Source organism: Bombina bombina, chromosome 2 (genome assembly GCF_027579735.1).
Source record: "Bombina bombina isolate aBomBom1 chromosome 2, aBomBom1.pri, whole genome shotgun sequence".
NCBI lineage: Eukaryota > Metazoa > Chordata > Amphibia > Anura > Bombinatoridae > Bombina > Bombina bombina.
The window spans coordinates 794,969,963-795,258,320 of NC_069500.1; the positions used below are offsets into that span (position 1 = coordinate 794,969,963).

Genomic DNA, 288,358 nt, shown 5'->3' on the forward strand with positions numbered 1-288,358 from the left:
AATACTAATGAGAATAATATATATGAATCCAGGGGATAAATCACATGTTTCACAATTTATATTAAATATGAAGTAAAGTAAATAAATAACTAGATGATATTTAAAACGTTTGACAAGCTGTTTCAGAATAAACAGAGGGTTTGAAATGCATACATATTAAATAAGCTGTCCTATGAATATTATCATAGACATGAGTCCATGCAGTAAAGTATTATTAAGACATGTGAAATGATTAAATAAAATATATAATATAGGAATGAATGGAAAATGTGGCAATATAATATCTTAATATGAAATTAAAAATAATTAAACTTCCTTAAATATTAATTATTAACATGGTATTATGAATTAAAATAATTTTAGTCCCCTAATAGAATATGACTCTTAAGTACATATCTTAAGACATTATCAGTAGAAAGTATATTATATATATATATATATATATATATATATATATATATATATAGTATAAGATTTAATATTGTGCCCAGATCTAATATTTAAATGTATATAGAATACATCTAGTCTTAAAATATACCTACTCGGGGGGCGGAGTCTAGGCAGATAAGACGATCAGACCGCATAATCGGTCACAAGAAGCCCTGAATACTTACAACCTCAGATCGCTGCCTGGGACAGCACCGCAATCAGAGAGGAGCCAAGCGGATTGACACTGGGTGATTCCCCTGGTGAGTAACGCCAAATAAACCCGGAAAGTAAAAGCTCCCAGTTGCGCTGCGCGGCAGCGGGCATGACGGTTGTGTAATAAAGCCTGGAGGTCTGACTTTTCTCTGCACCCCAAACCGCTTTGAGAGCTGCGCATAGGGGCTTACAGTAAAGGGATCAGGCTAAAGTGCTTGCTGCACATCGCATCCCAATTTTCACTCCCATACTGTAGTGCCGATACAGCTCACCACCTTAAAGGCACAGTACACGCCTGATCAGAGGCACTACAAATAAGGATTCCCTGACATTATTCAGCAATTTCTCCCTATATTAAAAGCATATCAATAAAGACATAGATATTGGAAACTAGAATCACACCTCACTACTGCATACTGTATTACCCGGTCAGGACTCCGGCAGCAAGTTGAGAGTTCCAACCTCCTCATACTCTACCACTACTTTGTTAATTATATATGTGTGATGCCTTGTAAAAGGCAAAACAAAGGGGATAAGATTATACCTTCAAATACACTTAATCAATATTTAAAACCCCGTGAAATTCAGACTCCCACATATACAGGAGATAAAATTGAAGAGCTATCAGATATGTCAGCCCCAGCTCAATGCAAAGACAGTGACCACAGCTCTTACTTGACCAAGAATGATATCTTACACCTGTCATCAAAGGATGATATTAAAGTGGTGCTTCACGAAATGCGAACCCTGTTTGGGGACTTAAGGAAAGATATAGGGGCTATCGACAAAAGAGTTTCCTCTCTGGAAACAAGACAAAAGACCATTCAGACAGAAGTTCGCACAAGTTCCTTAATCATTCAAGAACAAGATAGTAAGATAAATGCTTTATCTGAAAAGATGGAGGACTTGGAAAACCAATGTCGTCGAAATAACCTCAGAATAAGAGGTGTCTCTGAAACAATCTTTCCCCCAGCAATAGAGGGATACCTCCAGGCTCTTTTTAGAGTGATAAAGGACAACCCCTCAGCAGATGATATCCAAATCGAAAGAGCCCATAGAGCCATCAGACCAAAACCCCCTCCTAAAGCACCGCCCAGAGACATAATCGTAAAGTTCCTTAAATATAAAGATAAGGAGGAACTTTTACGTTTCGCAAGAGACAAACACCCCATTACGCATGCAGGGGAAGAGATTCAGCTCTTTACGGACTTATCCCCCATCACCTTACAAAAGAGAAGGGAGTTATCTCATATCACTTCCACCCTGAAAAGCAACAAAGTTAAGTACAGATGGGGCTTTCCGGTCTCCTTGATCGCCACATATAACAACAAAACAGCTGTCTATAGACCAGGAATGGATGCTACCCCCTTCTTCATGGAGCTTGGCGTACCCTGGAACTCAGATAACAACTTATCTAGACAGAGACCAACAGACGAAGATTCCAGCATGGAGACTCCAGGCGTCAGCACCAACCTAACCTGACTCTGTCGCCAAAGATCTACTTCAATTAGATGAACCATCCAAGGCGAAATCCCAAGATCTCTTCCTTGGAGAAGTTTGGATCTCCTCAAATTGTATCCTTTTCCTGTTCATGCAAGTCTTCACTCTAACTGATTAACTATACCTTATGCTAGCTAAATCTTTTTTGTCATCATAGACATATAGCAAAACTTGACTTCTACCACACAGAATCCTTGTGCTTGGAGGTCAATGAGACAATTTTTATAGCAGGGTAACCCCCTATTTAGCTCAGATGGGACACCTACAAGTTTTAAGTTCATTGTTTACTGTTTTTACCCTGTTGATGTTGTTACTGTTTAATATGTTGTTTACTATGCTCTTACTAGTGTTCAAGTGCTTCTCAGATGTTCTGTTTGTCTGTGATGGCATTCATCCATCTCGTCTTAGCAAGACAAACTCACCCATACTATCTCCAAGATCACGTTATGAACACTGCACTTGATATCTTATAAAGCCATTTATTGAAGCAAAAGGTTCTGTGATGCATATAATATGTTTTTGCTAACTCTCTTCGGAAATATAGATTATACATGATGGTATTGTTTTAGATTGATAAGAAAACACCATGGTCTTTATATAATTTTACAAGGATACCCTAACGATAACTATTTTCAAATACTGCCTGAGACCTTTAGTAAAACTTCTATGCCATACCATTGCTATAGCCTGACAGGCAGTTATTTATCTCACTAAACAGGGCCTTATCTTAATTTTAGCCCCGGGAAGGTCTGTCCACCAACTGACCATCCCTTATAATAACAGAAGACCCATAACAAAGATTTCACCGCTTATTAGAGTTAAATCGGATTTACATTTAATGTTCCCTTTACACATAGAACCTCCTTAACCTCCCTTTCCCCTCTCCCCTTCCTCTCTCCCCCATAAACCCCATCACCCATTTATCATCTTCCTATACCCCTCTCCCCCTTTCCTCTTCCCTTCTGCTCTCAGAAGTAACATTGATCAGTTCATTGAAAATATTAATTTTGCCGGTGATAAGAGATACTTCCCCTACTTGAACTTTTTTTCACAACTTTTCTACCTCAAGACAGATTTGTTTTGAGGACTAACTCACACAATCTTCTCCCCCTCCCTTTCACTCTAAACCTTTCCTATCTTTATCTTCCTTAACCCTTCCTAGCCTTTACTGACTCTTATCCCCCCTCCTCCTTTTCTTTATTTTTTTTTTTTTATTTTACTCATACTTTTCTATCCCCCTTTTTTTTCTTCTTCCCCCCATCCTTGACCTTTCCCCCATCTCATACTCAGAATGCAGACAAGACTCAGTAAATTTCAGGAACACTCCTTCCAGTTAACATCAATCAATGCCAAGGAGCTTAACTCCCCAGGCAAACGTTCTATAGCTATCAGGGAATTAAATAAGCTTAATACACATATCCTCATGATTCAAGAAACTCACTTCAGAAAAGGCAGGGAACCCCGTTGGACCCCTCAACCTTACTCATTCACATGTTTTGCCTTGGGTACATGCAAGAAAGGGGGAGTGGGTATACTAATACACAAAACCTTGCCTCTCCAAATCACAAACACAATCAAAGACCCAGAGGGCCGTTACATACTCTTAGTTGGCTTACTCTTTGGTCAACACATCACACTCCTTAACATCTATGCGCCAAACCAAACTCAGGGTGCCTTTTTAAAAAAAATTGCTAACCTACTTCTTGACCATGCCATGGGCGTGGTATTCCTCGCCGGAGACTTTAATATCTCACTTGATCCACTGTTGGACGCCTCTAGAGGCGTTTCCAGTATCCCCAAAGCTACCCTTAAAACGGTAAAAAACTCTTTGACTGCAGTGTCTCTCCACGATGTCTGGAGAACTCTAAACCCCAAAGCAAAGGATTATACATTCTACTCTTCTCCCCATGACTGTTACACGCGAATAGATTATATATTTTCAGACTCCAATGGCCTTTCTCTCATTGATCAATGTAGCATAGGAAATATCACCTGGTCAGATCACGCCCCTGTCACCTGCTCTATCACTTGGCCTGATCTACCCATAGTGTCTAGAACATGGAAATTAGATGATAATCTCCTTGAAAATCCCCTAATATTAGAAGAACTTGGAAAAAGCCTAACCGAATACTTCACACTTAACAATAATACCACCTCCTCTCCCATAATAGAATTGGAAGCTCATAAGACCGTAATAAGGGGAATACTAATTAAACATAAAGCAAAAATAAATAGACAATCTAGAGAACTGTATACAAATTTACTTACTAAGATAAACACACTGGAATCCAAACATAAAACAGACTTAAACAACCAGGACATCAGACAGAACCTTACCCAAGCCAGAACGGAACTTAAACAGTATTTAACTAAAACTTACCAACGCAACGCCCTACACATTAAACAATACTACTATGAGGGGGGAAACAAACCCGGAAAAAATTTGGCGAGGAGCCTTCGTAGAAAGCAACTCTCAACTTACACACACTCCCTACAAACAAAAGATGGTCAGACTGTGCACGATAGTAAACTTATAGCTTCCACTTTCAGGGATTATTATAAAACACTATATAATATTGATAGCTCTGAAACCCCTTCCAATCCCAATGAAATGCTGCCCCAATGCAAAGACAACATCCAAGACTATTTTAAGGACCTCAACCATCCCTCCTTAAACATTGAAGCTAAAAAATATCTAGAATCCCCCATAACTACAGAGGAAATTCTCCAGGCAATAAAAGATGTTCCCTCTGGTAAGAGCCCAGGCCCGGATGGATTTTTTCTCTAGATACTACAAAAAATTCAAAGACATTCTCTCCCCTCCCTTGCTTAAAATCTTTAATGACCTTAGAGATAATCCCTCCCTTTCCAGATCACTCCTTGAGGCTCATATCTCTGTCATCCCCAAACCTGGAAAATCAACTACTAAACCGGAGAATTATCGGCCTATCTCACTAATTAATAATGACATGAAACTGCTGGCTATGATTCTCGCCAACAGATTGAATAGATTCCTATCCGATCTTATTGATAAAGACCAGGTGGGGTTTGTGCCCGGGCGTGAAGCCCGCGACAACACCATTAAAATCTTACAACTCATTAACCATGCCAATATCACAGACACCCCCATGGTGTTATTAGCAACAGATGCGGAAAAGGCCTTCGACAGGGTCAGATGGTCTTTTCTGCAAGACGCAATGATTGAGATGGGCATCCCAGAACCTTTCCTAAATATGACTATGGCCCTTTACTCTTTCCCAAACGCCAGAAATAAAATTTATGGCACCCTATCTGACTTCTTTACTATTAGTAACGGCACCAGACAAGGTTGTTCCTTGTCGCCACTCCTTTTCGCCATCTCTATGGAGGTCTTAGCGCAAAAAATACGAGCTAACAAGGGAATTAGGGGAATAACGGTAGGAGATAAGGAACATAAACAAGCCCTATTTGCAGATGATGCCCTTTTTTCTCTTACAGAAGCTGAAAATTCTGTCCCGGAACTACTTGCCGAATTAGACCGAAATGGCAAAGTTTCTAATTTTAAATTGAATATCACTAAATCCGAGTTACTGAACATAAACACTCCCCCTGAGGCTATACAAAGCATAAGAAACTCGTATGCTATTCCCATTGCACAGAAAAAAACTGAAGTACTTGGGGATATTTCTAACTCCCTCGCTGCAAGATCTATTTAAATACAACTATAATATATTAAAAAACAAACATATCTCATGGCTTGGCAGAGTAGGAGTTTTAAAGATGAACGTTCTTCCAAGGATTTTATATCTACTACAAACTGTTCCTATCTTGCTCCCACTAGGTTATATCAAACAAATTCAGAACACCTTCGAACAGTATATTTGGGGAGGTTCTAAACCGAGATTACCCAAAAAAACCTTGTACCTCCCTAGGGATCGAGGGGGTCTGGGAGTCCCTAACCTGTTGGCATACAAACAAGCTATAACGCTACAACATGTTGCAGAATGGTCTCACAATACTAGTAATAAAGCCTGGGTTCAGATGGACAGGCAATTTTTTAAATTGAACAATGTCACATCTCTGGTCTGGACCACTCCTCAAAAGAGACCTAAAATTCTGCAGCAGTATCAGATCACAGCAGACATTTTGTCAGACTGGGACAAGATATTGGCTACTACTACCCACATATCCTCAATCCCCTCACCGCTATCCCCACTCATAGAACACATAGACCTACCTTACAGACACTTGAGCTCACATGTCACACAACCATATAACCTCAAACTGGGTTCTATTCAATTTGCTACGGAAAACTGCCTTTTTAAAACACAGGCTGCTCTTGCAGAGGTGCATGGGGGGATTTTCTCCTCATGGATTCACTATCACCAACTGAGACATTTTATTTCCCACCATAACCAAAAGAAAGATCTAGGCAGAGCCACCACAGCTTATGAAAAAATATGTATTCAAACAACACCACCCTTGCATCTAATCTCCAAACTCTACAAAATATTAAACAACCCGGACAATTCAGTTCTCCCCTCATACACATATTCCTGGAGTCGAGAACTCGGACAGGAAATTGAAGCTGAGGCCTGGTTCAGAGCCTTCCTTCTATCTAAAAAGGCCTCAATATCAGCAACGGTACAAGAGATTCATCTAAAACTCTCTTGTCGATGGTACCTAACTCCCTCTCGCCTTCACAAGATATTCCCCATACTTAGTAATACATGCTGGAGAGGTTGCGGAGAGGAAGGCACTCTTCTCCACATATGGTGGGTATGCCCCAGACTAGATAAATATTGGAGAGATATATTCCTAACTATTTCCGACATAATGAATATCCGAATCCACCCCAGCCCAAACGCTATTCTGTTTCTTTCTCTGCCCAAACTGACAGGAGTGGGGAAACTCCCACTACTACTAATCATGATTACAGCAGCCAAAAAACTTATCCCCAAATATTGGAAATCTCCCACAGTCCCCATAATAGCTGAGTGGAGACTTGCGGTCTCCGATCTTCTGATTCTAGAGAGATATCATTATCTTAAATCACATAAACTGGACACTTACGAAATGATGATGGCGATTTGGAACAAAACTATCTGATCCTGATGACACCATATTTAGAATGCCTGAATATGTCAGCATCTGCGCCCCTCCCGTACATCACTTCCCCCCCCCCTTCCCTTCCCCCTCTCCCTCCCCCCTCATCCCAACCCTCTCCCCTTTTTTTTTTTTTTTTCTCTTCTTCCCTCTCCTTTCTTCTTTAACCACTTCTTCTCTAGTCTTCCTCTTTCTCATACTTTCCACATTCTCCTCCTCTCTTTTACTCTTTGATAGATTTGGAATACTCTACATAAAAATGAATAGAAGAATCCTTTAAAATTAAAAAATAAAAATCTATACTCCTCAGGGAACGTGAAAAACTACCAGTTTTGTGGATATACCTTAATATAACCCCTGAGATCGCACCCAGCTATGATTAGGGATGACAATATCTTCTATTTCTATTAACAGAGTTGTAATTTGTTGCATTGCTTATAGAACATGTTGCTGACTTGTGGTTTTTGTGATGTAACGAATGTAATGTTTCTATTTGTTGTCATCCTTAACTGATATTTAATAAAAAATTATAAACAAAAAAAAAAAAAATATATACCTACTCAGTTAAATTAAATATTCACATGTATATTAACCAGAGGCTTTATTAAAGCTAGGAAATAATAAGTATATTGAATATACATTTATGAAAATATATATTGTTATGTACTTTAAAGTATCTTATTGATAAAACCACGTTACAAATTCATGTTGCCCCCGGTGTTCAATATGAGAATTGCAGTCAAAAAGATACTTGATTGAGAGGAATTAAGTAAACAGAGTGGCATTCCCCGGGGCCAATAAGAGCTGAGTTCAGACTGAAAGGGCGTACCCAGAGAAGTTCTATTGAATGATTCAAAAATGAAGGACAAATCAATCACTGATGTAGGCTTTTGCACTATGCAAAAGAGGGACAGACTCACTTTGTTAAACAGAGACACACAGCGTTTGGGACTACTTTTGGAAAGTCTCTGAACCCTGGTGAGAAAACTCTCTTTGGGCAAGAGAGATAACTCTGTGACCTGTTACCCTTGCAAAATAGTAGAATTTTCTTCATGTATGACCAATAGAAATATCTGGAATATTGAACTCTCTTATTGGTAGCTGGTAACGGATAAGCGTTTTGATGTTTTATATTGTTAAGATTTTAAAGCAAAGATATTCTTTATTGCTGTAATTTAATTGAAGCTGGTATTTAAAGAGATACTTTATAGTTGCAATCTAGTATTTAAGGTATAGTCAACACCAGAATTGTTGTTGTTTAAAAAGAAAGATAATCCCTTTATTACCCATTCCCCAGTTTTGCATAACCAGCATGGTTATAATAATACAAGTTTTACCTCTGTAATTACCTTGTACCTTGTATCTAAGCTTCTGCTGACTGCCCCCTTATTTCAGTTATTTTGACAGACTTGCATTTTAGCCAATCAGTGCTCACTCCTAGGTCACTTCACGTGCATAAGCTCAATGTTATCTATATGAAACACATGAACTAATGCCCTCTAGTGGTCAAAATGCATTCAGATTAATGGCAGTCTTCAAGGTCTAAGAAATTAGCATATGAACCTCCTAAGAGAACAAAGAAAAATTGGTGATAAAAGTAAACTGGGAAGTTGTTTAAAATGACATGCCCTATTTAAATCATTAAAGTTTTTTTTGGACTTGACTGTCCCTTTAAATAGACCCGTGCATTTCATATATTAAATATACTAGCGCTAATTCAATTATTTAATATATATTTTTGAAATTGCACTAGTTGTTGTGGCTAACTTGGAATTATTTAATACTATATTACTTGATGTATGTTAAATTGATAATATAATATATAAATCCTGGGTTGTTTAATTTAAGTACATTAGATTATCTTGGTCTAAAACAGCGAATTATATTTCCCTGGAAATCACATTAGATTGTGGGAGTTAAAGGGCCACTAAACCCAAAATCTTTCTTTCATGATTCAGATAGAACATACAAATTTAAACAACATTACAATTTACTTCTATTATTTATTTTGCTTCATTTTTTAGATATCCTTAGTTGAAGAAAAAGCAATGCACATGATGAGCCAATCACACGAGGCTTCTATGTGCAGCAACCAATCAGCAGCTAGTGAGCATATCTAGATATGCTTTTCAGCAAAGAATATCAAGATAATAAAACAAATTAGATAATATAAGTAAATTAGAAAGATGTTTAAAATTGCATTCTCTTTCTAAATCATGAAAGAAAAAATGTGGGTTTCATGGCCCTTTAAGCTAAAATTTTCATTGTGAGGTTTGGACACAAAGTCCAAACGTTGTTAAATAAGCTATATATATTGAATTGGTTAAACTCTCTGGCTATTTATAAATTGTTCTAGTAAAATTAATGTGTGATATTTAATAAGCGATTCAGTTTGAGTTAAGGTTAATTTATATAAATATTGTGTCTATAATACAGAGGTACCAGACAAGTAATTGAATATTGATTAATCTAAATATTTTTATAGCTTGCTTTATATAGAATATTGTAACAACTAGACATTTATATTTGGTCATAATCAATACCCGTTTTTCTGCACAAATATAATCAATGTGTATATAAAGATTAACTAGTCAGAATTTAGGAATATTTTAAATTGATATTCTGATAAACAAAATTATAAATGAATAGATTAAATATAATAATACAATTGGTGGCAACATTAAGATAAATAAACCAACATTTTTATTTGGAGGTTACTGCTGAGATAGAGATAAATAATATTGTAACCTAGAATATAGAAAACAAATCATGCCTTGCTTTTTGTCCCATCAAACCAAACACTTTTGGAAAATAGTTTGCAAAAATACCCAAAATAGGAAAAAGCTGCCATATAAAAAAGCAAAAAAAAAAATAAAATTATATAATAATTTATGCATAAATAAAAAAAGAACATTTTTGTGTAATCTTCTATGGCACAAATGGTGTATGGTAGTAGTATGGGATACATTGTTTCTTCAATATTTCAAACATATGTTTTTGTTTCACATATTGGGGCATATTTATCAAGCTCCGAATGGAGCTTGATGCCCCGTGTTTCTGGCGAGCCTGAGCAGGCGGACAGACATCGCCGGAAATCAACCCGATCGAGTACGATCGAGTTGATTGACACTTCCCTGCTGGCGGCCGATTGGCCGCGAGTCTGCAGGAGGCGGCGTTGCACCAGCAGCTCTTGTGAGCTGCTGGTGCAATGCTGAATACGGCGAGCGCGTATTGCTCGCCGTATTCAGCGAGGTCTGGCGGACCTGATCCGCACTGTCGGATCAGGTCCACCAGACCTTGATAAATAGGGGCCTTTGCATCAGTTTATCTTCCCAAAACACAAAAATCTATACCTAATTGAGCCTCCTGATATGCTATATGCATTTTGTTGTTATTGCTGCGTTTTATTTGTATAGTGCCACCAATGTGTGTAGTACTGTGTGCATAGGTAATAAAATTAGTTCATAGGACAAAAAGAAATATAGATACATAAAGCAAACTAAACAAAACAAATAAACAATGAGGATGGTCCTGTCTGTTCTGAAAAGCTTTCAATCCACAGGATTTATGAGATGCCACATTGATATTATTTTAAAAAGAGGCCTCTACTTTTCAATAGAGGGCTCTATTATAAAATATAAATGTGATGTCAGTCAGTGTCCCATTTAGCATCCAAAATACCCTAAAAGTCACCTAGTAAACAGATGGTTGCAATTTCTGGAGCAAGCATGTGCTATTTGACGTCAAACTCACGCGCTTCAATTATGACAAGTAGAGCATCATAGTATTAATAAATATGAAGCATCGATGGAGTGGATTTCATTATTTATCAAGTAATTTACCCAGAATTGTGGATGATCCTCATCACATGTCCATCATGTGACGTGTTGTCATACAGTTTTTACTCTGTACGCCATATTACTTACAACATTTATTTCTTGTCCATGAATAAGAACAGTTCTTAAATGTAATATTTAGTTGGTTATCTTGTTTCAGCTGTAAGTGCGATTATTGTGAAGTGGAAACATCTAGGAGAAACAGCAGCTCAGCCACAAAGTTTTAGGTCACACAAACTCACAGAGTGGGCCTGACGAGAGCTGAAACATGTAGAGTGTATAAATCACCAATACAGAATTCCAAACTCCCTCTGGAAACAACATCAGCACAAGAACTGTGCATCGGGAGCTTCATGAAATGCGTTTCCATGGCCGAGCAGATGTACACAAAAAAGCGTCACATCAAACACAATGCCAAGCAACAGTTGGAGTTGGTGTAAAGCACTCTGCTGCTGGACTCTGGAGCAGTGGAAACTTGCTCTCTGGAGTGATAAACCACAATTCACTATCTGGCAGTCTGACGTAAGAATCTAAGGATCTAGGTGTAAATATACAGTGCCTAACATAATTCATTTTTTTAAATCAGTTTAGCCTGATTCTCATGGGAGATACAAAACATATTGTCTAAAAAAATAATTCCTTACTGTTTACTAACCAATTACATTAAATTCACGTGATTCAGAGAGGGGGTGCAATTAAAAAAATGTTTTTCAGTTTTGTCCTATTATATTTGCAGCTTTTTCTTGGTATTCCTTGTTGAAATAGTGCTCCCTTCCATGAGAGCATTATCTATAGAGGCATAAGTGTGTATAGACATCTTGAGCACTAAATGGCAGCAGTATTTGCAACATTTTTTGTAACAATGTTATACATATAGTACCATTTAAACATATAATAGAAGCAAAAGTTTTTTTTAATTCTATACCCTATTTGAATTAAGACATTTTAATTCTTACTTGCATGTTCCAAGACAGTGAAGAAGAATGTATGTATTTTCTACTTCCAATGTGTTGCTCAAATTAAAATAAAATTAATGTATATGTCGCTGCGACATTGCAGCAGATGTATTATGATTTGAATAAAAATGATTTGATATAGTTTTCTATAAATCTTTTCAATTACGGCTTTGCATAAAAATACAATGAAATAATAATACCTTATCTTGGTAATAAAAGTTTACTTTAAATGTCCACAATAATGACTGTGAACTATTATGCATGCCATATGCATGTAGGAATAATATTATACTTACAGAAAATGATCTTAACATTGGATGAGCTTTTTATTAACAAATAATGATGAGTCTGAGTGCTCACAGATTTTTTTACTTTTATGTTCTCATTGTTTTCTGATCCGTGTAGTGCACAAACCTAGTAGAAATAAATGTATTTGTTCTTCTCACGTGAAAACCAGAATGTGTATTAAAATAGTACAGTGCACCAAAAGGATATGTTTTAGGGTTGCTTACTTGCTTCAAATGTATAACAAAAGTATATACAATCTTGTTTTAGTTCTCAGTTCCAGCAGGGTATCTCAGGGTGAAAGACTCAAAAAAAATATTGCTAATATAATTCTTTATTGGCCCTATTGGGTCTCTTTCATCCTGAGAATTGAGGTGAACTTAAAGGGACACTAAACCCAAACATTTTCATTCATGATTCAGGTAGAGAATACAATTTTAAACAACATTTCAATTTACTTCTATTATCTAATTTGTTAATTTTTTTAGATATCCTTTGCTGAAGAAATAGCAATGCATATAGGTGAGCCAATCGCATGAGGCATCTATGTGCAGCCACCAATCAGCAGCTACTGAGCCTATATAGATATGTTTTACAGCAAAGAACATCAAGAGAATAAAACAAATTGGATAATAGAAGTAAATAAGAAAGTTGTTTAAAATGGCATGCTCTTTCTAAATCATGAAAGAAAAAATGTTGGTGCCATGGCCCTTTAAATGAACATTAGATACTGTTTTTATTATACATTTGAAGCAAATCATATCTTGCATATGAGTTTTGTTTGTTTTTATTGCATTTATGACACTGTTTTAACACTTTAATTCACGTCTATATAGCTGTATGGATTGAATGACTAGCAGTTTCTCACATTTATTTCCTAGTGGATGTAGGGCAAGTACCAGCACCCCCCACCCCACTTCCTTTCCTTATTGCAAAATGTCTGTATCAGGATATTGTAGCTAATAAACCAGTGCTATATAGTTATAGGTCTTACATAATGACATTTTTAAATAAAAAAGAGCATTAATGTATTGGGGGTTCTGTGCAAAAAAATAGCAAAATATACACTATTCAAAGATTCGCACTGAATATATTTATCAAGATAGGTATTGTGTACGGTGTGTTCTCTTAATCCTCTCTTGTTTTTTTAACTATATATAACATTCTTTCGTGTCCCGACCGAGATCAGCAGAGTAAAGTCAGTTCATGCCGCCATCTTGCTAGAGGATAATTATTTTTTTAGCTGTGATGACAGCGGCTACCGGAACATGTGTCACTGCACTTCCGGTCTGTGCGGACCGCTATAGAGAACTAACGGAGATGGTTGTACTGAGGCACTGAGACAGCTTGTGGTGGATCAGCGGCTGGGAAAATGTCTGCCAGCGCCGTATATGTTCTGGACCTGAAGGGCAAGGTGAGAGAGGTTGGCGGCGTGTTCCAGAGGAAAGTGGCTGGGTCTGGATGCTGTTATCAGGCCCCTGGGTGTAAACATTGACTGTCTAGTAGCCGCTGCACATTACTTTCTTTACAAGCAGTAGCTCTTTTGCTAAATATCCAATTGTTTTTTTAAATATAGAGTATGGAAATACCATAAAGTAATCACCTGGCTGCAATGTATTACTATATCATTTGTAGTCATGTCGGGCACACTAGTAATGTAGAAAACGCCCACTTTAAAGGCAGTCTTGTGTTACAGCATATTCTGCCCTTGCCACCAGATTAGAAACTAGTTAACGTTATAATAATATGCAGATCTAAATCAATAAGACGATCACTAACTCAAACTAGTACTAGTTTGGTTCTAAAGACATATGAACAACTGCCAGCAACCCTCAGCAAATTAAAAATAAAAAAGGAACTACTGTAATATGCTGCAATTTACTGTTGTTTTTTTTCCCAAACTGCAAGATGCATTTGTTTCTTATCTTGATCTACCTTTCATGTTTTAGCTCCTTTGGTTTCTCACTATTATACATTCATTTGTAAGGGATACAGGTGTCTGTGTGTTTTATTTCAGGTAAAGAGCATTGCCCTAAAATCAAGGGAATGTGCTAACTGTGTTCAAAGTATTTTACTTTCTGTAGCTGCTGAAGTACACTTTGTTGCAACTTGTTAATAAAGGGAAATAACTAGTACTTTTTTAACTCCTGTATATGCAGCCCCCCCTTTGCAGGTGCTAGTTGGTTAAGATCATACTGCATACTGGGCACCACCATCTTTCAGCTCACATACTCTTGTACCCTGTGATAGAAGCAGTGAACAGATCAATGATGTTGGCTGCTTTTTACAGCTGTATTATGCACTTTAGGTTAGCACACACAATACAGAGCGGGGTGTTTATGTTTTGTTTGCAGTTTTTATACATAGTTTAAGTGTTGCATGACATAAATAAAAATGCAACATGGATAAAACAGAGCAATGCAGCCACTGTGTACATTTAAAGCACCTGTCCTATTTACATTTTGTAAAATGTCTGTATACCCTGAAGCAATCCCCAGTGTGGACAGAAGGCTACATGTTGCTGTAGGGCAGGTGAATATTTTTTTCAGTGTGTGTCTGCTATCTCCGCTGCTGTAGGCAGACAGTGACGTTATACTGAGAAAGCTTCACTCCATCATTGGCAAGATCTTGTGCAAGCTATGCACAAACATGGATAACATCTTGTAGATGACTATTTCAAGCTCTCTGGTTCATTAGCACTTTTGCTGCCTGCGTACAGCTGCGACCTGCTAAAGAAACCTGTACGTTACAGTGCTACCTTGCTAAACTGATAAATCCTCTGGTTTATCAACCTTGTACAAAAGAGAGGCCGACTTCCATGCCAATGCACAATAATTATTCTCTTGGCACTGCCTCCTTTTGCAGCTACTGTACTGCTAGCTTTTTGCTTTAAAATCTCTCTAACTTGTCTGCAGTTACTTTTTCAACTTTCTCTTTGAAACAGTCTTATTAAAGGGACAGTATACTGTAAAATTGTTTTTCCCTTAAAGGTACAGTAAAGTCAAAATTAAACTTTAATGATTCCGATAGAGCATGCGATTTTTAAAAACTTTCCAATTTACTTCTGTTATCACATTTGCTTTGTTCTCATGGTATCTTTTTTTGAAGAGTAAAACTAGGTAGGCCCAGTGTTGCAAAACACTGCTGCCATAGAGTACTAAAGACATATGCCCACTCCTGAGCTCTTATGGGCCTACCTAGTTTTACTCTTCAATAAAAGATACCACGAGAACAAAGCAAATGTTATAACAGAAGTAAATTTGAAAGTTGTCTAAAGTTGCATGGTCTATCTGAATCATTAAAGTTTAATTTAGACTTTACTGTCCCTTTTAATGTATTTTCAATGACTTGTTTTACCAGCTGCAGAATATAAAATGTATGAGAATGCATTTTGGGGTTTATTTGCTTATATGAAATTGCTGGACACAACTGCAACGGAAGGTTAATGCTCACTATGTTTCATGTTATGTGAAGTTGTCTGCCTTTTTACAGCTGTATCACGCACTTCCGGTTAACACACACAATACGTAGCTTGAGATTTACATTATTGCAGTTTAAATACACATTTTAAAAGATACATTACACACATTTAAAAAAGGGCACACTCAAAAAAAAAAAAAACCCCAGCAATGCAGCTGCTCCAAAAATGTAAATCTGTCGCTTTTGTATCATGCACACTATTCTAAAGTTCACAATTTAGCTGTCAAGAAGCCAGCAACATCTCTAATCTGTAAAAGTGCACAGCTTCTGTCAGAGTGCAAGAATACCTAAGCTCCAATACGGCGGCACCCAGTATGAAAATTTGGAGCTTGACCAACCAGCAATAGTAAGGGGTTAAAATAAGAGAACAACTTTGATGAGAGGGAAAGCAAAAGCATGGTTATTAGTAACCATTCTGTTGTAGTTATGCCCAGCAATTTAGATTGTGATGTCATTAGTGGGCAGAGCTTGGCACCCATTTCAAATTGATTTTTTTTTTACTGTTACTGCTGCATGATATAGAAAGGGTGCAGAAGGATATTTGCAGCTTAATCTAAAGTAAGACTTTAAGATGACTAATGTATAGACTGTTCCTTTAATGTTGCTTTGAGAGCACAGTATGTAAATATTTAAGGTATGATAAGAGACCTTCACCATATGTTTTGCTAGCACACAATTGAAATATACTAGCAGATGTAGTTAACTGTCAGTTTCCTAGAAGGATTTTTTTTTTAAAATTTGACTAGTGGCATTTTTGCAATATAGATCACTTTCAAAAATGATTCTAGCGAGAGTTACCACAGGTTATTATATGAGATGACTTTTACTAGACGGACTTTTGATATGTGTACATCTCAGAATTCTTCTAATCAGATTTTAAGTTTTATGCCCCTTTTAAAAAAAAAAAAAAAAAAGTGCTGCTTTTCTAACATGTTTTTCCAGCCCTAGGTCAGCAAGTTGTGAAACAGATTTACAGACAGATTAATCAATATGACAAGAAATGTTTTGGATTTTTGTAAATGATTAAATGTTGTTGAGTTTATTATCAAAGCTCATTTAGCAAAATTAGTGCTAGGTAATACTGAACTGCTATAATAAAAAATATATACATATATACATACACACGAGAACACAAATTAGATTTGTTTTAGCAATAGTATGATGACCATATATAATTATTTCTCAGTCTCTATTAGAATTCAACCAAAAAATACAGGATATTTGTAAGCAGTATTAAAAAATCATAAACAAATCAGAAAAAACAGCTTCTATAGCCTAAAGTGGCAAGCATTTAATGTGACCTCCCCTTACACTTGAGCAATAGCAGGAACCTGACTCTCGTAAACCTAAATGGAATTGAACTCTGTCATTGCTAACACTTGTATTTGTCCTACTATTTCATGTCAAAATGACTGCTGTGAAAAAGGTCTATTACACCAGGTTTGTGCAAGACCTGCTTGAGCATTACAAACACATGGTATGAGTTTAATTCATTGGAAGCTTGCTAATTAGACTCATTTTCAATCACATCATTCCATTCAAAATGTCAAAGATCACATAATTTGACAGACATAAAATTATACTTTTGCATCAGCAAGGCCACTCTCAAAGGGAAATCAGCACACAAACTGGATGCTAAAGATGTGGTATTCAAGCTGTTATAAAGACATTTGAAGAATCAGGATAGGTCAAGGACCAAAGGACTGGAAGGCCAACAAAACTTTCAAAACCTGATGAGACGTTTCTCAAACTCTTATTTGAGAGACTGTAAGAAGTCCAGCATTTGCCTGAGCACCTTCCAAAGAAGTTACAAATCAAGATTGCATGGTACTCTGAAGTCACGGGGGGGCAGACATGCTGGCTAGCAGTCTCTGGATGAGCCGAGACCGAAGCCACCTTTTAGTGTCAGCTGAAGTAGAAGCCTTATCCGCTGCACAGTCTATTGGAAGTGAGTTAGTATTGTTGATTAAAAGGCGTTCAACAAGATGCTGTTTTGGAAAAGAAGGTAGGAGACATACAGTGTGTGTTTGGTATTGCTGGCAGGCAGTATTTTAAATTCTCCACAGTATACCACAATATTAAGGGATCACTGTGATTATAGACCGCCTGTCTTTAGTTTTAAACACAGCAAGAAGCTGTAATAACAACATTTCTAGCATCATCATTATGGATTTGTCATCACCTTCAGTTCCTGTTATTTTTTTCCCATTTAACCACAGGAAAGTGACATTTTATGGCCTTCCTATCATCCTTTGTTTTTTATTTTAGGAGTATAATTTTCCCATTATCAGTTTCCAAGGGAGGTAACGCAAAAAACTGACTTTTGCCCGAAGAAGCCATTTTGTTCTGAATTTATTTATTGTTTTTATATTTTTTTATTTATTTATATTTTGTGTACATATTAACTGTATTTCCTTAATACAAGAAGAGTCCAAAGAATCATTCCTTACTGTTGGGAAATACTGAACCTGGCCACCAGGAGGAGGCAAAGACACCTCAGTGAAAGGCTTAAATACCCCTTCCCACTGCCACTATCCCCCAGTCATTCTTTGCTTTTTGTAACAGGAGGATGCCAGAGAAGTGTCAGAAGATTTCGTAGTTGTTCTTCAGGAGGGATATATGCCTTTCGTTATGGAACTGGAGTTTTAAGTAGTCTTGTCAGCCTCTCAGTGAGAGCATTGACGAAAGTTAGAGTCTTTCTGCGAACCCATCCATACTGCATGCTAACAGCTTCTTAAGCAACAGTGTTGACGAGTTTCACTGTCTGCTTTCTTCACTCAAGTCCATGTCAGGAGCGATGCTACAAGACTATCACACTTGAGAGGCTGTGTTTCTGTTCCACAGCACGGATTCTGGTAAGATCGTTTAAATTTTTACTTATTTTGAAATTGCTGAAGACAGGGTCACAGTGTGACTCCTTTTATCTTTATAGAATCATGGGTTAATATCTCCTGAGAGAGGTTATTGAACAGTGGGGATTAATCAAATATGTTACTTTGGTTTTATGCTGCTTTATGTGTGAGATTTATTTTTGGGCTAATAGACTGTTATGCGGTAACGGAACATACGGGTGAGTTTCACTTTGAACGCTGCGCAGCTTGTAGCTTGGCACGCTTTTTCTCATAGCAGGGGCAGTCCTGCATTGCGCACCACGTGACCGGGTGTGGTAACACTTTCGTTTTCTCTTTCCTGACCGAGTTAGCTGTCAGAGAGGTCACTTCTTCTCTGGTTGCCTGGGTCTAGGAGGTGATGAGTCCCCCCTCATTGGGGGTATAAAGGTGCAGTTTTTGTGAGTAAAAAAAAAGTTCATTTATTTGTATCCTGCTCTTGTTAGCGCATGCTATGGAGGATCCTGATATGCTTGAGGGTACTCCCTCTATTACTAATAGTTATACCTGTCTAGATTGTGAGGTGGCCTTGGTGTGCCCGCCCTTTCAACTATGTTCCATATGCATCAACAAGGTTATTATGTCAGAAGGTTAACCCCTTTAGTACTACTAAGCCGTCCACCTCTAAGGACTCGCTGTCCCGTGAGGTGCATACCCATCAGTCATCTCCATTGTCACATGCAGCTTCCCGTAGCACACCTGATCCTCCATCTGGACTGAGCCTTTTACCATCAGACTTTACCGCACAGTTATAAACGGTGTCTGAGGCCCTTAGTGCTTTTCCTCACCCTGCTAAGCGCAAGCGAAAGGTTAAACATAGCTCTCCAGTCCAGAGGACATCCAGTGATTTACTTGATTTGGCTGCCTTTCAAATATCCCAGGATGGGTCACACTGAGTCTTCAGAGGGTACATTTTCTGGATTGGAGTCTGCTACCTCTAAGCCTCCGGCTGCGGAGGAGCCAGCCTTTAGATTTAAAATTGAACACTTAGGTTTTCTTCTAAAGGAGGTTCTGTCGACATTAGAGGTTCCAGAGGCCAAGTTGCCTGATGAACCTTTGATCCCTAATTTTAGACAGTGTACGAGGACAGGGTAGCGCTGCTAACTCTTCCTGTACCTGTAAAGATGGCAAACATTATTAAGAACGAATGGGATAGAATTGGATCTTCCTTTTCCCCCTTGGTCTGCCTTTAAAAAAATTAGTCCTGGGCTATCAGTTGGAGTTGTGGGGTTGCGTCCCTAAAGTGGATGGTGCTTTGTCCACGTTAGCTTAGTGTACTACTATTCCTCTGGAGGATAGTTAGTCTTTCAGAGAGCCGATGGATAAGAAGATGACATTTTTTCTCTGGAAAATATTTCAGCATACGGAATATTTATTTCAACTGGCAGCGGATGTTGCCTCAGTTGCTGGAGCTGTGGCCTACTGGTGCGACTCCTTAGCGGATTTGATCGAGGTGGAGGGTCCCCTTGATGTCATCCAAGAAAGAATTAAGGCTTTGAAAATTTACTAATTCTTTTATCTGTGATGCAAACATGCAGATTATTCGCCTGAATGCTAAAATCTCTGGTTTATTAGTGCAGACACGTCGGGCGCTCTGGCTGAAGTCCTGGTATGTGGACATGACTAAGTCTAGAATACTTTCTCTTTCTTTTAAGGGAAACATTTTATTTGGTCTAGGCCTGGACTCCATTATTTCCACGGTTACAGGGGGCAAGGGTGCCTTCCTACCGCAGGATAACAATAACAAATCTAAGGGACAAGGATCTAATTTTGTTCCTTTCGTTCTTTAAAATCCCAACGTCAGCAGTCCTCCTAAGCCTGAGCAAACCAAGAGCACTTGGAAGCCGGCTCAATCTTGGTATAAAGCCAAGCAGAACAAGAAGCTAGCCGAAAACAAGTCGGCATGAAGGGGCGGCCCCCGATCCAGAGCTAGATCTTGTAGGGGGCAGACTGTCGCTGTTTTCAGACGCTTGGTCCCGGGATGTGTAGGGTCTGTGGGTCCTGGAGGTCATAGCTCAGCTATACAAGATAGGTTTCAAATCTCATCCACCCAAGGGCAGATTTCTCCTCGCAAGCCTGTCTTTAAAACCAGACAAGAGGGAAGCTTTTCTGGGGTGCGTGCAGGATCTGTCATCCTTAGGGGATATTGTCTCGGTTCCTATCCCGGAAAGAGGTTTGGGATACTAGTTAAACCTGTTTGTTGTCCCAAAGAAGGAGGGAACTTTCCGCCCAATTCTGGACCTAAAGTGCTTAAACAAGTTTCTAAATGTCCCCTCGTTCAAGATGGAGACAATAAGGTCCATTCTTCCTCTAGTTCAGGAAGGACAGTTCATGACCACTATAGATCTGATGGATGCCTACCTTCACGTTCCAATCCACAGGGACCACTTCCAGTTCCTAAGGTTTGCGTTCCTGGATCAACATTTCCAGTTCATTGCACTTCCGTTTGGTCTAGCCATGGCCCCAATAATCTGTACAAAGGTTCTAGGGGCTCTCCTGGCCATCGCCAGAACCCAAGGTATAGCAGTAGCTCCCTACTTGGACGACATTCTGGTTCATGCACCATCCTTTCGTCTAGCGGAGGACCATTCGGTATCTCTTCTCTCACTTCTTTAATCACATGTATGGAAGACAAACTTAGAGAAGGGTTCTCCCATTCCAAGCACCAGGGTAGAATTCCTTGGTACTATAATAGATTCAATATCCATGAGGATATTTCTAACCGACCAGAGATGGTGCAAGCTAACTTTGGCATGTCTTGCCCTCCTTAAGGCCATCTGTGACTCAGTGTATGGAGGTAATTGGTCTCATGGTGTCCAGCATGGACATAATTCCCTTTGCCAGGTTTTGTCTCAGACCGTTACAGCTGTACATGCTGAGACAGTGGAACGCCGATCATTCAGATCCGTCTCAACAGTTTTCTCTGGACAGCCGGTCGAGAGAACCGCTCTCTTGGTGGCTCTGTCCAGATCATCTGTCCCGAGGGACATCCTTTCTAAGACCATCCTGGGAGATTGTGACTACGGACGTGAGTCTCGCAGAATGGGGAGCCGTTTGGGGTGCCAACAAGGCACAGGGCCGGTGGTCTCAGGAGGAACTCTCCCTCCCAATCAGCATTCTGGAACTTCGAGCAATCTACAATGCTCTGAAGGCTTGGCCTCTTCTGGGTTTGTCCCAACTTATCAGATTCCAATCAGCCAATATAACCTCGGTGGCTTACATCAACCATCAGGGGGGAACGAGAAGCTCCCTAGCAATGAGGGAAGTATTTCGGATTCTGGAGTGGGCAGAGGCCCACAGCTGTTTATTGTCAGCGATCCACATTCCGGGTGTGGACAACTGGGAAGCGGACTTTGTCAGCAGAGAATCTTTTCATCCGAGGGAATGGTCTCTCCATCCTGAGGTGTTTGCGGAGATATGCAATATGTGGGGGACGCCGGAGATAGATCTCATGGCGTCTCGTCTCAATACCAAGCTACCCAGATATGGGTCGAGGTCCAGGGATCCTCAGTGGGAGCTAATAGATGCATTAATAGTGCCTTGGAGGTTCATTTGAATCTACCTGTTCCCTCCATTACCACTCCTTCCTCGGGTAGTGGCCCGCATCAAGCAGGAGCAGGCGTCAGTGATACTAATTGCTCCATCGTGGCCGTGAAGGACGTGGTTCGTGGATCTACTGAGGATGTCATCTTCTCCTCCATGGAAGTTACCTTGTCCCAGGGATCTGCTGGAAAAAGTTCCTTTTTTGTTCATCAAAATCTAGATTCTCTGAGGCTGACTGCGTGGAGATTGAACGCTTAGTCCTTGCCAAGAGAGGGTTTTCTGAGAGAGTTATAGATACTCTCATTCAAGCTCGTAAGCCGGTTACTCGTCGCATCTATCATAAGGTGCGGAGAACCTACTTATTCTGTTGTGAAGATTGTGGATTTCCCTGGCATAAAGTTAAGGTTGCCAGGATTCTATTGTTTCTCCAGGATGGACTGGAGAAGGGTCTTTCGCCAATTCCCTGAGGGGGCAAGTTTTGGCCTTGTCTGTTTTATTGCACAAGAGGCTCTCTGAGCTTCCAGATGTTCAGCCTTTTTGTTAAGGCTCTGATTCGGATCAGACCTGTGTTCAGATCTTCGACTCCCCCTTGGAGTGTGAATCTGGTTCTTAGTTTTTTGCAACGGTCTACCTTTGAGCCTATTCATGAAATTGACATTAAATTGTTGTCCTGGAAGGTTCTTTTTCCTACTGGCTATTGCTTCGGCGCGCAGAGTATCTGAGATGACTGCCTTGCAATATGAGCCTCCTTATCTGGTGTTCCATTTGGATAAGGCTGTCCTGCGTACTAAGTTAGCGTTTCTCCCTAAAGTTGTGTCAGACCGCAACATCAATCAAGAGATTGTGGTACCTTCTTTGTGTCCTAATCCTCCTCCTTCGAAGGAACATTTTATTCATAATTTGGACGTAGTTCGTACCGCGAAGTTTTATCTTCATGCTACTAAGGATTTTAGCAAAACATGAAGAGAGAACAAATCCAGCGAGCCGTCTTCAAAAAGGAAAAAGTATTTTTATTTTCAGGTGCACACAAAAACAATATAGTACGGGGTAAAAAATGAGCTAGACGCTATGACACAAAGCTCCTGCCGGTCTTGCGCATTTCGGCTGTAAAAAAAAAAGCCTTATTCATAGACCATAATGCAACATCCGGTATTAACCCTTTTATATAACAACCAAGACTGCATAAGGGTTAGCAGCTGAGTGTAGTAGCGTAATCAATGCCACTGAGTGAACTGACAGGTAATCCCTAGGCTATTATTATTATTATTATAATTGGAACTTATAAATTTACTTTAATAGGAGAAGAAAGTACTGACTACATCACTAAGCACAAATTGTTTCAAGAAAGGGATAAATTATATGCAAAACCCTTTTGATTCTCAATGGACTGTGCTGTATTCATAAATTGATAATGTAGCTACCTATTACTTAAAAAAGAGTTGGATAGATATGCTGTGCTTAGTACTATAAGTACGGGATTTAGGTAATAACAGGTACAAGAAAAGGCATCATACTGCGTTCGTATGAGTTATGAATTGTATATATCTTTGGACTGGCATTGGTCAAAAAGAGGAAAAAGGAATAGACCTTAGCATATTTCGAGCAGTTCTTAAATCTCATTATATTCTTGGTCCCTATAGGGAAATAATTTGTGTCCTACTTGATCCATGTTACCAGTCACAGGAATATATCCTAAGGAGTATACAATACATTGATTAACTCTATATAAAGTTCACATTGCGCTATTTAAAGTTTCCAGTGATTGATAATATTGCCTGATGCATTAAAACCTAAGTAAAGATCCAAAAGGCCTCCCTATGGAAGAGCTTTAGAGTTTTATCTCCTCCCCAGGGGGCATTCATAATATGTTCAATCACCTGCCATTTGAAAGTTTTGACTGTTTTATTATGTACTTTGAGAAAGTGGTGCACCAAATCAGAGACATCAATATCTTTATCTATATTATTGAGATGGTCTCTGATTCGTGACCTCACCTCCCGAGTGGTACAACCTACATATTGTTTATTACAATCAGTGCATTCTACCAAGTAGACTACATAGGAAGTTCTACAGTTAGTGCAACTTGATGAAAGGAAAATTCTCTGGGTAACCTTTGATTGAAACCTATTGGTGACATTGGTGTGGCTGCAAGCTATGCAGCCAGAGAAATGGCATCTAAAGTGACCCTTAATCGTGAGCCAACTACTACCACCAGTGGTGACTTTTTTTCAACATGCTAGGTGCCAAAATGTTACCCAGAGTACGTCCCCTTCTGGAAACATAGTTGCAACCTTCTGAGACCAACCTTTTTAGGCCATCTTCACCTGTCAACACAGGAAGGTGTTTTTCTACAATAGTACAGATTTCTTTGAATTGAGGACTAAAAGTGGTAGTGAAAGTGGGTTTCAAGCTGTCAAAGTTTCTCTTAGGATATACCTTATCTTGTTGGAGCATAGTAGTTCTATTCATTATGTTCACCTCAAAATAAGTTCTCTTAATTGTTTTGGGATGGTAGCCTCTCTCCTGGAGTTATCTCTTAAGTGTATTTGCTTCAGTCTGAAAGTCAATGTCTGAAGAGCAATTTCTCTTTAGTCTTACTGACCTTTAGCCACCCCAAAAGCTGTATGTCTGGGGTGGCTTGATTTAGCATGTAGGATCGTGTTAGACATTATTGGCTTTCTATAAAGGGTTGTTTTTCCACTTTGTGGTCATTTGAATTCCCTATTAAATAAAGTTCAAGATACGGAACCCTGATTTTATCATAACTGAATGTAAATTGGAGGTTTAAGTCATTAGAATTAAGGTAAGTTATAAACTCTTTAGATTCTGCTTCTGTTCCAGTCCACACAAAAAGCAGGTCATCAATATATCTTTTATATGACTGAATCCTGCTCCTGTGTGGATTCCTGTCTCCAAAGACGTGTGGGACCTTTCCCACCAGCCCATGAAGCGATTTGTATAGGCGGGGGTGAACTTAGCACCCATTGCGTTCCCACGTCTTTGGAGAAAGAAATGATCCCCGAATTTGAAATAGTTAAGATTTAAAAGAAATTCCAAAACTCTCAACAAAAAGAGCTTAAGTTTCCCATCATAATTACTGTACATATAAAGTAAAGTCTTTATTGATTCCAAGCCATATTTGTGCGGAATACACAAATACAGCCCAACCACGTCAACTAAGGATTTTAGACAAACTTCTTCCTTGTTTGTGGCATATTCTGGGAATTGTAGGGTTCAGGAGGTCTCTTTGACTTCCTTTTCTTTTTGGTTGCAGAGTCTTATCCGCTTAGCTTATGAGACAGCGGGACATAGACCTCCTCAGAGAATTACAGCTCATTCTACTAGATCAGTGGCTTCCTCTTGGGCCTTTAAGAACGAGCCTCTATGGATCAGATTTGTAAGGCGGCTATCTGGTCCTCACACACTTTTTTTCAAAATTTTACAAGTTTGATGTTGTTTTTGTTTCAGCTGAAGCAGCCTTCGGGAGAATAGTTTTGCAGGCTGTGGTGCCCTCAGATTAGGGTCCGCCTCTCTTTTTGTCCCTCCCGTTCTCATTCAGTGTCCGCTAGAGCTTGAGTATAAGTCTCCCAACAGTAAGGAATGATGCAGTGGACTCTCCTTGTATTAAGAAGAAAACATAAATTATGCTTACCAGATAATTTAATTTCCTTCTGTACAAGGATAGTCCACGGCCCCCTAAATTTATAATTATCTGGTAAGCATAATTTTGTTTTTCTGTTTGTATCTAATAAAGATACTGAAAAATAGAAATGGATGGTCATTAAAGGGATACTAAACCCCCAAAAAATATTTCATTATTCGGATAGAGCATGCAATTTTAAGCAACTTTCTAATTTACTCCTATTATCAATTTTTCTTCGTTCTCTTGGAATCTTTTTATTTGAAAAAGCAGGAATTAAAGCTTTGGAGCTGGCCCATTTTAGGTTCAGAACCTGGGCTGCGCTTGCTGATTGGATGGCTAAATGTAGTCACCAATCAGCAAGCCCTTACCAGGGTACTGAACCAAAAATAGGCAGACTCCAAAGCTTTCATTCCTGCTTTTTCAAATAAAGATACCAAAAGAACGAAGAAAAATTAATAGGAGTAAATTAGAAAGTTGCTTAAAATTGCATGCTCTAAAATATTTGGGTTTACTATCCCTTTTAAAACTTTGATAAAAAAAATCTAATGGTGGCCTAAGAATTTTGCACAGTGCTGTATATATGTATGTACTGTATATATAATTTAAGTAACGAGAATTGCAGTATTTTCCTAACATTATATAGTAAAAGACAAGCTTCAGATAATCTCCTCTCTTCCTCAGGTCTGAAGCAATACTGATCAATATGGTGAAATTGGTCATTGATGTCTTGGAAAGAAGGGGGGCTATGGAGACAGGAGGTATAATATGAGATCAGGGAGAGAAGTAGCAGGGTGTTGTATTGTACAATATACAGGCATGTACTTATGTGTACAAGCCAATAACAGATGTTGGGGGACTTACTATATTATGATTTGGTAATGTGACAAAAAGCTGGAATCTGCATTCAGTCCTGTGTTTGTATTGAAAATTTTCACCATTTTAATTTCAAATATTTTCCTCCCTGGGTGCTTTTAAACTTTCCTTTCAGTATTTTTATTGTGAGGTTTCCAATGGAGTGACCAGTCTGTATGAAATTATGTCCAACTGGGGTACAGTATTTATTTTCTTTGGGATTTTTATTATGGTGTCTATGCAGATAGGTGCAGTTTTTGTCAGTTTCCCCTTTGTAGCATGCCAAGTCATATGCTGTGCACTTTTTATATATATATATATATATATATATATATATATATATATATATATATATATATATATATATATATATATATATATATATATATATATATATATTCAATAAAAACTTTTGCATAGAAAATTAGCACATCTAGGCAAGTTCCCCGCTTGCGTTTGTGATTTATAGAGTATGCAGCAAAACAAAAATTGACTTTGATCTCTAATTTGCTTCATTCTCTTGATATCCTTTGTTGTGAAAAGCATATATAAATAGGCTCAGTAGCTGCTGATTGGTGGCTGCTCATATATGCCTTGTGTGATTGGCTCCCCATGTGCATTGCTATTTCTTCAATAAAGGCTATCTAAATAATGAAGCAAATGTTGTTTAAAATTGTATTCTATCTCACTCACTCACTTACTCTCTCAGGTAAGAAATTTTGTGTTACGGTCCCTTTAACTTTTTACTTTCTTGCTTTTCTGATTTCTGTATTGATTGTTTTGCCACTTTGATTACCACAGTATTAGTGAGACGACCTTCACAAAGTGTATCCATGCATTTTGGAGGAATCTTTTTAAGCTAAAGATGATGCTATTTTTATTCTTGATGATTGTTTAGACTAAATATTTCTAGTAGCTATGTGGCATATTTTAGTTGTTATGTAAACTTTACTAAGAAAAAAACCATACCATGTTTCAAGTGTTTACACAATAAATATCATCAACATTTTTGTTGAGTAAAAATATTATAAAAATCATTAGAATATTTGCAGTCTCTTAACATTGTTATTGGCAATATAAAGTGCATGGCATTTAAATTCTCTGTGTTCGCCATGGAATTTTTTTTATCCCCTGTCGGACATTGTGAGGTAGCTGGTTTGGGGCATATTTTATACTTTTACTAGTAAAAAATCATTCACACAAACCCCTTAGGCACAGAATACAAGAGCTGCCATTTCAAGTACACAAAAAATAAAAAGTTGATTTCAGCCTTTTATCTGAATTAAAATGGACCTTTTATTTATAATTTACTATAGTACATGGGTCCAAAAGCAAACAAGTGTATTTTATTTATTATTTTTTTAATGCTTTTGGACCCATGCAGTATCATAAATAAAGATCCATTTAATTCAGATAAAAGGCTGGAATCAACTGTTTATTTTTGCAAATGTATACTTTGCAATGTTATTTATAAATGTTACTTAAAGGGACAGTCAACACCAGACTTTTTGTTGTTTAAAAAGATAGATAATCCCTTTATTACCCATTCCCCAGTTTTGCAAAACCAACACTGTTATATTAATACACTTTTTACTTCTGTGACTAACTTGTATCTAAGCATCTTCTGACCTCCACTAATCACATGACTTTTAGTTATCTATTGACTTGCATTTTAGCCAATTAGTGCAGTGTCTGCCACTAGCCACAAGCGTGATCACAATGCTATCTATATGGCCTACATGAGCTTGCTCTCCCCTGCTGTGAAAAGTAAATAAAATAGAGGCGGCCTTCAAGGGCTTAGAAATTATCATATGTGCCTTCCTAGGTTTGCTTTCAACTAGAATACCAAGAGAACAAAGCAAAATTGTTGATAAAAGTAAATTGGAAAGTTGTTTAAAATTACATGCCATATTTGAAAAATGAAAGTTTTTTTTTTTTTTTGGACTTGACTGTCCCTTAAAAGGAACAGTCTTCTCCAGAGTGTTTATTGTTTAAAAAGATAGATAATGTCTTTTATTACCCATGCCCCACTTTTGCATAACAAACACTGTTATATTAATATACTTTTTACCTCTGTGATTACCTTGTATCTAAGCCTCGGCAAACTGCCCCCTTATTACAGTTCTTTTGAAAGGCTTGCATTTTGGCCAATCAGTGCTGGCTCATAAATAACACGGGAGTGAGCACAATGTTATGGCAATCATGAACTAGGGCTGTCTAGCTGTGAAAAACTTGTAAAGTGCACTGAGATAAGAGGTGGCTTTCAAGTGCTTAGAAATGAGCATATAAACCTACATAGGTTTAGCTTTCAAGAAAGAATACCAAGAAAACAAAGCAAATTTGATGATAAAAGTAAATTGGAAAGTTGTTTAAATTACATGCCCTATCTGATTCAAAGTTTTTAATTTTGCCTAGACTGTCCCTTTAAATTCTATTTAATGTAATTTGTGCTTTGGATAGCTTAACATAAATTGAGTTGAGGGATTGTTTTCTTTGCACATGGTCAAAAGGAGGGGAGTGGCTTTGGAATACAGAGCAATCAGAGGAGCGGTATATAACTAAAATACAATCCGTATCCATTTGGTATAGACAAATAAATGACACTGTTTTATGGAATAAAATTTTTTCCTACATCACCAGTATCCTTATTTGATTGCCTGGCAGGATAACACATATTAAAGGTATTCACATTCAAGTTTTAATATACATGGACGAACATTGGGAATATATACTTTATAATATTACCACATTTTGTACTATTCACTAACTCAATACCTGTTGTTTTTACTCATCTTTATTCATTTTATATTAGATTTATTATTTTATTTGAATATATTTGGCACATTTGTATATAAATTGAGTTCATCATTTGTGCAACAAACATTAGAAATTAACTTATTTTGGGCTAGATTACAAGTGGAACGCTAATTTAAAAATGTGCGCCCCTTTTACGGGAGCACGTTAAATATCCAGCCATTACAAATGGGCTGGTTAATTCTCGCCCTAGCACTTTGCACTCAAATTCATTAACAAGAGATCAGATCTCTGTTTTTTTTTTTTTTTTAAACTTTATTTATAATCCAGACTCGTCACATTATGGAAATAACAATATACAATGTAGAAAAATTTAACACGTGTGATACAAAGAGGGAATTTGACAACCCCCCTCCCCCCAAAAGAGAGGGAGAGAGCCTACCCATGAAGTTAATCTCCACACTGAGACATGAATCTGGTTCTTTTTCATTTTCTATAAAACATCAAACATCTAACACAAACCAAAAAAACAATAAGTACAAGGCCTAAACAATTCTATCAAATTCTTCCACTCTGAGGGGGGGGGACCCCCTGGCACCTTTGTCAAAGGGAGAAATAGTCTACTGCAGAGCAGGATGTGTGTGGTCAGATTGGCAGGGGGGGGGGGTGCAGAGAAGGAGAGGGGCACCACCTCTCCCGCAAGTTTTCCTCTAGTATAAACGTTGAGTTACGAAAGGGATAGAGTATTTTGTGTCTTGCTTGTGGAGAGATATACAGTAGATATGGTTCCCATTTGTGGACATAAGATTTGATTCTCTTGTCAAGGTCTCTCTGTACGTCAGCCTGTTCCAACAGAGCCTGAGAGTGCACCGCCCCTATCAGTTTTTGGAAGGGTGGGGCCCTATCTTTTGCCCAGTATTGCATGATTAGTTTCCGAGAAAGTAAAATCATAGAGTGTAGAAATCTCTGATGCGGAGGAGTAACCCCCAAATCAGTCAGGAAAATTATATTGGAGGGAGTTAAAGTTATTTCTTCCTGCAGTACTCTCTGAAGCCAAAACCTGATTTTACCCCAAAGTCTCTTTAGTTTGGGACAGTCCCATATCATATGAATGAGGTCAGGTGATGCAAGGGAACATTTATTACATTTGTCTATTGCCTGAGGGACCCACCTAAGTCTTAATTTGGGGAGGATATATGCATGGTGAATTAGTTTAGTGTGTGCTTCTCTTGAATAAGCTGAGAGAGTGGCTGCCCTAACTCTCTGAAAGCTAGCTGCAATCTCCTGTGTGGTAATCGTTATGTCTCTGGTCTCCTGCCATTTGTTATGTATTGTTTGTAGGACAGACTGCTCCAAATGATTTGTAATTTCGTTATATATGCGAGTTATGGAGTGCGACCCCTGTTTTGTTATGCGGATTAATCTATCTATGCTAGAATTTGTGTTTGTGAGCTGGCTATCTGAAATGAGAGCCCTAACAAAGTGCCTACACTGAAAATACGCAAACATGGTGTCAGAAGGGACAGCATAGGTTTCTCTTAGCTCTTGAAAGGGGAGAACCTGAAGCGTGCTAGGATTGATGACATGCGTGATAGAGGTTAGGCCAGAGGCCTTCCATCTCTGAAAGGCTCGAGTGGTGAAACCGGGTATAAACCGAGGATTTCCCTGTATAGGTAGGTATTTGGTCACTTTATGGTCTATGTTCCAGAAACGACATAGCTTATGCCACGCCCTCAGCGGGTCTCTAAACAGTATGTTCTGAGAAATGTGGCGGGGGAAAGCAGGCAAGGTAGAGTGCGGGAGATAAGCCAGGTTCAACGGTGCTACACAGGCCGACTCCACAGCGTGGCTAAAATATTCAGATCCAGCCAACCAACCAAGAACTAGCTTAGTTAGCGTTGCCCAATTGTACCACTGAATGTTTGGGAAACGAAGGCCCCCCGCCTCCAGTGGCATAGAAAGTTTGGTTATATTGATCCTGTGCTTCCCTTGATTCCACACAAAAGAGGCAAAAGTAGAAGAGATAACCTGTATGTCCCTGTTGTGAAGCAACAAAGGGAGCATTTGTAAAGGGTACAAGATTTTTGGCAGAATTACCATTTTCAGTAAATGAATTCTACCCTGGAGGGAGAGGGGGAGACCCCTCCACCCCCGGATGAGTTCCTGTGCAAGATCAGATCTCTGGTTAATGAAAAAAATGTCCCCAATTTACCCAAAATACAGTGCAAAATTCCTTTATTAAAATTAAAAAATTGTAGCATCCTTATTTTTTTTAAAAATATAACTGCAGTGAGGGAATGTGGGGGTGTTGGGGGGGAAAAACGGTACATTACGGTTTATGGGGACTGTGTTAAAACTGGGCACAAAGCTTCCATGCAGTGCGAACGTGAGCTTGTGTGCGTATTGCACTCAACTTGTAATACCAGCGCACATTTGCGTGCACTGGTATTACCGAGTGGAGCGCAAATTATCGTGCTCATGAAAACTCAATTTCCATCTAAAGTGGAGGAGAGTTCACGGCTTCATTCATTACTTGTGGGAATTAAGAACCTGGCCACCAGGAGGAGGCAAAGATACCCCAGCCAAAGGCTTAAAAACCTCCCTCACTCCCCTCATCCCCCAGTCATTCTTTGCTTTTCGTCACAGGAGGTTGACAGAGAAGTGTTGGAAGATTCAGAGTAGTCTCTTATGGAGGGTAGTAGTCTTCGGAATGGGACTGGAGTTTCAAGTAGTCCTGTCAGCCAGTTTTGCTGCCTGCTTCCTGCACTCAAGTCCATGTCAGGAGCGATGCTACTACACTGTCACACTTGAGAGGTCGTGTTCCTGTTCTACGGCATAGATTCTGGTAAGATTGTTTCATTTTTTATATACATAACGCAAGAAGACAGTGCCACAGTGTGACGCCTTTTATCTTTATAGAATCAAGGATTCATATCCCTGGAACGGGGATTATTGAACAGGGGGGGGTTTGTACATAATTTTATTTGTTGTGTCATTGCTGCGATATGTGTGAGATGAGGCTCTGGCAATGGGTGGACTACAGGTTTCATTTCTGGGAGTTACTTTACGCGGCCGATTTGGCACATTTTTTTTTCTTCCTAGTGCAGGGGCGGTCCTGCGAGGTACTCCGTGTGACCGGGTGGGGCCTATTCAACTTCCTCTTCTTGACAGACGGTTGCAGGAGATGAAGCGTTTTTTTTCCTTTGTGCCGGGTCTAAGGAGGTGATGAGTGCCCCAGCCATTGGAAGTATAAGGGTGCCATTTATATATTATATCTAGTCCGTAATAATGGCGTAAGCTATGTAGGACTCTGACGCGTTGGAGGGTTTTCCTCTTTAACAAAGTCTAATACCTGTGTTTATTGTGAGGAGATTCTGGTAGATCCGCCTGCTCAACTCTGTTCCACATGCCTTGACAAGATTACTACATCTAGAAAGAATAAGATGTTTAGTACTACTGAGCCGCCCACCTCTGAGGGTTCTCTGTCCCGTGAGGTGCGTTCCCTACATTCATCTCCGATTACACATGGAGCTCCCCAGATTTTGCGGATCAATTTTGCGGTGTCTGCGGTGATTAGTACATTACCACGGTCTGCTAAGCGAAGCATTGTGGCCCGGCCCAGGGGTCATCTACTCCAATGGATATGTTGGAAAGATTATCCGCTGACGAGGACAACTCCAACTCTTCAGAGGACATTCCTTCTGGGTTGTAGTCTGTCTTCATTTTTTAATCTTTTTTATTTCTTTATTAATGTACAAAAAAAAAAAAGAAAACATACACACAAAACAATATCGTCAAAACATATAAGACAAAATGTCTCCAAGTGATAAAACTTCCAGGTCAAAAATATAAGATTGATCCTTTTCATATCCTTTGTCCCCCTCTTTCCCCTTTCCCTCTTCTGTGCAGACTACCTGTCTGATTAGTTGTGTACAATCAACCCAAAAAAAAAAAAAAAGACTCTCTCCCTCTCCCCTCCCCCCGCCTCCATAAATAGATCTACCTAATTTCTCTCTCCTATCCTCTCCCCCTCAAGTCAGCTTTAAATTTGATAATTTGTTCTATATAGAGTACAACCTCCTCACTTTGACAGCAGACAAAATCCCTCCAGGTCTTAAGAAAGCAATTTCCTCTTGCCCCATTTAACTTAGACTCAAAAGCTGCCTTAAAGGGACAGTCTAGGCCAAAATAAACTTTCATGATTCAGATAGAGCATGTAATTTTAAACAATTTTCCAATTTACTTTTATCACCAATTTTGCTTTGTTCTCTTGGTATTCGTAGTTGAAAGCTTAACCTAGGAGGTTCATATGCTAATTTCTTAGACCTTGAAGCCCACCTCTTTCAGATTGCATTTTAACAGTTTTTCACCACGAGAGGGTGTTAGTTCACATATTTCATATAGATAACACTGTGCTCGTGCACATGAAGTAATCTGGGAGCTGGCACTGATTGGCTAGACTGCAAGTCTGTCAAAAGAACTGAAAAAGGGGCAGTTTGCAGAGGCTTAGATACAAGATAATAAAATAAAAGTATATTATTATAACTGTGTTGGTTATGCAAAACTGGGAAATGGGTAATAAAGGGATTATCTATCTTTTAAAACAATAAAAATTCTGGTGTAGACTGTCCCTTTAATCTCTGAATCCAACAAAAGGTTTTTAACTTCCGTAATAGAAGGTATTTTGGAGGTGATCCAATTTTTAAAAATAAGTGTCCTAACAATTATTATTACCGTGAGTATAAAATTAGTTGTTTTTTTCCCCCAAGAATCATGGCCTACCAAAAAAAGAATAGAATCCCCTTCCAATTGTACCTTCCCTTTAACTATCATGGAAAGGTAGTATTCCATTTTTGCCCATAGCTGTTTAATCTTGGGACAGTCCCACAGCAAATGGCCCAGATTGGGATCTTGAAAGGAACATTTAGGGCAGACATTGGTCACACTTTTGTTCCATTTAGCTACTCTGCGTGGAGTTAGATAATCCCTATGAACTACTCTGAATTGTGTTTCTCTATAATATGAGGCAGAGAAAAGTCTTTGAGTTGTTTTAAGACTGTTCGTTAATACCTTATCTAGTTCCTCTAAATCTATTATTTTTGTCCAGTGCACAACTAATTCCTGTATTGACTCCTTTTCTTCTATGGACAGAAGGAATCCATAAATAACCGACAGTAACCTATTCCCCGATAGTTTAGCATCAATAAGAGGATGGTCTACCCATAATTGAGGGAATATCTTAGTTAAGCTAAGAATATAACTTCTTACTTGTAGAAAATAAAAAATATGTTTTCTTTGTATTGCTGGAATTTTTTTTGAAGGTTATCGAATGTATATAGTTTATCAAGTTTGTAATCATAAAAATCTCTCACGATCAATGGTTTAGATGGTGTCCATGTCTCATATATATCTGACATATTACCCAGCGGGAAATGCCCATTTCCCTTTATCGGTAACCATTTAGAAATGTTTTGCGCTAGTCCCAGATGTTTAGATAGATTTCTCCAAATCCATAGTATATCTCTTTATAAAGGGTGCTCGGAAATACAGGTAGCCCTCAGTTTACGCCGGGGTTAGGTTCCAGAAGGAATGGTTGTAAATCGAAACCGTTGTAAATTGAAACCCAGTTTATAATGCAAGTCACTGGTAAGTGAGGGAGTTAGGTTCCAGGTCCCTCTCAAAATTGTCATAAGCAACACCTAATACATTATTTTTAAAGCTTTTAAATGAAGACTTTAAATGCTAAACAGCATTATAAACCTAATAAAATAATCACACAATACAGAATATATAATTAAACTAAGTTAAATGAGCAAAAACATTTGCTAAACAGCATTATAAACCTAATAAAATAATCACACAACACAGACTTAACTTGCATTTGTCTGCAGTTCTTTCTATGCATTTCAATCTGGACTGATTTATAGACAGGAAGATCTTGTTCTTTTGAAATCTGCTCAATAGCTCAGGTCTGGTTAAACTGATTCATTTCAGCTTGCTTGGCTTTGCTGCAACACAAGCGGACAGCTCCACCTACTGGCTATTTTAATAAATGCACTGCTTCTCAATGCTTTTCAATAGCAGTCACATGACTGGGAAAAAAGGTTGTTATTCTGAAACGGTGTAAATTGAACCGTTGTAAACCGAGGGCTACCTGTAATCCCACCCAGCTCTCTATTAGAAGCAAATAGAACAAAGTTCAGAGAGAATGGGGAGCAAACCTGTTCTTCTAAAGACTCATCTGAGTATATAAACGACTGATTTAGCCAATCCACCGGGAAGTGCAGAATAGAGGCGTGATTATACCTTTCTAAGTTTGATAAAGCTAACCCTCCTTTACAATAAGGTTAGTATAGCTTAGCAAGCTTAATTCTTGCTTTCCTCCCACTCCAAAGATAATACCTCAATGCTTGATTGAAGCGCCAGAGATCAATCTTCTTGATCAAAAACGGAAGCATCCTCAACGTGTAGAGGATTTTTGGAACAATAAAAATCTTAAACAAGGCCACTTTGCCTGTTAAAGAAACTGGGAGTGAAGCCCAAGTTTTCATCTTATATCCAGTGTCTCTCAAAACCGTACCAATTCACCATGTTAGCAGAGATTGTCAATTCCAGATAACTCAAGAGTTTTAGTTTTTATAAATTGATAGGGCTGAGACTCATCCAGGTTATGTTTTAACCATAGAATTTTAGACTTTGCAAGGTTGATCTTGTAGCCCGAGACTATACTGAACTGATCCAAAAGATTCACAATCTCATCAATCTGATTTTTTGGATTAGCATTAAATAACAAAATATCGTCCGCAAATAAAGCAGTTTTAAATACCTCTTTTCCTATGCTGATCAGTCAGCAATTTTCTTAATCTAATAGCTAGGGGCTCAATTATCAAATCAAACAGTAAGGGAGACATAGGACACCCTTGTCGGGTTCCTCTTGTCAGGGTAAAGGCATCTGAAATACCATTATTGATCAGTATGGAGGCTTTAATGTCTGAATAGATATTTACAACAAAGTCCCTAAATTGCCCGGTGATCCCAAATTTCCCTAAAACCTGTAGCAAGAAGGGCCACTCCACTCTGTGGAAGGCCTTCTCTGCATCCAAGGATAGCAGGAAGGCCTCAGGCAGAGCAGCCCCCCCATAATGACAGATTACATGAAGAATTTTCCTTATGTTAAACTCTGAAGCCCTACCCATAATAAATCCCGCCTGGTCCTGGTGAATTACCCCAGGAAGTATTGGCTTCAATCTATCAGCCAAGATCTTCATTAAAATTTTATAATCAAGACCAAGCAGGGCAAATTGGTCTATATGAGGTAATATCTGAAGTGTCCTTATTATTCTTGGGAATTAGAGTAATATTCGCTCTTTTAAAATTCTGATGTTTTAAGGCTTGATCTAAAATAGGCATTATAAAGATCCGTCAAAACCGGACCAATTTCAACCCGTAACATCTGATAAAACTCAAGAGGCAAATTATCCGGTCCTGGGGTTTTCCCCCTGGTCTAATTGTTTTTTGAATCTCATTTTCAGTTATTGGTTGATTCAAGGCTTCACAATCTAGCTCTGAGATCTTAGGAATATCAGTGCTCTCCAAGAATTCTGTGATTTTCTCTGGGTCTGGACACTGTGATGTAAATAGATCAGTATAGAAACTCTGAAATAACTGTGCAATTTCCTCTTGCTCTGTATAGATTGTATTTTTTATTTTCAAGGCTGCGACTGGTTTCCTCCTAGTTTGTCTCTTAAATGTTGAGGCCATCAATTTGCCAGCCTTGTTGCCAAATTTTGAAAATCTAGCAGCATTTTTATAAAGAAGTTCCTGTGCCTCTCCCATAAGGAAGGTATCTCTCTTTCTTTCCTAATAAGGAAATAATTGTTTGTGTTAGCCCTGTTAGGATTTTTTAAATACAATGTATAAGCCTCCCTTACCTTATCAGACAAATCCTTATCCTTCCTTACCTTCTCCTTTTTTAATCTTGCAACATAAGTATTGATTTCTGATTTTAGATATACTTTAGCAGTCTCCCAAAATAGTTGGATATTCTCTCTACAATGGCTATTAAATACCTTAAATTCTTCCCATGTAGTAGTGAGAACTTTTAACCGAATCTCTTAAATATGTAGGAAAAAAGAAAGAGTTAAAGGTAAAATTCGTCTTTGTTTTAAATAAGGTCACCGGGGCATGGTCCGACAAAACAAAATCATGTATGTTACACTTCTCAACTCTAGAAACCAAGAATTCAGAAATAAGAAACAAATCCAGTCTCGAAAAGGTATTATGTGTTTTTGAACAACACGTATACTCCATATTACTAGGATTTAAGAGTCTCCATACATCCACCAAATTCAATGACTCATAAAGTGAGTTAAAGATCTTTTCTCCAACATAGGTGTGTCCGGTCCACGGCGTCATCCTTACTTGTGGGATATTCTCTTCCCCAACAGGAAATGGCAAAGAGCCCAGCAAAGCTGGTCACATGATCCCTCCTAGGCTCCGCCTACCCCAGTCATTCTCTTTGCCGTTGCACAGGCAACATCTCCACGGAGATGGTTGAGTTTTTTGGTGTTTAAATGTAGTTTTTATTCTTCAATCAAGAGTTTGTTATTTTAAAATAGTGCTGGTATGTACTATTTACTCTGAAACAGAAAAGAGATGAAGATTTCTGTTTGTAAGAGGATGATGATTTTAGCAACCGTTACTAAAATCGATGGCTGTTTCCACACAGGACTGTTGAGATGAATTAACTTCAGTTGGGGGAAACAGTGGGCAGACTTTGCTGCTTGAGGTATGACACATTTCTAACAAGACTTGGTAATGCTGGAAGCTGTCATTTTCCCTATGGGAACCGGTAAGCCATTTTCTTAGTTTAGTATAAGAATAAAGGGCTTCACAAGGGCTTTAAAGACTGGTAGACATTTTTCTGGGCTAAAACGATTACTTTATAAGTATATTTAGTGGATTATAACTATAAATAGTTCTTTTAATCTTGGATGTATTAAAAAAAACGGCAGGCACTGTATTGGACACCTTTTTCACTGGGGGCCTTTTCTAGTCATAGGCAGAGCCTCATTTTCGCGCCACTAATGCGCAGTTGTTTTTGGAAAGCAAGGCATGCAGATGCATGTGTGAGGAGCTAAGAACCACTGAAAAAGCTTATTGAAGGCGTCATTTGGTATCGTATTCCCCTCTGGGCTTGGTTGGGTCTCAGCAAAGCAGATACCAGGGACTGTATAGGGGTTAAATGTAAAAACGGCTCCGGGTTCCGTTATTTTAAGGGTTAAAGCTTTCAAATTTGGTGTGCAATACTTTTAAGGCTTTAAGACACTGTGGTGAAATTTTGGTGAATTTTGAACAATTCCTTCATACTTTTTCACATATTCAGTAATAAAGTGTGTTCAGTTTAAAATTTAAAGTGACAGTAACGGTTTTATTTTAAAACGTTTTTTGTGCTTTGTTATCAAGTTTATGCCTGCTAACATGTCTGAACCATCAGACGATGTTCTGTATGTTTGAAAGCCAAGGTTCCTCCCCATTTAAATATATGTGATGAATGTGACATAGTGTCCAAACAAAGTAGGGACAATGATGCCACTGATAATGATGTTGCCCAAGATGATTCCTCAAGCGAGGGGAGTAAGCATGGTACTGCATCATCCCCTTCTGTGTCTACACCAGTCTTGCCCACACAAGAGGCCCCTAGTACATCTAGTGCGCCAATCCTTCTTACTATGCAACAATTAACGGCTGTAATGGATAATTCTATTAAAAACATTTTGTCCAAAATGCCCACTTATCAGAGAAAGCGCGATTGCTCTGTTTTAGATACTGAAGAGCATGAGGACGCTGATGATAATGGTTCTGACATACCCTCACACCAATCTGAAGGGGCCAGGAGGGAGGTTTTGTCTGAGGGAGAAATTTCAGATTCAGGAAAAATTTCTCAACAAGCTGAACCTGATGTTATTACTTTTAAATTTAAATTAGAACATCTCCGCGCTCTGCTTAAGGAGGTGTTATCTACTCTGGATGATTGTGACAATTTGGTCATTCCAGAGAAATTATGTAAGATGGACAAGTTCCTAGAGGTCCCGGTGCCCCCCGATGCTTTTCCTATACCCAAGCGGGTGGCGGACATTGTAAATAAGGAATGGGAAAGGCCCGGCATACCTTTTGTTCCTCCCCCTATATTTAAGAAATTATTTCCTATGGTCGACCCCAGAAAGGACTTATGGCAGACAGTCCCCAAGGTCGAGGGGGCGGTTTCTACTCTAAACAAACGCACTACTATCCCTATAGAAGATAGTTGTGCTTTCAAAGATCCTATGGATAAAAAATTAGAGGGTTTGCTTAAAAAGATGTTTGTTCAGCAAGGTTACCTTCTACAACCAATTTCATGCATTGTTCCTGTCACTACAGCAGCGTGTTTCTGGTTCGAAGAACTAGAAAAGTCGCTCAATAAAGAATCTTCGTATGAGGAGGTTATGGACAGAGTTCAAGCACTTAAATTGGCTAACTCTTTTATCTTAGACGCCACTTTGCAATTAGCTAGATTAGCGGCGAAAAATTCAGGTTTTGCTATTGTGGCGCGCAGAGCGCTTTGGCTAAAGTCTTGGTCAGCGGATGTGTCCTCCAAGAACAAATTGCTTAACATCCCTTTCAAGGGTAAAACGCTGTTTGGCCCTGACTTGAAGGAGATTATTTCAGACATCACTGGGGGAAAGGGCCACGCCCTTCCTCAGGATAGGTCTTTTAAGGCTAAAAATAAGCCAAATTTTCGTCCCTTTCGCAGAAACGGACCAGCCTCAAATTCTACACCCTCTAAGCAAGAGGGTAATAGTTCTCAAACCAAACCAGCCTGGAGACCGATGCAAGGCTGGAACAAGGGTAAGCAGGCCAAGAAACCTGCCACTGCTACTAAAACAGCATGAAGTGTTGGCCCCCGATCCGGGACCGGATCTGGTGGGGGGCAGACTCTCTCTCTTTGCTCAGGCTTGGGCAAGAGATGTTCAGGATCCTTGGGCGCTAGAAATAGTTTCTCAAGGTTATCTCCTGGAATTCAAGGAACTACCCCCAAGGGGGAGGTTCCACAGGTCTCAATTGTCTTCAAACCAAATAAAAAGACAGGCATTCTTACATTGTGTAGAAGACCTGTTAAGAATGGGAGTGATTCATCCTGTTCCATTAGGAGAACAAGGGATGGGGTTTTACTCCAATCTGTTCATAGTTCCCAAAAAAGAAGGAACATTCAGACCAATTTTAGATCTCAAGATTCTAAACAAATTTCTCAGGGTTCCATCGTTCAAAATGGAAACCATTCGAACAATTCTTCCTACCATCCAGGAAGGTCAATTCATGACCACGGTGGATTTAAAGGATGCGTATCTACATATTCCTATCCACAAGGAACATCATCGGTTCCTAAGGTTCGCCTTTCTGGACAAGCATTACCAGTTTGTGGCACTTCCATTCGGACTAGCCACTGCTCCAAGGATTTTCACAAAGGTACTAGGGTCCCTTCTAGCGTTGCTAAGACCAAGGGGCATTGCAGTAGTACCTTACTTGGACGACATACTGATTCAAGCGTCGTCTCTGTCAAAAGCAAAGGCTCATACGGACATTGTCCTAGCCTTTCTCAGATCTCACGGGTGGAAAGTGAACATAGAAAAAAGTTCTCTGTCCCCGTCAACAAGAGTTCCCTTCTTGGGAACAATAATAGACTCCTTAGAAATGAAGATTTTTCTGACAGAGGCCAGAAAATCAAAACTTCTAAGCTCTTGTCAAGTACTTCATTCTGTTCTTCTTCCTTCCATAGCGCAGTGCATGGAAGTAATAGGTTTGATGGTTGCGGCAATGGACATAGTTCCTTTTACACGAATTCATCTAAGACCATTACAACTGTGCATGCTCAGACAGTGGAATGGGGATTATACAGACTTGTCTCCGACGATCCAAGTAGATCAAAGAACCAGAGATTCACTCCGTTGGTGGCTGAACCTGGACAACCTGTCACAGGGAATGAGCTTCCGCAGACCAGAGTGGGTCATTGTCACGACCGACGCCAGTCTGGTGGGCTGGGGCGCGGTCTGGGAACCCCTGAAAGCTCAGGGTCTATGGTCTCGGGAAGAATCTCTTCTCCCGATAAACATTCTGGAACTGCGAGCGATATTCAGTGCTCTCAAAGCTTGGCCTCAACTAGCAAAGGCCAAATTCATAAGGTTTCAATCAGACAACATGACGACTGTTGCATATATCAACCATCAGGGGGGAACAAGGAGTTCCCTGGCGATGGAGGAAGTGACCAAAATAATTCAATGGGCGGAGAATCACTCCTGCCACTTGTCTGCAATCCACATCCCAGGAGTGGAAAATTGGGAAGCAGATTTTCTGAGTCGTCAGACTTTCCATCCGGGGGAGTGGGAACTCCATCCGGAAATCTTTGCCCAAATATCTCAATTATGGGGCATTCCAGACATGGACCTGATGGCGTCTCGTCAGAACTTCAAGGTTCCTTGCTACGGGTCCAGATCCAGGGATCCCAAGGCGACTCTAGTAGATGCACTGATAGCGCCTTGGACCTTCAACCTAGCTTATGTATTCCCACCGTTTCCTCTCATTCCCAGGCTGGTAGCCAGGATCAATCAGGAGAGGGCTTCGGTGATCTTGATAGCTCCTGCGTGGCCACGCAGAACTTGGTATGCAGACCTGGTGAATATGTCATCGGCTCCACCATGGAAGCTACCTTTGAGACAGGACCTTCTTGTTCAAGGTCCATTCGAACATCCGAATCTGGCTTCACTCCAACTGACTGCTTGGAGATTGAACGCTTGATTTTATCAAAGCGTGGGTTTTCAGATTCTGTCATTGATACTCTTGTCCAGGCTAGAAAGCCTGTAACTAGGAAAATTTACCAAAAAATATGGAAAAAATATATCTGTTGGTGTGAATCTAAAGGATTCCCATGGAACAAGATAAAAATTCCTAAGATTCTATCCTTTCTACAAGAGGGTTTGGAGAAAGGATTATCTGCAAGTTCTTTGAAGGGACAGATTTCTGCTTTATCTGTTTTACTTCACAAAAAGCTGGCGGCTGTGCCAGATGTTCAAGCTTCTGTTCAGGCTCTGGTTAGAATCAAGCCTGTTTACAAACCTTTGACTCCTCCTTGGAGTCTCAATTTAGTTCTTTCAGTTCTTCAAGGGGTTCCGTTTGAACCCTTACATTCCGTAGATATTAAGTTACTATCTTGGAAAGTTTTGTTTTTGGTTGCAATTTCTTCTGCTAGAAGAGTTTCAGAGTTATCTGCTCTGCAGTGTTCTCCTCCTTATCTGGTGTTCCATGCAGATAAGGTGGTTTTGCGTACTAAACCTGGTTTTCTTCCGAAAGTTGTTTCTAACAAAAACATTAACCAGGAGATAGTTGTGCCTTCTTTGTGTCCGAATCCAGTTTCAAAGAAGGAACGTTTGTTACACAATTTGGATGTAGTTCGTGCTCTAAAATTCTATTTAGAGGCTACAAAGGATTTCAGACAAACATCTTCTTTGTTTGTTGTTTATTCTGGTAAAAGGAGAGGTCAAAAAGCAACTTCTACCTCTCTCTCTTTTTGGCTTAAAAGCATCATCCGATTGGCTTATGAGTCTGCCGGACGGCAGCCTCCTGAAAGAATCACAGCTCACTCCACTAGGGCTGTGGCTTCCACATGGGCCTTCAAGAACGAGGCTTCTGTTGATCAGATATGTAAGGCAGCGACTTGGTCTTCACTGCACACTTTTACCAAATTTTACAAATTTGATACTTTTGCTTCTTCTGAGGCTATTTTTGGGAGAAAGGTTTTGCAAGCCGTGGTGCCTTCCATCTAGGTGACCTGATTTGCTCCCTCCCATCATCCGTGTCCTAAAGCTTTGGTATTGGTTCCCACAAGTAAGGATGACGCCGTGGACCGGACACACCTATGTTGGAGAAAACAGAATTTATGCTTACCTGATAAATTACTTTCTCCAACGGTGTGTCCGGTCCACGGCCCGCCCTGGTTTTTTAAATCAGGTCTGATGAATTATTTTCTCTAACTACAGTCACGACGGTATCATATGATTTCTCCTATGCATATTCCTCCTTTACGTCGGTCGAATGACTGGGGTAGGCGGAGCCTAGGAGGGATCATGTGACCAGCTTTGCTGGGCTCTTTGCCATTTCCTGTTGGGGAAGAGAATATCCCACAAGTAAGGATGACGCCGTGGACCGGACACACCGTTGGAGAAAGTAATTTATCAGGTAAGCATAAATTCTGTTTTTTTCAAACTTAAGCTGAGATGTTCTATATTTACCTTTAATACTATCCGAACCCATTTTCCTTCTGTCCAGATAAGAATCGGGAGTTACATTAAAGTCTCCTAATAGTAAAAACTATGCTTAAATTTTCTAAGGCTAAGATATTATTAACGAGTTCCAAAACCTTTCATCGGAGTTGTATTCCTCATTTTGAATAATGAGCCTAATAATTCGGTATCTTCCTTCCTTATTTTTCAATACCCTGAGGATTTTGTAGTCAAATCTTGTAGGAAACAAGATAATAACCCCTCTAGATGATTTAACATAAGATGAAAAAAAGGCCTCTCCCAACCACTTTGCCCTGATCTTACTATGCTCTATGTCTGACAAATGAGTTTCTTGTAAACAGACTATATCGAAATCTCTTCTACTTAAATAATTCAGAACTGCTTTTCTTTTAACTGGAGAATGAATCCCCCCAACGTTAGTACTTTTACCATTAACTAACTAGAGAAGAGCAAAAAACAAAAGGAGGGGAGAGGGAAAGTAAGAATCCGAGAAAGAAAGAAGAAAAAGAGAGAAAAAAAAGAAGAAATAAAAAACCCAACCCAATACCCGAAATTATTGTACAATTACCCCCCATTACCTTCTACCCTTAAACACTTTATTGACTAAAACAAGCATGATCAGGCTCTTCTCATTTATACAGTTATTATGTTATATGCATGTTTTATATATATATATATATATATATATATATATATATATATATATATATATATATATATATATATATATTAGTGTATAAATCCAATGTGCTTTACATCTATTCCAAACCTTCCACATTATCGCATATTATAAAACCCATCCTGCATAGTTATGCATTTAGTGCTTGTGTTACTTTATACTTCTACATATTCCTTTATCCAATAAACAGAAATTACCCAATCTCTTCTGTTATAGGAATTCAAGGCAGTGTTGTACACACTTAAAAGCCCCCCATAATGTTTAAACAGTGTTATCCAACGCAATATCATTAATATTATCATATGCATAGTATCTATATCCTTAATATTTGTGCATATTTTACATATAAACCCATAATTTGAAACCAAACCATACTTTAGTGCCTATATTTCTTTATGTTTATACGTACTCTTTTAAAAGAAAAAAAAAACAAAAACCTAACCACACTTATTAATTATAAAATTTCTAAAGCAGTGCAATTTGCACTTAAGGCCCCACTGATATTTAGCCAGTATTGCCCATAATGATGTCATAAACATACTATCCATCTCCCTATTACTTGTGCATAATTTATAAAGTGCATTACATCTTCGTGACCTAATTAGCTCCATAGCTTCCACTAACTCAACATTTTTTTAAGAGAAAACATTATCACATATTTTAAGAAACCTTCCAAAAAAAATTATACATTGATACCTATGTATTCTTTTTATAATTAGACATGTACTGTAAACTACATATATCGGAATATCTTAATTTATCTATTGAGTATCTTCTAATGGGCAAGGCCAGCATCTTTTATGTAACCAGTTCAAAAAGGGGGAAAAGAAAGAAAGAAAAAAAAAAAAAGGGGGGGCAAGCTTATAGTACATCAGACTGTTAAAAAAAAAACTTAAATATGTTCATCCTTTCTGCTTCTAAAGGTAGCGCTAACTGGAATTACTCTTCTATTCCTTCTTTGAAGGGGAATTAAACCCATAATTAGACAAAAAAAGATTAGGTAGACAAAGGATAAAGGGCTCTCATTAAACACATTAATTTTTTTTTTCATTTTCTAGAAAAACTTGAGCAGCTTCAGGTGAATCAAAAAAAAAAATCCGACCCAGATTTGATCTTTAACTTAGCTGGGTACAAAAGAGAAAAAAAATCTATTTTCGGACACCAGGCGAGTGCACACAGCTGAGAACTGCTTCCTCTTCAGCGATGTCTCCATGGAAAAGTCATGGAAAAGTAGGATCATTGCTCCTTGATACTGTAGCCGCCTCTGTTTCCTATAGGACCTTAAGATCTAATTTTTCCCTTGAAAGTTAAAAAATTTCGCTATCATTGGCCTTGGTTTCCTAGCCTTCAGCGTGTAATCTTCTTGTTCTCTTCCCAGTCTGTGTACTCTTTCAATTATAAATATCTTACTTTCAGGATTTAGGCCTAGTAATTCAGGGAGTAGCTGCTCCACAAACTTCTTTAGGTCTTGAAATTTCAAGGCTTCCGGAACTCCAATCAACCGCAGATTGTTCCGCCTTGACCTGTTCTCCATGTCATCAACTTTACTGGTCAAAATTGCATTTTGTTTTTGGAGTGCTTCTATTTTTAACTGTATAGTATTTTGATTATCCTCACAATTTGAAACTCTCTGCTCTGCTTCCCTTATTCTCTCTGCTTGAGATTTTATTTCTTCCAAAATTGTTTCCACTCTCTTATAAAATTCCTCTATTTTTGGACTGATTAAATCTGCTACCAAAGTTGCGATTTCGCCAGCATTTGAAATGTCAGAGTTTCTCTCTTCAAGTGTAGATTTATTTGGGGAGATAGCAGAAACATCAGCTTTATTGCTTTTTTTTCTCCAGTTGTTTCAATTTAGGTGACATTTTAGCTTAAGTGAGTTATTTATCCATGTATAGCAATTTCAACTCTGCCTAGTCACCTGAGCCTTATTTCACTGTTATAATACAGCTTACAGGGTCAATATAGATAATTCTCTGTTATTTATCCACACATAAATTGTTCTCATATACACCCGACTGGGTTCTATTAATATCGGCTATTTGACGAGTGTTGCCAATACTCTACAAAAGAAAAAGACACCAATGGGTGGTCTACTAAAATAAAGACCAAGTTCCTGCAGTGGTTCTAGGGGTTTAATAGGATAACACAAGCTTATGTAGCTAATATTCTTTATCCTCCTTTTTCAGGGGTCCATCATTGCCACAATTCTGGCATATCTCAGTCTTGAGCAGATATTAAACAAGGAAGCTAATAAGCAAATATACAGAGCAATTCAACCGGTATATAAGACAGTTAAAGGGACATTATACACTCCTTTTTTTCTTTGCATAAATGTTTTGTAGATAATCTATTTATAAAGCACATAGTTTTTTTTTTTTTTTTAAAAAGTATAGTTTTGCTTATTTTTAAGTAACATTGCTCTGATTTTCAGACTCCTAACCAAGCCCCAAAGTTTTATGTGATTACCGTCAGCAACCTTCTCCAGTTTGCTCCTGTTTGTGTAAAGGGTCTTTTCATATGCAAGAGAAGGGGGAGGGGGGAGTGTCTTATTTTCCACTTGCAGTGGGCTTTCCTGCCACCCTTTCAACAGAGCTAAACTTAGAACTTCTAAGTAAGTTTTTAAACCATTTTATACTGGATTTCATATCAGTATCTGTGCATCTTATTTTTTATAGTAGTGTCTATTACATGCAGTTATATGAAAATGAGTGTATACTGTCCCTTTAATAAACAAGTAGAATATCCATATAACAGTTGCAGTACTTCAATCAGCAGTTTCCTACCTTCTCCCGATGTTTCACACTTTTTTTTTTCTTTTTATGGGGGATGAAGACCTCAACAGAGGCAAATCTGCGACTACAGGGCGTCCACCTCCAACCTCCAAACTACCCTACGGTCACAGCAATGGTCGGTAGCTCTCTTTACCAGAAGGTAGCTCCTAGACCCTCCTTGTGTTGCTGCTCTTACAGCCTGCACGGTATCCCATGCCTTAGCGCTCACCCCTCCTGTTTCCTCCGGTCGGGAGATGCCGATCTAGCTGGCTCCTTACTACGCAAGAACTCTCCTTCGGCTCTGGAAACTCAGCAGGGCTCCTTGAATCTCAGTTGTAGCAGACGCGGTCACCTCTGTTCCGCTGTTGCTATCTCCCCTCATCCTGAGTTTGCGCTTCACACGCTGCGTGTTGACGTGGCAGCTTACACGCCCCCATGCTTGTCGGAGTCTGTATCATCTTAACCTCTGGCTACGGTGGAACCAAACTTAAGGTTTAGGATGGAAAATTTACGCTTTCTACTGAAGTGCTTGCTACGCTGGAGGTTCCAGAACCGAAGCTACCGGAGGAACCTTCAATTCCTAAACTTGATAAGGTATATAAGGACAGGGTGGTGCCTTAGACCTTCCCGGTTCCTGTTAAGATGGCTAACATTATTAAGAATGAAGGGGAGGAATTGGGTTCATCCTTTTCCCCTTCCTCTTCTTTTAAGAAACTGTTCCCCGTTCCGGACTCTTAGCTCGAACTATGGGGGACTGTCCCTAAGGTGGATGGTGCTATCTCCACGCTCGCAAAGTGTACGACTATTCCTCTCAAGGATAGTTTGTCGTTTAAGGAGCCCATGTATAAAAAGTTAGAAAACATGTTGAGAAAGATGTTTCAGCTCACAGGGTTTGTTTTTCAGCCGGCAGCAGCGGTAGCCGGAGCTGGGACATATTGGTGCGAATTCCTTTCTGAGATGGTTGAGAGGGAGATACAGGATATAATTAAGGCCTTAAGGGTAGCTAATTCTTTTATTTGTGACGCCAATATGCAGATTATTCGGCTGAATGCAAAAATATCAGGTTTTTCCATCCTAGCCCATAGGGCTCTGTGGCTGAAGTCATGGTCTGCGGACATGACCTCTAAATCTAGGCTTCTATCCCTTTCTTTTCAGAGAAATATCCTATTTGATCATATCCACGGTCATGGGAGGCAAGGGTGCCTTCTTGCCACAGGATAAAAAAGCTAAATGTAAGGGATCTACTTTTCGTCCCTTTCGTTCGGACAAGGCCCATCGCCAGCAGCCCGCGGTGAAAGCGGAGCAGTCCAAGGGAACTTGGAAGCCAGCTCAGTCTTAAGTCCAAGCAGAACAAGAAGTCCATGAAGGGGCGGCCCCAGACCGGTCAACGGACCGAGTAGGGGGCAGATTATCTCCTCAGAAGTCTGGTTGCAGGATGTTCAGGATCCTTGGGTTCTGGAGGTCATCGCCCAGGGTTACAGGATAGGGTTCAGATCTCATCCGCCCAGGGGCAGATTCCTCCTGTCAAACCTGTCTTCAAGTCCAGAGAAGAGGGACCCCTTTCTAGAATGTATGAGGGATCTCTCTTCTTTCTGAGTAATTGTACCAGTACTTTCAGCAGAGAGAGGTCTAGGGTACTATTCAAACCTTTTTGTGGTCCCAAAGAAGGAGGCCACGTTCCGCCCGATTCTGGACCTAAAATGTTTAAACAAATTTTCTGTCCGTTCCATCATTCAAAATGGAAAGATCAGATCTATTCTGCCCCTAGTTCGAGGGATAGTTCCTGACAATAAACTTGAAGGATGCCTACCTTCATGTGCCAATCCACAGGGATCACTTCAGGTTTCTGAGATTTGTGTTTTTGGACCAACACTTCCAGTTTGTGGCCCTTCCCTTTGGTCTGTCGAAGGCCCAGAGTCTTCACAAAGGTTCTGGGGGCGCTGCTTGCAGTAGCAAGATCCAGAGTTACACTTGAGGGCTCTTCTCCTCCAATCTCACGGATGGAAGATAAACTCGGGAAAGAGTTCCCTGGTTCCCAGCAACGGGGTGGAGGAATTCCTGGGCATGATAATAGACTCTATGAAGATATTTCTCACAGATCAGCGACACAGGAAGATTGCGTCCTCCTGTCTTGTCTTTCAGTCCTCCTCAAGACCCTATGTGGCTCGGTGTATGGAGGTGATTGGGCTCATACTTTTAACTTGTAGTTAATACAACTACATCTGGGGCAGCAGAAGTACCTATTTACTTAACCCAGCCACTGGTCCTTTTGTTTGGAGAAGGATATAATGAAGAAGAACCACAGTATACACATATATAGGTAGCGTAAACTTGTTGAAGCCGATCTCTCAGTGGGGCGTAATATAATCGAAGCCACAAATTATAGTGGACATATTGTTATATAACCCCATCTCCCAGCACTATTTATATTTTCCTTGGCAACTTATGCTCATTGCCACAATTATAGTGTTATTGTAGTGGGAGGGCAGGGGGGCAAGTGAGACGGTTTGCCCCAACTCAATCTGAACAATTCAATCTCTGGTTTACTTATTATCAACCTAGCGAAATTACTGGGGGACAAATGCATACTACTGTTTTATCTCCTTATATGATAGACTACCATCAACTGCTATTAATATTAAAATTGAGAAATAACTTGCAGTAAATACATTAGCATTTGGGACAGCGAAAATACCGATTTACTAAAATCCAGCCTCTGGTCCTTTTGATTGGGGGATGAAATAGTGAAGATGAACTATAGCACACACTTATATACAGTGAGGCTTATCTTTTCATCTCCCTATGCGAAGCACAGCCAGTAAATAATTAACAACAGTAAACTCGACTTTATTTTTGTCCTGCATATGATCCACAAGCTAAGACATCCTGTAATTATTATTATTATTATTATTATTATTATTATTATTATTATTATTATTAGCTCCACTGAGTTACTTTCACCCTAGAGAATTTACTCATATTGTAGATGCACCCTCTGTATCACTCTGTGCTTTTAATATACACCGTTATTTTATTTTGAATAAACAATAAAAGCTAAGTTTTACCCCTTCTACTGGAGGATTTCAAATGTTGTTTTTTTGGAACCCCCTTGTTCAGTATTCTGTGTGTTGTGGAGTGCTATCTATGTACATACCTTTCTATTGCTATGCATTAGAAACCCTCCTAGTTTCTGTCTCTGTTTATGTACAGCACCAAGATCCCCTGTCACCATTACCTACAAACCCGTTATGTATATAAGGGTATAATATAATTGAAAAGAGGGACACAACACTTGTAGTGCCATTGTTTCTTCTTGCTTCTGTCTAGAGTCCCACAACTGCTTGCTATCAGCAATCCACATTCCGGGTGTGGATAACTGGGAAGCAGATTTTCACAGCAGACAATCCTTCCATCCGGGGGAATGGTCCCTCCACCCTGAGGTGTTTGCAGAGATCTGTCACAGATGGGGACACCGGAGATAGATCTCATGGCATCCAGACTCAATTGCAAGTTACCCAAATATGGGTCGCTGCCCAGAGATCCCCAGGCAGAGCTGGTCGATGCCTTGGGGGTTCAACCTAGTTTACATGTTTACGCCATTGCCACTTCTACCTCGTTTAGTGGTCCGCATCAAACAGGAGCAAGCTTCGGCTATACTAATCCGGCGTGACCGCGGAGGACGTGGTTTGCGGATCTGGTGGGGATGTCATCTTCTCCCCCATGGAGGTTACCCTGTATCAGGGATCTGCTGGTACAGGGTCCCTTCCAACATCAAAATCTAGATTCTCTGAGGCTGACTGCGTGGAAATTGAATTCTTAGTCTTAGCCAAGAGAGGATTCTAACTGAGAGTGATTGATGCTCTCGTTCAGGCCAGAAAGCCGGTCACTTGTCGCATCTATCATAAGGTGTGGAGGACTTACTTGTCCTGGTGTGAAAAACGTGGATATCCTTGTCACAAGGTTAAGGTATCTAGGATTCTGTCCTTTTTCCAGGATGGGTTGGAGAAGGGGCTCGCTGCCAGTTCCTTAAAGGGACAGGTTTCTGCGTTATCTGTTTTGTTGCACAAAAGGGTTGCAAAGCTTTCTGATATTCAGTCTTTTGTTCAGGCTCTGTCTAGAATCAGGCCTGTCTTTAGACATTCTGTTCTGCCCTGGAGCTTGAAGTTGGTTCTTAAGGTGTTGCAGAGGGTTCCGTTTGAACCTATGCACTATATTGACATTTAGATTCTTTCTTGGAAGGTTCTCTTCCTGTTGACTATTGCATCGGCACGCAGAGTATCTGAGTTGGCGGCCTTGCAATGTGAGCCTCCTTATCTGTTTTTTCACGCTGATAAAGCTGTTCTTCGCACTGGTTTGGGATTTCTTCCCAAGGTTGTGTCTAATCGTAACATCAATCAGGAAATAGTTGTTCCTTCTTTGTGTCCTAACCCTTCTTCCCCTAAGGAGAGGTTACTTCATAATTTGGATGTGGTTCGAGCCTTGAAGTTTCATCTTCAGGCTACGAAGAATTTCAGACAGTCTACATCTCTTTTTGTAGTATATTCAGGGAAACGCAAGGGGCAGAGAGCCTCTTCAACTTCTTTGCCCTTTTGGTTGAGGAGCATGATTCACTTGGCCTACGAGACAGCGGGACATAAGCCTTCTCAGAGGATCATGGCTCATTCAACTAGAGCTGTGGCTTCTTCTTGGGCCTTAAAGAATGAGGCCTCTATAGAACAGATTTTTAAGGCGGCTACCTGGTTCTCCATACATACTTTTACAAAGTTTTACAAATTTGACATTTTTGGAAGAAAGGTTTTGCAGGCTATGGTGCCCTCAGGATAGGGTCCGCCTCCTTTTTACCCTCCCGTTTTTTTCATTCAGTGTCCTCTAGAGCTTGGGTATTTGTTTCCCACAACTAATGAATGAAGCCGTGGACTTTCCTCCCCTTTACATGGGAAAACATAAATTAAGCTTACGTGATAATTTAATTTCCATCGTCGGGAGGAGAGTCCACGGCTCCCACCCGTTTCTCGGGTAGGCGGACCTAAATTTAGTTTTGTTCTTCTGGCACCTTTTTATACCCTGATATTTCTCCTACTGTTCCTAGTTCCCTCGGCAGAATGACAGGGGGATGAGGGGAGTGGGAGAGGTATTTAAGCCTTTGGCTGAGGTGTCTTTGCCGCCTCCTGGTGGCCAGGTTCTTAATTCCCACAAGTAATGAATGAAGCCGTGGACTCTCCTCCCCACGATGGTAATTAAATGATCAGGTAAGCATAATTTATGTTTTCGCGCTCCACTTGTAATCTAGCCCTTTTTGAAGAAAAAAAAATACATGTTTTGATAAGAAAATTATAGGCTGCTCCTTTTAATAGGCTGTGTGTGGACGCTCAGTACATATACATTTTTTTTTTTTTTTTTTTTTTTTTACTGCAGCAACCTTTTTGACTTCTATAACAGTGTTTTAAAAACGCAACAATATAACATTATGATAGTGTGACAATGAGAGCATTACTGCAGTCTTAAATAATTGTCCACTAGAAGTTGATGCTTGTAATTTGTGTTTACTTTACTTTTTTATTTTATACTTTTATTTTACAAAAAAATATATATTTCTGTGTTTTTGTAATTCTAAATACACTATTAGTATAGTATATCTCAGGCACTGTATACAATCCCTACAATAAAATGGATTGAGAAATACTTTGGGCATTCACAACTCCTGTTAAATGTACTTCTTCAAAATATTTGTAGTATCCTTGTTTAAAAAAAAAAAAAAAAGGTCGGCGTAGCATTGTTCAACAAAGCGTGTACAAATACAAATCATCTGAGATTCAGCTGTACCAATTGAAATCTATATAGCCTTCCTTGGGCAAAAGCCTGTCACCAATGCGTTAGATACTGACATTTTCATGATTAAAAGAAAAGACATCAAACGTATTATTTGGGTGGCAGCCAACTGCAGGAACTGTATCCGGGTCTTCAAAAACTACTGCAAATAATGTACGTTTATTTTTCTTTTTGTTAAAGTGAAGGTAAAGTTTGGATGTTTTTTTCAACATAATTATATTGGTAATATCCTAAGTGTAATTGCTAAATTTTTTTTAACATTTCATTATGTCATATTTTATTAAAACCGATTTATATTTGCTTACTCTGCCGTTCTTGACTCCTCCCATCAGCTATTTACTGTTTTCTGACACTTACGTATAGAGTGGTCTCACCCACTCTATACGTATCTCAGAAGCGCATTCCCGTGTATCTAACCTAATGAGCATGCGCACACTTCCCCGACGATAACCTATGCGCATGCGTTACTCTAATCGAAGCTTATGTATTGAATGGCAACTAGAAAACCTCACTATTGCGCATGCGTAAAACGGGAGCGAGGTTTTCTTGCAAGGGAGAGGAAATAATGGGAACGCATGCGCATATCGTCAAATGACGGTCGCCTAACGGCCAGATTTTCAATTGGCTTTTGCCAGAACGTGACCGGCAAGAAGAAAAAAAAATGATCGGCTTGTTTTGAAAGCGTTGAAAATTCTAAGGAAAAACGGAGATAACAACAGAGTTAATATGTAAAAAAAAAAAAAGATTAATGAAAGTAGCATTCATTTTGGGAGTATTTTAACATGTAATAATGCAATAAAGCTAACTTTACCTTCGCTTTAAAGGGACAGTCTACTCAAAATGAAACTTTTATGATTCAGATAGGGCATGCAATTTTAAACAACTTTCCAATTCACTTTTATCAAATTTGCTATGTTCTCTTGGTGGTGTTAGTTAAAAGCTAAATTTAGGTAGGCTCATATGCTAATTTCTAAGCAATTGAAGGCCGCCGTTTATCTGAATGCATTTGACAGTTGTTAACAGCTAGAGGGTGTTAGTTTGTGTGCCATAGAGGTAACATTTAAAAGTCGGCACTGAATGGCTAAAATGTCAAAAGAACTGAAATAAGGGGGACATCTGCAGAGGCTTAGATACAAGGTAATCACGGAGGTAAAAAGTGTATTAAAGGGCCACTGTAAGAAAATATTTTCTATGCCTGTTACTAACTAACTACCCCAAATACGCTTTTTATCAATAGCATTTCATTAACATATCTCTACCGTATATCAGAAATCTTGTCTGCAAATTTAATTGTTTTCCAAACCCACTCCGTGGGTATCCTTTGCTCTGTACCAATCCGTTTACAATACCTAGGTTTCAAAATGGTGCTTTAAACACAAAGTTATTGGTTTAAGTATTTTGAACATGCAGTGCTGAAAATAGTGGGCAGGATAACGTGACATCATCGGTGAATAAAAGATATAACTTTTAGAACGTTATGAAACTTCGTTTTGGAGAAAATATAGGTCAGTAGGTTTTAATTAATGTTTATTAACTTTAATATGTTAGTTGTTTAGCTTAAAAATTATAACAGAAAGTAATCCTTTAAAGGGACACTGAACCCAATGTTTTTCTTTCATGATTCAAATAGAGCATGATATTTTAAGCAACTTTCTAATTTACTCCTATTATCAAATGTTCTTTATTCTCTTGGTATCTTTATTTGGAATGTAAGTTTAGATGCCGGCCCATTTTTGGTGAACAACCTAGGTTGTCCTTGCTGATTGGTGGATAAATTCATCCACCAATCAAAAACTGCTGTCCAGAGTACTGAACTAAGAAAAAAGCTTAGATGCCTTTTTCAAATAAAGATAGCAAGAGAACGAAGAAACATTGATAACAGGAGTAAATTAGGAAGTTGCTTAAAATTGCTTGCTCTATCTGAATCACAAAAGAAAAAAATTGGGTTCAGTGTCCCTTAAATGTAACTATGTTGGTTATGTAAAACTGGAGACTGGGTAATAAAGGGATTATCTATCTTTTTAAACAATAACAATTCTGGAAACAGTTGGAGAAGTTGCGATACTAGAGGTAGCTATAGACATAAGTGGTAGGACTGCAAATAATTAATACAGTTATGGCAACATGTTGAAGACCACTTCCAAAAGATATTAAACGATTTCAAATTGTCACCTAGCATAGCTTTATTAAGATTGCGTTTGCTCCAAATGGGGTTAAATGGGGCAAAATCACTAATGGGACTTAAATGGAAGACACAAGACACCCTAACAAAACAAATGTGGACGGAAAAAGTATCAGACCTAATGACACTAGAGAAATTTGGGTACCTTTTTTAAAGACAAAACCTACATTTCTTTCATGACATATAATTCATATTGGAGGATTCAATCCAGCCCATTCCTTTGAATACTGATGAAGGATGTGATGGACATGACACAGACAATGTTTAGGAGCGGGCGAGGTGGATCCCCCAGTCCTATGATCTATGTATCTCACCCCTCCCTACCTCCTCCCGTCTGATAAGCCCCTTTTAAAAGGTTTACCCCACATATTACCAATGTCGGTAGATTAGGATATATAGACTTTATCCTGATCTTTACAACAATGGATGTTACCCATAAGACTCCTTACAATTTCCCTTCAATATATGAAGAGACGTCAAAGGGGACAAAATTGAATAGCATAGACAAGAGGACTATGGAAACTATCTAGCATATATGTATTAAGGCTGGGCAATATGGGGGGGGGGAATTGCGATTGTGTGATTGCGATTTATTCACGTCGGCACCCCCTGTAACCTACATAAGCCCCATCAGCTCCCACTGTAATCCCACACCTCCTGTAACCCCCATAAGCCAGCCCCCTCTGTAACCTACATAAGCCCTATCAGCTCCCACTGTAACCACCCAATAAACACCCCCTTTAACATCATAAGCACCGCTTGTAACCACCATCAGCCCCCAACCCATATAAGTCCCAGCGCACCCCCTTCCTGTAACCCGCATCAGCCACAGCGCAACCCTGGTTTGTTGTCCCCCCTCCCTATAACCCGCATCAGCCACAGAGCTCCCTGGTAAGTCGGCTCAATGTCTAAAAGAGTGAGTACAACCAGTTAGTTGTTGTTAATTTTACTTTGTTTTCATTTTTATTTTTATTCAAGTTGAAATGTTCACTTACCATCGCATATTTATGAAACATACAAACATTGTGTGTAACCTAACAAACCAACTATAATTGTATTGAGACTTGTTGACACTGTATGTAAATTAATTTTATTGTCCAATAAAAGATGGAAATTTAAAAAAACAAAGAAAACAAACATGTTGCTTTATTTAAACATCAGTGAATTATTTTGAATGATATGATTTGCACTCAAAAATTGGACCTTACTTTTCTCTTTTTAATTTTTTGTGTGCTCTCTATACTGGGAAGGCTTTCATTTTCACTGGTTGGTTTCCATACTCCCAGGTTTTTTAGTTAGATCCATTTCTTCGCAACTGTCAACACCTTTGTGACTAAACCTATTATGTACTTTGAACATACAAAATAGCTGATCTAAATTTGCTTCCCTCATAAGCATCAAACTTATTTTATACTCATGCCCACAAAGGGCTAGATTACAAGTGGTGTGGTATTTCTCCAACATAGGTGTGTCCGGTCCACGGCGTCATCCTTACTTGTGGGGATATTCTCTTCCCCAACAGGAAATGGCAAAGAGCCCAGCAAAGCTGGTCACATGATCCCTCCTAGGCTCCGCCTACCCCAGTCATTCTCTTTGCCGTTGTACAGGCAACATCTCCACGGAGATGGCTTAGAGTTTTTTAGTGTTTAACTGTAGTTTTTATTATTCAATCAAGAGTTTGTTATTTTAAAATAGTGCTGGTATGTACTATTTACTCAGAAACAGAAAAGAGATGAAGATTTCTGTTTGTATGAGGAAAATGATTTTAGCAACCGTCACTAAAATCCATGGCTGTTCCACACAGGACTGTTGAGAGCAATTAACTTCAGTTGGGGGAACAGTGAGCAGTCTCTTGCTGCTTGAGGTATGACACATTCTAACAAGACGATGTAATGCTGGAAGCTGTCATTTTCCCTATGGGATCCGGTAAGCCATGTTTATTACGATTGTAAATAAGGGCTTCAAAAAGGGCTTATTAAGACTGTAGACTTTTTCTGGGCTAAATCGATTCATTATTAACACATATTTAGCCTTGAGGAATCATTTTATCTGGGTATTTTGATATAATAATATCGGCAGGCACTGTTTTAGACACCTTATTCTTTAGGGGCTTTCCCAAAGCATAGGCAGAGCCTCATTTTCGCGCCGGTGTTGCGCACTTGTTTTTGAGAGGCATGGCATGCAGTCGCATGTGAGAGGAGCTCTGATACTTAGAAAAGACTTTCTGAAGGCGTCATTTGGTATCGTATTCCCCTTGGGGCTTGGTTGGGTCTCAGCAAAGCAGATACCAGGGACTGTAAAGGGGTTAAAGTTCAAAACGGCTCCGGTTCCGTTATTTTAAGGGTTAAAGCTTCCAAATTTGGTGTGCAATACTTTTAAGGCTTTAAGACACTGTGGTGAAAATTTGGTGAATTTTGAACAATTCCTTCATGTTTTTTCGCAATTGCAGTAATAAAGTGTGTTCAGTTTAAAATTTAAAGTGACAGTAACGGTTTTATTTTAAAACGTTTTTTGTACTTTGTTATCAAGTTTATGCCTGTTTAACATGTCTGAACTACCAGATAGACTGTGTTCTGAATGTGGGGAAGCCAGAATTCCTATTCATTTAAATAAATGTGATTTATGTGACAATGACAATGATGCCCAAGATGATTCCTCAAGTGAGGGGAGTAAGCATGGTACTGCATCATTCCCTCCTTCGTCTACACGAGTCTTGCCCACTCAGGAGGCCCCTAGTACATCTAGCGCGCCAATACTCCTTACTATGCAACAATTAACGGCTGTAATGGATAATTCTGTCAAAAACATTTTAGCCAAAATGAACACTTATCAGCGTAAGCGCGACTGCTCTGTTTTAGATACTGAAGAGCATGACGACGCTGATAATAATATTTCTGAAGGGCCCCTAACCCAGTCTGATGGGGCCAGGGAGGTTTTGTCTGAGGGAGAAATTACTGATTCAGGGAACATTTCTCAACAAGCTGAACCTGATGTGATTGCATTTAAATTTAAGTTGGAACATCTCCGCATTCTGCTTAAGGAGGTATTATCCACTCTGGATGATTGTGACAAGTTGGTCATCCCAGAGAAACTATGTAAAATGGACAAGTTCCTAGAGGTGCCGGGGCTCCCAGAAGCTTTTCCTATACCCAAGCGGGTGGCGGACATTGTTAATAAAGAATGGGAAAGGCCCGGTATTCCTTTCGTCCCTCCCCCCATATTTAAAAAATTGTTTCCTATGGTCGACCCCAGAAAGGACTTATGGCAGACAGTCCCCAAGGTCGAGGGAGCGGTTTCCACTTTAAACAAACGCACCACTATACCCATAGAGGATAGTTGTGCTTTCAAAGATCCTATGGATAAAAAATTAGAAGGTTTGCTTAAAAAGATGTTTGTTCAGCAGGGTTACCTTCTACAACCAATTTCATGCATTGTCCCTGTCGCTACAGCCGCATGTTTCTGGTTCGATGAGCTGATAAAGGCGGTCGATAGTGATTCTCCTCCTTATGAGGAGATTATGGACAGAATCAATGCTCTCAAATTGGCTAATTCTTTCACCCTAGACGCCACTTTGCAATTGGCTAGGTTAGCGGCTAAGAATTCTGGGTTTGCTATTGTGGCGCGCAGAGCGCTTTGGTTGAAATCTTGGTCGGCTGATGCGTCTTCCAAGAACAAGCTACTTAACATTCCTTTCAAGGGGAAAACGCTGTTTGGCCCTGACTTGAAAGAGATTATCTCTGATATCACTGGGGGTAAGGGCCACGCCCTTCCTCAGGATCGGCCTTTCAAGGCAAAAAAATAAACCTAATTTTCGTCCCTTTCGTAGAAACGGACCAGCCCAAAGTGCTACGTCCTCTAAGCAAGAGGGTAATACTTCTCAAGCCAAGCCAGCTTGGAGACCAATGCAAGGCTGGAACAAGGGTAAGCAGGCCAAGAAACCTGCCACTGCTACCAAGACAGCATGAAATGTTGGCCCCCGATCCGGGACCGGATCTGGTGGGGGGCAGACTCTCTCTCTTCGCTCAGGCTTGGGCAAGAGATGTTCTGGATCCTTGGGCGCTAGAAATAGTCTCCCAAGGTTATCTTCTGGAATTCAAGGGACTTCCCCCAAGGGGGAGGTTCCACAGGTCTCAGTTGTCTTCAGACCACATAAAAAGACAGGCATTCTTACATTGTGTAGAAGACCTGTTAAAAATGGGAGTGATTCATCCTGTTCCATTAAGAGAACAAGGGATGGGGTTCTACTCCAATCTGTTCATAGTTCCCAAAAAAGAGGGAACGTTCAGACCAATCTTAGATCTCAAGATCTTAAACAAGTTTCTCAAGGTTCCATCGTTCAAGATGGAAACCATTCGAACTATTCTTCCTTCCATCCAGGAAGGTCAATTCATGACCACGGTGGATTTAAAGGATGCGTATCTACATATTCCTATCCACAAGGAACATCATCGGTTCCTGAGGTTCGCATTCCTGGACAAACATTACCAGTTCGTGGCGCTTCCTTTCGGATTAGCCACTGCTCCAAGGATTTTCACAAAGGTACTAGGGTCCCTTCTAGCTGTGCTAAGACCAAGGGGCATCGCTGTAGTACCTTACTTGGACGACATTCTGATTCAAGCGTCGTCCCTTCCTCAAGCAAAGGCTCACACGGACATTGTCCTGGCCTTTCTCAGATCTCACGGATGGAAAGTGAACGTGGAAAAGAGTTCTCTATCTCCGTCAACAAGGGTTCCCTTCTTGGGAACAATAATGGACTCCTTAGAAATGAGGATTTTTCTGACAGAGGCCAGAAAAACAAAACTTCTAGACTCTTGTCGGATACTTCATTCCGTTCCTCTTCCTTCCATAGCTCAGTGCATGGAAGTAATCGGGTTGATGGTAGCGGCAATGGACATAGTTCCTTTTGCGCGCATTCATCTAAGACCATTACAACTGTGCATGCTCAGTCAGTGGAATGGGGACTATACAGACTTGTCTCCGAAGATACAAGTAAATCAGAGGACCAGAGACTCACTCCGTTGGTGGCTGTCCCTGGACAACCTGTCACGAGGGATGACATTCCGCAGACCAGAGTGGGTCATTGTCACGCCCGACGCCAGTCTGATGGGCTGGGGCGCGGTCTGGGGATCCCTGAAAGCTCAGGGTCTTTGGTCTCGGGAAGAATCTCTGTTACCGATAAATATTCTGGAACTGAGAGCGATATTCAATGCTCTCAAGGCTTGGCCTCAGCTAGCGAGGGCCAAGTTCATACGGTTTCAATCAGACAACATGACAACTGTTGCGTACATCAACCATCAGGGGGGAACAAGGAGTTCCCTGGCGATGGAAGAAGTGACCAAAATCATTCTATGGGCGGAGTCTCACTCCTGCCACCTGTCTGCTATCCACATCCCAGGAGTGGAAAATTGGGAAGCGGATTTTCTGAGTCGTCAGACATTGCATCCGGGGGAGTGGGAACTCCATCCGGAAATCTTTGCCCAAGTCACTCAGCTGTGGGGCATTCCAGACATGGATCTGATGGCCTCTCGTCAGAACTTCAAAGTTCCTTGCTACGGGTCCAGATCCAGGGATCCCAAGGCGGCTCTAGTGGATGCACTAGTAGCACCTTGGACCTTCAAACTAGCTTATGTGTTCCCGCCGTTTCCTCTCATCCCCAGGCTGGTAGCCAGGATCAATCAGGAGAGGGCGTCGGTGATCTTGATAGCTCCTGCGTGGCCACGCAGGACTTGGTATGCAGATCTGGTGAATATGTCATCGGCTCCACCTTGGAAGCTACCTTTGAGACGAGACCTTCTTGTTCAGGGTCCGTTCGAACATCCGAATCTGGTTTCACTCCAGCTGACTGCTTGGAGATTGAACGCTTGATCTTATCGAAGCGAGGGTTCTCAGATTCTGTTATCGATACTCCTTGTTCAGGCCAGAAAGCCTGTAACTAGAAAGATTTACCACAAAATTTGGAAAAAATATATCTGTTGGTGTGAATCTAAAGGATTCCCTTGGGACAAGGTTAAGATTCCTAGGATTCTATCCTTCCTTCAAGAAGGATTGGAAAAAGGATTATCTGCAAGTTCCCTGAAGGGACAGATTTCTGCCTTGTCTGTGTTACTTCACAAAAAGCTGGCCGCTGTGCCAGATGTTCAAGCCTTTGTTCAGGCTCTGGTTAGAATTAAGCCTGTTTACAAACCTTTGACTCCTCCTTGGAGTCTCAATTTAGTTCTTTCAGTTCTTCAGGGGGTTCCGTTTGAACCCTTGCATTCCGTTGATATTAAGTTATTATCTTGGAAATTTTTGTTTTTAGTTGCAATTTCTTCTGCTAGAAGAGTTTCAGAATTATCTGCTCTGCAGTGTTCTCCTCCTTATCTGGTGTTCCATGCAGATAAGGTGGTTTTACGTACTAAACCTGGTTTTCTTCCAAAAGTTGTTTCTAACAAAAACATTAACCAGGAGATTATCGTACCTTCTCTGTGTCCGAAACCAGTTTCAAAGAAGGAACGTTTGTTGCACAATTTGGATGTTGTTCGCGCTCTAAAATTCTATTTAGATGCTACAAAGGATTTTAGACAAACATCTTCCTTGTTTGTTGTTTATTCCGGTAAAAGGAGAGGTCAAAAAGCAACTTCTACCTCTCTCTCTTTTTGGATTAAAAGCATCATCAGATTGGCTTACGAGACTGCCGGACGGCAGCCTCCCGAAAGAATCACAGCTCATTCCACTAGGGCTGTGGCTTCCACATGGGCCTTCAAGAACGAGGCTTCTGTTGATCAGATATGTAGGGCAGCGACTTGGTCTTCACTGCACACTTTTACCAAATTTTACAAGTTTGATACTTTTGCTTCTTCTGAGGCTATTTTTGGGAGAAAGGTTTTGCAAGCCGTGGTGCCTTCCATTTAGGTGACCTGATTTGCTCCCTCCCTTCATCCGTGTCCTAAAGCTTTGGTATTGGTTCCCACAAGTAAGGATGACGCCGTGGACCGGACACACCTATGTTGGAGAAAACAGAATTTATGTTTACCTGATAAATTACTTTCTCCAACGGTGTGTCCGGTCCACGGCCCGCCCTGGTTTTTTTAATCAGGTCTGATAATTTATTTTCTTTAACTACAGTCACCACGGTACCATATGGTTTCTCCTATGCAAATATTCCTCCTTAACGTCGGTCGAATGACTGGGGTAGGCGGAGCCTAGGAGGGATCATGTGACCAGCTTTGCTGGGCTCTTTGCCATTTCCTGTTGGGGAAGAGAATATCCCCACAAGTAAGGATGACGCCGTGGACCGGACACACCGTTGGAGAAAGTAATTTATCAGGTAAACATAAATTCTGTTTTTTATTTATTTTTTTGCGTGAGTGAAAACTCAGCTAGAATTTTCATTAACACCCAAGTTCGCGCAAATGCCATTGCCTTTCCCATAGAAGTCAATGGGGAAAAAAAATTGTTGAAGGAAAAAACAAACACATTGCGCATACAACATAGCATATTCGCTTTATCAAATGTCAAATATTTACAGTAAATACATAGTTAAAATCTTAAATGTGAATATTGCATAAATATGTTTATCAGATTTGTATCTGCTTAATGGCAAAGGGCTATAATGCGCACATGTAGGTGTGTGTGTGTGTATATATATATATATATATATATATATATATATATATATATATATATATATTTGTCTATATATTACTGTAAATACATATATACACATATAAATACATTAATTTTGAAGCGTAAAGGTTTCGCTACACTTGTAATATCAGCTAAATGAAAACGGCTTGGAAAAACAGGATTGCGCTAGCTCAAAACCGTTTGTATCTCACTTGTAATCTAGCCCAAAATGTTTTGCTCTGTAATTTAGAGCTGTTTGCACGGTAAAAAAGGTGTTCTTCAAATTCTAGATAAAAATAGATGAAGTTTGCAGTGCTAAGTCCAGCACTTATATGCATGTATATAACAGAACACCATTTAAACATGTAAGATATTTGTTTTGTGTGTGAAAGAGGTTAAGTTGAATCTGTTTGTTTGGATTTTAAAGTTAACAGGAAGTGCACACAATTTCAGAATAAAGAACATGCAGTTTTAAACAACTTTGCAATTAAGGTATGTTATCTAATTGGCTTTGTTATCTTGGTATCCTTTGTTGAAATGTATACCTGGGTAGGCTCAGGAGTAGTAGTGCACTACTGGGAGCTAGGTGATGATGGCTGCAAATATGCCTCATATAATTGGCTCACCCAATGTGTTCATCTAGCTTCCAGGACTGCATTGGTGTTCCTTCAACAAAGGAAACCAAAGAATGAAGCAAATTTGATAACAGAAGTTGACTTGAAAATTATTTAAAATGGTTTTGCACTGTCTGGATCATGAAAAGAAAAATAATTTGATGCTAGCCTAGAGCTGCTGTTTATTACTTGACTTACTGTTCTGCATATAACGAGTTTTCTAGGACTATACTTTTTTTTTTTTTTTTTTTTTTTTACCAATAATCCAAATAAACTGTTAAATATATGATTATGTTACATAGAACTAAATGAAGAATGATACAGTATATTGATATTTATAATTGTTTTAAGTAGGGATGCACCAAAATTTTGGTCGCAGAAACATTTTGGCTGAAAATTGCATTTTTTGCCTGTTTTTTTTTTTTTCTTGGTAACATTACTGTGTAGCATATTAATACATTTTCGGTATCAGTTTCGGTTTTCGGCCAAGTGCATCCCGGATTTTCGGATTCGGTTTCGGTCCAGAATTTCCATTTCGGTGCATCACTAGTTTCATGTGCCTTTACAATTTTCAATAAAAGGTTGTTTGTATGTTGGGATTACTATTCCTTTAAATTCTGGTCTCTTGGCATGCTGCCAAACATTGTTTACCTTAGGAGTCCTAGGTTTCCTTTTTATGTGAATTGCTTACACAGAATACATTACCACAAAATGTATCCCTTTCTGTTGCTAGTTCTTTTCAGGGAGGGGCAGTAGCTGTGCTTACTTGTTTAGCTGTGGCTGCAGATTGACTGAATATACATAGTCTGTGATTGAAGTTACCTTTTTTAAAAGGGCCTTTTTGAGATTGTCATATGAAATATTTAATTATGTGTAGTAAAAACCTTTGCAATATGCTTTCATTATATATTTTGTATCTCCTTTCTTTCTATGTTTCTATATTGTACTGGGTGCTACCATGTTGAAACTGAGATTTCCCTGGTCTACTCTCTTATGCCGAGAAAGTGTGCAAATTATGCCATTATTTACATACTTTATCTGCCCTAATTGTCCTCAACAGAAGAGATTGATAAGGGGGCACCTAGGTTATATAACTTCCATTACTTTATAGAAACTAAAAGTTAAAGGGACAGTCAACACCAGAATTTTTGTTATTTAAAATGATAGATAATCCCTTTTTTACCCATTCTCCAGTTTTGCATAACCAACACTGTTATATTAATACACTTTTTACTTCTGTGACTAACTGGTATCTAAGCATCTTCTGACCACCCCTAATCACATGACTTTTAGTTATCTATTGACTATCTATAGTGCAGTGTCTGCCACTAGCCACGGGCTTGCTTTCCCCTGCTGTGAAAAGCAAATAAAAAAGAGGAGGACTTCAAGGGCTTAGAAATTATCATATGAGCCTTCCTAGGTTTGCTTTCAACTAAGAATACCAAGAGAACAAAGCAAAATTGTTGATAAAAGTAAATTGGAAAGTTGTTTAAAATTGCATGCCCTATTTGAAAAATTAAAGTTTTGTTTTTTTTTGGTCTTGACTGTCCCTTTAACACATTTCTTTATTATTTTAAGGGTCAGTAAATTCACAGTTAAGAAAATCTTCGGCAATTTTCATTGGTAGCATTACATTGTAACCGCATTATTTATTTTTCAATAAATATTCATATTTAGATGTTTTATTTAATCGTACTTTTTTGTCTGCAACCGTTAATTGCCGGTCGTTCTCCAACCCCTCGATGACATAACTAAGATGGGCGGTATAGAGAAATTCTGTTCTTCCCACATGCAAAATATTTACACGCCCACATTTCCTCCCACTAAATCTCGCTCACGCTTATGTCTCTACAGAGCGGCTGTTGCGTCTTATCAAGAATCGACTGCGCATGCATGCTCTCTTATACCCGATGTTCTAAGCATCGATCGCTTCACTGGAACGTCGGAAGTTGCACATGCGCATACCTGTGTAAAGAAGAAACCAGGAAATAACGATGTCAACGTTGCGCGTTCACAAATCTTGTCCATAGTGTGACAGATACTTTTACAATAGGTGGATGGACCTTACTTACAAATAATAATAAAAATAAAAAAAAGCGGCGGAGTGGTAGGCGGACAGTTAACATACAAGGGGGCTAAGATTTGGGATCAAATTAATATGCTAAAAAATTAATTATTTAAAAAGTGATGAATGAAACTTATGTTTAATACATCATGCAAATGTAATTTTGAAGTTTAATTTTTGGAGTATACTGCCCCTTTAAACAATTTTAATATAATTTATATATATATAAAAAAAAAATCTTTAGAATATCATGCTAATCTTTGCTTTGAATACATAATTATTAAAGGGACAGTCTACTCCCAAATTTTATTTATTTTCATTCCCCCAGTTTTGCATAACCAACATGGTTATTTTAACATACTTCTTTTTGTGGTTACCGTGTATACAGGTCTTTGCAGACTGTCCCCTTATTTCAGTTATTTTGACAGACATGCATTTTAGCCAATCAGTGCTCACTCATAAATAACTCCACGGGAGTGAGCACAATGCCATCTTTATGTCACATACGAACTAATGCTGTCTAGCTATGGAAAACGTCAAAATGAGCTGAAATAAGAGGCAACCTTCAAGTACTTAAAAATTGGCATATGAGCCTACTTGGGTTTAGTTTTCAAGAAAGAATACCAAAAGAACAAATCGTATTTGATGATAAAAGTAAATTAGAAAGTTGCTTAAAATTGCATGCCCTATCTAAATTATGTACGTTTAATTTTGACTAGACTGTTCCTTTTAGATATATAATTCTTAAACATTTAGGGCCAGATTACGAGTGGAGTGCGAAATATCGCTTACGCGAGCACGATATTTGCACTCTACTCAGTAATACCAGCGCACACAATTGTTACTTTGCTTTCGCATTGCAGGGAAGCTTTGTGTTCACAAGAGCTTGCTTTCATAGGCTCCAATAGGAGCCTCGTTCTCATGCTGTCAGACACGGCTGAGAACCTAGCGCAGTGCAGATGGGTAAGTCGCGCAGCGATGTACAGCAAAGTTTAAATATATATGTATATACTTATGTGTTTCATATGTGTATATATGTTGCTGGTAAACTCAGAAATTGGGTAATCCTAGCATTACCTGGGCAAATGTAACATGATAAATCTCCTCAGAGTGCATTGAGTAACTGCATCAAACATGTATAAGATGTACTGTAATTCACACATCTTCACTATCTTTTTTTTTTTTTTTTTTTTTGCCTCCACCTGGAGGGTTCACTTGGGGTGGATGCCAAAGGATCGGCAGGGCTCCTTCCTTCAACTCCCTAGGAAGAGGCAAAAAAAGAATAGTGTAGATTGGGGAATTACATTACTTCAGGCTTTACCCAGATCCGCTAGGGTAATGTCAGCTTTACCCAGGTAATTCTAGTATTACCCGGATTTCGGACCTTACCCGTAACATATACACATATTAGCACATAAATGATATTTATATATTTGTGTGCATATGTATGTGTTTGTGTGTGTGTATGCATAGTCTGAAAATACATATGTGTACACACACATTTTAGACGTGTGTGTGTGTGTGTGTGTATATATATATATATATATATATATATATATATATATATATATATATATATATATATATATATATATATATGTATGTAAATTTTTTTTATTTTAGACGTGTATGTATGCATCTCTGTTTAAACCCTTTGCCTGCCTTTTTTTTTCTTTCCACCTTATATCTTTGAGCCTGTATAAAAAAAATTTGTGCAATACTTTTTTGTAAAATATTTTTTATCAGATGGTGTTATGAGTGTAACTATACTTTGTAATCTATTTTTGATGTGTTTTTGTGACACTTTTTTGTTTGTTTTGCAAAACGGTTAACCAGAGCTCTGAGGATGCGCTATCTTGACGCGTGTTAACTTCAGTTGCGCTCAAGCAATCGTGTTTACTTACAACTTGTAATATGAGCGATAAATCTTACGTGCGATAAACCCCTTTTAGCTTGTGCTTAACTATTAGTGCGCCACTCGTAATCTGGCCCCTAACGGGTCCCCATCTTTTTTTTTTTTTTTTTTTTTTTTACTTTACTAAAACCTGTTTTTGTGCCAGCCATGATTCTAGCTGTTAACCAGCAATAATATGTCACTAATTCTGTTTTACAGTAAATCTATTTTATTGTAACTGAATAACAAGCTCTAATAAATAATGTATTTAGTTTGCGGTTTCCTAGCAATTAATGTTCTTTGATGTAGTTACTGGGCAAAGACGTAACAAAACTTGCTGAGCTTGAAAATTAGAATTATTTCTGTAGATGTTTGTTCTAAAAGTTTTACGTAGTGACTAATCTAATATCCTCTTTATTACAGACATTTCTTCTCTAACAATGTTATGGATATGTCTACTTTACTTTAATTATTATTTAGTTGTCCAGATATAAATTACATAAATAGCTAGTGGCAATTAAATGTATACATAGAAAAGTGATAGTGGGTTTAAAGCAGGGGTCAGCAACCTGGGCACACCAGATGTTTTGGAACTACACTTCCAATGATACTCGCACTCTTTAGGCTAGCTGAGTATCATGGGAAATGTAGTTCCTAAATACCTGGGGTGTCTGTTTTAAAGGGTTGTGAAAGAAAATTCAAGTTTTCATTGTTCATATAAAGCATTTAATTTTAATATACTTTTCAGTTTGCTACCAGTAGTGCATTGCTGGTGCCGGCCTTATCCCTTACAAGGAGAGTAAACAAACATATTATTAAAAACATACATTGTTATTTGCAAGCAATGATGCTGTAATCAAATGTTCTAACATGCTGTAATATTTTCTTTTCAGATTTTTATGCCCCTGTAAAGTCATTTTTTAGTTATGGAGCAGGAATGAATCCCTGCATGTAACTTGTGTGTTTTTTTTTTTTTTTTTTTAATAAATGATTTAAAACTGTCATTCTGTTGAAAAAATGTGCATTTGTTTGCATTTCAGAGACGCACCCCTTTAAAAGTCTCTTGGGTATTATTTTCTTCATCTTATCTCCTGTGGTCAGTTAGGATAAAAAAGCTCATATCTGCACATATCAGTCAATCTGCAGCATGCACGAGGGCCAGGGTTCTGCCACCGAGTATGCTGCAGACTCTTGAGCAATGAAATAATTACAACTGTTAGAACAAAATACCTTGAAGACAGGCAAAACAAATAATAATATATATATATTTCTCTTGTTAAGTGTATCCAGTCCACGGATCATCCATTACTTGTGGGATATTCTCCTTCCCAACAGGAAGTTGCAAGAGGATCACCCACAGCAGAGCTGCTATATAGCTCCTCCCCTCACTGCCATATCCAGTCAATCTCTTGCAACTCTCAACTAAGATGGTGGTCGTAAGAGGACTGTGGTGTTTTATACTTAGTTTATTTCTTCAATCAAAAGTTTGTTATTTCTTCTGTTAAGTGTGATCAGTCCACGGGTCATCATTACTTGTGGGATATTAACTGCTCCCCTACAGGAAGTGCAAGAGGATTCACCCAGCAGAGTTGCTATATAGCTCCTCCCCTCTACGTCACCTCCAGTCATTCTCTTGCACCCAACGACTAGATAGGATGTGTGAGAGGACTATGGTGATATATTTAGTTTTTATATCTTCAATCAAAAGTTTGTTATTTTATAATAGCACCGGAGTGTGTTATTCCTTCTCTGGTAGAATTTGAAGAAGAATCTACCTGAGTTTTTCTATGATTTTAGCCGGAGTAGTTAAGATCATATTGCTGTTTCTCGGCCATCTGAGGAGTGAGGTAAACTTGAGATCAGGGGACAGCAGGCAGATTAATCTGCAAAGAGGTATGTAGCAGTTTATTATTTTCTGACGTGGAATTGATGAGAAAATCCTGCCATACCGTTATAATGTAAACTCAGCCTTGAATGCAGTAGATGTAGCTGATATCAGGCTGTCATGTATGTATATTTTACACTTCAGTTTTCTGGGAAATGGTACTTCTCTGGCTTTTAAACTGTATACATAGACTTAACCTATTTTGCAGGGACTTGCAATAGGTTTTAAATGACAATTAATTATTGAGGTAAAATGTTTTTTTGCTGGCATGTAAAAACGTTTTTTTCTCTGAGGTACTGGGTGAAAAAATGTTTTGGGCACTTTTTTTCCACTTGGCAATAGTTTTGATTTAAATTAGAGCAGTTCACTGATCTCTCTCACTGTTATGTGTGTGGGGGAGGGGCCATTTTGGTGCTTTCACTATGCATCAGAAAAACTCAGTCAGAGGTTCATTTTCTTCCTGCATGATCCGGTTCATCTCTACAGAGTTCAGGGATCTCAAGAGTCTTTTTTGAGGGAAGTAATCATACAGCAGAGCTGTGCTGATTGTATTGACTGTGATATAAAAAACGTTTATTTGTGTATTTTTTTTCTGCTGCCTGGGTTAGTTATCATTTGCTGAGGGGAACAATCCTTTGCTAAAACTGTATATTCTGACAAAGATTGATGCTATAACTTAATTATTTTATCTGTTATAATATTTTTCTGTGCTTCTTAAAGGCACAGTTCGTTTTCATATTATTTGTAAATTACTTTGAAAAGTATTTCCAAGTTGCTGTTTATTTGCTAGTGTGTTAAACATGTCTGATTCAGAGGAAGATATCTGTGCTATATGTGTTAATGCCAAAGTGGAGCCCAATAGAAATTTATGTACTAAATGTATTGATGCTACTTTAAAAAATAGTCAATCTGTACAAATTGAACATATTTCACCAAACAACGAGGGGAGAGTTATGCCGACTAACTCGCCTCACGTGTCAGTACCTGCATCTCCCGCTCAGGAGGTGCGTGATATTGTAGCGCCGAGTGCATCTGGGCGGCCATTACAAATCACATTACAAGATATGGCTACTGTTATGACTGAAGTTTTGGCTAAACTACCAGAACTAAGAGGTAAACGTGATCACTCTGGGATGAGAACAGAGTGCGCTGATAATGCAAGGGCCATGTCTGATACTGCGTCACAGTTTGCAGAACATGAAGACGGAGAGCTTCATTCTGTGGGTGACGGTTCTGATCCAAATAAACTGGACTCAGACATTTCAAATTTTAAATTTAAGCTTGAGAACCTCTGTGTGTTACTAGGGGAGGTATTAGCGGCTCTGAATGATTGTAACACAGTTGCAATCCCAGAAAAAATGTGTAGGTTGGATAAATATTTTGCGGTACCGACGAGTACTGACGTTTTTCCTATACCTAAGAGACTTACTGACATTGTTACTAAGGAGTGGGATAGACCCGGTGTGCCTTTCTCACCCCCTCCTATATTCAGAAAAATGTTTCCAATAGACGCCGCCACACGGGACTTATGGCAAATGGTCCCTAAGGTGGAGGGAGCAGTTTCTACTTTAGCTAAGCGTACCACTATCCCAGTGGAGGATAGCTGTGCTTTTTCAGATCCAATGGATACAAAATTAGAGGGTTACCTTAAGAAAATGTTTGTTCAACAAGGGTTTATATTGCAACCTCTTGCATGTATTGCGCCTGTCACGGCTGCAGCAGCATTTTGGTTTGAGTCTCTGGAAGAGACACTTCAATCATCCACACTAGATGACATCACACACAAACTTAAATTCCTTAAGTTAGCTAATTCATTTATTTCAGATGCCGTAGTACATTTAACTAAACTTGCGGCTAAAAATTCAGGATTCGCCATTCAGGCACGCAGAGCTCTGTGGCTAAAATCCTGGTCAGCTGATGTTACGTCTAAATCTAAATTGCTTAATATTCCTTTCAAAGGGCAGACCTTATTCGGGCCCGGCTTGAAAGAGATTATTGATGACATTACAGGAGGTAAAGGTCATGCCCTGCCTCAGGACAAGGCCAAAGCCAAGGCTAGACAGTCCAATTTTCGTTCCTTTCGTAATTTCAAAGCAGGAGCAGCATCAACTTCCTCTGCACCAAAACAGGAAGGAGCTGTTGCTCGCTACAGACAAGGCTGGAAACCTAACCAGTCCTGGAACAGGGGCAAACAGGCCAGAAAACCTGCTGCTGCCCCTAAGACAGCATGAATTGAGGGCCCCCGATCCGGGACCGGATCTAGTGGGGGGCAGACTTTCCCTCTTCGCCCAGGCTTGGGCAAGAGATGTTCAGGATCCCTGGGCGTTAGAGATCATATCTCAGGGATACCTTCTGGACTTCAAATCCTCTCCCCCAAGAGGGAGATTTCATCTGTCAAGGTTGTCAACAAACCTAACAAAGAAGGAAGCGTTTCTACGCTGCGTACAAGATCTTTTATTAATGGGAGTGATCCATCCAGTTCCGCGGTTGGAAAAAGGACAAGGGTTTTACTCAAATCTGTTTGTAGTTCCCAAAAAAGAGGGAACCTTCAGGCCAATCTTGGATTTAAAGATCCTAAACAAATTCCTAAGAGTTCCATCGTTCAAGATGGAAACTATTCGAACAATTTTGCCCATGATCCAAGAGGGTCAGTACTTGACCACAGTGGATTTAAAGGATGCTTAACTTCACATACCGATTCACAGAAGTCATTACCGGTATCTAAGGTTTGCCTTTTTAGACAGGCATTACCAGTTTGTAGCTCTTCCATTCGGACTGGCTACGGCTCCAAGAATCTTCACAAAGGTTCTGGGCACTCTTCTGGCGGTACTAAGACCGCGAGGAATTTCAGTAGCTCCGTACTTAGACGACATACTGATACAAGCTTTCAAACTGCCAAATCTCATACAGAGATAGTACTGGCATTTCTAAGGTCGCATGGATGGAAAGTGAACGAAGAGAAAAGTTCTCTCTTTTCACTCACAAGAGTTCCCTTCCTGGGGACTCTGATAGATTCTGTAGAAATGAAGATTTACCTGACAGAGGACAGGTTAACAAAACTTCAAAGTGCATGCCGTGTCCTTCATTCCATTCAAGAGACCAGAAATTCTCTTCTATGGTGGCTTTATCGGCCACATCTGTCCAGGGGAATGCCATTCAGCAGGCCAGACTGGTCAATTGTAACAACAGACGCCAGCCTACTAGGTTGGGGCGCTGTCTGGAATTCTCTGAAGGCTCAGGGACTATGGAATCAGGAGGAGAGTCTTCTTCCAATAAACATTCTGGAATTGAGAGCAGTCCTCAATGCTCTTCTGGCTTGGCCCCAGTTAGCAACTCGGGGGTTCATCAGGTTCCAGTCGGACAACATCACGACTGTAGCTTATATCAACCATCAGGGAGGGACAAGAAGCTCCCTAGCAATGATGGAAGTATCGAAGATAATTCGCTGGGCAGAGTCTCACTCTTGCCACCTGTCTGCAATCCACATCCCGGGAGTGGAGAACTGGGAGGCGGATTTCTTAAGTCGTCAGACTTTTCATCCGGGGGAGTGGGAACTTCATCCAGAGGTCTTTGCCCAAATACTTCGACGTTGGGGCAAACCAGAGATAGATCTCATGGCGTCTCGACAGAACGCCAAGCTTCCGCGCTACGGGTCCAGATCCAGGGATCCGGGAGCGGTCCTGATAGATGCCTTGACAGCACCATGGACCTTCAGGATGGCTCATGTGTTTCCACCTTTCCCGATGCTTCCTCGATTGATTGCCAGAATCAAACAGGAGAAAGCATCAGTGATTCTAATAGCGCCACGCAGGACTTGGTATACAGATCTGGTGGACATGTCATTCTGTCCACCTTGGTCGTTACCTCTGAAACAGGACCTTCTGATTCAGGGTCCTTTCAAACATCAAAATCTAACTTCTCTGAAGCTGACTGCTTGGAAATTGAACGCTTGATCTTATCAAGGCGTGGTTTTTCTGAGTCAGTTATTGATACCTTAATACAGGCTAGGAAGCCTGTTACCAGAAAGATTTACCATAAAATATGGCGTAAATACCTATATTGGTGCGAATCCAAAGGTTACTCTTGGAGTAAGGTTAGGATTCCTAGGATATTGTCTTTTCTACAAGAAGGTTTAGAAAAGGGGTTATCCGCTAGTTCCTTAAAGGGACAGATCTCAGCTCTGTCCATTCTGTTACACAAGCGTCTGTCAGAAGTTCCAGACGTTCAGGCTTTTTGTCAGGCTTTGGCCAGGATTAAACCTGTGTTTAAAGCTGTGGCTCCACCATGGAGTTTAAACCTTGTTCTTAACGTTTTACAGGGTGTTCCGTTTGAACCCCTTCATTCCATTGATATAAAGTTGTTATCTTGGAAAGTTCTATTTTTAATGGCTATTTCCTCGGCTCGAAGAGTCTCTGAGTTATCAGCCTTACATTGTGATTCTCCTTATTTGATTTTTCACTCAGATAAGGTAGTTCTGCGTACTAAGCCTGGGTTCTTACCTAAGGTAGTCACTAACAGGAATATCAATCAGGAGATTGTTGTTCCATCCTTGTGCCCAAATCCTTCTTCGAGGAAGGAACGTCTTTTGCACAATCTGGATGTAGTTCGTGCCCTTAAATTTTATTTACAGGCAACTAAAGATTTTCGACAAACGTCTTCCCTGTTTGTCGTTTACTCTGGTCAGAGGAGAGGTCAAAAAGCTTCTGCTACCTCTCTCTCTTTTTGGCTTCGTAGCATAATTCGTTTAGCTTATGAGACTGCTGGACAGCAGCCTCCTGAAAGAATTACAGCTCATTCCACTAGAGCTGTGGCTTCCACTTGGGCCTTTAAGAATGAGGCCTCTGTTGAACAGATTTGCAAGGCTGCAACTTGGTCTTCGCTTCATACTTTTTCCAAATTTTACAAATTTGACACTTTTGCTTCCTCGGAGGCTATTTTTGGGAGAAAGGTTCTTCAGGCAGTGGTTCCTTCTGTATAAAGAGCCTGCCTATCCCTCCCGTCATCCGTGTACTTTTGCTTTGGTATTGGTATCCCACAAGTAATGATGACCCGTGGACTGATCACACTTAACAGAAGAAAACATAATTTATGCTTACCTGATAAATTCCTTTCTTCTGTGGTGTGATCAGTCCACGGCCCGCCCTGTTTTTTAAGGCAGGTAAATATTTTTTAAATTATACTCCAGTCACCACTACACCCTTGGCTTCTCCTTTCTCGTTGGTCCTTGGTCGAATGACTGGAGGTGACGTAGAGGGGAGGAGCTATATAGCAACTCTGCTGGGTGAATCCTCTTGCACTTCCTGTAGGGGAGCAGTTAATATCCCACAAGTAATGATGACCCGTGGACTGATCACACTACAGAAGAAAGGAATTTATCAGGTAAGCATAAATTATGTTTTTTAAATGGTACCGGAGTGTACTGTTTATCTCAGGCAGTATTTAGAAGAAGAATCTGCCTGCGTTTTCTATAATCTTAGCAGAAGTAACTAAGATCCTTTGCTGTTCTCACATATTCTGAGGAGTGAGGTTACTTCAGAGGGGGAATGGCGTGCAGGTTTTCCTGCAATAAGGTATGTGCAGTTAATATTTTTCTAGGGATGGAATTTGCTAGAAAATGCTGCTGATACCGAAGTAATGTAAGTAAAGCCTTAAATGCAGTGATAGCGACTGGTATCAGGCTTATTAATAGAGATACATACTCTTATAAAACGTGTATTTTAAAACGTTTGCTGGCATGTTTAATCGTTTTTTACATATGTTTGGTGATAAAACTTATTGGGGCCTAGTTTTTTCCACATGGCTGGCTTGAATTTTGTCTAGAAACAGTTCCCTGAGGCTTCCCACTGTTGTAATATGAGTGGGAGGGGCCTATTTTGGCGTTTTTTTGCACAGCAAAAATTACAGACACAGACATCCAGCTTCTTCCTGCATGATCCAGGACTTCTCTGAAGGGCTCAAAAGGCTTCAAAAGTCGTATTGAGGGAGGTAAAAAGCCACAGTAGAGCTGTGGCAGTTGTTGTGACTGTTTAAAAAACGTTTTTGTCATTTGTTATTCCTTTTTTGGTATTAAAGGGTTAATCATCCATTTGCAAGTGGGTGCAATGCTCTGCTAACTTATTACATATACTGTAAAAATTTTGTTAGTGTAACTGCATTTTTTCACTGTTATTTCAAAATTTGGGAAAATTTGTGTTTCTTAAAGGCGCAGTAACGTTTTTTTATATTGCTTGTAAACTTGTTTTAAAGTGTTTTCCAAGCTTGCTAGTCTCATTGCTAGTCTGTTTAAACATGTCTGACACAGAGGAACCTACTTATTCATTATGTTTGAAAGCCATGGTGGAGCCCCATAGGAGAATGTGTACTAAATGTATTGATTTCACCTTAAACAGTAAAGATCAGTCTTTATCTATAAAAGAATTATCACCAGAGGGTTCTGTCGAGGGGGAAGTTATGCCGACTAACTCTCCCCACGTGTCAGACCCTTCGCCTCCCACTCAGGGGACGCATGCTAATATGGCGCCAATTACATCAGGGATGCCCATAGCGATTACCTTGCAGGACATGGCTGCAGTCATGAATAATACGCTGTCAGAGGTATTATCTAGATTGCCTGAATTAAGAGGCAAGCGCGATAGCTCTGGGGTTAGGAGAGATACAGAGCGCGCAAATGCTGTTAGAGCCATGTCTGATACTGCGTCACAGTATGCAGAACATGAGGACGGAGAGCTTCAGTCTGTGGGTGACATCTCTGACTCGGGGAAACCTGATTCAGAGATTTCTAATTTTAAATTTAAGCTTGAGAACCTCCGTGTATTGCTTGGGGAGGTATTAGCTGCTCTGAATAACTGTAACAGTTGCAATTCCAGAGAAATTGTGTAGGCTGGATAGATACTATGCGGTGCCGGTGTGTACTGACGTTTTTCCTATACCTAAAAGGCTTACAGAAATTATTAGCAAGGAGTGGGATAGACCCGGTGTGCCCTTTTCCCCACCTCCTATATTTAGAAAAATGTTTCCAAAAGACGCCACTACACAGGACTTATGGCAGACGGTCCCTAAGGTGGAGGGAGCAGTTTCTACTTTAGCAAAGTGTACCACTATCCCGGTTGAGGACAGTTGTGCTTTTTCAGATCCAATGGATAAAAAATTGGAGGGTTACCTTAACCCCTTAATGACAGAGGACGTACGCCATACGTCCTCAGAAAAAAGGCAGTTAACGCCTGAGGACGTGTGGCGTACGTCCTCGGTTTGGAAAGCAGCTGGAAGCGATCCTCATCGCTTCCAGCTGCTTTCCGGTTATTGCAGGATGCCTCAATATCGAGGCATCCTGCAATAACAATTTGTACCCCTCCGGTGCAGAGAGAGCCACTCTGTGGCCCTCTCTACACCGGACATCAATGGCCGCAATCGTTGGTGGGTGGGAGCTGCAGTGGGAGGCGGGTGGGCGGCCATCGATGGTTTCTGATACACAGAGGGGGGCGGGATCGGGGGCGGGAGAGTCAGGGGCGCGCACAGACACGCGCGTGCACGGGGGATCGGCGGGCGCGTGCGTGCGTGCGTGCGTGCACGGGAGGGAGCGGGTGGGAACCGCTTACACTACAGAAATAATCATGTAGTAAGTGGGAGGAAGAGGGGGAATAAATGCCCCCAAAAAGTAATCTAAGGGATCGGGGTGGGGGTAGGGGTTGGTCGTGGGGAAGCTACACTACAGAAAAATGAAAAAAAAAAAGAGAAAAAAATATTGTTAACTGGGTACTGGCAGACAGCTGCCAGTACCCAAGATGGCCCCCAATAAGGCAGGGGGGGGGGTTAGAGAGCTGTTTTTGGGGGGGATCAGGGAGGTTGGGGGCTAAGGGGGGATCCTACCCCACTTATTTTAGTACTGGCAGACTTTCTGCCAGTACTTAAGATGGCGGGGACAATTGTGGGGTGGGGGAGGGAAGGGAGCTCTTTGGGAGATATCAGGGGGTCTGATGTGTCAGGTGGGAGGCTGATCTCTACACTAAAGCTAAAATTAACCCCGCAAGCTCCCTACAAACTACCTAATTAACCCCTTGACTGCTAGCCATAATACATGTGTGATGCGCAGCAGCACTTTGCGGCCTTCTAATTACCAAAAAGCAACGCCAAAGTCATATGTCTGCTATTTCTGAACAAAGGGGATCCCAGAGAAGCATTTACAACTATTTGTGCCATAATTGCACATGCTGTTTGTAAATAATTTCAGTGAGAAACCTAAAATTGTGAAAAATTTAGCGTTTTTTTAAATTTGATTGCATTTGGCGGTGAAATGGTGGCATGAAATATACCAAAATGGGCCTAGATCAATACTTGGGGTTGTCTACTACACTACACTGAAGCTAAAATTAACCCTAGAAGCTCCCTACATGCTCCCTAATTAACCCCTTCACTGCTGGGCATAATACACGTGTGGTGCGCAGTCGCATTTAGCAGCCTTCTAATTAGTAAAAAGCAAAACCAAAGCCATATATGTCTGCTATTTATGAACAAAGGGGATCCCAGAGAAGCATTTACAACCATGTATGCTATAATTGCATAAGTTTTTTGTAAATAATTTCAGTGAGAAACCTAAAGTTTGTGAAAACAATTGTGAAAAAGTGAACATTTTTTTTTATTTGATCGCATTTGGCGGTGAAATGGTGGCATGAAATATACCAAAATGGTCCTAGATCAATACTTTGGGATGTCTTCTAAAAAAAATATATACATGTCAGGGGATATTCAGGGATTCCTGAAAGATATCAGTGTTCTAATGTAACTAGCGCTAATTTTGAAAAAAAGTGGTTTGGAAATAGCAAAGTGCTACTTGTATTTATGGCCCTATAACTTGCAAAAAAAGCAAAGAACATGTAAACATTGGGTATTTCTAAACTCAGGACAAAATTTAGAAACTATTTAGCATGGTTTTTGTTTGGTGGTTGTAGATGTATAACAGATTTTGGGGGTCAAAGTTAGAAAAAGTGTGTGTTTTTCTATTTTTTCCTCATATTTTATAAAAATTTTTTATAGTAAATTATAAGATATGAGGAAAATAATGGTATATTTTGAAAGTCCATTTAATGGCGAGAAAAACGGTATATAATATGTGTGGGTACATTAAATGAGCAAGGGGAAAATTACAGCTAAACACAAACACCGCAGAAATGTAAAAATAGCCTTGGTCCCAAACGGACAGAAAATGGAAAAGTGCTGTGGTCATTAAGGGGTTAAGAAAATGTTTATTCAACAAGGTTTTATTTTACAGCCCCTTGCATGAATTGCGCCTGTCACTGCTGCTGCGGCATTCTGGTTTGAGGCCCTGGAAGAGGACATCCAGACAGCTCCATTGAATGAAATTGACAAGCTTAGAACGCTTTAGCTAGCTAACTTATTTGTTTCTGATGCCATTGTTCATTTGACTAAACTAACGGCTAAGAATTCCGGATTCGCCATCCAGGCGCGTAGGGCGCTATGGTTTAAATCCTGGTCAGCTGACGTGACTTCAAAGTCTAAATTACTCAACATTCCTTTCAAGGGGCAGACCTTATTCGGGCCTGGCTTGAAGGACATTATTGCTGACATTACTGGAGGCAAGGGTCATACCCTTCCTCAGGACAGGGCCAAATCAAAGGCCAAACATTCTAATTTTCGTGCCTTTCGAAATTTCAAGGCAGGAGCAGCATCAACTTCCTCCGCTTCAAAACAAGAGGGAACTGTTGCTCATTCCAGACAGGCCTGGAAACCTAACCAGTCCTGGAACAAGGGCAAGCAGGCCATAAAGCCTGCTGCTGCCCCCAAGACAGCATGAAGGAATGGCCCCCTATCCGGAAATGGATCCAGTGGGTGGCAGACTTTCTCTCTTCGCCCAGGCGTGGGCAAGAGATGTTCAGGATCCCTGGGCGTTGGAGATCATATCTCAGGGATATCTTCTGGACTTCAAAGCTTCTCCTCCACAAGGGAGATTTCATCTTTCAAGGTTATCAGCAAACCAGATAAAGAAAGAGGCATTCCTAAGCTGTGTGCAAGACCTCCTAGTAATGGGAGTGATCCATCCAGTTCCGCGGAAGGAACAAGGACAGGGATTTTATTCAAATCTGTTTGTGGTTCCCAAGAAAGACGGAACCTTCAGACCAATCTTGGATCTAAAGATCTTAAACAAATTCCTCAGAGTTCCATCATTCAAAATGGAAACTATTCGGACCATCCTACCCATGATCCAAGAGGTTCAGTACATGACCACAGTGGACTTAAAGGATGCCTACCTTCACATACCGATTCACAAAGATCATCATCGGTTCCTAAGGTTTGCCTTTCTAGACAGGCATTACCAATTTGTAGCTCTTCCCTTCGGGTTGGCCACTGCCCCGAGAATTTTTACAAAGGTTCTGGGCTCACTTCTGGCGGTTCTAAGACCGCGAGGCATAGCGGTGGCTCCGTATCTAGACGACATCCTGATACAGGCGTCAAGCTTTCAAATTGCCAAGTCTCATACAGAGATAGTTCTGGCATTTCTGAGGTCGCATGGGTGGAAAGTGAACGTGGAAAAGAGTTCTCTATCACCACTCACAAGAGTCTCCTTCCTTGGGACTCTTATAGATTCTGTAGAGATGAAAATTTACCTGACGAAGTCCAGGTTATCAAAACTTCTAAATGCTTGCCGTGTCCTTCATTCCATTCCATGCCCGTCAGTGGCTCAGTGCATGGAAGTAATCGGCTTAATGGTAGCGGCAATGGACATAGTGCCATTTGCGCGCCTGCATCTCAGACCGCTGCAATTATGCATGCTAAGTCAGTGGAATGGGGATTACTCAGATTTGTCCCCTCTACTAAATCTGGATCAAGAGACCAGAGATTCTCTTCTCTGGTGGCTTTCTCAGGTCCATCTGTCCAAGGGTATGACCTTTCGCAGGCCAGATTGGACGATTGTAACAACAGATGCCAGCCTTCTAGGTTGGGGCGCAGTCTGGAACTCCCTGAAGGCTCAGGGATCGTGGACTCAGGAGGAGAAACTCCTCCCAATAAATATTCTGGAGTTAAGAGCAATATTCAATGCTCTTCTAGCTTGGCCTCAGTTAGCAACACTGAGGTTCATCAGATTTCAGTCGGACAACATCACGACTGTGGCTTACATCAACCATCAAGGGGGAACCAGGAGTTCCCGAGCGATGTTAGAAGTCTCAAAGATAATTCGCTGGGCAGAGTCTCACTCTTGCCACCTGTCGGCAATCCACATCCCAGGCGTAGAGAACTGGGAGGCGGATTTTCTAAGTCATCAGACTTTTCATCCGGGGGAGTGGGAACTCCATCCGGAGGTGTTTGCTCAACTGGTCCATCGTTGGGGCAAACCAGAACTGGATCTCATGGCGTCTCGCCAGAACGCCAAGCTTCCTTGTTACGGATCCAGGTCCAGGGACCCGGGAGCAACGCTGATAGATGCTCTAGCAGCTCCTTGGTTCTTCAACCTGGCCTATGTGTTTCCACCGTTTCCTCTGCTCCCTCGACTGATTGCCAAAATCAAACAGGAGATAGCATCGGTGATTCTGATAGCGCCTGCGTGGCCACGCAGGACCTGGTATGCAGACCTAGTGGACATGTCATCTCTTCCACCATGGACTCTGCCTCTGAGGCAGGACCTTCTAATACAAGGTCCTTTCAATCATCCAAATCTAATTTCTCTGAGACTGACTGCATGGAGATTGAACGCTTGATTCTATCAAGGCGTGGCTTCTCCGAGTCAGTCATTGATACCTTAATACAGGCTCGGAAGCCTGTCACAAGGAAAATCTACCATAAGATATGGCGTAAAGATCTTTATTGGTGTGAATCCAAGAGTTGCTCATGGAGTAAGGTTAGGATTTCTAGGATATTGTCCTTTCTCCAAGAGGGTTTGGACAAAGGCTTATCAGCTAGTTCTTTAAAAGGACAGATCTCTGCTCTGTCTATTCTTTTGCACAAGCGTCTGGCAGAAGTTCCAGACGTCCAGGCATTTTGTCAGGCTTTGGTTAGGATTAAGCCTGTGTTTAAAACTGTTGCTCCCCCGTGGAGCTTAAACTTGGTTCTTAAAGTTCTTCAGGGAGTTCCGTTTGAACCCCTTCATTCCATTGATATTAAACTTTTATCTTGGAAAGTTCTGTTTTTGATGGCTATTTCCTCGGCTCGAAGAGTCTCTGAGTTATCTGCCTTACATTGTGATTCTCCTTATCTGATTTTTCATTCAGACAAGGTAGTTCTGCGTACCAAACCGGGGTTTTTACCAAAGGTGGTTTCTAACAGGAATATCAATCAAGAGATTGTTGTTCCATCATTGTGTCCTAATCCTTCTTCAAAGAAGGAACGTCTTTTGCATAATCTGGACTTAGTCCGTGCCTTGAAGTTTTACTTACAGGCTACTAAAGATTTTCGTCAAACATCTGCCCTGTTTGTCGTTTACTCTGGACAGAGGAGAGGTCAAAAAGCTTCGACAACCTCTCTCTCCTTTTGGCTTCGGAGCATAATACGCTTAGCCTATGAGACTGCTGGACAGCAGCCCCCTGAAAGGATTACAGCTCATTCTACTAGAGCTGTGGCTTCCACCTGGGCCTTTAAAAATGAGGCCTCTGTTGAACAGATTTGCAAGGCTGCGACTTGGTCTTCGCTTCACACCTTTTCAAAATTTTACAAATTTGACACTTTTGCTTTTTCGGAGGCTGTTTTTGGGAGAAAGGTTCTACAGGCAGTGGTTCCTTCCGTTTAAGTTCCTGCCTTGTCCCTCCCATTATCCGTGTACTTTAGCTTTGGTATTGGTATCCCACAAGTAATGGATGATCCGTGGACTGGATGCACTTAACAAGAGAAAACATAATTTATGCTTACCTGATAAATTTATTTCTCTTGTAGTGTTTCCAGTCCATGGCCCGCCCTGTCCTTTTAAGGCAGGTTTAAATTTTAATTAAACTTCAGTCACCACTGCACCCTATGGTTTCTCCTTTCTCGGCTTGTTTCGGTCGAATGACTGGATATGACAGTGAGGGGAGGAGCTATATAGCAGCTCTGCTGTGGGTGATCCTCTTGCAACTTCCTGTTGGGAAGGAGAATATATCCCATAAGTAATGGATGATCCGTGGACTGGATACACTACAAGAGAAATAAATTTATCAGGTAAGCATAAATTATGTTTTTTTTTTTTACTTACATAATTATGCATTTGAATACATTTAGAATTAAACCTATTTTGTCCCTTGCATGATTCAGATAGAACATACATTTTTTAACAACTTTCCATGTTACCTCTAATAACAATTTTGCTTCATTCTCTTGGAATCATTTTCTAAAGGAGCAGCAATGCACTGCTGGGAGCTAGATGAACTCATTGGTAAGCCAATGACAAGAGGCATACATGTGCAGCCACCAATCAGCAGCTAGCTTCCAGCTCCTGGGTCTACCTAGGTATGCTTTTCAACAAAGGATGTGAAGATAACAAAGCAAATTAGATAATAGAAGTAAATTGGAAAGTTTTTAATAACTTTACTGTTCCTTGATCTCTGTAGTATAATGGATAGACTCTGAAGAGGTAACTAGATTGGCGCTTTTTGTAAATGCGATTTAAACATAATTTTATCTTGTTTGGAAGTTGGCCATCATGTCCCAATAATATCAGCAATATCACATAACCTGTAACTATAATAATTCTTTGTAAATCTCTCTGATCATTTGTTAACTAAATTTTATTGTCTTGCGTATTATTTATATAGGTCCTAATATGCCGCAACTATCGGGGGGATGTGGATATGTCGGAAGTAGAGCACTTCATGCCAATTTTAATGGAGAAGGAAGAAGAAGGTGCGCTCTCCCCTATATTGGCCCATGGAGGAGTCCGCTTCATGTGGATTAAGCACAACAACTTGTATCGTATCCTTGCAAATTTATATTATTTTATTATTAGGAAAATAAGAGCTGTAGCTCTTTTATTAGTGGAAGCCAGTTATTTAAACAAATGTTGTTGTAAAAAAGCGGGAGAGGGACAGAATTCCTTTTTAGGAAAATAGCAGAACGGAGTCATTTTCTTATAGCACTATTGCTTACAGGGAATTGAGTTTAATTAAAGGGACATGTTGCCCATATTTATCACTTGAAAGTGATGTAGCATATCTGTAAAAAGCAGACTAGAAAAATATCACAATTTATTCAGCTTACCATGGTTTAAAGGGACAGTAAAGTCATAATTAGACATTCGTGATTTAGACCGAGAATACAATTTTAAACAATTTTCCAATATGTCTATTTATTTGCTTCCTTCTCTTGTTATCCATTGCTGAAAGGTTTATCTAGGAAAGCTCAGGAGCAGTAAAGAACCTAACGCCTAGATTTAGAGTTCTGCGGTAGCCGTCAAAAGCAGGGTTAAGGGGTCCTAACGCTGCTTTTGGCCGCACGCTGGTATTTAGAGTCGTGTAGGTAAGGGTCTAACGCTCACTTTCAAGCCGCAACTTTTCCATACCGCAGATCCCATTACGCCAATTGCGTATCCTATCTTTTCATTGGGATCTTCCTAACGCCGGTATTTAGAGTCTTGGCTGAAGTGAGCAGTAGACCCTGTACGGACAAGACTCCAGCCGCAGAAAAAAGTCAGTAATTAAGAGCTTACTGGGCTAACGCCGGTTTATAAAGCTCTTAACTACTGTGCTCTAATGTACAGTAACACCCATAAACTACCTATGTACCCCTAAACCGAGGTCCCCCCAAATCGCCGCCACTATAATAAATATTTTTAACCCCTAATCTGCCGACCGCACACCGCCGCCACCTACATTATCCCTATGAACCCCTAATCTGCCCCCCCCACGTTGCCGCTACCTACCTACACTTATTAACCCCTAATCTGCCGACCGGACCTCGCCGCTACTCTAATAAATGCATTAACCCCTAAACCGCCAATCAGATTTTTCCTACCTTAATTCCGATTGGCTGATGGAATCCTATCAGCCAATCGGAATTCGAGGGACGCCATCTTGGATGACGTCATTTAAAGGAACCTTCATTCGGCGAGTAGGCGTCGGGGAAGAAGGATGGATCCGCGTCGGCTGGAAGAAGATGGCTCCGCTCCGGATGGATGAAGATAGAAGATGCCGCTTGGATGAAGTTGTCTGCCGGTCTGGATGTCTTCTTTTGCCCGGATAGGATGAAGACTTCTGCCGCTCCGGATGTCCTCTTTTGGTCCATCGGTGCCCTGCTGGGTGAACACGACTCAAGGTAGGGAGATCTTCAGGGGGGTAGCGTTAGGTTTATTTAAGGGGGGTTTGGGTTAGAGTAGGGGTATGTGGGTGGTGGGTTTTAATGTTGGGGGTGGTATTGTGTTTATTTTTACAGGCAAAAGAGCTGATTACTTTGGGGCATGCCCCGCAAAAAGCCCTTTTAAGGGCTGGTAATAGAGCTGTTAACTTTTGTAATTTACATTAGGGTAGGGAATTTTTTTTATTTTGGGAGCTTTATTTTATTAGGGGGCTTAGAGTAGGTGTAATTAGCTTAAAATTCTTGTAATCTTTTTTTTATTTTTTGTAATTTAGTGTTTTTTTTTTTTTTTTAGTTTATTTAATTGTAGGTAATTTATTTAATTAATTTATTGCTAGTGTAGTGTTAGGTTTAATTGTAACTTAGGTTAGGATTTATTTTTCAGGTAATTTTGTAATTTTAACTAGGTAGCTATTAAATAGTAAATAACTATTTAATAGCTATTGTACCTAGTTAAAATAAATACAAATACAAAGTTGCCTGTAAAATAAATATAAATCCTAAAATAGCTACAATATAATTATTCGTTATATTGTAGCTATATTAGGTTTATTTTACAGGTAAGTATTTATTTTTAAATAGGAATACTTTAGTTAATAATATTTAATTTATTTTGTTAGATTAAAATTATATTTAACTTAGGGGGTGTTAGGGTTAGACTTGGCTTTAGGGGTTAATACATTTATTATAGTAGCGGCGAGGTCCGGTCGGCAGATTAGGGGTTAATAAGTGTAGGTAGGTGGCGGCGACGGTTGGGGGGGCAGATTAGTGGTTAATAAGTGTAAGGTTAGGGGTGTTTAGACTCGGGGTTCATGTTAGGTTGTTAGGTGCAGACTTAGAAACTGTTTCCCCATAGGAAACAATGGGGCTGCGTTAGGAGCTGAACGCTGCTTTTTTGCATGTGTTAGGGTTTTTTCCAGGCCAAACTGCCCCATTGTTTCCTATGGGGGAATTGTGCATGAGCACGTTTTTCCAGCTAGCCGCTACCATAAGCAACGCAGGTATTGAGGATTGAAGTGGCGGTAAATTCGGCTCAACGCTCCCTTTTTGGAGCCTAACGCAGCCCTTCAGAGAACACTAAATACCAGCGTTGTTTAGAAGCAGCGCTAGAAAAAAGACGCGTAGCGAACGCACCCCTTCGGCCGCAAAACTCTAAATCTAGGTGTAAGTTTTAGCTGCTGATTGATGGCTGCATATATATACCATTTGTCATTGACTCACGCATGTGTTCAGTTAGAAACCAATAGTGTATTGCTGCTCCTTCAACAAATGATACCAAGAGAATGAAGCAAATGTGATAATAGATGTAAACTGGAAAGTTGTTTCAAATTTTATGTTCTACCTAAATCATTAAAGAAAATGTTTGTGTTTCATGTCCCTGTTTTTACTAAAGGAGCGCTGTTTCATATACATTTTAAGCAGCGTTCAGGCAACGTCCTTTTAACGTTTTGTGCCAAGTAGAGAGAGCTTTTTTTTTTTTATACTTAGAAATGTCTAGTTTAGGTGTTTTATTTAAATTGCTATTTCTTTACATACAACAGTTTGTTTTAGGTAATGATGTTTAATATTTGATTTCCATTAATCTTTAGGCCCCTTTTGTAATGCGATTAGTACGTTTGAACTCCAGGAAGCTTAGATCCACTAATGAGCAATGAAATGTCATGTGACTTGCAAACCTCATGATGAAGATTTTCACAATAGAAAAGCTGACTCACTGAAAATGCACTCACAGCAGTGTCTTGTTGCTTGCAAAGCTGGAGTTTGTGTTGAAAGCAACTTGAAATTCCAAGAAGTTTTCTTTTTTGTAACCTAATGCTAACTTCTACATTTTTTTATTATTTATGTTGCAGTATTAAACTGGAAGCAGGGCATATTTCTGGGTAATTTTAATGCATAAAATACATCCACTAGTTTGTTAGAGCATGTCGTTTTTGTATTAAAGGGACATTAATCACAAATTGTAAACTATGCGATTATGAACCTTCATGTCTGAGAATAATTTTGCAATTAAAATTGCAGCTTTATTTTGTCAAATGAGCATATTTTTGGTTTTTCTATTTATTGATTTTCCTCTCCCCAGAACAAAACAACCTTTGCTAACCTATCACAAACTAATATGTAAACATAAACCCTGTTTGCATATGTTCTGTTAAAGGGAAACTGAATCCAATTTTTTTTCTTTCATGATTTAGATAGAGCATGCAGTTTTAAGCAGCGTTCTAATTTACTTCTATAAATTTTTCTTTCATTTTATTGGTATCTTTATTTGAAAAGCAAGAATGTAAGTTTAGAAGGTGGCCCATTTTTGGTTCACAACCTAGGTGGTTGTTCTTGCTTATTGGTGGCTAAATTCATCCACCAATAAACAAGTGCTTTCCAGCTGTCTCGCTCCTTATTTTAGAGCCCTCTGTTTCAAATAAAGATAGCAAGAGAACGAAAAACAATTGATAATAAGAGTAAATTAGACATTTGCTTAAAATTGCATGCTCTATCTGAATTATGAAATAATTTTTTTTTGGGTTCAGTATCCCTTTAAGGAGAGAGAGTGGGAAAGCCTATTTCCCCTTAAAGGGACAGTATACACACATTTTCATTTAATTGCATGTAATAGACACTACTAAAAAGAATAATATGCACAGATACTGATCTAAAAATAGAGTATAAATCTGTTTAAACACTAACTTAAAAGCTCCCAGTTTAACTCTATTGAAAAGGTTAACTCGAACACCCACTGAAAGTGGTTCTATAGCAAAAGCAGACACCCCCCACTGCCCCTTCCTCTGCATATGAAAATACTCTTTACACAAACAGAAGCAAGCTGGAGTAGGTATACATCAGTATACTAATAAAACTTTGGGGCTTGCTTAGGAGTCTGAGAATCAGTGCAATGTTATTTAAAAATAAGCAAAACTATACATTAAAAAAACTGTATGGGCTATATAAATAAATCATCTACAAAACATTTATGCAAAGAAATATCTGTATAATATCCCGTTAAGGTGGTATTACACTGGTTCAGCTTAGTTACCTATTAATAATTTATTCAACAGGTATTTAAACAGGCAGGCACATATTCCTTTCTATTTCCCATCTAATAGCTTAATTAAAAATACAAATGTATATATTCACAATAATATTCACACCTAATCTACCCAGTGTGCCCACTGTTATTGTAAATTAAATAATGATTTTCCTATCATAATTGTTGATGCAAAACTGATAATCCAACTTTTAAAGACAAATGACTGCAGAGAAGTTGGGGGGGGGGGGGGCATTAAACATCTCATAATTACATTACATGCCTATTGCTATAGAATTGCATATCAGCTAAGTCTAAATACACATTTCTCCAACATAGGTGTGTCCGGTCCACGGCGTCATCCTTACTTGTGGGATATTCTCTTCCCCAACAGGAAATGGCAAAGAGCCCAGCAAAGCTGGTCACATGATCCCCCCTAGGCTCCGCCTTCCCCAGTCATTCTCTTTGCCGTTGTACAGGCAACATCTCCACGGAGATGGCTTAGAGTTTTTTGGTGTTTAAATGTAGTTTTATTGCTTCAATCAAGAGTTTGTTATTTTAAAATAGTGCTGGTATGTACTATTTACTCTGAAACAGAATAGAGATGAAGATTTCTGTTTGTAAGAGGGAGATGAAATCGATGGCTGTTTCCACACAGGACTGTTGAGATGAAGTAACTTCAGTTGGGGGGAACAGTGTGCAGACTTTTACTGCTTGAAGTATGACACATTTCTAACAAGACTTGGTAATGCTGGAAGCTGTCATTTTCCCTATGGGATCCGGTAAGCCATTTTAATAACAATTTATCAAGGGCTTCACAAGGGCTTTTAAGACTGGTAGACATTTTTCTGGGCTAAAACGTTTGTTTTATAAGCATGTTTAATGGTTTATTACTCTGAGGAGTTGTTTTTATCAGGTAATTTTGCTAATAAAAACGGCAGGCACTGTTTTGGACACCTTTTTCACTGGCGGCCTTCTCTAGTATTAGGCAGAGCCTCAGTTTCGCGCCACTAATGCGCAGTTGTTTTTGGGAGTCAAAGCATGCAGATGCATGTGTGAGGAGCTCTGATACACTGAAAAAGCGTGCTGAAGGCGTCATTTGGTATCGTATTCCCCTCTGGGCTTGGTTGGGTCTCAGCAAAGCAGATACCAGGGACTGTATAGGGGTTAAATGTAAAAACGGCTCCGGTTCCGTTATTTTAAGAGTTAAAACTTTCAAATTTGGTGTGCAATACTTTCAAGGCTTTATGACACTGTGGTGAAATTTTGGTGAATTTTGGACAATTCCTTCATACTTTTTCGCATATTCAGTAATAAAGTGTGTTCAGTTTAAAATTTAAAGTGACAGTAACGGTTTTATTTTAAAACGTTTTTTGTACTTTGTTATCAAGTTTATGCCTGTTTAACATGTCTGTACCATCAGATAGACTATGTTCTGTATGTCAGGAAGTCAAAGTTCCTTCTCATTTAAATATATGTGATAGTGAAAATGATGCCCAAGATGATTCCTCTAGTGAGGGGAGTAAGCATGGTACTGCATCATCCCCTTATGTGTCTACACCAGTCTTGCCCACACAAGAGGCCCCTAGTACATCTAGTGCGCCTATTCTTCTTACTATGCAACAATTAACGGCTGTAATGGATAATTCTATCAAAAACATTTTAGCCAAAATGCCCACTTATCAGCGAAAGCGCTACTGCTCTGTTTTAGACACTGTAGAGCATGAGGGCGCAGATGATAATGGTTCTGACATGCCCTTACACCAGTCTGAAGGGGCTAGGGAGGTTTTGTCTGAGGGAGAAATTTCAGATTCAGGAAAAATTTCTCAACAAGCTGAACCTGATGTTATTACGTTCAAATTTAAATTGGAACATCTCCGCGCTCTGCTTAAGGAGGTGTTATCTACTCTGGATGATTGTGACAATTTGGTTGTTCCAGAGAAATTATGTAAGATGGACAAGTTCCTAGAGGTCCCGGTGCCCCCCGAAGCTTTTCCTATACCCAAGCGGGTGGCGGATATTGTAAACAAAGAATGGGAAAGGCCCGGCATACCTTTTGTCCCTCCCCCTATATTTAAGAAATTGTTTCCTATAGTCGACCCTAGAAAGGACTTATGGCAGACAGTCCCTAAGGTCGAGGGGGCGGTCTCTACCTTAAACAAACGCACCACTATCCCTATAGAAGATAGTTGTGCTTTCAAAGATCCTATGGATAAAAAGTTAGGTTTGCTTAAAAAGATGTTTGTTCAGCAAGGTTATCTTCTACAGCCAATTTCATGCATTGTTCCTGTTGCTACAGCAGCGTCTTTCTGGTTTGATGAACTAGAAAAGTCGCTAGATAAAGTTACCTCTTATGAGGAGATTATGGACAGAATTCGTGCTCTTAAATTGGCTAATTCTTTTACTCTAGATGCTACCCTGCAATTAGCTAGATTAGCGGCGAAAAATTCAGGGTTTGCTATTGTGGCGCGCAGAGCGCTATGGCTAAAGTCTTGGTCAGCGGATGCGTCATCCAAGAACAAATTGCTTAATATTCCTTTCAAGGGGAAAACGCTGTTTGGCCCTGACTTGAAAGAGATTATTTCAGATATCACTGGGGGAAAGGGCCATGCCCTTCCTCAGGATAGGTCTTTCAAGGCTAAAAATAAGCCTAATTTTCGTCCTTTTCGTAGAAACGGACCAGCCTCAAGTTCTACACCCTCTAAGCAAGAGGGTAATACGTCTCAAGCCAAGCCAGCCTGGAGGCCAATGCAAGGCTGGAACAAAGGTAAGCAGGCCAAGAAACCTGCCACTGCTACCAAGACAGCATGAGATGTTGGCCCCCGATCCGGGACCGGATCTGGTGGGGGGCAGACTGTCTCTCTTTGCTCAGGCATGGGCAAGAGATGTTCTGGATCCTTGGGCTCTAGAAATAGTCTCCCAAGGTTATCTTCTGGAATTCAAGGAGCTACCCCCAAGGGGAAGATTCCACAGGTCTCAATTGTCTTCAGACCACATAAAAAAACGGGCATTCTTACATTGTGTAGAAGACCTGTTAAAAATGGGAGTGATTCATCCTGTTCCATTAAAGGAACAAGGGATGGGATTCTACTCCAATCTGTTCATAGTTCCCAAAAAAGAGGGAACATTCAGACCAATCTTGGATCTCAAGATCTTAAACAAATTTCTCAGGGTTCCATCGTTCAAGATGGAAACCATTCGAACAATTCTTCCTACCATCCAGGAAGGTCAATTCATGACCACGGTGGATTTAAAGGATGCGTATCTACATATTCCTATCCACAAGGAACATCATCAGTTCCTAAGGTTCGCCTTTCTGGACAAACATTACCAGTTCGTGGCACTTCCATTCGGATTAGCCACTGCCCCAAGAATTTTCACAAAGGTACTAGGGTCCCTTCTAGCGGTGCTAAGACCGAGGGGCATTGCAGTAGTACCTTACTTGGACGACATTCTGATTCAAGCGTCGTCCCTGCCACAAGCAAAGGCTCATATGGACATTGTCCTAGCCTTTCTCAGATCTCACGGGTGGAAAGTGAACGTAGAGAAAAGTTCTCTATCTCCGTCAACAAGGGTTCCCTTCTTGGGAACAATAATAGACTCCTTAGAAATGAAGATTTTTCTGACAGAAGCCAGAAAATCAAAACTTCTGAACTCTTGTCAAGTACTTCATTCTGTTCTTCTTCCTTCCATAGCGCAGTGCATGGAAGTAATAGGTTTGATGGTTGCGGCAATGGACATAGTTCCTTTTGCGCGAATTCATCTAAGACCATTACAACTGTGCATGCTCAGACAGTGGAATGGGGATTATACAGACTTGTCTCCAACGATACAAGTAGATCAGAGGACCAGAGATTCACTCCGTTGGTGGCTGACCCTGGACAACCTGTCACAGGGGATGAGCTTCCGCAGACCAGAGTGGGTCATTGTCACGACCGACGCCAGTCTGGTGGGCTGGGGCGCGGTCTGGGAACCCCTGAAAGCTCAGGGGCTTTGGTCTCGGGAAGAATCTCTTCTACCAATAAACATTCTGGAACTGAGAGCGATATTCAATGCTCTCAAGGCTTGGCCTCAGCTAGCAAAGGCCAAATTCATAAGGTTTCAATCAGACAACATGACGACTGTTGCGTATATCAACCATCAGGGGGGAACAAGGAGTTCCCTGGCGATGGAAGAAGTGACCAAAATAATTCAATGGGCGGAGAATCACTCCTGCCACTTGTCTGCAATCCACATCCCAGGAGTAGAAAATTGGGAAGCGGATTTTCTGAGTCGTCAGACATTTCATCCGGGGGAGTGGGAACTCCATCCGGAAATCTTTGCCCAAATAACTCAATTATGGGGCATCCCAGACATGGATCTGATGGCGTCTCGCCAGAACTTCAAGGTTCCGTACTACGGGTCCAGATCCAGGGATCCCAAGGCGGCTCTAGTGGATGCACTAGTAGCACCTTGGACCTTCAACCTAGCTTATGTGTTCCCACCGTTTCCTCTCATTCCCAGGCTGGTAGCCAGGATCAAACAGGAGAGGGTATCGGTGATCTTGATAGCTCCTGCGTGGCCACGCAGGACTTGGTATGCAGAACTGGTGAATATGTCATCAGCTCCACCATGGAAGCTACCTCTGAGACAGGACCTTCTTGTTCAAGGTCCGTTCGAACATCCGAATCTGGCCTCACTCCAACTGACTGCTTGGAGATTGAACGCTTGATTTTATCAAAGCGAGGGTTTTCAGATTCTGTCATTGATACTCTTGTTCAGGCCAGGAAGCCTGTAACTAGGAAAATCTACCATAAAGTATGGAAAAGATATATCTGTTGGTGTGAATCTAAAGGATTCCCATGGAACAAGATAAAAATTCCTAGGATTCTATCCTTTCTTCAAGAAGGTTTGGAGAAAGGATTATCTGCAAGTTCTTTGAAGGGACAGATTTCTGCTTTATCTGTTTTACTTCACAAAAAGCTGGCGGCTGTGCCAGATGTTCAAGCTTTTGTTCAGGCTCTGGTTAGAATCAGGCCTGTTTACAAAAATTTGACTCCTCCCTGGAGTCTCAATCTAGTTCTTTCAGTTCTTCAGGGGATTCCGTTTGAACCCCTACATTCCGTTGATATAAAGTTATTATCTTGGAAAGTTTTGTTTTTGGTTGCAATCTCTTCTGCAAGAAGAGTTTCAGAGTTATCTGCTCTGCAGTGTTCTCCTCCATATCTGGTGTTCCACGCAGATAAGGTGGTTTTGCGTACTAAACCTGGTTTTCTTCCGAAAGTTGTTTCTAATAAAAATATTAACCAGGAGATTGTCGTGCCTTCTTTGTGTCCTAATCCAGTTTCAAAGAAGGAACGTTTGTTGCACAACTTGGATGTAGTTCGTGCTCTCAAATTTTACTTAGCAGCTACTAAGGATTTCAGACAAACATCTTCTTTGTTTGTTGTTTATTCTGGTAAAAGGAGAGGTCAAAAAGCAACTTCTACCTCTCTCTCTTTCTGGCTTAAAAGCATTATCCGATTGGCTTATGAGACTGCCGGACGGCAGCCTCCTGAAAGAATCACTGCTCACTCCACTAGGGCTGTGGCTTCCACATGGGCCTTCAAGAACGAGGCTTCTGTTGATCAGATATGTAAGGCAGCGACTTGGTCTTCACTGCACACTTTTACCAAATTCTACAAATTTGATACTTTTGCTTCATCTGAGGCTATTTTTGGGAGAAAGGTTTTGCAAGCCGTGGTGCCTTCCATCTAGGCGACCTGATTTGTTCCCTCCCATCATCCGTGTCCTAAAGCTTTGGTATTGGTTCCCACAAGTAAGGATGACGCCGTGGACCGGACACACCTATGTAGGAGAAAACAGAATTTATGCTTACCTGATAAATTACTTTCTCCAACGGTGTGTCCGGTCCACGGCCCGCCCTGGTTTTTGATCAGGTCTGATGATTTATTTTCTCTAACTACAGTCACCACGGTATCATATGATTTCTCCTATGCATATTCCTCCTTTACGTCGGTCGAATGACTGGGGAAGGCGGAGCCTAGGGGGGATCATGTGACCAGCTTTGCTGGGCTCTTTGCCATTTCCTGTTGGGGAAGAGAATATCCCACAAGTAAGGATGACGCCGTGGACCGGACACACCGTTGGAGAAAGTAATTTATCAGGTAAGCATAAATTCTGTTTTTTAAACAAATTAGCACCTTGTTAGTTGCAATGGGTTTTGTTGAATGGCCAAACTCCACCACAACTGCATGAAAATGGAGCAAAATAATGAAGTTTTTACTATCTATAACTAAACATTTCATATAGAAATCTCAAGTTGTTTACTGTCCATTTAGCCAACTGAAAAAGGGTTGAACACCTGAGTAAAGAACTGCTCAGGAGCCACAAGCATTTCCGCTCCTGAGCATGATATGGCAGTTCAGCCAATCAGGATTGGGCAGTCACAATGCACCTCAAATGACCAGCTGTTTTCTGCTTGGAATCTGCAATGTTTGTGGCATCCAATCAGGACTTTACTTATGTGTTTAACTCTCTTGTTTGGGTAAAACACAGTTATCTATGGTCTATAATGCAAACAATGTTATTTAACTGCTACTTTAAAATGACCCCACTCCAGGTAACACTCACAAGTTTTATTTACATTCTATGTTATACAGTCTAAGGTTGTGGGCATTTTGCTTTCCTTAATGATTTAGTTGTGGCAACATCCAAGAAGAATGCCTGTGTATCTTTGGTGTTCTCCTTTCTCTACAAAGTGGTTCAGGTACGTATATAAGTAAGGTTAACTGAGTTTATTTTTTTTTATTACCTTTTTACTTAAACCACATTTTAATATTAATTGGAAAGCGTATTGTATTCATCTGTTTAGGTGCATAACTTCAAGGGTCTCATAGGACTCAACTGGACCCTACAATCAGTAGTTGCATCACTTCACCTGCATCATGTTTGGCCATTCCGTGTGCTGTTGGAATGGGGGACCCAGCTAGGTCTAGATACACCCCTGCATTTGTTAAATAACCAAATGCATATTCTATTAAACATATTATTAAAATATTGATTTTAAAAGTTCAACAGATAAATACTAATACACCCAGACCCCTCTAAGATCTCATTTTTTTTTTTAATTTTTTTTTCATAGGTAAATCAAAAAAACAAGACTGTTTGTTTTATTATTTTGTAATAGAGTTTTTTTTTTTTTTTATATTCTCCAGTAGTTTGGGCAAGTTTCTCCTCTTAAATTCCTAGTAGCAAAGGGGTTAAGTTCTGGGTCGTGATCTATAGCTATACTGTACATTTTGGGTCTAGTGTAGCATTTGAAAGCACTGTTGGTGAATGAATACAATAAACCAAACCTATATAAGCTGTGATTCACTGATATACTTATGTATGATTAGGAAAGGAATTAAACCAGTCTAAATTTGTTGTGTTTAGAATTTATATTGGTTAACTAAAATGTGTTTTTGTTTTAGGTATTTTCTGAATACTTCAAAGAATTAGAAGAAGAAAGTATCCGTGATAATTTTGTCATTATTTATGAGTTGTTAGATGAATTAATGGATTTTGGCTATCCTCAAACTACAGATAGCAAAATCTTACAAGAGTAAGTACAAAGTATAGTCACATTTACTTTTCACACTGCTGGCTAGCTCATGCCTTTTTCTTTCACATACCTTAAAGGGACTGTCTGCTCCAGATTTTTTGTTATTATTTAAAAAGTTAGATAATCCCTTTATTACCCATTCCCCAGTTTTGCATAACCAACACGCTTATATTAATATACCTTTTACCTCTGTGATTACCTTGTATCTAAGCCTCTGCAGATTGCTACCTTATTTCAGTTCTTTTGACAGTCTTGCATTTTAGCCAGTCAGTGCTGACCTATAAATAATTCCAACGGATTGAGCACAATGTTATCTATATGGAACACATGAACTAGCGCAGTCTAGTTGTGAAAAGCTGTCAAAATGTAGTGACCTTCAAGGCCTTAGAAATTAGCATATGAGTCTACCTAGGTTTAGCTTTCAACAAAGAATACCAAGAGAATAAAGCATATTTGATGATACAATTCAATTGGAAAGTTGTTTAAAATTGCATGCCCTATCTGAATCATGAAAGTTTAATTTTGACTAAAGAACCATTAAATACAGGAGAATTCAGCAAATGCATCACAGAAAGACAAGTCAATAGTAATTAGTCTGAATTTCAAGTAAGTAACAGATTTCTTTTTCTGAAAAATCTCTTTCTATTTTCCCCTCCCCCTGTATCATGTGACAGCCATCAGCCAATCACAAGTGCATATATGTATAAAAACTTGCACATGCTCAGTAGGTGCCTCAGATAGTGGACCTATAAAAAGATTATGTACATTTTGACGATGGAAGTAAATTTAAAACATTCTTGTTCTTAAAATGGCATGCTGTATCTGAATCATAGAAGCTTAACTCTGAGCTAAAAGGACAGTCTACTTTTTTATTGTTTGTTTAATAAGATATCTTACACCCTTACTTCCCAACCCCCATCTTTGTATAACCAACATTTGTTATATTAATTTCACTTTATAACCTCTAAGGTTGCCTGTTTCTAAGCCCCTGCAGGCCACCCTTATCTGTGTTTTTTGTTTAAGCTTTTTACAAATCTTGCACTACAGCCAGACAGTGCTAGTTTATGTGTGCAATATAGATAACATTGTGCACACTTCCGTGAAGAATAATAATGGGTTCATAAGAACCAGCACTGATTGGCTAAAATGCTAGATATTAAAAAGCTATAAGAAAAAAAAGCACTGAGATAAAGGGCAGTCTGCAGGGGCTTGGATACAGATGATCAGAGATAAAACTATATTAGTATAACAGTGTTGGTTTTGTAGAACTGGGGAATGGGTAATAAAGGTATTATCTATCTTTTTAAAAACAATAACAATTTTCAAGTAGCCTGTCCCTTTAAGTGTACTTTTGACTTTAGTGGCATATAACGGCAATAAGGAAATGCTCTTATGTGTTAGCAATTGGGAAATAAGAAGATGCTATTTGTGTTTAAATGGATGTAATACTCATATGCTAAATCACTTGAAACTGATGCAGTATAACTGTAAAAAGCTGACAGGAAAATATCACCTGAGCATCTCTATGTAAAAAAGGAAGATATTTCTTCTGTTATGTGTGATCAGTCCACGGGTCATCATTACTTCTGGGATATTATCTGCTCCCCTACAGGAAGTGCAAGAGGATTCACCCAGCAGAGTTGCTATATAGCTCCTCCCCTCTACGTCACCTCCAGTCATTCTCTTGCACCCAAAGACTAGATAGGAGGTGTGAGAGGACTATGGTGATTATACTTAGTTTTTTATAACTTCAATCAAAAGTTTGTTATTTTACAATAGCACCGGAGCGTGTTATTACCTCTCTGGCAGAGTTTGAAGAAGAATCTACCAGAGTTTTTATTATGATTTTAGCCGGAGTAGTTAAGATCATATTGCTGTTTCTCGGCCATCTGAGGGAGGTAAAAGCTTCAGATCAGGGGACAGCGGGCAGTTGAATCTGCATTGAGGTATGTAGCAGTTTTTATTTTCTGAATGGAATTGATGAGAAAAACCTGCCATACCGTTATAATGACATGTATGTATACTCTACACTTCAGTATTCTGGGGATGGTATTTCACCGGAATTACTCTGTAAAAGTACATTAAACCTTTTAATTGGTATTTTTCATGTTAAACGTTTTTGCTGGAATGTAGAATCGTTTGCATTTCTGAGGTACTGAGTGAATAAATATTTGGGCATTATTTTTCCACTTGGCGGTTGCTTGTTTTAATTATGACAGTTTCGTTTCTCTCTCACTGCTGTGTATGAGGGGGAGGGGCCGTTTTTGGCGCTCTTTGCTACGCATCAAAAATTTCCAGTCAGTTACTCTTGTATTTTCTGCATGATCCGGTTCATCTCTAACAGAACTCAGGGGTCTTCAAACTTCTTTGAAGGGAGGTAGATTCTCTCAGCAGAGCTGTGAGACTTATATAGTGACTGTGATTTAAAACGTTGCTCTGTAATTTTTAGGTTGCAAATTTAATTAGTGTTACTTTGCTAATGGGAACAAACCTTTGCTAAAAGTTGTGTTGTTTTTAAAGATGATGCTTTAACTGTTTTTCAGTTCATTATTTCAACTGTCATTTAATCGTTTAGTGCTTCTTTGAGGCACAATACGTTTTTGTTAAATAAGATTGTAACCAAGTTGCATGTTTATTGCTAGTGTGTTAAACATGTCTGATTCAGAGGAAGATACCTGTGTCATTTGTTCCAATGCCAAGGTGGAGCCCAATAGAAATTTATGTACTAACTGTATTGATGCTACTTTAAATAAAAGCCAATCTGTACAAATTGAACAAATTTCACCTAACAGCGAGGGGAGAGTTATGCCGACTAACTCGCCTCACGTGTCAGTACCTGCATCTCCCGCCCGGGAGGTGCGTGATATTATGGCGCCTAGTACATCTGGGCAGCCATTACAGATAACATTACAAGATATGGCTACTGTTATGACTGAAGTTTTGGCTAAATTACCAGAACTAAGAGGCAAGCGTGATCACTCTGGGGTGAGAACAGAGTGCGCTGATAATTCTAGGGCCATGTCTGATACTGCGTCACAGCTTGCAGAGCATGAGGACGGAGAGCTTCATTCTGTGGGTGACGGTTCTGATCCAAGCAGATTGGATTCAGATATTTCAAATTTTAAATTTAAATTGGAAAACCTCCGTGTATTACTAGGGGAGGTCTTAGCGGCTCTTAATGATTGTAACACTGTTGCAATACCAGAGAAATTGTGTAGGTTGGATAAATACTTTGCGGTACCGGCGAGTACTGACGTTTTTCCTATACCTAAGAGACTTACTGAAATTGTTACTAAGGAGTGGGATAGACCCGGTGTGCCGTTCTCACCCCCTCCAATATTTAGAAAGATGTTTCCAATAGACGCCACCACACGGGACTTATGGCAAACGGTCCCTAGGGTGGAGGGAGCAGTTTCTACTTTAGCTAAGCGCACCACTATCCCGGTGGAGGATAGCTGTGCTTTTTCAGATCCTATGGATAAGAAATTAGAGGGTTACCTTAAGAAAATGTTTGTTCAACAAGGTTTTATATTACAACCCCTTGCATGCATTGCGCCGATTACGGCTGCGGCAGCATTTTGGATTGAGTCTCTGGAAGAGAACCTTAGTTCAGCTACGCTGGACGACATTACGGACAGGCTTAGAGTCCTTAAACTAGCTAATTCATTCATTTCGGAGGCCGTAGTACATTTAACCAAACTTACGGCTAAGAACTCAGGATTCGCCATTCAGGCACGTAGGGCGCTGTGGCTAAAATCCTGGTCAGCTGATGTAACTTCTAAGTCCAAATTACTTAATATACCTTTCAAGGGGCAAACTTTATTTGGGCCCGGTTTGAAAGAAATTATCGCTGACATTACAGGAGGTAAGGGTCACGCCCTGCCTCAAGACAAAGCCAAAGCTAAGGCTAGACAGTCTAATTTTCGTCCCTTTCGGAATTTCAAAGCAGGAGCAGCACCAACTTCCACTGCACCAAAACAGGAAGGAACTGTTGCTCGTTACAGACAAGGCTGGAAACCTAACCAGTCCTGGAACAAGGGCAAGCAGGCCAGGAAACCTGCTGCTGCCCCAAAGACAGCATGAACCGAGGGCCCCCGATCCGGGACCGGATCTAGTGGGGGGCAGACTCTCTTTCTTCGCCCAGGCTTGGGCAAGAGATGTTCAGGATCCCTGGGCGCTAGAGATCATATCTCAGGGATACCTTCTAGACTTCAAATTCTCTCCCCCAAGAGGGAGATTTCATCTGTCAAGGTTGTCAACAAACCAGATAAAGAAAGAAGCGTTTCTACGCTGTGTACAAGATCTGTTATTAATGGGAGTGATCCATCCGGTTCCGCGGTCGGAACAAGGACAAGGGTTTTACTCAAACCTGTTTGTGGTTCCCAAAAAAGAGGGAACTTTCAGGCCAATCTTGGATTTAAAGATCCTAAACAAATTCCTAAGAGTTCCATCGTTCAAAATGGAAACTATTCGGACAATCTTACCCATGATCCAAAGGGGTCAGTACATGACCACAGTGGATTTAAAGGATGCTTACCTTCACATACCGATTCACAAAGATCATTACCGGTATCTAAGGTTTGCCTTCTTAGACAGGCATTACCAGTTTGTAGCTCTTCCATTCGGATTGGCTACGGCTCCAAGAATCTTCACAAAGGTTCTGGGTGCCCTTCTGGCGGTACTAAGACCGCGAGGAATTTCGGTAGCTCCGTACCTAGACGACATTCTGATACAAGCTTCAAGCTTTCAAACTGCCAAGTCTCATACAGAGTTAGTTCTGGCATTTCTAAGGTCGCATGGATGGAAAGTGAACGAAAAGAAGAGTTCTCTTTTTCCTCTCACAAGAGTTCCATTCTTAGGGACTCTTATAGATTCTGTGGAAATGAAGATTTATCTGACAGAAGACAGATTAACAAAGCTTCTAAATGCATGCCGTGTCCTTCATTCCATTCAACTCCCGTCAGTAGCTCAATGCATGGAGGTGATCGGCTTAATGGTAGCAGCAATGGACATAGTTCCCTTTGCACGTCTACATCTCAGACCGCTGCAATTGTGCATGCTAAGTCAGTGGAATGGGGATTACTCAGACTTGTCCCCTACTCTGAATCTGGATCAAGAGACCAGAAACTCTCTTCTATGGTGGCTTTCTCGGCCACATCTGTCCAGGGGGATGCCATTCAGCAGGCCGGACTGGACAATTGTAACAACAGACGCCAGCCTACTAGGTTGGGGCGCTGTCTGGAATTCTCTGAAGGCTCAGGGACAATGGAATCAGGAGGAAAGTCTCCTACCAATAAACATTCTGGAATTGAGAGCAGTTCTCAATGCCCTTCTGACTTGGCCCCAGTTAAAAACTCGGGGATTCATCAGGTTTCAGTCGGACAACATCACGACTGTAGCGTACATCAACCATCAAGGAGGGACAAGAAGCTCCCTAGCAATGATGGAAGTATCAAAGATAATTCGCTGGGCAGAGTCTCACTCTTGCCACCTGTCAGCAATCCACATCCCGGGAGTGGAGAACTGGGAGGCGGATTTCTTGAGTCGCCAGACTTTTCATCCGGGGGAGTGGGAACTTCATCCGGAGGTCTTTGCCCAAATACTTCGACGTTGGGGCAAACCAGAGATAGATCTCATGGCGTCTCGCCAGAACGCCAAACTTCCTCGCTACGGATCCAGATCCAGGGATCCGGGAGCGGTTCTGATAGATGCTTTGACAGCACCTTGGAACTTCGGGATGGCTTATGTGTTTCCACCCTTCCCGCTGCTTCCTCGATTGATTGCCAAAATCAAACAGGAGAGAGCATCAGTGATTCTAATAGCACCTGCATGGCCACGCAGGACTTGGTATGCAGATCTAGTGGACATGTCATCCTGTCCGCCTTGGTCTCTACCTCTAAGACAGGACCTTCTGATACAGGGTCCATTCAAACACCAAAATCTAACTTCTCTGAAGCTGACTGCTTGGAAATTGAACGCTTGATTTTATCAAAACGTGGTTTTTCTGAGTCGGTTATTGATACCCTGATACAGGCTAGGAAGCCTGTTACCAGAAAGATTTACCATAAGATATGGCGTAAATACCTATACTAGTGTGAATCCAAAGATTACTCCTGGAGTAAGGTTAGGATTCCTAGGATTTTGTCCTTTCTACAAGAAGGTTTAGAAAAGGGTTTATCGGCTAGTTCATTAAAGGGACAGATCTCAGCTCTGTCCATCTTGTTACACAGGCGTCTGTCAGAAAATCCAGACGTCCAGGCCTTTTGTCAGGCTTTAGCTAGGATCAAGCCTGTGTTTAAAACTGTTGCTCCGCCATGGAGTTTAAACTTAGTTCTTAACGTTTTACAGGGTGTTCCGTTTGAACCCCTTCATTCCATTGATATAAAATTGTTATCTTGGAAAGTTCTGTTTTTAATGGCTATTTCCTCGGCTCGAAGAGTCTCTGAGTTATCAGCCTTACATTGTGATTCTCCTTATCTGATCTTTCACTCAGACAAGGTAGTTCTGCGTACTAAACCTGGGTTCTTACCTAAGGTAGTCACTAACAGGAATATCAATCAAGAGATTGTTGTTCCATCCTTGTGTCCAAATCCTTCTTCAAAGAAGGAACGTCTTCTACACAATCTGGATGTAGTTCGTGCCCTCAAGTTCTACTTGCAGGCAACTAAGGATTTTCGACAAACGTCTTCCCTGTTTGTCGTGTACTCTGGTCAGAGGAGAGGTCATAAGGCTTCGGCTACCTCTCTCTCCTTCTGGCTTCGTAGCATAATTCGTTTAGCCTATGAGACTGCTGGACAGCAGCCTCCTGAAAGAATTACAGCTCATTCTACTAGAGCTGTGGCTTCCACTTGGGCCTTTAAGAATGAGGCCTCTGTTGAACAGATTTGCAAGGCTGCAACTTGGTCTTCGCTTCATACTTTTTCCAAATTTTACAAATTTGACACTTTTGCTTCTTCGGAGGCTATTTTTGGGAGAAAGGTTCTTCAGGCAGTGGTTCCTTCTGTATAATGAGCCTGCCTATCCCTCCCGTCATCCGTGTACTTTTGCTTTGGTATTGGTATCCCAGAAGTAATGATGACCCGTGGACTGATCACACATAACAGAAGAAAACATAATTTATGCTTACCTGATAAATTCCTTTCTTCTGTTGTGTGATCAGTCCACGGCCCGCCCTGTTTTTTAAGGCAGGTAAATATTTTTTAAATTATATTCCAGTCACCACTACACCCTTGGCTTCTCCTTTCTCGTTGGTCTTTGGTCGAATGACTGGAGGTGACGTAGAGGGGAGGAGCTATATAGCAACTCTGCTGGGTGAATCCTCTTGCACTTCCTGTAGGGGAGCAGATAATATCCCAGAAGTAATGATGACCCGTGGACTGATCACACAACAGAAGAAAGGAATTTATCAGGTAAGCATAAATTATGTTTTTACCTCACAATTTCCTCAGCTCAGCAGTATAAGTTCTGTGTAAAAAGTTATACTCAGTTACTGCCCAGCTGCAGGTAACAAAAAATAAAAAATGAAGAAATGAACAGCAGCCAATCAGCATCAGCAGTGCTGAGGTCATTAACTCTTTTACTGTGATCTCATGAGATTTCACTTAACTCTCATGATATTTCATTGTAAACTTCCTTACACTGAGTAGGGAAATAAGATGAGGGTGCACAAAAGCTCGCTTCTTCCGCTGTCCCGGGACAGACATACTGATTTGTTGCTTAGAAGCCCTTTACAATGGGATGTGGCTACTGAGAAACTTTTGAGGTAAAATATCTATCTTTTTTACATAGAGATGTTCAGGTGATATTTTCTAGTCAGCTTTTTACAGCTATACTGTATCACTTTCACGTTCTGGAGCTAACTTTAACAGACTATTTAACCTATTTGCAAGAATTAAAAAGCTTGTTATCAGCCAGTGCTATAACACATTTGAGCATTTTCTTACTGCTGCTTTGTTATTTTTGGCAACTTTTTTTTCTTTTTACATGTCCTTGAAAACCCATCTAAAGCCTTGGAAAATGCTTAAAGGGACACTAAATTATTTTCATGCCCTCCTCTCTAATCATGGGTGCTGCCATTTTGGAACCTTGGTATCAGAAAGAGAGTTGCTTCACATGTGCAAACACATCAGCACTGGAATGCACTGAATGCTAGATTTCAAAATGGCTGCACCCCTGACTAGAGGGAGGCAGGGAATAGCCCCAATACTATACTTACAATATTTTCACTAACTGCATTTTATATCTTGTTAACATATCAGTTTTGAAACGTATGTGATTACCTTTAATTGATTATGCTTCCAGTGTAATATAGCATGATCAAAAGTACAGACACTCGCGCAAAACACGGGTGTGAAAAATTTAAGTAGTGTTTCATAGGCTATGTGTGTTACAATTTCTCTTGTAAGGTGTATCCAGTCCACGGATCATCCATTACTTGTGGGATATTCTCCTTCCCAACAGGAAGTTGCAAGAGGATCACCCACAGCAGAGCTGCTATATAGCTCCTCCCCTAACTGCCATATCCAGTCATTCTCTTGCAAACTCTCAACATAGCTGGAGGTAGTAAGAGGAAAGTGGTGTAATATAGTTAGTTTTTTCTTCAATCAAAAGTTTATTGTTTTTAAATGGTACCGAAGTTGTACTATTTTATCTCAGGCAGCATTTAGAAGAAGAATCTGCCTGCGTTTTTCTATAATCTTAGCAGAAGTAACTAAGATCCACTGCTGTTCTCACATATGTCTGAGGAGTGAGGTAACTTCAGAGGGAGAATGGCGTGCAGGTTATCCTGCAATAAGGTATGTGCAGTTTAAGTTTTTCTAGGGATGGAATTTGCTAGAAAAAAGCTGCTGATACCGGATTAATGTAAGTTAAGCCTAAATACAGTGATTTAATAGCGACTAGTATCAGGCTTGCTATCAGAGGTATATACTCTGATTAATGTGCAATATAAAACGTTTACTGGCATGTTTAATCTTTTTTATATATGCTTTGGTGATAAAACTTATTGGGGCCTAGTTTTTTCCACATGGCTGGCTTGATTTTTGCCTAGAAACAGTTTCCTGAGGCTTTCCACTGTTGTAATATGAGTGGGAGGGGCCTATTTTAGCGCTTTTTTGCGCAGTTAAAATTACAGACAGAGACATTCAGCTTCCCTCAGCAGTCCCCTGCATGCTTTAGGACATCTCTGAAGGGCTCAAATGGCTTCAAAAGTCATATATTGAGAAACGTTCTACAGGCAGTGGTTCCTTCCATTTAAGCCTGCCTTGTCCCTCCCTTCATCCGTGTACTTTAGCTTTGGTATTGGTATCCCACAAGTAATTGATGATCCGTGGACTGGATACACCTTACAAGAGAAAACATAATTTATGCTTACCTGATAAATTTATTTCTCTTGTGGTGTATCCAGTCCACAGCCCGCCCTGTCTTTTTAAGGCAGGTCTAAATTTTAATTTAATCTACAGTCACCACTGCACCCTATGGTTTCTCCTTTCTCGGCTTGTTTCGGTCGAATGACTGGATATGGCAGTTAGGGGAGGAGCTATATAGCAGCTCTGCTGTGGGTGATCCTCTTGCAACTTCCTGTTGGGAAGGAGAATGTCCCACAAGTAATGGATGATCCGTGGACTGGATACACCACAAGAGAAATAAATTTATCAGGTAAGCATAAATTATGTTTTTATGTAGTCTCTTCCAGTAAATCTTTATCTATCTTTAGACTGAAATGCAATGGAAAGAATTGGTGGCAAACCTAGTGCCAACCACAGTTTTCAAAGGGTTCTTTAGCCTCTAAAATGACTACACTTAAAAAGAAATGTAAACTATGTTTATTAGTATGTGTCATCACTATGGTTCATTCATAGGTGCCTTTTAAATGCTTTCTGAAAGTGTATTTATATTAAATATTTTAATAGGTACATTACTCAAGAAGGTCACAAGTTAGAAACTGGTGCCCCCCGCCCACCCGCCACTGTCACAAATGCTGTATCTTGGAGATCAGAGGGGATTAAATATAGGAAGAATGAAGTTTTCCTGGATGTTATTGAATCTGTAAACCTACTGGTAAATAGCACATTATCTATGTTAACATGTCATAATGATATAAAAGGCATTTCAAGATCAAGTGTGTTACTGTCACTTATATTTGTATTTATAATTCACTGTGATCCAAAGAAAATAGCCACTTTTCGTGTATTTGGCATAATGAGTGTTACCCAGGTGCCGAACAAAAAAATGGGCTGGCTCCTAAGTTTACATTCCTGTGTTTTCACTTAAAGATGCCAAGACAACGAAAAAAATTGATAATAGGAGTAAATTAGAAAGTTGCTTAAAATTGCGTGCTCTATCTGAATCATGAAAGAAAACAATTTAATTTAGTATTCCTTTTAATGGATGTCTTTTGGGAATAACCTTGAGTTTGCAGCTCTTCCAGAATCTACTTTGCAGAAAATACATTTTGAAAGGTATTGATCATAAGGTTCCCTGGGAACCCTCCTGGAAATCCTATGTTTAAATCCAAGTATTCAGTTTAATTTGTGCTGCTCTAGCCATTAGGAAATGTAAATACGTAGCTTTGTATCATCTTGAGATTCATAATCATCCTCTATTAGGATTATACACCCTCTGAGTTTAAGAGGAAGACACTTAAGGGCTTTATGATAGTTTACCAAACATGTCAAGCAAATTCATTTTTTACTATCCTTAAAGGGACAGTCTACTTGAACATTTTTATTGTTTTAAAAATATAGATAATCCCCTTTATATTATCCATTCCCCAGTTTTGCATAACTAACACTGTTCGCATACATTTATACAAGCAATGTAAATTATGACCCTGTATCCATTGTTTTTGCCAGGTCAGTGCTAATGGAAATGTATTGCGCAGTGAGATAGTTGGCTCTATCAAAATGCGTGTTTTTCTCTCAGGAATGCCAGAACTTCGACTTGGGTTAAACGATAAAGTTCTGTTTGAAAATACTGGACGTAAGTGTGTTCTTTTTGTCAATATACTATGCAATTCAACATTTACATTTAGTATATTTCATCATTTTTGTTTTGTGTGTGATGTGTTTTTGTTTTTGTTTTTTGTTTTACACCTTTTAATGAGTACTTAAAGACATTGATTATATTTGGTTTACAACTCAAAAAAAAAAAAAAAAAAAAAAAAGAAAGAAAAAATGCTAATTCTCTCTTGCTCAAACCCTAATTGTGAAAGCTAAAAGTTCTCCACATGTTGGACATTTTTGTGTGGAAAGTATATTGCAAAGTTTTTTAATACAAACAATTCAACATTTTATATTACAATATCAGATGTTCTTTAAGGATTGACTAATTAGAGTAATAAACATTGTCTCAAAATCTTGTAGAACCATATTAGTATTGGTGATTATTTGTCATATATGTACTTCAGTAGGTGGAAACCTCTCCAAGAGGTCTGTAGGGGTGGGTACACATCCTTATTATAATCTTGCTTAGGGTAGTTCAGAAATCATGAGATTCTTAGCCTTCTGTTACATGATCCATTCCTTTACCAAGACCCAAAAGTGCTTGCTTGTTTACTGAATCCTTAATTGTTTGGCGTAAAAATTTTTATGACAGTCCTTGTGCTAGTATACGTCAGTTTTCATAATTCTGTCAAAAGGTGGTTTCTTCTCAGAATTTTAAATAATAGATTTTTGGTTCCTTCACATTTTGAGATGTTTAGGAACAAAAAAGCGTCAGTTTTGATAGGCTTGAAAAGAAATAGTTGGAGCTGCCTAATTGGATTTGCTCTGTAATCAAGAAAACCTTATTAGCTTCCTGGGCCTACCATCATGAAAATTCAGTGTTATGTTCATGAATGTGACTGGTCTTACTTGCTTACTCTTATTAAATTCTACTACCTCAATATGTTTGTCAGAACAAGTAGCATTTGATAAAAAGGTCTTGCAGAACGAAGGTGCTCAAGAGAATGTTTCTTCCTACTTCACCTTCATTGGTCCATATTTGATACCAGTATTGATATGGTTCTACTAAAGTGTCGGGGAACAAAAAGCTTTTATAGTTGCCAATAAATCTATTTCTCTATAATCAAATTATAACCATAGGAAGCCCAATCCCCACTAGACACAAACATTTCATTCATACCTTTTAGCTTTCAGGTTAAAGCCCCTTCTTCCATAAATTTTTTCTTCCCTAGCTATGTGACAAGCAGGCAAGTGCAGCATATATGTTGGAAGGGGTTCATCACACCCTCAGAGGAATTTCTACTGACTGATTTAGTATGTAAAGGCCATACATCCACCAGAACTGATGTGGTTGTACAAGTGGGAAGCAATTAATTTATTAGTATAAATTTATTTTATTATTTTGTCTAATGATCTCTGGATTTCTTTGCTATAGCATGGAGAGTCCACAGTCATTCCAATTACTAGTGGGATATTCAACTCCTGGCCAGCAGGAGGCGGCAAAGAGCACCCCAGCAAAGCTGTTAAGTGTAACTTCCATTACCCATAATCCCCAGTCATCCTCTTAGCCTCTGTCAATGGAGGATGTGCTACGTTGGTGTCTGAAGACATTTAATCCTTTTATGGGTACTTTTCTCTGCAAGCAAGGATTGGGGTCTAGCTGTGTCCATGTCAATCTCTTAAGTAAGAGTAGTCGTGGCTTTTAGCTGTTAAAAGGCATCAAGGTAGTCTTTGCTTTACTTTTTAACACTTTACTACCCCTTTGCAGAAAGCCAGAGTTGGTTACTCTTCTTTCTCCTGTTAAGTGTAGTCAGTCCACGGGTCATCCATTACTTATGGGATTATAACTCCTCCCTAACAGGAAGTGCAAGAGGATCACCCAAGCAGAGCTGCTATATAGCTCCTCCCCTCTACGTCATACCCAGTCATTCTCTTGCACCTAACTAATCGATAGGATGTGTGAGAGGACAGTGGTTATTAAAACTTAGTTTTTATTTCTTCAATCAAAAGTTTGTTATTTTAAACGGCACCGGAGTGTGTTGTTTTTTCTCAGGCAGCATTAGAAGAAGAATCTACCTGAGTTTGTGTATGATCTTAGCGGACGTAACTAAGATCCATTTGCTGTTCTCGGCCTTCTGAGGAGCGGGGTAACTTCAGAACAGGGGACAGCGGGCAGGGTTCACCTGCAAAGAGGTATGTTGCAGTATATTATTTTCTAAGGAATGGAATTGACTGAGAAAATACTGCTAATACCGTTAAAATGTAAGTACAGCCTTAAATGCAGTAGTAGCAACTGGTATCAGGCTGTTATGTATGTATGTTGGCACTAAAGTATTTCTGGGGAATGGCATTTCACTTAGAAAATACTGTATACATATATCTTATAGCCTTTCTGCAGTAAAAGCGACTAGCAACAGGCTTTTTTATAACTTTTCATGTATTTATATTTAAAACGTTTACTGGCATGTTAATCGTTTTAGCTTTGAGGTACTTGGTGAAAATTTTTATGGGCATTAATTTCCACTTGGCTGTCGTTTGTTTTAAATAAAATCAGTTTATTGAGCTTCCCCACTGTTGTATTATGAGTGGGAGGGGCCTATTTTGGCGCTTTTCTACGCAGTAGAAATTCAGTCACAAGTCTTCCTTATTCTCCCTGCATAATCCAGGACGTCTCTACAGAGCTCAGGGGTCTCCAAAATTAGTTTTGAGGGAGGTAATCACTCACAGCAGACCTGTGAGACTGTTTTTTGACTGTGATAAAAACGTTTATATTTTATTGTTATCCGTTTTTCCGGTATTAAGGGGTTAATCATCCATTTGCTAGTGGGTGCATTCCTTTGCTAAATCAATGCATTTACTGTAAAAAATTGGTTTCTATAACTAATCCGGTTCATTGTTATTTCAACTGTGACAGTTTTTTGTGTGCTTCTTAAAGGCACAGTAACGTTTTTTATATTACTTGAAAATTGTTTGAAAAGTATTTTCCAAGCTTGCTAGTCTAATTGCTAGTTTGTTTAAACATGTCTGACACAGAGGAATCTCTTTGTGCAATATGTTCTAAGACCAATGTGGAGCCCAATAGAAATTTGTGTACTAATTGCATTGATGATACTTTAAATAAAAGCCAATCTGTACATGTCAAGAAAATTTCACCAGACATCGAGGGGAAAGTTATGCCGACTAACTCTCCTCACGTGTCAGTACCTGCATCTCCCGCTCGGGAGGTGCGTGGTATTGTGACGCCAAGTACATCAGGGCGGCCATTACAAATCACTTTACAAGACATGGCTAATGTTATGACTGAAGTTTTATCTAAATTGCCAGAACTTAGAGGTAAACGCGACCACTCTGGGGTGAGAACAGAGTACGCTGATAATGTTAGAGCCATGTCTGATACTGTGTCACAAGTGGCAGAGCATGAAGACGGAGAGCTTCATTCTGTAGGTGACGGATCTGATCCAAATAGACTGGATTCAGACATTTCAAATTTTAAATTTAAGCTTGAGAACCTCTGTGTACTATTCGGGGAGGTATTAGCGGCTCTGAATGATTGTAACACGGTTGCAATCCCAGAGAAATTATGTAGGCTGGATAGATACTATGCGGTACCGGCGTGTACTGACGTCTTTCCTATACCTAAGAGGCTTACAGAGATTATTACCAAGGAGTGGGATAGGCCCGGTGTACCCTTTTCCCCCCCTCCTATATTTAGAAAAATGTTTCCAATAGACGCCACCACACGGGACTTATGGCAGACGGACCCTAAGGTGGAGGGAGCAGTTTCTACTCTGGCTAAGCGTACCACTATCCCGGTGGAGGATAGCTGTGCCTTTTCAGATCCAATGGATAAAAAGTTAGAGGGTTACCTTAAGAAAATGTTTACTCAACAAGGTTTTATATTACAACCACTCGCATGCATTGCGCCTGTCACGGCTGCTGCGGCATTCTGGTTTGAGTCTCTGGAAGAGACCCTTGAAACAGCTCCATTGGATGAGATTACAAACAAGCTTAAAGCCCTTAAGCTAGCTAATTCATTTATTTCTGATGCCGTAGTACATTTAACTAAGCTTACGGCTAAGAATTCCGTATTCGCCATTCAGGCGCGCAGAGCGCTGTGGCTAAAATCCTGGTCAGCCGATGTGACTTCTAAATCTAAATTGCTTAACATACCTTTCAAAGGGCAGACATTATTCGGGCCCGGTTTGAAAGAAATTATCGCTGACATTACTGGAGGTAAGGGCCATGCCCTGCCTCAAGACAGAGCCAAACCAAGGGCTAGACAGTCTAATTTTCGTGCCTTTCGTAACTTCAAGGCAGGAACAGCATCAACTTCCTCCGCTCCAAAACAGGAAGGATCTGTTGCTAGATTCAGACAGGGCTGGAAACCTAACCAGACCTGGAACAAGGGCAAGCAGGCCAGAAAACCTGCTGCTGCCCCTAAGACAGCATGAAGTGAGGGCCCCCAATCCGGAAACGGATCTAGTAGGGGGCAGACTTTCTCTCTTCGCTCAGGCTTGGGCAAGAGATGTCCAGGATCCCTGGGCGTTAGAGATCATATCTCAGGGATATCTTCTGGACTTCAAAGCTTCTCCTCCAAAAGGGAGATTTCATCTTTCAAGGTTGTCAACAAACCAGATAAAGAAAGAGGCGTTTCTACGCTGTGTACAAGATCTTTTACTAATGGGAGTGATCCACCTGGTTCCGCGGTCGGAGCACGGACAAGGGTTTTACTCAAATCTGTTTGTGGTTCCCAAGAAAGAAGGAACCTTCAGACCAATCTTGGATTTAAAGATCCTAAACAAATTCCTAAGAGTTCCATCGTTCAAAATGGAAACTATTCGGACAATCTTACCCATGATCCAAAAGGGTCAGTACATGACCACAGTGGATTTAAAGGATGCCTACCTGCACATACCGATTCACAAAGATCATTACCGGTACCTAAGATTTGCCTTCCTAGACAGGCATTACCAGTTTGTAGCTCTTCCCTTCGGGTTGGCTACTGCTCCAAGAATCTTTACAAAGGTTCTGGGTTCTCTTCTGGCGGTACTAAGACCGCAAGGAATATCGGTAGCTCCGTACCTAGACGACATTCTGATACAAGCGTCAAGTCTCCAAACTGCCAAGTCTCATACAGAGTTTGTACTGGCATTTCTAAGGTCACATGGGTGGAAAGTGAACGAAGGAAAGAGTTCTCTATTGCCACTCACAAGAGTTCCCTTCTTAGGGACTCTTATAGATTCTGTAGAAATGAAAATTTACCTGACAGAAGACAGGTTAACAAAACTTCTAAATGCTTGCCGTGTCCTTCATTCCATTCCACACCCGTCAGTGGCTCAATGCATGGAGGTAATAGGCTTAATGGTAGCGGCAATGGACATAGTACCCTTTGCACGCCTGCATCTCAGACCACTGCAATTGTGCATGCTAAGTCAGTGGAATGGGGATTACTCAGATTTGTCCCCTATGCTGAATTTGGATCAGGAGACAAGAAATTCTCTTCTATGGTGGCTTTCTCGGCCACATCTGTCCAAGGGGATGCCCTTCAGCAGGCCAGATTGGACGATTGTAACAACAGACGCCAGCCTGATAGGTTGGGGCGCTGTCTGGAACTCCCTGAAGACTCAGGGATCATGGTCTCAGGAGGAGAGTCTCCTTCCCATAAACATTCTGGAATTAAGAGCAGTTTTCAATGCTCTTCTGGCTTGGCCTCAGTTAGCAACTCTGAGGTTCATCAGGTTTCAGTCGGACAACATCACGACTGTGGCTTACATCAACCATCAGGGAGGGACAAGGAGTTCCCTAGCGATGATGGAAGTCTCAAAGATAATTCACTGGGCAGAGTCTCACTCTTGCCACCTATCAGTGATCCACATCCCAGGCGTGGAGAACTGGGAAGCGGATTTTCTAAGTCGTCAGACTTTTCATCCGGGGGAGTGGGAACTTCATCCGGAGGTTTTTGCCCAAATACTTTGGCGTTGGGGCAAACCAGATCTGGATCTCATGGCGTCTCGCCAGAACGCCAAACTTCCTTGTTACGGATCCAGGTCCAGAGACCCGGGAGCGGTTCTGATAGATGCTTTGACAGCACCTTGGGCCTTCAACATGGCTTATGTGTTTCCACCCTTCCCGTTGCTTCCTCGATTGATTGCCAGGATCAAACAGGAGAGAGCATCGGTGATTCTAATAGCGCCTGCGTGGCCACGCAGGACCTGGTATGCAGACCTAGTGGACATGTCGTCCTGTCCACCATGGTCTCTACCTCTGAGACAGGACCTTCTGGTGCAGGGTCCTTTCAAACATCCAAATCTAATTTCTCTGAAGCTGACTGCTTGGAGATTGAACGCTTGATTCTATCAAAGCGTGGATTCTCGGAGTCAGTGATTGATACTTTAATACAGGCTAGGAAGCCTGTTACCAGGAAAATTTACCATAAAATATGGCGCAAATACTTGCATTGGTGCGAATCCAAGAGTTACTCATGGAGTAAGGTTAGGATTCCTAGGATATTGTCTTTTCTACAAGAAGGTTTAGAAAAGGGTTTATCCGCTAGTTCGTTAAAGGGACAGATCTCAGCTTTGTCCATCCTTTTGCACAAACGTCTGTCAGAAGTTCCAGACGTTCAGGCTTTTTGTCAGGCTTTGGCCAGGATTAAGCCTGTGTTTAAAACTGTTGCTCCACCATGGAGCTTAAACTTAGTTCTTAACGTTTTACAGGGTGTTCCGTTTGAACCCCTTCATTCCATTGATATCAAGCTGTTATCTTGGAAAGTTCTGTTTTTAATGGCTATTTCCTCGGCTCGAAGAGTCTCTGAGTTATCGGCCTTACATTGTGATCCCCCTTATCTGATTTTCCATTCAGACAAGGTAGTTCTGCGTACTAAACCTGGGTTCTTACCTAAGGTAGTCACTAACAAGAATATCAATCAAGAGATTGTTGTTCCATCATTGTGTCCTAACCCTTCTTCAAAGAAGGAACGACTTCTGCACAATCTGGACGTTGTCCGTGCCCTGAAATTTTATTTACAGGCAACTAAAGATTTTCGACAAACTTCTTCCCTGTTTGTCGTGTATTCTGGACAGAGGAGAGGTCAAAAGGCTTCGGCCACCTCTCTCTCTTTTTGGCTTCGTAGCATAATACGTTTAGCCTATGAGACTGCTGGACAGCAGCCTCCTGAAAGAATTACAGCTCATTCTACTAGAGCTGTGGCTTCCACTTGGGCCTTTAAGAATGAGGCCTCTGTTGAACAGATTTGCAAGGCTGCAACTTGGTCTTCACTTCACACTTTTTCCAAATTTTACAAATTTGACACTTTTGCTTCTTCGGAGGCTGTTTTTGGGAGACAGGTTCTTCAGGCAGTGGTTCCTTCCGTGTAAAGAGCCTGCCTGTCCCTCCCGTCATCCGTGTACTTTTAGCTTTGGTATTGGTATCCCATAAGTAATGGATGACCCGTGGACTGACTACACTTAACAGGAGAAAACATAATTTATGCTTACCTGATAAATTCCTTTCTCCTGTAGTGTAGTCAGTCCACGGCCCGCCCTGTTTTTTATGGCAGGTCTAAATTTTAAATTATACTCCAGTCACCACTGCACCCTATAGTTTCTCCTTTCTCGTTTGGTTTTCGGTCGAATGACTGGGTATGACGTAGAGGGGAGGAGCTATATAGCAGCTCTGCTTGGGTGATCCTCTTGCACTTCCTGTTAGGGAGGAGTTATAATCCCATAAGTAATGGATGACCCGTGGACTGACTACACTACAGGAGAAAGGAATTTATCAGGTAAGCATAAATTATTTTTTCTTTTCTACCAGGATCCTGTCGGACGGATGAGGCTGACAGACTACCATGTACTGTGTCTGCTCCACAGTTGAAGACCCTGGACGGTAAGTCCTTTATTACTTATTCCCTTCCCTTGGCAGGTATGCCGTTACTGCCATCGGGGATAGGGGGGTCGTTTACAGTGACTGCTGTCACCTCCATTACCTTGATATAAAGAGGGGCCTAGGATTTTTAGCTATATCCCAGTCTGGGGATATCAGTCCACTGAGAGCAGCATGAAGGGCATCAAAGTGCAAATGGCGCTGGTGTAAGCCGGCATTTTTCTGTGTAACATGCTGTATTTCAACTAGGATACCTCTGTGAGTTTGTGTATATTGTAAGCGGTGATTTATTCATGGCTGCATTTACGATTCACCATTATAACTTCCGCATTCGCAGTGCTCGGTGTAGCCCTTTCACAGCAGCCAGTATGAGGTATTGGAGTCTGCAGAATGGTATTCAGGCCGCATTTTCGGTTGTTATCTAGGGGGCCGGTGTAAACATGGCGCTGGGGTAAAGAACCTCATTCACCTCTTTTTGCGGCTATCAGTATGAGGCGCTGGGGTACTGTGTAATTATTACTGTGTAATAATGTACTTGCAGCTTCCTATTTAGATCACTTTCCTTCTTAATATGAGTGTCCACAGCTTCATTCCTTTATTTCCTTACTTGTGGGAATACAGAACCTAGCCACCAGGAGGAGGCAAAGACACACCAGCCGCCAAAGGCTTAAATACTTCCCCCACATCCCTCATCCCCCAGTCATTCTTTGCCTTTCGTCACAGGAGGATGGCAGAGAAGTGTCTGAAGATTCGGAGTAGTCTCTTATGGAGGCTAGTACTCTTTGGCATGGGTCTGGAGTTTTAAGTAGTCTTGTCAGCCTCTCAGTGAGAGCATTGACAAGGTTAGGGTCTGGAGATGCAGGGAAAGTCTTTCTGTGAAACCATCCAGACTCGTATTAACTCCTCCTAAGCAATCAATGTTGACAAGTTTCACTGCCTGATTCTATCACTCAAGTCCATGTCAGGTGCGATGCTACAAGACTGTCAAACTTGAGAGACTGTGTGTCTGTTCCACTGAGTTTATTCTGGTAAGATTGTTTCATTTTATACTCATATGATAACGTAAGAAGACAGGGTCGCAGTGTGACTCCTTTATCTGTATGGAATCAAGGGTTAATATCTCCAGTAGGAGAATATTGAACGGGGGGGGGGGGGATTTATACACAATTTGCTTTATTATGTTTTATGCTGAGACATGTGTGAGATGAGGCTCTGGCACATTCAGGTTTTACTTTAGTTTTTGGATAACTGCGCAACCAGCTTGGCGCGCTTTTTACCTGCAGCAGGGGCGGTCCTGCATGGCACTCCATGTGACAGGGTGTGGCCTCATTAACTTCCTCTTTCCTGACCGTGTGGTTTACAGGAGAAGAAGCGGTTTCTCTGTGGGGCCTGGGTCATAGGAGGTGGTGAGTGTCCCGGCCATTGGGGGTATAAAGGTGCCATTTTTTTTTTCTATAGTCCATCTTCAAAGTGCAAGCTATGGAGGACTCTGATACGTTAGAGGGTACTTCCTCCTTACCAAGATCTAATACCTGTTTTTATTGTGAGGAGGCTACGATATACCCGCCGGCTCAATTTATGTTCCACATATCTTGATAAAGTAATTTTATATCTAAAAAGACCAAGATGTTTAGTACCACTGAGCCATCCACCTCTCTCGGCGGTCACCATCCCGCGAGGTGTGTTCCCTGCAAACATCTCCTATTACACATGCAGCTCCCCATTGCACTACTAATCCTCCTTCAGGAGGGGCCCTCCTAACGCCAAACTTTAACCAACAGTTGCAAACGGCAGTGTCTGCGGCCTTCAGTGCTTTACCTCGCCCTGCTAAGCGCAAGCGAAAGGTTAAATACTGCTATCCTTCCCAGGGGTCATCTACCAACTTGTTGGATTTATCTGATACTAGATTATCCGCTGATGAAGACGCCTCTGATACTTCAGAGGATGCTCTTTCTGGGTCGGAATTGGCTGCCTCTAAGCCTCCAGCTACGGAGGAACCAGACTTTAGATTTAGGATAGAGCACTTATGCTTTCTGTTAAAGGAAGTGTTGTCTACTTTAGAGGTTCCGGAACCTAAATTACCAGAGGAACCTTCTATTCCTAAGCTTGATAAGGTTTATGAGGACAGAGTAGTGCCACAGACTTTCCCGGATCCTGTAAAGATGGCAAATATTAAGAATGAATGGGAAAGGCTTGGATCCACTTTTTCCCCTTCTTCCTTTTAAGAAATTGTTTCCAGTCCCTGACTCCCGCTTGAGGATAGTTAGTCGTTTAAGGAGCCCATGGATAAGAAGCTTGAAACTCTGTTACGAAAGATGTTTCAGCACGGGGTATTTATTTCAGCCTGCAGCGACGGTTGTTGTGGTGGCTGGAGCCGCTACCTATTAGTGTGGCTCTGTCGGAGATGATAGAGGTGGAAACTCCCCTCGAAGAAATCCAGTAAATAATTAAGGCCTTGAGGGTAGCTAATTCATTTATCTGTGATGCAAACATGCAGATTATTCACTTGAATTCCAAGACATCAGGCTTCTCTGTTCTAGCCCGTAGGGCTCTGTGGCTGAAGTCTTGGTCTGCTGACATGACTTCAAAATCTAGATTGCTTTCCATACCATTTAAGGGGAATATTCTTTTCCTACTTATTCTGGTGTGAAGAACGTGGATTCCCTAGGCATATGGTCAAGGTATCCAGGATTCTTTCTTTTCTCCAAGACGGTTTGGAGAAGGGATTGGCCGCTAGTTCCCTGCTCTATCTGTGTTATTACACAAGAGGCTCGCTGGGTTCCTGATATAGTCGTTTGTTCAGGCTCTGTCTAGATTCAGGCCTGTTAAGACATTCCGCTCCTCCTTAAAGTTTAAATTTGGTTCTTAAGGTTTTTCAGAGGGCTCCGTTTGAGCCCATGCATTTGGTTGACATTAAATTACTGTCTTGAAAGATTCTTTTTCTACTGGCTATTGCTTCGGCACGCAGAGTTTCTGACATGGCAACCTTGCAATGTGAGCCTACTTACCTAGTTTTTCATGCTGTTGAGACTGTGTTCTTCATACTGGGTTAGGTTTTCTCCCTAAGGTGGTGTCTGATCGCAGCATCAATCAGGGGATCGTGGTTCCTTCCCTGTGTCCTAATCTTTCTTCGAAGGAACGATTACTAAATAATTTGGATGTGGTTCGGGCTTTGAAATGCTACAAAGTATTTTAGACGGATGTTGTCATTGTTTGTTGTTTATTCTGGGAAGCATAAAGGACAGAAGACTTCTTCCACTTCCCTATCTTTTTGGTTGAGGAGCATTATCGCTTAACATATGAGACAGCGGGACATAAGCCTCCTCAGAGGATTACGGCTCATTCTATTAGAGCTGAGGCTTCTTCTTGGGCCTTCAAGAATAAGGCCTCTATGGAGCATATTTGTAGGGCGGCTACCTGGTCCTCCTTACATACCTTTTCAAAGTTTTACAAATTTAATGTTTTTGCTTCGGCTGAAGCAGCTTTTGGGAGAAAGGTTTTACAGGCTGTGGTGCCCTCAGAATAGGGTCCGACACGGTTTCATTCAGTGTCCTCTAGAGCTTAGGTATGTTTCCCACAAGTAAGGAATGAAACCGTGGACTCTCCTCATATTAAGATGGAAAACATAAACTATGCTTACCAGATCATTTCCTTTCCATCTGTATGAGGAGAGTCCACGGCCCCTGTCCGTTTTCTCCGTTGGGCAGACCAAAATTTTTGTTCTTCTGGCAACATTTATACTATGACATTTCTCCTACTGTTCCTTGTTCCCTTGGCAGAATGACTGGGGGATGAGGGAAGTTGGGGAGGTATTTAAGCCTTTGGCTCGGGTGTCTTTGCCGCCTCCTGGTGGCCAGGTGTTCTGTATTCCCATAAGTAAGGAACGAAGCCGTGGACTCTCCGCATACAGATGGAAAGGAAATGATCTGGTAAACATAAATTATGTTTTTACAAATTTCTCTTATTCCTGTCATAGGACGCTTGTGTTCTGTTACATAAGCTACTTAGGCGGCAATTACGCCTACGCAGCAAACGATTTGCGTATTACTCTAGCGCTTCACTTATTCAGCCACTTCAGTTGAAGGCTGATCAGGGGGGCTTATCGCGGCGTATGGGCGCTTATTTATTAGAGGTATGTGTTTGCTATCTCAATTTATGTTTTTAATGACTTTGCTAAAGGGGACTGCATGTGTGTGTCCCTGAATTCAGCAGTGGTTCTACACTTGCTTCTAAGCACGGATGCTGTGTAAACCGCGTAGGTCGTTTGGTTGGGATACTGTAGAGGAGATAGACTTTATGTCAGCTTTATTCTCCTCATAGGTGATATACTAAGCTGAGGACACCGCCATTTTAGTTTCTCGACGGTGGTGCACATTTTCTACTTCATTTCTCGCTGTGGTCTGTGTTTTGCACGCTTCTATGTTTGAACCAGGAGTTGTTCTCTGGTACCTACATGTATTTTCTGTCCTGAAGGGTTATATGATATTTTTAATATCGGGATTCCCTTTAGGTATTTTCTCAATGTTTCTCAAAGGGATTTATGGGTGTTTTTGCCATCTAGTGGCAGTTCCATAGAATTTCCCTGTTCTGAGCTAATCCGACTAATGTAGGTTTTTTTTGTCTTTTAGCTACTATTGACCCTAGTGTGGGATTTCCTTTCATTGTCTTGAGATTGTATTTCTCAGCGGCTACTACTCCTATGGGCTGAAGCCTTTAGGTAGCACATTTTTGTCCTGTTTAGAACCGCTAATGAGGGCGGGTCCATGGAGAATGTACAGAACTGCTCTACTCCTCCGCTAAGCGAGGATACGTATCTTCATTCCCATTCTCAGGGAACATCTCCAGTTCGCTGCAGTTTGTTTTCCTAGGCAGACATTTACGGTCTGTTGCCCATCTTCTGGGCTGGCTTTGGTTCCTCGAATCTTTACAAGTCCTAAGGACTCTCTTGACTGTGGTCTTATCTCAGAATAGCGGGACGCCTTACCTGGACGACCTCTTGGTTCAAGCTTCATCTTTTCAACTAGAAAAATCTCATACAGAGATGTTGTTTACTTTTCTACGTTCCCAGACGATGGAAAGTGTTGTTTCAGCTACAAGGGTGTGGTGTTAGGGACAATCATAGATTCCCTGTCCATGAAAAGTTTCCTGACGAATGTCTCAAAATCCAAGCTTCTTTCTTCGTGCCTTTCTCTCCAGTCTGCTATTCGTCCATCAGTGGCTTAATGCATGGAGGTGATTGGTCTGATGGTTACTTCTATGGACATCGTTCCTTTTGCTCGGTTCCATATGAGACCTCTGCAACTATGCATGGTCAGTCAGTGGGATGGAGCCCATTCAGATTTATCGGATAACTCTGGATCCCCTAACAAGAGACTCTCTCTTGTGGTGGATTTCACAGGAATCTCTGGCTCGGGAAACATTCTTCCTGAAACCTTCCTGGGTGATTGTGACTACGTACGCCAGCCTTTTAGGCTGGGGAGCAGTTTGAGGTTCTCTTAAAAACGCAAAGTCTTGTGGTCTTGAGATGAGTCTTCTCTTCCCATAAACTTCTTGGAGTTGAGAGCAATTTTCAATGCCTTGACAGCATGGCCTCAATTATCTTTAGTCCAGCTTATCAGATTCCAGTCGGACAACATTACATAAGTGGCTTATATCAACCACCAGGGGGGAGCTCTGAGTTCATTGGCCATGGAGGAGGTGACTCGCATTCTGCAGTGGGCAGAAGCTCTCAATTGTCTCCTATCCGCCATCCACATTCCAGAAGTGGACAGTTAAAAGGCAGATTTTCTGAGCAGACAGATTTCACATCCCGGGAGTGGGCTCTCCATCCGGAAGTGTTCTCAAGGATAACCCTTTAGTAGGATTGGGGTTCCGGAGTTGGATTTGATGGCGTCTCGTCAAAACGCTAGTTTCCAAAGTACGAATAAAGATCAAGAGATCCTCAGGTCGCTCTGTTAGATGCTCAGACTGCTCCTTGGTATTTAGGTCTAGCATACCTGTTTCCTTAGTTTTTTCTCCTTCCAAGAGTCATTGCTCGTATCAATCAGGAGAGAAAGTCTGTGATTCTCATAGCTCCTGCCTGGCCTCTGGTTCACGGATCTGGTGAAGATGTCATCCCTTCCACCTTGGAGGTTACCTCTGAGGAAAGACCTAGTTCATGGTTCATTCCACCATTCAAATCTAGATTCTCTAAAGCTGACTGCTTGGAGATTTAACGTCTAGTCCTGTCTAGACATGATTTTTCTGAAGCGGTCTTTGATACTATACTTCAGGCTCGTAATCCTGTTTCTCGCAGGATTTACTATAAGGTAGGGCGTATATACCTTTTTTTTTGTGTGTGTGCAAATCTAAGGGTTTCTCCTGGAGCCAGGTGCGGATCCCAGAATATTATCCTTTCTTCAGGATGGCCTGGAGAAAAGTTTTTGTCAGTCAGTACTCTGAAGGGTCAGATTTCTGCACTGTCTATTCTTTTGCACAAACGTCTGGCAGATTTACCAGATGTTCAAGCTTTTGTTCAGGCCCTGGTCAGAATCAGGTCTGTATTTAAACCTGTTGCTCCTCCTGGAGCCTTAACCTAGTATTTTAAGTTTGCTGCAGGCTCAGTTAGAGCCGATGCATGTTGTTAATATAAAATTGTTCTCTTGGAAGGATTTGTTTCTCCTTGCTATTTCTTAAACTCGCAAAGTTTCTGAGCTTTCAGCTCTGCAGTGCGATTCCCTGTACCTTATTTTGCAATGCAAGGTGTTGTCGGATTGAAACATTAATCAGGTAATTGTTGTTGTTATTTTGCATAACCTGTGGTTGTGTGTGTGCTCTGAATTTTTACCTACTGTCACGATCCGTTCATCGCCGTGTCACCGCGGCTCCCGGATCTCCTCTGTGTCCTTACCATGTCATGTTGCCTAGTAACGTGACGCAGCCTTCCTGGGACATGCCCCCATACGTCACGGCCTCCTCTCGTCACTGGCTTTAAAATGCCGGCGGGAGTTTTCTTCAGGGCCCGTTTGTCAGTGTTCTTTCCTGTTTGTGGGTCTGTAAGTTTCTGCTCTCTACCTATATTTAAAACCTGTCTGCTGGATATCGATCCTTGCCTGATCCCTAAAATCCTGTCTGCTGGATATCGATCCTTTCCTGATCCCTAAAATCCTGTCTGCTGGATATTGACCCTTGCCTGACTACTCTGCAGCCTGATCCTTAAACCTGCTTAAAGGGACATTGACCATTGTTTTGCCTGACCACTCTGCTGCCTTATCCTTAAACCTGCTTAAAGGGACATTGACCTCTGCATTACCTGACCACTCTTACGGTATACCCTTAACCTGCATAAGTCTCTTTACCTTGTACTCCCCTCATCTCAGTAGAGACTGCTATGTGACCATGCAACACCTGTGAGTACAGTTTTTCTTTTCCTGCATAATTATTGCCTTTTATTCTTTTCTGAGTGGGTCACGTCCTGTCCCGTTCCTCTCAGTGTGCTAGCGTGCGTTTATCTTATCACTCTAGCAGTTGGGTTAAATCCTGGACCGATTCCTTACGGCTGACACCTACAAGCTACTAAGGATTTTTTGCAATCTACTGCCCTGTTTGTTGTTTCCTTTGGAAAGCGTAAGGATCAGAAGGCCTCTTCTTTTACCCTTTCCCTATGGTTTAGAAATATGATTTGTTTTGCTTATGAGACTGCTGGACAGCAGCCTCCTGAGAGACTTACGGCTCATTCCACTAGAGCTGTTTCCTTATCTTGGGCTTTCAAAAATAAAGCTTCTGAGGAACAGATTTGCAAGGCGTCAGCATGGTCCTCTTTGCATACTTTTTTCCAAATTTTACGAATTTGATACTTTTTGCCTCTGCTGAGGGCTCTTTTGGGAGACAGGTTCTTCAATTGGTGGTGCCTTCTGTTTATGTCCTCCTGCCTTGTTCTTGCTCCCTGTTCATTCCGTGTCCTCTAGCTTGGGTATTGGTTCCCACTAGAAATTGGAATGACGTTATGGACTCTCCATGTCATAGGAAAGAAAACAAAATGTATGCTTACCTGAAATTTCTTTCCGGGCATGGAGAGTCCACAACCCCGTCCTATTTTTAATTTATAATTTGGCAGGTTTTTTTGAGTAAACCTCAGGCACCTCTTTAACCTTGTGTTTCTTCTTTTTCCATTTTTCTTCGACTGAATGACTCGGGATTATGGGTAAGGCAGTTACACTTAACAGCTTTGCTGGGGTGCTCTTTGCTTCCTCCTGCTGGCCAGGAGTTGAATATCCCACTAGTAATTGGAATGACGTAGACTCTCCTTGCCCAGAAAGAAAGAAATTTATCAGGTAAGCATACATTTTTGTTTTTCTCCAACAAGTGTATTTTGCTGCAGTGTTATTCTATCTTAAATCTTTATAGGTGGCAAGAGCAAATCTGTGGAGCTAGAAGACGTGAAGTTCCACCAGTGTGTTCGGTTGTCCAGATTTGAAAATGATAGGACCATATCCTTCATCCCTCCTGATGGGGAGTTTGAACTAATGTCTTATCGCTTGAACACACATGTAAGATTTGGTATATTTATATTATAGCTTATCTTAAACAAGTCGGCTAGTCTAGGGCCTGGGCAGAACAATACGGCCATCTTAAGCTTGGGCTGCCATTTCAGACTGAAGACTGTATCTGAACCTGTAATGGCATTCTTAGTACCTTTATCATACAGTAGCACACTGTATAATAAAAAAATGTAAAAGACTATATGGGTGTCTGTCTGGGTCTGTACAATATAATTGATAAATCACTGGCAGTGTCGCTAGAAGCTACTGTCACTTTATGCTGATAAAAATCACGTCGTCTAGCAAAAATGTTTTCATTTTAAGATTGTTTATATTTTATATACGTATAGTCTCACAGAGTGGGTTTTACATTTGTTTCATGTAAAAAGGGCAATTTCAAATGTTTTACAGGTTGTTGTTTTTTCCCCTAGACAATAATATACTGTATATGTTCAGCGTGAATCATAGGCATTAAATACATTTATTTTCATGCTCAAATAATTTCCAATATTCTTCTGAATGGAAAGACTAGCAGCTGGACAGACATAGGACCACTCATTTGGTGCTTTCAAATAAGGTGTTGTGTCTCTTAGTGGTCTTTGAGATTTGGGTGTGCTGCTTTCCCATTCAGAGTCTTGAGCACCTGAGTCACCTATTGTACAGGCTATTGTTATTCCTCTGGCATTAACCTGTTACTTAGAGGGGCATAAGGTCCTTCATTTAAAAGACAAGCTATATTCTAAATAGGGAGCAAAGAACTATTATTTTTGACATATATATATATATTTATTTTACTTCAGTGCTATCTCCTTTCACACTATTGTGCTGAACCTGCTGACGCAGGTGATGACCATTACGCAGGTGATCTCAATCCCTTCTAATTAAATCAATGTAGAATATATGGTATTAGGAATGGAATGATGATCACTTATTTTAGAGGAGGCAAGTGACCCCTTATTTAAATGAGATGTTTCTAGTGTTTGGTGTGAAAATGAGCTGGCTCAGTTAGAGTCCCTCTCTTAATATAGGGTTCTCCTTTACCCAGTTGTACAGTTGGTAATGTGCCCCTGAGAGCAGGATGCAGTTGTAGCTGTACTGCAGCAGTACTCTAGAGCGTAGATTAAAGTCATCTTTACATAGACTATTTAAACAAATGAGTTTTGTGACTACCAGCACCTGCTTAGCCTTGTAGTCTCCTTGTAGGATCTTTACTTTCAGTCACACACTTTTCATCTGCTACACTACTATGGATAATTTGCGAATTACAGCTATTTGTAATGTGAATGCATCAAGGCTTTGACCGTGTTTTCTCCCCCTGTATGATGCTTAAAGGGACAGTCTACAATAGAATTGTTATTGTTTTTATTACCCATTCCCCAGTTTTGCACAACCAACACAGTTATATTAATATATTTTTACCTCTGTGATTACCTTGTATCTAAGCATCTTCTGACAGCCCCCTGATCACATTACTTTTTCTCCTGTTAAGTGTAGTCAGTCCACGGGTCATCCATTACTTATGGGATTATATCTCCTCCCTAACAGGAAGTGCAAGAGGATCACCCAAGCAGAGCTGCTATATAGCTCCTCCCCTCTACGTCATATCCAGTCATTCTCTTGCACCTAACTAAAGATAGGACGTGTGAGAGGACTGTGGTGTGTTAAACTTAGTTTTTATTTCTTCAATCAAAAGTTTGTTATTTTAAACGGCACCGGAGTGTGTTGTTTGTTCTCAGGCAGCATTAGAAGTAGAATCTACCTGAGTTTGTCTATGATTTTAGCGGTCGTAACTAAGATCCACTTGCTGTTCTCGGCCATTCTGAGGAGTGAGGTAACTTCAGAACAGGGGATAGCATGCAGGGCCCACCTGCAAGGAGGTATGTGCAGTAAATTATTTTCTAAGGAATGGAATTGACTGAGAAAATACTGCTAATACCGATATAATGTAAGTGCAGCCTTAAATGCAGTAGTAGCGACTGGTATCAGGCTGATATGTATGTATGTATACTCTGAGGTATTTCTGGGGAATGGAATTTCACTAAGAAAATACTGTCAATATTAAAGTAATATTTGAGCCTGCACTGCAGTGAAAGCGACTAGCAGCAGGCTTATTAATAACACTTCATAATTTTCAATTTTTAAAACGTTTACTGGCATGTTAATCGTTTTTTCTGAGGTACTTGGTGATAAAACTTTATGGGCATGATTTTTACCACTTGGCTGTAGTTTTTTTCTGAATAAAAACAGTTTACTGAGCTTCCCCACTGTTGTAATATGAGTGGGAGGGGCCTATTTTAGCGCTTTATTGCGCAGTAAAAATTTAGTCACAGTCTTCCTATTTCTTCCTCCATGATCCAGGACGTCTCTACAGAGCCCAGGGGTCTCCAAAACTAGTTTTGAGGGAGGTAATCAGTCACAGCAGACCTGTGACAGTGTGTTTGACTGTGATAAAAACGTTTATTATTTCAACTGTTATCCGTTTTGGGTATTAAGGGGTTAATCATCCTTTTGCTGGTGGGTGCAATCCTCTGCTAACTTTATACATTTTCTGTTAAAATTTGGTTGTTTTAACATATTTGGTTCATTGTTAATTCAGCTGTGTTACATTTTTATGTTTTCTTAAAGGCGCAGTAGCGTTTTTTATATAGCTTGTAAATTTATTTAAAAGTTTTTTTCCAAGCTTGCTAGTGTTATTGCTAGTCTGTTTAAACATGTCTGACACAAATGAATCTGTTTGTTCATTATGTTTAAAGGCCAATGTGGAGCCCAATAGAAATTTGTGCACTCAATGTATAGATGTTACTTTGAATAAAAGTCAAACTTTACATGTTAAAAAAATATCACCGGACAACGAGGGGGAAGTTATGCCGACTAACTCTCCTCACGTGTCAGTACCTTCGCCTCCCGCTCAGGAGGTGCGTGATATTGTGGCGCCGAGTACATCAGGGTTGCCCATACAAATCACTTTGCAAGACATGGCTAATGTTATGACTGAAGTACTATCTAAATTGCCAGAATTAAGAGGTAAACGCGATCACTCTGGGGTAAGAACAGAGTGCGCTGATAATAATAGAGCCATGTCTGATACTGCGTCACAATTTGCAGAACATGAGGACGGAGAGCTTCATTCTGTGGGTGACGGATCTGATCCAAGTAAACTGGATTCAGACATTTCAAATTTTAAATTTAAGCTTGAGAACCTCCGTGTATTACTAGGGGAGGTATTAGCGGCTCTGAATGATTGTAACACGGTTGCAATTCCAGAGAAAGTATGTAGGCTGGATAAATATTTTGCGGTACCGACGTGTACTGACGTTTTTCCTATACCTAAAAGGCTTACAGAAATTGTTAACAAGGAGTGGGATAGACCCGGTGTGCCCTTTTCACCCCCTCCTATATTTAGAAAAATGTTTCCAATAGACGCCACCACACGGGACCTATGGCAGACGGTCCCTAAGGTGGAAGGAGCAGTTTCTACTCTGGCTAAGCGCACCACTATCCCGGTGGAGGATAGCTGTGCTTTTTCAGATCCAATGGATAAAAAGTTAGAGGGTTACCTTAAGAAAATGTTTGTTCAGCAAGGTTTTATATTACAACCCCTTGCATGCATCGCGCCTGTCACTGCTGCGGCGGCATTCTGGTTTGAGTCTCTGGAAGAGACCCTTAGCACAGCTCCATTGGATGAGATTATGAACAAGCTTAAAGCCCTTAAGCTAGCTAATTCATTTATTTCTGATGCCGTAGTACACTTAACCAAACTTACGGCTAAGAACTCCGGATTCGCCATTCAAGCGCGTAGAGCGCTGTGGCTTAAATCTTGGTCAGCTGACGTGACTTCTAAATCTAAATTGCTTAATATTCCTTTCAAAGGGCAGACATTATTCGGGCCCGGCTTGAAAGAAATTATCGCTGACATTACTGGAGGTAAGGGCCATGCCCTGCCTCAAGACAGGGCCAAACCAAAGGCTAAACAGTCTAATTTTCGTGCCTTTCGTGACTTCAAGGCAGGAGCAGCATCAACTTCCTCCGCTCCAAGACAGGAAGGAACTGTTGCTCGCTACAGACAGGGCTGGAAACCTAACCAGTACTGGAACAAGGGCAAGCAGGCCAGAAAACCTGCTGCTGCCCCTAAGACAGCATGAAGTGAGGGCCCCCGATCCGGAAACGGATCTAGTGGGGGGCAGACTTTCTCTCTTCGCCCAGGCTTGGGCAAGAGATGTCCAGGATCCCTGGGCGTTGGAGATCATATCTCAGGGATATCTTCTGGACTTCAAAGCTTCTCCTCCACAAGGGAGATTTCATCTTTCAAGGTTATCAGCAAACCAGATAAAGAAAGAGGCGTTTCTACGCTGTGTACAAGACCTCTTACTAGTGATCCACCCAGTTCCGCGGTCGGAACACGGGCAAGGATTCTATTCAAATCTGTGGTTCCCAAAAAAGAGGGAACCTTCAGACCAATCTTGGACTTAAAGATCCTAAACAAATTCCTAAGAGTTCCATCGTTCAAAATGGAAACTATTCGAACCATCTTACCCATGATCCAAGAGGGTCAGTACATGACCACAGTGGATTTAAAGGATGCCTACCTTCACATACCGATTCACAAGGATCATTACCGGTATCTAAGATTTGCCTTCCTAAACAGGCATTACCAGTTTGTAGCTCTTCCCTTCGGGTTAGCTACGGCTCCAAGAATCTTTACAAAGGTTCTGGGCTCTCTTCTGGCGGTACTAAGACCGCGAGGCATAGCGGTAGCTCCGTACCTAGACGACATTCTGATACAAGCGTCAAGTTTCCAAACTGCCAAGTCTCATACAGAGTTAGTTCTGGCATTTCTAAGGTCGCATGGGTGGAAGGTGAACGTAGAAAAGAGTTCTCTATTGCCACTCACAAGAGTTCCCTTTCTAGGGACTCTTATAGATTCTGTAGAAATGAAAATTTACCTGACGGAGGACAGGTTATCAAAACTTCTAAATGCTTGCCGTGTCCTTCATTCCATTCAACACCCGTCAGTGGCTCAGTGCATGGAGGTAATCGGCTTAATGGTAGCGGCAATGGACATAGTACCATTTGCGCGCCTGCATCTCAGACCGCTGCAATTGTGCATGCTAAGTCAGTGGAATGGGGATTACTCAGATTTGTCCCCTCTGCTAAATCTGGATCAAGAGACCAGAGATTCTCTTCTATGGTGGCTTTCTCGGCCACATCTGTCCAAGGGGATGCCCTTCCGCAGGCCAGATTGGACGATTGTAACAACGGACGCCAGCCTTCTAGGTTGGGGCGCAGTCTGGAATTCCCTGAAGGCTCAGGGATCATGGACTCAGGAGGAGAGACTCCTTCCAATAAACATTCTGGAATTAAGAGCAATTTTCAATGCTCTTCTGGCTTGGCCTCAGTTAGCAACTCTGAGGTTCATCAGGTTTCAGTCGGACAACATCACGACTGTGGCTTACATCAACCATCAAGGAGGAACAAGGAGTTCCCTAGCGATGATGGAAGTCTCAAAGATAATTTGCTGGGCAGAGTCTCACTCTTGCCACCTGTCAGCGATCCACATCCCAGGCGTGGAGAACTGGGAGGCGGATTTTCTAAGTCGCCAGACCTTTCATCCGGGGGAGTGGGAACTGCATCCGGAGGTGTTTGCCCAACTGCTTCATCTTTGGGGCAAACCAGATCTGGATCTCATGGCGTCTCGCCAGAACGCCAAGCTTCCTTGTTACGGATCCAGGTCCAGGGACCCGGGAGCGGTACTGATAGATGCTCTGACAGCACCTTGGGTCTTCAACATGGCTTATGTGTTTCCACCTTTCCCGATGCTTCCTCGATTGATTGCCAGGATCAAACAGGAGAGAGCATCGGTGATTCTAATAGCGCCTGCGTGGCCACGCAGGACCTGGTATGCAGATCTAGTGGTCATGTCGTCCTGTCCACCATGGTCTCTGCCTCTGAGACAGGACCTTCTGATTCAGGGTCCTTTCAAACATCCAAATCTAATTTCTCTGAGGCTGACTGCATGGAGATTGAACGCTTGATTCTATCAAAGCTTGGATTCTCGGAGTCAGTGATTGATACCTTAATACAGGCTAGGAAACCTGTTACCAGGAAAATTTACCATAAAATATGGCGTAAATACTTACATTGGTGCGAATCCAAGAGTTACTCATGGAGTAAGGTTAGGATTCCTAGGATATTGTCTTTTCTACAAGAAGGTTTAGAAAAGGGTTTATCTGCTAGTTCGTTAAAGGGACAGATTTCAGCTCTGTCTATCCTTTTACACAAACGTCTGGCAGAAGTTCCAGACGTTCAGGCTTTTTGTCAGGCTTTGACTAGGATTAAGCCTGTGTTTAAGACTGTTTCTCCGCCGTGGAGCTTAAACTTAGTTCTTAACGTTCTGCAAGGTGTTCCGTTTGAACCCCTTCATTCCATCGATATCAAGCTGTTATCTTGGAAAGTTCTGTTTTTAATGGCTATTTCCTCGGCTCAAAGAGTCTCTGAGTTATCGGCCTTACATTGTGATTCTCCTTATCTGATTTTTCATTCAGACAAGGTAGTTCTGCGTACTAAACCTGGGTTCTTACCTAAGGTAGTCACTAACAAGAATATCAATCAAGAGATTGTTGTTCCATCATTGTGCCCTATCCCTTCTTCAAAGAAGGAACGACTTTTGCACAATCTGGACGTCGTCCGTGCCCTGAAATTTTATTTGCAGGCAACTAAAGATTTTCGTCAAACTTCTTCCCTGTTTGTCGTTTATTCTGGACAGAGGAGAGGTCAAAAAGCTTCGGCTACCTCTCTCTCTTTTTGGCTTCGTAGCATAATACGTTTAGCTTATGAGACTGCTGGACAGCAGCCTCCTGAAAGGATTACAGCTCATTCTACTAGAGCTGTGGCTTCCACTTGGGCCTTTAAGAATGAGGCCTCTGAACAGATTTGCAAGGCTGCAACTTGGTCTTCACTTCACACTTTTTCAAAATTTTACAAATTTGACACTTTTGCTTCTTCGGAGGCTGTTTTTGGGAGAAAGGTTCTACAGGCAGTGGTTCCTTCCGTGTAAAGATCCTGCCTGTCCCTCCCGTAATCAGTGTACTTTAGCTTTGGTATTGGTATCCCATAAGTAATGGATGACCCGTGGACTGACTACACTTAACAGGAGAAAATATAATTTATGCTTACCTGATAAATTCATTTCTCCTGTAGTGTAGTCAGTCCAAGGCCCGCCCTGTTTTTTTACGGCAGGTCTAAATTTTAATTAAACTCCAGTCACCACTGCACTTTCTCGTATGGTTTCGGTCGAATGACTGGATATGACGTAGAGGGGAGGAGCTATATAGCAGCTCTGCTTGGGTGATCCTCTTGCACTCCCTGTTAGGGAGGAGATATAATCCCATAAGTAATGGATGACCCGTGGACTGACTACACTACAGGAGAAATGAATTTATCAGGTAAGCATAAATTATATTTTTTTTATTTATGATCTATTGACTTGCATTTACTACTGTGTTGTGCTAAATCTTAAATAACTCCTCGGGTGTAAACACAATGTTATCTATATGGCCCACATGAACTAGCAGTTTCCTGTTGTGAAAAGCTATTAAAAAAGTATGTGATAAGAGGCTGTCTATAGTGGCTTAGAAACAGGCAGAAATGTATAGGTTTAAATGTTTTCACTTGCCCCTCCTCCTGACATAGAGATAGCTTCTCCTCTTCTTGGACAGGAGACAGTGACACTCTAGTCATAAGGATGTGGTTCCTCACATTGTTAGTCCTCTTTCTTTAGGTGTAGCCCCTTTTCCAGCTAATTCCCTTTTTTTCCTTAAAGGGACATGAAACCTAAAAAAAAATTATTTCAGGATTTAGAAAGAGCGTGCAATTTTAAACAACTTTCCAATTTAGTTCTATTATGTAATTTTTCATTCTCTTGATATAATTTGCTGAAAAGAATATCTGAATAGGCTCAGTAGCTGCTGATTGGGTGGCTGCACATAGATGCCTCGTGTGATTGTCTCACCCATGTGAATTGCTATTTCTTCAACAAAGGATACCTATAAAATGAAGCAAATTAGATAATAGAAGTTAACTGAAGGAAAATCTCCTCCCCACCATTAGAGCACTATGAAGACTATTACTGCTTTTATTTTTGTCTGTTGAAAACTGTGTTGCAGGGCATTGTAAGATCTTAGTGACTTAGTTTTAGATGACATAGATGTAATGTAAACTTGTTGTGCTACAAAGTTTTGTTCCTATAACTCATTTTTTTTTCTCCTCAGGTGAAGCCTTTGATCTGGATTGAATCTGTAATAGAAAAACATTCCCACAGTCGCATAGAATATATGATAAAGGTTTGTAATATCCAATTACATTGATGTCCAAATTGCAACAATATGTGAAAATGTGTTCTGTTATTTATTTTATTTTTGTGTGTGTGTGTAAAGATTGTCTAAAGCTCTATCATGTATCAACTTACATAATATTGATCCAATATAAATAGGTTTGTTATAAAATGTCATAGAATACTTGTTTGCTGATTTTGTCTGCATTATTTAAATTACTTACTTTGGATACAGATTAAAAATAATTTTGAATTTATTGCTTTTATATAGTCAACAAATATTTTATTCTACATAGCTTCAGGTGACAACTCAAATTTTGTCAATCTAAATCTCAAATCAATTGGTACATATTCCTGGTTACAAAAAATTGTTTTTTTATGGGAAAGGGGGGACTTTTTATTTTTCTATAAATGTTTGTAAATCTGAAAATGTTCTTTCTTTCCCAAAGGCAAAAAGCCAATTTAAGCGCAGATCCACAGCTAACAATGTGGAAATTCATATTCCAGTACCGAATGATGCAGACTCGCCTAAATTCAAGACCACTGTCGGAAGTGTGAAATGGGTTCCGGAAAACAGTGAGATTGTCTGGTCAATTAAGTCTTTTCCGGTAGGTTCTGAAAAGAGTCTGTGTCCAAATCTACCTTTTATTATTTGTATGTTGGTGTATCTGGGATATATCATTTATAGTTTGTGTGGACAACTGCCAGGGTTCACAGGTACTAAGCTTACAAAAGAACCCAGCTCTTACTATAGCTCAGGAGTAATTTGCAGAAGTGCTTCTTCACAAAAAGGTTGATTGACTCATGGAATAAACGTCCATTAGAGGTGGTAAATACAAACACTGTGGGGGACATCAAGAATATCTGGGATAAGCATAAGGCTTTTACACTTGTCAAAATCTATGTTTCTGTGTTTTAGGTTTAGTGCTCATTTCTCATACTAAACCTCGCGCACAATAATAATAAAGCTAAAGAAACAAAACAGATAATACATGAAGCTATTAGGGGACAAATAATCATCCTTATAAAAGCTTATTGTAAATAAATAAGTTTATATGGTGGCTACCATTCCCATCTATCTTGGATGCTATCAAGAAAACATGTATTTAAAGGGATAGAGACATTTAAATGTTCATGATTCAGAAAGAACTTTACCATCCTTTTTTTTTTTTTTTTTAATATTTTTTTATTCACAGCCATTAAAGCAACACAAATGGGACAGTTCTTCTTTGTGCCGCACAGGACACTTTATATCTTGTATCTAATCAAATAATCGTACCAAAACAAAGCAAGCGGCATCACATTGTTGATCATGTAATATTACCATCTGCTAAACTGCAGATCTCTTTCTTATTGGCATTTTTGTAAACTAACAATAAAAAGGTCAAAAACAGAAAATAAAAAAATACAATAAAAAATAAAATTTAAAGTTACCTACAACACCTACGACATACTGTCTAACTATTTTACACTTCATTCAGGACCATTATATTGGGGTATTAATTCCTTTCGATTGCACTTATTAGGAACTCTGAGCCTCTAAAGGATATATTAGCCGGATTTGTTCTTTTATAGATATTGCCTGTATATATTTCCTCCATTTACCAAAAAAACTTTCGACAAGATTACAAGTTTTGTGGTAACAGGGGTGCGTTGCTAACGCAGTTTTCCCTCACCGATCACCTAAAGTAACGCTGGTATTACAGGGTTTTTTTAAACCTGGCGTTAGCCGCAAAAAGGTGAGCGTAGAGCAGAATTTAGCTCCACATCTCACCTCAATACCAGCGCTGCTTACGGTAGCGGTAAGTTGACAAAACGTGCTTGTGCACGATTTCCCCATAGGAAACAATGGGACTGAGCTGGCTGAAAAAAAACCTACCACCTGCAAAACAGCAGCGTTCAGCTCCTAACGCAGCCCCATTGTTTCCTATGGGGAAATACATTTTATGTCTGCACCTAACACCCTAACCTGAACCCATAGTCTAAACACCCCTAATCTTACACTTATTAACCCCTAATCTGCTGCCCCTGCTATCGCTGACACCTACATTATATTATTAACCCCTAATATGCCGCTCCGGACACCGCCGCCACATACATTATACTTATGAACCCCTAATCTACTGCCCCCAACATCGCCGACACCTACATTATAGCTATTAACCCCAGCTCTTACTCACATATTCAGCCGATCCCTTACTACTGGTTCATTTCCATCATCCTTCAAACATGCAAGGGTCACCCCCCATCCTCAAAAAAACCCTCCCTCGACCCCAATTCTCCTGCAAACTACCGCCCCATATCACTATTTCCGCTAGCTTCTAAAGTCCTGGAAAAACTAGTTTTCAATCGCCTAACACACTTCCTATCCTCCAACTCACTGCTTGACCCCCTGCAATCTGGCTTCCGTCCCCAACACTCAACTGAGACTGCCCTCACCAAGGTTACTAACGATCTTATTTCTGCTAAAAACAATGGCCACTATTCTATACTTATCTTACTTGACCTGTCTTCTGCCTTTGACACTGTTGACCATCCCCTCCTCTTACGGACTCTCAGCTCCCTTGGGCTCTGTGACATTGCCCTCTCCTGGATCCACTCTTATCTCTCTAATAGGTCCTTTTCTGTCTCATTTGCTGGTGACTCATCCTCTCCACTGCCTCTGTCTGTTGGAGTACCTCAAGGCTCTGTTCTAGGCCCTCTACTCTTCTCTATTTATACTTCCTCGCTGGGTCAACTTATTAGTAGCTATGGCTTCAACTATCACCTCTATGCTGCTTATACTCAGATCTACCTATCCACCCCTGCACTCTCTCCGTCTGTCCTTTCCCACATCAGCAGCTGCTTATCTGGCATTTCTTCCTGGATGGCCTCTCACCACCTAAAAATCAACATGTCCAAGACTGAGCTTCTTCTAATCCCCCCCCAACTAATTCTACTCCAGTTTCTAACTTTACTATCACTGTCGGTGACACCACTATCTCCCCATCACCCCAAGTCCGCTGCCTTGGAGTTACACTCGACTCCAATCTGTCCTTCATACCCCACATCCAATCGATCTCTTCATCCTGTCGCAACCACCTATGCAATATCTCCAAAATTCGTCCTTTTCTGAGCGCTGAAACTACTAAACAGCTAATCCATTCCCTAGTAATTTCCCGGCTTGACTACTGTAACAACCTACTAACTGGCCTTCCTCTCTCCCGCCTCTCCCCCCTTCAATCCATCCTAAATGCCTCTGCTAGGCTAATCCACCTCTCCCGACGCTCTGTATCTGCCGCACCCCTCTGTGAGTCCCTTCACTGGCTCCCCATTCACAGCAGAATTAAATTCAAAATTCTCACTTTGACCTACAAAGCCCTTACCAATGCAGCCCCCCCATACCTGTCCTCACTCATCAACAAATATACTCCAGCCTGTCCCCTAAGATCCAACAACGATCTACTCCTTGCCTCTTCTACCATCACCTCCTCTCGTGCGGCACCAACCCTCTGGAATGCACTTCCTCGTGCTGTCAGACTTTCCCCCAACCTCTCCTCCTTTAAACGCTCCCTAAAGACCTTCTTGTTCAGGGAAGCCTATAACCAAATCAGTAGCTAATGAATTCCACTTGCCTAATAGTTGCCCTCATCTAACTTCACACTAACATCATTCCCACCTTTGCAGTCCCCACCTCCTGTTTCTCACCCTCCTACCCATTTAGATTGTAAATTCCCACGGGAACAGGGCTCCCAATTCCTCCTGTATTTGTTTGTTAAATTTTGTCTGGTGTCTCATATTGTACTGTCCTTTTATCTTTGTTACCTATGAACAGCGCTGCGGAATCTGTTGACGCTTTATAAATAAAGAATAATAATAAAATAATAATAATCTGCCGCCGCCAACGTCGCCGCAACTATAATAAATTTATTAACCCTAACCTTAACACCCCTCTAACTTAAATATAATTTAAATAAATCTAAAAAAATTTACTACAATTAAATAAATTAATCCTATTTAAAACTAAATACTTACCTATAAAATAAACCCTAATCTAGCTACAATATAACTAATAGTTACTTTGTAGCTAGTTTAGGATTTATATTTATTTTACAGGCAACTTTGTATTTATTTTAACTAGGTACAATAGTTATTAAATAGTTATTAACTATTTAATAACTTCCTAGTTAAAATAAATATAAAAGTACCTGTAAAATAAAACCTAACCTAAGTTACAATTACACCTAACACTACACTATAATTAAACTAATTACCTAAACTACCTACAATTAATTGCAATTAAATAAACTAAATTACAGAAAAAAAAAGAATTACAAGAATTTTAAACTAATTACACCTAATCTAATCCCCCTAATAAAATAAAAGCCCCCCAAAATAATAAAATTCCCTACCCTATACTAAATTACAAATAGCCCTTAAAAGGGCCTTTTGCGGGGCATTGCCCCAAAGTAATCGGCTCTTTCACCTGTAAAAAAAATACAATACCCACCACCCACACACCCAACCCTACTCTAAAACCCACCCAATCCCCCCTTAAAAAACCTAACACTACCCCCTTGAAGATCACCCTACCTTGAGCCGTCTTCACCCAGCCGGGCACAAGTGGTCCTCCAGAGGGTCCGAAGTCTTCATCCTATCTGGCCAGAAGAGGACATCCAGACCGGCAGAAGGCTTCATCCAGGCGACATCTTCTATCTTCATCCTTCCGGAGCAGAGCGGGTCCATCTTCAAGACATCCGACGTGGAGCATCCTCTTCATCCGACGGCCGACGACTGAATGACTGGTCCTTTAAGTGACGTCATCCAAGATGGTGTCCTCCGATTGGCTGATAGAATCCTATCAGCCAATTGGAATTAAGGTAGGAAAAATCTTATTAGCTGATGCAATCAGCCAATAGGATTGAAGTGCAATCAGATTGGCTGATCCAATCAGCCAATAGGATTAAAGTTCAAACATATTGGCTGATTCTTTTTTTCCTTTTCCTGTAATTTAGTGTGTTTTTTTTCTTCGTAATTTAGTTTATTTAATTTAATTGTAATTAATTGTAGGTAGTTTAGGTAATTAGTTAAATTATAGTGTAGTATTAGGTGTAATTGTAACTTAGGTTAGGGTTTATTTTACAGGTACTTTTGTATTTATTTTAACTAGGAAGTTATTAAATAGTTACTAACTATTTAATAACTATTGTACCTAGTTAAAATAAATACAAAGTTGCCTGTAAAATAAATATAAATCCTAAGTTAGCTATAATGTAACTATTAGTTATATTGTAGCTAGCTTAGGGTTTATTTTATCAGTAAGTATTTAGTTTTAAATAGGATTAATTTATTTAATTAAATTTATTTTGTTTAATTTAAATTAAATTTAAGTTAGGGGGGTTTAGGGTTAGACTTAGGTTTAGGGGTTAATAAATTTAATATAGTAGCGGCGACGTTGGGGTCGGAAGATTAGGGGTTAATAAATGTAGGTAGGTGTCGGCGATGTTAGGGACGCCAGATTAGGGGTTAATAAAATTTAACTAGTGTTTGCAAGGCGGGAGTGCAGTGGTTTAGGGGTTAATACATTTATTAAAGTGGCAGCAATGTCCGGTTGGCAGATTAGGGGTTAAACATTTTATTTAAGTGTTTCTGATGGGGGGGGGGGGCTCGGTTTAGGGGTTAATAGGTAGTTTATGGGTGTTAGTGTACTTTTAGCACTTTAGTTAAGAGCTTTATGTTCCGGCGTTAGCCCATAAAACTCTTAACTACTGACTTTTGTATGCGGTGGGAGTCTTACCAGAAGAGGGTCTACCGCTCACTTTTTTAGGCAATCGTAATACCGGCATTAGGCAAATCCCATTAAAAAGATAGGATACGCAATTGACGTAAGGGGATTTGCGGTAAGCTAAAATCGCGGGGAAAAAAGTGAGCGGTAGAACCTTTCCTGCCTGACTCGTAATACCAGCGGGCGTTAAAAAGCAGCATTAGGATCCCTTAACGCTGCTTTTTAAGGCTAACGCAAGACTCGTAATCTAGCCGTTTATTCGGCTTTCTGTCTTGAGGGAAGTAACAAATTGCTCCACTATCAATTGTCCTTTTATTTTATTAAATCATTCTCTCAGGCTAGGGATCTTTATAGACTTCCAATATTTCAGTATAAGAGATCCCCCTATAAAAAATTGCAGTGTTCACAAACTTATTATTCACCTGTATTATTAGCTCTCCATGAAATAAAGGATATGTTCCGTCTCTAGTTTAATTTCTTTTTTATTTATTTAATTTAGCCAGAATTTAAACTTATTCAAAAACTTTTGGATTTTTGGACAACTCCATAGGCAGTGGGATAAGTCAGCTTCCGGAAAACGACATTTGGAACATTTACTATTTGTTTTTATCCTTTTTTTCCCATTTCATTTTCAAAGCCAGGGTAATATACATTCTATTTACATCTTTTGTAGGTGATTCTCTCCAAGAAATAGAGAGCGTTGCTTTATCTATTAATTGAAAGCTTTTTTTGTATTCTTTCTATTAGTTGTTGCCAAAAGTGTTTTCTACACCCTGAAACGATTTAAGTGTTTTGTAAAGGACAGAGATGGAGTGATTCCCCTGTTTCTATAGGTTTAGCACTGGTCCCAATATTTCTCATGTACTGTCCTCAGGGACTTCTTTAATTATCTCATTAACAAAAATGCCGTACTTGTAGATATGCAAAAAATTCTCTGACTAAATTCAGTTTTTAATTCTTTACAGTTTTTAGAATAATTTTCTTTTAATTGTTTCAAATCAATGTTGTTTCCAATTTTGAAAAACGTTCGAGTTTATCGCCGTTTCAAATTTCGGGTTACCCCCTATTGTCAGGTATTTAGACCACCTGGGGTAATCGGTAGGATTTTAGCGATCTTATGCCAGGCATATATCACATTTCTAAGAGTATTCAGCGATTTCACTTGTTTTGAAAAACTCTCTTTACTGTGTATTAAGGCTTTGAGAGCCTAGGGGCTAACTAGTTCTTCTAATCCCACAATTGAATAATATTCTGACTCCATTCCAGTCCATTGTGATTTTACCTACACATACTATATTATATAATTCAATATTTGGGAAAGTCATGTCACCTTCTTTTCTAAAAAGAGTCATTTTTTGTAATGCCAATGCCCTACACTTTTTGCCCCACAAAAACCTTACAAAATTTTGTTTCAGTAGCGCTAAATCCTTGTGTTTGATAAATATGGGTACGTTTTGTAAAAAATACAACAATTTTGGGAATATAACTATTTTGATTAAATTAATTTTACCAGACAGAGCTGAAATTTGGCCCAGTTTGATAGATCAATAAAAATTTTAGCCAATATTGGAGGATAATTTAATTCATACATGTATTAGGGTCCCTTCCTTACTTAATGCCCAAATATGTAAGTTCATCCTTTGTTTCTTTAAATGGGCAATCCGTATCGCTATCTCTATTTTTATGAATCCAAAAGATCTCTTACTTGTTGAAATTTACTTTGTATCCTGAAAATGCACTAAATTTTTCCAAAGCTTGTATTAAGATTGGTATATTTTTCTTAGTGTCCCTTTATAAAGACTAATAAATCATCTTACAATCTTAAACAACTTTCCAATTTACTTATTTTTTTTTCTTTTTTTTCTTTTTTTTTTTTTAACATTTATTATATTTTTATTGAGGTCCATAGCAAGTTACAGATCAAAATTGTCTATATAAACAATGATACATCAAAGTGTTATACATCTGTAAGAATTGAACAGAACAATGACAATTTTGCGTTTTAACAAATCGTATTATGAAAATAGAAATTGTCAAAAGTCAATTTTTAAAAGGGTTAGTACAATAAAATGTAACCTAATCCATGTGGTGTTTTGTCCATGGTTAGGTTGAGGCGTCTTCGGCCAGGAGTTGTAGGCAATAACAAGTGTATCTACTTAGTACGAGGGGTTGTGAAGTTACTTGTGGTGGTTGTAGAGAAATAAGCTATTCTAAGAGTGTTGCCACAAAGACTAATAATTCCTAAGTCAGCTGTTGAGTTGTGGCATTAAAAGGTTCAATATAGTATATTTCAAACTGATAAATAAACAAATGGACAAACTGGGGTTCAGTGAGACTGGCAGAAGGCTTATATGATAGTTGAGGTGAAAAGGAACAAAAGGGTAAGAGGGGAAAAAAAGGGGAGTGGATGGGAGAGCCCGTGGAGAACCTGGTTGTTTTTAAGTGGAAAGCAAAATACATTGTTTTATGTTCCTATCATAGTCTGTTCCCAGTAAAATTTTACATCTAAATAGTAGGAAAGTTTGTTGCGTTTGATGAAGCTCTCTGCTTAGTTCTCTTGATATCCTTTTTAAAGATTAAACCTAGGTGAGCTTAGGAATGTTCATGTTTCGTCCATCTGGCAGCAGTGTTTGCAGCAATGTTATACATAGTTGCAAAGTCTGCTGCCATAGAGTGTATATATAGCATTCTATGGCAGCAGTATATGTAATTATGTGTAACATTGCTAAAAACATTATTGCAAACACTCTTGCCAGATGGCTGAAGACGTGCACACTCCTGAGCTTACCTACGATTGCTATTGAACAACAGATACAAGAGCACTAAGCAAAATTGATAATGCAATTTAAAACTTTTTTTTTTTCCTTTTTAATTTCCATGCTTTATCCAATTAATTTATTTGACTTAACTGAAATTGTGGGTGACTACATTACATTGTGTCATGTTTGACTTGAAAGAAGTGGTCTGCACCACATAATGTATATTATGTTAGACTTTTTATTTTATGTATGCATAGTGCATATGGAATCAAGCATTGCATTGTTATAGATGTGCTATAATTCTACAATAGAATTGTTATTGTTTTAAAAGATAGATAATTCCTTTATTACCCATTCCCCAGATTTGCATTAATATACTTTTTACCTCTGTGATTACCTTGTATCTAAGCATCTTCTGACAGCCCCCTGATCACATGACTTTTTATTCATTATCTATTGACTTGTATTTAGTACTGTGTTGTGCTAAATCTTTATTAACTCCTTGGGCGTGAACACAGTTATCTATATGGCCCACATGAACTAGCAGTCTTCTGTTATGAAAAGCAAATAAAAAAAAGCATGTGATAAGAGGCTGACATACGCATATTACTACCCTCAATACGTGTACTAGAAGTCGCAGCAGCGTTAAGTAATTGAACGCTGCACATACGTTACAATAGTAGCATTTTCAGTAATATGTAATACTTGCAATAATCTGACACGCTCACTTTAACTTAACTGTAACACATCACACGTTTCTTTAGCAACAATTGAGTTTGAAACTATTGCTGCAGCTCCAGGTTTACTAAATAAACTATGTTAAACTGCTTATCATAAGGAACAGTACATGTGTAGAAACAGAACACTTTTACTTATTAAGCAGAACAACATAACACTAACGGGTAGTTATGCCACTGATGTGCATTGCCTCCCAATACTTATATGAGTAAATAAGCACCATAACAATCAGTTGGACTGCAACAGCGATCAATATAATGTTAACCCTTGAATACAATTACACATCCTAGCTATACATTATGTGAAATGTCATTATCTCTACATTATAGTTACATCACATAAAGGAATGGCATGGGTAATGTGCCAATAGAATTCTCTTGGGTGGGAATTAATTAGAGGAGATCATATTGATTACATTCACTCCTCTATTTGATATCACTGCTCCACATATACTAACCCTGGAATGATCATCATATATGGTCACTGGACCACAAAGGCCTATTTTTTGTAATTAGCAAAGGTTGATTACTTTAACTCTCTTCCTTCTCTATTTTAATAACATTTTTACCCAATTTTATGTGTACAAATTAATAAATTATTTTTTTTATCATTCTTTTCTATTCTGCTTTAGTAGTTCGGGCAGGGAGTGCTGATGTGCATTCTATAGTGGGAATCTCTTCTTTCCCTCAGTTGGTTCAAATGTAATAAGATGCTGTCTGTAGTAGCTTAGTAACAGGCAGACATTTAGAGGTTTAAATGTTATAAAGAATATTAATATAACAATGTTGGTTGTGCAGAGCTGGGGAATAGGTAGTAAAGGCGTTATCTATCTATTTAAACAATAACAATTTTAGTTTAGACTGTTCCTTTGTTTGCACAATGTGTTTTGTGGTTTCAGAGCAATCCAGGCTCTTGAGTTTATCTCCTCTGCTTTGGCCAGTTAGTCAGATGTTAATAAACTCTTGCACGACATGTGGCAGCATATGGCAAATTGTGCCCTGCTAAAGTGTGCCATATGCACTTGAGTCTCTATAGGGAACAGAAAGAGCATCATTTTCAGAGATAAATCTCATTTCTTTCATGTAATTAGCAAGAGTCCATGAGCTAGTGACGTATGGGATATACATTCCTACCAGGAGGGGCAAAGTTTCCCAAACCTCAAAATGCCTATAAATACACCCCTCACCACACCCACAATTCAGTTTTACAAACTTTGCCTCCCATGGAGGTGGTGAAGTAAGTTTGTGCTGGATTCTACGTTGATATGCGCTTCGCAGCAGGCTGGAGCCCGGTTTTCCTCTCAGAGTGCAGTGAATGTCAGAGGGATGTGAAGAGAGTATTGCCTATTTGAAGTCAATGGTCTCCTTCTACGGGATCTATTTCATAGGTTCTCTGTTATCGGTCGTAGAGATTCATCTCTTACCTCCCTTTTCAGATCGACGATATACTCTTATATACCATTACCTCTACTGATTCTCGTTTCAGTACTGGTTTGGCTGTCTACTATATGTAGATGAGTGTCTTAGGGTAAGTAAGTCTTATTTTTTATGACACTCTAAGCTATGGTTGGGCACTTTATATGTAAAGTTCTGTGTTTAAACTTATATTTGCCTTGATTCAGGATAATCAGTATTCCTTATTTCAGACAGTCAGTTTCATTATTTGGGATAATGCATATGAAATATTTTTTTCTTACCTTAAAATTTTTTTTCAATTGACTTTTTTTCCCTGTGGGCTGTTATGGCTTGTGGGGGCTGAAAATGCTTTAATTTATTGCGTCATTCTTGGCGCTGACTTTTTTGGCGCAAAAATTTTGTCATTTCCGGCGCCCTAATTGACGCCGGAAGTTGCATATGGTTGCGTCATATTTGACGTTGACATTTTTGCGCCAAAATTGTGGGCGTTGTTTGTCATACTTGCCGCCAAAAAATATAGGCGTTGTTCTTGGCGCCAAAAAATGTGGGCGTCATTCTTGTCTCCACCTTTTTTTCACATTATTTCAGTTTCATTTTTCATTGCTTCTGGTTGCTAGAGGCTTGTTCATTTGGCATTTTTTCCCATTCCTGAAACTGTCATTTAAGGAATTTGATAATTTTGCTTTATATGTTGTTTTTTCTATTACATATTGCAAGATGTCTCAACATGACCCTGGATCAGAATCTACTCCTGGAAAGACGCTGCCTGATGCTGGTTCTACCAAAGTTAAGTGCATCTGTTGTAAATTTTTGGTAACTGTTCCTCCAGCTGTTGTTTGTGATAACTGTCATGATAAACTTTCTAATGCAGATTGTATTTCCATTAGTAATAATCCATTACCTGTTGTTGTTCCTTCAACATCTAATGTTCAGGATGTCCCTGTTAATGTTAAAGAATTTGTTTCTAAATCTATTAGGAAGGCTCTGTCTGTTATTCCTCCTTCCAGTAAACGTAAAAGGTCTTTTAAAACTTCTCATATTTCAGATGAATTTTTAAGTGACTGTCATCATTCTGACTTATCTGTTTCTGATGAGGATCTATCTGGTTCAGAGGAATCTGCCTCAGATATTGACACTGATAAATCTTCATATTTATTTAAGATGGAGTTTATTCGTTCTTTACTTAAAGAAGTGTTAATTGCATTAGATATGGAGGAGTCTAGTCCTCTTGATACTAAATCTACTAAGCGTTTAAATTCGGTTTTCAAACCTCATGTAGTTATTCCTGAAGTTTTTCCAGTTCCTGATGCTATTTCAGAAGTAATTTCTAGGGAATGGAATAGTCTGGGTACTTCATTTACTCCTTCTCAAAGGTTTAAGAAATTATACCCTTTGCCATCTGATAGATTAGAGTTTTGGGATAAAATCCCTAAAGTTGATGGGGCTATTTCTACTCTTGCTAAACGTACTACTATTCCTACGGCGGATAGTACTTCCTTTAAGGATCCTTTAGACAGGAAGATTGAATCCTTTCTAAGGAGAGCTTATTTATGTTCAGGTAATCTTCTTAGACCTGCTATTTCTTTGGCTGATGTTGCTGCAGCTTCAACTTTCTGGTTGGAGGCTTTAGGGCAACAAGTGTCAGACCATAATGCTTATAGCATTGTTAAACTTCTTCAACATGCTAATAACTTTATTTGTGATGCCATTTTTGATATCATTAGAATTGATGTCAGGTATATGTCTTTATCTATCTTAGCTAGAAGAGCTTTATGGCTTAAATCTTGGAATGCAGATATGTCTTCTAAGTCAAATTTGCTTTCTCTTTCTTTCCAAGGTAATAAATTATTTGGTTCACAGTTGGATTCTATTATTTCAACTGTTACTGGGGGGAAAGGAACCTTTTTGCCTCAGGACAAAAAATCTAAAGGTAAATACAGGGCTGCTAATCGTTTTCGTTCCTTTCGTCAGAATAAGGAACAAAAGCCTGACCCTTCCCCTAAAGGAACGGTTTCCGTTTGGAAACCTTCTCCAGTCTGGAATAAATCCAAACATTTCAGCAATTCAAAACCAGCTCCTAAATCCGCATGAAGTTGCGGCCCTCATTCCAGCACAGCTGGTAGGGGGCAGGTTACGATTTTTCAAAGATGTTTGGATCAAGTCGATTCAGTCTTTGGATTCAGAACATTGTTTCTCAAGGATACAGAATAGGTTTCAAGATAAGACCTTCTGTGAGAAGATTTTTTCTCTCTCGTATTCCAGTAAACCCAGTGAAGGCTCAGGCATTTCTGAAATGTGTTTCAGATCTAGAGTTGGCTGGGGTAATTGTACCAGTTCCAGTTCTGGAACGGGGTCTGGGGTTTTACTCAAATCTATTCATTGTACCAAAGAAGGAGAATTCCTTCAGACCAGTTCTGGATCTAAAAATATTGAATCGTTATGTAAGAATACCAACATTCAAAATGGTGACTATAAGGACTATTCTGCCTTTTGTTCAGCAAGGGCATTATATGTCCACAATAGATTTACAGGATGCATATCTTCATATTCCGATTCATCCAGATCACTATAAGTTTCTGAGATTCTCTTTTCTAGACAAGCATTACCAGTTTGTTGCCCTTCCGTTTGGCCTAGCAACAGCTCCAAGGATCTTTTCAAAGGTTCTCTGTGCCCTTCTCTCTGTAATCAGAGAACAGGGTATTGCGGTATTTCCTTATTTGGATGATATTTTGGTACTTGCTCAGTCTTTACATTCTGCAGAATCTCATACGAATCAACTTGTGTTGTTTCTTCAAAAACATGGTTGGAGGATCAATTTACCAAAGAGTTCTTTGATTCCTCAGACAAAGGTAACCTTTTTGGGCTTTCAAATAGATTCAGTGTCCATGACTTTGTCTCTAACAGAAAAGAGATGCCTGAAGTTGGTTTCAGCTTGTCAAACCCTTCAGTCTCAATCATTCCCTTCGATAGCTTTTTGCATGGAAATTCTAGGTCTCATGACTGCTGCATCGGACGCGATCCCCTTTGCTCGTTTTCACATGAGACCTCTTCAGCTTTGTATACTGAACCAGTGGTGCAGGGATTATACAAGGATATCACAAATAATATCCTTAAATCCCAATGTTCGGTCTTCTCTGACTTGGTGGTTGGACCACCATCGTTTAATTCAAGGGGCCTCTTTTGTTCGCCCAACCTGGACTGTGATCTCAACAGATGCGAGTCTTTCAGGTTGGGGAGCTGTATGGGGATCTCTGACAGCGCAGGGGGTTTGGGAATCTCAGGAGGCGAGATTACCAGTCAACATTTTGGAACTCCGTGCGATTTTCAGAGCTCTTCAGTTCTGGCCTCTTCTGAAGAGAGAGTCGTTTATTTGTTTTCAGACGGACAATGTCACAACCGTGGCATATGTCAATCATCAAGGTGGGACTCACAGTCCTCAAGCTATGAAAGAAGTATCTCAGATACTTCTATGGGCGGAATCCAGCTCCTGACTAATTTCTGCGGTTCACATCCCAGGTGTAGACAATTGGGAAGCGGATTATCTCAGTCGCCAGACGTTACATCTGGGCGAATGGTCTCTTCACCCAGAGGTATTTCTTCAGATTGTTCAAATCTGAGGGCTTCCAGAAATAGATCTGATGGTCTCTCATCTAAACAAGAAACTTCCCAGGTATCTGTCCAGATCCAGGGGTCCTCAGGCGGAAGCAGTGGACGCGTTGTCGCTTCCTTGGAATTATCATCCTGCCTATATCTTTCCGCCTCTAGTTCTTCTTCCAAGAGTGATTTCCAAAATTCTAATGGAAAGTTCGTTTGTACTGCTGGTAGCTCCAGCATGGCCTCACAGGTTTTGGTATGCGGATCTTATTCGGATGGCCAGTTGCCAACATTGGACACTTCCGTTAAGACCAGACCTTCTATCTCAAGGCCCATTTTTCCATCAGGATCTCAAATCATTAAATTTGAAGGTATGGAAATTGAACGCTTGATTCTTAGTCATAGAGGTTTCTCTGACTCAGTAATTAATACTATGTTACAGGCTCGTAAATCTGTGTCTAGGAAGATTTATTATCGAGTCTGGAAGACTTACATTTCTTGGTGTTCTTCTCATAAATTCTCCTGGCATTCTTTTAGAATTCCTAGAATTTTACAGTTTCTTCAGGATGGTTTGGATAAAGGTTTATCTGCAAGTTCTTTGAAAGGACAAATCTCTGCTCTTTCTGTTCTTTTTCACAGAAAGATTGCTAATCTTCCTGATATTCGTTGTTTCTCTTGTTAAGTGTTTTCAGTCCACGGGTCATCCATTACTTATGGGATATATTCTCCTTCCCAACAGGAAGTTGCAAGAGGATCACCCAAGCAGAGCTGCTATATAGCTCCTCCCCTCACATGTCATATCCAGTCATTCTCTTGCAACCCTCAACAAAGAAGGAGGTCGCGAGAGGAGCTGGAGTTTTTACTTAACTATTCTTCAATCAAAAGTTTGTTATTTTAAATGGCACCGGAGTGTGCTGTTTTTCTATCTCAGGCAGTATTTGGAAGAAGAAACTGCCTGCGTTTTTTATCTATGATCTTAGCAGGCGTAACTAAGATCCACTGGCTGTTCTCGACATTCTGAGGAGTGGGGTAACTTCAGACTGGGAATAGCATGCGGGGTCCTCCGCAAATGAGGTATGTGCGGTACTTTATTTTCTGGGAATGGAATTGACTAAGAAAATACTGCTGTTACCGTATGATGTAAGTACAGCCTTAAATGCAGTAGTAGCAACTAGTATCAGGCTGATAAATGTATGCGCAGTCGAGTTATATTCTAGGGACTAGAATTTGACAGAAAATACTGAACACTGAAATAATACTTAAGCCTTCTCTGCAGTGGTAGTGACTGGTAGCAGGCTTAGTGATAGCTTTGCATGACATTGAGAAATGTTGTTTTTTAATAAAACGTTTACTGGCATGTTATTTGTTTTTTGTGAGGTACTTTGGTGATAAATCGCTTTGGGCATGATTTTTTCCACATGGCTAACATATTTTTCTGCATGGAAACCGTTATATCAGGGCTCCCACTGTTGTGATTGGAGTGGGAGGGCCCTTGTTTTAGCGCCTTGTTGCGCAGTTAAAATTATTGCACAGTCTTTCTGCTTCTTCCTCCTTGATCCAGGACGTCTCTAGAGAGCTCAGGGGTCTGCAAATTTCATTTGTGAGGGAGGTAATCGGTCACAGCAGATCTGTGACAGTGTGCTGACTGTGATTAAAAGCGTTAAATCTTAATTGATATCTGTTTTATCCGTTTTGGGTATCGAGGGGTTAATCATCCTTTTGCTAATGGGTGCAATCCTCTGCTAATAGTACACTTCTTGTTAAGAATTGTTTAATTATATCTGTATTTTTGAAGCTCTGCAGCGTTTTTTATATTGCTTGTAAAACTTATTGAAAGTGATTTCCAAGCTTGTTAGTTTTCATTGCTAAGTCTGTTTTAAACATGTCTGATTCAGAGGAAACTGTTTGTTCATCATGTTCAAAAGCCAATGTGGAGCCCAATAGAACGATGTGTACCAATTGTATTGATATTGCTTTGAATAAAAGTCAATCTGTACCGATAAAGAAGCTATCACCAGACAACGAGGGGGAAGTTATGCCGCCTAACTCTCCTCACGTGTCAGTACCTGCGTCTCCCGCTCGGGAGATGCGTAGGATTGAGACACCTAGTACATCTAGGCCCTTACAAATCACTTTACATGATATGGCTAATGTTATGAAAGAAGTATTATATAATATGCCCGAATTAAGGGGCAAACGCGATAGCTCTGGGTTAAGGACAGAGCGCGCTGATGACACGAGAGCCATGTCTGATACTGCGTCACAACTTGCAGAACATGAGGACGGTGAGCTTCATTCTGTCGGTGACGGTTCTAAACTACTTAACATTCCTTTCAAAGGGCAGACCTTATTCGGGCCCGGCTTGAAGGAAATTATTGCTGACATTACGGGAGGTAAGGGCCACGCCCTTCCTCAGGACAGGGCCAAACCAAAGGCCAAACAGTCTAATTTTCGTGCCTTTCGTAACTTCAAGGCAGGAGCAGCATCGACTTCCTCCGCTCCAAAACAGGAAGGAACTACTGCTCGTTACAGACAAGGTTGGAAAGGCAACCAGTCATGGAACAAGGGCAAGCAGGCCAGAAAGCCTACTCCCTCCCCTAAGACAGCATGAAGTCAGGGCCCCCTATCCAGTGACGGATTTAGTGGGGGGCAGACTTTCTCTCTTTGCCCAGGCTTGGGCAAGAGATGTGCAGGATCCCTGGACGTTAAAGATTATATCTCAGGGATACCTTCTGGATTTCAAAACCTCTCCTCCACAAGGGAGGTTCCATCTTTCGAGGTTATCGACAAACCTAGTAAAGAGAGAGGCATTTCTACAATGTGTACAAGACCTCTTAATCATGGGGGTGATCCACTCATTTCCGCGATCGGAACAGGGACAAGGATTTTACTCAAATCTATTTGTGGTTCCCAAAAAAGAGGGAACCTTCAGACCAATCTTGGACTTAAAGATCTTAAACAAATTCCTAAGGGTACCATCGTTCAAGATGGAAACCATTCGAACCATCCTACCCATGATCCAAGAGGGTCAATATATGACCACGGTGGACTTAAAGGATGCTTACCTTCATATACCGATTCACAAAGATCATTATCGGTACCTGAGGTTTGCCTTTCTAGACAGGCATTACCAGTTTGTGGCTCTTCCCTTCGGGTTAGCCACGGCCCCGAGAATTTTTACGAAGGTTCTGGGCTCACTTCTGGCGGTACTAAGACCACGAGGCATAGCGGTGGCTCCGTACCTAGACGACATTCTGATACAAGCGTCAAGTTTTCAGAATGCAAAGTCTCATACAGAGATAGTTCTAGCATTTCTGAGGTCGCATGGGTGGAAAGTGAACGTGGAAAAGAGTTCTCTGTTACCACTCACACGGGTTCCTTTTCTAGGGACTCTTATAGATTCTGTAGAGATGAAGATTTACCTGACGGAGTCCAGGTTATCAAAGATTCTCAATGCTTGCCGTGTCCTTCATTCCATTCCAAGCCCATCGGTAGCTCAGTGCATGGAGGTAATCGGCTTAATGGTAGCGGCAATGGACATAGTGCCATTTGCGTGCCTGCATCTCAGACCGCTGCAACTATGCATGCTCAGTCAATGGAACGGGGATTACTCAGATCAGTCCCCTTTGCTAAATCTGGACCAGGAGACCAGAGATTCGCTTCTCTGGTGGTTGTCACCGGTTCATCTGTCCAAAGGAATGACCTTTCGCATGCCAGATTGGACGATTGTAACAACGGATGCCAGCCTTCTAGGCTGGGGAGCAGTCTGGAATTCCCTGAAGGCTCAGGGATCGTGGACTCAGGAGGAGAAACTCCTCCCAATAAACATTCTAGAATTAAGAGCAATATTCAATGCTCTTCTGGCTTGGCCTCAGTTAGCAAAGCTGAGGTTCATCAGATTTCAGTCGGACAATATCACGACTGTGGCTTACATCAATCATCAAGGGGGAACCAGGAGTTCCCTAGCGATGTTGGAAGTCTCGAAGATAATACGCTGGGCAGAGTCTCACTCTTGCCACCTGTCAGCGATTCACATCCCAGGCGTAGAGAACTGGGAGGCGGATTTCCTAAGTCGCCAGACTTTTCATCCGGGAGAGTGGGAACTTCACCCGGAGGTATTTGCTCAACTGATTCGTCGTTGGGGCAAACAGGATCTGGATCTCATGGCATCTAGCCAGAACGCGAAGCTTCCTTGTTACGGATCCAGGTCCAGGGACCCGGGAGCGGTGCTGGTAGATGCATTAGCAGCCCCTTGGGTTTTCAGCATAGCTTATGTGTTTCCACCATTTCCATTGCTACCTCGGCTGATTGCCAGGATCAAACAGGAGAGGGCATTGGTAATTCTGATAGTGGCCACGCAGGACCTGGTATGCAGACCTAGTGGACATGTCGTCCTGTCCTCCATGGTCTCTTCCTCTGAGGCAGGACCTTCTAATTCAGGGTCCTTTCAACCATCCAAACCTAATTTCTCTGAGGCTGACTGCCTGGAAATTGAACGCTTGATTCTATCAAAGCGTGGGTTTTCGGATTCGGTTATTGATACATTAATACAGGCTCGGAAACCTGTGACAAGAAAAATTTACCATAAGATATGGCGTAAATATTTATATTGGTGCGACTCCAAGAGTTACTCATGGAGTAAGGTTAGGATTCCTAGGATATTAGCTTTTCTACAAGAGGGTTTAGAAAAGGGTTTATCCGCTAGTTCGCTAAAGGGACAGATTTCAGCTCTGTCTATTCTTTTACACAAACGTCTGGCAGAGCATCCAGACGTCCAGGCCTTTTGTCAGGCTTTGGCTAGAATTAAGCCTGTGTTTAAAGCTGTTGCTCCTCCGTGGAGCTTAAACTTGGTTCTTAAAGTTCTTCAGGGTGTTCCGTTTGAACCCCTTCATTCCATTGATATTAAGCTTTTATCTTGGAAAGTTTTGTTTTTGATGGTTATTTCCTCGGCTCGAAGAGTATCTGAGTTATCTGCCTTACATTGTGATTCTCCTTATCTGATCTTTCATTCAGATAAGGTAGTTCTGCGTACTAAACCTGGCTTTTTACCTAAGGTTGTTTCTAACAGGAATATCAATCAAGAGATTGTTGTTCCATCATTATGTCCTAATCCTTCTTCAAAGAAGGGAACGTCTTTTGCATAATCTCGACATGGTCCGTGCTCTGAAGTTCTACTTACAGGCAACTAAAGATTTTAGACAAACTTCTTCTCTGTTTGTCGTTTACTCTGGACAGAGGAGAGGTCAAAAGGCTTCGGCTACCTCTCTCTCTTTTTGGCTTCGTAGCATAATACGTTTAGCCTATGAGACTGCTGGACAGCAGCCTCCTGAAAGAATTACAGCTCATTCCACTAGAGCTGTGGCTTCCACCTGGGCCTTTAAGAATGAGGCCTCTGTTGAACAGATTTGCAAGGCTGCAACTTGGTCTTCGCTTCATACTTTTTCCAAATTTTACAAATAGGACACTTTCGCTTCTTCGGAGGCTGGTTTTGGGAGAAAGATTCTACAGGCAGTGGTTCCTTCTGTTTAATGTTCCTGCCTTGTCCCTCCCATCATCCGTGGTATTGGTATCCCATAAGTAATGGATGACCCGTGGACTGAACACACTTAACAAGAGAAAACATAATTTATGCTTACCTGATAAATTTATTTCTCTTGTAGTGTGTTCAGTCCACGGCCCGCCCTGTCTTTTTTTGAGGCAGGTTCTAAATTTTATTAGTTTCTCCTTTCTCGTCTTGTTTCGGTCGAATGACTGGATATGACATGTGAGGGGAGGAGCTATATAGCAGCTCTGCTTGGGTGATCCTCTTGCAACTTCCTGTTGGGAAGGAGAATATATCCCATAAGTAATGGATGACCCGTGGACTGAACACACTACAAGAGAAATAAATTTATCAGGTAAGCATAAATTATGTTTTTGTGCAGGCTTTGGTACGTATTAAGCCTGTCATTAAGTCAATCTCTTCTCCTTGGAGTCTTAATTTGGTTCTGAGGGCTTTACATGCTCCTCCGTTTGAACCTATGCATTCTCTGGATATTAAATTACTTTCTTGGAAAGTTTTGTTCCTTTTGGCCATCTCTTCTGCTAGAAGAGTTTCTGAGTTATCTGCTCTTTCTTGTGAATCTCCTTTTCTGATTTTTCATCAGGATAAGGCGGTGTTGCGGACTTCATTTCAATTTTTACCTAAGGTTGTGAATTCTAACAACATTAGTAGAGAAATTGTTGTCCCTTCATTGTGCCCTAATCCTAAGAATTCAAAGGAGAGATCTTTACATTCTTTGGATGTAGTAAGAGCTTTGAAATATTATGTTGAAGCTACTAAAGATTTTAGAAAAACTTCTAGTCTATTTGATATCTTTTCTGGTTCCAGGAAAGGTCAGAAAGCTTCTGCCATTTCTTTGGCGTCTTAGTTAAAGTCTTTGATTCATCATGCTTATGTGGAAGTCCCCGCCTCAAAGGATTACGGCTCATTCTACTAGGTCAGTAGAAACTACTAAATTCTACCATTTTGATGTTTTCTCTTCTTCTGAAGCAGTTTTTGGTAGAAAAGTACTTCAGGCACCTGTTTCAGTTTGATTCTTCTGCTTATAATTTCAGTTTTTTTTTCATTATTTGGATAAAACTTTTTTGATTTGGGTTGTGGATTATTTTTTTCAGCGGAATTGGCTGTCTTTATTTTATCCCTCCCTCTCTAGTGATGGTGATTGATCTGTGGTGATTTTACTTAGTTTTTATAACTTCAATCAAAAGTTTATTTTAAAACAGCACCGGAGTGTGTTGTTCCTTCTCAGGGAGAATTTGAAGAAGAATCTACCTGAGTTTTTCTGTATGATTTTAACCGGAGTAGTTAAGATCATGTTGCTGTTCTCGGCCATCTGAGGAGTGAGGTAAACTTCAGATCAGGGGACAGCAGGCAGGTTCACCTGCAAAGAGGTATGTAGCAGCATATTATTTTCTGAGAATGGAATTGACTAGAAAATACTGCAAATACCTATATAAAGTAAGTTCAGCCTTAAATGCAGTAGTAGCAACTGGTATCAGGCTGTCATGTATGTATATTTTCACTTCAGTATTCTGGGGAATGGCATTTCACTGAAATAATACTGTTTACATAAAGCTTTAGCCTATTTTGCAGTAAAAACGGCTTGCAGCAGGCTTTTTATGACAAATACATTTATTGATGTTAAACGTTTTTGCTGGCATGTGAAATCGTTTATTGTTCTGAGGTACTGGGTGAAAACTTATTTGGGCATTAGTTTTATCCACTTGGCGGGCATTTTGTTTGATTTATGACAGTTTACTGATCTCCCTCACTGTTGTGTGTGAGGGGGAGGGGCTGAATTTGGCGCTTTTACTACGCATCAAAAATTCAGTCACAAGTCTGTTCTTCTTCCCTGCATGATCCGGTTCGTCTCTACAGAGCTCAGGGGTCTTCAAAAGTTATTTTGAGGGAGGTAATCACTCACAGCAGACCTGTGAGATTGTGCTTGACTGTGATAAAAAACGTTACATTCTGTACTTTTTTTCTGCTATTAAAGGGCTAGTTATCCATTACTAATGGGAGCAATCCTTTGCTAAAATTGTATTTTTACTGGGAAAAAAGTTTGTTTTCATAAAATTATCTGTTTTATTGTACTTAACTGTCATATCTTTCTGTGCTTCTTAAAGGCACAGTGCGTTTTTTTCATACTATTTATAAAAGTGAATTGAAAAGTATTTCCAAGTTTGCTGGTTATTTGCTAGTGTGTTAAACATGTCTGACTCAGAGGAATATCTCTGTGCTATATGTGCTAAAGCCAAAGTGGAGCCCAATAGAAATTTATGTACTAATTGTATTGATGCTACTTTAAATAAAAGTCAATCTGTACAAATTGAACAGCATTCACCAGACAACGAGAGGAAAGTTATGCCGACTAACTCCCCTCACGTGTCAGTACCTGCATCTCCCGCTCGGGGGGTGCGTGATATTGTAACGCCGGGTACTTCAGGGCGGCCATTACAAATCACATTGCAGGACATGGCTAATGTTATGACTGAGGTTTTGTCTAAATTACCAGAACTTAGAGGGAAGCGGGACCACTCTGGGGTGAGAACAGAGTGCGCTGATAATACTAGGGCCATGTCAGATACTGGGTCACAGTATGCGGAACATGAGGACGGAGAGCTTCAATCTGCAGGTGACGGTTCTGATCCCATTAGAGTGGATTCAGACATTTCTAATTTTAAGTTTAAGCTTGAAAACCTCCGCGTACTGTTAGGGGAGGTATTAGCGGCTCTGAATGATTGTAACACCGTTGCAATTCCAGAGAAATTATGTAGGCTGGATAGATACTATGCGGTACCGGCGAGTACTGACGTATTTCCTATTCCTAAGAGGCTTACAGAGATAATTACTAAGGAGTGGGATAGGCCCGGTGTGCCCTTTTCCCCCCCTCCTGTATTTAGAAAAATGTTTCCAATAGACGCCACCACACGGGACTTATGGCAGACGATCCCTAAGGTGGAGGGAGCGGTTTCGACTCTGGCTAAGCGTACCACTATCCCGGTGGAGGATAGCTGTGCTTTTTCTGATCCAATGGATAAAAAATTAGAAGGTTACCTTAAGAAAATGTTTGTTCAACAAGGTTTTATATTGCAACCTCTTGCATGTATTGCGTCTGTCACGGCCGCATCAGCCTTTTGGTCCGAGTCCCTGGAAGAGACTCTTGACTCAATAACTATAGAGGAAATTTCAAACAAGCTTAAAACACTTAAGCTAGCTAATTCATTTGTTTCAGATGCCGTTGTACATTTAACTAAACTTACGGCTAAGAATTCTGGATTTGCCATTCAGGCACGCAGAGCACTGTGGCTAAAATCCTGGTCAGCTGATGTTACTTCTAAATCTAAGTTACTCAACATACCTTTCAAAGGGCAGACCTTATTCGGGCCCGGTTTGAAGGAAATTATCGCTGACATTACAGGAGGTAAAGGACACGCCCTGCCTCAAGACAGAGCCAAGCCGAAGGCTAGACAGTCTAATTTTCGTTCCTTTCGTAATTTCAAGACAGGAGCAGCATCAACTTCCTCTGCACCAAAACAGGAAGGAGCTGTTGCTCGCTACAGACAAGGCTGAAGACCTAACCAGTCCTGGAACAAGGGCAAGCAGGCCAGAAAACCTGCTGCTGCCCCTAAGACAGCATGAATTGAGGGCCCCCGATCCGGGAACGGATCTAGTGGGGGGCAGACTTTCTCTCTTCGCCCAGGCTTGGGCAAGAGATGTCCAGGATCCCTGGGCGTTAGAGATCATATCTCAGGGATATCTTCTGGACTTCAAATCCTCTCCCCCAAAAGGGAGATTCCATCTGTCAAGGTTGTCAACAAACCAAATAAAGAAAGAGGCGTTTCTACGCTGTATATTACCAGTTTGTAGCTCTTCCATTCGGGTTGGCTACGGCTCCAAGAATCTTCACAAAGGTTCTGGGGGCTCTTCTGGCGGTACTAAGACCGCGAGGAATCTCGGTAGCTCCATACCTAGACGACATTCTGATTCAAGCTTCAAGCTTTCAAACTGCCAAGTCTCATACAGAGTTTGTACTGGCATTTCTAAGATCGCATGGGTGGAAGGTAAACGAAAAGAAGAGTTCTCTCGTTCCACTCACAAAAGTTCCCTTCTTGGGGACTCTTATAGATTCTGTAGAAATGAAGATTTACCTGACAGAAGACAGGTTAACAAAACTTCAAAACGCCTGCCGTGTCCTTCATTCCATTCAACACCCGTCAGTGGCTCAATGTATGGAGGTGATCGGCTTAATGGTAGCGGCAATGGACATAGTCCCCTTTGCACGCCTACACCTCAGACCGCTGCAATTGTGCATGCTAAGTCAGTGGAATGGGGATTACTCAGATTTGTCCCCCACTCTGAATCTGGATCAAGAGACCAGAAATTCTCTTCTGTGGTGGCTTTCTCGGCCACATCTGTCCAAGGGGATGCCATTCAGCAGGCCAAATTGGACAATTGTAACAACAGACGCCAGCCTGTTAGGTTGGGGCGCTGTCTGGAATTCCCTGAAGGCTCAGGGATCATGGACTCAGGAGGAGAGTCTCCTGCCAATAAACATTCTGGAATTGAGAGCAGTTCTCAATGCCCTTCTGGCTTGGCCCCAGTTAACAACTCGGGGGTTCATCAGATTTCAGTCGGACAACATCACGACTGTAGCTTACATCAACCATCAAGGAGGAACAAGAAGCTCCCTAGCGATGATGGAAGTATCAAAGATAATTCGTTGGGCAGAGTCTCACTCTTGCCATCTCTCAGCAATCCACATTCCGGGAGTGGAGAACTGGGAGGCGGATTTCCTAAGTCGTCAGACTTTTCATCCGGGGGAGTGGGAACTTCATCCGGAGGTCTTTGCCCAAATACTTCGACGTTGGGGCAAACCAGAGATAGAACTCATGGCGTCTCGACAGAACGCCAAGCTTCCTCGTTACGGGTCCAGATCCAGGGATCCGGGAGCGGCCCTAGTAGATGCTTTGACAGCACCTTGGACCTTCGGGAGAGCTTATGTGTTAACACCGTTTCCGATGCTTCCTCGATTGATTGCCAGAATCAAACAGGAGAGAGCATCAGTAATTCTAATAGTGCCTGCGTGGCCTCGCAGGACCTGGTATGCAGATCTAGTGGACATGTCATCCTGTCCACCTTGGTCTCTGCCTCTGAGACAGGACCTTCTGATTCAGGGTCCTTTCAAACATCAAAATCTAATCTCTCTGAAGCTGACTGCCTGGAGATTGAACGCTTGATTTTATCAAAACGTGGATTCTCTGAGTCAGTAATTGATACCCTGATACAGGCTAGGAAGCCTGTTACCAGAAAGATTTATCATAAAATATGGCGTAAATACCTATATTGGTGCGAATCCAAAGGTTACTCTTGGAGTAAGGTTAGGATTCCTAGGATATTGTCTTTTCTACAAGAGGGTTTAGAAAAGGGTTTATCCGCTAGTTCTTTAAAGGGACAGATCTCAGCTCTGTCCATTTTGTTAAACAAACGTCTGTCAGAAGTTCCAGACGTTCAGGCTTTTTGTCAGGCTTTGGCCAGGATTAAGCCTGTGTTTAAAAATGTTGCTCCGCCATGGAGTTTAAACCTTGTTCTTAACGTTTTACAGGGCGTTCCGTTTGAACCCCTTCATTCCGTTGATATAAAGTTGTTATCTTGGAAAGTTCTATTTTTAATGGCTATTTCCTCGGTTCGAAGAGTCTCTGAGTTATCAGCCTTACATTGTGATTCTCCTTATCTGATTTTTCACTCGGATAAGGTAGTTCTGCGTACTAAACCTGGGTTCTTACCTAAGGTAGTCACTAACAGGAATATCAATCAGGAGATTGTTGTTCCATCCTTGTGTCCTAATCCTTCCTCAAAGAAGGAACGACTTCTGCACAATCTAGATGTAGTTCGTGCCCTAAAATTTTATTTACAGGCAACTAAAGATTTTCGACAAACATCTTCCCTGTTTGTCGTTTACTCTGGTCAGAGGAGAGGTCAGAAAGCTTCGGCTACCTCTCTCTCTTTTTGGCTTCGTAGCATAATACGTTTAGCCTATGAGACTGCTGGACAGCAGCCTCCTGAAAGAATTACAGCTCATTCCACTAGAGCTGTGGCTTCCACTTGGGCCTTTAAGAATGAGGCCTCTGTTGAACAGATTTGCAAGGCTGCAACTTGGTCTTCGCTTCATACTTTTTCCAAATTTTCCAAATTTGACACTTTTGCTTCTTCGGAGGCTATTTTTGGGAGAAAGGTTCTTCAGGCAGTGGTTCCTTCTGTATAAAGATCCTGCCTCTCCCTCCCGTCATCCGTGTACTTTTGCTTTGGTATTGGTATCCCAGAAGTAATGATGACCCGTGGACTGATCACACTTAACAGGAGAAAACATAATTTATGCTTACCTGATAAATTCCTTTCTCCTGTAGTGTGATCAGTCCACGGCCCGCCCTGTTTTTTATGGCAGGTCTAAATTTTTAAATTATACTCCAGTCACCACTGCACCCTTTAGCTTCTCCTTTCTCGTTGGTTCTTGGTCGAATGACTGTGTGTGACGTAGAGGGGAGGAGCTATATAGCAGCTCTGCTGGGTGATCCTCTTGCACTTCCTGTTGGGGAGGAGTTAATATCCCAGAAGTAATGATGACCCGTGGACTGATCACACTACAGGAGAAAGGAATTTATCAGGTAAGCATAAATTATGTTTTTTTCACCACTGTACCCCAGTGAGTGGTTCCTAATTGAGAAGTTAGAGAAACTAGAGCAGACATGTTAAAATGTGCTCTGCTTACTTTTAGATGGGATGGGTGGTACACGATCTGATTGGCTGTAGTGCTCATCCACACGAATGTGGTGAAAATGCTATTGAGTGAGGGGTTGCTGGGAGCACTTACACAAGAACCTGCCAAGTTATACTTTGCACATGCTATTTTAAACTGCTGAGCTAGCTATAATACATCAATGTTTACAATACACTGAAGAATGTTAGAACATTTAGCATCTCAAAATTTCTGTGGAGTTTTATTTTACATTTAATGTCTGTTTAGTTAGAAATCTTATAAAAATATGTTTTGTTTGTTAGGGGTGGATATAGAGAGAACTGAAAAGGAAAATGTTATTACCTAAATATTGGTCTTTGTGTAAAGTTAGATAAGACAATCTGTAAAGAGAGAGAAATTAGATTAGGACCCTCTTTCTGGAGGCTTAGCCTATTTTATACGGGCATGTTCTTAAATACAATGGGTTGAGAATTCAGTTTGCAGAAACCGCTATTTTACATATATGATAAACAGCATTTTATATTTGCAGCTACTCTAACAAGTCATTGGGAATACATTAAAGGAAAACCAATTCCCTTTTACGTTGCTGGTCTTTCCAATTTTATATGTATGTTAAGTAGAACTGTACGTTTTATTATAGACTATACTTTTTATCCGACATCTGTAGTGTGAATGCCAAGCTCGTCTGTGTTTATATATGACCATGTTTATGCTTATTGCAGGGAGGCAAAGAATATCTTATGAGAGCTCATTTTGGCCTCCCAAGTGTTGAGGCAGAGGATAAGGAAGGCAAACCTCCAATAAGTGTGAAATTTGAAATCCCATACTTTACCACTTCTGGAATTCAGGTGGGTATTTATTCTATTCCTTTCCATGGTTTATATAACTTCACAATTGTATTTGATCAAATAAATTATTGTTATGCAGTGAGCGTCGCCTCCTTTTGTGGTTTTCAATGACCGATCATTACATTTTATCCCAACATTTGAGTACTTATCTCTCAACCATCTTACAAGTTGGAATCTTCCTAGAAAATGTATCAGTAGCCCGTTTCCTGTTATTGATATTTCATCACCTTAAATTTGTTTTCTAGCCCTGTGACACATTAAATCATTGTATAGCATGTCTGCACATTTTTCTCAGAGAAAACTTCATCGGTGTTTGCACTGGGGCAAGGAGATTCTGGATACCGGTGTCTAATTTAATTTCTCAATGGTTCACCATTTTGCTCGTTGAATCCTTTTTAAATGCAGATTCCCTTCATGCCAGTGCAGCACTACTCTAGGCATCTTTAAAGCAAGAAAAGGACAGGTACAGCAAGACACATCACATGTGGACAGCTGTTCTGGGCTTACCAGCACATGATAGATTTCCTACTTATTGTAGTGAACTGGTATAGGGTACCCAAATCAATCTCCAAAATAAGGTTGTAAAAAGATGAGGGGCTAACCCTCCACTGTGGGTATAGCTACACTAAATAGATCAATTGAAAACCTCAGAACCTTCAGATAATGTTTCCATTAGGTATACTTGGTAAGAATATGCCAATGAATATGCCATTTTAAATGTACGATTTGAGAAAAGGATTTGTAACTTTGCTCCAAGGCATGATATTTTTTCTGATCTCTGTGCATGAATACTTATGTAAATATTTCTCAATCCCAGTCCTACTAGTAGCTCTAATATTTCCATATAATATATTCTATTCTATTTAAAGGGTTTCCCTCCTTGTACGCAAAAGAGCAAGTGAATCAATCGTAGTGGTTGTCATTGATTAGCCCATACAGGGTCCTGTAAGAGATACACAATTTTATTTTTCAGGCAGTTTTTATATACACTAATACTACAATCCAAAAGGGCACATGTATTAATGTGAGTGCAGGCAGGGTTCTCAAGTTGAGAATTTGTCAGCATGGCTTCACAACATACGGGCACCGGTCACTATTTGTCCACTGCCATTACACGCTCCAATGAACGTGTAAGGCCGCCCCCTTCCCTCACATGAAAGAAGGACCTGACAATCGCCTCGAGCGAGTTTGGGGAGATTTCTTTCAGCTAACGCAGGGCTCCGAAAGAGCTTATGCTGCTTAGTATATGGAGCCCAAGGTTCCAAAAATGGGAAAACAAAACAAGTGGTAGTTGACTATTTTATTGTTAAATAGTTTCCTTGATTGCCTTATTCTCATTGCTTAGGAAAATAACAGACAACAGAAAAGTCTATAATGTATAGTGTTACACAAGTGTGTCTTCTAGACTTTCCATGAAACTTTCTTGTGTAGAGAGGTATATTGATAACCAATTTGAATCTGTATTGGAGATAGTGGATTTTCAACCCATTTCTATGATTTAATATCAACCAACTTGGTTTCAGTTCATTATAATAACAAATATCACATTTGTCTAACTTCCTGAGAAGCAGATAACCTTGATGGATCAACAGATCAAAATTGTGGTGAGACACTGCCTAGAGTAGACATTGATTACTCCTGGTCTAATGCATTGGGTTGAATTTTGCATCATGCTAAGGAATTTCAGGGTAGATGTTCTGTGCTGAAAGGAACGATAATATAGAAGCTTTAATTGGTTGGTTTTTGTAGGTGGTCTCTTTTGTACATGGTCACTTGATTTATATTATTTTTTTAAATACAATAAAAATCTTATACAAAGTTACAGTGCATTATAGTTATAATGTAACAGCTGTGCTTATTTCTTTCTTAAGGTGGTGAGTCCACAACTCCTGACTGTTTGGAATTCATCACCTGGCCTCCAGGAGGAGGCAAAGACACCCTACACCAAGAGCTTTAATATCCCTCCCACTTCGCTGTACCTCCCAGTCTTTCTTTGCCTCTCCAAGGAGTAGATGAAGGCTTAAAGTGCTCAAGTTAATTTATAGTAGAAGGTTGTTGTTTTTCTTTTTTTACTCTGTTGTTCCCCTCATAAGGTAAAACTTTTAAATAGAGGGACTTGGGAGTACTAGGTTGTGTCGTGTAAATCTCCTGCGGGAGTCTTAATCAAAAGCCTGCCACTGGTGTCACTGGGACTGGTCCTTCAGCCTCTTCCACACAGACAACAGGATATTACTAGGTTCATATAGTTATGGACATCATAGCAGGAGGACTTAATGTCAGGCACACACAGTTCAAAGTATTATGAGGCTTTTATATTCTTGTATTGCATGTTTATAGGGGCAGATAGTCTGCTTTTATTTGTATGTGCTTCAATGCTCTATTTCTTTCAGCACTGTTTATCTTTATTGGTATTGGGCTTGATATTGGGCTGACAGGCATTTTCTCCTGTTAAGTGTAGTCAGTCCACGGGTCATCATTACTTATGGGATATTAACTCCTCCCCAACAGGAAGTGCAAGAGGATCACCCAAGCAGAGCTGCTATATAGCTCCTCCCCTCTACGTCACACCCAGTCATTCTCTTGCACCCAACTAATAGATAGGATGTGTGAGAGGACTGTGGTGATTATACTTAGTTTTTATATCTTCAATCAAAAGTTTGTTATTTTAAAACAGCACCGGAGTGTGTTGTTCCTTCTCAGGTAGAATTTGAAGAAGAATCTACCAGAGTTTTTATATGATCTTAGTCGGCGTAACTAAGATTCATCTTGCTGTTCTCGGCCATTCTGAGGAGTGAGGTAAACTTCAGATCAGGGGACAGCGGGCAGATTCACCTGCAAAGAGGTATGTTGCAGTATATTATTTCTCCAACATTGGTGTGTCCGGTCCACGGCGTCATCCTTACTTGTGGGATATTCTCTTCCCCAACAGGAAATGGCAAAGAGTCCCAGCAAAGCTGGTCACATGATCCCTCCTAGGCTCCGCCCACCCCAGTCATTCTCTTTGCCGTTGCACAGGCAACATCTCCACGGAGATGGTTAAGAGTTTTTTGGTGTTTAAATGTAGTTTTTATTCTTCTATCAAGTGTTTGTTATTTTAAAATAGTGCTGGTATGTACCATTTACTCTGAAACAGAAAAGGATGAAGATTTCTGTTTGTAAGAGGAAGATGATTTTAGCAGACAGTAACTAAAATCGGTTGCTGTTTCCACATAGGACTGTTGAGATGAAGTAACTTCAGTTGGGGGAAACAGTTAGCAGACTTTTCTGCTTAAGGTATGACTAGCCATATTTCTAACAAGACTGTGTAATGCTGGAAGGCTGTCATTTCCCCTCATGGGGACCGGTAAGCCATTTTCTTAGTCAAAAACAAACAGAATAAAGGGCTTATTATGGGCTAAAAAACTGGTAGACATTTTTATGGGCTAAATCGATTGCTTTATTTGTGCATATTATTCAAATTTAGGCTAACAATTGACATTTATAATCTTGGGGAACGTTTATAAAACGGCAGGCACTGTATTGGACACCTTTTTCAGTCAGGGGGCCTTTCTAGTCATAGACTGAGCCTCATTTTCGCGCCATTAATGCGCAGTTGTTTTTTGAGAACAGGGCATGCAGATGCATGTGTGTGGATCTAAGAATCTCTGAAAAAGCTTTTAGAAGGCGTCATTTGGTATCGTATTCCCCTCAGGGCTTGGTTGGGTCTTAGCAAAGACTGTATCTGGGACTGTATAGGGGTTAAATTGAAAAACGGCTCCGGTTCCGTTATTTTAAGGGTTAAAGCTCTGAAATTTGGTGTGCAATACTTTTAAGGCTTTAAGACACTGTGGTGAAAATTTGGTAATTTTTGAACAATTCCTTCATACTTTTTCACATATTCAGTAATAAAGTGTTTTCTGTTTGAAATTTAAAGTGACAGTAACGGTTTTATTTTAAAACGTTTTTTGTGCATTGTTGACAAGTTTAAAGTGAAGGTAAAGTTTTATCTTTCTGTAAACATTATTTTATCTATCACCTTGCAAAATGCACAGTCGCTAACTTTGTTTTTTTTTTAACCTAACATATTTCTTTTAAAAATATATTTGATCTACCCGACAGTTCTGTTCCAATCTCCGCCCACCGTCCATTTCCTCTCTCTTTAGCTTATAACGTATAGAGCGTTCCCACCTGCTCTATACGTGCCTACAATGCTCGTGCCCGGCTTCGTAAAATACAGCGCATGCGCAAAACATCCATAATCTCACATAATGCGCATGCGTTAATTTCCTTTTGCATTACAAATAGCAAGCATCATGCAAGCGTCATTGATCTCGGCAACGCGCTTGGTTTTCAATGGAGAGGAAGTAACCTAACGCATGCGCAGAGCTTTTGAGATAGCGGTGACGTCAAATGACGGCCGCCTAACGGCCAGGAAGTCAATTGGCCAGAAACTCAACGTGACCAAAAAGCTGAAAAAAACAACAAAAAACGGGTTGAATCTAATGCTTGTAAGATTGCTGCTAATAAATTAAAAAACTAATAATAGAGATACATTTTAGGATTTTGATGAATGAAAGTACCATTGATTTTTGCTGTATTGCAGATAAGTGCACAGTAATACAGCTAAGTTTACCTTCACTTTAAGCCTGTTTAACATGTCTATACCTTCAGATAAGCTATGTTCTATATGTATGAAAGCCAATGTGTCTCCCCATTTAAATTTATGTGACAATTGTGCCATAGCGTCCAAACAAAGTAAGGACAGTACTGCCACAAATAATGATATTGCCCAAGATGATTCCTCAAATAAGGGGAGTAAACATGATACTACATCATCTCCTACTGTGTCTACACCAGTTTTGCCCATGCAGGAGGCCCCTAGTACATCTAGTGCGCCAATGCTTATTACCATGCAAAAATTAACGGCTGTAATGGATAACTCCATAGCCAATCTTTTATCCAAAATGCCTACTTATCAGAGAAAGCGCGATTGCTCTGTTTTGAACACTGAAGAGCAAGAGGACGCTGATGATAATTGTTCATTCATACCCTCACACCAATCTGAAGGGGCCATGAGGGAGGTTTTGTCTGAGGGAGAAATTTCAGATTCAGGAAAAAATTCTCATCAAGCTGAACCTGATGTTGTGACATTTAAATTTAAATTAGAACATCTCCGCGCACTGCTTAAGGAGGTGTTATCTACTCTGGATGATTGTGACAATTTGGTCATTCCAGAGAAATTATGCAAGATGGACAGGTTCCTAGAGGTTCCGGTGCCCCCCGACGCTTTTCCTATACCCAAGCGGGTGGCGGACATAGTAAATAAAGAGTGGGAAAAGCCCGGCATACCTTTTTGTTCCTCCCCCTATATTTAAGAAATTATTTCCTATGGTCGACCCCAGAAAGGACTTATGGCAGACAGTCCCCAAGGTCGAGGGGGCAGTTTCTACTCTAAACAAACGCACTACTATTCCTATCGAAGATAGTTGTGCTTTCAAAGATCCTATGGATAAAAAATTGGAAGGTTTGCTTAAAAAGATTTTTGTACAGCAAGGCTACCTTCTACAACCAATTTCATGCATTGTTCCTGTCACTACGGCAGCGTGGTTCTGGTTCGAGGAACTAGAAAAGTCGCTCAGTAGAGAAACTCCATATGAGGAGGTTATGGACAGAGTTCACGCACTTAAATTGGCTAACTCTTTTATTTTAGATGCCGCTTTGCAATTAGCAAAATTAGCGGCAAAAAATTCAGGGTTTGCTATTGTGGCGCGCAGAGCGCTTTGGCTAAAGTCTTGGTCAGCGGATGTGTCATCCAAGACAAAATTACTTAACATTCCTTTCAAAGGTAAAACTTTATTTGGACCTGATTTGAAAGAGATTATTTCAGACATCACTGGGGGAAAGGGCCACGCCCTTCCACAGGATAGGTCTTTTAAGGCTAAAAATAAGCCTAATTTTCGTCCCTTTCGCAGAAATGGACCAGCCTCTAATTCTGCATCCTCTAAGCAAGAGGGTAATGCCTCACAACCCAAACCAGCCTGGAAACCAATGCAAGGCTGGAACAAAGGTAAGCAGGCCAAGAAACCTGCCACTGCTAACAAGACAGCATGAAGGAGTAGCCCCCGATCCGGGACCGGATCTGGTGGGGGGCAGACTCTCTCTCTTTGCTCAGGCTTGGGCAAGAGATGTTCAGGATCCTTGGGCGCTAGAAATAGTTTCTCAAGGTTATCTCCTGGAATTCAAGGAACTACCCCCAAGGGGAAGGTTCCACAAGTCTCACTTATCCTCAAACCAAATAAAGAGACAGGCATTCTTACATTGTGTAGAAGACCTGTTAAAGATGGGAGTGATACACCCAGTTCCAATAAAGGAACAAGGAATGGGATTTTATTCCAATCTGTTCGTAGTTCCCAAAAAAGAGGGAACGTTCAGACCAATTTTGGATTTGAAGATCCTAAACAAATTTCTCAGGGTACCATCGTTCAAAATGGAAACTATTCGAACGATTCTACCCACCATCCAGGAAAGTCAATTTATGACTACCGTGGATCTAAAGGATGCGTACCTACATATCCCTATCCACAAGGAACATCATCAGTTCCTAAGGTTCGCTTTTCTGGACAAACATTACCAGTTTGTGGCTCTTCCATTCGGATTAGCCACTGCTCCAAGGATTTTCACAAAGGTGCTAGGGTCCCTTCTAGCGGTTCTAAGACCAAGGGGCATTGCAGTAGTACCTTACTTGGACGACATTCTAATACAAGCGTCGTCCCTGTCAAAGGCAAAGGCTCATACGGACATCGTTCTAGCCTTTCTCACATCTCACGGATGGAAGGTGAACAAAGAAAAGAGTTCTCTGTCCCCGTCAACAAGAGTTCCCTTCTTGGGAACAATAATAGATTCCTTAGAAATGAGGATTTTTCTGACAGAGGTCAGAAAATCAAAACTTCTAAGCTCTTGTCAAGTGCTTCATTCTGTTCCTCGTCCTTCCATAGCGCAGTGCATGGAAGTAATAGGATTGATGGTTGCAACAATGGACGTAGTTCCTTTTGCACGAATTCATCTAAGACCATTACAACTGTGCATGCTCAAACAGTGGAATGGGGATTATACAGACTTGTCTCCAATGATTCAAGTAGATCAAAAGACCAGAGATTCACTCCGTTGGTGGCTGACCCTGGACCATCTGTCCCAGGGAATGAGCTTCCGCAGGCCAGAGTGGGTCATTGTCACGACCGACGCCAGTCTAGTGGGCTGGGGTGCGGTCTGGGAATCCCTGAAAGCTCAGGGTCTATGGTCTCGGGAAGAGTCTTTTCTCCCGATAAACATTCTGGAACTGAGAGCGATATTCAATGCTCTCAGAGCTTGGCCTCAACTAGCAAAGGCCAAATTCATAAGGTTCCAATCAGACAACATGACGACTGTTGCTTATATCAATCATCAAGGGGGAACAAAGAGTTCCCTGGCGATGAAAGAAGTGACCAAAATAATTCAATGGGCGGAGGATCACTCCTGCCACTTGTCTGCGATCCACATCCCAGGAGTGGAAAATTGGGAAGCGGATTTTCTGAGTCGTCAGACATTTCATCCGGGGGAGTGGGAACTCCAATCCGGAAATCTTTGCCCAAATAACTCAATTATGGGGCATTCCAGACATGGATCTGATGGCGTCTCGTCAGAACTTCAAGGTTCCTTGCTACGGGTCCAGATCCAGGGATCCCAAGGCGACTCTAGTAGATGCACTAGTAGCACCTTGGACTTTCAACCTAGCTTACGTATTCCCACCGTTTCCTCTCATTCCCAGGCTGGTAGCCAGGATCAATCAGGAGAGGGCCTCAGTGATCTTGATAGCTCCTGCGTGGCCACGCAGGACTTGGTATGCAGACCTGGTGAATATGTCATCGGCTCCACCATGGAAGCTACCTTTGAGACAGGACCTTCTTGTTCAAGGTCCATTCGAACACCCAAATCTGTTCTCCCTCCAACTGACGGCTTGGAGATTGAACGCTTGATTCTATCAAAGCGTGGGTTTTCAGATTCGGTGATAGATACTCTGGTTCAGGCCAGAAAACCTGTAACTAGAAAAATTTACCATAAAATATGGAAAAAATATATCTGTTGGTGTGAATCCAAGGGATTCCCATGGAATAAAATAAAAATTCCCAAGATTCTCTCCTTTCTTCAAGAAGGTTTGGAGAAAGGTTTATCTGCAAGTTCCCTAAAGGGACAGATCTCTGCTTTATCTGTCTTACTACACAAAAGACTGGCAGCTGTGCCAGATGTTCAAGCATTTGTTCAGGCTCTGGTTAGGATCAAGCCTGTTTACAGACCTTTGACTCCTCCCTGGAGTCTAAATCTAGTTCTTTCAGTTCTTCAAGGGGTTCCGTTTGAACCCTTACATTCCATAGATATTAAGTTACTATCTTGGAAAGTTTTGTTTTTGGTTGCAATTTCTTCTGCTAGAAGAGTTTCAGAGTTATCTGCTCTGCAGTGTTCTCCTCCTTATCTGGTGTTCCATGCAGATAAGGTGGTTTTGCGTACTAAGCCTGGTTTTCTTCCTAAAGTTGTTTCTAACAAAAATATTAACCAGGAGATAGTTGTACCTTCTTTGTGTCCGAATCCAGTTTCAAAGATGGAACGTTTGTTACACAATTTGGACGTTGTCCGTGCTCTAAAGTTCTATTTAGAGGCTACTAAAGATTTCAGACAAACATCTTCCTTGTTTGTTGTTTATTCTGGTAAAAGGAGAGGTCAAAAAGCGACTTCTACCTCTCTTTCCTTTTGGCTTAAAAGCATCATCCGATTGGCTTATGAGACTGCCGGACGGCAGCCTCCTGAAAGAATCACAGCTCACTCCACTAGGGCTGTGGCTTCCACATGGGCCTTCAAGAACGAGGCTTCTGTTGACCAGATATGTAAGGCAGCGACTTGGTCTTCACTGCACACTTTTGCCAAATTTTACAAATTTGATACTTTTGCTTCTTCGGAGGCTATTTTTGGGAGAAAGGTTTTGCAAGCTGTGGTTCCTTCCGTTTAGGTGACCTGATTTGCTCCCTCCCTTCATCCGTGTCCTAAAGCTTTGGTATTGGTTCCCACAAGTAAGGATGACGCCGTGGACCGGACACACCAATGTTGGAGAAAACAGAATTTATGCTTACCTGATAAATTACTTTCTCCAACGGTGTGTCCGGTCCACGGCCCGCCCTGGTTTTTTAATCAGGTCTGATGAATTATTTTCTCTAACTACAGTCACCACGGTATCATATGGTTTCTCCTATATATATTTCCTCCTGTCCGTCGGTCAAATGACTGGGGTGGGCGGAGCCTAGGAGGGATCATGTGACCAGCTTTGCTGGGACTCTTTGCCATTTCCTGTTGGGGAAGAGAATATCCCACAAGTAAGGATGACGCCGTGGACCGGACACACCGTTGGAGAAAGTAATTTATCAGGTAAGCATAAATTCTGTTTTTCTGAGGAATGGAATTGACTGAGAAAATACTGCCAATACCGATATAATGTAAGTTCAGCCTTAAATGCAGTAGTAGCAACTGGTATCAGGCTGTTATGTATATATGTTTACACTTCAGTATTCTGGGGAATGGCACTTCACTGGGACAATACTGTATGCATATAACTTTTAGCCTAACTTGCAGGCTTTTTAATGACATTTCATATTATTAGATTTTAAACGTTTGCTGGCATGTTAAATCGTTTAATTTTCTGAGGTACTGGGTGAAAAATTGTTTTGGGCACTGTTTTTCCACTTGGCAGTCGTTTATTTTAAACTTTAAGACAGTTTACTGAACTTCCCTCACTGTTGTGTGTGAGGGGGAGGGGCCTATTTTGGCGCTTTTGCTACGCATCAGAAATTCAGTCACAAGTCTGTTTCTCTCCCTGCATGATCCGGATCGTCTCTACAGAGCTCAAGGGTCTTCAAAAATTATTTTGAGGGAGGTAATCACTCACAGCAGACCTGTGAGATTGTGTTTTGACTGTGATAAAAAACGTTTATATTTTGTACATTTTTTTCTGCTATTAAGGGTTAGTTATCCATTGCTAATGGGGGCAATCCTTTGCTAAATTTATGCCTTTACCGGGAAAAATTTGGGTTTTATAATTTCTCCGGTTCATTGTTATTCAACTGTCATAGTTCCTTTCTGTGCTTCTTAAAGGCACAGTACGTTTTTCATATTACTTGTAAATTGACTTGAAAAGTATTTCCAAGCTTGCTAGTCTAATTGCTAGTTTGTTAAACATGTCTGACTCAGAGGAATATCTCTGTGCTATATGTGCAAAAGCCAAGGTGGAGCCCAATAGAAATTTATGTACTAATTGCATTGATGCTACTTTAAATAAAAGTCAATCTGTACAAATTGAACATCATTCACCAATCAACGAGGGGGAAGTTATGCCGACTAACTTGCCTCACGTGTCAGTACCTGCATCTCCCGCTCGGGAGGTGCGTGATATTGTAACGCCGAGTACATCAGGGCGGCCATTACAAATCACCCTACAGGACATGGCTAATGTTATGACTGAAGTTTTGTCTAAATTACCAGAACTTAGAGGTAAGCGAGATCACTCTGGGGTGAGAACAGAGTGCGCTGATAATAATAGGGCCATGTCAGATACTGCGTCACAACTTGCAGAACATGAGGACGGAGAGCTTCATTATGCAGGTGACGGATCTGATCCAAATAGAGTGGATTCAGATATTTCAAATTTTAAGTTTAAACTAGAAAACCTCTGTGTACTGCTAGGGGAGGTATTAGCGGCTCTGAATGATTGTAACACCGTTGCAATCCCAGAGAAATTATGTAGGCTGGATAGATACTATGCGGTACCGGCGAGTACTGACGTATTTCCTATTCCTAAGAGGCTTACAGAGATAATTACTAAGGAGTGGGATAGGCCCGGTGTACCCTTTTCCCCCCCCTCCTGTATTTAGAAAGATGTTTCCAATAGACTCCACCACACGGGACTTATGGCAGACGGTCCCTAAGGTGGAGGGAGCGGTTTCTACTCTGGCTAAGCGTACCACTATCCCGGTGGAGGATAGCTGTGCTTTTTCAGATCCAATGGATAAAAAATTAGAGGGTTACCTTAAGAAAATGTTTGTTCAACAAGGTTTTATATTGCAACCCCTTGCATGTATTGCGTCTGTCACGGCTGCGGCCGCATTTTGGTCCGAGTCTCTGGAAGAGACTCGACTCAATAACTATAGATGAGATTTCAAATAAGCTTAAAACCATTAAGCTAGCTAATTCATTTATTTCAGATGCCGTAGTACATTTAACTAAACTTACGGCTAAGAATTCCGGATTCGCCATTCAGGCACGTAGAGCACTGTGGCTAAAATCCTGGTCAGCTGATGTTACTTCTAAATCTAAATTACTTAACATACCTTTCAAGGGGCAGACCTTATTCGGGCCCGGTTTGAAAGAAATTATCGCTGACATTACAGGAGGTAAAGGCCATGCCCTGCCTCAAGACAGAGCCAAGCCTAAGGCTAGACAGTCTAATTTTCGTGCCTTTCGTAACTTCAAGGCAGGAGCAGCATCAACCTCCTCTGCACCAAAACAGGAAGGAGCTGTTGCTCGCTACAGACAAGGCTGGAAACCTAACCAGTCCTGGAACAAGGGCAAGCAGGCCAGAAAACCTGCTGCTGCCCCTAAGACAGCATGAATTGAGGGCCCCCGATCCGGGAACGGATCTAGTGGGGGGCAGACTTTCTCTCTTTGTCCAGGCTTGGGCAAGAGATGTCCAGGATCCCTGGGCGTTAGAGATCATATCTCAGGGATATCTTCTGGACTTCAAAACCTCTCCCCCAAAAGGGAGATTTCATCTTTCAAGGTTGTCAACAAACCAAATAAAGAAAGAGGCGTTTCTACGCTGTGTACAAGATCTTTTACTAATGGGAGTGATCCATCCGGTTCCGCGGTCGGAGCACGGACAGGGGTTTTACTCAAATCTGTTTGTGGTTCCCAAGAAAGAAGGAACCTTCAGACCAATCTTGGATTTAAAGATCCTAAACAAATTCCTAAGAGTTCCATCGTTCAAAATGGAAACTATTCGGACAATCTTACCCATGATCCAAAAGGGTCAGTACATGACCACAGTGGATTTAAAGGATGCCTACCTTCACATACCGATTCACAAAGATCATTACCGGTATTTAAGGTTTGCCTTCCTAGACAGGCATTACCAGTTTGTAGCTCTTCCATTCGGATTGGCTACGGCTCCAAGAATCTTCACAAAGGTTCTGGGCTCTCTTCTGGCGGTGCTAAGACCGCGAGGAATTGCGGTAGCTCCGTACCTAGACGACATTCTGATTCAAGCGTCAAGCTTTCAAACTGCCAAGTCTCATACAGAGTTAGTACTGGCATTTCTAAGGTCGCATGGGTGGAAGGTGAACGAAGAGAAGAGTTCTCTCTTTCCACTCACAAGAGTTCCCTTCTTGGGGACTCTTATAGATTCTGTAGAAATGAAGATTTACCTGACAGAAGACAGGTTAACAAAGCTTCAAAATGCTTGCCGTGTCCTTCATTCCATTCAACACCCGTCAGTGGCTCAATGCATGGAGGTAATCGGCTTAATGGTAGCGGCAATGGACATAGTTCCCTTTGCACGCCTGCATCTCAGACCGCTGCAATTATGCATGCTAAGTCAGTGGAATGGGGATTACTCAGATTTGTCCCCTACTCTGAATCTGGATCAAGAGACCAGAAATTCTCTTCTATGGTGGCTTTCTCGGCCACATCTGTCCAGGGGGATGCCCTTCAGCAGGCCAGACTGGACAATTGTAACAACAGACGCCAGCCTACTAGGTTGGGGTGCTGTCTGGAATTCCCTGAGGGCTCAGGGATCATGGACTCAGGAGGAGAGTCTCCTTCCAATAAACATTCTGGAATTGAGAGCAGTTCTCAATGCCCTTCTGGCTTGGCCTCAGTTAACAACTCGGAGGTTCATCAGGTTTCAGTCGGACAACATCACGACTGTAGCTTACATCAACCATCAAGGAGGGACAAGAAGCTCCCTAGCGATGATGGAAGTATCAAAGATAATTCGCTGGGCAGAGTCTCACTCTTGCCACCTGTCAGCGATCCACATTCCGGGAGTGGAGAACTGGGAGGCGGATTTCCTAAGTCGTCAGACTTTTCATCCGGGGGAGTGGGAACTTCATCCGGAGGTCTTTGCCCAAATACTTCGACGTTGGGGCAAACCAGAGATAGATCTCATGGCGTCTCGCCAGAACGCCAAGCTTCCTTGTTACGGGTCCAGGGACCCGGGAGCGGTCCTGGTAGATGCTTTGACAGCACCTTGGACCTTCGGGATGGCTTATGTGTTTCCACCCTTCCCGATGCTTCCTCGATTGATTGCCAGGATCAAACAGGAGAGAGCATCGGTGATTCTAATAGCGCCTGCGTGGCCACGCAGGACCTGGTATGCAGATCTAGTGGGCATGTCATCCTGTCCACCTTGGTCTCTGCCGCTGAGACAGGACCTTCTGATTCAGGGTCCTTTCAAACATCAAAATCTAATTTCTCTGAAACTGACTGCTTGGAAATTGAAAGCTTGATTTTATCAAAGCGTGGATTTTCGGAGTCAGTAATTGATACCTTAATACAGGCTAGGAAACCTGTTACCAGAAAGATTTACCATAAAATATGGTGTAAATACTTACATTGGTGCGAATCCAAGAGTTACTCATGGAGTAAGGTTAGGATTCCTAGGATATTGTCTTTTCTACAAGAAGGTTTAGAAAAGGGTTTATCTGCTAGTTCCTTAAAAGGACAGATCTCAGCTCTGTCCATTCTTTTACACAAACGTCTGGCGGAAGTTCCAGACGTTCAGGCTTTTTGTCAGGCTTTGGCCAGGATTAAGCCTGTGTTTAAAACTGTTGCTCCACCATGGAGCTTAAATTTAGTTCTTAACGTTTTACAGGGTGTTCCGTTTGAACCCCTTCATTCCATTGATATCAAATTGTTAACTTGGAAAGTTCTGTTTTTAATGGCTATTTCCTCAGCTCGAAGAGTCTCTGAGTTATCGGCCTTACATTGTGATTCTCCTTATCTGATTTTTCATTCAGACAAGGTTGTTCTGCGTACTAAGCCTGGGTTTTTACCTAAGGTAGTCTCTAATAGGAATATCAATCAAGAGATTGTTGTTCCATCATTGTGTCCTAACCCTTCTTCAAAGAAGGAACGACTTCTACACAATCTGGATGTAGTCCGTGCCCTGAAATTTTATTTACAGGCAACTAAAGATTTTCGACAAACTTCTTCCCTGTTTGTCGTTTATTCTGGACAGAGGAGAGGTCAAAAAGCTTCTGCTACCTCTCTCTCTTTCTGGCTTCGTAGCATAATACGTTTAGCCTATGAGACTGCTGGACAGCAGCCTCCAGAAAGAATTACAGCTCATTCTACTAGAGCTGTGGCTTCCACTTGGGCCTTTAAGAATGAGGCCTCTGTTGAACAGATTTGCAAGGCTGCAACTTGGTCTTCTCTTCATACTTTTTCCAAATTTTACAAATTTGATACTTTTGCTTCTTCGGAGGCTGTTTTTGGGAGAAAGGTTCTTCAGGCAGTGGTTCCTTCCGTATAAAGATCCTGCCTGTCCCTCCCGTCATCCGTGTACTTAGCTTTGGTATTGGTATCCCATAAGTAATGATGACCCGTGGACTGACTACACTTAACAGGAGAAAACATAATTTATGCTTACCTGATAAATTCCTTTCTCCTGTAGTGTAGTCAGTCCACGGCCCGCCCTGTTTTTTATGGCAGGTCTAAATTTTTAAATTATACTCCAGTCACCACTGCACCCTATAGTTTCTCCTTTCTCGTTTGGTTCTCGGTCGAATGACTGGGTGTGACGTAGAGGGGAGGAGCTATATAGCAGCTCTGCTTGGGTGATCCTCTTGCACTTCCTGTTGGGGAGGAGTTAATATCCCATAAGTAATGATGACCCGTGGACTGACTACACTACAGGAGAAAGGAATTTATCAGGTAAGCATAAATTATGTTTTTTCTATCCCCATCTGTGATGGTGTATAGCGCTGTGTGGTCCCCTTTTTTTGTGCTACCTTCTTGTTTTATTGTGATCCGGATTGTGTAGTGTTTGGCTTTCTGGTAATGTGGGAGTTAATATTTTTCCTGCCTTGCGCTGCACGCTCGCATGCTTCACTCCCTCACTTGTCAGAAGCCATTGTTGGGATTTGTAGCTCCAGATTGCAGCGTGTGTAATGAGGGGGCAAGGCACTCTACACTAGGAGTGGCAGGGGGTTTATTGCTCACATTGACTTACTTAAAGGGACCTATAACACCTAAAAATTGTTTAAGCTAACTTATATTTACTATTAGTAATAATAACAAAGTAATCATGAATCCCTATTCTTGCCGCTCAGTTTACCCCAAACAGTTCAATAAAAGTGTCTTTAATTAGACTGCTGATCTGCTGCTTGGTGATGCTATGTAGGCCACCATATTGCTACACGGGCACAGCAGTCACGTGATTGTGCATGGCAGATAATGTTATTAAAATTATAGAAGGATTACCAGAATGCTTTGAAATTAATAAATGCATACACAACAGAATAATTATTTATAAATATGAGGCACATATGAAAAATGTTTATAAAGCTAATTACAGCACTCAGCACCACTGTGAGAGAGCATTCTGGTAATCCTCATGTGCATCACATGACTACTGTGCCTGTGAGCAACGTGCGTTACAACATGGCACCACACATAGCAGCACTGAGCTCAGTATCACCATTCTGTTTAACAACACTTTTCTTGAATACAATAGGGGTAAGCTGCACAGACTGCTTAAAAATCCTTTATTACTAAATTTGTAGTATATTTATGGACTGACAGCAGAAGTTAGTTTGCAGAATCTGCATTAGGTGTTTAGTGTCCCTTTAACATATTTTTGGAACACATAATGTAATTTATATGAACTACTATTTTTTTTTTTTATATATGACCAGTCTGATTCGGTACCTTTAAAATTCAGTGTTCATAGCCTCACTAAACCTGTACAGGTTAAATATTTACTCTAGATTATGATGACTAATTGTTCTTTGTTTTATGCCTATTTGAAAAATGTTTTAACACTTAATCTGATTGTGTAGTTTGCTAACTGCAAAGCTGGGAAGTTAAATCTCCTATTGGGAAGCCGCCTTTAGCCAGCGTGCTGAACCGCTGCTATTTATTTCAGCCTGCTCCTACCAGCTCATGGGTGTGCTTGTGCGCATGTGAGTATAAGATATGCTGTAACATCACCTTCTGTTCCTTATACTGTTCACACAATGCAGTGCCTCCGTTTTGTTTCCTTAGGGTTCTTTTGCTGGATGTTTGCCTGACATCAGATTGAAAGAGCCACCTGCAATATTGTGGACATTTGATTTTCTGTAATCTCTGCCTCACTGTGGACATTTCGTTTCCCTTTGCCTTTTGGAACTTTGTATTTATATATGGATTTCTATTAGCACCTCTTTAATTGTTTATTAACAGTGGTATCAGCTGAATCTTTCTTAGAGGATATTCAGGAATGTATAAGGTTTCTCCAACATAGGTGTGTCCGGTCCACGGCGTCATCCTTACGTGTGGGATATTCTCTTCCCCAACAGGAAATGGCAAAGAGCCCAGCAAAGCTGGTCACATGATCCCTCCTAGGCTCCGCCTACCCCAGTCATTCTCTTTGCCGTTGTACAGGCAACATCTCCACGGAGATGGCTTAGAGTTTTTTAGTGTTTAACTGTAGTTTTTCATTATTCAATCAAGAGTTTGTTATTTTCAAATAGTGCTGGTACGTACTATTTACTCAGAAACAGAAAAGAGATGAAGAATTCTGTTTGTATGAGGAAAATGATTTTAGCAACCGTAACTAAAATCCATGGCTGTTCCACACAGGACTGTTGAGAGCAATTAACTTCAGTTGGGGGAACAGTTTGCAGTCCTTTGCTGCTTGAGGTATGACACATTCTAACAAGACGATGTAATGCTGGAAGCTGTCATTTTCCCTATGGGATCCGGTAAGCCATGTTTATTACGATTGTAAATAAGGGCTTCACAAGGGCTTATTTAGACTGTAGACCTTTTTTGGGCTAAATCGATTGATATTAACACTTATTTAGCCTTGAGGAATCATTTATTCTGGGTATTTTGATATAATAATATCGGCAGGCACTGTTTTAGACACCTTATTCTTTAGGGGCTTTCCCAAAGCATAGGCAGAGTCTCATTTTCGCGCCGGTGTTGCGCACTTGTTTTTGAGAGGCATGGCATGCAGTCGCATGTGAGAGGAGCTCTGATACTTATAAAGGACTTCTGAAGGCGTCATTTGGTATCGTATTCCCCTTTGGGTTTGGTTGGGTCTCAGCAAAGCAGATACCAGGGACTGTAAAGGGGTTAAAGCTTAAAACGGCTCCGGTTCCGTTATTTTAAGGGTTAAAGCTTCCAAAATTGGTGTGCAATATTTTCAAGGCTTTAAGACACTGTGGTGAAAGTTTGGTGATTTTTGAACAATTCCTTCATGTTTTTTCGCAATTGCAGTAATAAAGTGTGTTCAGTTTAAAATTTAAAGTGACAGTAACGGTTTTATTTCAAAACGTTTTTTGTACTTTCTTATCAAGTTTATGCCTGTTTAACATGTCTGAACTACCAGATAGACTGTGTTCTGAATGTGGGGAAGCCAGAATTCCTATTCATTTAAATAAATGTGATTTATGTGATAATGACAATGATGCCCAAGATGATTCCTCAAGTGAGGGGAGTAAGCATGGTACTGCATCATTCCCTCCTTCGTCTACACGAGTCTTGCCCACTCAGGAGGCCCCTAGTACATCTAGCGCGCCAATACTCCTTACTATGCAACAATTAACGGCTGTAATGGATAATTCTGTCAAAAACATTTTAGCCAAAATGAACCCTTGTCAGCGTAAGCGTGGATGCTCTGTTTTAGTTACTGAAGAGCATGACGACGCTGATATTAATATCTCTGAAGGGCCCCTAACCCAATCTGAGGGGGCCAGGGAGGTTTTGTCTGAGGGAGAAATTACTGATTTAGGGAACATTTCTCAGCAGGCTGAATCTGATGTGATTACTTTTAAATTTAAATTGGAACATCTCCGCATTTTGCTTAAGGAGGTATTATCCACTCTGGATGATTGTGAAAATTTGGTCATCCCAGAGAAACTATGTAAAATGGACAAGTTCCTAGAGGTGCCGGGGCTCCCAGAAGCTTTTCCTATACCCAAGCGGGTGGCGGACATTGTTAATAAAGAATGGGAAAGGCCCGGTATTCCTTTCGTCCCTCCCCCCATATTTAAAAAATTGTTTCCTATGGTCGACCCCAGAAAGGACTTATGGCAGTCAGTCCCCAAGGTCGAGGGAGCGGTTTCTACTTTAAACAAACGCACCACTATTCCCATAGAGGATAGTTGTGCTTTCAAAGATCCTATGGATAAAAAATTAGAAGGTTTGCTTAAAAAGATGTTTGTTCAGCAGGGTTACCTTCTACAACCCATTTCATGCATTGTCCCTGTCACTACAGCCGCATATTTCTGGTTTGATGAACTGATTAAGGTGCTCGATAGTGACTCGCCTCCTTATGAGGAGATTATGGACAGAGTCAATGCTCTCAAATTGGCTAATTCTTTCACTCTAGACGCCTCTTTGCAATTGGCTAAGTTAGCGGCTAAGAATTCTGGGTTTGCTATTGTGGCGCGTAGAGCGCTTTGGTTGAAATCTTGGTCGGCGGATGCGTCTTCCAAGAACAAGCTACTAAACATTCCTTTCAAGGGGAAAACGCTGTTTGGTCCTGACTTGAAAGAGATTATCTCTGATATCACTGGGGGTAAGGGCCATGCCCTTCCTCAGGATCGGCCTTTCAAGGCAAAAAATAGACCTAATTTTCGTCCCTTTCGTAAAAACGGACCAGCCCAAGGTGCTACGTCCTCTAAGCAAGAGGGTAATACTTCTCAGGCCAAGCCAGCTTGGAGACCAATGCAAGGCTGGAACAAGGGAAAGCAGGCCAAGAAACCTGCCACTGCTACCAAGACAGCATGAAATATTGGCCCCCGATCCGGGACCGGATCTGGTGGGGGGCAGACTCTCTCTCTTCGCTCAGGCTTGGGCAAGAGATGTTCTAGATCCTTGGGCGCTAGAAATAGTCTCCCAGGGTTATCTTCTGGAATTCAAGGGACTTCCCCCAAGGGGGAGGTTCCACAGGTCTCAGTTGTCTTCAGACCACATAAAAAGACAGGCGTTCTTACATTGTGTAGAAGACCTGTTAAAAATGGGAGTGATTCATCCTGTTCCATTGAGAGAACAAGGGATGGGGTTCTACTCCAATCTGTTCATAGTTCCCAAAAAAGAGGGAACGTTCAGACCAATCCTAGATCTCAAGATCTTAAACAAATTTCTCAAGGTCCCATCGTTCAAGATGGAAACCATTCGAACTATCCTTCCTTCCATCCAGGAAGGTCAGTTCATGACCACGGTGGATTTAAAGGATGCGTATCTACATATTCCTATCCACAAGGAACATCATCGGTTCCTAAGGTTTGCATTCCTGGACAAACATTACCAGTTCGTGGCGCTTCCTTTCGGATTAGCCACTGCTCCAAGGATTTTCACAAAGGTACTAGGGTCCCTTCTAGCGGTGCTAAGACCAAGGGGCATTGCAGTAGTACCTTACCTGGACGACATTCTGATTCAAGCGTCGTCCCTCCCTCGAGCAAAGGCTCACACGGACATCGTCCTGGCCTTTCTCAGATCTCACGGCTGGAAAGTGAACGTGGAAAAGAGTTCTCTATCCCCGTCAACGAGGGTTCCCTTCTTGGGAACAATTATAGACTCCTCAGAAATGAGGATTTTTCTAACAGAGGCCAGAAAGACAAAACTTCTGGACTCTTGTCGAATTCTTCATTCCGTTCCTCTTCCTTCTGTAGCTCAGTGCATGGAAGTGATCGGGTTGATGGTAGCGGCAATGGACATAGTTCCTTTTGCGCGCATTCATCTAAGACCATTACAACTGTGCATGCTCAGTCAGTGGAATGGGGACTATACAGACTTGTCTCCAAAGATACAAGTAAACCAGAGGACCAGAGACTCACTCCGTTGGTGGCTGTCCCTGGACAACCTGTCACGAGGGATGACATTCCGCAGACCAGAGTGGGTCATTGTCACGACCGACGCCAGTCTGATGGGCTGGGGCGCGGTCTGGGGATCCCTGAAAGCTCAGGGTCTTTGGTCTCGGGAAGAATCTCTTCTACCGATAAATATTCTGGAACTGAGAGCGATATTCAATGCTCTCAAGGCTTGGCCTCAGCTAGCGAGGACCAAGTTCATACGGTTTCAATCAGACAACATGACGACTGTTGCGTACATCAACCATCAGGGGGGAACAAGGAGTTCCCTAGCGATGGAAGAAGTGACCAAGATTATTCTCTGGGCGGAGTCTCACTCCTGCCACCTGTCTGCTATCCACATCCCGGGAGTGGAAAATTGGGAAGCGGATTTTCTGAGTCGTCAGACATTGCATCCGGGGGAGTGGGAACTCCATCCGGAAATCTTTGCCCAAGTCACTCAACTATGGGGCATTCCAGACATGGATCTGATGGCCTCTCGTCAGAACTTCAAAGTTCCTTGCTACGGGTCCAGATCCAGGGATCCCAAGGCGGCTCTAGTGGATGCACTAGTAGCACCTTGGACCTTCAAACTAGCTTATGTGTTCCCGCCGTTTCCTCTCATCCCCAGGCTGGTAGCCAGGATCAATCAGGAGAGGGCGTCGGTGATCTTGATAGCTCCTGCGTGGCCACGCAGGACTTGGTATGCAGATCTGGTGAATATGTCATCGGCTCCACCTTGGAAGCTACCTTTGAGACGAGACCTTCTTGTTCAGGGTCCGTTCGAACATCCGAATCTGGTTTCACTCCAGCTGACTGCTTGGAGATTGAACGCTTGATTTTATCGAAGCGAGGTTTCTCAGATTCTGTTATCGATACTCTTGTTCAGGCCAGAAAGCCTGTAACTAGAAAGATTTACCACAAAATTTGGAAAAAATATATCTGTTGGTGTGAATCTAAAGGATTCCCTTGGGACAAGGTTAAGATTCCTAGGATTCTTTCCTTCCTTCAAGAAGGATTGGAAAAAGGATTATCGGCAAGTTCCCTGAAGGGACAGATTTCTGCCTTGTCGGTGTTACTTCACAAAAAACTGGCAGCTGTGCCAGATGTTCAAGCCTTTGTTCAGGCTCTGGTTAGAATCAAGCCTGTTTACAAACCTTTGACTCCTCCTTGGAGTCTCAATTTAGTTCTTTCAGTTCTTCAGGGGGTTCCGTTTGAACCCTTACATTCCGTTGATATTAAGTTATTATCTTGGAAAGTTTTGTTTTTAGTTGCTATTTCTTCTGCTAGAAGAGTTTCAGAATTATCTGCTCTGCAGTGTTCTCCTCCTTATCTGGTGTTCCATGCAGATAAGGTGGTTTTACGTACTAAACCTGGTTTTCTTCCAAAAGTTGTTTCTAACAAAAACATTAACCAGGAGATTATCGTACCTTCTCTGTGTCCGAAACCAGTTTCAAAGAAGGAACGCTTGTTGCACAATTTGGATGTTGTTCGCGCTCTAAAATTCTATTTAGATGCTACAAAGGATTTTAGACAAACATCTTCCTTGTTTGTTGTTTATTCAGGTAAAAGGAGAGGTCAAAAAGCAACTTCTACCTCTCTCTCTTTTTGGATTAAAAGCATCATCAGATTGGCTTACGAGACTGCCGGACGGCAGCCTCCCGAAAGAATCACAGCTCATTCCACTAGGGCTGTGGCTTCCACATGGGCCTTCAAGAACGAGGCTTCTGTTGATCAGATATGTAGGGCAGCGACTTGGTCTTCACTGCACACTTTTACCAAATTTTACAAGTTTGATACTTTTGCTTCTTCTGAGGCTATTTTTGGGAGAAAGGTTTTGCAAGCCGTGGTGCCTTCCATTTAGGTGACCTGATTTGCTCCCTCCCTTCATCCGTGTCCTAAAGCTTTGGTATTGGTTCCCACAAGTAAGGATGACGCCGTGGACCGGACACACCTATGTTGGAGAAAACAGAATTTATGTTTACCTGATAAATTTCTTTCTCCAACGGTGTGTCCGGTCCACGGCCCGCCCTGGTTTTTTAATCAGGTCTGATAATTTATTTTCTTTAACTACAGTCACCACGGTACCATATGGTTTCTCCTATGCTATTATTCCTCCTTAACGTCGGTCGAATGACTGGGGTAGGCGGAGCCTAGGAGGGATCATGTGACCAGCTTTGCTGGGCTCTTTGCCATTTCCTGTTGGGGAAGAGAATATCCCACAAGTAAGGATGACGCCGTGGACCGGACACACCGTTGGAGAAAGAAATTTATCAGGTAAACATAAATTCTGTTTTTAATGTTGGATAATTCCTTTATTTGTGATGGGGTAATTGAAATTGTTTGCATCAATATAAAAAATACGTCTCTGGCTGATCTTACTAGAAGGGCCGTATGGTTGAAATCTTGGCCTGCGGACATCAGGGAAAAATCTTGTTCAAGACAGATTTGGATTCTTTTTCCACTGTTACGGGTGGCAAGGGAGCACTCTACCCCAGAAAAATAAAGCCTGATCCAAGGGCAAATTTAATAATAGTTTTTGCTCCTTTTTTCAGTGTAGAAAATAGAAATTGTCTTTTTCTCAAAGTTAGAATCCGCAAAGTCTTCCTGGAAGCCTAATCCAGTATGAAACAAGTCCCAGATAGCTAAGAAATGCAAAATCTGCTGCTGCTTAGGGGCAGGTTGAGCCTTTTTCTAGAAGAACTGGTTTGTCTGTTAAAGACCCTTGGATAATGGAGATTATATCTCAAGGGTACAGAATAAGTTTTCAATCGCAGCCTCCTCGAGGGAGGTTTCTTCTGTTTCATGTCTCAGAGGTTGAAAAAAGATCTGCCTTTCTTCAATGTATTCAGGACATCGGGGAGGTGAAAAGTTCCCTGTTCCTCTGTCAGAACAGGGCAAAGAATTTTACTCCAACCTCTTTATTGTTCCAAAGAAGGAGGGAACTTTCAGATCTATTTTGCATTTGGAAACCTTAAACAAGTTTTTTAGTGTTCCCTCATTTAAGATAGAAACTATCAGAACTATTCCCCCGTTAGTCCTTCAGTGACCGTTTATGACAACCATAGACCTGTAGGATGTTTACCTTCACATCCCTATTCACAGGGAGCATCATCAGTTTCTTTGTTTTGCCTTCCTGGACAGACAGTATCAGTTTGTAGCTTATCCTTTTGCTCTAGCCACAGCTTCCAGGGTTTTTGCCTAAGTACAGGGGATGCTGCTGTCTCTTATCAGGGTATAGCTCAGGTTATAGCTATAGCGTAATACTTGGACGATATTTTAGTTCTGGCGCCATCTTTAACTTAAGGACTGTGCATGACCAAAAACAGCAATGATTTCTTTAGTCAAAGGTAAATATTGCCAAGAGTTCTCTATCTCCTCTTACAAGAGTGTCCCTCTTGGAAGTCGTCCTAGTTTTGGTTGTACTTGACTGATCAACCCAAGCTCAAGCTTCCATCTGCTTGTCAGAATCTTCAGTCATTAACACTTGCGTCAGTGGCTCAGTGTATGGAGCTATTGGGCCTGATGGTGGCAGCATCAGAGGATATTCCTTTTGCAAGGTTTCCCCTTCGACCTCTATAGCTATGCATGCTAAGGCAGTGGAATGGAGTTTTTTTCTCAGTTAATTTGGTTAGATCCCTTGGTCAGACATTGCCTTTCTTGGTGGACGTCTCACACAATCCAGTTTCTTGGTGATTGTCCTTTCTTCATCCATCATAATAATTAATTGGCATGAACTCAAGTCTCTCAGGTTGGGGCACAGTCTGGGGTCTTTGAGGATCTCAGGGAGTTTAGTTTCCTCAAGAGGTGAGGTTACCAATCAATGTCTTAGAACTTCATTGCTATCTTCCGAATTCTTTAGGCTTGACCTCTTCTCAGGTCAGTCCAATTTATTTATTTTCAATCCAACATCACTGCAGCAGCCTATATCAATCACTAAGGAGGTACTCGCAGTTCCCTAACAATGAAGAAGGTGTCTAACATTCTAGCTTGGGCAGAATCCCATCAGTGTACCATTTTGGCAATCCACATTCCCGGAGGCAACAATTGTGAGACAGATTTATTAGGGTCATCAGACTCTTAATTTGGAGAAATGGTCCCTCAAACAGGATATTTTCAATCATTGTATTCATTACTGGGGTCTACCAGAGGTAGACTTGATAGCCTCTCATCTGAATCACAAACTTTCCAGATATGCAGTGACTTCAAGGGACCCTGAAGCAGAATGGATGGATGCTTTAGCAGTTCCTTGGCTATTTTACCTAGCCTATCTTTTTTTCAGCAACTGTGCTTTTTCCAAGGGTGGTTGCTCAGATCAAACGTACTTCAGCAATCATAAAAGCTCCAGCATGACCTCTTAGGACTTGGTTTGCCGATCTGGTTCAAATGTCTAGTGTTTCACCGTGGTATCTCCCTCAGGCCTTGATATTCAAAGGTTCTCCAGCTTGGAGAGAAATTGCAGTTCAGACTTTACAGGGGCTTAACTCACTGAATATTCAAAAGAAAAAGGTTGGAACTCTCCAGCACGGCAAGATCTCTTATTTCTATATATGAAGGAGAGACAAGCCCAGTGCAATACAGCACCACGTTTTATGAGGTTTGTTACACTTCTGTGTTACTTTAACAAACTAGGAGTATACTTTGTATATTTCCGTTTATATATACAAATTACATTGCACCTTGAATCTGCTGCATTGCAAACGGAAACCAACACTTTCAGAAAGTGGGAGGGATAGTGCAGTTCCCTGGGCTGAACAGGGCAGTTCACAAGGTATGTCTGAAGCTCTCTCACAAGTCTTGTGAAATTTTCTAAGCATTTTAAACAAGTTGGTCTCATTGATTTGTCTCGCTAGCTTTATGCAGGTTGTTTGCTCAAAATTCACAATAGACTTATTTTAACTAAAAGAAAAGTAATACATGCTAAAATATATAACATTTCTGTTTAATTTGGAATTGGTGCAAACGGAGCCTTTATATCAGCCCCAGGGGTTCTCCAGTTACCTTCTCTCTCCCATGTAAAATTTTATTTCCCACATTCATTACTTTCTATGGAAGGCATCTCTCATCTCTGAGATTTCCAGGTTCCTCCCCTTTTCTTAGAGTTCTACCTCTGAAGTCTGCTCTATATTCAGAATTTGTAAAATCACTAAATACACTGCTGTACACAAAAATAAAAAAGAAAGTGCAAAGTTTAAATTTAATAAAATTGAATCTGAAGTGTAAATTGATATAAAATAGAAAGCACAGAGTGTAAATGCAGCAGAGCTGTCATGTCTTGCAATGCTACAGTGGGGAAAAAAGTATTTAGTCAGCCACCAATTGTGCAAGTTCTCCCACTTAAGAAGATGAGAGGCCTGTAATTTTCATCATAGGTATACCTCAACTATGAGAGACAAAATGTGGAAACAAATCCAGACAATCACATTGTCTGATTTGGAAATAATTTATTTGCAAATTATGGTGGAAAATAAGTATTTGGTCAATATCAAAAGTTCATCTCAATACTTTGTTATATATCCTTTGTTGGCAATGACAGAGGTCAAACGTTTTCTGTAAGTCTTCACAAGGTTGTCACACACTGTTGCTGTTATGTTGGCCCATTCCTGCATGCAGATCTCCTATAGAGCAGTGATGTTTTGGGGCTGTCGCTGGGCAACACAGACTTTCAACTCCCTCCAAAGGTTTTCTATAAGGCTGAGATCTGGAGACTGACTAGGCCACTCCAGGACCTTGAAATGCTTCTTACGAAGCCACTCCTTCGTTGCCCGGGCGGTGTTTGGGATCATTGTCATGCTGAAAGACCCAGCCACGTTTCATCTTCAATGCCCTTGCTGATGGAAGGAGGTTTGCACTCAAAATATCATGATACATGGCCCTATTCATTCTTTCATGTACACGGATCAGTCGTCCTGTTCCCTTTGCAGAGAAACAGCCCCAAAGCATGATGTTGCCACCCCCATGCTTCACAGTAGGTATGGTGTTCTCTCTCCTCCAAACACGACAAGTTGTGTTTCTACCAAACAGTTCTACTTTGGTTTCATCTGACCATATGACATTGTCCCAATCCGCTTCTGGATCATCCAAATGCTCTCTAGCATACTTCAGACGGGCCCGGACATGTACTGGCTTAAGCAGGGGGACACGTCTGGCACTGCAGGATTTGAGTCCCTGGCAGCGTAGTGTGTTACTGATGGTAGCCTTTGTTACGTTGGTCTCAGCTCTCTGCAGGTCATTCACTAGGTCCCCCCGTGTGGTTCTGGGATGTTTGCTCACCATTCTTGTGATCATTTTGACCCCACAGGGTGAGATCTTGCGTGGAACCCCAGATCGAGGGAGATTATCAGTGGTCTTGTATGTCTTCCATTTTCTAATTATTGCTCCCACAGTTGATTTCTTCACACCAAACCTTGCCTATTGCAGATTCAGTCTTCCCAGCCTGGTGCAGGTCTACAATTTTGTTTCTGGTGTCCTTCGACAGCTCTTTGGTCTTCACCATAGTGGAGTTTGGAGTGTGACTGTTTGAGGTTGTGGACAGGTGTCTTTTATACTGATAACAAGTTCAAACAGGTGCCATTAATACAGGTAATGAGTGGAGGACAGAGGAGCCTCTTAAAGAAGAAGATACAGGTCTGTGAGAGCCAGAAATCTTGCTTGTTTGTAGGTGACCAAATACTTATTTTCCACCATAATTTGCAAATAAATTATTTCCAAATCAGACAATGTGATTGTCTGGATTTGTTTCCACATTTTGTCTCTCATAGTTGAGGTATACCTATGATGAAAATTACAGGCCTCTCTCATCTTCTTAAGTGGGAGAACTTGCACAATTGGTGGCTGACTAAATACTTTTTTTTCCCCACTGTATATTGCACTGGTCTTGTCTTTCCTTCTCATACAGAAATGCAGGGAACGCCCTTTGGAGAAGTAAAGCCTTTTAAAAATGTCACTATGGATCTCACAGTGCTGGAGGATCATTTTATAATATCACTGGAGCAGAGAGGTATTAAATATTAGGGCCTCAGTGTCCAGATTGGTTATTTCAAGATCCCTTTTTTTTTTTAATAAAAAAATTCACTCTCAATTTGACTGCTTGGAGGTTGAACGGTTAATCCTTACTAAAAGGGCTTTTTCTGACTTAGTGGTAGATACCCTGATTCTGGTTTGTAAGCCAGTTACTAGAACATTTTGTCACTAGGTTTGGAAAGTGTATATTTCCATCTAAAGGGGAAGAGAGTCCACGGCTTCATTCATTACTTGTGGGAATTTAGAACCTGGCCGCCAGGAGGAGGCAGACACCCCAGCCAAAGGCTTAAATACCTCTCCCACTCCCCCCCGAGTCATTATTTGCCTTTTGTCACCCCCCAGGCAGAACATAGAGTGATCTGAGATGTCATTGCAGAAAATGCAGCATGTCTGCAGAAAGAACAGGAGCTGTTAGCACTTTAACTTTTCAGTGCTGCACCACATTAGGTTGTTCTTTTTAAACAGAGCTGTTCTCTGGCTGCATTGTATAAGTTTTTCTTAACACAGTGCATCCAAAGCAAAGTGCTGTTTGAAGACAACAGTCAGTCAAATATGCAGTAGTGCTGCAAAGCAGCAGTGCATTGATTGTTGTCTGGTTCTGAGATTTTTGCAAGCTCGTTCCCTAGCTTTTTAGTCTGCAAAGCTGTTTTTCTCTGAATGTAAGATGTTTATAAGAGCAATGCACTGTTTTTATTACTACATTTCTATGTTAGACTAAGATAAAAGGAAACAGATTTATTCAAGAGACATTTTACAATTGCTTTTTTGTCTGCAGCTAATTTGCAATGCAATTTTCAACTACTGCACTAGATTATACAACTTTAAATATTGCTTTATTCTCCAGTTAACCAACACATTGCAATTGATCTGGTTCTTTAGTGTAACTGAAAAATTTACAATTTTAGTTTATTTAAAAATGACCTGCAGAAAAATTTTCACTAAAAAAATCTCATCGCAGAAAGTGAAAAAAAGTTCCGTCTCTGGGTTCGTCACAGGAGGTTGGCAGAGAAGTGTCAGAAGATTCGGAGTAGTCTCTTATGGAGGGTAGTAGTCTTCGGAATGGGACTGAAGTTTTAAGTAGCCCTGTCAGCCTCTCATTGAGAGCTTGGGTGAAAGTTCGGAGATGCAGGGAGAGTCTTTCTGCAAAACCATCCCGACTCAGATTAACGGCTCCATAAGCAATCAGCATTGACGAGTTTCGCTGTTTGCTTTCTACACTCAAGTCCATGTCAGGAGCGATGCTACTACACTGTCACACTTGAGAGACCGTGTTCTGGTAAGATCATTTCATTTTTGATACACATAATGATAACGCAGAAGACAGGGTCACAGTGTGATACCTTACCTTTTTATATTTATAGAATCAAGGGTTAATATCCCTGGTAGGGGGGTTATTGAACAGGGGGGGGGGGGGTTGTGCATAATATTGTTGTCATTGCTGCGATGTGTGAGATGTGGCTCTGGCAATGGGTGGACTTTAGTTTCATTTCCGGGAGTATTTGTGTGGCAGTTTTGGCGCTTTTTCTCCCTAGTGCAGGGGCGGTCCTGCGAGGCATTCCTTCTGTCAGGTGGGGCCTATCGACTTCCTTGCTTGATCGGCGGCTCAGGAGACATAAGTTTCTGTGGTCCGGGTCATAGGAGGTGGTGAATGCCCTGGCCATTCGAGGTTATAAAGGTGCCATTTTTGTTAGATATAACTAGTCTATACTAAAGCCGCAAGCTATGGAGGACTCTGACGCGTTAGAGGGTACTCCCTCTTTAACTAAGTCTAGTACCTGTGTTTATTGCAAGGAGGTTCTGGTAGAGCCGCCTGCTCAATTGTGTTCCACATGCCTTGATAAAGTCATCTCGAAAGAAAAGGATGTCTAGTACTACTGAGCTGTCCACCTCTGAGGGTACCCATCCCGTGAGGTGCGTTCCCTACATACATCTCAGAGTACACATGCAGCTCCCCAGGACATGTCTATTTCTCTTGTTAAGTGTATCCAGTCCACGGATCATCCATTACTTATGGAATATATTCTCCTTCCCAACAGGAAGCTGCAAGAGTCCACCCACAGCAAAGCTGCTATATAGCTCCTCCCCTAACTGCCATATTCAGTCATTCTCTTGCAAGCCTCAACATAGATAGGAGGTTGTGAGAGTCTGTGGTGCTTTCTACTTAGTTTATTCTTCAATCAAAAGTTTGTTATTTTTAAATGGCACCGGAGTGTGCTGTTTATCTCAGGCAGTATTTGGAAGAAGAATCTGCCTGCGTTTTTCTATGATCTTAGCAGACGTAACTAAGATCCATTTGCTGTTCTCACACATTCTGAGGAGTGAGGTACTTCAGAGGGGGAATGGCGTGCAGGTTTTCCTGCAGATAAGGTATGTGCAGTAAAATATTTTTCTAGGAATGGAATTGACTAAGAAAATACTGCTGATACCGAAGTAATGTAAGTAAAGCCTTAAATGCAGCGATAGCGACTGGTATCAGGCTTATTAATAGAGATACATACTCTTGTAAAAATGTGTTTTAAAACGTTTGCTGGCATGTTTAATCGTTTTTTAACATATGTTTGGTGATAAAACTTATTGGGGCCTAAGTTTTTTCCACATGGCTGGCTTAAATTTTGCATAGAAACAGTTTCCTGAGGCTTTCCACTGTTATAGTATAAAAGTTACAGTTGGTGCAGTTAAAATTACAAACAGTGACATTCAGCTTCCCTCAGCAGTCCCCTGCATGCTATAGGACATCTCTGAAGGGCTCAAAAGGGCTTCAAAAGTAGGAGCTGTTATGACTGTTTAAAACATATTTTTCGTTTTGTTAATCTGTTTTTTGTATTAAGGGGTTAATCATCCATTTGCAAGTGGGTGCAATGCTCTGCTAACTTGTTACATACACTGTAATAATTTTGTTAGTTTAACTGCCTTTTTTCACTGTTATTTCAAATTTTGGCAAAATTTGTTTCTCTTAAAGGCACAGTAACGTTTTATATATTTGCTTGTTAACTTGATTTAAAGTGTTTTCCAAGCTTACTAGTCTCATTATTAGTCTGTTCTAACATGTCTGACATAGAGGAAGCTCTGTGTTCATTATGTTTTAAAGCCATGGTGGAACCCCATCTTAGAATGTGTACCAGATATACTGATTTCATGTTAAACAATAAAGATCATTTTTTGTCTTTAAAAACATTATCACCAGAGGATTCTGTCGTGGGGGTAGTTATGCCGACTAACTCTCCCCACGTGTCAGACCTTTTGACTCCCGCTTTAGGGACTCACGCTCAAAATGCGCCAAGTACATCAAGGGCACCCATAGCGTTTCTTTACCAGGGGATTCTGTCGAGGGGAAAGTTATGCCGACTAACTCTCCCCACGTGTCAGACCCTTCGACTCCCGCTTCAGGGACTCACGCTCAAATGGCGCCAAGTACATCAAGGGCGCCCATAGCGTTTATTTTACAAGACATGGCAAAGGTGGTGAATAATATTCTGGCAGCAGTATTAGTCAGACTACCTGAAATTAAAGGAAAGCAGTTAGCTCTGGGGGTAGATACAGAGCATACAGACGCTTTAAGAACCATGTATGATACTACCTCACAATATGCTTAGTCTGTGGGTGATTTTTTTTTTTGACTCAGGGAAGATGATTTAACCTGATTCTGATATTTCTACATTTAAAATTTATGCTTGAGAACCTCCACTTGTTGCTCAGGGAGGCTTTGGCTGCTCTGAATGAATGTGTACAATCGCAGGGCCAGAGAAATTGTGTAGACTGGATAAATATGCAGTGCCGGTGTGTACTGATGTTTTTCCAATACCTAAAGAGGTTTACTAAAAAAATTTTTAATAAGGAATGGGATAGACCAGGTGTGCCGTTCTCTTCCCCTCCTATTTTTTAGAAGAATGTTTTCTAATAGTTACCACCACACGGGACTTCTGGCAGACAGTTCCTAAGGTGGAGAGAAGAGTTTCTACTCTAGCTAAGCGTACCACTACCTCTGACGAGGACAGTTGTGCTTTTTAGATCCAATGGATAAAAAATGTTTATTCAACAGGGTTTTATCCTGCAGCCCCTTGCATACATTGCTTCTGTCACTGCTGCTGCGGCGTTCTGGGTTGAGTCTCTTGATGAGGCTTTACAGTTAAGCGACTCCATTGGATGAATATATTTGACAAGCTTATGCTAGCCAATTCCTTTGTTTTCTGATGCCTTGTTCATTTGACTAGACTAACGGCTAAGAATTCTGTTTTTTACTATACTGGCGCGCAGAGCGCTATGGCTTATATCATGGTCAGCTGTCGTGACTTTAATAAATAACCTACTTAACTTCCCTTCAAGAGGCAGACCCTATTCGGGCCTGGTTTGAAGGAGATTATTGCTTATATCACTGGAGGAAAAGGTCATGCCCTTCCTCAGGATAGGTCTAAATCAAGGGGAAAAAAAAAGGCAAATCAGATTTGTCCCCTACTCTGAATCTGGATCAAGAGACCAGAAATTCTCTTCTATGGTGGCTTTCTCGGCCACATCTGTCCAGGGGGATGCCCTTCAGCAGGCCAGACTGGACAATTGTAACAACAGACGCCAGCCTACTAGGTTGGGGTGCTGTCTGGAATTCCCTGAGGGCTCAGGGATCATGGACTCAGGAGGAGAGTCTCCTTCCAATAAACATTCTGGAATTGAGAGCAGTTCTCAATGCCCTTCTGGCTTGGCCTCAGTTAACAACTCGGAGGTTCATCAGGTTTCAGTCGGACAACATCACGACTGTAGCTTACATCAACCATCAAGGAGGGACAAGAAGCTCCCTAGCGATGATGGAAGTATCAAAGATAATTCGCTGGGCAGAGTCTCACTCTTGCCACCTGTCAGCGATCCACATTCCGGGAGTGGAGAACTGGGAGGCGGATTTCCTAAGTCGTCAGACTTTTCATCCGGGGGAGTGGGAACTTCATCCGGAGGTCTTTGCCCAAATACTTCGACGTTGGGGCAAACCAGAGATAGATCTCATGGCGTCTCGACAGAACGCCAAGCTTCCTTGTTACGGGTCCAGGGACCCGGGAGCGGTCCTGGTAGATGCTTTGACAGCACCTTGGACCTTCGGGATGGCTTATGTGTTTCCACCCTTCCCGATGCTTCCTCGATTGATTGCCAGGATCAAACAGGAGAGAGCATCGGTGATTCTAATAGCGCCTGCGTGGCCACGCAGGACCTGGTATGCAGATCTAGTGGGCATGTCATCCTGTCCACCTTGGTCTCTGCCGCTGAGACAGGACCTTCTGATTCAGGGTCCTTTCAAACATCAAAATCTAATTTCTCTGAAACTGACTGCTTGGAAATTGAAAGCTTGATTTTATCAAAGCGTGGATTTTCGGAGTCAGTAATTGATACCTTAATACAGGCTAGGAAACCTGTTACCAGAAAGATTTACCATAAAATATGGTGTAAATACTTACATTGGTGCGAATCCAAGAGTTACTCATGGAGTAAGGTTAGGATTCCTAGGATATTGTCTTTTCTACAAGAAGGTTTAGAAAAGGGTTTATCTGCTAGTTCCTTAAAAGGACAGATCTCAGCTCTGTCCATTCTTTTACACAAACGTCTGGCGGAAGTTCCAGACGTTCAGGCTTTTTGTCAGGCTTTGGCCAGGATTAAGCCTGTGTTTAAAACTGTTGCTCCACCATGGAGCTTAAATTTAGTTCTTAACGTTTTACAGGGTGTTCCGTTTGAACCCCTTCATTCCATTGATATCAAATTGTTATCTTGGAAAGTTCTGTTTTTAATGGCTATTTCCTCAGCTCGAAGAGTCTCTGAGTTATCGGCCTTACATTGTGATTCTCCTTATCTGATTTTTCATTCAGACAAGGTTGTTCTGCGTACTAAGCCTGGGTTTTTACCTAAGGTAGTCTCTAATAGGAATATCAATCAAGAGATTGTTGTTCCATCATTGTGTCCTAACCCTTCTTCAAAGAAGGAACGACTTCTACACAATCTGGATGTAGTCCGTGCCCTGAAATTTTATTTACAGGCAACTAAAGATTTTCGACAAACTTCTTCCCTGTTTGTCGTTTATTCTGGACAGAGGAGAGGTCAAAAAGCTTCTGCTACCTCTCTCTCTTTCTGGCTTCGTAGCATAATACGTTTAGCCTATGAGACTGCTGGACAGCAGCCTCCAGAAAGAATTACAGCTCATTCTACTAGAGCTGTGGCTTCCACTTGGGCCTTTAAGAATGAGGCCTCTGTTGAACAGATTTGCAAGGCTGCAACTTGGTCTTCTCTTCATACTTTTTCCAAATTTTACAAATTTGATACTTTTGCTTCTTCGGAGGCTGTTTTTGGGAGAGAGGTTCTTCAGGCAGTGGTTCCTTCCGTATAAAGATCCTGCCTGTCCCTCCCGTCATCCGTGTACTTAGCTTTGGTATTGGTATCCCATAAGTAATGATGACCCGTGGACTGACTACACTTAACAGGAGAAAACATAATTTATGCTTACCTGATAAATTCCTTTCTCCTGTAGTGTAGTCAGTCCACGGCCCGCCCTGTTTTTTATGGCAGGTCTAAATTTTTAAATTATACTCCAGTCACCACTGCACCCTATAGTTTCTCCTTTCTCGTTTGGTTCTCGGTCGAATGACTGGGTGTGACGTAGAGGGAGGAGCTATATAGCAGCTCTGCTTGGGTGATCCTCTTGCACTTCCTGTTGGGGAGGAGTTAATATCCCATAAGTAATGATGACCCGTGGACTGACTACACTACAGGAGAAAGGAATTTATCAGGTAAGCATAAATTATGTTTTTTCTATCCCCATCTGTGATGGTGTATAGCGCTGTGTGGTCCCCTTTTTTTGTGCTACCTTCTTGTTTTATTGTGATCCGGATTGTGTAGTGTGTGGCTTTCTGGTAATGTGGGAGTTAATATTTTTCCTGCCTTGCGCTAAACGCTCGCATGCTTCACTCCCTCACTTGTCAGAAGCCATTGTTGGGATTTGTAGCTCCAGATTGCAGCGTGTGTAATGAGGGGGCAAGGCACTCTACACTAGGAGTGGCAGGGGGTTTATTGCTCACATTGACTTACTTAAAGGGACCTATAACACCTAAAAATTGTTTAAGCTAACTTATATTTACTATTAGTAATAATAACAAAGTAATCATGAATCCCTATTCTTGCCGCTCAGTTTACCCCAAACAGTTCAATAAAAGTGTCTTTAATTAGACTGCTGATCTGCTGCTTGGTGATGCTATGTAGGCCACCATATTGCTACACGGGCACAGCAGTCACGTGATTGTGCATGGCAGATAATGTTATTAAAATTATAGAAGGATTACCAGAATGCTTTGAAATTAATAAATGCATACACAACAGAATAATTATTTATAAATATGAGGCACATATGAAAAATGTTTATAAAGCTAATTACAGCACTCAGCACCACTGTGAGAGAGCATTCTGGTAATCCTCATGTGCATCACATGACTACTGTGCCTGTGAGCAACGTGCGTTACAACATGGCACCACACATAGCAGCACTGAGCTCAGTATCACCATTCTGTTTAACAACACTTTTCTTGAATACAATAGGGGTAAGCTGCACAGACTGCTTAAAAATCCTTTATTACTAAATTTGTAGTATATTTATGGACTGACAGCAGAAGTTAGTTTGCAGAATCTGCATTAGGTGTTTAGTGTCCCTTTAACATATTTTTGGAACACATAATGTAATTTATATGAACTACTATTTTTTTTTTTTATATATGACCAGTCTGATTCGGTACCTTTAAAATTCAGTGTTCATAGCCTCACTAAACCTGTACAGGTTAAATATTTACTCTAGATTATGATGACTAATTGTTCTTTGTTTTATGCCTATTTGAAAAATGTTTTAACACTTAATCTGATTGTGTAGTTTGCTAACTGCAAAGCTGGGAAGTTAAATCTCCTATTGGGAAGCCGCCTTTAGCCAGCGTGCTGAACCGCTGCTATTTATTTCAGCCTGCTCCTACCAGCTCATGGGTGTGCTTGTGCGCATGTGAGTATAAGATATGCTGTAACATCACCTTCTGTTCCTTATACTGTTCACACAATGCAGTGCCTCCGTTTTGTTTCCTTAGGGTTCTTTTGCTGGATGTTTGCCTGACATCAGATTGAAAGAGCCACCTGCAATATTGTGGACATTTGATTTTCTGTAATCTCTGCCTCACTGTGGACATTTCGTTTCCCTTTGCCTTTTGGAACTTTGTATTTATATATGGATTTCTATTAGCACCTCTTTAATTGTTTATTAACAGTGGTATCAGCTGAATCTTTCTTAGAGGATATTCAGGAATGTATAAGGTTTTAATGTTGGATAATTCCTTTATTTGTGATGGGGTAATTGAAATTGTTTGCATCAATATAAAAAATACGTCTCTGGCTGATCTTACTAGAAGGGCCGTATGGTTGAAATCTTGGCCTGCGGACATCAGGGAAAAATCTTGTTCAAGACAGATTTGGATTCTTTTTCCACTGTTACGGGTGGCAAGGGAGCACTCTACCCCAGAAAAATAAAGCCTGATCCAAGGGCAAATTTAATAATAGTTTTTGCTCCTTTTTTCAGTGTAGAAAATAGAAATTGTCTTTTTCTCAAAGTTAGAATCCGCAAAGTCTTCCTGGAAGCCTAATCCAGTATGAAACAAGTCCCAGATAGCTAAGAAATGCAAAATCTGCTGCTGCTTAGGGGCAGGTTGAGCCTTTTTCTAGAAGAACTGGTTTGTCTGTTAAAGACCCTTGGATAATGGAGATTATATCTCAAGGGTACAGAATAAGTTTTCAATCGCAGCCTCCTCGAGGGAGGTTTCTTCTGTTTCATGTCTCAGAGGTTGAAAAAAGATCTGCCTTTCTTCAATGTATTCAGGACATCGGGGAGGTGAAAAGTTCCCTGTTCCTCTGTCAGAACAGGGCAAAGAATTTTACTCCAACCTCTTTATTGTTCCAAAGAAGGAGGGAACTTTCAGATCTATTTTGCATTTGGAAACCTTAAACAAGTTTTTTAGTGTTCCCTCATTTAAGATAGAAACTATCAGAACTATTCCCCCGTTAGTCCTTCAGTGACCGTTTATGACAACCATAGACCTGTAGGATGTTTACCTTCACATCCCTATTCACAGGGAGCATCATCAGTTTCTTTGTTTTGCCTTCCTGGACAGACAGTATCAGTTTGTAGCTTATCCTTTTGCTCTAGCCACAGCTTCCAGGGTTTTTGCCTAAGTACAGGGGATGCTGCTGTCTCTTATCAGGGTATAGCTCAGGTTATAGCTATAGCGTAATACTTGGACGATATTTTAGTTCTGGCGCCATCTTTAACTTAAGGACTGTGCATGACCAAAAACAGCAATGATTTCTTTAGTCAAAGGTAAATATTGCCAAGAGTTCTCTATCTCCTCTTACAAGAGTGTCCCTCTTGGAAGTCGTCCTAGTTTTGGTTGTACTTGACTGATCAACCCAAGCTCAAGCTTCCATCTGCTTGTCAGAATCTTCAGTCATTAACACTTGCGTCAGTGGCTCAGTGTATGGAGCTATTGGGCCTGATGGTGGCAGCATCAGAGGATATTCCTTTTGCAAGGTTTCCCCTTCGACCTCTATAGCTATGCATGCTAAGGCAGTGGAATGGAGTTTTCTCCAACATAGGTGTGTCCGGTCCACGGCGTCATCCTTACTTGTGGGATATTCTCCTCCCCAACAGGAAATGGCAAAGAGCCCAGCAAAGCTGGCCACATGATCCCTCCTAGGCTCCGCCTACCCCAGTCATTCTCTTTGCCGTTGTACAGGCAACATCTCCACGGAGATGGCTTAGAGTTTTTTAGTGTTTAACTGTAGTTTTTATTATTCAATCAAGAGTTTGTTATTTTGAAATAGTGCTGGTATGTACTATTTACTCAGAAACAGAAAAGAGATGAAGATTTCTGTTTGTATGAGGAAAATGATTTTAGCAACCGTAACTAAAATCCATGGCTGTTCCACACAGGACTGTTGAGAGCTACTAACTTCAGTTGGGGGAACAGTATGCAGTCTCTTGCTGCTTGAGGTATGACACATTCTAACAAGACGATGTAATGCTGGAAGCTGTCATTTTCCCTATGGGATCCGGTAAGCCATGTTTATTACGATCATAAATAAGGGCTTCACAAGGGCTTATTAAGACTGTAGACTTTTCTGGGCTAAATCGATTCATTATTAACACATATTTAGCCTTGAGGAATCATTTTATCTGGGTATTTTGATATAAGAATATCGGCAGGCACTGGATTAGACACCTTATTACTTAGGGACTTTCCCAAAGCATAAGCAGAGCCTCATTTTCGCGCCGGTGTGGCGCACTTGTTTTTGAGAGGCATGGCATGCAGTCGCATGTGTGAGGAGCTCTGATACTTAGAAAAGACTTTCTGAAGGCGTCATTTGGTATCGTATTCCCCTTTGGGCTTGGTTGGGTCTCAGCAAAGCAGATACCAGGGACTGTAAAGGGGTTAAAGTTTAAAACGGCTCCGGTTCCGTTATTTTAAGGGTTAAAGCTTCCAAATTTGGTGTGCAATACTTTTAAGGCTTTAAGACACTGTGGTGAAAATTTGGTGAATTTTGTACAATTCCTTCATGTTTTTTCGCAATTGCAGTAATAAAGTGTGTTCAGTTTAAAATTTAAAGTGACAGTAACGGTTTTATTTTAAAACGTTTTTGTACTTTGTTATCAAGTTTATGCCTGTTTAACATGTCTGAACTACCAGATAGACTGTGTTCTGAATGTGGGGAAGCCAGAATTCCTATTCATTTAAATAAATGTGATTTATGTGATAATGACAATGATGCCCAAGATGATTCCTCAAGTGAGGGGAGTAAGCATGGTACTGCATCATTCCCTCCTTCGTCTACACGAGTCTTGCCCACTCAGGAGGCCCCTAGTACATCTAGCGCGCCAATACTCCTTACTATGCAACAATTAACGGCTGTAATGGATAATTCTGTCAAAAACATTTTAGCCCAAATGAACACTTGTCAGCGTAAGCGCGGCTGCTCTGTTTTAGATACTGAAGAGCATGGCAACGCTGATACTAATATCTCTGAAGGGCCCCTAACCCAGTCTGATGGGGCCAGGGAGGTTTTGTCTGAGGGAGAAATTACTGATTCAGGGAACATTTCTCAACAGGCTGAACCTGATGTGATTGCATTTAAATTTAAGTTGGAACATCTCCGCATTCTGCTTAAGGAGGTATTATCCACTCTGGATGATTGTGACAAGTTGGTCATCCCAGAGAAACTATGTAAAATGGACAAGTTCCTAGAGGTGCCGGGGCTCCCAGAAGCTTTTCCTATACCCAAGCGGGTGGCGGACATTGTTAATAAAGAATGGGAAAGGCCCGGTATTCCTTTCGTCCCTCCCCCCATATTTAAAAAATTGTTTCCTTTGGTCGACCCCAGAAAGGACTTATGGCAGACAGTCCCCAAGGTCGAGGGAGCGGTTTCCACTTTAAACAAACGCACCACTATACCCATAGAGGATAGTTGTGCTTTCAAAGATCCTATGGATAAAAAATTAGAAGGTTTGCTTAAAAAGATGTTTGTTCAGCAGGGTTACCTTCTACAACCAATTGCATGCATTGTCCCTGTCGCTACAGCCGCATGTTTCTGGTTCGATGAGCTGATAATGGCGGTCGATAGTGATTCTCCTCCTTATGAGGAGATTATGGACAGAATCAATGCTCTCAAATTGGCTAATTCTTTCACCCTAGACGCCACTTTGCAATTGGCTAGGTTAGCGGCTAAGAATTCTGGGTTTGCTATTGTGGCGCGCAGAGCGCTTTGGTTGAAATCTTGGTCGGCTGATGCGTCTTCCAAGAACAAGCTACTTAACATTCCTTTCAAGGGGAAAACGCTGTTTGGCCCTGACTTGAAAGAGATTATCTCTGATATCACTGGGGGTAAGGGCCACGCCCTTCCTCAGGATCGGCCTTTCAAGGCAAAAAATAAACCTAATTTTCGTCCCTTTCGTAGAAACGGACCAGCCCAAAGTGCTACGTCCTCTAAGCAAGAGGGTAATACTTCTCAAGCCAAGCCAGCTTGGAGACCAATGCAAGGCTGGAACAAGGGTAAGCAGGCTAAGAAACCTGCCACTGCTACCAAGACAGCATGAAATGTTGGCCCCCGATCCGGGACCGGATCTGGTGGGGGGCAGACTCTCTCTCTTCGCTCAGGCTTGGGCAAGAGATGTTCTGGATCCTTGGGCGCTAGAAATAGTCTCCCAAGGTTATCTTCTGGAATTCAAGGGACTTCCCCCAAGGGGGAGGTTCCACAGGTCTCAGTTGTCTTCAGACCATATAAAAAGACAGGCATTCTTACATTGTGTAGAAGACCTGTTAAAAATGGGAGTGATTCATCCTGTTCCATTAAGAGAACAAGGGATGGGGTTCTACTCCAATCTGTTCATAGTTCCCAAAAAAGAGGGAACGTTCAGACCAATCTTAGATCTCAAGATCTTAAACAAGTTTCTCAAGGTTCCATCGTTCAAGATGGAAACCATTCGAACTATTCTTCCTTCCATCCAGGAAGGTCAATTCATGACCACGGTGGATTTAAAGGATGCGTATCTACATATTCCTATCCACAAGGAACATCATCGGTTCCTAAGGTTCGCATTCCTGGACAAGCATTACCAGTTTGTGGCGCTTCCTTTCGGATTAGCCACTGCTCCAAGGATTTTCACAAAGGTACTAGGGTCCCTTCTAGCTGTGCTAAGACCAAGGGGCATTGCTGTAGTACCTTACTTGGACGACATTCTGATTCAAGCGTCGTCCCTTCCTCAAGCAAAGGCTCACACGGACATCGTCCTGGCCTTTCTCAGATCTCACGGATGGAAAGTGAACGTGGAAAAGAGTTCTCTATCTCCGTCAACAAGGGTTTCCTTCTTGGGAACAATAATAGACTCCTTAGAAATGAGGATATTTCTGACAGAGGCCAGAAAAACAAAGCTTCTAGACTCTTGTCGGATACTTCATTCCGTTCCTCTTCCTTCCATAGCTCAGTGCATGGAAGTGATCGGGTTGATGGTAGCGGCTATGGACATAGTTCCTTTTGCGCGCATTCATCTAAGACCATTACAACTGTGCATGCTCAGTCAGTGGAATGGGGATTATACAGACTTGTCTCCGAAGATACAAGTAAATCAGAGGACCAGAGACTCACTCCGTTGGTGGCCAGAGTGGGTCATTGTTACGACCGACGCCAGTCTGATGGGCTGGGGCGCGATCTGGGGATCCCTGAAAGCTCAGGGTCTTTGGTCTCGGGAAGAATCTCTTCTACCGATAAATATTCTGGAACTGAGAGCGATATTCAATGCTCTCAAGGCTTGGCCTCAGCTAGCGAGGGCCAAGTTCATACGGTTTCAATCAGACAACATGACAACTGTTGCGTACATCAACCATCAGGGGGGAACAAGGAGTTCCCTAGCGATGGAAGAAGTGACCAAAATCATTCTATGGGCGGAGTCTCACTCCTGCCACCTGTCCGCTATCCACATCCCAGGAGTGGAAAATTGGGAAGCGGATTTTCTGAGTCGTCAGACATTGCATCCGGGGGAGTGGGAACTCCATCCGGAAATCTTTGCCCAAGTCACTCAGCTGTGGGGCATTCCAGACATGGATCTGATGGCCTCTCGTCAGAACTTCAAAGTTCCTTGCTACGGGTCCAGATCCAGGGATCCCAAGGCGGCTCTAGTGGATGCACTAGTAGCACCTTGGACCTTCAAACTAGCTTATGTGTTCCCGCCGTTCCCTCTCATCCCCAGGCTGGTAGCCAGGATCAATCAGGAGAGGGCGTCGGTGATCTTGATAGCTCCTGCGTGGCCACGCAGGACTTGGTATGCAGATCTGGTGAATATGTCATCGGCTCCACCTTGGAAGCTACCTTTGAGACGAGACCTTCTTGTTCAGGGTCCGTTCGAACATCCGAACCTGGTTTCACTCCAGCTGACTGCTTGGAGATTGAACGCTTGATCTTATCGAAGCGAGGGTTCTCAGATTCTGTTATCGATACTCTTGTTCAGGCCAGAAAGCCTGTAACTAGAAAGATTTACCACAAAATTTGGAAAAAATATATCTGTTGGTGTGAATCTAAAGGATTCCCTTGGGACAAGGTTAAGATTCCTAAGATTCTATCCTTCCTTCAAGAAGGATTGGAAAAAGGATTATCTGCAAGTTCCCTGAAGGGACAGATTTCTGCCTTGTCTGTGTTACTTCACAAAAAGCTGGCAGCTGTGCCAGATGTTCAAGCCTTTGTTCAGGCTCTGGTTAGAATTAAGCCTGTTTACAAACCTTTGACTCCTCCTTGGAGTCTCAATTTAGTTCTTTCAGTTCTTCAGGGGGTTCCGTTTGAACCCTTACATTCCGTTGATATTAAGTTATTATCTTGGAAAGTTTTGTTTTTGGTTGCAATCTCTTCTGCTAGAAGAGTCTCAGAATTATCTGCTCTGCAGTGTTCTCCTCCTTATCTGGTGTTCCATGCAGATAAGGTGGTTTTACGTACTAAACCTGGTTTTCTTCCAAAAGTTGTTTCTAACAAAAACATTAACCAGGAGATTATCGTACCTTCTCTGTGTCCGAAACCAGTTTCAAAGAAGGAACGTTTGTTGCACAATTTGGATGTTGTTCGCGCTCTAAAATTCTATTTAGATGCTACAAAGGATTTTAGACAAACATCTTCCTTGTTTGTTGTTTATTCTGGTAAAAGGAGAGGTCAAAAAGCAACTTCTACCTCTCTCTCTTTTTGGATTAAAAGCATCATCAGATTGGCTTACGAGACTGCCGGACGGCAGCCTCCCGAAAGAATCACAGCTCATTCCACTAGGGCTGTGGCTTCCACATGGGCCTTCAAGAACGAGGCTTCTGTTGATCAGATATGTAGGGCAGCGACTTGGTCTTCACTGCACACTTTTACCAAATTTTACAAGTTTGATACTTTTGCTTCTTCTGAGGCTATTTTTGGGAGAAAGGTTTTGCAAGCCGTGGTGCCTTCCATTTAGGTGACCTGATTTGCTCCCTCCCTTCATCCGTGTCCTAAAGCTTTGGTATTGGTTCCCACAAGTAAGGATGACGCCGTGGACCGGACACACCTATGTTGGAGAAAACAGAATTTATGTTTACCTGATAAATTACTTTCTCCAACGGTGTGTCCGGTCCACGGCCCGCCCTGGTTTTTTTAATCAGGTCTGATAATTTATTTTCTTTAACTACAGTCACCACGGTAACATATGGTTTCTCCTATGCAAATATTCCTCCTTAACGTCGGTCGAATGACTGGGGTAGGCGGAGCCTAGGAGGGATCATGTGGCCAGCTTTGCTGGGCTCTTTGCCATTTCCTGTTGGGGAGGAGAATATCCCACAAGTAAGGATGACGCCGTGGACCGGACACACCGTTGGAGAAAGTAATTTATCAGGTAAACATAAATTCTGTTTTTTTCTCAGTTAATTTGGTTAGATCCCTTGGTCAGACATTGCGTTTCTTGGTGGACGTCTCACACAATCCAGTTTCTTGGTGATTGTCCTTTCTTCATCCATCATAATAATTAATTGGCATGAACTCAAGTCTCTCAGGTTGGGGCACAGTCTGGGGTCTTTGAGGATCTCAGGGAGTTTAGTTTCCTCAAGAGGTGAGGTTACCAATCAATGTCTTAGAACTTCATTGCTATCTTCCGAATTCTTTAGGCTTGACCTCTTCTCAGGTCAGTCCAATTTATTTATTTTCAATCCAACATCACTGCAGCAGCCTATATCAATCACTAAGGAGGTACTCGCAGTTCCCTAACAATGAAGAAGGTGTCTAACATTCTAGCTTGGGCAGAATCCCATCAGTGTACCATTTTGGCAATCCACATTCCCGGAGGCAACAATTGTGAGACAGATTTATTAGGGTCATCAGACTCTTAATTTGGAGAAATGGTCCCTCAAACAGGATATTTTCAATCATTGTATTCATTACTGGGGTCTACCAGAGGTAGACTTGATAGCCTCTCATCTGAATCACAAACTTTCCAGATATGCAGTGACTTCAAGGGACCCTGAAGCAGAATGGATGGATGCTTTAGCAGTTCCTTGGCTATTTTACCTAGCCTATCTTTTTTTCAGCAACTGTGCTTTTTCCAAGGGTGGTTGCTCAGATCAAACGTACTTCAGCAATCATAAAAGCTCCAGCATGACCTCTTAGGACTTGGTTTGCCGATCTGGTTCAAATGTCTAGTGTTTCACCGTGGTATCTCCCTCAGGCCTTGATATTCAAAGGTTCTCCAGCTTGGAGAGAAATTGCAGTTCAGACTTTACAGGGGCTTAACTCACTGAATATTCAAAAGAAAAAGGTTGGAACTCTCCAGCACGGCAAGATCTCTTATTTCTATATATGAAGGAGAGACAAGCCCAGTGCAATACAGCACCACGTTTTATGAGGTTTGTTACACTTCTGTGTTACTTTAACAAACTAGGAGTATACTTTGTATATTTCCGTTTATATATACAAATTACATTGCACCTTGAATCTGCTGCATTGCAAACGGAAACCAACACTTTCAGAAAGTGGGAGGGATAGTGCAGTTCCCTGGGCTGAACAGGGCAGTTCACAAGGTATGTCTGAAGCTCTCTCACAAGTCTTGTGAAATTTTCTAAGCATTTTAAACAAGTTGGTCTCATTGATTTGTCTCGCTAGCTTTATGCAGGGGTTTTGCTCAAAATTCACAATAGACTTATTTTAACTAAAAGAAAAGTAATACATGCTAAAATATATAACATTTCTGTTTAATTTGGAATTGGTGCAAACGGAGCCTTTATATCAGCCCCAGGGGTTCTCCAGTTACCTTCTCTCTCCCATGTAAAATTTTATTTCCCACATTCATTACTTTCTATGGAAGGCATCTCTCATCTCTGAGATTTCCAGGTTCCTCCCCTTTTCTTAGAGTTCTACCTCTGAAGTCTGCTCTATATTCAGAATTTGTAAAATCACTAAATACACTGCTGTACACAAAAATAAAAAAGAAAGTGCAAAGTTTAAATTTAATAAAATTGAATCTGAAGTGTAAATTGATATAAAATAGAAAGCACAGAGTGTAAATGCAGCAGAGCTGTCATGTCTTGCAATGCTACAGTGGGGAAAAAAGTATTTAGTCAGCCACCAATTGTGCAAGTTCTCCCACTTAAGAAGATGAGAGGCCTGTAATTTTCATCATAGGTATACCTCAACTATGAGAGACAAAATGTGGAAACAAATCCAGACAATCACATTGTCTGATTTGGAAATAATTTATTTGCAAATTATGGTGGAAAATAAGTATTTGGTCAATATCAAAAGTTCATCTCAATACTTTGTTATATATCCTTTGTTGGCAATGACAGAGGTCAAACGTTTTCTGTAAGTCTTCACAAGGTTGTCACACACTGTTGCTGTTATGTTGGCCCATTCCTGCATGCAGATCTCCTATAGAGCAGTGATGTTTTGGGGCTGTCGCTGGGCAACACAGACTTTCAACTCCCTCCAAAGGTTTTCTATAAGGCTGAGATCTGGAGACTGACTAGGCCACTCCAGGACCTTGAAATGCTTCTTACGAAGCCACTCCTTCGTTGCCCGGGCGGTGTTTGGGATCATTGTCATGCTGAAAGACCCAGCCACGTTTCATCTTCAATGCCCTTGCTGATGGAAGGAGGTTTGCACTCAAAATATCATGATACATGGCCCTATTCATTCTTTCATGTACACGGATCAGTCGTCCTGTTCCCTTTGCAGAGAAACAGCCCCAAAGCATGATGTTGCCACCCCCATGCTTCACAGTAGGTATGGTGTTCTCTCTCCTCCAAACACGACAAGTTGTGTTTCTACCAAACAGTTCTACTTTGGTTTCATCTGACCATATGACATTGTCCCAATCCGCTTCTGGATCATCCAAATGCTCTCTAGCATACTTCAGACGGGCCCGGACATGTACTGGCTTAAGCAGGGGGACACGTCTGGCACTGCAGGATTTGAGTCCCTGGCAGCGTAGTGTGTTACTGATGGTAGCCTTTGTTACGTTGGTCTCAGCTCTCTGCAGGTCATTCACTAGGTCCCCCCGTGTGGTTCTGGGATGTTTGCTCACCATTCTTGTGATCATTTTGACCCCACAGGGTGAGATCTTGCGTGGAACCCCAGATCGAGGGAGATTATCAGTGGTCTTGTATGTCTTCCATTTTCTAATTATTGCTCCCACAGTTGATTTCTTCACACCAAACCTTGCCTATTGCAGATTCAGTCTTCCCAGCCTGGTGCAGGTCTACAATTTTGTTTCTGGTGTCCTTCGACAGCTCTTTGGTCTTCACCATAGTGGAGTTTGGAGTGTGACTGTTTGAGGTTGTGGACAGGTGTCTTTTATACTGATAACAAGTTCAAACAGGTGCCATTAATACAGGTAATGAGTGGAGGACAGAGGAGCCTCTTAAAGAAGAAGATACAGGTCTGTGAGAGCCAGAAATCTTGCTTGTTTGTAGGTGACCAAATACTTATTTTCCACCATAATTTGCAAATAAATTATTTCCAAATCAGACAATGTGATTGTCTGGATTTGTTTCCACATTTTGTCTCTCATAGTTGAGGTATACCTATGATGAAAATTACAGGCCTCTCTCATCTTCTTAAGTGGGAGAACTTGCACAATTGGTGGCTGACTAAATACTTTTTTTTCCCCACTGTATATTGCACTGGTCTTGTCTTTCCTTCTCATACAGAAATGCAGGGAACGCCCTTTGGAGAAGTAAAGCCTTTTAAAAATGTCACTATGGATCTCACAGTGCTGGAGGATCATTTTATAATATCACTGGAGCAGAGAGGTATTAAATATTAGGGCCTCAGTGTCCAGATTGGTTATTTCAAGATCCCTTTTTTTTTTTAATAAAAAAATTCACTCTCAATTTGACTGCTTGGAGGTTGAACGGTTAATCCTTACTAAAAGGGCTTTTTCTGACTTAGTGGTAGATACCCTGATTCTGGTTTGTAAGCCAGTTACTAGAACATTTTGTCACTAGGTTTGGAAAGTGTATATTTCCATCTAAAGGGGAAGAGAGTCCACGGCTTCATTCATTACTTGTGGGAATTTAGAACCTGGCCGCCAGGAGGAGGCAGACACCCCAGCCAAAGGCTTAAATACCTCTCCCACTCCCCCCCGAGTCATTATTTGCCTTTTGTCACCCCCCAGGCAGAACATAGAGTGATCTGAGATGTCATTGCAGAAAATGCAGCATGTCTGCAGAAAGAACAGGAGCTGTTAGCACTTTAACTTTTCAGTGCTGCACCACATTAGGTTGTTCTTTTTAAACAGAGCTGTTCTCTGGCTGCATTGTATAAGTTTTTCTTAACACAGTGCATCCAAAGCAAAGTGCTGTTTGAAGACAACAGTCAGTCAAATATGCAGTAGTGCTGCAAAGCAGCAGTGCATTGATTGTTGTCTGGTTCTGAGATTTTTGCAAGCTCGTTCCCTAGCTTTTTAGTCTGCAAAGCTGTTTTTCTCTGAATGTAAGATGTTTATAAGAGCAATGCACCGTTTTTATTACTACATTTCTATGTTAGACTAAGATAAAAGGAAACAGATTTATTCAAGAGACATTTTACAATTGCTTTTTTGTCTGCAGCTAATTTGCAATGCAATTTTCAACTACTGCACTAGATTATACAACTTTAAATATTGCTTTATTCTCCAGTTAACCAACACATTGCAATTGATCTGGTTCTTTAGTGTAACTGAAAAATTTACAATTTTAGTTTATTTAAAAATGACCTGCAGAAAAATTTTCACTAAAAAAATCTCATCGCAGAAAGTGAAAAAAAGTTCCGTCTCTGGGTTCGTCACAGGAGGTTGGCAGAGAAGTGTCAGAAGATTCGGAGTAGTCTCTTATGGAGGGTAGTAGTCTTCGGAATGGGACTGAAGTTTTAAGTAGCCCTGTCAGCCTCTCATTGAGAGCTTGGGTGAAAGTTCGGAGATGCAGGGAGAGTCTTTCTGCAAAACCATCCCGACTCAGATTAACGGCTCCATAAGCAATCAGCATTGACGAGTTTCGCTGTTTGCTTTCTACACTCAAGTCCATGTCAGGAGCGATGCTACTACACTGTCACACTTGAGAGACCGTGTTCTGGTAAGATCATTTCATTTTTGATACACATAATGATAACGCAGAAGACAGGGTCACAGTGTGATACCTTACCTTTTTATATTTATAGAATCAAGGGTTAATATCCCTGGTAGGGGGGTTATTGAACAGGGGGGGGGGTTGTGCATAATATTGTTGTCATTGCTGCGATGTGTGAGATGTGGCTCTGGCAATGGGTGGACTTTAGTTTCATTTCCGGGAGTATTTGTGTGGCAGTTTTGGCGCTTTTTCTCCCTAGTGCAGGGGCGGTCCTGCGAGGCATTCCTTCTGTCAGGTGGGGCCTATCGACTTCCTTGCTTGATCGGCGGCTCAGGAGACATAAGTTTCTGTGGTCCGGGTCATAGGAGGTGGTGAATGCCCTGGCCATTCGAGGTTATAAAGGTGCCATTTTTGTTAGATATAACTAGTCTATACTAAAGCCGCAAGCTATGGAGGACTCTGACGCGTTAGAGGGTACTCCCTCTTTAACTAAGTCTAGTACCTGTGTTTATTGCAAGGAGGTTCTGGTAGAGCCGCCTGCTCAATTGTGTTCCACATGCCTTGATAAAGTCATCTCGAAAGAAAAGGATGTCTAGTACTACTGAGCTGTCCACCTCTGAGGGTACCCATCCCGTGAGGTGCGTTCCCTACATACATCTCAGAGTACACATGCAGCTCCCCAGGACATGTCTATTTCTCTTGTTAAGTGTATCCAGTCCACGGATCATCCATTACTTATGGAATATATTCTCCTTCCCAACAGGAAGCTGCAAGAGTCCACCCACAGCAAAGCTGCTATATAGCTCCTCCCCTAACTGCCATATTCAGTCATTCTCTTGCAAGCCTCAACATAGATAGGAGGTTGTGAGAGTCTGTGGTGCTTTCTACTTAGTTTATTCTTCAATCAAAAGTTTGTTATTTTTAAATGGCACCGGAGTGTGCTGTTTATCTCAGGCAGTATTTGGAAGAAGAATCTGCCTGCGTTTTTCTATGATCTTAGCAGACGTAACTAAGATCCATTTGCTGTTCTCACACATTCTGAGGAGTGAGGTACTTCAGAGGGGGAATGGCGTGCAGGTTTTCCTGCAGATAAGGTATGTGCAGTAAAATATTTTTCTAGGAATGGAATTGACTAAGAAAATACTGCTGATACCGAAGTAATGTAAGTAAAGCCTTAAATGCAGCGATAGCGACTGGTATCAGGCTTATTAATAGAGATACATACTCTTGTAAAAATGTGTTTTAAAACGTTTGCTGGCATGTTTAATCGTTTTTTAACATATGTTTGGTGATAAAACTTATTGGGGCCTAAGTTTTTTCCACATGGCTGGCTTAAATTTTGCATAGAAACAGTTTCCTGAGGCTTTCCACTGTTATAGTATAAAAGTTACAGTTGGTGCAGTTAAAATTACAAACAGTGACATTCAGCTTCCCTCAGCAGTCCCCTGCATGCTATAGGACATCTCTGAAGGGCTCAAAAGGGCTTCAAAAGTAGGAGCTGTTATGACTGTTTAAAACATATTTTTCGTTTTGTTAATCTGTTTTTTGTATTAAGGGGTTAATCATCCATTTGCAAGTGGGTGCAATGCTCTGCTAACTTGTTACATACACTGTAATAATTTTGTTAGTTTAACTGCCTTTTTTCACTGTTATTTCAAATTTTGGCAAAATTTGTTTCTCTTAAAGGCACAGTAACGTTTTATATATTTGCTTGTTAACTTGATTTAAAGTGTTTTCCAAGCTTACTAGTCTCATTATTAGTCTGTTCTAACATGTCTGACATAGAGGAAGCTCTGTGTTCATTATGTTTTAAAGCCATGGTGGAACCCCATCTTAGAATGTGTACCAGATGTACTGATTTCATGTTAAACAATAAAGATCATTTTTTGTCTTTAAAAACATTATCACCAGAGGATTCTGTCGTGGGGGTAGTTATGCCGACTAACTCTCCCCACGTGTCAGACCTTTTGACTCCCGCTTTAGGGACTCACGCTCAAAATGCGCCAAGTACATCAAGGGCACCCATAGCGTTTCTTTACCAGGGGATTCTGTCGAGGGGAAAGTTATGCCGACTAACTCTCCCCACGTGTCAGACCCTTCGACTCCCGCTTCAGGGACTCACGCTCAAATGGCGCCAAGTACATCAAGGGCGCCCATAGCGTTTATTTTACAAGACATGGCAAAGGTGGTGAATAATATTCTGGCAGCAGTATTAGTCAGACTACCTGAAATTAAAGGAAAGCAGTTAGCTCTGGGGGTAGATACAGAGCATACAGACGCTTTAAGAACCATGTATGATACTACCTCACAATATGCTTAGTCTGTGGGTGATTTTTTTTTTTTACTCAGGGAAGATGATTTAACCTGATTCTGATATTTCTACATTTAAAATTTATGCTTGAGAACCTCCACTTGTTGCTCAGGGAGGCTTTGGCTGCTCTGAATGAATGTGTACAATCGCAGGGCCAGAGAAATTGTGTAGACTGGATAAATATGCAGTGCCGGTGTGTACTGATGTTTTTCCAATACCTAAAGAGGTTTACTAAAATTTTTTTTAATAAGGAATGGGATAGACCAGGTGTGCCGTTCTCTTCCCCTCCTATTTTTTAGAAGAATGTTTTCTAATAGTTACCACCACACGGGACTTCTGGCAGACAGTTCCTAAGGTGGAGAGAAGAGTTTCTACTCTAGCTAAGCGTACCACTACCTCTGACGAGGACAGTTGTGCTTTTTAGATCCAATGGATAAAAAATGTTTATTCAACAGGGTTTTATCCTGCAGCCCCTTGCATACATTGCTTCTGTCACTGCTGCTGCGGCGTTCTGGGTTGAGTCTCTTGATGAGGCTTTACAGTTAAGCGACTCCATTGGATGAATATATTTGACAAGCTTATGCTAGCCAATTCCTTTGTTTTCTGATGCCTTGTTCATTTGACTAGACTAACGGCTAAGAATTCTGTTTTTTACTATACTGGCGCGCAGAGCGCTATGGCTTATATCATGGTCAGCTGTCGTGACTTTAATAAATAAGCTACTTAACTTCCCTTCAAGGGGCAGACCCTATTCGGGCCTGGTTTGAAGGAGATTATTGCTTATATCACTGGAGGAAAAGGTCATGCCCTTCCTCAGGATAGGTCTAAATCAAGGGGGGAAAAAAAAAAAAAAAAGGCTAATTTTCGTACCTTTTAAAAACTTCAGGGCAGGTGTGGCATCCTCTTCCTCTAAGGCAAAACAAGAGGGAATTTTTGCTCAGTCCAAGGCGGTCTGGAGACAATCGGACCTGGAACAAAGATAAGCAGGCCAAGGAGCCTGCTGCTGCCTCTAAGGCAGCATGAAGGAACGGACCCCTATCCGGTAACGGATCCTATAGGGGGCAGACTTTCATTCTTTGCCCAGGCGTGGGCAAGAGATGCCCAGGATCCCTAGGCATTGGAATTTATATCCCAGAGATATCTTCTGGATTTCAAAGATTCCCCCCCCAAAAAAGGGGAGATTTCGCCTTTCACAATTATCTGCAAACCAGATAAAGAAGGAGGCATTCTTACATTGTGTACGAGATCCATCCAGTTCCAAGAGAGGAACAGGGACAGAGTTTTTACTCAAATCTGTTTGTGGTTCCCAAGGAGAGGGAACCTTCAGACCTATTTTGGATCTAAAGATCTTAAACAAATTCCTCAGAATTCCGTCATTTAAGATGGAAACTATTCGTACCATCTTAACTATGATCCAGGAGAGTCAATAGAGGACTACAATGGATTTGAAGGATGCTTATCCTCACATTGTGATGCATAAAGATCACCATCGTTTTTCAGGTTTGCCTTTCTAGACAGGCATTACCAGTTTGTAGCTCTTTCCTTTGGGATATCTACAGCCCCAAGAATCTTTATGGAGGTTCTGGGGTCGCTTTGGCGGTCCTTAGACCGCGGGGCATAGAAGTGGCCCCTTATTTAGACGACATCCTGATACAGGCGTCAAACATCCAAATTGCCCAGTCTCATACGGACGTAGTACTGGCATTTCTGAGATCACATGGGTGGAAAGTGAACAAGGAAAGAGTTCTCTATCCCCAATCTCAAGGGTTTCCCTCCTAGGGACTCTGATAGATTCTGTAGAAATGAAAATTTACCTGACGGAGTCCAGGTTGTCAAAGTTTCTAAATTTCTGCCGTGTTTTTTTTCATCCCATCCGCGCCCTTCGGTGGCTCAGTACATGAATGAAATCGGCTTAATGGTAGCGGCAAGGGACATAGTACCGTTTGCACGTCTACATTTCAGACCGCTGCAACTATGCATGCTCAGTCAGAGGAACGGGGATTACACAGATTTGTCCCCCTGTTAAACCTGGACCAAGAGACCAGAGATTCTCTTCTCTGGTGACTATGTCGGGTCCATCTGTCCAAGGGTATGACCTTCCGCAGGTCAGATGGGACAATTGTTACAATAGATGCCAGCCTTTTAGGTTGGGATGCAGTCTGGAACTCCCTGAAGGCTCAGGGATAGTGGACTTAGGAGGAGACCCTCCTTCTAATAAATATTCTGGAACTGGGAGTGATATTCCATGCTCTTCAGACTTGGCCTCAGTTAGCAACTCTGAGGTACATCATACTCAGTCGGACAATATACACGACTGTGGCTTACATCAGCCATCAAGGGGGAACAGAAGTTCCCTAGCGATGTTAGAAGTCTTACAATAATTCACTGGACAGAGACTCACTCTTGTCTATCAGCTATCCATATCCCAGGTGTTGAGAACTGGGAGGTGGATTTTCTAAGTCGTCAGACTTTTCTTCCGGGGGAGTGGGATTTCCTCCGGAGGTCAAGACCAAGCAGGAGAGGGCTTTGGTGTTTTTGACAGCGCCTGCGTAGCCACGCAGGACCTGGTATGCAGATCTGGTGGACATGTCATCCTTTCCATCACGGTCTCTGCTTCAGAGACAGGTCCCTCTACCTCAGGGTCCTTTCAACCATCTAAATAGAATCAATCTGAGATGGACTGCCTGGAGACTGAACGCTTGATGTTATCAAAGCATGGCTTCTCCGAGTCAGTCATTGATACCTTAATACAGACATGAAAGCCTGTCTCTAGGAAAATTGAACATAGATATGGTGTAAATATCTGATTGTTATGAATCCAAGGGTTACTCATGGAGTAAAGTCTGGATTCCCAGGATATTATCTTTTCTCCAAGATGTTTTTGAGAAAAGGGTTGTCAGCTAATTCCTTAAAAGGGGACAGATTTTTACTCTGTCTATTTTTTTGCACAAGCGTCTGGCAGGTATTCTAGACGTTCAGGCATTTGGTCAGGCTTTGGTTAGATCCAAGCCTGTGTTTAAAACTGTTGCTCCGCCATGGAGCTTAAACCTGATTCTTAAGGTTCTTCAAGAAGTTCCGTTTGAACCTTTTTTGTTCCATAGATATCAATCTTTATCTTGGAAAGTTCCTTTTGGGTAGCTAATTCCTCGACTCGTAGAGTCTCCAAGTTATCTGTGTTACAATGTGATTCTCCTTATCTGGTCCTTCGTACGGATAAGGTAGTCCTGCGTACCAACCTGGGTTTTTTCCTAAGGTGGTATCTAACAAGTACATCACTCAAGAGATAGTTGTTCCATGCTTGTATCCTAATCCTTCCTCAAAGAAGGAACGTCTATTACACAATATTGGACGTGGTTTGTGCTTTAAAGTTTTACTTACAAGCTACTACAGTTTTCATCAAACGTTCACCTTGTTTGTTGTCTATTCTGGACAGAGGAGAGGTCAAAAGACTTCAGCAGCCTCTCTGTCTTTTTGGTTAAAAAGCATAATTCATTTAGCTTATGAGACTGCTGGACAGCAGCCTCCTGAAGGGATTACAGCTCATTCTACTAGAGCTGTGGTTTTCACTTGGGCCTTTTTTAAATGTGGCTTCTGTTGAACAGATTTACAAGACGGAGTCTTGGTCTGCGCTTCATACTTTTCAAATTTAACAAATTTGATACCTTGCTTCTTCGGAGGCTATTTTTGGGAGAAAGGGTTTTTTACAGGCAGTGGTAACTTCCGTTTAAGTACCTGCCTTGTCCCTCCCATCATCCGTGTACTTTAGCTTTGGTATTGGTATTCCATAAGTAATGGATGATCCGTGGACTGGATACACTTAACAAGAGAAAACATAATTTATGCTTACCTGATAAATTTATTTCTCTTGTAGTGTATCCAGTCCACGGCCCGCCCTGTCACTTTAAGGCAGGTAATTTTTTCATTTGAACTACAGTCACCACTGCACCCTATGGTTTTTCCTTTCTCTGCATGTTTTCGGTCGAATGACTGAATATGGCAGTTAGGGGAGGAGCTATATAGCAGCTTTGCTGTGGGTGGACTCTTGCAGCTTCCTGTTGGGAAGGAGAATATATTCCATAAGTAATGGATGATCCGTGGACTGGATACACTACAAGAGAAATAAATTTATCAGGTAAGCATAAATTATGTTTTCTCCTACGGGAAAGATCCGTTGGCTGTCAGATTTTGCAGATCAACTGCAAACGGTGGTCTCTAAGGTGATAAGGGCCTTACCACGTTCTGCAAAGTGCAAGCATAAGGTAAAATATGGCGATCCGGCCCACAGGTCTTATACTCCAATGGATATCTCTGAAAGATTATCCGCTGACGAGGATGACTCCGACTATTCGGAGGATGTTCCTTCTGGGTCGGAGTCCATGTCATCTAAAGTTCCCATTGCAGAGGAGCCTGACTTTAGGTTTAGGATGGAAAATTTGCGCTTTTTGCTGAAGCAGGTTCTTGCTACCCTTGAGGTACCGGAACCGAAACTACCGGAGGAACCTTTGATTCCTAAGCTTGATAAAGTGTATGAGGACAGGGTGGTACCTCAGACCTTCCCGGTTCCTGTTACGATGGCTAACATTATTAAAAATGAATGGGAGAGATTAGGTTCTTCCTTTTCCCCTTCTTCCTTTAAGAAGTTGTTCCCCGTCCTGGACTCTCAGCTCAAGCTATGGGGGACTGTCCCTAAGGTGGATGGGGCTATCTCTACGCTCGTGAAGCGGACGGCGATTCCTCTTGAGGATAGTTTGTCATTTTAAGAGCCCATGGATAAAAAGTTGGAGAACGTGTTAAGAAAGATGTTCCAACACACAGGGTTTGGTTTTCAGCCGGCAACGGCAGTAGCTGGGGTTTACGGAGCTGCAACATATTGGTGCGAGTCTGTCTGACATGGTCGAGAGGGAGACTCCCCTTGACGAGATACAGGAGAGAATTAAGGCCTTGAGGGTCGCTAATTCTTTTATTTGTGATGCCAATATGCAAATGATTCTCCTGAACAAAAGATATCAGGTTTTTCCGTATTAGCCCGCAGGGCTCTGTGGCTAAAATCGTGGTCTGCAGACAGGACCTCTAAGTCCAGACTTCTATCCCATCCTAGTGCAGGCTCTGTCGTTCAGTCTCTGAAGATCACTCCAGGGCCCTTCTTTCGTTACTCCAATCTCACGGTTGGAAGATAAACTAAGGAAAGAGCTCCCTGATTCCCATCAACAGGCTGGAGTTCCTGGGAACGATAATAGATTCTATATCAATGAAGATATTTTTCACAGATCAGCGGCGTAGGAAGATTGCGTCCACCTGTCTTGCCCTTCAGTCAGGTTCCACCTCAGACCTCTTCAGCTATGCATGTTGAGACAGTGGAACGGCGATCATTCAGATCCATCTCAACAGATTTCTCTTGACATCCTTCCTGAGACCGTCCTGGGACATTGTGACCACGGACGCAAGTCTAGCAGGGTAGGGTGAAGTTCGGGTTGCCAGGATGGCACAGGGAAGGTGGTCTCGAGAAGAGTCTCTCCTGCCAATCAATATTCTGGAACTTCGAGCGATCTACAATGCTCTGAAGGCCTGACCTCTCCTGGGATCGTTCAACTTCATCAGGTTCCAGACAGACATTGTGCAGTTATGTTTTAATGTTGAAGAACAAGATTCCTTGACAAGGTCTTCACTTTCAGAGTAATAACACATACTGCAAACGTAAGTGTCTGAGTGCTTTGCATGTTGGATAGTTTCTTCACACTTCATGTTGGCTGTAGGAAACTTCAAACTGAGAAGAAAATTTGTAAGCTTGTTCATGTTTAGTCACTCTGAATGTGAAGCGATTTATCGTTAATCGTAAATCTGATTTTGTGTAGTTTTTATATAAACTGTACTCCAATAATACTTTTTACTTTTCCCATAGGTTCGTTACTTAAAGATCATTGAGAAGAGCGGTTATCAGGCCTTGCCATGGGTGCGATATATAACACAGAATGGAGGTAATGTTTCTTAATACATTTTATTAACTGCAAAGTTTTCTTAGCCAAGTACATTTGCTTTTGAATTCTGTAAATAGACTGATCCTTTTGAGGTCCAAATTCATTTAACTTGGATAATTGAAGCTTCATGGTCCTGTCCTCATGACGTTTTGGTTGCACAGTTCTGCAGGATAGTCAAGTTGTTACTTGTATACTTTCATTAAAGATGCCACTTCAATTTGTCTATATCAGCACATAAGCAGCATTTTGTATCCTGATATTTCAGGCTGCAACATGGGCTTTATATATCCCAGCACTTCAACTGATCTATATGTTCTAATATGTTTTAACAAAAGAAAATAACAGATTTATACTTAACGATTAAATCCTTTTCTTTACAAATGAAGTAGAATTATATGAAGGACTGTTCTACTTGTGACATCCTTCTGGTTATGCTCTGAGTGGTTTCATGAAATGACCCAAGCAGAAAGGGAAAGATGTATATATTTGCTTACCCAATCCCTCAAACTTCTGTGAGGCATTTCTGCCTATACTGATATGGATCTAATTTGAGTAGAAAGAAACTGATTTATCGGTAACTATAAATCTGTTTTTTTTTTTTTTTTCCCTGAGTCTCAGAAGCAGAGTTGTGCAAACACTGAGCAATACTCAACTTGGACAGGCAAGTCGGGGAGCAATCCACCTTGTGATAGGCCAAACAAAGAGTGAAGTGTATCAGTGGGGAAGTCCCCATTATGTGGTCATTTCTGACCGTTCCCCCGCCCCTTAGCAGTGCTCTGTTATTGGAGAGCATCAGGCAGGGAGAGTCCAGATTTAAATAGTTTTATAGGTATATATTGTTAATAACCGTTTTGACTAGAAATGCTGAATATGTAAAGTAGATTGATCATTTTTAAACAGACAATGTACAGTACTGTAAAATTAGTTTCCCCTTAATGTGTTCCCAGTGACTTGTTATACCAGCTCCAGAGTATTAAAAGTTTTGGAAATAGCTCCATTACATTTCTTTTTGTATTTTTAAAATAACTGCCTTTGCTTTTTTAAACCATTCTCTTCAAGGACTCTTTCAAATGGGCTTGGTCTTATATTCTCTCACTCTCTACTTAGGTTCTGAAATGTTCATATTCGGTATTGGTTTCAGTGAGCCAAACTATTATATATAGTTCATATTTCTCTCAATAATTTGATGTTTGTAGAGTAATATTGCTAATATAAGTGTAATGCTATAGAGAGAGAGAGAGATCTTATCCTTCCTAGTTCAGACTCATACAGTGGTTCCTTTTAATGGGAGTGTTGTCCAGACTGGAGTTCTTCAGAAGAAAATGCAACTTTGATTCCCAAGCCAAGTCAACTTTACACTAAAGCAGAGAAGGTTGAAACATCTTCCCTTTTTATTTATGGGGTGGTACATGAGCTTCTACAGTGAGTGGGGCTCAAGTTACTGGGAAGATGTCGCCATCTCTACAAAAAGCGTGAACTAAGTTGGCATATTGTAAAATTAGGCACTTTGACAAATAATGAATCTCTTGTTTAACCTTTTTGGTTTCCCTTTAGTTATCTCCGATGTTTAGCACTGGATTTGAACTCTGTTTCTTTCTTTCATTAGACTACCAGCTTCGAACACAGTAAGAACAACCTTGATCTTCTATCATCACATAGCTATAGTTAGTTAAAACATTAACGGTAACCTGGTCACTTCACTTTGGAATACGGAAGAAATTGAAGATGAGGACCCTGTTGGAAGACCCTATTTAAGATAACAAAGACCACATTACAGTTAATTATCATAGAATATTAATTTTGAAGAAACAATGTTACAGTTGGTTATCATGCAATATGTGTGTGCCACTTTCTGGGAATGCATTATATTTATGTGTCATTTTCTCGTCTATTAAAGGTGAACTGTCAAAGGACCAAAGTTAATTTTTGGCAGTGATAGCTTTAAACTTAAAGGGACGTAAAACCCCAACATTTTCATTCATGATTCAGATAGAACATTCCATTTTAAACAACTTTCCGATTTACTTCCATTATCAACTTTTCATCATTTTCTTGTTATCCTTTGCTGAAAAGCAGCAAGATAAGTTCAGGAGTGTGCAGTGTCTGCAACACTATATGGCAGCAATGTTGTACATTATCAAGAGCACCAGATGGCAGCACCATTCCCTGTTATATGCTCCAGGCGCGCACGTCACCTATCTAGGTATCTCTTCAACAAAGAATAACACGAGAACAAAGCCAATTTGATAATAGAAGGTAATTGGAATTTTTTTTAAAATGTATTCTCTATCTGAATCATGAAAGATAAAAAAAAAAGTTTAATGTCCCTTTTAAATTAGCCCACTACATTACCATTGTGCAACATGGTTAACAAAATAAGACAAATCATCCATGTGATTATAAGCGAGTGTTATTTTATAGAATATACCAATAGCTACATCCCTGGAATTATAAGGGACACTATACCCAAACATTTTCTTTCATGATTAAGGTAGAGAATACAATTTTAAACAACATTCCAATTTACTTCTATTATCTAATTTGCTTCATTCTTTAGATATACTTTAATGAAGAAATAGCAATGCACACTGTGAACCAATCACAGGAAGCATCTATGTGCAGCTACCAATCAGCAAAGAATATCAAGAGAATGAAGCAAATTAGATAATAGAAGTAAATTAGAAAGTTGTTTATAATTGTATGCTCTTTTTATATCATGAAAGAAAAAATTTGGGTAACATGTCCCTTTAAGTGGAAATAGAAGTATTTAGACACAGCTAGGATTTCTTCATACCCTCGTTTTGCTTTCAAGCAGTTCATAATGTGCTGAGACCCAATTACAGTTTAAAACTAATTGCTTCTTAATACTTAGCTGTAAAAGGTAGCTCTTTAATAAAGGTTAAATCACGTTGTACACTGAATGAACAATGGCTCTCTAGCATAGAAGGATCCATTCCTTTATTACAGAAGGGGTGTGCTGGTGGTAGTGTAAATAGTCTAATACTTTAATGTCCTAATAAATACTAAATGCATTAAAGATCAAAAATTCTATGCTCTAGTGAGTCCACTGGTTTTCAAAACTGTCCTCAGGCCTCCCTAACAGGCCAGGTTTCTCCAACATTGGTGTGTCCGGTCCACGGCGTCATCCATTACTTGTGGGATATTCTCCTCCCCCACAGGGAAAGGCAAGGAGAGCACACAGCAAGAGCTGTCCATATAGTCCCTCCCAGGCTCCGCCCCCCCAGTCATTCTCCTTGCCGCTCTGAACAAGTAGCATCTCCTCGGGGATGGTGAGGAGTTTGTGGTGTTTAGTTGTAGTTTTTTATTCTTCTATCAAGAGTTTGTTATTTTAAAATAGTGCTGGTATGTACTATTTACTCTGAAACAGAAAGAGATGAAGAGTTCTGTTTATAAGAGGATTATGATTTTAGCAGACAGTATCTAAAATCAGTTGCTGTTCCCACACAGGACTGTTGAGATGAGAGAACTTCAGTTGGGGGGAACAGTTTGCAGACTTTTCTGCTCAAGGTATGACTAGCCATTTTTCTAACAAGACTGTGTAATGCTGGAAGGCTGTCATTTTCCCTCATGGGGATTGGTAAGCCATTTTCTTAGTCTCAAACAGGATAAAGGGCTTATTATGGGCTATACACTGGTAGACACTCTTAAGGGCTAAATCGATTGCTTTATTTAAGTATTATATGCAGTTTGAAGTTGAATTTCACACTTTTATAACATTGGGGAACGTTTTTTAGCACCAGGCACTTGTTAAGACACCTTCCCAGTCAGGAAGGGCCTTTCTCTGTAGTAGGCAGAGCCTCATTTTCGCGCCATTACTGTGCAGTTAATTTTGAGTTCAGTACATGCAGCTGCATGTGTGTGGGTCTGGAATCCACTAAAAACGTTCCTAGAAGGCTTCATTTGATATCATATACCCCCCTGGGATTGGTGAAGTCGCAGCAAAGGCTGTAGCTGGGACTGTAAGGGGGTTAAAATTAAAAACGGCTCCGGTTTCCACATTTTAAGGGTTAACAGCTTGAAAATTGGGGTGCAATACTTTGAATGCATTAAGACACTGTGGTGAAAATTTGGTAAAGATTGGATAATTCCTTCATAGTTTTTCACATATTCAGTAATAAAGTGTGCCCTGTTTAACATTTAAAGAGACAGTAACGGTTTTGTTTTAAAACGGTTTTTGTGCTTTATTAACCAGTTTAAGCCTGTTTAACATGTCTGTACCTTCAGATAGATCATGTTCTGTATGTATGGTAGCCAATGTGGTTCCCCCTTCAAATATGTGTGATAATTGTGCCATAGCGTCCAAACAAAGTAAGGACAGTACTGTCACAAATAGTAAAGTTGCCCAGGATGATTCATCAGATGAAGGAAGTAGACATAGTTCTACATCATCTCCTTCTGTGTCTATACCAGTTATGCCCGCGCAGGCGACCCCTAGTACTTCTAGCGCGCCAATGCTTGTTACTATGCAGCAATTGACGGCAGTAATGGATAATTCCATAGCTAATATTTTATCCAAAATGCCAGCATTTCAGAGAAAGCGCGATTGCTCTGTTTTAAACACTGTAGAGCAGGAGGGCGCTGATGATAATTTTTCTGTCATACCCTCACACCAATCTGAAGTGGCAGTGAGGGAGGGTTTGTCAGATGGGGAAATTTCTGATACAGGAAGAATTTCTCAGCAGGCAGAACCTGATGTTGTGACATTTAAATCAAAATTAGAGCATCTCCGCGCATTACTTAAGGAGGTGCTATCTACTCTGGATGATTGTGACAATCTGGTCAACCCAGAAAAATTGTGCAAGATGGACAAGTTCCTTGAGGTCCCGGTGCACCCTGATGCTTTTCCGATACCTAAACGGGTGGCGGACATAGTGAATAAGGAGTGGGAGAAGCCAGGCATACCTTTTGTCCCTCCTCCTATATTTAAGAAATTGTTCCCTATGGTCGACCCCAGGAAGGACACATGGCAAACAGTCCCTAAGGTCGAGGGGGCAGTTTCTACTCTAGCCAAGCACACGACCATTCCTATTGAGGACAATTGTGCTTTCAAAGATCCTATGGATAAAAAATTGGAGGGTTTGCTTAAAAAGATTTTTGTACAGCAAGGTTACCTCCTTTAACCTATTTCGTGCATTATTCCTGTCACTACAGTGGCTTGGTTCTGGTTCGAGGAACTGGAAAAGTCGCTCAGTAGGGAGACTCCGTATGAGGAAGTCATGGACAGAATTCACGCACTTAAGTTAGCTAATTCCTTTATTTTAGACACCACTTTGCAGTTAGCGAGGTTAGCGGCGAAAAATTCAGGGTTTACAATTGGGGCGCGTAGAGCGCTCTGGCTAAAGTCTTGGTCGGCGGATGTATCTTCCAAGACAAAATTGCTTAATACCCCTTTCAAAGGTAAGACCCTTTTCTCCAACATAGGTGTGTCCGGTCCACGGCGTCATCCTTACTTGTGGGATATTCTCTTCCCCAACAGGAAATGGCAAAGAGCCCAGCAAAGCTGGTCACATGATCCCTCCTAGGCTCCGCCTACCCCAGTCATTCTCTTTGCCGTTGTACAGGCAACATCTCCACGGAGATGGCTTAGAGTTTTTTAGTGTTTAACTGTAGTTTTTCATTATTCAATCAAGAGTTTGTTATTTTCAAATAGTGCTGGTACGTACTATTTACTCAGAAACAGAAAAGAGATGAAGAATTCTGTTTGTATGAGGAAAATGATTTTAGCAACCGTAACTAAAATCCATGGCTGTTCCACACAGGACTGTTGAGAGCAATTAACTTCAGTTGGGGGAACAGTTTGCAGTCCTTTGCTGCTTGAGGTATGACACATTCTAACAAGACGATGTAATGCTGGAAGCTGTCATTTTCCCTATGGGATCCGGTAAGCCATGTTTATTACGATCGTAAATAAGGGCTTCACAAGGGCTTATTTAGACTGTAGACCTTTTTTGGGCTAAATCGATTGATATTAACACTTATTTAGCCTTGAGGAATCATTTATTCTGGGTATTTTGATATAATAATATCGGCAGGCATTGTTTTAGACACCTTATTCTTTAGGGGCTTTCCCAAAGCATAGGCAGAGTCTCATTTTCGCGCCGGTGTTGCGCACTTGTTTTTGAGAGGCATGGCATGCAGTCGCATGTGAGAGGAGCTCTGATACTTATAAAAGACTTCTGAAGGCGTCATTTGGTATCGTATTCCCCTTTGGGTTTGGTTGGGTCTCAGCAAAGCAGATACCAGGGACTGTAAAGGGGTTAAAGCTTAAAACGGCTCCGGTTCCGTTATTTTAAGGGTTAAAGCTTCCAAAATTGGTGTGCAATATTTTCAAGGCTTTAAGACACTGTGGTGAAAGTTTGGTGAATTTTGAACAATTCCTTCATGTTTTTTCGCAATTGCAGTAATAAAGTGTGTTCAGTTTAAAATTTAAAGTGACAGTAACGGTTTTATTTCAAAACGTTTTTTGTACTTTCTTATCAAGTTTATGCCTGTTTAACATGTCTGAACTACCAGATAGACTGTGTTCTGAATGTGGGGAAGCCAGAATTCCTATTCATTTAAATAAATGTGATTTATGTGATAATGACAATGATGCCCAAGATGATTCCTCAAGTGAGGGGAGTAAGCATGGTACTGCATCATTCCCTCCTTCGTCTACACGAGTCTTGCCCACTCAGGAGGCCCCTAGTACATCTAGCGCGCCAATACTCCTTACTATGCAACAATTAACGGCTGTAATGGATAATTCTGTCAAAAACATTTTAGCCAAAATGAACCCTTGTCAGCGTAAGCGTGGATGCTCTGTTTTAGTTACTGAAGAGCATGACGACGCTGATATTAATATCTCTGAAGGGCCCCTAACCCAATCTGAGGAGGCCAGGGAGGTTTTGTCTGAGGGAGAAATTACTGATTTAGGGAACATTTCTCAGCAGGCTGAATCTGATGTGATTACATTTAAATTTAAATTGGAACATCTCCGCATTTTGCTTAAGGAGGTATTATCCACTCTGGATGATTGTGAAAATTTGGTCATCCCAGAGAAACTATGTAAAATGGACAAGTTCCTAGAGGTGCCGGGGCTCCCAGAAGCTTTTCCTATACCCAAGCGGGTGGCGGACATTGTTAATAAAGAATGGGAAAGGCCCGGTATTCCTTTCGTCCCTCCCCCCATATTTAAAAAATTGTTTCCTATGGTCGACCCCAGAAAGGACTTATGGCAGTCAGTCCCCAAGGTCGAGGGAGCGGTTTCTACTTTAAACAAACGCACCACTATTCCCATAGAGGATAGTTGTGCTTTCAAAGATCCTATGGATAAAAAATTAGAAGGTTTGCTTAAAAAGATGTTTGTTCAGCAGGGTTACCTTCTACAACCCATTTCATGCATTGTCCCTGTCACTACAGCCGCATATTTCTGGTTTGATGAACTGATTAAGGTGCTCGATAGTGACTCTCCTCCTTATGAGGAGATTATGGACAGAGTCAATGCTCTCAAATTGGCTAATTCTTTCACTCTAGACGCCTCTTTGCAATTGGCTAAGTTAGCGGCTAAGAATTCTGGGTTTGCTATTGTGGCGCGCAGAGCGCTTTGGTTGAAATCTTGGTCGGCTGATGCGTCTTCCAAGAACAAGCTACTAAACATTCCTTTCAAGGGGAAAACGCTGTTTGGTCCTGACTTGAAAGAGATTATCTCTGATATCACTGGGGGTAAGGGCCATGCCCTTCCTCAGGATCGGCCTTTCAAGGCAAAAAATAGACCTAATTTTCGTCCCTTTCGTAAAAACGGACCAGCCCAAGGTGCTACGTCCTCTAAGCAAGAGGGTAATACTTCTCAGGCCAAGCCAGCTTGGAGACCAATGCAAGGCTGGAACAAGGGAAAGCAGGCCAAGAAACCTGCCACTGCTACCAAGACAGCATGAAATATTGGCCCCCGATCCGGGACCGGATCTGGTGGGGGGCAGACTCTCTCTCTTCGCTCAGGCTTGGGCAAGAGATGTTCTGGATCCTTGGGCGCTAGAAATAGTCTCCCAGGGTTATCTTCTGGAATTCAAGGGACTTCCCCCAAGGGGGAGGTTCCACAGGTCTCAGTTGTCTTCAGACCACATAAAAAGACAGGCGTTCTTACATTGTGTAGAAGACCTGTTAAAAATGGGAGTGATTCATCCTGTTCCATTGAGAGAACAAGGGATGGGGTTCTACTCCAATCTGTTCATAGTTCCCAAAAAAGAGGGAACGTTCAGACCAATCCTAGATCTCAAGATCTTAAACAAATTTCTCAAGGTCCCATCGTTCAAGATGGAAACCATTCGAACTATCCTTCCTTCCATCCAGGAAGGTCAATTCATGACCACGGTGGATTTAAAGGATGCGTATCTACATATTCCTATCCACAAGGAACATCATCGGTTCCTAAGGTTTGCATTCCTGGACAAACATTACCAGTTCGTGGCGCTTCCTTTCGGATTAGCCACTGCTCCAAGGATTTTCACAAAGGTACTAGGGTCCCTTCTAGCGGTGCTAAGACCAAGGGGCATTGCAGTAGTACCTTACCTGGACGACATTCTGATTCAAGCGTCGTCCCTCCCTCGAGCAAAGGCTCACACGGACATCGTCCTGGCCTTTCTCAGATCTCACGGCTGGAAAGTGAACGTGGAAAAGAGTTCTCTATCCCCGTCAACAAGGGTTCCCTTCTTGGGAACAATTATAGACTCCTCAGAAATGAGGATTTTTCTAACAGAGGCCAGAAAGACAAAACTTCTGGACTCTTGTCGAATACTTCATTCCGTTCCTCTTCCTTCCGTAGCTCAGTGCATGGAAGTGATCGGGTTGATGGTAGCGGCAATGGACATAGTTCCTTTTGCGCGCATTCATCTAAGACCATTACAACTGTGCATGCTCAGTCAGTGGAATGGGGACTATACAGACTTGTCTCCAAAGATACAAGTAAATCAGAGGACCAGAGACTCACTCCGTTGGTGGCTGTCCCTGGACAACCTGTCACGAGGGATGACATTCCGCAGACCAGAGTGGGTCATTGTCACGACCGACGCCAGTCTGATGGGCTGGGGCGCGGTCTGGGGATCCCTGAAAGCTCAGGGTCTTTGGTCTCGGGAAGAATCTCTTCTACCGATAAATATTCTGGAACTGAGAGCGATATTCAATGCTCTCAAGGCTTGGCCTCAGCTAGCGAGGACCAAGTTCATACGGTTTCAATCAGACAACATGACGACTGTTGCGTACATCAACCATCAAGGGGGAACAAGGAGTTCCCTAGCGATGGAAGAAGTGACCAAGATTATTCTATGGGCGGAGTCTCACTCCTGCCACCTGTCTGCTATCCACATCCCGGGAGTGGAAAATTGGGAAGCGGATTTTCTGAGTCGTCAGACTTTGCATCCGGGGGAGTGGGAACTCCATCCGGAAATCTTTGCCCAAGTCACTCAGCTGTGGGGCATTCCAGACATGGATCTGATGGCCTCTCGTCAGAACTTCAAAGTTCCTTGCTACGGGTCCAGATCCAGGGATCCCAAGGCGGCTCTAGTGGATGCACTAGTAGCACCTTGGACCTTCAAACTAGCTTATGTGTTCCCGCCGTTTCCTCTCATCCCCAGGCTGGTAGCCAGGATCAACCAGGAGAGGGCGTCGGTGATCTTGATAGCTCCTGCGTGGCCACGCAGGACTTGGTATGCAGATCTGGTGAATATGTCATCGGCTCCACCTTGGAAGCTACCTTTGAGACGAGACCTTCTAGTTCAGGGTCCGTTCGAACATCCGAATCTGGTTTCACTCCAGCTGACTGCTTGGAGATTGAACGCTTGATTTTATCGAAGCGAGGTTTCTCAGATTCTGTTATCGATACTCTTGTTCAGGCCAGAAAGCCTGTAACTAGAAAGATTTACCACAAAATTTGGAAAAAATATATCTGTTGGTGTGAATCTAAAGGATTCCCTTGGGACAAGGTTAAGATTCCTAGGATTCTATCCTTCCTTCAAGAAGGATTGGAAAAGGGATTATCGGCAAGTTCCCTGAAGGGACAGATTTCTGCCTTGTCGGTGTTACTTCACAAAAAACTGGCAGCTGTGCCAGATGTTCAAGCCTTTGTTCAGGCTCTGGTTAGAATCAAGCCTGTTTACAAACCTTTGACTCCTCCTTGGAGTCTCAATTTAGTTCTTTCAGTTCTTCAGGGGGTTCCGTTTGAACCCTTACATTCCGTTGATATTAAGTTATTATCTTGGAAAGTTTTGTTTTTAGTTGCAATTTCTTCTGCTAGAAGAGTTTCAGAATTATCTGCTCTGCAGTGTTCTCCTCCTTATCTGGTGTTCCATGCAGATAAGGTGGTTTTACGTACTAAACCTGGTTTTCTTCCAAAAGTTGTTTCTAACAAAAACATTAACCAGGAGATTATCGTACCTTCTCTGTGTCCGAAACCAGTTTCAAAGAAGGAACGCTTGTTGCACAATTTGGATGTTGTTCGCGCTCTAAAATTCTATTTAGATGCTACAAAGGATTTTAGACAAACATCTTCCTTGTTTGTTGTTTATTCAGGTAAAAGGAGAGGTCAAAAAGCAACTTCTACCTCTCTCTCTTTTTGGATTAAAAGCATCATCAGATTGGCTTACGAGACTGCCGGACGGCAGCCTCCCGAAAGAATCACAGCTCATTCCACTAGGGCTGTGGCTTCCACATGGGCCTTCAAGAACGAGGCTTCTGTTGATCAGATATGTAGGGCAGCGACTTGGTCTTCACTGCACACTTTTACCAAATTTTACAAGTTTGATACTTTTGCTTCTTCTGAGGCTATTTTTGGGAGAAAGGTTTTGCAAGCCGTGGTGCCTTCCATTTAGGTGACCTGATTTGCTCCCTCCCTTCATCCGTGTCCTAAAGCTTTGGTATTGGTTCCCACAAGTAAGGATGACGCCGTGGACCGGACACACCTATGTTGGAGAAAACAGAATTTATGTTTACCTGATAAATTTCTTTCTCCAACGGTGTGTCCGGTCCACGGCCCGCCCTGGTTTTTTAATCAGGTCTGATAATTTATTTTCTTTAACTACAGTCACCACGGTACCATATGGTTTCTCCTATGCTATTATTCCTCCTTAACGTCGGTCGAATGACTGGGGTAGGCGGAGCCTAGGAGGGATCATGTGACCAGCTTTGCTGGGCTCTTTGCCATTTCCTGTTGGGGAAGAGAATATCCCACAAGTAAGGATGACGCCGTGGACCGGACACACCGTTGGAGAAAGAAATTTATCAGGTAAACATAAATTCTGTTTTTTGGCCAGAATTGAAAGAGATTATTTCAGACATCACTGAGGGAAAGGGCCATGCCCTCCCACAAGATAAACCTTTCAAGGCTAAGAATAAGTCCAATTTTCGTTCCATTCGCAATTTCAGGAACGGACCGGCTTCCAACTCGGCAGCCTCTAGACAAGTGGGTAACGCTTCCCAGACTAAACCAGCTTGGAAATCAATGCAAGGCTGGAACAAGGGTAAACAGGCCAAGAAGCCTGCTGCTGCTGCTACCAAAACAGCATGAAGGTGTAGCCCCCGATCCGGGACCGGATCTAGTAGGGGGCAGACTCTCTCTCTTTGCTCAGGCTTAGGCAAGAGATGTTCAGGATCCCTGGACACTAGAAATAGTCTCTCAGGGTTTTCTTCTGGAGTTCAAGGAACTACCCTCAAGGGGAAGGTTCCACATGTCTAACTTATCTTCAAACCAAATAAAGAGACAGGCATTCTTACATTGTGTAGAAGACCTGTTAAAGATGGGAGTGATACACCCAGTTCCAACTGTGGAACAAGGTCGGGGGTTTTACTCAAATCTGTTTGTAGTTCCCAAAAAAGAGGGAATTTTCAGACCAATTCTGGATTTAAAAATTCTAAACAAATTTCTCAGAGTTCCATCGTTCAAATGGAAACCATTCGAACAATTTTATCGACAATCCAGGAGGGTCAATTTATGACTACCGTGGATTTAAAGGATGCGTATCTACATATTCCTATCCACAAAGATCATCCAAGGATTTTCACAAAGGTGCTAGGGTCCCTTCTAGAGGTTCTAAGACCAAGGGGTATTGCAGTGGCACCTTATCTGGACGACATTCTAATCCAAACGTCGTCTCTTTCCAAAGCAAAGGCTCATACAGACATTGTTCTAGCCTTTCTCATATCTCACGGGTGGAAGGTGAACGTAGAAAAGAGTTCCCTGTCTCTGTCGACAAGAGTTCCCTTCTTGGGAACGATAATAGATTCTTTAAAAATGAAGATCTTCCTGACAAAAGTCAGAAAGTCAAAGCTTCTAAAGCTTGTCAAGTTCTTCACTCTATTCTGCAGCCTTCCATAGCTCAGTGCATGGTAGTAGTAGGGTTGATGGTTGCAGCAATGGACATAGTTCCTTTTGCTCAAATTCATCTAAGACCATTACAACTGTGCATGCTCAAGCAGTGGAATGGGGACTATACAGACTTGTCTCCAAAGATTCAAGTAGACCAGATGACCAGAGACTCACTCCGTTGGTGGTTGTCACAGGATCACCTGTCTCAGGGAATGAGTTTCCGCAGACCAGAGTGGGTCATTGTCACGACCGACGCCAGTCTATTAGGCTGGGGCGCGGTCTGGGATTCCCTGAAAGCTCAGGGTCTATGGTCTCGGGAAGAGTCTCTTCTCCCGATAAACATCCTGGAACTGAGAGCGATATTCAATGCTCTCCGGGCTTGGCCTCAACTAGCGAAGGCCGGATTCATAAGATTCCAGTCAGACAACATGACGACTGTAGTTTACATCAACCATCAGGGAGGAACAAAGAGTTCCTTGGCGATGAGAGAGGTATCCAAGATCATCAAATGGGCGGAGGATCACTCCTGCCATCTATCTGCAATTCACATCCCAGGAGTAGACAACTGGGAGGCGGATTATCTGAGTCGTCAGACTTTCCATCCGGGGGAGTGGGAACTCCACCCGGAGGTTTTTGCCAAGTTGACTCAATTATGGGGCATTCTAGATATGGATCTGATGGCGTCTCGTCAGAACTTCAAGGTTCCTTGCTACGGGTCCAGATCCAGGGATCCCAAGGCGACTCTAGTGGATGCATTAGTGACGCCTTGGTCGTTCAACCTAGCTTATGCATTTCCACCGTTCCCTCTCCTTCCCAGGCTTGTAGCCAGGATCAAACAGGAGAAGGCCTCAGTGATTCTGATAGCTCCTGCGTGGCCACGCAGGACTTGGTATGCAGACCTGGTGAATATGTCATCGGCTCCACCATGGAAGCTACCTTTGAGACAGGATCTTCTAGTGCAAGGTCCATTCGAACATCCAAATCTAGTTTCTCTCCAGCTGACTGCTTGGAAATTGAACGCTTGATTTTATCCAAGCGCGGGTTTTCAGATTCAGTGATAGATACTCTGGTCCAAGCCAGAAAACCTGTGACTAGAAGGATTTACCATAAAATATGGAAAGGATATATCTGTTGGTGTGAATCCAAGGGATTCTCATGGATTAATATTCCCAGGATCCTCTCCTTTCTAACAAGGTTTGGATAAGGGATTGTCAGCGAGTTCTCTAAAAGGACAGAGATCTGCTTTATCTGTCTTGTTACACAGACGACTGGCAGCTGTGCCAGATGTACAAGCTTTTGTACAGGCTTTGGTCAGAATCAAACCTGCTTACAGACCTTTGACTCCTCCCTGGAGTCTAAATTTAGTTTTTTCAGTTCTTCAAGGGGTTCCATTTGAACCCTTACATTCCATAGATATCAAGTTACTATCTTGGAAAGTTCTGTTTTTGGTTGCTATTTCTTCTGCTAGAAGAGTTTCTGAACTATCTGCTTTGCAGTGTGATCCACCCTATCTGGTGTTCCATTGAGATAAGGTTGTTTTGCGTACCAAGCCTGGTTTTCTTCCAAAAGTTGTTTCCAACAAGAATATTAACCAGGAAATAGTTGTCCCTTCTTTGTGTCCGAATCCAGTTTCAAAGAAGGAACATTTGTTACACCATTTAGATGTAGTCCGTGCTTTAAAGTTCTATTTAGAAGCAACAAAGGATTTCAGACAAAACTTCTTTTTTGTTTGTCGTTTATTCTGGTAAGAGGAGAGGACAAAAAGCTACTGCTACCTCTTTCTTTCTGGCTGAAAAGCATTATCCGATTGGCTTATGAGACTGCCGGACGGCAGCCTCCTGAACGAATCACAGCTCACTCTACTAGGGCTGTGGCTTCCACATGGGCCTTCAAGAACGAGGCTTCTGTTGATCAGATATGTGAGGCAGCAACTTGGTCTTCTCTGCACACTTTTGCCAAATTCTACAAATTTGATACTTTTTGCTTCTTCGGAGGCTATTTTTGGGAGAAAGGTTTTGCAAGCCGTGGTGCCTTCTGTTTAGGTAACCTGATTTGCTCCCTCCCTTCATCCGTGTCCTAAAGCTTTGGTATTGGTTCCCACAAGTAATGGATGACGCCGTGGACCGGACACACCAATGTTGGAGAAAACAGAATTTATGCTTACCTGATAAATTACTTTCTCCAACGGTGTGTCCGGTCCACGGCCCGCCCTGGTTTTTTAATCAGGTTTGAAAAATTTCTCTCTCTATACACTACAGTCACCACGGCACCCTATAGTTTCTCCTTTTTTTCTCCTAACCGTCGGTCGAATGACTGGGGGGGCGGAGCCTGGGAGGGACTATATGGACAGCTCTTGCTGTGTGCTCTCCTTGCCTTTCCCTGTGGGGGAGGAGAATATCCCACAAGTAATGGATGACGCCGTGGACCGGACACACCGTTAGAGAAAGTAATTTATCAGGTAAGCATAAATTCTGTTTTTCAGGATTACCTTGGATAAGAGCAGGTAAAATAACCATGGTTACTAATCAGTAGATTATTTCACCTGCGCTCCAGTTCAGATATCCTCAAGATGTGGCCTTTTAGAGGTTTGAAAACCAGTGATCTAGTCTAATTTGTTAGAGCATGCAATGTTTGCAGTAGAGAGACACCAACTCTATGTTCAATCCCCGCATTGGTGTTTAACGCATAGAGAGTTTCACTCAGGAGCTGAAGAGAACTTGCTGGTTCCGAGCAGGGAACAAATGGTGACCCAATGGTATACTAGACTATTTATAAAATGCTGAAGGCCAAAATATTGTGCCATAAAAGGCCTGGTTGTAAAGGTTACTGAAGTTATGAAGTGGATATCATTTACATAAATCCAGAAAATGAGCTGGTGTTATTATTTAATCTACTATTACAACATTTGGTATGAATGGAAGTGCCACATTAAGAGTAGCAGAACAAGCTTGTAAGCATCTTTCAGGCAAATGATATTAAAACAAATGTTGACACCAACGTGTATTTTATCACTGCCATCTTTGTGAACAAAGCTTCCATTCTGCTGCTGCTATTCATTTGTTTTATTAAAGGGAAAAGTTTAATCACAGCATAATCCTTTCTCTTCTTTTTTTTTTTTTTCTTTTTTTTTTTAAATAAAGTCTTCTATTGAACTGTGAAGCTTGTTTGCTAAACATTTGCATGGTTATGTAGCCCCCCCCCCATTAAAGGGACCCTAAATACATTACATGCATCTCCCTCTAATTATGGGTGCTGCTATTATTGAACCTCATTGCCGGTATCTGCAGTAGAGATTCTGCACATGTGCAAACAGGTCAGCACTGGAAAGATAGATTTCAACAAGGCGTCATCCTTGACTAGAGGGAGGTGAGGAATAACCTCAATAATATGTTTTATAAAATGTATGTAGTGATTAATGTCCCTTTTTAAAATATTTATCTGTGGCTATTTAGTTGCATACCGTTTTTTAATTATAACGTTCCTTTAATGAGAAGAATTGGAGGGTTTGCACCTTTAACCTGCATTTTTTTCCCTCTGGTTTATTATACATTTTCTAATCATCAGGACACTCATCTAAAACTGTTCAACTCATATAAACCATTTGTCTTTTTTTAACTTGCCGTTTTAAATGCATTATAGAAGACTTTAGGCTTTTGTGTTACTGTAAATATGACTTGTTCAATTTTTGTATATTCTTATGGTAACATTCGTAATTTGGTTTGTATAAGGCTTCTTACCACTGTGATTTAGGTAAAGTACTGGGGCCCTCTTCTTCCTCTATATGACCACCTTCCTACTTGATATTTTTTTCTTCTTTTTTTTTTTTAATAGATCAAGAAATCATACAGGATGGGTCACAATCTTCTTTCTTCATGTTACAAGAGTCTAGCCAATGTCTTGTCTGGGCAGGTTGGTCTTTTATGGCCAACCCAAGAGTGTCTGGATTTTATCCAATATTTAATTTATGACTGTTGTCATACTATCAAACGAGGCTTACATCACTGTCCTATAAGACCTCCTGTACCATATGATTTTCATGTGGTCCCGTCCTGCTTAAGCTATATGTCTAGGTTATATATTATTATTATTGTTATTATGGTGAAGGAGCTTTTTTGGGTGAAGGGTGTCAGAATCTGTAGCCATATAACTTTAGTTTCCTGTAGATTCTATTTGAGCTGCAATTGAACCTATATTATTGTGTGATTAGCTGTGTAGGAGATGATTGGGAGTTTCCCGCGGATGCAGCGACTTACTTGGGTGTTGCTGCTCAGTTGGTCAAGGAGCATATGTTCTTTAGATCTTTCCTAGTATCCTTGCAGAACGCTCTTCTTAAATCTAGCAGATACGTTTTACCTTAAGGGGACTTTATACACTAGATTTTTCTTTGCATAAATGTTTTGTAGATGATCCATTTATATACCCCATCTGGGAGTGTCTTTGTAACAAGGTATAGTTTTTCTTATTGTTTTTTAATAACATCGGGGCTTGGTTAGGAGTCTGAAAATCAGCACAAAGTATCAGATGTAGACTGAAATCTACAGACTCCTGTTGGTCCTGTTTGTTTAATGGGTCTTTTCATATGCAGGGGGAGGGTCTGTGCTTCCTGCTTTCTCAGCCCCTTTCACTGAGTGTCCCAGCCTTACCTCATCAACAGTGCTAAACTTGGAGCTCCTAAGTAAGTTTTATACTGGATTTTTAGATTAGTATCTGTGCATATTCTTCTTTTTAGTAGTTGCTATTACATGGTTAAATGCAAATTGGTGTACACTGTCCCTTTAAGTCATTGGGACTTCTGAAAGGCTTTTGTTGTGATTCTTAAAGGGAAAAGATTTGCACTATGCTTAAGGTTAAGAATCCCAAGGAATGTCAGCTCTGTGATACTTGTCAGTCATTCATACTTTATTTTCTGATTTATATCTCTTCCTTTTGGCCTAGTTACAAATTCAAGGGTATTTTCCAGGGTTCTTGCTTGTACCTTGACAAATATCAAATATAATTCTCAAGGGAATTCTATTCTGTGACACCTCCCTACCTGGGCAATGTTTTGAGGTAAAAGCTGTGTCAAGGGAGTTGGCAGAAAGCTACACATTAAAGTAATCCAGGCCCTTAAGAGTTATGCCCAACAAACAGAGTTTTGTTTATGTACATGATCTTCATATAAGTCTGTAGTGTTTATTCTCTTCAGTTTCCTTGTGCCAGATTACCTGAAAATGATCAAAACAGAAAAATACCATGCAAGATCTTTTACAGTCAGTGGGTTTGCAGCATCAAGGTTTAGCTCAAAGGATTAGTCCCTGTCAAAGCTACCTCAATTGGTCAACAATTTAATATTTCTAACAAAGATTCATGCAACCCAATTGGATACCAGTTTGGTGGTTTGAAATGTTTTGTTTTTTTCCTGGAATTATCACAGATCATGTAGAAGATGGTCTACTCAGGAGTACTCTACAGGTAAACATTTTGGAATTTTGAACAACTGTTTCACTCTATAAAGCTGAATACTCTTGCAGCATTGTGTTGGTTGAATCTGACCTGACAACAAGACAGCTATTAGATGGTTCGACCATCAGAGATTTATTTGACTATGAAGAAGGATTTTTACTACTTAGATTTCAGGTCTTCAGGTTTTCAGCAGAAAATAGAAACATCCAGAAATGTTGTCAAACTAAAAAGTAGAAACAATAGCTGTGTGTGCACTGGGTTGGGATCCAGATGCAAACAGTGTAGATTAATGTTGAGATTGGCTTGGTTTTCCTTCAGTTGCTCTGCTTTTTTGAGAGACTGCAAATACCAAGTTAAAAGTTAAGATGACTTTTCTTTTGGTTCCAACATGGCAGAGAGGGTCTTAATTTTGTTTATATTTTGCTCCTTTGACCAAGCAGAATTTCTGGTTAACCATTTCATATTCATTTATTTCTAAATCACTTTTATGATTAGTGCTCTTAAAGACTTAAAGGACCATTATATACAGCATAAGCAAATGCATGATAAAAAGACCACTAGTCTAAACTTCAAATGAGTAGTAGATTTATTTTTTGTTGTTGACAAATTTCAAATTGATCTATTTCCACTCCTCCTGTATCATGTGAGAGCCATCAGCCAATCACAAATACATAACATTTTGTTAATGGAAGTAAATTGGAAAGTTGTTTAAAATGGCGTGCTCTATTTGAATCATGAAATTTTAATTTTGACTTGAGTGTCCCTTTAATCCATGATTTAGACTAATAGGAGGATCTGACTATGAGAGTTACATCCTTTTACAGGCCTGTTAGCTCTTTACAACTAACGCTTTTTATTGTGTTTTGGCTACTTCTGCCAAATGACGTAAAGAGGAATTTTCAGAGGGTTTTCCTATCTATTCTGCAGTTATTGGAATTTCTTCTCTGAAAGTTAAGATCCATGCTCTGTTTATTCAATATTCATTTTAAGTAGCTCTCCTGATGAGCTGACATTATAGTTAACCTCTACAAATATGTTTTTATTTTAAGCATTCCATTTGTTCCTTGCATTATATTTTGGGACATCACACTCTTCTTTACAGTTATAGACCTTTAAGATAATCTTATTTTTTTCTCTAAATAAAAAAGTATGGCACAGTTTGGGCTTCACTTTTTCCACTTGGATTTTTTTTTATCAGAATAAGGATGCTCTTTTAATAATTTCCCATTTGGAAGTTGTTTATTGTTCAGTATTCATTTTGAAATTATGGTTCCAACTCTGTTTTAAACCCAAGAATGACAAATTAGCCCTTTAACAAGTGCTCTTTAAGGAAATGAAGAAACCTTATTTGATTGTATCCTTCTATCCTTTATGGGTTATGAGCTCAGCAAGAAGTCTCTGCCTGTTAAAGGATAGGTTTATTGTATCAGACCTAAGACATTACAAAACAGAATAACAAAACCAACAGCTTGAACGTTCATAATATCCATTGACTACATTTTAACATTTTTCATGTTTGCTTCTTTTTTAACATCAGTTAGAAGGATGGTCTTGCAATCAATTTAAATTCAAAACTAGACATTTTTTCCACTCTGGGAAGAGGTTTGCAGGAAACTTTTTTTGTAGTTTCTGCTTAGCACCAAGCGGTATGAAGCCATATTACCTACCCCTTGGTAATATGTTATCACTTGAAATGAGCGAAAATTCTGCAACAAATATTTTTTCACAGCATTGACAAAGTAAGCTAATTAGGATCTCTAAATATTAAGGCCTTTCTCATAATGTAAGTTTTTATAGGGATCAAAACTGTAATTGGAAGCCTGAGTTTAAAACTTCTAAAAGTAATTTTTATATAATGACCATAGACTTTATAACTAAAAAATATTATTCAATAGTTTTGCTATTTTCATGTTGTATTACCGTCATACTTATTGTACCAAGTTTTTTCTTAAGTTTTTTTAAAATAAAATAAAATCATATATTCTCTTAAAACTAGACAACTTTCCAGTTTACTTCTTATCAAATTTGCTTAATTCTCTTGGTATCCTTTGTTAAAGGAGCAGAAATGCACTACTATGAGCTAGCTGAACATATTAGGTGAGCCAATGACAAAAGGCATATATGTGCAGCCACCAATCAAAAGCGAGCTCCTGGTAACTCATTCCTGTTCCTACCTAGGCATGCTTTTCAACAAGATACCAAGAAAACAAAGCAAATTAGATGATATCATTGAATTAGTTGTTTAAAATGACATACTCTATCCTGAATCATGAAAGTTAAAATTTTGACTTTACTGTCCCTTTTTAAATCCTGACTGTATATTGTCCATTGCCTGGTGTTCAACACCCTATCTTATTCAGAACTATTAGTTACTGCACAATATTGGATATTGTTACATTAACTCATTAGTAGTGACCGCCAAACAGTGTTTCATGAGGGTATAGTGAATGTATTTTACATTTTGTTATTATTTGTTATTGCAAGAACTGGAAAATACTTATTGTTTGCATTGTTTTGTCAATTTTTGTTGTAATAAGATATGAAAAATTAGCTGTACCATATACATACAAGGTAATAGCTAAAACAGTGTTACTTTTTTAGTTTACACCAGATAAGCTGTTTATTTACTGTCCTAAAATATTTACTATTTTAGTATAATGTAAATAACAAAATGTTGGTTTAGTTATGTCGTCTAGTGCCTAAAATGACAAGTTAAAACTTTTTTGTTATGGTGCCTCCAAAATGTTTTAAAAAGGCTTAAGCATGGGAGTGGAAATAAATATGCTACTAGTCCTAATATACATATGGGTCCCGAGTGGTACTTCTACTCTGTGTTTAACCTCTTTGCGGGGTTTAAACACACAGTAGTGCAGGGTCAATAGTCTTAAGATTATATGATCTTATGAATTAAAGAATGTCATTATTTTTCAACTATTATGCCCCTTTAATCATAAGCCTCTTCCAGTGGGTCTCCATATATGTAACTGTTTGACAAACTACTGTGAGCAGGTGTAGCACAGCAGTGGCCTAAATTCATTAAGAATACAAATCAATACAGTAAGAAAAAAATCTAAAATTCTCATTATCTAAATGAACGTATCAAAGAATTGTTCTTTGGTTATGGTTGTCCTTTACCACAAAGGTAACTATAGTGTATATGTTTATCTGATCTTTACAGCGTTCACATTACCATATAAAGTACTAACAATAACAGCCAGAGCAACAGAAGGAAACATTCACCACAAATATTGATTAAAATATTGATTAAAAAATGATATACACAGGTGTCATTCAATAAGACATGATGCTTATGCTGCCAACATACTGTATGTGTATAAATAGTGTCAAATCTTCATTTCTTCAATAAATTTTAAGTACATAACATTGGAAGCTGTATTTTTTTTTTGTAAAATAACTGCTGTATAGCTGCCAGTGAGTTTTAACAGTGACTAGGTATGTCAGTTCTATTAATCTTCCAAACAATTTTATTTTGTTTAAAATTGTCTGTCATAGAGGACTCGGCCAGATGTGATATGTGTGTATATATATATATATATATATATATATATATATAGAGAGAGAGAGAGAGATGTGTGTATGTATGTGTATGTATATATATATGTGTGTGCATTTAGTGTGTGTGTGTATATATATATATATATATATATATATATATATATATATATATATATATATATATATTTCTCTTGTTAAGTGTATCCAGTCCACGGATCATCCATTACTTATGGGATATTCTCCTTCCCAACAGGAAGTTGCAAGAGGATCACCCACAGCAGAGCTGCTATATAGCTCCTCCCCTAACTGTCATATCCACTCATTCTCTTGCAAGCCTCAACCAAGATGGAGGTCGTAAGAGGAGTGTGGTGTTTTATACTTAGTTTATTCTTCAATCAAAAGTTTGTTATTTTTAAATGGTGCCGGAGTGTACTGTTTATCTCAGGCAGTATTTAGAAGAAGAATCTGCCTGCGTTTTCTATGATCTTAGCAGAAGTAACTAAGATCCATGGCTGTTCTCACATATTCTGAGGAGTGAGGTAACTTCAGAGAGGGAATGGCGTGCAGGTTTTCCTGCAATAAGGTATGTGCAGTTAATATTTTTATAGGGATGGAATTTGCTAGAAAATGCTGCTGATACCGAACTAATGTAAGTAAAGCCTTAAATGCAGTGATAGCTACTGGTATCAGGATTATTAATAGAGATGCATACTCTTATAAAAATGTAATATAAAACGTTTGCTGGCATGTTTAATCGTTTTTATATGTATTTGGTGATAAAACTTATTGGGGCCTAGTTTTTTTCCACATGGCTGGCTTGAATTTTGCCTAGTAAGTTTCCTTAGGCTTTCCACTGTTGTAATATGAGTGGGAGGGGCCCTTTTTTAGTGCTTTTCTGTGCAGATAAAAATACTGACAGAGACATTCAGTTTCCCTCTGCATGATCCAGGACATCTCTGGAGGGCTCAAAAGGCTTCAAAGTCGTTTTTGAGGGAGGTAAAAAGCCACAGTAGAGCTGTGGCAGTTGTTGTGACTGTTTGGAAAAAAAAAAAGTTTTTGTCTTTTATTATTCCATTTTGGGTATTAAGGGGTTAATCATCCATTTGCAAGTGGGTGCAATGCTCTGCTAACTTGTTACATACACTGTAAAAATTTTGTTAGTGTAACTGCCTTTTTTCACTGTTATTTCAAATTTTGACAAAATTTGTGTTTCTTAAAGGTGCAGTAACGTTTTTTATATTGCTTGTAAACTTGTTTAAAGTGTTTTCCAAGCTTGCTAGTCTCATTGCTAGTCTGTTTAAACATGTCTGACACAGAGGAAACTACTTGTTCATTATGTTTGAAAGCCATGGTGGAGCCCCATAGGAGAATGTGTACTATATGTATTGATTTCACCTTAAACAGTAAAGATCAGTCTTTAACTATAAAAGAAATATCACCAGAAGATTCTGACGAGGGGGAAGTTATGCCGACTAACTCTCCCCACGTGCTAATATGGCGCAAATTACATCAGGGACGCCCATAGCGATTACCTTGCAGGACATGGCTGCAATCATGAATAATACCCTGTCAGAGGTATTATCCAGGTTGCCTGAATTAAGAGGCAAGCACGATTGCTCTGGGGTTAGGAGAAATACAGAGCGCGCAGATGCTGTAAGGGCCATATCTGATACTGCGTCACAATATGCAGATCATGAGGACGGAGAGCTTCAGTCTGTGGGTGACATCTCTGATTCGGGGAAACCTGATTCAGAGATTTCTAATTTTAAATTTAAGCTTGAGAACCTCCGTGTGTTGCTTGGGGAGGTATTAGCTGCTGTGAATGACTGTAACACAGTTGCAGTACCAGAGAAATTGTGTAGGCTGGAAAAATACTATGCGGTACCGGTGTGTACTGATGTTTTTCCTATACCTAAAAGGCTTACAGAAATTAGCAAGGAGTGGGATAGACCGGGTGTGCCTTTTTCCCCAGTTCCTATATTTAGAAAAATGTTTCCAATAGATGCCAGTACACGGGACTTATGGCAGACGGACCCTAAGGTGGAGGGAGCAGTTTCTACTTTAGCAAAGCGTACTACTATCCCGGTTGAGGACAGTTGTGCTTTTTCAGATCCAATGGATAAAAAATTGGAGGGTTACCTTAAGAAAATGTTTATTCAACAAGGTTTTATTTTACAGCCCCTTGCATGCATTGCGCCTGTCACGGCCACGGCGGCATTCTGGTTTGAGGCCCTGGAAGAGGCCATCCATACAGCTCCATTGACTGAAATTATTGACAAGCTTAGAACACTTAAGCTAGCTAACTCATTTGTTTCTGATGCCATTGTTCATTTGACTAAACTAACGGCTAAGAATTCCGGATTTGCCATCCAAGCGCGTAGGGCGCTATGGCTTAAATCCTGGTCAGCTGACGTGACTTCGAAGTCTAAATTACTCAACATTCCTTTCAAGGGGCAGACCTTATTCGGGCTTGGTTTGAAGGAAATTATTGCTGACATTATTGGAGGTAAGGGTCACACCCTTCCTCAGGACAGGGCCAAAGCAAAGGCCAAACAGTCTAATTTTCGTGCCTTTCGAAATTTCAAGGCAGGTGCAGCATCAACTTCCTCCGCTTCAAAACAAGAGGGAACTTTTGCTCAATCTAAGCAGGCCTGGAAACCTAACCAGTCCTGGAACAAAGGCAAGCAGGCCAGAAAGCCTGCTGCTGCCTTTAAGACAGCATGAAGGAACGGCCCCCTATCCGGCGACGGATCTAGTAGGGGGCAGACTTTCTCTCTTGACCCAGGCAAGAGATGTTCGGGATCCCTGGGCGTTGGAGATCATATCTCAGGGATATCTTTTGGACTTCAAAGCTTCCCCTCCACAAGGGAGATTTCATCTTTCAAGGCTATCTGCAAATCAGATAAAGAAAGAGGCATTCCTACGCTGTGTGCAAGACCTCCTAGTTATGGGAGTGATTCATCCAGTTCCGCGGACGGAACAAGGACAGGGTTTTTATTCAAATCTGTTTGTGGTTCCCAAAAAAGAGGGAACCTTCAGACCAATTTTGGATCTAAAGATCTTAAACAAATTCCTCAGAGTTCCATCTTTCAAAATGGAAACTATTCGGACCATCCTACCCATGATCCAAGAAGGTCAGTACATGACCACAGTGGACTTAAAGGATGCCTACCTTCACATACCGATTCACAAAGATCATCATCGGTTTCTAAGGTTTGCCTTTCTAGACAGGCATTACCAATTTGTAGCTCTTCCCTTCGGGTTGGCTACAGCCCCGAGAATCTTTACAAAGGTTCTGGGCTCACTTCTGGTGGTTCTAAGACCGCGAGGCATAGCGGTGGCTCCGTATCTAGACCACATCCTGATACAGGCGTCAAGCTTTCAAGTTGCCAAGTCTCATACAGAGATAGTTCTGGCATTTCTGAGGTTGCACGGGTGGAAAGTGAACGAGGAAAAGAGTTCTCTATCCCCACTCACAAGAGTCTCCTTCTTAGGGACTCTTATAGATTCTGTAGAAATGAAAATTTACCTGACGGAGTCCAGGTTATCAAAACTTCTAAATGCTTGCCGTGTTCTTCACTCCATTCCGCGCCCTTCGGTAGCTCAGTGTATGGAGGTAATCGGCTTAATGGTAGCGGCAATGGACATAGTGCCATTTGCGCGCCTTCATCTCAGACCGCTGCAATTATGCATGCTGAGTCAGTGGAATGGGGATTACACAGATTTGTCCCCTCTGCTAAATCTGGATCAAGAGACCAGAGATTCTCTTCTCTGGTGGTTGTCTCGGGTACACCTGTCCAAGGGTATGACCTTTCGCAGGCCAGATTGGAAAATTGTAACAACAGATGCCAGCCTTCTAGGTTGGGGTGCAGTCTGGAATTCCCTGAAGGCACAGGGATCTTGGACTCAGGAGGAGAAACTCCTTCCAATAAATATTCTGGAGTTAAGAGCGATATTCAATTCTCTTCTGGCTTGGCCTCAGTTAGCAACACTGAGGTTCATCAGATTTCAGTCGGACAACATCACGACTGTGGCTTACATCAACCATCAAGGGGGAACCAGGAGTTCCCTAGCGATGTTAGAAGTCTCAAAAATAATTTGCTGGGCAGAGTACCACTCTTGCCACCTGTCAGCAATCCATATCCCAGGCGTGGAGAACTGGGAGGCGGATTTTCTAAGTCATCAGACTTTCCATCCGGGGGAGTGGGAACTCCATCCGGAGGTGTTTGCTCAGTTGATTCATCATTGGGGCAAACCAGAGTTGGATCTCATGGCGTCTCGCCAGAACGCCAAGCTTCCTTGTTACGGATCCAGGTCCAGGGACCCAGAAGCGACGCTGATAGATGCTCTAGCAGCGCCTTGGTTCTTCAACCTGGCTTATGTGTTTCCACCGTTTCCTCTGCTCCCTCGACTGATTGCCAAAATCAAACAGGAGAGAGTATCGGTGATTCTGATAGCACCTGCGTGGCCACGCAGGACTTGGTATGCAGACCTAGTGGACATGTCATCCTTTCCACCATGGACTCTGCCTCTAAGACAGGACCTTCTGATACAAGGTCCTTTCAATCATGCAAATCTAATTTCTGAGACTGACTGCATGGAGATTGAACGCTTGATTCTATCAAAGCGTGGCTTCTCCGAGTCAGTCATTGATACTTTAATACAGGCACGAAAGCCTGTTACCAGGAAAATCTACCACAAGATATGGAGTAAATGTCTTTATTGGTGTGAATCCAAGAATTACTCATGGAGTAAGGTTAGGATTCCTAGAATATTGTCTTTTCTCCAAGAGGGCTTGGACAAAGGATTATCAGCTAGTTCCTTAAAGGGACATATTTCTGCTCTGTCTATTCTTTTGCACAAGCGTCTGGCAGAGGTTCCAGGCATCCAGGCATTTTGCCAGGCTTTGGTTAGAATTAAGCCTGTGTTTAAACCTGTTGCTCCCCCGTGGAGCTTAAACTTGGTTCTTAAAGTTCTTCAAGGAGTTCAGTTTGAACCCCTTCATTCCATTGATATTAAACTTTTATCTTGGAAAGTTCTGTTTTTGATGGCTATTTCCTCGGCTCGGAGAGTCTCTGAGCTATCTGCCTTACAATGTGATTCTCCTTATCTGATTTTTCATGCAGATAAGGTAGTCCTGCGTACCAAATCTGGGTTTTTACCTAAGGTGGTTTCTAACAAGAATATCAATCAAGAGATTGTTGTTCCATCATTGTGTCCTAATCCTTCTTCAAAGAAGGAACGTCTTTAACATAATCTGGACATAGTCCGTGCCTTGAAGTTTTACTTACAAGCTACTAAAGATTTTCGTCAAACATCTACCCTGTTTGTCGTTTACTCTGGACAGAGGAGAGGTCAAAAAGCTTCGGCAACCTCTCTTTCCTTTTGGCTTCGGAGCATAATACGCCTAGCCTATGAGACTGCTGGACAGCAGCCCCCTGAAAGGATTACAGCTCATTCCACTAGAGCTGTGGCTTCCACCTGGGCCTTTAAAAATGAGGCCTCTGTTGAACAGATTTGCAAGGCCGCGACTTGGTCTTCGCTTCACACGTTTTCCAAATTTTACAAATTTGATACTTTTGCTTCTTCGGAGGCTGTTTTTGGGAGAAAGGTTCTTCAGGCAGTGGTTCCTTCCGCTTAATCCTGCCTTGTCCCTCCCATCATCCGTGTACTTTAGCTTTGGTATTGGTATCCCATAAGTAATGGATGATCTGTGGACTGGATACACTTAACAAGAGAAAACATAATTTATGCTTACCTGATTAATTTATTTCTCTTGTAGTGTATCCAGTCCACGGCCCGCCCTGTCCTTATAAGGCAGGTCTAAATTTTAATTAAACTACAGTCACCACTGCACCCTATGGTTTCTCCTTTCTCTGTTTGTTTTCGGTCGAATGACTGGATATGACAGTTAGGGGAGGAGCTATATAGCAGCTCTGCTGTGGGTGATCCTCTTGCAACTTCCTGTTGGGAAGGAGAATATCCCATAAGTAATGGATGATCCGTGGACTGGATACACTACAAGAGAAATAAATTTATCAGGTAAGCATAAATTATGTTATATACACACAGTTGTATGCAAAAGTTTAGGCACCGATTTTCATTTATAAGTAATTGGGTGTTTGGATTAGTATTTTGATTTTGATCTATCAAATAACTGAAGGACACAGTAATATTTCAGTAGTGAAATGAGGTTTATTGGATTAACAGAAAATGTGCCATATGCATCCAAACGAAGTTAGACAGGTGCATAAATTTGGGCACCCCAACAGAAATATTTCATCAATATTTAGTAGAGCCTCCTTTAGCAGAAATAACAGCCTATAGCCTGTAATGAGTATCTGGATTCTGAATAAAGGTATTTTGGACAATTCCTCCTTGTAAAACAGCTCTAGTTCAGTTAGGTTTGATGGTTGCCTAGCATGGACAGCCCGCTTCAAATCACCCCACAGATTTTTAATGATATTCGGGTCTGGGGACTGGGATGGCCATTCCAGAACATTGTACTTGTTCCTCTGCATAAATGCCAGAGTAGATTTTGTGCAATGTTTTGGGTCGTTGTCTTGTTGAAATATCCAGCCCCGGCATAACTTCATCTTTTTGACTGATTCCTCAACATTATTCTCAAGTATCTGCTGGTATTGAGTGGAATCTATGCAACCCTCAACTTTATCAAGATTCCCAGTACCGGCACTGGCTACACAGCCCCACAGCATGATGGAACATCCACCAAATTTTACTGTGGGTAGCAAGTGTTTGTCTGGGAACGCTGTGTTCTTTTGCCGCCATGCAGAACGCCCCTTGTTTGTTTCATCAGTCCACAGCACTTTCTTCCAAAATGAAGCTGGCTTGTCCAAATGTGCATTTGCATACCTCAAGCGACTCTGTGGCGTGTGTGCAGAAAAGGCCTCTTCCGCATCACTCTCCCATACAGCTTCTCCTTGTGCATAGTGCGCTGAATTGTTGAACGATGCAAAGTGACACCATCTGCAGCAAGATAATGTTGTAGGTCTTTGGTGGTGGTCTGTGGGCTGTTTTTGACCGTTCTCACCATCCTTTGCCTCTCCGATATTTTACTTGGCCTGCCACTTCTGGCCTTAACAAGAACTGTGCCTGTGGTCTTCCATTTCCTCAATATGTTCCTCACAGGGGACACTGACAGCTTAAATCTCTGCAATAGCTTTTCTTCATAAATGGAAAGAGTCCACAGCTGCATTCATTACTTTTGGGAAATAAGAACCTGGCCACCAGGAGGAGGCAGAGACACCCCAGCCAAAGGCTTAAGTACTCCTCCCACTTCTTTCATTCCCCAGTCATTCTTTGCCTTTCATACCAGGAGGTTGACAGAGAAGTTTCAGAAGTTTGTTTAGTCTCTTATGGTTGGTAGTACTTTTCAACATGGAACGGGAGTCAGTCTCTCAGTGAGGGCTTTGATGAGAGTCCGGAGATGCAGGAAGAGTCTTTCTGCAAAGCCATCCCTACTCATTTTAACAACTCCACAAGCAATCAAGTTGTTGAACTTCGCTGCCTGCTTTCTTCTCTCAAGTCCATGGCAGAGGCGAGGCTACTAACAGTCACACTTGAAGGGCCGTGTTCCTGCTCCACGGCGTAGATTCCTGTAAGATTGTTTTATTTTACTTCTTCATGATTGTACTGTAACTCATTTGTTCCTGCAAACTCACATGAAAAATACAGGGTCTCAGTGGGACCTGCTTTAGTATCTTGGAATCAAGGGTTAATATCTCCTGAGGGGGATTATTGAACAGAGGGGTGTTTAATCATGTTTATGTGATTCAATCTGCTTATGTGTAGTGTTAACTGGGCTTGTGGCTTTTGGAACATAGCAGTCTTTCGAAGTGATGCAACCTTACGGATGTGCACACTTTTTTTTTTTTGGACTGTACGGTTCCCCTTGTGACCGGGCGTGTTTACGTTCTGGTCTCCCATTTCCGCATTCCTGACTGTGTGGCGATGGAGAATTCTAGTCTGCTGGTGTCTAGTTCATTGGAGGTGGTGAGTGCCCCAGTCATTGTGGTTGTCAGGTGCCATTTAAATATTATAGTTTATTAGTTTTATATTTAGTCCATTTTTTGGTATCCTTTATCTATTATGGAGGATGCTGATGTTAAGATTGTTCAACTTTCTGATTCAGATTCTTCGTCCTGTGACGAATGTGAATTGGCCCCATTGACTCAGGTCAGTCAGTTATGTTCTTTAGGCCGTTCTAGAGCGCCTTGTTCCTCGGGCTCAGGTATTCAAGGGACTGCTGAGCCATCTGCCTCGGGGAGGCGAGTTCCCTACCGCTCTCTACTACTACACATGTGGGTAACCCAGGTTATGTTTTTTCCTCCTCGGAGGGTGGATTGTTCCCCCCGGAGGTTGTGGCACGTTTTCGCTTTTACATACTTTTGGCGCTGGTGTGTCTACAAAGTCCAGATGTTTATTTGCGATTGTGCTCATGCACGATTGCCGCAGGTATCTCGGCCACAGGAGGGCATGTGCAGTTCCCTTGGTTATGGGACTCATCAGTCTCCTCCTTCAAATGGCTCACCTCGTTAGACATGGGGGGATGAAGTAATCTCCTTTAAGTCTTGTTATCAAGATCCTTCCCAGTTTTTTTGGAAGAACGGGGTTTCTGTTAGGCTGGTCCTGCGGATCTTTCTGTTCTTCTTGGGCGTTAACCCTCGGTTTGCCTGTTATTTTATCCAGTTAGGATAAATTTTATTTTCTTTTTCATGCTATGTTTCCTGCGGGAACTTTCTCTAGGATCGATACTCAATGTTTGCTTCTACGGAAGTTGTTCGGGACACGTTAGTCCCATGTTTGTCTGTTTTTTCTTCCTCCTTCTGAGGGCAGATTTAGACAGCTTGGCATTTATGACTCTGGTTGCAGGCTGGTCCTGCTTGGGTTCAGATCTTTTGTCTCACAGCTTATTCAGACACGTGGCGCCTATTATACCTTGCTGGTCAGGTTGGGGTGCCGAGTGCTCTCAACTTTATTTGTTCCTTGTTATTTGTTTTACAAGTTTCAGCTAAGAATTGTCAAGAGGACCTGCGAGTCCATGCGGCTCTTGGTGTTGTTTCAGTCCTAAATAGCAGTTTCTCTGGTGACTGGGTCAGTGATTTTTGCTGCGTCACTCTCTGTTGCTTCCGATACCCCTGGAACCTAGAGTATTCCTTCCCACATGGTGGGAAAATTAGAGGGTTTAGCGCCTCTTTTCCGCCGGTCGGGAAGGTGTTGATTTAGGAAATTGTCCTTTTTGGACTTGTTCCTTTAGTGGTTCTCTTCTTCATTGAGACCTTCTTGGACTTTGTCAGTTTCTCCTTGTGGATGGGTCACTTCGGGAGTTGGTTGTTCCTTTTTTGGGACATTAGACAGTGAGGTCTTTTTGAGCTCCGGTTAGGGGTCCTTCCCCGGTGTTGGGATAGAAGAGGTCCTAGTGGTTTTCCACTCATATGGTTCAGGTATTGCCATTCAGGTGGCATCCAAGCCCATGTTTTACTGTCCTCTGACTTTGAATCTGAGGTGATGTGGAGGCTTGATGTTGCTCTGTTCGGGTGACTTGTCGTCACTGTTCCCCTTGTGTCTGGAGCTCGTGGCTAGCTGGACAGCTTGCTCAGCATACTAATGCTCTGTGGCTACTTTGTACTGTAGCAAACCGAGGGTTGCTAGTTCGATCCCCGGCGAGGTCTACTCAGCCTTCCTCCTTTCGAGGTTGGTAAAATGAGCAGCGACTTGTGTCCCTTAAGGGGGATTAGCCGCGCTTTTCAAGCAAGATCATGTTAATGTTGCTTGGACGCCTGTTAGCTCTAGTGTCCTTTTATGGCCTTGGCTCTTTGGAGTGTTGGGCTCCTGCAAGGGGTGGTCTCTTCCCTTTGGGTCGGGACTTGCAAGGGCTTCTTGCTTTTGTTATCCAGGTTATTCTGGATTTTCCCCATGGAGGTCTGTTTTTTTTTTATATCAGAGGAGGGATTTATGTTCCTGGAAGATTGTTTAATCTAAACTTTTGTGGGGCCCGGGCTTCTTGTCCTGATCTTCCGGTTGTCGAGGGTTTTACTCAGCGTTTTCTCTTTGTGGATCCCGCTGTGGGAGGTTACTGGACCTTATGATTCTAGGACTGGCCTGGGGGTTCCAGTTTCTGGGGTACTTTGGATTAGCCCTTGTTCTGGCTGTTATGTTTTACAACTTGGCCAGATTTTTTGAGAGCCGGGGATTCTTGGAGCTTGTCTTGTGCGGACGATACGGTTCCCTTTGGACATCCAACTAATGTGACCTGATGGTGGGCTTTCCTGCCTAGCAAATGGAAGGTTTGTGGTTGCTCAGCTGTCTTTTGCGCTTGGTATGTGTGCTAGCACAATGGTGTTTTAAGGGCCTCTTTCCGTGTTTGTCAGTGACGTGGCCTTGTGTCCTCTCGGTTCTTCCTACGACTTCCTGTCTTATGGGCAGGTGTTTATTGATGCTCTCCTCTTCAGGGGGCTCGTTGTCGTCCTCACGGAGGTGTGGTTCCTTTTTTGGGGGCCTCTCCTGTTTTCAGGAGGTTGGAAGAGATGTTTAATCTGGTTTGGGGATTGGTCTGCTCTTTGAGTTGTTCCTTTCCATCTGGGGAGCTGCTGGCTCCGCATTGAGACTTAGTCGGGTGGCTTTGCTAGATCTCTTTGGGTCTTACGCCTGCTCGATTGTCTTTAGGTTGAAGTGGCTGTCCATTCTTCCACCCTTTTGGGGGCCAGTCTTGGGGTTCCTTTCTGTTCCCTTGCTTTCAGATCTGTTGTTGCTTGGGCTGGTCCGGCTAGGTGTAGGATCTGAGATCTGTTGTTCATCCTCAGGTCTTGGGGTGCCAGTGGACCTTTTTTTTTTTTTTTTTTTTTTTTTTTTAAGTTCTTTGTCTCTTCCCCTTCAAGATCTGTGAGTAGGTCTGGCAGCCTGGATTGCCTTTAGTGTGTCCTCTGCCTTGGAGGTTGGACAATCTGCTATTATGTTTGGCTGCTTTTTTCTTACGGATAGTGTTTTCTCAGTGTCTTCCTATGGATGGCAGCGTGTTCTGGACTCAGATGTTTATCTTTCTGAGTTTGCTACTCAAAATTTTTCTGTTTGCTCAGTCTCTGAGTTCTGACGTTTTGAGGACTTTGTCTTCAGCCCTTCAGTGGTTCACACTTGTCCTCTCCCTTTTGGGGATTTTGGTACTGTACTAGTAAGGGTTCTGTGGGGAGCAACTGCTGGGCGACGGTTCTCCTGGCAGATTGTTGGCTTAGTGAGTTTGCTTTGCGGCCTCTAGTTAGGCTTTCGGACTATCTGCGGGTCAGTTTCCTTGGGGACTTTTCCTTCTAGTTTTTTTGCCCGGCTCAAACGAAGCAGGGTTTGTTTGGGTTGTTTTTTTGTTTTTTTTCTTTCAGTCCTGGAGCCCTCTGAATGGGCCCCCTATTGTACTCTCCCGTTTTTGCATTCAGTGTCCTCTATAGCTTGGGTATTGTTTTCCCAAAAGTAATGAATGCTGCTGTGGACTTTCCATTTATGAAGAAAAACTTAAATTATGGTTACCTAATCATTTTCTTTTGTTCAGATGGAAAGAGTTCACAGCTCCCCACCCATATTTTTTCTTGTGGGGCATCTCCCTTATTTTTTATTTTTCTGTCACCTTTTCACCCTGGTATTTCTTCTACTTTTCTTTGTTCCTCGGCAGAATGACTGGGGGATGAGGGAAGTGGGAGGAGTATTTAAGCCTTTGGCTAGGGTGTCTTTGCCTCCTCCTGGTGGCCAGGTTCTTATTTCCCAAAAGTAATGAATGCAGTTGTGGACTCTTTCCATCTGAAGAAAAGAAAATTTTCAGGTAAGCATAATTTGTTTTTTTGTAGGCTTCCCCATAACCATAATGTTGAACCATCTTTGTTTTCAGATCATTTGAGAGTTGTTTTGAGGCCCCCATGTTGCCACTCTTCAGAGGAGAGTCAAAGAGAACAACAACTTTCAATTGGCCACCTTAAATACCTTTTCTCATGATTGGATGCACCTGTCTATAAAGTTCAAGACTTAATGGGCTCACCAAACCAATTGTGTGTTCCAATTAATCAGTGCTAGGTAGTTACAGGTATTCAAATAAAAGAAATGACAAGGGTGCCCAAATTTATGCACCTGCCTAATTTCGTTTGGATGCATATTGCACATTTTCTGTTAATCCAATAAACCTTATTTAACTACTGAAATATTACTGTGTCCTTCAGTTATTTGATAGATCAAAATGAAATTGCTGATCCAAACACCCAATTTATTTATAAATGAAAATCATGGAAATTGTCAGGGGTGTCTAAACTTTTGCATACTGTTTTTTATGTATGTGTTTATATGTGTGTGTATGTATGTATGTATGTATATATATATATATATATATATATTTCATGTAATTTGGCAAGAGTCCATGAGCTAGTGACATATGGGATATACATTCCTACCAGGAGGGGGAAAAGTTTCCCAAACTTCAAATGCCTATACATACACCTCCCACCACACCCACAACTCTGTTTTACAAACTTTGTCTCCTATGGAGGTTTTGAAGTAAGTTTGTGCTTGATGTTAATGATTTCTTCTATGATAAGTGCTTCTAAGCATTCTGAAGCCCAATTCCTCTGAGTACAGTGTTTGTCAGACGGATGTGAAGAGAGTATCGCCTATTGATTTTATGGTTTCTCTCACGGAAAATCTTTTCAAGGGTTCTCTGTTATCGGTCATAGGGATTAATCTTCTACCTCCCTTTTCAGATTGACGATATACTCTTATATACCATTACCTCTGCTGATAGTTTTCAGTACTGGTTTGGCTATCTGCTATATGTGGATGGGTGTCTTTCGGTAAGTATGTATCTTTATTTAAGACACTCTCAGCTATGGTTTAGCGCTTTATGTATTAATATAAAGTTTTAAATATATGTATTTTACTTATATTTGCCATGAGTTAGGTCTATGTGTATTTCCTTTTGCAGTCTAAACAGTTTCAGTAAGTTTATTTAAACTTTTTTCTTACCTGGGGTCCAATCTTTTTCTAATTTGACTTTCATTTTTTCGCAGGCAAATCTAGGCTTGCGAGGGCGCAAAATGCTGTTTTCTCCAACATAGGTGTGTCCGGTCCACGGCGTCATCCTTACTTGTGGGATATTCTCTTCCCCAACAGGAAATGGCAAAGAGCCCAGCAAAGCTGGTCACATGATCCCTCCTAGGCTCCGCCTACCCCAGTCATTCTCTTTGCCGTTGTACAGGCAACATCTCCACGGAGATGGCTTAGAGTTTTTTAGTGTTTAACTGTAGTTTTTATTATTCAATCAAGAGTTTGTTATTTTAAAATAGTGCTGGTATGTACTATTTACTCTGAAACAGAAAAGAGATGAAGATTTCTGTTTGTATGAGGAAAATGATTTTAGCAACCGTTACTAAAATCCATGGCTGTTCCACACAGGACTGTTGAGAGGAATTAACTTCAGTTGGGGGAACAGTGAGCAGTCTTTTGCTGCTTGAGGTATGACACATTCTAACAAGACGATGTAATGCTGGAAGCTGTCATTTTCCCTATGGGATCCGGTAAGCCATTTTTATTCAGACAGTAAATAAGGGCTTCACAAGGGCTTATTAAGACTGTAGACATTTTCTGGGCTAAATCGATCATATTTACACATATTTAGCCTTGAGGAATCATTTAATCTGGGTATTTTTTGTAAAATAATATCGGCAGGCACTGTTTTAGACACCTTATTCTATAGGGGCTTTCCCTAATCATAGTCAGAGCCTCATTTTCGCGCCGGTATGGCGCACTTGTTTTTGAGAACAGCATGACATGCAGCTGCATGTGTGTGGAGCTCTGATACATAGAAAAGTCTTTCTGAAGGCATCATTTGGTATCGTATTCCCCTTTGGGCTTGGTTGGGTCTCAGCAAAGCAGATTCCAGGGACTGTAAAGGGGTTAAATATAAAAACGGCTCCGGTTCCGTTATTTTAAGGGTTAAAGCTTCCAAATTTGGTGTGCAATACTTTTAAGGCTTTAAGACACTGTGGTGAAATTTTGGTGAATTTTGAACAATTCCTTCATACTTTTTCGCAATTGCAGTAATAAAGTGTGTTCAGTTTAAAATTTAAAGTGACAGTAACGGTTTTATTTTAAAACGTTTTTTGTGCTTTGTTATCAAGTTTATGCCTGTTTAACATGTCTGAACTACCAGATAGATTGTGTTCTGACTGTGGGGAAGCCAAGGTTCCTTCTCATTTAAATAGATGTGATTTATGTCATAAAAAATTTAGTAAAAATGATGCCCAAGATGATTCCTCAAGTGAGGGGAGTAAGCATGGTACTGCATCATCCCCTCCTTCGTCTACACCAGTCTTGCCCATACAGGAGGCCCCTAGTACATCTAGCGCGCCAATACTCCTTACTATGCAACAATTAACGGCTGTAATGGATAATTCTATCAAAAACATTTTAGCCAATATGCCCACTTATCAGCGAAAGCGCGACTGCTCTGTTTTAGAAAATACTGAAGAGCATGAGGACGCTGATGATATTGTTTCTGAAGGGCCCCTACACCAGTCTGAGGGGGCCAGGGAGGTTTTGTCTGAGGGAGAAATTTCAGATTCAGGAAAAATTTCTCAACAAGCTGAACCTGATGTGATTACTTTTAAATTTAAGTTGGAACATCTCCGCGCTCTGCTTAAGGAGGTGTTATCCAATTTGGATGATTGTGATTATCTGGTCATTCCAGAAACACTATGTAAAATGGACAAGTTCCTAGAGGCCCTGGGGCCCCCCGAAGCTTTTCCTATACCCAAGCGGGTGGCGTACATTGTTAATAAAGAATGGGACAGGCCCGGTATACCTTTCGTACCTCCCCCCATATTTAAAAAATTGTTTCCTATAGTCGACCCTAGAAAGGACTTATGGCAGACAGTCCCCAAGGTCGAGGGGGCGGTTTCTACTCTAAACAAGCGCACCACTATACCCATAGAAGATAGTTGTGCTTTCCAAGATCCTATGGATAAAAAATTAGAAGGTTTGCTAAAAAAGATGTTTGTTCAGCAAGGTTACTTTCTACAACCAATTGCATGCATTGTCCCTGTCACTACAGCCGCGTGTTTCTGGTTCGATGAGCTAGAAAAGGCGATTATTAGTAATTCTTCTTCTTATGAGGAGATTATGGACAGAATTCGTGCTCTTAAATTGGCTAATTCTTTCACCCTAGACGCCACCTTGCAATTGGCTAGGTTAGCGGCGAAAAATTCTGGGTTTGCTATTGTGGCGCGCAGAGCGCTTTGGTTAAAATCTTGGTCAGCGGATGCGTCTTCCAAGAACAAATTGTTTGACATTCCTTTCAAGGGGAAAACACTGTTTGGCCCTGACTTGAAAGAGATTATCTCTGATATCACTGGGGGCAAGGGCCACGCCCTTCCTCAGAATAGGTCTTTCACGGCCAAAAATAAACCTAATTTTCGTCCCTTTCGCAGAAACGGACCAGCCCCAAGTGCTACGTCCTCTAAGCAGGAGGGTAATACTTCTCAAGCCAATCCAGCCTGGAGACCAATGCAAGGCTGGAACAAAGGAAAGCAGGCCAAGAAACCTGCCACTGCTCCCAAGACAGCATGAGATGCGGGCCCCCGATCCGGGACCGGATTTGGTGGGGGGCAGACTCTCTCTCTTCACTCAGGCTTGGGCAAGAGATGTTCTGGATCCTTGGGCGCTAGAAATAGTCTCCCAAGGTTATCTTCTGGAAGTGATTCATCCTGTTCCATTAAAAGAACGAGGGATGGGGTTCTACTCCAATCTGTTCGTAGTTCCCAAAAAAAGAGGGAACGTTCAGACCAATCTTAGATCTCAAGATCCTAAACAAGTTTCTCAAGGTTCCATCGTCCAAAATGGAAACCATTCGAACTATCCTTCCATCCAGGAAGGTCAATTCTTGACCACGGTGGATTTAAAGGATGCGTATCTACATATTCCTGTCCACAAGGAACATCATCGGTTCCTAAGGTTCGCATTCCTGGACAAGCATTACCAGTTCGTGGCGCTTCCTTTCGGATTAGCCACTGCTCCAAGGATTTTCACAAAGGTACTAGGGTCCCTTCTGGCGGTGCTAAGACCAAGGGGCATTGCTGTAGTACCTTACTTGGACGACATTCTGATTCAAGCGTCGTCCCTTCCTCAAGCAAAGGCTCACACGGACATAGTCCTGGCCTTTCTCAGATCTCACGGATGGAAAGTGAACGTGGAAAAGAGTTCTCTATCTCCGTCGACAAGAGTTCCCTTCTTGGGAACAATAATAGACTCCTTAGAAATGAGGATTTTTCTGACAGAGACCAGAAAAACAAAACTTCTAAACTCTTGTCGGATACTTCATTCCGTTCCTTTTCCTTCCATAGCGCAGTGCATGGAAGTGATAGGTTTGATGGTAGCGGCAATGGACATAGTTCCTTTTGCGCGCATTCATCTAAGACCATTACAACTGTGTATGCTCAGTCAGTGGAATGGGGACTATACAGACTTGTCTCCGAAGATACAAGTAAATCAGAGGACCAGAGACTCACTCCGTTGGTGGCTGTCCCTGGACAACCTGTCACAGGGGTGACCTCCCGCAGACCAGAGTGGGTCATTGTCACGTCCGACGCCAGTCTGATGGGCTGGGGCGCGGTCTGGGGATCCCTGAAAGCTCAGGGTCTTTGGTCTCGGGAAGAATCTCTTCTACCGATAAATATTCTGGAACTGAGAGCGATATTCAATGCTCTCAAGGCTTGGCCTCAGCTAGCGAGGGCCAAGTTCGTACGTTTTCAATCAGACAACATGACGACTGTTGCGTACATCAACCATCAGGGGGGAACAAGGAGTTCCCTGGCGATGGAAGAAGTGACCAAAATCATTCAATGGGCGGAGACTCGCTCCTGCCACCTGTCTGCAATCCACATCCCAGGAGTGGAAAATTGGGAAGCGGATTTTCTGAGTCGTCAGACATTGCATCCGGGGGAGTGGGAACTCCATCCGGAAATCTTTGCCCAAATCACTCAACTGTGGGGCATTCCAGACATGGATCTGATGGCTTCTCGTCAGAACTTCAAGGTTCCTTGCTACGGGTCCAGATCCAGGGATCCCAAGGCGACTCTAGTAGATGCACTAGTAGCACCTTGGACCTTCAAACTAGCTTATGTATTCCTGCCGTTTCCTCTCATCCCCAGGCTGGTAGCCAGGATCAATCAGGAGAGGGCGTCGGTGATCTTGATAGCTCCTGCGTGGCCACGCAGGACTTGGTATGCAGATCTGGTGAATATGTCATCGGCTCCACCATGGAAGCTACCTTTGAGACGAGACCTTCTTGTTCAAGGTCCGTTCGAACATCCGAATCTGGTCCCACTCCAGCTGACTGCTTGGAGATTGAACGCTTGATCTTATCAAAGCGAGGGTTCTCAGATTCTGTTATTGATACTCTTGTTCAGGCCAGAAAGCCTGTAACTAGAAAAATTTACCACAAAATATGGAAAAAATATATCTGTTGGTGTGAATCTAAAGGATTCCCTTGGGACAAAGTAAAGATTCCTAGGATTCTATCCTTTCTTCAAGAAGGATTGGAGAAAGGATTATCTGCAAGTTCCTTGAAGGGACAGATTTCTGCCTTGTCTGTGTTACTTCACAAAAAGCTGGCAGCTGTGCCAGATGTTCAAGCCTTTGTTCAGGCTCTGGTTAGAATCAAGCCTGTTTACAAACCTTTGACTCCTCCTTGGAGTCTCAACTTAGTTCTTTCAGTTCTTCAGGGGGTTCCGTTTGAACCCTTACATTCCGTTGATATTAAGTTATTATCTTGGAAAGTTTTGTTTTTGGTTGCAATTTCTTCTGCTAGAAGAGTTTCAGAATTATCTGCTCTGCAGTGTTCTCCTCCTTATCTGGTGTTCCATGCAGATAAGGTGGTTTTACGTACTAAACCTGGTTTCTTTCATGTAATTAACAAGAGTCCATGAGCTAGTGACGTATGGGATATACATTCCTACCAGGAGGGGCAAAGTTTCCCAAACCTTAAAATGCCTATAAATACACCCCTCACCACACCCACAAATCAGTTTTACAAACTTTGCCTCCAAGGGAGGTGGTGAAGTAAGTTTGTGCTAGATTCTACGTTGATATGCGCTCCGCAGCAAGTTGGAGCCCGGTTTTCCTCTCAGCGTGCAGTGAATGTCAGAGGGATGTGAAGAGAGTATTGCCTATTGAATGCAGTGATCTCCTTCTACGGGATCTATTTCATAAGGTTCTCTGTTATCGGTCGTAGAGATTCATCTCTTACCTCCCTTTTCAGATCGACGATATACTCTTATATTTACCATTTCCTCTACTGATTCTCGTTTCAGTACTGGTTTGGCTTTCTACAAACATGTAGATGAGTGTCCTGGGGTAAGTAAGTCTTATTTTCTGTGACACTCTAAGCTATGGTTGGGCACTTTATTTATAAAGTTCTAAATATATGTATTCAAACATTTATTTGCCTTGACTCAGAATGTTCAACTTTCCTTATTTCCAGACAGTCAGTTTCATATTTGGGATTATGCTTTAAATTTTCATATTTTTTCTTACCTCAAAAATTTGACTTTTTTCCCTGTGGGCTGTTAGGCTCGCGGGGGCTGAAAATGCTTCATTTTATTGCGTCATTCTTGGCGCGGACTTTTTTGGCGCAAAAATTCTTTTCCGTTTCCGGCGTCATACGTGTCGCCGGAAGTTGCGTCATTTTTGACGTTATTTTGCGCCAAAAATGTCGGCGTTCCGGATGTGGCGTCATTTTTGGCGCCAAAAGCATTTAGGCGCCAAATAATGTGGGCGTCTTATTTGGCGCCAAAAAATATGGGCGTCGCTTTTGTCTCCACATTATTTCAGTCTCATTTTTCATTTGCTTCTGGTTGCTAGAAGCTTGATGTTTGGCATTTTTTTCCCATTCCTGAAACTGTCTTATAAGGAATTTGATCTATTTTGCTTTATATGTTGTTTTTTCTCTTACATATTGCAAGATGTCTCACGTTGCATCTGAGCCAGAAGATACTACAGGAAAACCACTGCCTGCTGGATCTACCAAAGCTAAGTGTATCTGCTGTAAACTTTTGGTAGCTATTCCTCCAGCTGTTGTTTGTAATAATTGTCATGACAAACTTGTTAAAGCAGATAATATTTCCTTTAGTGATGTACCATTGCCTGTTGCAGTTCCCTCAACATCTAAGGTGCAGAATGTTCCTGATAACATAAGAGATTTTGTTTCTGAATCCATAAAGAAGGCTTTGTCTGTTATTTCTCCTTCTAGTAAACGTAAAAAGTCTTTTAAATCTTCTCTCTCTACAGATGAATTTTTAAATGAACACCATCATTCTGATTCTTTGGACTCTTCTGGTTCAGAGGATTCTATCTCAGAGATTGATGCTGATAAATCTTCATATTTATTTAAGATGGAATTTATTCGCTCTTTACTTAAAGAAGTACTAATTGCTTTAGAAATAGAGGATTCTAGTCCTCTTGATACTAATTCTATACGTTTGGATAAGGTTTTTAAAGCTCCTGTGGTTATTCCAGAAGTCTTTCCTGTTCCTAATGCTATTTCTGCAGTAATTTCTAAGGAATGGGATAAATTGGGTAATTCATTTACTCCTTCTAAACGTTTTAAGCAATTATATCCTGTTCCGCCTGACAGGTTAGAATTTTGGGACAAAATCCCTAAAGTTGATGGGGCTATTTCTACCCTTGCTAAACGTACTACCATTCCTACGTCAGATGGTACCTCGTTTAAGGATCCTTTAGATAGAAAAATTGAATCTTTTCTAAGAAAAGCTTATCTATGTTCAGGTAATCTTCTTAGACCTGCTATATCATTGGCTGATGTTGCTGCAGCTTCAACTTTTTGGTTGGAAACTCTAGCGCAACAAGTAACAAATCGTGATTCTCATGATATTATTATTCTTCTCCAGCATGCTAATAATTTCATCTGTGATGCCATTTTTTATATTATTAGAGTTGATGTTAGGTTTATGTCTCTGGCTATCTTAGCCAGAAGAGCTTTATGGCTTAAGACCTGGAATGCTGATATGGCTTCTAAATCAACTCTACTTTCCATTTCTTTCCAGGGAAACAAATTATTTGGTTCTCAGTTGGATTCTATTATTTCAACTGTTACTGGTGGGAAAGGAACTTTTTTACCACAGGATAAAAAGTCTAAAGGTAAAAACAGGGCTAACAATCGTTTTCGTTCCTTTCGTTTCAACAAAGAACAAAAGCCTGATCCTTCGTCCTCAGGAGCAGTTTCAGTTTGGAAACCATCTCCAGTCTGGAATAAATCCAAGCCTGCTAGAAAGGCAAAGCCTGCTTCTAAGTTCACATGAAGGTACGGCCCTCATTCCAGTTCAGCTGGTAGGGGGCAGGTTACGTTTTTTCAAAGAAATTTGGATCAATTCTGTTCACAATCTTTGGATTCAGAACATTGTTTCAGAAGGGTACAGAATTGGTTTCAAGATGAGACCTCCTGCAAAGAGATTTTTTCTTTCCCATGTCCCAGTAAATCCAGTGAAAGCTCAAGCATTTCTGAATTGTGTTTCAGATCTAGAGTTGGCTGGAGTAATTATGCCAGTTCCAGTTCCGGAACAGGGGATGGGGTTTTATTCAAATCTCTTCATTGTACCAAAGAAGGAGAATTCCTTCAGACCAGTTCTGGATCTAAAATTATTGAATCGTTATGTAAGGATACCAACGTTCAAGATGGTAACTGTAAGGACTATATTGCCTTTTGTTCAGCAAGGGAATTATATGTCCACAATAGATTTACAGGATGCATATCTGCATATTCCGATTCATCCAGATCATTATCAGTTCCTGAGATTCTCTTTTCTAGACAAGCATTACCAATTTGTGGCTCTACCGTTTGGCCTTGCTACAGCTCCAAGAATTTTCACAAAGATTCTCGGTGCCCTTCTGTCTGTAATCAGAGAACAGGGTATTGTGGTATTTCCTTATTTGGACGATATCTTGGTACTTGCTCAGTCTTTACATTTAGCAGAGTCTCATACGAATCGACTTGTGTTGTTTCTTCAAGATCATGGTTGGAGGATCAATTTACCAAAAAGTTCTTTGATTCCTCAAACAAGGGTAACCTTTCTGGGTTTCCAGATAGATTCAGTGTCCATGACTCTGTCTTTAACAGACAAGAGACGTCTAAAATTGATTACAGCCTGTCGAAACCTTCAGTCTCAATCATTCCCTTCGGTAGCCTTATGCATGGAAATTCTAGGTCTTATGACTGCTGCATCGGACGCGATCCCCTTTGCTCGTTTTCACATGCGACCTCTTCAGCTCTGTATGCTGAACCAATGGTGCAGGGATTACACGAAGATATATCAATTAATATCTTTAAAACCGATTGTTCGGCACTCTCTAACGTGGTGGACAGATCACCTTCGTTTAATTCAGGGGGCTTCTTTTGTTCTTCCGACCTGGACTGTAATTTCAACAGATGCAAGTCTCACAGGTTGGGGAGCTGTGTGGGGATCTCTGACGGCACAAGGAGTTTGGGAATCTCAGGAGGTGAGATTACCGATCAATATCTTGGAACTCCGTGCAGTTTTCAGAGCTCTTCAGTTTTGGCCTCTTCTGAAGAGAGAATCGTTCATTTGTTTTCAGACAGACAATGTCACAACTGTGGCATACATCAATCATCAAGGAGGGACTCACAGTCCTCTGGCTATGAAAGAAGTATCTCGAATTTTGGTTTGGGCAGAATCCAGCTCCTGTCTAATCTCTGCGGTTCATATCCCAGGTGTGGACAATTGGGAAGCGGATTATCTCAGTCGCCAAACGTTGCATCCGGGCGAATGGTCTCTTCACCCAGAGGTATTTCTTCAGATTGTTCAAATGTGGGGGCTCCCAGAGATAGATCTGATGGCCTCTCATCTAAACAAGAAACTTCCCAGGTATCTGTCCAGATCCCGGGATCCTCAGGCGGAGGCAGTGGATGCATTATCACTTCCTTGGAAGTATCATCCTGCCTATATCTTTCCGCCTCTAGTTCTTCTTCCAAGAGTAATCTCCAAGATTCTGAGGGAATGCTCGTTTGTTCTGCTAATAGCTCCGGCATGGCCTCACAGGTTTTGGTATGCGGATCTTGTCCGGATGGCATCTTGCCAACCATGGACTCTTCCGTTAAGACCAGACCTTCTGTCACAAGGTCCTTTTTTCCATCCGGATCTGAAATCCTTAAATTTAAAGGTATGGAGATTGAACGCTTGATTCTTGGTCATAGAGGTTTCTCTGACTCCGTGATTAATACTATGTTACAGGCTCGTAAATCTGTATCTCGAGAGATATATTATAGAGTCTGGAAGACTTATATTTCTTGGTGTCTTTCTCATCATTTTTCTTGGCATTCTTTTAGAATACCGAGAATTTTACAGTTTCTTCAGGATGGTTTAGATAAGGGTTTGTCCGCAAGTTCTTTGAAAGGACAAATCTCCGCTCTTTCTGTTCTTTTTCACAGAAAGATTGCTATTCTTCCTGATATTCATTGTTTTGTACAAGCTTTGGTTCGTATAAAACCTGTCATTAAGTCAATTTCTCCTCCTTGGAGTTTGAATTTGGTTCTGGGAGCTCTTCAAGCTCCTCCGTTTGAACCTATGCATTCATTGGACATTAAATTACTTTCTTGGAAAGTTTTGTTCCTTTTGGCCATCTCTTCTGCTAGAAGAGTTTCTGAATTATCTGCTCTTTCGTGTGAGTCTCCTTTTCTGATTTTTCATCAGGATAAGGCGGTGTTGCGAACTTCTTTTGAATTTTTACCTAAAGTTGTGAATTCCAACAACATTAGTAGAGAAATTGTGGTTCCTTCATTATGTCCTAATCCTAAGAATTCTAAGGAGAAATCATTGCATTCGTTGGATGTTGTTAGAGCTTTGAAATATTATGTTGAAGCTACGAAATCTTTCCGTAAGACTTCTAGTCTATTTGTTATCTTTTCCGGTTCTAGGAAAGGCCAGAAAGCTTCTGCCATTTCTTTGGCATCTTGGTTGAAATCTTTAATTCATCTTGCCTATGTTGAGTCGGGTAAAATTCCGCCTCAGAGAATTACAGCTCATTCTACTAGGTCAGTATCTACTTCCTGGGCGTTTAGGAATGAAGCTTCGGTTGACCAGATCTGCAAAGCAGCAACTTGGTCCTCTTTGCATACTTTTACTAAATTCTACCATTTTGATGTGTTTTCTTCTTCTGAAGCAGTTTTTGGTAGAAAAGTTCTTCAGGCAGCGGTTTCAGTTTGAATCTTCTGCTTATGTTTTTTGTTAAACTTTATTTTGGGTGTGGATTATTTTCAGCAGGAATTGGCTGTCTTTATTTTATCCCTCCCTCTCTAGTGACTCTTGTGTGGAAAGATCCACATCTTGGGTAGTCATTATCCCATACGTCACTAGCTCATGGACTCTTGTTAATTACATGAAAGAAAACATAATTTATGTAAGAACTTACCTGATAAATTCATTTCTTTCATATTAACAAGAGTCCATGAGGCCCGCCCTTTTTTGTGGTGGTTATGATTTTTTTGTATAAAGCACAATTATTCCAATTCCTTATTTTATATGCTTCGCACTTTTTTTCTTATCACCCCACTTCTTGGCTATTCGTTAAACTGATTTGTGGGTGTGGTGAGGGGTGTATTTATAGGCATTTTAAGGTTTGGGAAACTTTGCCCCTCCTGGTAGGAATGTATATCCCATACGTCACTAGCTCATGGACTCTTGTTAATATGAAAGAAATGAATTTATCAGGTAAGTTCTTACATAAATTATGTTTTTCTTCCAAAAGTTGTTTCTAACAAAAACATTAACCAGGAGATAGTCGTGCCTTCTTTGTGTCCGAAACCAGTTTCGAAGAAGGAACGTTTGTTGCACAATTTGGATGTTGTTCGCGCTCTAAAATTCTATTTAGATGCTACAAAGGATTTTAGACAAACATCTTCCTTGTTTGTTGTTTATTCTGGTAAAAGGAGAGGTCAAAAAGCAACTTCTACCTCTCTCTCTTTTTGGATTAAAAGCATCATCAGATTGGCTTACGAGACTGCCGGACGGCAGCCTCCTGAAAGAATCACAGCTCATTCCACTAGGGCTGTGGCTTCCACATGGGCCTTCAAGAACGAGGCTTCTGTTGATCAGATATGTAGGGCAGCGACTTGGTCTTCACTGCACACCTTTACCAAATTTTACAAGTTTGATACTTTTGCTTCTTCTGAGGCTATTTTTTGGGAGAAAGGTTTTGCAAGCCGTGGTGCCTTCCATTTAGGTGACCTGATTTGCTCCCTCCCTTCATCCGTGTCCTAAAGCTTTGGTATTGGTTCCCACAAGTAAGGATGACGCCGTGGACCGGACACACCTATGTTGGAGAAAACAGAATTTATGTTTACCTGATAAATTACTTTCTCCAACGGTGTGTCCGGTCCACGGCCCGCCCTGGTTTTTTAATCAGGTCTGATAATTTATTTTCTTTAACTACAGTCACCACGGTATCATATGGTTTCTCCTATGCAAATATTCCTCCTTAACGTCGGTCGAATGACTGGGGTAGGCGGAGCCTAGGAGGGATCATGTGACCAGCTTTGCTGGGCTCTTTGCCATTTCCTGTTGGGGAAGAGAATATCCCACAAGTAAGGATGACGCCGTGGACCGGACACACCGTTGGAGAAAGTAATTTATCAGGTAAACATAAATTCTGTTTTTTATTGCGTCATTCTTGGCGCGAAGTTGCGCCTTTAATGGCGTAAATTTCATCATTTCCTGCGTCTTTGTGGACGCTAGTTGTTTTGGCACAAAATCGCGTTTGTTATGACGTGAGTTGTGTCGTTTCCTGGTGTGTCATTAAATTTTTTTTAACTCTTTTTTTGCGTAAAGGCACCAAATTTTAGTTATTTTATCCCTCTCCCTCTATTGCTCGCTGTTTTCATGAACTTTGAAAGCTATTATGCCTGCTTTTTTATTTTAAAAAAATAAAAATTCTATCTTTTTGTTTTTCTCTACTGAAACTGTTACATTTTGTGAGATGTCTCATTCTAATACTGACTCTGTTACTGTAGAAACTTTGATGCCCTGGAACACAATTCTACAAAGCTAAGTATGTTATTTTCATTATTTAAGCAGCTGTTATTTCTTCAGCTCAATTATGTGGCATTTATCATGTTTTATGCTAGCAATGTTTCTACATGTACAATGACATTTACCGGTTTTTACATATTTAGTTCATTTACTTGATTTCATCTGCAACAATCACATGTTGTTGCTTATATCATAAAAGGTTATGACGGCTATTATGTCTTTTAAGTAAACTTACAAGGTCTTTTCAAAATTGTTTTAATCAATTTTGTTCTGACCAACAGCATTCTTAAGTTTATTCTACTGATGAAGGTTTCTTTGGCTCAAAGGACATGTATCAGACAGTTTGTTAAAACCTCTCCTTATTTTTCATTTTGAACATTTTTTGTTCTTTAAGGAAATGTTATTTATATCATTTAGGAGTCTAGTCCTCCTATTAACTATGTTAATAATCCTTTTCAAATCTGTATTTTAACATTTTCTCCAACATAGGTGTGTCCGGTCCACGGCGTCATCCTTACTTGTGGGATATTCTCCTCCCCAACAGGAAATGGCAAAGAGCCCAGCAAAGCTGGTCACATGATCCCTCCTAGGCTCCGCCTACCCCAGTCATTCTCTTTGCCGTTGTACAGGCAACATCTCCACGGAGATGGCTTAGAGTTTTTTAGTGTTTAACTGTAGTTTTTATTATTCAATCAAGAGTTTGTTATTTTGAAATAGTGCTGGTATGTACTATTTACTCAGAAACAGAAAAGAGATGAAGATTTCTGTTTGTATGAGGAAAATGATTTTAGCAACCGTAACTAAAATCCATGGCTGTTCCACACAGGACTGTTGAGAGCTATTAACTTCAGTTGGGGGAACAGTATGCAGTCTCTTGCTGCTTGAGGTATGACACATTCTAACAAGACGATGTAATGCTGGAAGCTGTCATTTTCCCTATGGGATCCGGTAAGCCATGTTTATTACGATCATAAATAAGGGCTTCACAAGGGCTTATTAAGACTGTAGACTTTTCTGGGCTAAATCGATTCATTATTAACACATATTTAGCCTTGAGGAATCATTTTATCTGGGTATTTGATATAAGAGACCAATGCAAGGCTGGAACAAGGGAAAGCAGGCCAAGAAACCTGCCACTGCTACCAAGACTGCATGAAATGTTGGCCCCCGATCCGGGACCGGATCTGGTGGGGGGCAGACTCTCTCTCTCTTCGCTCAGGCTTGGGCAAGAGATGTTCTGGATCCTTGGGCGCTAGAAATAGTCTCCCAAGGTTATCTTCTGGAATTCAAGGGACTTCCCCCAAGGGGGAGGTTCCACAGGTCTCAGTTGTCTTCAGACCACATAAAAAGACAGGCATTCTTACATTGTGTAGAAGACCTGTTAAAAATGGGAGTGATTCATCCTGTTCCGTTAAGAGAACAAGGGATGGGGTTCTACTCCAATCTGTTCATAGTTCCCAAAAAAGAGGGAACGTTCAGACCAATCTTAGATCTCAAGATCTTAAACAAGTTTCTCAAGGTTCCATCGTTCAAGATGGAAACCATTCAAACTATTCTTCCTTCCATCCAGGAAGGTCAATTCATGACCACGGTGGATTTAAAGGATGCGTATCTACATATTCCTATCCACAAGGAACATCATCGGTTCCTAAGGTTCGCATTCCTGGACAAGCATTACCAGTTCGTGGCGCTTCCTTTCGGATTAGCCACTGCTCCAAGGATTTTCACAAAGGTACTAGGGTCCCTTCTAGCTGTGCTAAGACCAAGGGGCATTGCTGTAGTACCTTACTTGGACGACATTCTGATTCAAGCGTCGTCCCTTCCTCAAGCAAAGGCTCACACGGACATCGTCCTGGCCTTTCTCAGATCTCACGGATGGAAAGTGAACGTGGAAAAGAGTTCTCTATCTCCGTCAACAAGGGTTCCCTTCTTGGGAACAATAATAGACTCCTTAGAAATGAGGATATTTCTGACAGAGGCCAGAAAAACAAAGCTTCTAGACTCTTGTCGGATACTTCATTCCGTTCCTCTTCCTTCCATAGCTCAGTGCATGGAAGTGATCGGGTTGATGGTAGCGGCTATGGACATAGTTCCTTTTGCGCGCATTCATCTAAGACCATTACAACTGTGCATGCTCAGTCAGTGGAATGGGGATTATACAGACTTGTCTCCGAAGATACAAGTAAATCAGAGGACCAGAGACTCACTCCGTTGGTGGCTGTCCCTGGACAACCTGTCACAAGGGATGACATTCCGCAGACCAGAGTGGGTCATTGTCACGACCGACGCCAGTCTGATGGGCTGGGGCGCGGTCTGGGGATCCCTGAAAGCTCAGGGTCTTTGGTCTCGGGGAGAATCTCTTCTACCGATAAATATTCTGGAACTGAGAGCGATATTCAATGCTCTCAAGGCTTGGCCTCAGCTAGCGAGGGCCAAGTTCATACGGTTTCAATCAGACAACATGACAACTGTTGCGTACATCAACCATCAGGGGGGAACAAGGAGTTCCCTAGCGATGGAAGAAGTGACCAAAATCATTCTATGGGCGGAGTCTCACTCCTGCCACCTGTCCGCTATCCACATCCCAGGAGTGGAAAATTGGGAAGCGGATTTTCTGAGTCGTCAGACATTGCATCCGGGGGAGTGGGAACTCCATCCGGAAATCTTTGCCCAAGTCACTCAGCTGTGGGGCATTCCAGACATGGATCTGATGGCCTCTCGTCAGAACTTCAAAGTTCCTTGCTACGGGTCCAGATCCAGGGATCCCAAGGCGGCTCTAGTGGATGCACTAGTAGCACCTTGGACCTTCAAACTAGCTTATGTGTTCCCGCCGTTCCCTCTCATCCCCAGGCTGGTAGCCAGGATCAATCAGGAGAGGGCGTCGGTGATCTTGATAGCTCCTGCGTGGCCACGCAGGACTTGGTATGCAGATCTGGTGAATATGTCATCGGCTCCACCTTGGAAGCTACCTTTGAGACGAGACCTTCTTGTTCAGGGTCCGTTCGAACATCCGAACCTGGTTTCACTCCAGCTGACTGCTTGGAGATTGAACTCTTGATCTTATCGAAGCGAGGGTTCTCAGATTCTGTTATCGATACTCTTGTTCAGGCCAGAAAGCCTGTAACTAGAAAGATTTACCACAAAATTTGGAAAAAATATATCTGTTGGTGTGAATCTAAAGGATTCCCTTGGGACAAGGTTAAGATTCCTAAGATTCTATCCTTCCTTCAAGAAGGATTGGAAAAAGGATTATCTGCAAGTTCCCTGAAGGGACAGATTTCTGCCTTGTCTGTGTTACTTCACAAAAAGCTGGCAGCTGTGTCAGATGTTCAAGCCTTTGTTCAGGCTCTGGTTAGAATTAAGCCTGTTTACAAACCTTTGACTCCTCCTTGGAGTCTCAATTTAGTTCTTTCAGTTCTTCAGGGGGTTCCGTTTGAACCCTTACATTCCGTTGATATTAAGTTATTATCTTGGAAAGTTTTGTTTTTAGTTGCAATTTCTTCTGCTAGAAGAGTTTCAGAATTATCTGCTCTGCAGTGTTCTCCTCCTTATCTGGTGTTCCATGCAGATAAGGTGGTTTTACGTACTAAACCTGGTTTTCTTCCAAAAGTTGTTTCTAACAAAAACATTAACCAGGAGATTATCGTACCTTCTCTGTGTCCGAAACCAGTTTCAAAGAAGGAACGTTTGTTGCACAATTTGGATGTTGTTCGCGCTCTAAAATTCTATTTAGATGCTACAAAGGATTTTAGACAAACATCTTCCTTGTTTGTTGTTTATTCTGGTAAAAGGAGAGGTCAAAAAGCAACTTCTACCTCTCTCTCTTTTTGGATTAAAAGCATCATCAGATTGGCTTACGAGACTGCCGGACGGCAGCCTCCCGAAAGAATCACAGCTCATTCCACTAGGGCTGTGGCTTCCACATGGGCCTTCAAGAACGAGGCTTCTGTTGATCAGATATGTAGGGCAGCGACTTGGTCTTCACTGCACACTTTTACCAAATTTTACAAGTTTGATACTTTTGCTTCTTCTGAGGCTATTTTTGGGAGAAAGGTTTTGCAAGCCGTGGTGCCTTCCATTTAGGTGACCTGATTTGCTCCCTCCCTTCATCCGTGTCCTAAAGCTTTGGTATTGGTTCCCACAAGTAAGGATGACGCCGTGGACCGGACACACCTATGTTGGAGAAAACAGAATTTATGTTTACCTGATAAATTACTTTCTCCAACGGTGTGTCCGGTCCACGGCCCGCCCTGGTTTTTTTAATCAGGTCTGATAATTTATTTTCTTTAACTACAGTCACCACGGTACCATATGGTTTCTCCTATGCAAATATTCCTCCTTAACGTCGGTCGAATGACTGGGGTAGGCGGAGCCTAGGAGGGATCATGTGACCAGCTTTGCTGGGCTCTTTGCCATTTCCTGTTGGGGAGGAGAATATCCCACAAGTAAGGATGACGCCGTGGACCGGACACACCGTTGGAGAAAGTAATTTATCAGGTAAACATAAATTCTGTTTTTGCTCTTGAGGTCTTTTCCTAATCAATATACTATCTGTATTATATTCTAGAGAATGGTTATTCTGATTCCCTCTTGGGACTGTACTACTATTTCTATGGAAATAGGTACTTATTTTCAGGATTCTTTAGAATTTGAATATAACCTTTGTAGAGCATCTTCACGTACTGTTTATATATATTTTTTTTTTTTTGTTTAAAACTTTTTATTGAGATTTTTACATGGTAAAAAGAACAAAGTACAGAAAGTGAGAATATCATTTTCTCCTGTTAAGTGTAGTCAGTCCACGGGTCATCCATTACTTATGGGATTATAACTCCTCCCTAACAGGAAGTGCAAGAGGATCACCCAAGCAGAGCTGCTATATAGCTCCTCCCCTCTACGTCATACCCAGTCATTCTCTTGCACCTAACTAATCGATAGGATGTGTGAGAGGACAGTGGTTATTAAAACTTAGTTTTTATTTCTTCAATCAAAAGTTTGTTATTTTAAACGGCACCGGAGTGTGTTGTTTTTTCTCAGGCAGCATTAGAAGAAGAATCTACCTGAGTTTGTGTATGATCTTAGCGGACGTAACTAAGATCCATTTGTTGTTCTCGGCCATTCTGAGGAGCGAGGTAACTTCAGAACAGGGGACAGCGGGCAGGGTTCACCTGCAAGGAGGTATGTTGCAGTATATTATTTTCTAAGGAATGGAATTGACTGAGAAAATACTGCTAATACCGATGTAATGTAAGTGCAGCCTTAAATGCAGTAGTAGCAACTGGTATCAGGCTGATATGTATGTATGTTTACACTGAAGTATTTCTGGGGAATGGCACTTCACTAAGAAAATACTGTATACATATAATTTATAGCCTATTCTGCAGTGAAAGCGGCTAGCAGCAGGCTTTTTAATAACATTTCATAATTTTATATTTAAAACGTTTACTGGCATGTTAATCGTTTTTTTTCTCTGGGGTACTTGGTGAAAAATTTTATGGGCATTATTTTTCCACATGGCTGTCGTTTGTTATGAATTAAATCAGTTTACTGAGCTTCCCCACTGTTGTATTATGAGTGGGAGGGGCCTATTTTGGCGCTTTATTGCGCAGTAGAAATTCAGTCACAGTCTGCCTTTTTCTCCCTGCATGATCCAGGACGTCTCTACAGAGCTCAGGGGTCTCCAAAACTAGTTTTGAGGGAGGTAATCACTCACAGCAGACCTGTGAGACTGTGCTTTGACTGTGATAAAAACGTTTATATTTTTCATTGTTATCCGTTTTTTGGTATTAAGGGGTTAATCATCCATTTGCTAGTGGGTGCAATCCTTTGCTAACTTAAAGCATTTACTGTGAAAATTTGGTTGCTATAACTAATCCGGTTCATTGTTATTTCAACTGTGACAGTTTTGTGTGCTTCTTAAAGGCACAGTAACGTTTTTTATACTGCTTGTAAATTTATTTGAAAAGTATTTTCCAAGCTTGCTAGTCTAATTGCTAGTTTGTTTAAACATGTCTGACACAGAGGAATCTCTTTGTGCAATATGTTCAAAGGCCAATGTGGAGCCCAATAGAAATTTGTGTACTAATTGCATTGATGCTACTTTAAATAAAAGCCAATCTGTACATGTCAAGAAAATTTCACCAGACAACGAGGGGGAAGTTATGCCGACTAACTCTCCTCACGTGTCAGTACCTGCATCTCCCGCTCAGGAGGTGCGTGATATTGTGGCGCCAAGTACATCAGGGCGGCCCTTACAAATCACTTTGCAAGACATGGCTAATGTTATGACTGAAGTTTTATCTAAATTGCCAGAACTTAGAGGTAAACGCGACCACTCTGGGGTGAGAACAGAGTACGCTGATAATGTTAGAGCCATGTCTGATACTGCGTCACAATTGGCAGAACATGAAGACGGAGAGCTTCATTCTGTGGGTGACGGATCTGATCCAAATAAAATGGACTCAGACATTTCAAATTTTAAATTTAAGCTTGAGAACCTCCGTGTATTATTAGGGGAGGTATTAGCGGCTCTGAATGATTGTAATACGGTTGCAATCCCAGAGAAATTATGTAGGCTGGATAGATACTATGCTGTACCGGTGTGTACTGACGTTTTTCCTATACCTAAGAGGCTTACAGAGATTATTACCAAGGCGTGGGATAGGCCCGGTGTACCCTTTTCCCCCCCTCCTATATTTAGAAAAATGTTTCCAATAGACGCCACCACACGGGACTTATGGCAGACGGTCCCTAAGGTGGAGGGAGCAGTTTCTACTCTGGCTAAGCGCACCACTATCCCGGTGGAGGATAGCTGTGCTTTTTCAGATCCAATGGATAAAAAGTTAGAGGGTTACCTTAAGAAAATGTTTACTCAACAAGGTTTTATATTACAACCCCTCGCATGCATTGCGCCTGTCACGGCTGCGGCGGCATTCTGGTTTGAGTCTCTTGAAGAGACCATTAGCTCAGTTCCATTGGATGAAATTATAGACAAGCTTAGAGTCCTTAAGCTAGCTAATTCATTTATTTCTGATGCTGTAGTACACTTAACTAAGCTTACGGCTAAGAACTCCGGATTCGCCATTCAGGCGCGCAGAGCGCTGTGGCTTAAATCCTGGTCAGCCGATGTGACTTCTAAATCTAAATTGCTTAACATACCTTTCAAAGGGCAGACATTATTCGGGCCCGGTTTGAAAGAAATTATCGCTGACATTACTGGAGGTAAGGGCCATGCCCTGCCTCAAGACAGAGCCAAACCAAGGGCTAGACGGTCTAATTTTCGTGCCTTTCGTAACTTCAAGGCAGGAGCAGCATCAACTTCCTCCGCTCCAAAACAGGAAGGAACTGTTGTTCGCTACAGACAGGGCTGGAAACCTAACCAGACCTGGAACAAGGGCAAGCAGGCCAGAAAACCTGCTGCTGCCCCTAAGACAGCATGAAGTGAGGGCCCCCAATCCGGAAACGGATCTAGTGGGGGGCAGACTTTCTCTCTTCGCCCAGGCTTGGGCAAGAGATGTCCAGGATCCCTGGGCGTTAGAGATCATATCTCAGGGATATCTTCTGGAATTCAAAGCTTCTCCTCCAAAAGGGAGATTTCATCTTTCAAGGTTGTCAGCAAACCAGATAAAGAAAGAGGCGTTTCTACGCTGTGTACAAGATCTTTTACTAATGGGAGTGATCCACCCGGTTCCGCGGTCGGAACACGGACAAGGGTTTTACTCAAATCTGTTTGTGGTTCCCAAGAAAGAAGGAACCTTCAGACCAATCTTGGATTTAAAGATCCTAAACAAATTCCTAAGAGTTCCATCGTTCAAAATGGAAACTATTCGGACAATCTTACCCATGATCCAAAAGGGTCAGTACATGACCACAGTGGATTTAAAGGATGCCTACCTTCACATACCGATTCACAAAGATCATTACCGGTACCTAAGGTTTGCCTTCCTAGACAGGCATTACCAGTTTGTAGCTCTTCCCTTCGGGTTAGCTACTGCTCCATGAATCTTTACAAAGGTTCTGGGTTCTCTTCTGGCGGTTCTAAGACCGCGAGGAATATCGGTAGCTCCGTACCTAGACGACATTCTGATACAAGCGTCAAGTTTCCAAACTGCCAAGTCTCATACAGAGTTAGTACTGGCATTTCTAAGGTCACATGGGTGGAAGGTGAACGAAGAAAAGAGTTCTCTATTGCCACTCACAAGAGTTCCCTTCTTAGGGACTCTTATAGATTCTGTAGAAATGAAAATTTACCTGACAGAGGACAGGTTAACAAAACTCCTAAATGCTTGCCGTGTCCTTCATTCCATTCCACACCCGTCAGTGGCTCAATGCATGGAGGTAATCGGCTTAATGGTAGCGGCAATGGACATAGTACCCTTTGCACGACTGCATCTCAGACCACTGCAATTGTGCATGCTAAGTCAGTGGAATGGGGATTACTCAGATTTGTCCCCTATGCTGAATCTGGATCAAGAGACCAGAAATTCTCTTCTATGGTGGCTCTCTCGGCCACATCTGTCCAAGGGGATGCCCTTCAGCAGACCGGATTGGACGATTGTAACAACAGACGCCAGCCTGCTAGGTTGCGGCGCTGTCTGGAATTCCCTGAAGACTCAGGGATCATGGACTCAGGAGGAGAGTCTCCTTCCCATAAACATTCTGGAATTAAGAGCAGTTTTCAATGCCCTTCTGGCTTGGCCTCAGTTAGCAATTCTGAGGTTCATCAGGTTTCAGTCGGACAACATCACGACTGTGGCTTACATCAACCATCAGGGAGGGACAAGGAGTTCCCTAGCGATGATGGAAGTCTCAAAGATAATTCACTGGGCAGAGTCTCACTCTTGCCACCTATCAGCGATCCACATCCCAGGCGTGGAGAACTGGGAGGCGGATTTTCTAAGTCGCCAGACTTTTCATCCGGGGGAGTGGGAACTTCATCCGGAGGTCTTTGCCCAAATACTTTGGCGTTGGGGCAAACCAGATCTGGATCTCATGGCGTCTCGCCAGAACGCCAAGCTTCCTTGTTACGGGTCCAGGTCCAGGGACCCGGGAGCGGTTCTGATAGATGCTCTGACAGCACCTTGGGCCTTCAACATGGCTTATGTGTTTCCACCCTTCCCGATGCTTCCTCGATTGATTGCCAGGATCAAACAGGAGAGAGCATCGGTGATTCTAATAGCGCCTGCGTGGCCACGCAGGACCTGGTATGCAGATCTAGTGGACATGTCATCCTGTCCACCCTGGTCTCTGCCTCTGAGACAGGACCTTCTGATTCAGGGTCCTTTCAAACATCAAAATCTAATTTCTCTGAGGCTGACTGCATGGAGATTGAACGCTTGATTTTATCAAAGCGTGGATTTTCAGAGTCAGTAATTGATACCTTAATACAGGCGAGGAAACCTGTTACCAGGAAAATTTACCATAAAATATGGCGTAAATATTTGCATTGGTGCGAATCCAAGAGTTACTCATGGAGTAAGGTTAGGATTCCTAGGATATTGTCTTTTCTACATGAAGGTTTAGAAAAGGGTTTATCTGCTAGTTCTTTAAAGGGACAGATCTCAGCTCTGTCCATCCTTTTGCACAAACGTCTGTCAGAAGTTCCAGACGTTCAGGCTTTTTGTCAGGCTTTGGCCAGGATTAAACCTGTGTTTAAGACTGTTGCTTCGCCGTGGAGCTTAAACTTAGTTCTTAACGTTTTACAGGGTGTTCCGTTTGAACCCCTTCATTCCATTGATATCAAACTGTTATCTTGGAAAGTTCTGTATTTAATGGCTATTTCCTCGGCTCGAAGAGTCTCTGAGTTATCGGCCTTACATTGTGATTCTCCTTATCTGATTTTTCATTCAGACAAGGTAGTTCTGCGTACTAAACCTGGGTTCTTACCTAAGGTAGTCACTAACAGGAATATCAATCAAGAGATTGTTGTTCCATCATTGTGCCCTAACCCTTCTTCAAAGAAGGAACGATTTCTGCACAATCTGGACGTAGTCCGTGCCCTGAAATTTTATTTACAGGCAACTAAAGATTTTCGCCAAACTTCTTCCCTGTTTGTCGTTTATTCTGGACAGAGGAGAGGTCAAAAAGCTTCTGCTACCTCTCTCTCTTTCTGGCTTCGTAGCATAATACGTTTAGCCTATGAGACTGCTGGACAGCAGCCTCCAGAAAGAATTACAGCTCATTCTACTAGAGCTGTGGCTTCCACTTGGGCCTTTAAGAATGAGGCCTCTGTTGAACAGATTTGCAAGGCTGCAACTTGGTCTTCACTTCACACTTTTTCCAAATTTTACAAATTTGACACTTTTGCTTCTTCGGAGGCTGTTTTTGGGAGAAAGGTTCTTCAGGCAGTGGTTCCTTCCGTGTAATGATCCTGCCTGTCCCTCCCGTCATCCGTGTACTTTTAGCTTTGGTATTGGTATCCCATAAGTAATGGATGACCCGTGGACTGACTACACTTAACAGGAGAAAACAAAATTTATGCTTACCTGATAAATTCCTTTCTCCTGTAGTGTAGTCAGTCCACGGCCCGCCCTGTTTTTTATGGCAGGTCTAAATTTTAAATTAAACTCCAGTCACCACTGCACCCTATAGTTTCTCCTTTCTCGTTTGGTTTCGGTCGAATGACTGGGTATGACGTAGAGGGGAGGAGCTATATAGCAGCTCTGCTTGGGTGATCCTCTTGCACTTCCTGTTAGGGAGGAGTTATAATCCCATAAGTAATGGATGACCCGTGGACTGACTACACTACAGGAGAAAGGAATTTATCAGGTAAGCATAAATTTTGTTTTCTTTCATGTAATTAGCAAGAGTCCATGAGCTAGTGACGTATGGGATATACATTCCTACCAGGAGGGGCAAAGTTTCCCAAACCTCAAAATGCCTATAAATACACCCCTCACCACACCCACAATTCAGTTTTACAAACTTTGCCTCCGATGGAGGTGGTGAAGTAAGTTTGTGCTAGATTCTACGTTGATATGCGCTCCGCAGCAAGTTGGAGCCCGGTTTTCCTCTCAGCGTGCAGTGAATGTCAGAGGGATGTGAGAAGAGTATTGCCTATTTGAATGCAGTGATCTCCTTCTACGGGGTCTATTTCATAGGTTCTCTGTTATCGGTCGTAGAGATTCATCTCTTACCTCCCTTTTCAGATCGACGATATACTCTTATATATACCATTACCTCTGCTGATTCTCGTTTCAGTACTGGTTTGGCTATCTGCTATATGTAGATGAGTGTCCTGGGGTAAGTAAGTCTTATTTTCTGTGACACTCCAAGCTATGGTTGGGCACTTTGTTTATAAAGTTCTAAATATATGTATTCAAACATTTATTTGCCTTGACTCAGAATGTTCAACTTTCCTTATTTTCAGACAGTCAGTTTCATATTTGGGATAATGCTTTTTTTGATTTATTCATTTTTTCTTACCTTCAAAAATTTGACTCTTCCCGGTGGGCTATTAGGCTCGCGGGGGCTGAAAATGCTTCATTTTATTACGTCATTTTTGGCGCGGACTTTTTTGGCGCGAAATTCTATTTCCGTTTAAGTTACGTCATTTTTTGACGTTATTTCGCGCCAAAAATGTCGGCGTTCCGGATGTGGCGTCATTTTGGCGCCAAAAGCATTTAGGCGCCAAATAATATGGGCGTCGCTTTAGTCTCCTCAATTATTTAAGTCTCATTTTTTATTGCTTCTGGTTGCTAGAGGCTTTTTCTTGGCATTTTTTCCCATTCCTGAAACTGTCATTTAAGGAAATTGATCAATTTTGCTTTATATATATATGTTGTTTTTTCTCTTACATATTGCAAGATGTCTCACGTTGCATCTGAGTCAGAAGATACTACAGGAAAATCGCTGTCAAGTGCTGAATCTACCAAAGCTAAGTGCATCTGCTGTAAACTTTTGGTAGCCATTTCTCCAGCTGTTGTTTGTATTGATTGTCATGACAAACTTGTTAAAGCAGATAATATTTCCTTTAGTAAAGTACCATTGCCTGTTGCAGTTCCTTCAACATCTAAGGTGCAGAATGTTCTTGATAATATAAGAGATTTTGTTTCTGAATCCATAAAGAAGGCTATGTCTGTTATTTCTCCTTCTAGTAAACGTAAAAAATCTTTTAAAACTTCTCTCCCTACAGATGAATTTTTAAATGAACATTATCATTCTGATTCTGATGACTCCTCTGGTTCAGAGGATTCTGTCTCTGAGGTTGATGCTGATAAATCTTCATATTTATTTAAAATGGAATTTATTCGTTCTTTACTTAAAGAAGTACTAATTGCTTTAGAAATAGAGGATTCTGGTCGTCTTGATACTAATTCTAAACGTTTGGATAAGGTATTTAAAGCTCCTGTGGTTATTCCAGAAGTTTTTCCTGTTCCTAATGCTATTTCTGCAGTAATTTCCAAAGAATGGGATAAATTGGGTAATTCATTTACTCCTTCTAAACGTTTTAAGCATTTATATCCTGTGCCGTCTGACAGATTGGAATTTTGGGACAAAATCCCTAAAGTTGATGGGGCTATTTCTACCCTTGCTAAACGTACTACTATTCCTACGTCAGATGGTACTTCGTTTAAGGATCCTCTAGATAGGAAAATTGAGTCCTTTCTAAGAAAAGCTTATCTGTGTTCAGGTAATCTTCTTAGACCTGCTATATCTTTGGCTGATGTTGCTGCAGCTTCAACTTTTTGGTTGGAAACTTTAGCGCAACAAGTAACACATCGTGATTCTCATGATATTATTATTCTTCTACAGCATGCTAATAATTTTATCTGTGATGCCATTTTTGATATTATCAGAGTTGATGTCAGGTTTATGTCTCTAGCTATTTTAGCTAGAAGAGCTTTATGGCTTAAAACTTGGAATGCTGATATGGCTTCTAAATCAACTTTACTTTCTATTTCTTTCCAGGGTAACAAATTATTTGGTTCTCAGTTGGATTCCATCATTTCAACTGTTACTGGTGGGAAAGGAACTTTTTTACCACAGGATAAAAAATCTAAAGGTAAAAGTAGGGCTAATAATCGTTTTCGTTCCTTTCGTTTCAACAAAGAACAAAAGCCTGATCCTTCATCCTCAGGAGCAGTTTCAGTTTGGAAACCATCTCCAGTCTGGAATAAATCCAAGCCAGCTAGAAAGGCAAAGCCTGCTTCTAAGTCCACATGAAGGTGCGGCCCTCATTCCAGCTCAGCTGGTAGGGGGCAGGTTACGTTTTTTCAAGGAAATTTGGATCAATTCTGTTCACAATCTTTGGATTCAGAACATTGTTTCAGAAGGGTACAGGATTGGTTTCAAGATGAGACCTCCTGCAAAGAGATTTTTTCTTTCCCGTGTCCCAGTAAATCCAGTAAAAGCTCAAGCATTTCTGAAATGTGTTTCAGATCTAGAGTTGACTGGAGTAATTATGCCAGTTCCAGTTCCGGAACAGGGGATGGGGTTTTATTCAAATCTCTTCATTGTACCAAAGAAGGAGAACTCCTTCAGACCAGTTCTGGATCTAAAAATATTGAATCGTTATGTACGGATACCAACGTTCAAAATGGTAACTGTAAGGACTATCTTGCCTTTTGTTCAGCAAGGGAATTATATGTCCACAATAGATTTACAGGATGCATATCTGCATATTCCGATTCATCCAGATCATTATCAGTTCCTGAGATTCTCTTTTCTGGACAAGCATTACCAGTTTGTGGCTCTGCCGTTTGGCCTAGCTACAGCTCCAAGAATTTTTACAAAGGTTCTCGGTGCCCTTCTGTCTGTAATCAGAGAACAGGGTATTGTGGTATTTCCTTATTTGGACGATATCTTGGTACTTGCTCAGTCTTTACATTTAGCAGAATCTCATACGAATCGACTTGTGTTGTTTCTTCAAGATCATGGTTGGAGGATCAATTTACCAAAAAGTTCTTTGATTCCTCAGAAAAGGGTAACCTTTCTGGGTTTCCAGATAGATTCAGTGTCCATGACTCTGTCTTTAACAGACAAGAGACGTCTAAAATTGATTGCAGCTTGTCGAAACCTTCAGTCACAATCATTCCCTTCGGTAGCCTTATGCATGGAAATTCTAGGTCTTATGACTGCTGCATCGGACGCGATCCCCTTTGCTCGTTTTCACATGCGACCTCTTCAGCTCTGTATGCTGAAGCAATGGTGCAAGGATTACACGAAGATATCTCAAACAATATCTTTAAAACCGATTGTTCGACACTCTCTAACATGGTGGACAGATCACCATCGTTTAATTCAGGGGGCTTCTTTTGTGCTTCCGACCTGGACTGTAATTTCAACAGATGCAAGTCTCACGGGTTGGGGAGCTGTGTGGGGATCTCTGACAGCACAAGGAGTTTGGGAATCTCAGGAGGTGAGATTACCGATCAATATTTTGGAACTCCGTGCAATTTTCAGAGCTCTTCAGTTTTGGCCTCTTCTGAAGAGAGAATCGTTCATTTGTTTTCAGACAGACAATGTCACAACTGTGGCTTACATCAATCATCAAGGAGGGACTCACAGTCCTCTGGCTATGAAAGAAGTATCTCGAATTTTGGTTTGGGCGGAATCCAGCTCCTGTCTAATCTCTGCGGTTCATATCCCAGGTATAGACAATTGGGAAGCGGATTATCTCAGTCGCCAAACGTTGCATCCGGGCGAATGGTCTCTTCACCCAGAGGTATTTCTTCAGATTGTTTAAATGTGGGAACTTCCAGAAATAGATCTGATGGCGTCCCATCTAAACAAGAAACTTCCCAGGTATCTGTCCAGATCCCGGGATCCTCAGGCGGAGGCAGTGGATGCATTATCACTTCCTTGGAAGTATCATCCTGCCTATATCTTTCCGCCTCTAGTTCTTCTTCCAAGAGTAATCTCCAAGATTCTGAAGGAATGCTCGTTTGTTCTGCTGGTAGCTCCGGCATGGCCTCACAGGTTTTGGTATGCGGATCTTGTCCGGATGGCCTCTTGCCAACCGTGGACTCTTCCGTTAAGACCAGACCTTCTGTCACAAGGTCCCTTTTTCCATCAGGATCTGAAATCCTTAAATTTAAAGGTATGGAGATTGAACGCTTGATTCTTGGTCAAAGAGGTTTCTCTGACTCTGTCATTAATACTATGTTACAGGCTCGTAAATCTGTATCTCGAGAGATATATTATAGAGTCTGGAAGACTTATATTTCTTGGTGTCTTTCTCATCATTTTTCTTGGCATTCTTTTAGAATACAGAGAATTTTACAGTTTCTTCAGGATGGTTTAGATAAGGGTTTGTCCGCAAGTTCTTTGAAAGGACAAATCTCTGCTCTTTCTGTTCTTTTTCACAGAAAGATTGCTATTCTTCCTGATATTCATTGTTTTGTACAAGCTTTGGTACGTATAAAACCTGTCATTAAGTCAATTTCTCCTCCTTGGAGTTTGAATTTGGTTCTGGGAGCTCTTCAAACTTCTCCGTTTGAACCTATGCATTCATTGGACATTAAATTACTTTCTTGGAAAGTTTTGTTCCTTTTGGCCATCTCTTCTGCCAGAAGAGTTTCTGAATTATCTGCTCTTTCTTGTGAGTCTCCTTTTCTGATTTTTCATCAGGATAAGGCGGTGTTGCGAACTTCTTTTGAATTTTTACCTAAAGTTGTGAATTCCAACAACATTAGTAGGGAAATTGTGGTTCCTTCATTATGTCCTAATCCTAAGAATTCTAAGGAGAAATCGTTGCATTCTTTGGATGTTGTTAGAGCTTTGAAATATTATGTTGAAGCTACGAAATCTTTCCGTAAGACTTCTAGTCTATTTGTTATCTTTTCCGGTTCTAGAAAAGGCCAGAAAGCTTCTGCCATTTCTTTGGCATCTTGGTTGAAATCTTTAATTCATCTTGCCTATGTTGAGTCGGGTAAGACTCCGCCTCAGAGAATTACGGCTCATTCTACTAGGTCAGTTTCTACTTCCTGGGCGTTTAGGAATGAAGCTTCGGTTGACCAGATCTGCAAAGCAGCAACTTGGTCCTCTTTGCATACTTTTACTAAATTCTACCATTTTGATGTATTTTCTTCTTCTGAAGCAGTTTTTGGTAGAAAAGTACTTCAGGCAGCGGTTTCAGTTTGAATCTTCTGCTTATGTTTTTCGTTAAACTTTATTTTGGGTGTGGATTATTTTCAGCAGGAATTGGCTGTCTTTATTTTATCCCTCCCTCTCTAGTGACTCTTGTGTGGAAAGATCCACATCTTGGGTAGTCATTATCCCATACGTCACTAGCTCATGGACTCTTGCTAATTACATGAAAGAAAACATAATTTATGTAAGAACTTACCTGATAAATTCATTTCTTTCATATTAGCAAGAGTCCATGAGGCCCGCCCTTTTTTTGTGGTGGTTATGATTTTGTATAAAGCACAATTATTCCAATTCCTTATTTTATATGCTTTCGCACTTTTTTATCACCCCACTTCTTGGCTATTCGTTAAACTGAATTGTGGGTGTGGTGAGGGGTGTATTTATAGGCATTTTGAGGTTTGGGAAACTTTGCCCCTCCTGGTAGGAATGTATATCCCATACGTCACTAGCTCATGGACTCTTGCTAATATGAAAGAAATGAATTTATCAGGTAAGTTCTTACATAAATTATGTTATCTTGTGCAGTTTCAATAGTTTGTTCAATACAGTTGTGTACGTTGCTAAGATAATTGCATAAAATATGATCTATCTGTAATTATCCTCAAACCTCTTTAATAGTAAACATAATAACAAGAACAGAAAAAAGAAAAAACCAAGTTGCGATGTGACAGAGTTCATATACATACAGCCCTTTTGCAAATGGAAATAATGCAGTTAGTTGAAATAGTTACCCAGATCTATGGATACAGTGTCAGGTATTACGTTGCTTCGCTTCTTTAAATAACAATGAATTGCCCTTGTGAGGGTCAGCGTCAGGGGGTAGTCTCAGCACTGATGATCATAAAAGGGGGGGGCTATGTTTTTTGTTTGGTCAGGTGTGCGGTCAAGACAACATATCAGCCTGTTAGTTGCAACTCATCTCCTATCTTTAATATACTGCCTCTCCCATGGATAGTCACTAGAGCTAGGAGGCTGGAATCGAGTACCCATGCCCAACGCCTGTTTGGCGCTACAGATTGCTAGTTGTAAGAGAGCTTCATGTTGTTTGGAAGGTAGTCTAGGTGTAACATTAAATAAATACACTAATGGATCTAAGTCACTTACATTCTAGGATTTTATGAATTGTAGAATGTATGTCAGTCCAGAACTGGTTAATCTTTGGGCATGCCCACGACAGGTGATATGGAGATCCCTGTTCTGCACATCTACGCCAGCAGCAGTCTGAGGCTTGGGGGAAGATGTATTTCAGACGTTGTGGTGTAAGATACCACCTGAGTAGAAATTTGCACTTCGTTTACAGAAGTGATGCCAAGTGGGCCACTCTACTCATTTTGCAAAATATTGCCACCCACTCATCCTCACTCAAGGTGTAAGGTAGCTCTTTGTGCCAAGAAATTATGGTTTTGGCATGCATGATCGTGGGTGGATTATTTAAAAGTGCATAGAGAGTTGAAATTGTATGAGGGGGTGTCTCTTCAGCACAGCACAGTTTCTCAAATACAGTGAGGTCTCTGACGTCTATGGGCATCAAAGAAATGCCTCAACTGGAAGTATCTGAACCATTGTGTGAAGTGCGTAATGTGCAGCGACGAGAGGTTTTGTTTGGAGATCAAATTCCCTGAGTCAATAAGGTTGTGGAAAGGCAATAGGCTGTGTATATTAGTTGGTTGTGTAGATGTAAGGGGGAGACCTATTGGAAATTCTGAGTTAGACAGGACTGTCGCCTCATTTTCCACTTCTTGATTAGAGTTTAAACACTGCTGATTTGCATTCTCAATCCCTTTCCTGTTTTATACAGTTCAACTACCTTTTTCCCACAGATCCTTTGACAATTCTTTTTCTTTCCCCATGACTCAGAATCCAGAAACGTTAGTGCAGCACTGGATGAAAGATGCAAGGGTCTGTCAGGAGTCCAGAAACTCATTGACCTTTTATACACACACACTAATTACAAGCAAACAGATCACAGGTGAGGATGGTTACCTTTGAATAGCCATTCAAACCCCTATCTGTCAACTTGTGTGCATGTTATCAGGCCAAAATCACCAGGGTATGTAAACTTTTGATCAGGGTCATTTGGGTAGTTTCTGTTGTCATTAAGATTTAAAAAGAGTAAACACAGTTGATTGGCTAAAGCCATTTATTATCAAACACTAACCATGAGTGAAAGAGAAGTTTTTGTGTTATCATTCATATTCTCTGAAAAATGGTCAAGAAATCATAAATTCTGCCAGGGTATGTAAACTTATGAGCACAACTATGTGTGTGTATGTGTATATATATATATATATATATATATATATATATATATATATATATATATATATATATAATTTATTTATTAACACACCAGGAGAGCACACTCGCTTTCAAAAACCAGGTAGCCAGGGTGCTAGTAGCGGATAGAATACAGGTAATAAAAACTTGCACTTGCTGGTCTTATTTCAAAACACACTTTACTGTGACGTTTCGGAGATAAAAAAAATCCACTTCCTCAGACATAGTGTAATGGCAACTCTAAACAATTTATAGAGCAAGCAAAACAAAACAATAGCCCCTCCCCCCAAAATGAGACCAAAAAACCGCCAAACAGCAGTCATGGAAACCACCTAAACAAAGTGATGTAAACAATAGTGACATAGCAGTGATTCATTATTAAAATATAATCTTTCATAAAAATCAGTGGTATAAGAACCTATGATAACCAAACAGCAAGATAATGTGCCCATATGACCTAATTTATAACAATATTGATAGGTCGTGGCTTACACTGTGTACTTGCTATTTGTTAGCGTAATGTTTTAGACTACTTAACTCCTCTATTCAGCCACTTGGTTCATTTCATATGTGTGGGACTCCATACAAGGTTTAATCCCTCGATACATTAATTAGGGAGGTTATGTGGCTTATCTGGAATCTACCTGATCCTATATGCAGTACGGTTATGCAATCTGGGAACCGCCATAGCCCCAACCACGCCAACACCGAAACAGGAAGTGAGGGGAGGAGCAAAGTGCAGAAACACCTTGTGACGTCACCAGGTGTGCCGCTCATCGAAACCGAAGTGACACTGCTAGGGAGCCATAGCAACCGATATAATCATCCCGGTTAAACGTGACCCACTTCGTCCAGTCATCCTAATAGACTAACAAACATATACCCGTAAAGTAGCAAATGTAGAAGAAAGCCCAATATGCCTCTCAGGGAAAAATGGAAACATACATAAACTGGATCCCATCTAATATTTTACATGCAAACAGTGAATAAACATAAAGCAAATAAGTTGGGGACCTAAAGTGTGATAAGTACACAATAGCTTACTTAATAAACTGACATACAAAAGTAATTAAAGAAAACCTTGGGATTACTGAAAGGGAAACAGAAAGACAACACAGAAAAAGAGTAGAGAGGCACAAAAAGTAAACACAGGGGGATGGCGGCTCCCATAAACATAACAATTATACCATAGCAGCAGGCTGCCATCAGTAACAATGATATAATGTATACACACATATATAGTGGAGGGCATAATCTCACCCATATCCTTAAAAACTTTTTGTGAGAAATACTCATCAATTTATTACTGGATCGTGACTCTCATCATAACAGAAAATGAATAGCAGGTCCCACAATAATGTCAGACATCTCAGGGAGTGCATGGTGGACCATTGTTTTATAAAAAAAAAAACAATGCCAATCCACAATAGTATTTAATCCATTGGGTTGCACCGTATTTAACCGGTGTATCCATCTCGCTTCTGTTTGTAGAAGGCTTTTTTTCCGGTCACCACGTCTCAGTGGGGGAATGTGATCAATAAGGACAAAGAACAAGTCATTCACTGTGTGGCCAGCCTCTTAAAAAGTGTCTTGCCACCGGTTGGTCACTTGACTTTCTCTTCAGTGCTGTCCTTATAGCTGACCTGTGATTCGCAAATCTGATCCTGGCATCGTCAGTCATTTTTCCAACGTAAAAACGCCCACAACAACTGAGGAGGTAAACCACATGAGTAGTGGCACATGTGATAAAGTGTCTAATTTTGAACCTCCTATTGATGTGGGGATGGCAGAACGTCATGCCTGGTATCATAGCGCTACACGTTGTACAGCCCGTACATCTGTAACAGCCATTCTTGTTATTCTGCTGTAGCCAATTGGATGGAGTGTAGCAGTAAGCCGGATCAGTCTTCATCAGAGCGTCCTTTTGTAGTCCACTCTGGGATGTCCCACTCCACATATGGGAGAGTGGGGTCACTCTTGATGATGTGCCAATGCTGATCCAGGCTTACGCCTAACTTGTTTATAGTGGGGCTGTAGGCAGTCTTGAAGGTCAATGTTTTTGTGTCTTTTTTGTTGTTCTTTTCTACACATCTCTGAAGTTTCAAATTGGTGACCACTTGCACATTCTGATCCACTAATCGTGGATTGTACCCCCGCTGTTTTAATTTATCCACCATCTCTACTAGTTGTTCCAACATCAGCTCTGGTTCACTGTTGTTTCTTGTTACCCTCAAGAGTTGGGCTTTTGGTATTGCTTTTAGTAGACTGGTAAGATGGCTGCTACCAGCGTGGAGCAATTTGTTTTTGGTCTGTTGGTTTACAGAACAGAGATGTTCCCAGATGTGGTTGGTCTTTTTTGAAAATTCTCAAATCAAGAAAGTCGATTGTTTTTTCTTGGATGTTGAGTTTGAATTTCACAGGATTCTCCAAGTTATTCAACTGGTCAAACCAACTCTGTATTGCCTCAGCAGTACCATTCCAAACAATAAAGAGGTTGTCTATGTATCAACGGTAGAACCTCATCTCAGGTTTATCATAAATACCCATGACTGCTGTTTTGTATTTATCCATAAACAGATTCGCCAGGGATGGGGCCACATTTGACCCCATAGCAGTTCCTGCTATTTGTTGATAGAATGAGTTCTCAAACATGAAGTAGTTTAGACGCAGGCTTAAATCCAACAGCCTTATGAGAAAATCCCTAGGGGGACCAACATAGGGGTAGCGATCCAATGCCTCAGAGACACAGAGTTTACCACTCTCATGGGGAATTATCGTATAGAGGCTGTTGACGTCAGCCATGGCTAAAATCCACGAATCCTCCACTTCTAAATCCCTCAGTTCAAGAATTGACTGAGAAGAATTGCGAAGGTAGGACCGAATGTTCTTCACCAATGGTTGTAGAAAGTGGTCCACAAACACTGCCAATCTGGATGTAATGGAGTTTCTTGCAGAGACAATTGGTCTCCCAGGTGGTGTCACCATGTCCTTGTGGATTTTTGGTAATGTGTAGAGGATGGGGCAAGAAGGGAAATCCATTAGCAATTGTTTTTTGATACTGTCATCGATCCAACCATCTGTGAAGCCCTGTGTTACCACTTCTTTATTAGTAACCATAATCTCTGATGTAGGGTCACGTTGTAATGGTAGATAGGTGGTGTGATCACTGAGTTGTGGTAGTATTTCGCTCTGGTAATAAGAGTAGTCAAGGATCACAACCGCTCCTCCCTTGTCCGCCATCCTGATCACAATTTGTGGATCAGATCAGAGTGATGTTAGAGCTTGTTTTTCTTCCTCTGATAAATTATTGTGGTATTTCACTTGTTCCATTTGTGTAATGTCCTGAGACACCAGTCGCATGTATGTTTTAATGCTTGAATTCTGGCTGTGTGGATCAAAGGAACTTTTAATTTTGAACAGAGGATCGTTAGACTGGACTTCTGTGGTTGTGTCTTTAAGTCTCATGGATCGTTGACATTTTTGACAGTCAATAAACACATCAAACTCGTCCGCCCTACAAGTTGGAACAAAGTTCAAACCTTTATTTAAAAGGGACACTTCAGCGGTTGTCAAAGACCGACTACTGATATTCACCACTAAGTCTGTCATGGGCCCAATGGTGTTCGTTACCTTGGAGGGAGCTGTGTTTTTTTCTCACCACTCGCCCCTCCGTATGTGGGGCCTTCTCCTCTTCTCCTTTGTCCGGCCCTTGTGGTGATCCCCTAAAAAAACTGTTGTAAGGGACCCGGCGCACCTGTTGTCGCACTACCAGTGTGTGTTGCGTCCGTGTCAGAGCCAGAACTGCTGTCAACTGTTTGGAGGGATTGTTTAGTGTAGTACCGCTGTCGTCTCCTTCTTTGTGCGAATGATCTCCTATTATTGCCCCCAAGGAGCCACCAGTATACTCTTTTCTCTCTATGATCTTCAGTGACCATCTGTAATTTTATATTCTTAAATTGTAAGAGATTATCCTTATGTTCCTTTGGGTGGTGAGTTTATCCAACCAGGGCTCTGTTGTATCCTCCCTCAGGACATTGATCTTCCTTGTCTCACAATCCAATATCTCCTGCTTCACCTTATCCAAAAGGGTCCTTACTTCCTCTGTAATGAGCAAAATCAGGTCCAATGAGCACTTGTTTAAAATAGCGCACCACAGAAGTCGGGATTAGTACGTCCGATGGTGGGCAAATTCTTAATTCGGAAACCACGTGGTATTAGCATCCTTCTGTAGTACTCAAACAAATATACTCCATGGAGTTTCAAATCAACCTCCTTCTTCTTTAGTTTTAAGAGGGTAAGGAAGATGGAATTAGAGGAACACTCATCATTAATATCATCCTCCAGAGCAAATAGGATTCTGGCTGCATCATTCTCAGTGAATATCAGTACCTCAATAGCCTCCACATCTGAATCGATATTGTTAGATTATAGAAAAAATACACTGCGAGAAGCAGTCGTGCAGGGGTGCACGTGCAAGTGCCATGGTGCACGTGAAAGTGCTGATGTGCTGTAGTGCAGAAATAGTCTCTGGGGAGGAGAGGTTCGATTGTGGGTGCATCAACAATTTAACATATTAACACACAGGAGAGCACTCTCACTTTCAAAAACCAGGTAGCCAGGGTGCTAGTAGCGGATAGAATACAGGTAACAAAAACTTGCACTCGCTGGTCTTATTTCAAAACACACTTTACTGTGACGTTTCGGAGATAAAAAAAATCCCCTTCCTCAGACATAGTGTAATGGCAACTCAAACAATTTATAGAGCAAGCAAAACAAAACAATAGCCCCTCCCCCCAAAATGAGACCAAAAAAATGCCAAACAGCAGTCATGGAAACCACCTAAACAAAGTGATGTAAACAATAGTGACATAGCAGTGATTCGTAATTAAAATATAATCTTTCATAAAAATCAGTGGTAATTAAGTGACATAGTATAAGAACCTAAGATAACCAAACAGCAAGATAATGTGCCCATATGACCTAATTTATAACAATATTGATAGGTCGTGGCTTACACTCGCTACTTGTTAGCGTAATGTTTTAGAGTACTTAACTCCTCTATACAGCCACGCGGTTCATTTCTAAAAAGTGTCTTGCCACCGGTTGGTCACTTGACTTTCTCTTCAGTGCTGTCCTTATAGCTGACCTGTGATTCGCAAATCTGATCCTGGCATCGTCAGTCGTTTTTCCAACGTAAAAACGCCCACAACAACAACTGAGGAGGTAAACCACATGAGTAGTGGTACATGTGATAAAGTGTCGAATTACACTTTTTAGAGGCTGGCCACACAGTGAATGACTTGCGCTTTGTCCTTATTGATCACATTCCCCCACTGAGACGTGGTGGTGACCGGAACAAAATCCTTCTCCAAACAGAAGCGAGATGGCTACACCGGTTAAATACGGTGCAACCCAATGGATTAAATACTGTTGTGGATTTGCATTGTTTTTTATAAAACAATGGTCCACCATGCACTCCCTGAGATGTCGGACATTATTGTGGGACCTGCTATTCATTTTCTCTGTTATGATGAGATCCACGATCCAGTAATAAATTGATGAGTATTTCTCACAAAAAGTTTTTGGGGATATGGGTGAGATTATGCCCTCCACTATATATGTGTGTATACATTATATCATTGTTACTGATGGCAGCCTGCTGCTATGGTATAATTGTTATGTTTATGGGAGCCGCCATCCCCCTGTGTTTACTTTTTGTACTTTTTGTGCCTCTCTACTCTTTCTGTGTTGTCTTTCTGTTTCCCTTTCAGTAATCCCAAGGTTCAGAAGCATATGGGACGTATTTTCCCTCTCCTCACTTACTCGAGATATGTGGGTGATTATGTCTTCCCTGTAGGAATTTGAACTCTACTATCCCTTAATTTACATGACAGATCATTTTCTTTAATTTCTTTTGTATGTCAGTTTATTAAGTAAGCTATTGTGTACTTATCACACTTTAGGTCCCCAACTTATTTGCTTTATGTTTATTCACTGTTTGCATGTAAAATATTAGATGGGATCCAGTTTATGTATGTTTCCATTTTTCCCTGAGAGGCATATTGGGCTTTCTTCTACATTTGCTACTTTACGGGTATATGTTTGTTAGTCTATTAGGTTGACTGGACGAAGTGGGTCACGTTTAACCGGGATGATTATATCGGTTGCTATGGCTCCCTAGCAGTGTCACTTCGGTTTCGATGAGCGGCACACCTGGTGACGTCACAAGGTGTTTCTGCACTTTGCTCCTCCCCTCACTTCCTGTTTCGGTGTTGGCGTGGTTGGGGCTATGGCGGTTCCCAGATTGCATAACCGTACTGCATATAGGATCAGGTACATTCCAGATAAGCCACATAACCTCTCTAATTAATGTATCGAGGGATTAAACCTTGTATGGAGTCCCACACATATGAAATGAACCAAGTGGCTGTATAGAGGAGTTAAGTACTCTAAAACATTACGCTAACAAATAGCGAGTGCACAGTGTAAGCCACGACCTATCAATATTGTTATAAATTAGGTCATATGGGCATATTATCTTGCTGTTTGGTTATCATAGGTTCTTATACTATGTCACTTCATTACCACTGATTTTTATGAAAGATTATATTTTAATTATGAATCACTGCTATGTCACTATTGTTTACATCACTTTGTTTAGGTGGTTTCCATGACTGCTGTTTGGCGGGTTTTTTTGGTCTCATTTTGGGGGGAGGGGCTATTGTTTTGTTTTGCTTGCTCTATAAATTGTTTGAGTTGCCATTACACTATGTCTGAGGAAGGGGATTTTTTATCTCCGAAACGTCACAGTAAAGTGTTTTGAAATAAGACCAGCGACTGCAAGTTTCTGTTACCTGTATGTATGTGTATGTACAGGGAGTGCAGAATTATTAGGCAAATGAGTATTTTGACCACATCATCCTCTTTATGCATGTTGTCTTACTCCAAGCTGTATAGGCTCGAAAGCCTACCAATTAAGCATATTAGGTGATGTGCATCTCTGTAATGAGAAGGGGTGTGGTCTAATGACATCAACACCCTATATCAGGTGTGCATAATTATTAGGCAACTTCCTTTCCTTTGGCAAAATGGGTCAAAAGAAGGACTTGACAGGCTCAGAAAAGTCAAAAATAGTGAGATATCTTGCAGAGGGATGCAGCACTCTTAAAATTGCAAAGCTTCTGAAGCGTGATCATCGAACAATCAAGCGTTTCATTCAAAATAGTCAACAGGGTCGCAAGAAGCGTGTGGAAAAACCAAGGCGCAAAATAACTGCCCATGAACTGAGAAAAGTCAAGCGTGCAGCTGCCAAGATGCCACCTGCCACCAGTTTGGCCATATTTCAGAGCTACAACATGTTTTTTGGGTTCATTGAGAACATGGTTGTTGTTCAATAATAAAATGAATCCTCAAAAATACAACTTGCCTAATAATTCTGCACTCCCTGTATATATATATATATATATATATATATATATATATATATATATATATATATATATATATATATATATATATATATATATATATATATAAAATTTGTGTCTGTATATGTATATATTTCTTTCATGTAATTGGCAAGAGTCTATGAGCTAGTGACGTATGGGATATACAATCCTACCAGGAGGGGCAAAGTTTCCCAAACCTAAAAAATGCCTATAAATACACCCCCTCACCACAACCACAATTCAGTTTTACAAACTTTGCCTCCTATGGAGGTGGTGAAATAAGTTTGTGCTTGATTTTTATGATTTCTTCTGTGATAAGCGCTTCTAAGCATTCTGAAGTCCAATTTCTCTCAGAGTACAGTGTTTGTCAGAGGGATGTGAACAGAGTATCGCCTGTTTGCTTTTATGGTTTTCCTCGCTGGAAATCTTTTCAAGGGTTTTCTGTTATTAGTCATAGGGATTCAACTCTTACCTCCCTTTTCAGATATGTATGTAAGTTTTAAATATATGTATTTTACTTAGATTTGCCATGAGTCAGGTCTATGTGTATTTCCCTTTGCAGTCCAGCAGTTTCGTTATGGGAATCATGTTTAGGAAGTTTGTCTTACCTGGGGTATAGTCTTTTTTTCAATTTGACTTGTTTTTTCTTGGAAAACTTGCGGGCAAATTAGGCTCACGAGGGCACAAAATGCTGTTATTTATTGCGTCATTCTTGGCGCGAGAATTTTTTTTGGATGATGACGCAAGTTCGTCATCTCCTGCGTCTTAGTTGACGCTAGGTTGTTTGGCGAGAAAATGTGTTATGACGCGAGTTGCGTCATTTCCGGATGCCAAAAAAATTCTCAACTTCCTTTTGCGTTGTACGTCATACTTGGCGCCAAAAAAAATAGTTTTATTTTACCTCACTTCCTATATGCTCCTTGCCTTCTTTGTGCTCAGAGGGCTAGGCTATTTGCTTTTTTTTTGCCAATTTTAGCATTTGCATTTTTTCCCATTCCTGAAACTGCTATATATGGAAATAACATAATTTACGTAAAAACTTACCTGATAAATTAATTTCTTTCATATTAGCAAGAGTCCATGAGCTAGTGACGTATGGGATATACATTCCTACCAAGAGGGGCAAAGTTTCCCAAACCTTAAAATGCCTATAAATACACCCCTCACCACACCCACAATTCAGTTTAACGAATAGCCAAGAAGTGGGGTGATAAGAAAAAAGTGTGAAAGCATCAAAAATAAGGAATTGGAATAATTGTGCTTTATACAAAAAAAATCATAACCACCACAAAAAGGGTGGGCCTCATGGACTCTTGCTAATATGAAAGAAATGAATTTATCAGGTAAGTTCTTACATAAATTATGTTTTCTTTCATGTAATTAGCAAGAGTCCATGAGCTAGTGACGTATGGGATAGCAGATACCCAAGATGTGGAACTTCCACGCAAGAGTCACTAGAGAAGGAGGGATAAAATAAAGACAGCCAATTCCGCTGAAAAAATTAATCCACTACCCAAACAAAAGTTTCAATTTTTATAATGAAAAAAACTGAAATATAAGCAGAAGAATCAAACTGAAACAGCTGCCTGAAGTACTTTTCTACCAAAAACTGCTTCAGAAGAAGAGAAAACATCAAAATGGTTGAATTTAGTAAAAATATGCAAAGAAGACCAAGTCATTGCTTTGCAAATCTGATCAACAGAAGCTTCATTCTTAAAAGTTCAGGAAGTAGAAACTGACCTAGTAGAATGAGCCGTAATCCTCTGAGGCGGGGATTAACCCGACTCCAAGTAAGCATGATGAATCAAAAGCCTTAACCAAGATGCCAAAGAAAAGGCAGAAGCCTTCTGACCTTCCTAAAACCAGAAAAGATAACAAATAGACTAGAAGTATGTCTGAAATCTGAGTAGCTTCAACATAATATTTCAAAACTCTTACCACATCCAAAGAATGTAATAATCTTACCAAAGAATTGTTAGGATTAGGACACAAGGAAGGGACAATAATACCTCTACTAATGTTGTTAGAATTCACAACTTTAGGTAAAAATTGAAATGAGGACAGCAAAAACCACCTTATCCTGATGAAAATCAGAAAAAGGAGATTTTACAAGAAAGAACAGATAATTCAAAAACTGTTCTAGCTGAAGAGATGTCTAAAAAGAACAATACTTTCCATGAAAGTAATTAATGTCCAAAGAAAGCATATGCTCAAACAGAAGAGCCTGTAAAGCCTTCAGAACCAAAATAAGACTCAAAGGAGGAGAAATTGGCTTAATGACAGGCTTGATACGAA

The 288,358-nt window shown here is 41.1% G+C and overlaps 1 protein-coding gene across 1 annotated transcript; it reads left to right on the top strand.

Moving 5' to 3' along the window:
* The first annotated feature begins 13,590 nt into the window (after nucleotides 1–13,590).
* On the top strand, nucleotides 13,591–215,751 carry AP1M1 (adaptor related protein complex 1 subunit mu 1). Its single transcript, XM_053702981.1, has 12 exons — nucleotides 13,591–13,718; nucleotides 83,055–83,211; nucleotides 94,288–94,355; nucleotides 95,062–95,192; nucleotides 105,104–105,251; nucleotides 106,046–106,172; nucleotides 122,402–122,544; nucleotides 130,803–130,874; nucleotides 131,314–131,472; nucleotides 158,156–158,281; nucleotides 213,758–213,833; nucleotides 215,440–215,751. The coding sequence occupies exons 1-12, from the start codon at nucleotides 13,677–13,679 to the stop codon at nucleotides 215,460–215,462; spliced, it is 1,272 nt and encodes a 423-aa protein (XP_053558956.1). The 5' UTR covers nucleotides 13,591–13,676; the 3' UTR covers nucleotides 215,463–215,751.
* The last annotated feature ends 72,607 nt before the right edge of the window (nucleotides 215,752–288,358 follow it).

Excerpts from the sequence above, each read along its gene's own strand:
- AP1M1 (XM_053702981.1), top strand. The coding sequence starts at position 13,677 with ATGTCTGCCAGCGCCGTATATGTTCTGGACCTGAAGGGCAAG. Across the intron at positions 94,356-95,061 it reads TTCTCTACAAAGTGGTTCAG|GTATTTTCTGAATACTTCAA; the intron begins GTACGTATATAA and ends TTTTTGTTTTAG. Across the intron at positions 105,252-106,045 it reads TTGAATCTGTAAACCTACTG|GTCAGTGCTAATGGAAATGT; the intron begins GTAAATAGCACA and ends TGTTTTTGCCAG.